The 288358-nt window shown below is 43.7% G+C and overlaps 1 protein-coding gene across 1 annotated transcript; it reads left to right on the top strand.

The window, feature by feature from the left end:
- Positions 1-72632: 72632 nt before the first annotated feature.
- On the top strand, positions 72633-241347 carry NTRK2 (neurotrophic receptor tyrosine kinase 2). The gene is made up of 13 exons (XM_068107643.2): positions 72633-72688; positions 73019-73161; positions 82306-82432; positions 101317-101619; positions 109467-109499; positions 112247-112296; positions 112800-112899; positions 130714-130902; positions 171511-171641; positions 180338-180510; positions 197170-197410; positions 239510-239668; positions 239978-241347. The coding sequence occupies exons 1-13, from the start codon at positions 72661-72663 to the stop codon at positions 240161-240163; spliced, it is 1863 nt and encodes a 620-aa protein (XP_067963744.2). The 5' UTR covers positions 72633-72660; the 3' UTR covers positions 240164-241347.
- Positions 241348-288358: the final 47011 nt, after the last annotated feature.

Genomic DNA, 288358 nt, shown 5'->3' with positions numbered 1-288358 from the left:
ACGGCCCCACGGCAACTTGACGTGTCAAAAGGGTAGTTACACGTCCCGGTAACTCCTCTCGCCAGACGGGCTTGGGAACGCAGCTTTTCCACGCTGCTCAATATCGATCCCAACTCTCGTCGGAGCTGGGCGAGGAAGAAGAAGAATCGTCGCTTCTCCCGGACCTCGTGTCTTTTCTTCCTCCGTTTCCGGTCTCCTTTTTCCCAGAAGGGCTCCTGACCCTTTAATCACAACAACCCTTAATCGACTACCCATTGATAAGCAAAGACCTGAATAGTAATTCACATACATTCACATAAATATGTAACAACACGCAAATCATCAAAATCTAGACAGTACATGGCGCCCATTTTGAAAAAAGATTGAATTCTGCAAAACGGAAGCGGCCGCTACACGTCTTTCTCAGTCGCACGTTTATGTGTGAAGAATGTGCACTGAATCTGTAACCGGAAGCGGCCGCTACACCTGTTTCTCAGTCGCTTTGCACACGCTGCCATGTTACTTCGGAGCCGCACGTTTATATCGGAAGAGTTCGTCAGGAGTCGATCTAGTCTCTCCTGGTACGTAGAATAAACAGTATTTGTAGAATTTCAACAAAAGCCACATCGCTGTTCATATCGGTAAATATTATTCCATCGTGTTTGGAAAAACTGGAAAATTGGAAAAATTGGAAAAACAATATAGCCTATTTTACTCCCAGGGGTCCCAGGAATACCCACCCAAAATATCTTTGCGATTGGTTGAGCCGTTTTTGCGGTACCTTCGAACGGACGGATGGACATTTGGTGAATTATAGTGAGATGCTTAATTTCAAAGTACATTGAGACATTAAACTGCGTAAATTTCAATAAAAACTGCAAAAATTGAGGTGTTCTAAAACTTTTGACTGGTAGTGTATGTGTTTGTGTATGTATGTGTTTATATAAATATATATATTGTTGAGGTTTTGAGATTGTACATATAACGTCATTAAAGGTTAAAGGTTTGCCCCCCATAGTTAGTCCACAAGCAACACGTAGGCCCACGTAGAGTATTAGTTATGTCATAGTATGTGTAAGAGTAGGCCATTTCCCTAGTGATATCTGCGTTGTGTACAGAAATGAGCTTAGGTCCTTTTCATTTTGCGGCCACCCTTCATTTTCATCTATGGGCAAACTCGATCCCGCGCCCCATTTGGCATCCCTCAAGGTTGTTACGCTTTGGCTGCCAGCAGCGTTCGCTGCCCTTGGTTTTGTTAGAAACTAGTCGGGTAACACGAGGTAGGCCGAAGAAGAGGGAGGAGCTCGAGGGTCCTTGTGTGGCCGCGTCAAGCAGTGCGTCAGAGGCGGTGATGGTAAGAGCCAACAGCCAACCAGGGCTCCGAGGGCATGGCGTGATAGGGCGTGGTAATGGCGCATCTAGCAAGTGTGGGAAGGTTCGCTGGGCAAGGCTATATAAGCGAGTGCACAAAGCCCTTAAAAGGACTCGTGTGACAGGACTTGCAAGGAGGGCTTATGAAGGACTTGTTGGAGAGAACTGATTCGGAGCACTTGTGTGAGGAGTATTCGGAGGACCGACGTGCACCCAACAATATCGGAAGGATTTGTCGAGGCCCTTGATTGAAAAGCGCATTGTGAGCGCATATTGAACTATTCGCTTATTATGTACGCGGCCGCAGAGCCGCAAGTGTAACCGCCAAAGCCTGCCCTACCGTTCGCCCTGTAATAACCCCATGCGCAAAAACGACATGCGGAGAGCTCCTGCCATCTGTTTCATGATTCATCTGCTTCGCGGTGCGAGTTGGGGACCGGAGAGCGAGCTGCCTGGACGCCATCCCTGGACGTGCTGACCTGGTCAACTGCAAACCCCGTGTGAGTGTGTCTGAGTGTGAACGGGCCCGTTTGTTTTGGGATAAGTATAAGACTGTTTAAGGCTGCACTGTGTTTTCTTCCTCTTCTTCTTATTGTACAAAGTGTAAATAAATCGTGTTATTCCTTTCTTCCAAATTCGACCGTTTCAGTGATTTCCTCCATTGGGTAAGTGTGGCATGATTACGAACTGCTTGAATCGGGTTTAGTCCTTGATAACGGCTCGGGTCACGGGTTCGCTACCGCTCGGCGTATCCACCAACACCCGTGATTCGGGCGGGGCTTATTTCCTCGTTTCTGGGTGGCGCGAGTACTTAGGCATTAGTGATTAGTCCTACGACCCTACTTCGTGCTGTCCAGGAGTGACGTCATAGGTCCCGGGTCCCGTCGGCTAGTCAAGGACAAGGGGACTAATCCCCCCTTGGTAAAGGGGAAAGGCCGGCGCTGAGATCTGCAACAATATATATAAAAAAAATAAAAAAATTTTTTTTTTATATATGTGTGTGTGTTTATGCATGTGTGTGACTGACTGTGTGTGTATGTATGTATTGTTAATGTATGGCTTCCTTCTTGCAACAACAGTGCAGTAACTGGTCTTTATTTTGATCACACATTCCATAGGATAATACATTAAATCATGTATCCCACCAACCTCTAACCATGTATACCATGATAACCATATGTCCCACCTAACATGTCCAGCACAACCACCCACCTACCTCTGGATCAAACTGTTATTCAAATATTCAAATAGTTATATAAAAATGATTTTTTTTACCTGCTGCCCTGTTTCCTAGCAACCACTGAAAATGGCTTAAAATACATGTATATATAAATTTAACAACACATTCATATAAATGTCTCATTAATAATATTGTTACTGTTCATATTGTATTTAACTAATTGTATTTGGTGTCATTTTATGATCTTAAATAAAACTTGTTTTAATCTGCTACCTGTAGCTCCCGATGCTAGCATACATCTGACTAGTTGTTGTAATCGATTGATAAGTTCAGTGCTGTGTGTGGTTGCTCCCACGGTGTGTGGTTGCTAATTATTACCCGCTGCCACCAAAGGTGGGTGGAGGTTATGTTTTCACCCCTGTCTATTTGTTATGACGAAACTATGGTTGAGGTATGCTATTAGCCAATTGATTAAGAAATTAATTATTTTACGATCATTATTAATTTACTTTACACAATTAGTCAATTAATAAATCATTTGTTGATTTTTCTCGATTTTCGTCATACCTGTCAGGCTATATATAGCCTGACACCTTATTGTTTGTTTGTCTGTGTGTTTGTCAGTGAACAGGATATCTCAAAACGTTGTGGATGGATTCGGACCAAATTTGGTGGAAAGGTTGGTTATGTGAGTAGGACGAAGTGATTAGATTTTGGAGAAGATCCGGATCTGGATCCGAGAATTTTTAAAGTGATCTGGATCCGAAATTTTTAAGTGACTTTTCACCATTGTGACTTTTCATAGGGCAAAAAACGATATGTAGCACGATATCTCAAACAATTGTGGAGGGATTTAGACGAAACTTGGTGGACATGTTGGGTGTGTGACAATGATGAATCACTTTGATTTTCGATTTTGGTGAAGTTTCCAATCTGGAGCCGGATACGAGAGTTTTTTTTATTTTATTTTAAATGATTTGTCACCTTTGAGTGATAGGGCCAAAAACAATATGTAGCATGATATTTTAAAAAGTTGTGGATGACTTCGGACAAAACTTAGTGGATGAGTTCGGGGACAACAACAAGCCGATTCGATTTTGGTTCATGCCCGGATCCAAATCCGACCTGTCAGTGGGATACAAAACTTAAACTGTTCAGCCTGGATGAGGTATGCTCTCTACCAAGTGACGTACTAGTTTCACCTGCAACCGTGCCATAGAATAGCTTTTTGGGAATAATGCTATCTAAGAAAGGTTTTCTTACAATGTGGAATGGAAAAGCATTTTGTTTATCAAATAACTTGGTGTGAATTTTTTTATTATTGATGCTGATTTGTAATTCCAAAAAAGAAACTGAACTGTGAGTTTGGTTTTTCTTTAAAATATTTCGTTATTTTGGATATATATATATATATATAATCATCATGAAGCTCATCAAATCCAAACCCATGATTAATTGCCAATAAATCATCAATGAATCCAAAGATGTTTCCACACCTTCTAGAAGTTGTTCTAAAAGCCTTCTAGCCTTCTAAAAGTTGTCCATTGTCAAAGAAAACATAAAACTGCTACATTATTATTGACATGAACGCCAGTGGAAAAGAAACATAAATTGCGTTTATGAAGTAGGATGGTTAAAAATGATTAATCTTGGGGAGGAGATTGACTGACTCAACCATTTGTGCGGGAGTAACAAAGGCAAAGAATGTACAAGAAGAACCAGTTATAGAAAGTCTACAAAAGGATATGGAATTTATTACACAATCCAGATATTCACATTTGCACAGAATGTCAGGGCTGGCAGGATGGCCTGGGGCCCAGGCAGAGGTACTCACACTCACCTTCGAGTCTGGCTAGCCTGGTGTTGGCTCTTAATGGTCGACCCAGCTACAAACTCCCAAATGTCAGGTGTCTCTCAGACAGGCTGGGGCTTCAATGTGTGTGCCATCTATCGGATGGACATTAAACTTGGGGTCTCGTCTGCCGGCATTACTTGCTGGACGTTAAAGATCCCCACAGTGTCCTTCACGATCAGAGTAAGCGAGCTTTTGCCAGCACCCTGTACACAGTTGCTATGGGGATGAGTATAACATAATAAGGACATCACAGCCATTTGAGTCTCAGAATCCTTCCTCCATGAGGACATTTCTGAATCTGCTCTGGGTACAAAGTTTTTCAGTAGAATAAATGAGATGTCTTGACAGAGAATAAAGAGTTTGATCTCACGTTTCAACGGCAGCCAATTCAGCTACATGGCAGCCAAGTTCCAAATATCAGGAACTCTCAGAACACTGGCAGATAGGGAAATGTTCCACCACAGCAACATTCATTACCCTCCGACTTCCCAGAAATACTCAATCAGAAGCTTCTCAAATTTTGTCATCTCCCAGCATCTGCTCTATCAGAAGCTACCCTCGATCCTTGGCTTCCCTTGATCAGAAGCTACTCTCGATCCTTGGCTACCCTTGATCAGAAGCTACCCTCGATCCTTGGCTACCCTTGATCAGAAGCTACCCTCGATCCTTGGCTCCCCTTGATCAGAAGCTACCCTCAATCCTTGGCTACCCTTGATCAGAAGCTACCCTCGATCCCTGGCTACCCTTGATCAGAAGCTACCCTCGATCCTTGGCTACCCTTGATCAGAAGCTACCCTCAATCATTGGCTACCCTTGATCAGAAGCTACCCTCGATCCTTGGCTACCCTCGATCCTTGGCAAATGTCACTCAATTCTTGGCTTGAGAACTCCACCGTGGCTTGAGAATGTTGAACTTGGAACAGTCTGGGTGTGGACAGCCCGGGAAGGAACATCGAGCTGGAGCAAAGTGGAGTTATCTCATTTGTTGTCACCAACCAGGACTCGTCCAGGAAACAATTCCAGTCAAGTTGGAATAAAAGGGAACGGGGTCCATATGGTGGAAGCCATGGTGGAGGATGCTAAACTGGGCGTGCCATCTGCCGGCATTAGTTGGTGGATGTTAAAGATCTTGGTGTCCTTTGCGAAGAGTAGGTGAGCTAATACTGGCGCCATGGCCAACTTCCAAATTCCTGCTATAACTACTGCTGGGAAGGAAATGGCAAACCACCCAATATAATCCTTGCCGAGAAACTGCTTCAGCAGCATTGCTCTGTAAGCATTGCTATTATAATGGAACCTCTACCAGTTGAGGCTCTCCTCTTCTCTTGATACATGGGATATATCCCTCGATCCAAGAAAATCCTACAGTGTCAATCTTTCACAGTGTACGGATCATCAAATTAAGCCAGCTGATGACTGGGCATTCTCCGTCTTTCCAAGGAATTTCTTGAATAACCAGAACTACAGAGTCTACAAGGCCTTTGCCCGTAGTTCACGAGAGTACTGCTCTCTTTCAACAACTTGTTCTCTATTGTACACCGCTTCTTTCCTATGCCATCTTCAGGCGCTGCATGACGTCATTGCCGGGCACCGAAGGGAGCGGAGTACTCAATTTTTTTGAAAGGGAGTACTCAGTTTTCACTCCGGTTGTTTTCTTTTTTGTCTGTTTGTTTGTTCGGGCGATATCTCAGCCATCCTTTGAGATAGGAAACTGAAATTTCGGCACAATAGTGAGAAAGTGCTTTGGCAAAAACGATATTTTTTATTTTTTGATTAATTGCTTAATTACTTAATTATTGTCGATTAATTAAGAACTTATTTATTTCCTTTCTCTTCTGGGCAATATCTCAGACCAATTTTGAGTTAGGAAGCTGATATTTGGACATGACAATGGCCAAGTGATTTGGCTGTAAAGGCTATTTTTGACTTATTGATTAATCACTTAATCGATCAATTATTTAATTATACGATTAATGACTTAATTAATTATTATTATTTTAAGTTGCAGATTAGGATGAAACAGTGGTGGTTTAGGTATTATATTAGCCAATTGATTAATTATTTAATTATTTAATGATTATTATTTATTTATTTTCATAATTAATCATTTATTTATTTTCTTTCTCATCTGGGCAATATCTCAGGCACCTTTTGAGCTAGGAAGCTGATATTTGGACATGACAGTGACCAAGTGATGTAGCTATAAAGGATATTTTTGATTTATTGATTAATCAATTAATCGATTAATTATTTATTGATTAATCAATTAATTAATTTTTCTGATTAATGCCTTATTTAATTAATTTTCAAAAAGTTACAGCTTCAGATGAAGCACTGGTGGTTTAGGTATGCTATTAGCCAATTGATTAAGAAAATATTGTATGATCATTATTTGTTGATTTTAATTATGCAATTAATCAATCAATTATTGTACACCTCTCCCTCCCAATATAGTTTCTATGAGCTGCACGGTGGTAAGGCGGGCACCCCGGCAATGCAACGCTGGAGGATATTTATTTATTTGGCATGGGGGCGGTGTACTTTGAATGTATCTATACTTGTTCGAGCTCTGTCTTCTCCCCCTCTATGCCCCAGACACTCCCCAGCAACTCCGGTATGTTTCTCTTCTTACAGCAACCTTATTCCTGGTGAAACTTCCAAAATCCCAGAATGACTTCACACCTCAAGTCTTTTGTTCCTCTTTTCTCCCATCTGTGAAACCCATTAGGCTGTTCTATCTTACTCTTCCAGCCATGGCTTTGAGTAGATGGTGCACCACTGTTTAATGTTTCCCCACAATCCACAATCTTATTTTACCCCAATTGACCCTGCCTTACTCAACCCTCTTACCTGCAGGTTGCTTTGTTTCCTCTACTCCTTTTTTTCTGCCCTCTTTTCTGTTGGTTTGTCCTTGCTTATTGTGGCCAACTGTTTCCGCACTGTCAGTTCATACCCTCCACAAAATTAATAAATAGTCTTGCTCGTGAAGGTTAGTGTCAATCTGCATTGGAGGACAGGTATAACAATGGATGGAATCAACAGAACGTTCATTGAGGTATGCTAACCACCATGGAAATGGAAGAGAAGTTGATGTGTTACGCTGTTAACCCATTTGACAGAACAATTAAAAAAAAGTTTTTTGCATCTAATGCACATGAAAGGAGTATTTCTTATATGCATGAGCTAAGGCTCGTAATAGAGCTGACACACACACAGATGGACATACTGACGAGAGAAACATTTAACACAGCCACTGAGCTTGGGGGAAGTGCCATCACTTCCCAGGATATTGTCGGTACCAGCAACGTCATAACAATGGCGCCACTTTTCTAACCGTACTCAGCGGGGCATTTCTCATTTCCTCAAGAGGAATTCCCTCCTCCCCATGGATGCCAATCAATAGGGATTGTCCATGCTCTATCCTTTTCAAGCAGGGAAGCAGCACACACCATTTTTTATTAAAGTCTTTGGTATGACAAACCGGTCCAAACCAGATGGTTTTTTTTTTTAGGAGACACCATCTCCTTACTGGATGGCTGTTGGCTCCATATGGGAGCTCATCCACCCTTTTCCAGGTGTTGTTTTTGGTCCTGGCAGGATGTCACAGTCGCCCTCCCCACGAGCAAAGCCAGTGAGGGGTGTCTGTTTAGTCGCTGATAACCTGACCATGCGGCAGGTAGCACTGGGTTACATGTTACCATATGACCTGGTATGACTGAGTAATACAAGAAAGGTAGTATGGGAACTCCAATTTGATCAAAATACAAATTTATTTCCTTCTCCTGGAATTCTACGAGGAGAGAGGTTGTTTCTTGGAGAATATTGCAACATTATTGATTGCTGTCATTGAAGAAGAAGAAGATTGAAGAAGATTGCGACAATTGTCCTCCCCGATTGTGACTACCACTTTGATCGTAGTGGGGAGGCTTGCGTGCTCCTGTGGCCCTTTGGGCTACACTGGCGGGAGCTTTGCTCCTGGTAGGTCTTATCTAGCCAGGCAGGTCAACGGGTAGAAGCCAGACTAAGAGTAGTCACACATTTTTCCAGGGGTAGGAAAAAGCTTTTCCTTTTCCGCCTGGTCTAGTCGCCCCCAGGGAGTGTTTGGATATGGACACCTAGCAGGGCTAAAACAAGACCTGCCAAAGGGCGGAGGAGCTCCCTGTGAGCCAACGGCCATCCATATCTGGTGCCCAACTGTGTCTGCGGACGCCCTCCTGCAGTCGGGTTACCTCTTTCTAGGAGATTGGTGGCAGGATTTGTACTTCGGCCACCATAAAAACATGTCATTCCACACACAACACGCACAAACAACACAACTAAAAAAAAAACATTACCTCCTGTGCAGCAACACTGATGTTCAAGAAGGGAGGACAAAGAAATGGGGAGGGAATGAATACAGGCAAAAGAAAGGACATAAAGACAAGGTAAGCAGACAAGGAATGTGTAATTGGCAGACAAGAAAAGCTGTCATACAGGGTAAATGTGTACAAGAAAGGAGAGTCAGTGAGAATATAGAAGGGGTCATGTGTGCAATGTTTTGCAATGTTAATAAGGATAATTAAATATAGAAAATGGTAATCTGGCTGTGTTTGGCTGCACTAACCTGTCCTTCCTCAGTTCATTGAGTACCAGGGTACTGGGTCCTCTCAAGTAGGTTGGTAGCAGGATTTGCACTCCTGCCACCATGAAAACACCTCATTCCGAAGCACACACAATTGTGTGTGTCCGGATGGTGCTGATAATAATAATAATAATAATACATTTATTTTATATAGCGCTTTTCAAGAAGCCCAAAGGCGCTTTGACAGAGTACAAAAAACAAGTGCAAAAAGACAAAATCATGAGGTAAATAATCAAAGCAAAAGGAAGGAGAAGGAGAAGAGATAGTCAGGGGTTAAATGCTGATGGGTTAAATGTTGAATGCAGTGTTGAATAGGTGGGTCTTGAGTGATGTTTTGAATGTGGTGAGTGAGGAGGAGTCTCTGATGGTGTGAGGTAGTGAGTTCCAGAGGGTGGGAGCAGCGATGGAGAAGGCCCTGTCCCCCCAGGATCTGAATTTGGTCCGCATGGGGGGGGGGGGGGGGGGGGGGGTCAGGAGGGTGGTACCAGCAGAGCGGAGGTTGCGGGTGGGAGTGTGTCTGGAGAGGAGGTCAGTCAGGTAGGATGGGGCCAGGTTATGGATGGCTTTGTAGGTCAAGAGGAGGATTTTGTACTGGATTCTCTGGGGGATGGGGAGCCAGTGAAGCTTGTAAAGGACGGGGGTGATGTGGTCACGGGTCCGGGAGTGGGTGAGTAGATTGGCAGCGGAGTTCTGAATGTATTGGAGTTTATTGGTGATTATTGAGGGTGAACCAAAGAGGAGGCTGTTGCAGTAGTCCAGACGGGAGGTGATGAAGGCGTGGATGAGGGTTTCTGCAGCCGTGAAGGAGAGGGGTGGATGGAGACGGGCGATGTTTTTCAGGTGAAAGAAGGCTGTCTTTGTGATCTGTTTAGTGTATTTGTCGAAGGAGAGGGTTTGGTCAAAGATGATGCCAAGATTCCGGATGTGAGGGGAGGTGGATACTGGGAAACCGTCGATGTTGAGGGCAAAGTTATGGGTGATTTGGTGAGCGTTTTTGGGCCAATGATGATTATTTCAGATTTATCACAGTTAAGTTTGAGGAAGTTGATTTGAAGCCAGGATTTTATTTCAGTGATGCAGTTTGTCAGGATAGAGTGGGTGGCGGTGGAGATGGACTTGGTGGAGATGAAAAGCTGGATGTCATCGGCGAAGCAGTGGAATTGGAGACCATGACGGCGGATTAAGTGACCAAGGGGGGACAGGTACAGGCTGAAGAGGAGGGGGCCAATAACTGAACCTTGGGGGAGGGGAGCAGTGGGGGATTTGCAGTTATTGATGGAGATGAACTGGCGTCTGTCGGAGAGGTATGATTTGATCCAAGAGAGGGCAGTGCCGGTAATGTTAAAGGTGGTTTCAAGTCGGGTGAGGAGGATGGTGTGATTGATGGTGTCAAAGGCGGCGCTGAGGTCGAGGAGGATGAGAATGTTGAGGTTGCCAGCATCAGAGGAGAGGAGAGGAGAAGGTCGTTGGTGATTTTGAGGAGAGCAGTTTCAGTACTGTGGTTGGAGCGGAATCCGGATTGGAATGTTTCATACAGGTTATTGGCAGAGAGGTGATGTTTGAGTTGAGTGGCTACAGCGCGTTCCAAAACTTTTGACAGAAAGGGTAGGTTGGAGATGGGTCAGAAGTTGTTTAGGGTGTCAGGGTTGAGTCCAGGTTTTTTCAGAATAGGGGTAACAGCAGCAATTTTGAGGGATGGTGAGACGATGCCTGTAGACAGGGAGGAGTTTATTGTTGCAGTGATAAGTGGAGAGAGAGCAGGAAGGGAGGCCTTGACAAAGCTGGAGGGGATGGGATCAAGAGTGCAGGTGGCAGTTTTCATTCCTATGAGGAGTTCAGAGAGGTCAGTAGGGGAGACTGGGGAGAACTGAGAGAGGGGTTGGCAGGATAAGGGGGGGGGGGGGGCAGGTGGTTTGAGGGGGAGCAGGTGCGGTGGTGGTTAAGCTGCTGTAGATGTTGTCAATTTTGCTTTGGAAGAATGAAAGGAAGGAGATGCAGTTGTCTACTGTGAATGACTGGGTGGTGGTGTCCAGGGGGCTGAGGAGTTTGTTTATTGTAGAGAAGAGTGCTTTTGGGTTTCCAGAGCCAGAGTGGATAATTTGAGAGTAGTAGGCGGAGCGGGCGCGGGAGAGGGCATCTTTGTAGTGTTGTAGGTGGTCCTTGTAGGCTTGGGAGTGAATTGTGAGACCTGTTTTATTGCGGAGTCTTTCAAGTTGGCGAGCACGGGTTTTCATCAGGCGGAGTTCAGGGGTAAACCAGGGAGCAGAATGGGTGAAATAAACTGTTTTGGTTTTTATAGGCGCAAGCTGGTCAAGGCAGGAGGAGAGAGTGTGGTTGTTGTAGTCAGTGAGGTCAGAAGGGGTGTGGAGGTCAACGAAGGGAGAAGTGGACATTTTTTCAGAGAGGGTGGATGAGAATGAGGTAGGTGAAAGAGCGTTTAGCTTACGGAAGTTGATAGTGCGATAATGCCTTGGTGCTGGGGTGGGGATGTTGATGGTCATAGTGATGGCTAAGTGGTCAGAGAGGGTGAGGTCGGAGCCAGAGAGATGGTGCAAAATTAATCCAGTAGAGTGATTAGTGACTTCAGTAGAGTGATTAACTGATGAGTCGTTCAAGGACGCAACGACATGCTGATCCAGCGTGCACTCCCAAAAGCTTATTATCTCAAATTACTCTCAAACCTTAATATTACTCTCAAAAGCCTAAGCTTGTGGTGAGGCAGTTGCCATGAAGCAACTTGTCTTCACCTCATGGAAGGCTAATCCAACTAAAGGAAATCTCATTTCCTTTCACAAAGCTCGGAACAAGTGTGTGTCTACCCTCAGGAGAGCCAGGAAACAATATCTCTCCACTCTCAAGACTGAACTCTCAAACCTATCTCCCTCCTCCAAATTTGGTGGTGTCTGATCAAATCTTTTTCTGGTGTTTGTTCCCCTTCCATACCTTCCCTTACCTCAAACGGCTACACAGTTGACACCGCACGTGAAAAAGCCGAATGCCTCAACTGTGTTTGCATCAAAATCCTGTGTCCCGAACCTATCTCTCTCTGTACCCACCTTACCCAGTCAAACCCAGCTGCTCCAGGACTCTGTGTCCTTCTCTCCTGACAAGGTGGAGAAGTTTTTGTCAAACCTCGACTCTGATTCTGCAACTGGACCAGACAGCATCAGCCCACGGGTCCTAAAATCCTGCTCTGCCGCTCTATCTCACGTTCTCTCTGTTCTTTTCGCCCTCTCTTTAGCTCAACATCATCTGCCATCTGCTTGGAAATCAGCCAACATCACCGCTTTACACAAAAAGGTGCAAAAACAGATCCTTGCAACTACAGACCAATCAGCCTGCTCCCAATTTTCAGCAAAGTCATGGAATCCATCATTGCTTCGGATATCAAATCCTTCCTCTTCTCCAATGGCTTGATCTCCGATCATCAATTTGGATTCCGACCGGGTCATTCTACTCTGGACATGCTGCTTCAGCTGTCTCAACAATGGATGGAAGTCCTTAATGCCAAACAGGAAATCAGAGCTGTCTCACTTGACGTATCACGTGCCTTCAATACGGAATGGCACCCCGCTCTGCTCTCCATCCTCTCCTCCAATGGTATCCATGGAAATCTCCACGCATGGCTTGCAGACTTCCTCTCTGGTGGTAGTCAACGTGTGGCCCTGAATGGATTTCTCTCATCTCTCCTTCCTGTTCAGGCTGGAGTTCCCCAAGGCAGTGTTCTGGGCCTTGTGCTTTTTCTGGTCTTCATCATTAATCTCTCTGACTTTCTGGAAAATCCTCTCTATCTCTTTGCTGATGACTCCACTCTTTGCCGTTCCGTACCTCTTCCCTCAGATCGGCAGTCCGCAGCCTCCTCACTCTCTGCAGACCTAGACAAAATCACAGACTGGTCAAACAAGTGCAACATGTCTTTCAATCCTGACAAATCTCACACTCTCACTATGTCTCTCTGAAAAGATCGTCTGGAATACCCTCCCATCTACTTTCTCAACAATCCTCTCCAAGAAGTACTGTCACTCAAGCTTTTTGGTCTCACTATCTGCCATGATCTTTTCTGGGAAAAACACATTTCCAAGCTGGCCTCCAGAGCCAGTCGCCGACTGGGCATCCTCCGTCGTGCGAAGTCCTTCCTTGCCACACCTGAGCTCCTCACCACATACAAGGCTTTCATCTGCAGCTCAATGGAATACTGTTCTCCCCTATGGGCCGGTGCTCCTGCCTCACACCTCGCTCGGCTTCACGCTGTTGAAACCAAAGCTTTCAGAATCATTGAAATCTCCCGCGATGAAGCTAACTCTGAGGGCCTTTCACTCACTCACCGCGGGCAGGTTGGTGGCCTTTCTGTCTTCTACCGACTCCTCTCCGGCCTTGCTCCCCCAGCTCTATCTGTGCTCTGTCCCCCAAATATTCATACAGGTTGCACAAGAGCTGCCTGCAACCCTCTTTTGGTTAAACTGCCAAAATCTAGGCTCTCTATTCACCTTCACTCTTTCAATCCTCTTCCTCTGGAAAAAACTCCCACACTCTATTCAATCCCTCTCCTCTTTCCAGGTCTTTAAAACAGCTGTTCACCACCATCTCTTATCTTCCCCCATCCAAAGCCTTCATCTTTTCTACCCCCGTTAAAACGCCCGAGTAGAGGAGAGGGTGGGAATGGAACAAGTGAAGTGGAAAAGTGTGGGAGAGAAGGCACATAATAGACAAGAGATGTCACTCATCAATGTATAGGGGAGACAATTGTTTTTGGGGAGGAGGGCATATGGCTGGGAGTCGAATTAACAACATCACACATTAATCCTTGAGACGACCCACAACCTATAAGCATCAGAACGTCTCAAAATATCCAAACGGTAGAACATGTAGTCACACACAACCAGAAATGACACTATCCAATCCCACACCTCCCTAACATTTATGCATGCACCTCATTATCCCTCCATCACGATTGCTTGAGGCACTACAAAATAAGCTATAAAACTGCAAGTCCTTTGGTTCCGCTTGAATATACAGGAAAGGGAACATACACCTGAGAGATAACACAACAAGGGAGCTTCGGAGAATACAGAAAATGCAGCATATTTTGAAGTTTATTCATTCATTCATTCTTTTTTATTGTCCTCGTGAAACATGAAAAGTTTAGTCTTCAAGTAAGACATTTCTGGGGGAAAACTTTGAATCAATAGGGTTCAGCACAGCAAACTCGAAGTAAAACATGAAAGTGTGCCGGGTTCCGCATGATAGTACTGTGCCAAACATCATGGGGGTCCATTTGCCATAAGGTTGCGAAAGTACCAAATTGAAAAAGAAAAGAAAAAAAAAATAGGTAGATAATCGAGCCATCCATTATTTACACAAAAATTGTTTGACCAATAATAAGGTGGACAGTGCTCCCTAATAGGAAAGTAATCATATCCGGGAATTTGGTTTGGTTGATGGTTTAAAAAAACAATCAACACGCTTCAAACTAATTTATGAAACGTCATTTTGCTTCAGTCGAAGTATAAAGAGATGAATCAGTATATGACTGACAAACATGTTTGTATACTGAAAAAATATCTTCTTAAGTTGTACTCATAAGGGCTGGTTCAGTGGAGCTAAAGCAGTCTCATGACAAGGATTAAATTTGGGGTGATTTTCCATTTCCTTTCAGGCAGTTGTCAAGGTTTTTGGCTTGCCAAGTCAAGATGCTGGCAACCTTAAAGATGTCTGATAGAACATCAGTCATTATGGCGACCCAGAGTCAGATCTGCAAAGGTGGGAAAGTAAGTACGACAATTTTTTTTCAACTCAATGTTGATGGAAATCCTAGCCATGAATGACCCAAAATTTAATGTTCGTTGGGCTTGACCCAAAAAGTTTTGGTGCCCCTGTCACCCAACTAAGTTAGTCCAACCTATAGCTATAAAAAAAGATGGTTAACAAGACCAAATATTGTTTGCTCAATGTAACCATAAAACTAGAGGGCTGCGATCAGAGATCGCTGACGCTTCCCGGTATAAGCAACTCGCAATGTTATCCAATTGGTAGCACTTGGATTTCTGTCTCATAACAAAGACAAACAAGCCTGGTGTTGGCTTAGCGGTTAAGGTGCTGATGGAAATTAATGGGGTTTGTAATCAATCAATCAATCAATGGGCTTGGGATCCTAGGATCCTGGGTTCGAATCCCGGTCGATCGCTGAATTAACACCAGGGTGGTTGACTCAGCCTGTCATCCTTCCGAGGTCGGAAAATTGAGTACCAGCTTGCTGGGATGAATGATCACGGTGTGTACCCCGATTCAGAATAGGTACACCGTATCCCTGCGCATCGTAAGAGGCGACTAAGGGTTGGCGCCAGGAAGGGCATCCGGCCATAAAAACATTGCCTCAAACAGGGAACCATGATTGTCATGGGGTCCGCAAGGCTAACCCCCGCTCTAGCGGGGAAAATGGCCTTAAAAACGATCATTCATTCATTCATTCAACAAAGACAAACAAACGTTTTTTTTTTTCTCCAAAAAGCGAGACACCAATACAACACTTAATACCTTCCTCCGGGACCATAACAAGATGGCAACCCGAACAAATATTGTTTGGTCAATGCAACCATAAAAAGAATGCTCCACACCAACAGATATTGTTTGGTCAATGCAACCATAAAAAGAATGCTCCACACCAACAGATATTGTTTGGTCAATGCAACCATAAAAAGAATGCTCCACACCAACAGATATTGTTTGGTCAATGCAACCATAAAAAGAATGCTCCACACCAACAGATATTGTTTGGTCAATGCAACCATAAAAAGAATGCTCCACACCAACAGATATTGTTTGGTCAATGCAACCATAAAAAGAATGCTCCACACCACAGATATTGTTTGGTCAATGCAACCATAAAAAGAATGCTCCACACCAACAGATATTGTTTGGTCAATGCAACCATAAAAAGAATGCTCCACACCAACAGATATTGTTTGGTCAATGCAACCATAAAAAGAATGCTCCACACCAACAGATATTGTTTGGTCAATGCAACCATAAAAAGAATGCTCCACACCAACAGATATTGTTTTGGGGTCTTTGGGTCTTTTGCGTCTTCTGGGTATTTTAGGTCATCTGTGTCTTTAAGGGTCTTTGGGGCTTTCTGGGTCCTCGAGGTATTTTGGGTCTTCAAGGTCTTTAAGGGTCTCCAGCGTCCATTGGGTCCTCGGAGCCTTTTGGGTTATCTAGGTATTTTGGGTCTGTAAGGGTTTGTTTGGGTCTTTAAGAGTCTTCGGAGTCTTTAAAGGTATTTTGTGGTCTTAAGGGTCTTGGGAGATTTAAAGTGTCTTCAAAGGTCTAAGGAGTCTACGCAGTGTAAAGGGTCGAAGGGTATATTCCAACAGTACGTAATTAATAGACAGGATGCAACCGACATTCAAACAGTACGTAATTAATAGATATATAGTCACACGGCTTGATGGCTTCACCTCCTCACCCCTCACCTTATCACAGCTTCATGGACCGTGTGTTTCGTTTTTGAAGAAGTTTCTTTTTTTGAAGAAATATGTTTTGAAGAAGAAGAAGAAGACGTTATGGTCACAAATTTACATACATGCATAACCATATACGGTTGTTCAATTATAATAAGACTTGTACTAAGTTTGACTTAAATCCCTTCAGCCATTCTTAAGTTATTGCGGTAACGAAAAACCTATCACGGACGGCGGACAGCCAGACAGACAACCTGAAAACATATAATGCCTCCGGTTACTTCATCAGTGGAAACATCAAAAAGGAGCATTATAATGAGTTGCATAACAAGGAACTTTGATGCAGGAGGAGGCTATTAGGCCCATTAATAATGTCTGCGCTATTATTGTCAACTTATGGTTGTTTGTGCATGCACTTTTTTGAAATACCAACTTCTGTCCTGGAAGTCCTTGGTGTCCTTGTGTTTTATACTTCTCCCACCCCCCCCCCCCCCCTTCCCACGCCTCCTCCCTCCTTCCCACGCCTCCTCCCCCCAAGCCCTCTCCCTCCCACACATCTCCCTGCTCTCAAATGTTGTGTTTGTGTGCTTCCCCTTCTCTCCCCATCTTGTCTTCCGCTCCCTCTTTTTATATATTTTGTTTGTCTGGTTGATTTGTTTGTGAAGTAAATGTTAGCTCTTTCACGAGCCTCGATTCAGTATACAAAAAACAAAAAAAAAAAAAAAAACTGTCCTTTTAAATGCCAAGTATTAAGCAAATTGCACATACCATTTAAAAGTATTTGGGATGACTTGGTCAGCTTTTGAATTACCAACCTCCCCATCACAGAGCAGAAAGTCAGAAAAATTATGTCAAAAAGGCCAAGTGGTGCGTCTAGTTCAATTTACGTGGTGTCTTTAGTTGTTATCTCTATCTGCGGGTTCCAGAAGGTGGAACAGAGACCTACCCGGTCTCAAACTAACCAGCTCTGTGTGTGCGTGTATACATGAATGTGTGTGCGTGTTTTTTTTTTTTTAAGCCAAATTTATTTAGGTGAAACAGTGCTTCCCTTTCTTTTAACCGCAATTTGCACATTTAGTTGAGAAAATTTGTTGTCTTATAAATATATCTGTCCTGTTTCTGCAGAAATGTACCATCTTGTTCAGGATAGGTATGTATGGTAGCTGCTTGTATTGTCAAAAAGTTTACAAAGTACGTTGTAAAAGATAAAAACAAATACCAGAACAAATAACTCCAACTTATCTGTTATGCTCAGCAGCTCCACTATTAGCCTTGGATGACGTAGAAAAAATATATACAGTATTTTAAATATATAAAGGGAAGGAAAAGTATTTCTTGGTTAAATACATCTCCTACTCTACCTCTATTATACCCATTAAAGGGTATTTTTAACAGCAATAAACAGAACCTTCAGACCCAAGCCCACTCCCACAATCAAACTACATACGCATTATCTTCAACTCTACATAAGTTTGTTGAATCAGAGTAGTAACCAAAGTAAACAACAAGATGGAGTTTCTTGAAGTTCATCCGACCATGTTACTTGCTAGTTTCAGTGTTTCCTCCACTCCTCTCTCCTCTTATTCTGTACATTCGTTCCCTTGAGGTTTGCCCACCGTCAGCTCGACCTCGCTCTTCCATGAGACTCGCTTCTGTAAAGAAAAAACAAATAGTTGAAGTACAGTATTTACAGAAAGCAAATCCGGGAGCGAGCATACTTAAGAGCTACCAAACAAGAAAGAGCAATCAGACATTGCAGACCCTCGCAGGACTCGTTTTGTGTGTTTTGTGTGTCAAATAAATGGAAGGATGTACCAAATGAAAGGTCGTTGATTGCAAATGAAAGGTCTCAATGGTCTAGTTGTAAATGTGTAAAAGTCAAAGGTCTGAAAAGTTGTAAAGGTTGAAAGGTCTAAAGGTCGAAATGTCTGAAAAGGTCTAAATGGGGTTAAAGGGTCGAAATGGCCAAAAGGGTCTTAAAAGGTCTAAAGGGTCCAAAAACGTATAAAATGGGTTTAAAAGTCAAAGGGGTCTACAGGGTATTAAAAGGTCTGAAAGGTGTGAAAGTCTAAATGTCTAAACTCTAAAGTGTATAAGGGACTTCGGGGTTCTAAAGGGCCGAAGAGGATCTTAAGGGTCTAATGGTTCTAAAGGGTGTTATGGGTTCTTAGTGGTCTTAGGGATCTGCAGGATCTTAAAGGTGTTAGTAGTCTAATGGGTCTTACGGTTCCAATTATGTAATTCCAAATATATAATTTTCAGACCATTTTTCAGAATAATTTTCAGTCAGGCAGAATGTTCATCATGGTGTTTTACCTTGTGCAGGCAGAATGTTCATCATGGTGCTTTCCCTTGTGCAGGCAGAATGTTCATCATGGTGCTTTCCCTTGTGCAGGCAGAATGTTCATCATGGTGCTTTCCCTTGTGCAGGCAGAATGTACATCATGGTGTTTTACCTTGTGCAGGCAGAATGTTCATCATGGTGTTTTACCTTGTGCAGGCAGAATGTTCATCATGGTGCTTTCCCTTGTGCAGGCAGAATGTTCATCATGGTGTTTTACCTTGTGCAGGCAGAATGTTCATCATGGTGCTTTCCCTTGTGCAGGCAGCATTGTCTTCACAATATTTACTCCTGCCAGGGAGTAAATGCATTCGTTCGTGTGTGTGCGTGTGTGTGTGTGTGTGTGTGTGTGTGTGTGTGTGTGTGTACACAAGATATCTGGAAAGCTTCTGAACGGATTTGGATGAAAGTTGGTGGGATGGTTGCCCTTGGGATAAGGAAGAATTGATTAGTTTTTGGTGAAGTTCAGGATATTATTCCGGATCCAGGAATTTTTTTGGGAATTTTTTTCCTGTTTTCCTTTAAAAACCATTTTCTCTGCAATAATTGGACTGATTGAAAGCAAATTTTCATCATAGGAGGGACTCGGTCTGTAGAATATTTTAATGGTAATTATGACGTCACAGGTCACGTGGTTCGGCCGCCATATTGTTTTGAGTGAAAAACACTAAAATCCAATTTTCTCCAATACGCCTGAACAAATCGAGGCCAAACTTTGCAGGCAGAATCGCATACCCATGACCAACAAAAAAGTCAGCGAGCATGACGTCATGCATCACATGGTTTCAGAGTTATGATGTTTTTAAGCACAAACCTTTAAAACCTAGCTCCTCCCTCATTTGTGATCCAATCGAGGGGAAACTTCACAGATCTGTTCAGCATATCAGTCTACTAAAATGCCCTTTTGGAATTTGCGATAAGTCACTTGGTTTGGCAGATATCGTTAATTCAACGCAAATAATAAAAACATTTATATCTCTTGAGCCACTTCATTGACGTGAAACTTCATACTGTCGTAGAAGTCATGAAGAGTAACAAGTGTGCAAAACTTGAAGATGATTGGATGTACGGTCTGGAAGCTAGAAGTTGTTATTGCGTGAAGAAGAAGAGTCTTCGACTGTGGACGATTAATTATTTATCACATGTACAGACTTGCAGGCATCGTTTGACACAATCTCCCGGGTTAATATGAACCTCAGATAAAATTATAATTCCAGATTTGTCAATGGCTGAGGTATATTAACAAACGAATAAAACAGATTTGGCAAAATCCCGACTTTTTTTTTTTTTTTTAAGATCGCATATTCACCCAGGGTTGTGAGAGGCTGAAGAAGAAGAAACCACGCATGGGCTTCCCAGACCAAATAAATAATTCTGGCTCTGCGATTTTCAGGTTTATTACTCCCGCCAGAGTAATGCATTCGATCGTGTCCGTCCGTGTGTGTGTGTGTTTGTATGTTCGAGTGTTCGTGTATTTGTGAACAAGATATGTGGAAAAGTTCTGAACGGATTTGGATGAAAGTTGGTGGGATGATTGCCCTTGGGATAAGGAAGAATTGATTAGTTTTTGGTGAAGCTCAGGATATTATTCCGGATCCAGGAATTTTTTGAAAGATTTTTTACCATTGGAAGATAGGGCTCAGTAGCGGCCACCCACGGCGGGAGTATGCGCTCTACTGAGTGGCGTTCTAGTTTACCATGCAGATACAAAATTTTCATCTTCTTTGTGGTAAATAAATGTAAGGATGTACGGAATGAAAGTTCATTGTTTGCAAATGAAATGTCTTATTGGTATAGCTGTAAAGGTGTAAAGGTTGAAAAGTCTGAAAAGGCCAAGAGGTCTGCAAAAGATTAAATAGGTCTAAATGGGTCTAAATAGTTTAAAATTTCTATCGGTTCTTAAAAGTTTGAAGAGGGTGTAAAGGGTGAAAATTAAGGTGTAAAGAGGCGGAATTGTGCAAAGAGGTCTAAAGCGTCTTAAAACGTCTAAAAATTGTCTAAAGGGTATTAAAAGGTCTGAAAGGTGTGAAGGTCTAAAGGCCTAAAGGGTAGAAAGGAGTGTATGAGGTCTTCAGGGTCTTAGGGGGTTCTAAAAGGTCTAACAGGATTTAAAGGGTCCTCAGGGGTTTAAGGGTTGTAAAGGGTCTAATTGGTTCTGTGGGGTCTTAGGAGTCTATGGGGTTTTAAAGGATCTTCTAGTTCTAAAGAATCTTAAGGATGTAAGGAGTTTTATGGGTCTTAAGGGTCTTAAGGTTCTAAAGGGTCTTAAGAGTCTTTGGAGTCTGAAAGGTCTTTGGGGTCAAAGGGGTTTTGGAGATCTAAAGGGTCTTATGGTTCTAAAGGGTCTTGGGGTCTTAAGGGTCTTAAGGGTCTCAGATTGTCTTCGGGTTATTAGGGGTCTTAGGAGTCATAAAAGGTCTTTGGGTCTTAGGGTTATAAAGGGTATTTTGGCGTCTTAGGGGTTCTGATGGGTCTTAGGGGTATTAATGGTCTAAAAGTACATTGGGGTCTTGTAATTAATACACCTATTCACGTTCTGTGCAGACAAACAGACAAATGGACCCAAATGCAATACCCTCTCCTCTAGCGAGGGTAACTGGAAAGAGCACATAGAGGTTGCAGAACCTCACCAGTACTTGTTTTGTGTGATGTATTTTGTGTGTCAAATAAATGGAAGGATTTACTAAATGAAAGGCCACTGATTGCAAATGAAAGGTCTAAATTGTCTTAAGGGCAAAAGTCTAAAAAGGTGTAAAGATGTAAAGGCCAAACAAAAGGCCTACATTTCTGAAGGTCTAAAAGTCTAAAGGTGTGAAGGTCTAAAGGTGTAAAGGTCGAGAGGTGTAAACGATGAAAGGTCTGAAAAGGTCTACAGAGGTCTAAAGGGTCTTAAAATTTGTAGGGGGTCGAAAATGTCTAAAGGGGTTCAAAAGGTGTGAAGGTCTCAATGTCTGAAAAGGGTCTAAATGGTAGAAATGAGTGTAAGTGGTCAAAGAGGTCGAAAGGATGTAAAGTGTCTAAATGGTCTTAAAAAGTCGAAAAAGGGTCTAACTCTAGGGGATATGGAGGGTATAAAGGGGTATGAAAGGTACGTTCCAATAGCATGTAATTAATAGAGGTAGGCACGGTCAAATAACGTGTGATGATTAGACATACTCAGGTCCAACTCACATTCAAACGGTACGTAATTAATAAACATACTTACATTTCAATCGTACATAATTAATAGACATATGTTCGAATGAAACGTAATTAACAGATGTGGTACTTACATTTCATAAGTACGTAATTACTAGGCGTACTCACATTGTATTAGTACATAAATAATCTACATACACACGTTCCAATGGTACATAATTAATAGACATACTCGCGTACCATTATTACCATTTAGTACTATCATTATCATCATCATTATTATCACTAGTACAGTATCATTATTATCATATTCATTGTTGTTATCATAATTATCATTACAATTTTTAATATTGTCATTATTATCGTTATGTACCGTTATTATCATTAAGGACCATTATCAATTATAATTATTATTACCATTATCATTACATATTTACATACCATTATCATTATTATCATAATCATTACCATTATAGACAATTATCCTCATCATCATTATTATAACTAGCGTGACTCGGCATGCTCCGCACGCCTCATCACACGTCGTTTCAGAGGGATAGGCATCTTTGACCATTTCAGTGTCTTTTGGGTCTTTTGGGTCTTCATGGTGTTTTGAATCTTCAGGGCCATTTGGGTATTCAGGGTCTTTTGGATCCTATGGGTCTTTAAGTGTATTCTGGGTCTTTGTGGTATTTTGGTTCTTTGGGGTATGTAAGGGTCTAAAGGGTCTTTGGGGTCTTCAGGGTGTTTTGGGTCTTTTGGGTCTTCAGGGTGTTTTGGGTCTTTGGGGTATTTTGGGTCTTCATGGGGTATTTTGGGTCTTCGGGGTCTTTTGGGTATGCAGGGTCTTTGGGGTCTTTGGTGTATTTTGGGTCTTCAGGATCTTTGGGGTCTTCAGGGTCTTTTGTGTATTCGGTGTCTTCAGGGGCTTTTGGGTCTTAAGGGTCTTTTGGTTCCTCTGGGTATTTAAGGGTCTTTGGGTCTTTTTGGGTCTTCAGGGTTTTTTGGGTCTTTGGGGTCTTCAGGGTGTTTTGGGTCTTCGAGGTGTTTTGGGTCTTCGGGGTATTTTGGGTCTTCGGCACCATTTGGGTATTTGGGGTCTTTTAGATTCTCTGGGCCTTTAAGGGTATTTTGGGTCTTTGGGGTCTTCAGGGTCTTTTGGGTCTTCAAGGGTATTTTGGGTCTTCCGTGGTCTTGGGAGAATTAAAGGGTCGTCAAAGGTCTGAGGGGTCTCAGCAGTCTAAACGTAATTAAGAGGGTTAATTAAGAGGGTGTTAATTTCTGTGAAGAAGAAGAAGACGTTTTCGTCGCATATATACAAAACGACATAACGACATACATAACGACATAACCATATACGTTTGCTCTATTATGATAATAAAAAGATTTCAAAAATATGTAATTAATACACATACTCACGTTCTGTGCCGACAAACAAATAGCCAAACACAGACAATCGGACCCAAATTGAATACCTCTCCTCTGGCAAAGTAACAATCATAAACCGAGATTCGCCACCTGAGGGCGACAAATGCTCATTCTTTCCTTCGGGCTGTGTGTGTGTGACTTTGATCTGGGAAAACAACGGTGAAACGTGTGTAATGTCTTCTACGAACTGCTGCTCCACGCCAACCTGGGATAAAGTTTACCTACTTTGTTAGCTGAAGTGCTCCGGGCCGAGATACCGAGTGCATTTTCACTGTTATGATTCTGCATACTGTGGTGCTGTGGTGCTGTGGTGCTGTGGTGCTCTGGTACTGTGGTGCTGGAGGCAGAGAAAACCCTGATAAACCGATGGTGCTCATCAAACCAGAAGGCTGCAGGACCAGCAAAGTGTTGTATGATGAAATATTGTTGTGATAGACCTTCCTTGAAAACAAACTCAAGTGCAACCACTATTGTAAGTTTCACCATGGTATTAGTTTATCATTGGGAGCAGGTGGTTTAAGGCTTACCATGGACAGCGTGCGAGAATCTAAGCCATTCCCTTGGCCATGACGAGAACAATTTCGAATCCTGTAAATCGTTGAGGTTCAGCTGGAAATGTTGAGGTTGAGGGGTGAATACAATCCTGTAAGAGGTAAGGAAAAGTGAAAGCAAAGATGTGATTATTTTTCACACAAAATGTTATCCTTTCCTCGTCTTTTTTTTCAAATTCAGCACATGGCTGTAGGGAGCATAATTTCCTGAGGGATTGGGGGGCACAGCTGTGCCACTGATGCAGTGCCTTCTATAGGCTAAAGCAGGAATTTGGAATTTGCTCAGGGTGCCTACTCTTTGTGAAGGACACCGCCCTTGGATCATTAACGTTCAGCAACTAATGCTGGCAGATGGGACATCCAGTTTAACATCCACCCAGACCGCACACACACTGATGAATTGTAATGATCAGTAATCATCATTCTATCTATTAGCGTGACTGTGTGCCTCACCGCACGTCGTTTCAGAGGGATAGGCATCTTTGACCATGTCTGCTTTCTCAGGGAGTCAGAGATGGTGGGAATGGTGGGTGGGGGTTAGTAGTGGTGATGGTGGATTGGGGATTGTGGGGGAAAGTGGGGGAATGGTGCAGGGGGGTGGGGGGATGGTGGGGGAGAGCGGCCAAAATTGGGTCTTCAGGGAGTTTTGGTCTTCAGGATATTTTGGGTCTTCAGAATGTTTTGGGCCTTCAGGCTATTTTGGTGTTGGGGTATTTTAGGTCCTTTGGTTCCTCTGGGTCTTTAAGGGTATTTGGGGTATTTTGGTTCTTTGGAGTCTCTAAGGGTGTTTTGGGTCTTCAGGGTGTTTCTGGTATTTAAGGGTCTTTGAGGTATTTTGGGTCTTTGGGGTATTTAAGAGTCTTCAGGGTATTTTGGGTCTTTAAGGGTCTTTTCAGTATTTTGGGTCTTCAGGGTCTTTTCGGTATTTTCGGTCTTTGGGGTCTTTAAGGGTCTTTTCAGTATTTTGGGTCTTCAGGGTCTTTTCGGTCTTTGGGGTCTTTAAGGGTCTTCAGGGTCTTTTCGGGATTTTGGGCCTTTGGGGTATTTTAGGTCATTAAGAGTCTTCAAGGGTTATTTGGGTCTTCAGGGTATTTTGGGTCTTCATGGTGTTTTGGGTCTTCATGGTGTTTTGGGTCTTCAGGGTGTTTTTGGTCCTTGGGTGTTTTGGGGTCTTTTGGGTCTTCATGGTGTTTTGGGTCTTCAGGGTGTTTTGGGTCTTCAGGGTGTTTTGGGTCTTCAGGGTGTTTTGGGTCTTCCGGGTGTTTTTGGTCTTCAGGGTATTTTTGGGTCTTTGGGGTGTTTTGGGTCTTCGGGGGCTTTTGGATCACAAGGGTCTTTGGGTTCCTCTGAGTCTTTAAGGATCTTTTAGGTATTTTGGGTGTTTTGGGTCTTTGGGGTATTTTGGGTCTTCAGGGCATTTTGGGTCTTTAAGGGTATTTTGGGTATTCAGTGTCTTTTAGGTCTTCATGGTATTTTGTGTATTTGGGGTCTTTTGGGTCTTTTGGGTTTCAGGGTGTTTTGCGTATTCAGGGTCTTTTGGGTCTTCGGGGTGTTTTGGGTCTTCAGGGTGTTTTGGGTCTTCGGGGTCTTGGGTGACTTAAAGGGTCGTCAAACTATCAAAGTATTGATAGTGGCAATGATAAAGGGTCAAAAGGTATATTCCAACAGTACGTAATTAAGAGTTTACGGACTGTGTTTTGGGAGTTAATTTTATTTGAAGAAGACTTTTTGGTCACAAATAAACAAACATACAAACATAACCATACGCGTTTGCTCTATTATAATAAGGTGAATAACTTATTCCTACTCTGTTCAAATATAATCTTTTCCCTTTAAAAGCCCTGCAAATACCGAAAAACAACGGACTTTAAACTCACCACCTATAACGCCAATGGTCACGCCCAGTTCACACCTACAGTGCACTGCGTGGTGATCCTGAGGAGCACCACCACAAAGTACCGGTAGACAAAACTCTCACCAAGCAGATAATCCGCAAGAGAGGAGAAGGGGCGGTAGTTGTAAGTTATAGATAAAATTAACATTCATTACAATCAACATTCAGAACTTATCGCTACCTATCAAGTCTTTTCAAAGAAGCTCGATTGGCACCAAGTGACAGTTGGTGGTGGGTTACTGAGAGATGAGACTAGCTGTGGACAGGGGGGCTCCATCAAAGGAAGAGCCACCAGGTAGCACATGCACATAGAATAATCAGTACTCTCCCAATAGTCCGCCTTGAGGATGCCATCAAGAGAAGAACCCTGGGAGGAGCCCAGGAAGTGCAAAATGATGTTGTTTATTGGTTGTAAACGTGACGTGTATTTTCTAGCGTTCACCCAACATTGTTTATTGGTTGTAAACGTGACGTGTATTTTCCAACGTTCGCCCAACGTTGTTTATTGGTTGTAAACGTGACGTGTATTTTCCAACGTTCGCCCAACGTTGTTTATTGGTTGTAAACGTGACGTGTATTTTCCAACGTTCGCCCAACGTTTTTTATTGGTTGTAAACATGACGTGTATTTTCCAACGTTCGCCCAACGTTGTTTATTGGTTGTAAACGTGACGTGTATTTTCCAACGTTCGCCCAACGTTGTTTATTGGTTGTAAACGTGACGTGTATTTTCCAACGTTCACCCAACGTTGTTTATTGGTTGTAAACGTGACGTGTATTTTCCAACGTTCACCCAACGTTGTTTATTGGTTGTAAACGTGACGTGTATTTTCCAACGTTCGCCCAACGTTGTTTATTGGTTGTAAACGTGACGTGTATTTTCCAACGTTCACCCAACGTTGTTTATTGGTTGTAAACATAACGTCTATTTTCCAACGTTCACCCAACGTTGTTTATTGGTTGTAAACGTGACGTGTATTTTCCAACGTTCACCCAACGTTGTTTATTGGTTGTAAACGTGACGTGTATTTTCCAACGTTCGCCCAACGTTGTTTATTGGTTGTAAACGTGACGTGTATTTTCCAACGTTCGCCCAACGTTTTTTATTGGTTGTAAACATGACGTGTATTTTCCAACGTTCGCCCAACGTTGTTTATTGGTTGTAAACGTGACGTGTATTTTCTAGCGTTCACCCAACATTGTTTATTGGTTGTAAACGTGACGTGTATTTTCCAACGTTCGCCCAACGTTGTTTATTGGTTGTAAACGTGACGTGTATTTTCCAACGTTCATCCAACGTGGTTTATTGGTTGTAAACGTGACGTGTATTTTCCAACGTTCGCCCAACGTTGTTTATTGGTTGTAAACGTGACGTGTATTTTCCAACGTTCATCCAACGTGGTTTATTGGTTGTAAACGTGACGTGTATTTTCCAACGCTCGCCCAACGTTGTTTATTGGTTGTAAACATGACGTCTATTTTCCAACGTTCGCCCAACGTTGTTTATTGGTTGTAAACATAACGTCTATTTTCCAACGTTCACCCAACGTTGTTTATTGGTTGTAAACGTGACGTGTATTTTCCAACGTTCGCCCAACGTGGTTTATTGGTTGTAAACGTGACGTGTATTTTCCAACGTTCGCCCAACGTGGTTTATTGGTTGTAAACGTGACGTGTATTTTCCAACGTTCGCCCAACGTGGTTTATTGGTTGTAAACGTGACGTGTATTTTCCAACGTTCGCCCAACGTGGTTTATTGGTTGTAAACGTGACGTGTATTTTCCAACGCTCGCCCAACGTTGTTTATTGGTTGTAAACATGACGTCTATTTTCCAACGTTCGCCCAACGTTGTTTATTGGTTGTAAACATAACGTCTATTTTCCAACGTTCACCCAACGTTGTTTATTGGTTGTAAACGTGACGTCTATTTTCCAACGTTCGCCCAACGTTGTTTATTGGTTGTAAACATAACGTCTATTTTCCAACGTTCACCCAACGTTGTTTATTGGTTGTAAACATAACGTCTATTTTCCAACGTTCACCCAACGTTGTTTATTGGTTGTAAACGTGACGTCTATTTTCCAACGTTCGCCCAACGTTGTTTATTGGTTGTAAACGTGACGTGTATTTTCCAACGTTCACCCAACATTGTTTATTGGTTGTAAACGTGACGTCTATTTTCCAACGTTCGCCCAACGTTGTTTATTGGTTGTAAACGTGACGTGTATTTTCCAACGTTCGCCCAACGTTTTTTATTGGTTGTAAACATGACGTGTATTTTCCAACGTTCATCCAACGTGGTTTATTGGTTGTAAACGTGACGTGTATTTTCCAACGCTCGCCCAACGTTGTTTATTGGTTGTAAACATGACGTCTATTTTCCAACGTTCTCCCAACGTTGTTTATTGGTTGTAAACATAACGTCTATTTTCCAACGTTCACCCAACGTTGTTTATTGGTTGTAAACGTGACGTCTATTTTCCAACGTTCGCCCAACGTTGTTTATTGGTTGTAAACGTGACGTGTATTTTCCAACGTTCGCCCAACGTTGTTTATTGGTTGTAAACGTGACGTGTATTTTCCAACGTTCGCCCAACGTTTTTTATTGGTTGTAAACATGACGTGTATTTTCCAACGTTCATCCAACGTGGTTTATTGGTTGTAAACGTGACGTGTATTTTCCAACGCTCGCCCAACGTTGTTTATTGGTTGTAAACATGACGTCTATTTTCCAACGTTCGCCCAACGTTGTTTATTGGTTGTAAACATGACGTGTATTTTCCAACGTTCATCCAACGTGGTTTATTGGTTGTAAACGTGACGTGTATTTTCCAACGTTCATCCAACGTGGTTTATTGGTTGTAAACGTGACGTGTATTTTCCAACGCTCGCCCAACGTTGTTTATTGGTTGTAAACATGACGTCTATTTTCCAACGTTCGCCCAACGTTGTTTATTGGTTGTAAACATAACGTCTATTTTCCAACGTTCGCCCAACGTTGTTTATTGGTTGTAAACATGACGTCTATTTTCCAACGTTCGCCCAACGTTGTTTATTGGTTGTAAACATAACGTCTATTTTCCAACGTTCACCCAACGTTGTTTATTGGTTGTAAACATGACGTCTATTTTCCAACGTTCGCCCAACGTTGTTTATTGGTTGTAAACATAACGTCTATTTTCCAACGTTCGCCCAACGTTGTTTATTGGTTGTAAACATGACGTCTATTTTCCAACGTTCGCCCAACGTTGTTTATTGGTTGTAAACGTGACGTGTATTTTCCAACGCTCGCCCAACGTTGTTTATTGGTTGTAAACATGACGTCTATTTTCCAACGTTCGCCCAACGTTTTTTATTGGTTGTAAACATGACGTGTATTTTCCAACGTTCATCCAACGTGGTTTATTGGTTGTAAACGTGACGTGTATTTTCCAACGTTCGCCCAACGTTGTTTATTGGTTGTAAACATGACGTCTATTTTCCAACGTTCGCCCAACGTTGTTTATTGGTTGTAAACGTGACGTCTATTTTCCAAAATTGGTCCAATGTTGGTTATTGGTTGTAAACGTGACGTGTATTTACGAATGACATTTGCTGTTGCTGGTAAACGCCAATCTAAACCAAATCTGTTTCTCGGCATGGGTTTGGCTGGATAGTTGAAAATGACCTAAAAAATTATAATTTTAAATGAAGAATTTGAAGAAAAAAAAAGTGCAGCAAAAAAAGGTTAATGAATGTTATTTGATGTGAAAATCCTGCACAACTGACTGGTATGCACCTTCATAGGCTTGTAAGTTTGTATCTTGGTGGATTTTGTTTTATGACGAATTGTGTGTCAGTAAGCTGGAACTCATTTTGCCAACCTTGGAAGGATGGCAGGCTGAGTCAACCCACCTGGTGTTAATTCAATGGCATGACAGGGGCTTGAACTTGGGACCTTGCAATCTTAAACCAGCCACCTTAACGGTTTAAAAAATCACCAGGAAATAAATATATATCTTTCCAACGTTGGGCCAATGCTCCCTTCCAACGTCGACCCACCGTTGGCCCACTGGGACAAAATGACGTCGGCCTGACGTTGGTTCTTGGTTGTAAACGCGCGATGTCTATTTTCCAACGTTGATCCAACGTTGTTTAATGGTTGTTGTAAATGTCGAAACCGAATCAGTTTCTTGGTATAGGTTTGGCTGAATATACACTACCAGTCAAAAGTTTGGGTACTTTACTGGTGTACGGTGCCTTTAGGATGGCACGATTTGTAATCGAATGGCATGACCTTCTGATTTTTATGGAAATTGTTGTGTGCTATTGATTTACGAGTTATCAAGTGACCACTATATTCGTCATGTGTGTGTGTGCGTCTGTCTGCCTGTCCGCAGCATAACTACCCGATGATATCATCCGATCTTGATGAAACTTGGGTGGGAGGTTGATATCATGATCTAGTTGTGTCCTGCCTAGAGTGGGCGTATTGCGCCCATTGTGGGCGGAGCCACGCCCGAAAAAGATGTCTTTTTAGGGGGTAATCGAGTTCAAGCTACATCTTCTCCGAGGGGTTTGGTGGAATCTGACAGGGGTTTCGATATTTGGTTAGGCCAATGTCATGTGTCTAGCCCCACGGAGCTCGATTTTTCATTTTTCATTTTTTTCTTTTCATTTTTCACCGAATTTTCGGTATTGTGTAGCTAAATAACCTCATAACTGATTATACATTATTTTCTATCTCATTTCAAGGTCAGTATACCTTCGTTTTGACATTTCCGGGCCTGGCCTGTCTGGGCCTGTTTCGGTTATAGTCCGTCCTTTGTCATTGAATACCACTTGCTCGTGAACCATCGTCGTCTCCTGACTTGTTTTGTGTATAAATGTTATATAGGATGATGTGCTGTGTTTAGGGAGGCATTGTGCAGGGGGGAGGGAGAAGGGTGGGGGGGGGGGGGGGGGTGGAGGGGTGGGGGGTTGAGGAAGGAGGGATTAAGCTATTTAGCTACTTTGAACCTGCCAAACCTAAACAAAAACAGAGACAGATACATTCAAAGTACACCGCCCCCATGCCAAATAAATAAATATCCTCCAGTGCCGGGGCGTCTTCGGCGCCTGACGATACCACCGTGCAGCACATAGAGACTGTATTGGGAGGGAGAGGTGTACAATAATTGATTGATTAATTGCATAATTAAAATCAATAAATACTTATCGTAAAATAATTTCTTAATCAATTGGCTACTAGCATACCTCAACCACCAGTGTTTCATCCGAAGCTGTAACTTTTCGAAAATTAATTAAATAAGCCATTAATCGGGAAAAAATAATTAATTGATTAATCAATAAATAACAAATAGATTAATGGATGAATCAATAAATCAAAAATATCCTTGATAGCCACATCACTTGGTCACTGTCGTGTCCAAATATCAGCTTCCTAGCTCAAAAGGTGCCTGAGATATTGCCCAGATGAGAAAAAAAAAAGTGATTAATAATGAAAATAAATAAATAATAATCGCACGATAATTAAATTATTAATCAATTGGCTACTAGAATATCTAAACCACCACCGTTTCATCCGAATCTGTAACTTAACAAAAAATAATAATTTGTCATTAATCGAATAATTAAATAATTAATTGATTAATCAATAAATCAAAAATATAATTTACAGCCAATTCACTAGGTCATTGTCATGTCCAAATATCAGCTTCCTAGCTCAAAAGGTGCCTAAGATAATGTCCAGATGAGAAAGAAAATAAATAAGTACTGAATAAATCGATAATAATTAAGTAAATAATCAATTAAGTGATTAATCAAAAAACACAAAAAAATGTTTTTGCCAAAACACTTGCTCACTATTGTGCCAAACTTTCAGCTTCCAAGCTCAAAGGATGGCTGAGATAGCACCCGGACAAACAAGAAAAAAAAACAAGAAAACAAGAAACTGGAGTGAAAACTGAGTACTCCCTTTCAGCGTGTGTCATTGCTGGGCCCCCTTTGGCGCCTGGCAATGACGTCATGCAGTGCCTGGGGATTGAATAGGAAAGGAGCGGTGTACAATATATACACAGCATCATACCTAGCTAGGTACGAGTACTTTGTGAAGTTTGAGGTGCAAATTCTGGAACTTGAAACTGAGTTAGATTTGATTTGTTCATAATTTCGACTCTTTATTTTTACCCTCTCGATTTTTACCCCACCCCCCTTTTGTCCGCTGGAAAAAAATATATAAATTTTTACTTCCAATTTTGGAAAATTGGAGTGCGTTCAATCTTTTATCAGGGATTATCGCAACTGCATGAACCTTTCATGATATAAACTGGGAATACAGAAAGGATAATTTACAGATTTCCACTCCAGTGTGATAAACATAGGGGCAATACCCCTGGTGCTCACCTGGTAGAATAAACAGTATACTGCACTGACTAAAGGTATTTAAAACCAATTTCAATGGTTGCTAGAAGACAGGGCAGCATGTAGAATCATACTAGCATAATCATAAGACTTTAAACAAACAAAGAAAAAAATACCTATTTTGCCTTCCCCCCCCCCCTCCCTCCACCCCGTAAACCTCCTAGTTTCTGAGAAGAAAGCAAATACCTATTTTGGAGGGCAACACCCCGCCACCACCCCGCCACCACCCCCCGTACACCCCCAAAGGGGCAGATTTATTTAATGCCGTGAACAAACTTTGGTACAATACGGGTGGTGAAGCTTGTGGTCAAGTTTCATCGAAATAGTTTGTGTAGTTTCAGAGGAAAAAGCAAATTCCTATTTTGGGGGTCAAACTAGGATCCACTTTGACCCCGGCAAACCCTCTTAGACCCCTGCACCTATTGGATTCATCGTCCTGCACATATTCTGAGGGATGTTTGTGTTGTGATGACACATCATGGTGAGTGTCACTCACTTTGTGATTTTGAAGCGGCCATGGAGGTAAAAGCCCTAAATGAACTGGAATGAACCATGAAGAGGTAGATACAATACTCTTTTTTCAACTGCCAATGTGCTGCTGCCTCCACTACTTCTAGCTCTCCAGACAGCAGTACTTCCTCCATCGTAATTTAGAGCCCAGGTGCATATATTTGTCATTGGTATGACTAAAGTCCATGAAATTGGGTTGGAAGTTCTTCGAAACACTGGCAGCCGCGATTTGTTTAATGCCGTGAACAAACTTGAGTCACAACAGAACAAATAACATTTGTGCCAAGTTTGGTCACAATCCCTTCAGCGGTTTCGGAGAAGAAGTTGCAAGTGTTTACTGCCAGACGTATTGATGGACGGACTGACGGACAGACGACGCGCCATCGCATAAGCTCCCCTGAACTTCGTTCCAGGTGAGCTAAAAATGAGAGAATTGATTGATTGATTGAATTAGTTAATTAATTGAATTGAATTAGTTAATTGAATTGAATTAGTTAAATGAATTGATTTAGTTAATGGATTTAGTCACTGATTATATTTTTTATATCAAATAGCTAGTTTATCAATGCAAAACTACTCGAAGAAAGAAGACAGCTTCACTGGAAGAAGATTGAAAAAAAATAAGCAATTAGCAAACACAAAAAGGAGATATAGAGCGGATTTCAAAAGGGAGATATAGACACGGAGGATTTCATAACATACTTTTATGTAAAAGATTGATGTAATATACATGCAGCATCTGGAATCACAACATTTTCTTGAAGGATTTTCAGATTCATGCAAATAAAACCATTCTGAACAGTGACTCTTTAAATACTTTGAAAATGTTTCTTCCAAAGTAATATAATATATATATATATACATACATACATAAATGAGTGTGAAGTAAACAAGTATGAGGTAAATTGCAAGGAATAATATTGGTCGTACTTCCTATGATTACACGCATCCAATGAAATCATTTAGAGACACTCAGAATGATCAGTCTTCTTTGGCATCATCCACATCACTCTCAATCCCGAGAGTTTTTGCAGTCCATACATTTACAGAGATCTGTGCATGGCACATTACATTATAATGTCTACAGGATCAACGAACAAAGACTCCTACTCCCTTTCTCCTTTGTCCTGCCACTCTTCACAACTTGTCTTCTTTCAGCTGCAGTGTGTAAGCTCAAGAGGAGTACTCGCTGCAGGTGGGAGATCTCCCCATACAACGTCTAGGCTGGTAACTTTCCATCCATGACCATGTGGACTCGGAATGACAGGAAACCATGCTCCAGACATCTACTTTGGATTGCTGTCTGGTAGTTAGCCCTCAAAGCATGTTTCTGTCGAGAGTCACTCGTAGGAGGCATGCTTGCTTCGGCCTTGGCACCCAGCAGAAACAGGTTGTGTCGAGGTTCATTTACTTCTGAGCAATCTTGGCCATAAAGCTTGCAGACAAATCCCTCCACGTCATTCATCAAACTGGTATCCAGAGTAAACGAGTAATGCCAAGATTTTTGAAGGTTTCTTGGAAGCTATCACATTCAAGCATCATTTTCACTGCTTTTTTCTTGGGTTTCCCATGAAATGAGCTAACCAAATCACATCCTGTAAAGCACTGTAGGCTGAAGAGGGCATCACTCACACTCTGTCCAAGATGATTTTGAACCAGTTAGATTGATTGTGCACCCGTTGTTACCTCTGCCAGTTTGTAGAAGAACTTCCGACCCAATTCCATGGACTTTAGTCATACCAATGACAAACATATGTGCATGGGCTCTAAATTTCGATGGAGGAAGTACTGCTGTCTGAAGAGCTGGAAGTAGTGGAGGCAGCAGCATATTGGCAGTGGAAAAAGAGTATTGTATCTACCTCTTCATGGTTCAATTCCAGTTCCTTTCGGGCTTTTCCCTCCATGGCCCCTTCAAAATCACAAAGTGAGTGACACTCACCATGATGTGTCATCACAACACAAGCATCCCTCAGAATATGTGCAGGACGATGAATCCACGTCTTGAAAACAAAACGTATGAGCGCCATTTTCATCTCATTGTAGGACAGGAATTTCATCCTTTGCTGTGGCACTTTCTGAACCTCAGCATATACCTTTGTGAGCTGGCTTCCAGCAGCTGCTCTTCACCTTCTCATACCACTCTTGCTGAGCTGCTGATATGTATCCACGACGAAATGGCCGAAATGGCCACATCAACACCTTTCGCCATGTCCAATCACTAGCTGCTTGGGCAAGTAATCAACAAGCAATGCAAACGTGGCCCGGATATTATTTTGTGGTAGCTCCTGAAGAATCGGCATTCCATTGATGATCCAAATGCTTACACGAGGAATGGTTTCCATTACAGATGCCGGCTGGACACTGGCTTGAATGAAATGCGTCAGAATTGACTTTGTAGTCCTGTTGAGAGAGCCATCTGCATTGACTAGCAACAGTGGCAGTGGACTAATATTAATGTCAACATCTTGATATCCAAATTTCTCACCCCAGCAATGATGATCAGTCTTTGGAAGAGATTTGTCGGCTTTGATCATTATCTCCTTCCCTTTCACTTTTGATTTGGATGACTTGTTCATCGATATGAATGTATTCGTCTTCTGTTTCTTGAGGACCACAAACGTTCTTCCCCTTGTAAGTGATTCTTACAACAAGACACAACAGCGGCATTTCCCTTCTCAAAAGCCTCCGAATAGTCCCTTGTTAGCTCAGATGAGTCTATGGTGTCAGATGCAACGTGCAGGAGCAGCTCATTGCTCTCTTCAAAAGGGTTGACCATTGCTTCAACGGTTTCTATCATTACCACCACTGCACATACAGGGTGTTTCAAAAAGAATGATACAACTTTAAACGTTTATTTAAAAAGAAACAGAAACCTTAGGAACGTGAACCAAACATTTATTGAAGGCTTATGACATGGTATTTTGTATCACTGATTGCTATTGCAGTAAGTCACTGCTCGAGTTAGTGAGAGCCCAAGGTGTGAAATTGGCATTTACGCAAAATCCTTGTAATTGACGTTCTCGATGTGTGCCCCTCCACGGTTCAGACAGGCATTGATCCTGACTCCAAAGTTCTGTCCAACTTTCCTGTAGGTCTCATGTGGCACTGCCTGGAGGCAGTCTGACAACTCTTGCTTCAGATCATCCAGTGTGGCAGGGTGGTTGACGTAGACAGAGCCCTTGGCAGCCCCCCATAACTTCTAGGCCAGAGGGTTAAAGTCTGGGCTATGGGGTGCCCAGTCATGAGCAGTATACCCAGGGCAACGAGGCGGTTTCTGAAGAGCTGCTGCAGGAAAGTGATGGTGTTACCAGCTGTATGCGTGGGTGCACCATCCTGCATAAACCACGTCATGCTGAACTGGTTTGGGGTGACCTTTTGGGCTAGATCATTACGGAACTTCTGGAGCATGGCCCGGGAGCACTCACCGTTGATCGTCACTGTCCTGCTGTTGTCATTCTCAAACCAGTAAGACCCTAGCAATTCCGCATTTGGCATTGAAGGCGCAGAAGAATGTGACCTTTGGCCTTTTCAGGTACCTCTCAGTGATCTCAGGTGGTTCTGCCTGTCAAACGACATGCACGCCACCATGATCAACAGTTTTTGATACAAAGCATGTGATTGACCAACAGAATGACCAAGGGTTACATTGTCGCATCAATCTTGGTGCATGAGAGATGTGCCGTGATTTGAAAAAGTGCGAAGAGGAGATTCTCATTTTCATTTCATTCATTTTTTAAATTAATGTACAATTTTTGTGATTGACGAGTTATCATTGTGATGTTACAATGTGTTTTTAAACAATATCCAGCACATATTTTGTAGGATGTTTCTTGAAGGGTTCCTCAAAAGTAAAGAATTTCAACGGTCACCCCATGGCCTAATTTCCTGGTAATACAATTAGCAGCTGCAGTGAATATATATAAAAATAACACACACAACCATATGGATGCTTCAACTTTTAGCAATAGATGCAAAATCTAGTAGAACTTCTCTTGTGGCCCCAAAACTGAACAAACAATATATTTATAACAGCACTCACAGCTCCCATAACCCCCCCCACCCCCCTGCACCTCCCAACATGATGAATAGTAGATATCATTTTAAACATACCCTGCACATTCAAAAGCCCCAGATATGTCTTTACCATCGGTGTTCAGAAGCAACTAAATCAGATAAGCAGACCATTCATTGGTGGAGATCCGCCAGGTGTTTCTACTTGGGCCTTGCACCAGTTCACGTGGTCGGGAGTTTGCAGTACGAGCAGGTTCGCGTTCGGTGAGCTGAGAAAGTTATCTAATCCTTTCTTTGTGCAGAGGCACAGCCCTTTTTCTCAGGTACTTTTCCAAGTATTTTCAGTTTGGTGAGCCATTCCAAGTAGCAATCCTTATTCTGGACACATAATTGGTTCACGAGTTATCAAGTCACCACTATATTCGTCATGTGTGTGCGTCTGTCTGTGTGTGTGTCTGTCTGTCCGCAGCAAAACTACCCGATGATATCATCCGATCTTGATGAAACTTGGGTGGGAGGTTGATATCATGATCTAGTTGTGTCCTGCCTAGAGTGGGCGTATTGCGCCCATTGTGGGCGGAGCCACGCCCGAAAAAGATGTCTTTTTAGGGGGTAATCGAGTTCAAGCTACATCTTCTCCGAGGGGTTTGGTGGAATCTGACAGGGGTTTCTATATTTGGTTCGGCCAATGGCATGTGTCTAGCCCCACGAAGCTCCATTTTTCATTTTTCTTTTTTTTCCATTTTTTTTTCATTGCATTTTTCACCGAATTTTCGGTATTGTGTAGCATAACCTCATAACTGATTCTACATTATTTTCTATCTCATTTCAAGGTCAGTAACCTTCGTTTTGACATTTCCGGGCCTGGCCTGTCCGGGCCTGTTTCGGTCATAGTCCGTCCTTTGTCATTGAATACCGCTCGCTCGTGAACCATCGTCGTCTCCTGACGACTTGTACATTTTATTTCGTCCTGAGTCATTTTAAAAGTGTCGTATTTCAGGAGAACCTTGGAAGGGGAGGAATGCAGTAGAAACAGGGAAGGAAGGGAATAGTATGAGATCCATGGTAGGCATGTGGAGTGAATGGCAGGATAAACATGGAAGGGATGCAATGGAAGGAGGACAATGGCAGATAAGGAAGAGCAACAGAATCATGCGAGTAAGGGAATGGAATGAGAACCATTGAAGTGATGGAATGGAAGGAGAACAATGGAAGGAGAACAATGGAAGGAGAACAATGGAAGGGAGGTGATGGAAGGAGAACTGCAGAAGGGAGGGAATAGCAGGAGAACCATGGAAAGGAATGATCGGCAGTCCCAGTATTTTTGAACATGCTGATATAATCTGCAGCTGCCATGTCCACCTCATTGAAGCTTAGTTTTCGGAACCGGATTCGTCGTGTTTTTATGTTATATCTTCATCCAGGTGTTGCTGTTACATCAGTCCAATATTTCATGGTAAATCGTACGTTGTATGTGCTATATTTGTGAATTTGTTAGATATTATTCAAAGCCTAACTCAGCAGAGCCTCTGATTGAAAGTGTGAAAACTGAGCCGTCTCTGTGATCCTCATTTTGCTTCTACCTCCTTAACATTGTCCGATTTCCCCTCCTCGCTTCAAAACAAAACGCAAGCTGCATACAAAACAACAACAACCCCACAATTTGCCCTCGGTCATCATCAATGCATTACATAAACTGGAACGGCACTCGGTAGAGCGCATAACTCCGCCAGGCTGAACAGTTTAAATTTTGTATCCCACTGATAGGCCGGATCCAGATCCGGACATGAGCCAACATCGAATCGGCTTATTCTTGTCACTTAACCAACTCCTCCAAGTAGTTTTGTTATAACTCATCCACAACTTTTTGAGACATCATGATGTACTGCACATCGTTTTTGGCCCCATCTCTCATTGGTGAAGAATCACTTCGGGGAACAAGGCACGGAAAGAGCAGAGGGTGCAAGAACAGAAAGGAGGAGGTAGAAGACAGAGAGAGAGATACCACCTACAATTGAAAACAATCTTTTGGGTGTAACTATTTCCCTTAATGCCGCATATCATAAATTAAAAATGTCATCTCTCTTATAGCAGAGATTGTTATGTTTGTCTGTCTGTATGTGTCACCATTTTTCTCAGCGATGTCCAAACGGATCTACATCAAACTTTCAGAGCTTCATCAGTGAGTGTCTGGAGTGTGTTTTCGGCAAAACAAAAAAAAAGGTCTGAAAAAAAAAAAAAAACATTTGGATTTTGGGGATTTATTTTTTAATCCCTATATAGTGCCTAAATCTTTCTAGCTTTTTTTTTTGGTTGTATACAAGATCGAGGCACGTTTGTAAGACTAACATTGATCACAAAAAGACAAACTGACACATAAAACATATGATAAAGGGAGTGGGAGACAAGATGGAGAGCAGGGACATCGGGAGATCTGTGGGAGGGAGAGGGCTTGGGGGGAGAGGGCTTGGGGGATCTGTGGGAGGGAGAGCTTTTTTTTTTGGTTGTATACAAGATCGAGGCACGTTTGTAAGACTAACATTGATCACAAAAAGACAAACTGACACATAAAACATATGATAAAGGGAGTGGGAGACAAGATGGAGAGCAGGGACATCGGGAGATCTGTGGGAGGGAGAGGGCTTGGGGGGGGGGGGGCGGGGGAGAAGGGGTGGGGGAGAGGTAAAAAAAAAAACACATGGACACAGCTAGGACTTCCAGGAAAGAAGTCGGAATTTCAAAAAAGTGGATCTGGGGTGAATTAACGGGGGTAGAAAAGATCAAGGTTTTGGATGGGGGAAGATAAGAGATGGTGGTGAACAGCTGTTTTAAAGACCTGGAGGGTGGAGTGGGATTGAAGAGAGTGAGGGAGTTTGTTCCAGTGGTGGGAGAAAAGGGGGAATGAAGGAGTGAAGGTGAGCAGAGAGCCTAGATTTTGGCAGTTAAACCATAAGAGGGTTGCTGGCAGATCTTGTGCGACCTGTAGGAATATTTATGGGACAGAGCACAGACAGAGCAGGGGGTGCTAGGCCTGGAGAGGAGTTGGTAGAAGACAGAAAGACCACCAACCTGCCTGCGGAGTGAGTGAGTGAAAGGCCCTCGGAGTTAGCTTCATCGCGGGAGATTCCAATGATTCTGAAAGCTTTGGTTTCAACAGATTTGATTTCAACTTTGATTTTAACGGTAATATTAAATGATCTCCGACCATATCCTTAGTGAGTCTAGGGAAGTGTTTTAGGCCCCCACAAAAAATTGAAAAAAAAACAATTTGATTTTAAAAAAATGGCCAACAGGACTAGAACAGCACCGGGCAACCCCCCTACCACCACCACCCCTCGTAGATGATAAATCACAGGTTGTTTTTTAGCCGCTGTGTGATGAGTCTGACGGTCGTGAACGAGGTCTCATCACTCAGTTGGTGTTATAAGGTATTTGAAGTATAAAATAACGCTCTGCTACATCGCTACGCTTGTTTTAAAAGGACCACGCACGAAAATGTGCTTAATTTTCTGTGTACATGTAGAGGGGGTATTTGTTTTAACCTTTTTTGATATCAGGCCACGAACTTAACGATCACCCCACGAATGTGCATGACTAATGTTGCTTCACGTCATAATACACAAATCCCAAAACCTAACCAACGTTTGTCCCAAAACGCGTCACGAGGACAACTTCCACCGTTAATTAATTAATCAATTAATTAATTTATATGCAGCGCCCATTAAGCGCTCCTCCTCCCTCCCTTCAACCCCCAACCCCAACACGCGTTCCTCGTGAACCCCAAATACTATCAATAATGTTTGCGATTTGTTCACAACGAGCAGAGTTTTGTCGTCCAACATCCTGCGGGACCCTTTGGAATGTTCCAGTGAACCATAAAAGATCCCTCCCTCTGGTAAGCACTTTTAACCACAATGACGACTGTATAGTTAAATTCTAACAACGTCTTTAATCATTCGCTGTTTATAAAAATATTTCTATAAACTTAATTATGAGATGAAGGAGACAAGAACAACTAGAAAGGCACTCAGTAGAGAGCATACCTCCGCCTGGTGAACAATTTGCATTTTGTATCCCACTGATAGGCCGGATCTGTATTCGGACCTGAACCAAAATCGAATCGGCTTGTTCTTGTCAGGTACCTAACTCATCCACCAAGTTTATTCATAACCCATCCATAACATTTTGAAATATCATGTTATATATCGCTTTTCACCCGATTTCTTAATTGTGAAGAATCACTGAAAAATTAAATAATTCTTGTAGCCGAATCCATAGTCAGATCTTCACCAAAATCGAATCAATTAATGATTGTCACACACACAACCTCTCCACCAAGTGTTCGTCCAAATCCGTCCACAACTTTGAGATATCCTGCTATATATAATTTTTGGCCACAACACTCAATGGTGAAGAATCACATAAAACTTCTACTTGCTGGATCCGAATCCGGAACTTCACCAAAATCGAATCTACCTTTCTGCCAAATTTCGTCCGAATCCGTCCACAACTTTTTGAGATATCTTGTTCACAAACGGACAGACAGACAGACAGGGGTGAAAACATGACCTCTATCCACCTTTGGTGGCGGAGGTAATGAAACGTTAAACGGCCAAGAACACTGGTTCCGTGAAATGGGGGGAATAGGGATAGCAAGGTGAATAGGGACACAAACTGAAAAAAAGTTCGGAAACTTTTTTCGCTGAAAATTGATAACCATACTGATTTGTTGATATTTGGGTTGAAAGTGTTCACTTGTTTAAAAAAAAAGCAACTTATAGTCCATATTAACCCCATATATGGGTTAAATAGGAATAAATAGGATTTTTATGGCTGTCCCTATTCACCCCGTTTTACGGGTGAATAGGGACACTCACTAATACAAAAAAAGAATAATCAAGAAACAGGGACAGTTTGGAGAAACTTTTTATCCCATATTTGTTTTCATTGGCACCGTGGTTTATATTATGGTTGCGTATTATGTGCATCCATCTGAGCTATCAATTTAGCAATAAGTTGGAAACTCAGGATTGTTTCTTGATTATTATTTTTTTCTATTAGTGACTGTCCCTATTCACCCGTAAAACGGGGTGAATAGGGACAGCCATAAAAATCCTATTTATTCCTATTTAACCCATATATGGGGTTAATAGGGACTATAAGTTGCTTTTTTTAAAAACAAGTGAACACTTTCAACCCAAATATCAACAAATCAGTATGGTTATCAATTTTCAGTGAAAAAAGTTTCCGAACTTTTTTTGAGTTTGTGTCCCTGTTCACCTTGCTGTCCCTATTCACCCCATTTCACGGTTATTTTTCATTTAGAGGAGGTACTTCTGGGAAGAGCAGGTAGATCTAACAGTGGCACAAAATCAAGGGAATGAATGATCAAGAGAGGAGGAAAGCGATGAGGGGACGAAACACAAACTCGCAAGTAAGATGGTGGGGATATGAAAGTTTAACGGAGATACTAAAGATCATGGGACTGAATTTGGAGGACAAGAGATGGCAGGTTTGGGATGATTGTGTCGAAAAATATATTGGTGATGATTGTCTTTATACTACCTCGAGTAGACGATTGGTTGCAGGTACACTACCTCCCACCGAGGGAGTGATGTTGCACTACCTCCAGCAGACGATCACAGTTGCTCTACTTCCCACAGGTGATGACAGTTGCACTACCTTCCGTAGGTGATCACAGATACAGTATTTCCAGCAGACGATCACAGTTGCACTACCTCCCACAGGTGACCACAGTTGCAGTATTTCCAGCAGTCGATCACTGTTGTGCTACCTCCCCCAGGTGATCACATTTGCAGTAGTTTCAGCAGTCGATCACTGTTGTGCTACCTCCCACAGGTGATCACAGTTGCAGTAGTTCCAGCAGTCGATCACTGTTGTGCTACCTCCCCCAGGTGATCACAGTTGCAGTAGTTTCAGCAGTCGATCACTGTTGTGCTACCTCCCACAGGTGATCACAGTTGCAGTAGTTCCAGCAGTCGATCACTGTTGTGCTACCTCCCACAGGTGATCACAGTTGCAGTTGTACCAGCAGTCGATCACTGTTGTGCTACTTCCCCCAGGTGATCACAGTTGCAGTAGTTTCAGCAGTCGATCACTGTTGTGCTACCTCCCACAGGTGATCACAGTTGCAGTAGTTCCAGCAGTCGACCATTGTTGTGCTACCTCCCCCAGGTGATCACAGTTGCAGTAGTTTCAGCAGTCGATCACTGTTGTGCTACCTTCCACAGGTGATCACAGTTGCAGTAGTTCCAGCAGTCGATCATTGTTGTGCTACCTCCCCCAGGTGATCACAGTTGCAGTAGTTCCAGCAGTCGATCACAGTTGCACTACCTCCCACAGGTGATCACAGTTGCAGTAGTTCCAGCAGTCGATCACTGTTGTGCTACCTCCTCCAGGTGATCACAGTTGCAGTAGTTCCAGCAGTCGATCACTGTTGTGCTACCTCCCCCAGGTGATAACAGTTGCAGTAGTTCCAGAAGTCGATCACAGTTGTGCTACCTCCCACAGATGATCACAGTTGTGCTTGCTACCTCCCACAGGTGGTCACAGTTGTGCTATGAGCAACGGATGATCACTGTTGTGCTACCTCCCACAGGTGATCACAGTTGTGCTATGAGCAACGGATGATCACTGTTGTGCTACCTCCCCTAGGTGATCACAGTTATGCTATGAGCAACGGATGATCACAGTTGTGCTACCTCCCACAGGTGATCACAGTTGTGCTATGAGCAACGGATGATCACAGTTGTGCTTGCTCCCTCCCACAGGTGATCACAGTTGTGCTATGAGCAACGGATGAACACAGTTGTGCTACCTCCACACAGGTGATCACAGTTGTGCTATGAGCAACGGATGATCACAGTTGTGCTACCTCCCACAGGTGATCACAGTTGTGCTATGAGCAACGGATGAACACAGTTGTGCTACCTCCCACAGGTGATCACAGTTGTGCTATGAGCAACGGATGATCACAGTTGTGCTACCTCCCACAGGTGATCACAGTTGTGCTACCTCCCACAGGTGATCACAGTTGTGCTATGAGCAACCGATGAACACAGTTGTGCTACCTCCCACAGGTGATCACAGTTGTGCTATGAGCAACGGATGATCACAGTTGTGCTACCTCCCACAGGTGATCACAGTTTTGCTATGAGCAACGGATGATCACAGTTATGCGACCTCCCACAGGTGATCACAGTTGTGCTATGAGCAACGGATGATCACAGTTGTGCTACCTCCCACAGGTGATCACAGTTGTGCTATGAGCAACGGATGATCACTGTTGTGCTACCTCCCACAGGGGATCACAGTTGTGCTACCTCCCACAGGTGATCACAGTTGTGCTACCTCTGTTACGGATTCGTCACTTCCGTCTTTGTGGTTTTCATCCACTGAAAGCATTTTTAGTTCCATGTACTATTATTGTTATAGTTTGAGTGAAATGGAGATAACTGTCTTCAAAAGGAAAGATTAGTGTTTTAAAAGAAAAACGAAATGGATTGGGAGAAACCGGAAGAAGAAGAGGGGGGAAAGAAGCAGAGCAAGTGAGGTTGGGAGAGAAAGGATGAGCTGCTTTGTGGTGTCGAGCAGACGCTGGCGAACGTTGGTCACAAGCGATTATTGGTTTTCCCGGGAAAGGGATTCCTGTGACAGAGTCGTTATCGCTGTGACAGATAAACCTGCGTGACGGGTTTTGTGGTTCCAAAGTGAATCGTTGTTGGAGAGCAGGTACGCCTCCACTACGGGCCCGTCCGCCATTTCACCTCGCTCCAGCCATTTTCACTGTGCCCCAGCCGTTAGCCTGGTTCGCCTGTGTGTCTTGGATTTCGATTGGGAATGCACGGTTTTCCGCTTGGGAGCCGCTGCTCGTTCATACCAGAGTCATTGTCTGGTGAACCGAAGGTGTGAATTCCCAGTCGCCTTTTGGGTGAACTTTTGCCTGACCGACATCGGCCCGACACCCACCAAGAGGCTCTTCGGCAGCGTTGACCGTCAGCCGACCTGGATTCTGGTCTCGATACGACCTTTTTCTTGTGATCACCGGAGCGTGGATCGACTTTGGCCTGGTGCAGGGACAGTGACTTTGGGGGTGTTACATTTCGCTCACGTGGAGCACCGTGAGTTATCGAGTTAAGAAACTGGTGGTACCATCATAGGAATTATATGGTATTTTTGTTGTGCAATTGAAGTATATTGTACTTGTGCTGTTATTATTGTGCAATACTAATACAATACTTGTTTTTTTGGAAACAACTGATTGGTGTGGTTTCACCATTGGTCATTGGCACACATAATAGCACATCTTTCTGCCATGACTCCTTTCGGGGCTCGGAGGTACACCATGACTGGGGTTTGGGGAGGAGCACGTAACAGAAATTGGCGGCTCGTCCGGGATAGAATTCCCTAACATTCCCAAAATTCCCAAATTTAGAATTTTCTAACATTCCCAAATTTTTCTGAAAATTTGGAATTTTTTTGTGTGAAGGTTAACAGGTGCTAACTAATAGTCATCATGGTGTTTGACGTAGAAAAGTTTGCGACGTCCCCTAACGAGGCACAGTTCCATGCGTTAAAAAGATTGGAACTTATGATATTGGCCAAATATTGTAACTTGGAGGTCCGAGTTAGTATGAAGAAAGCAGAGATTCAGACATTGGTGGTAGAATCTCTAGTGGGCCAAGGAACATGGGAAGAGGTAGCCTTGGATTGGTTACCAGAGGAAAAAGGAAATGTGGAGCTCCGGAAAATGGAGATGCAACTGTAGAGCCAGGAAAGGTTAAAAGAGTTGGAGTGGAAAGCAGAAAAGGAAAGAGCAGAGGAAAGAGCAGAGGAAAGGAAAGCAGAAAAGGAAAGAGCAGAACAGGAACGAGAACTCGAGGAGAGAAGAGCAGAGGAAAGAGCAGAACGGGAACGAGAACTCGAGGAGAGAAGAGCAGAGGAAAGAGCAGAGGAAAGGAAAGCCGAAAGGGAGTTACAGGAACGGGACATGGATTATCAGAGGGAACTTAAACTCAAGGAGCTGGAATTACTGGGGGAACGGAGAGAAGTAGTATCCATGCCGGCTCGTTCGACAACCAGTCAGAACTCTTGGGATGTTGGGAGGCATGTGAGGCTGGTTCCACCCTTCAATGAAAAGGAGGTAGCCAAGTTCTTTTTACACTTTGAGAAGGTGGCTCAAATGTTACAATGGCCTGTGGGGTCATGGACTATGTTAGTACAAAGTGTTCTGGTGGGTAAAGCTCAAGATATCTATTCGGCTTTACCGATTGACCAATGTGCAGATTCGGAGAGAGTGAAGAAAGCCATTCTCAAAGCCTATGAATTGGTCCCTGAAGCTTACTGACATTAAATCAGGAATGCCAGGAAGAGGGAGAGTGAGACCCATGTGGAGTTTGCCAGAATGAAGGAAACTATGTTCGATCGGTGGTGTGACTCGAAGGAGATTGGGAAAGACTTCAACCTTTTACGACAATTGATCTTTGTGGAGGAATTCAAACAGTTTGTCCACGTGGACATTAAATTACATCTGGATGAAAAAAAGGTACCGGAGTTGTATGAAACAGCAACAGTGGCAGATGACTATGCCCTGACACACCGGATGGGGTTCCACAAACCTAACTTCCCACCTAGAGTTAGCCAGGGGAGTTACGGCAAATCAGGTTCGGAGAACAAATTTTCATGGAGGCGGCCTAGAGAGGACTAGGGGGAAAATCTGATATCGCGACTTTAAGGGATCAGAAGACTGCAGTTCCAAGGCATACCTATCTTCCGGGGGGCCCGAGGCAGACCACGAGTTTTTACTCCGGGCCTACTTGTGCTTTTTGCAAGAAACCTGGGCATTTGATGTCCCAATGTTACGCCCTGAAAAGGAAAAATCAGGAGCGGAGTCAGACTAGTGCAACTCCGAATGCGTTGGCCAATGCGAGAAATCGTCCTTGGAGGACAGTGCCTTGTGAAGGTTCCCGTGCCAAAGTTACGGCAGCACAGAAAGACCTTGTCCAAGAGGGTTACAAACCTTTTATTTCCGAGGGGTGTGTGTCATTGGATGGGGACTTAACTAACCAGAGACCTGTTAGGGTATTGAGAGACACAGGAGCACATCAATCTTTGATGCTTGAGGGCATTTTGCCATTGTCGGAGAAGACGGCCACAGGGGTTAGTGTTCTCTTCCAGGGGGTTGGTGGCTATGTTAAAGCTCCTCTTCATGTCATCCATTTAGAGTCTGAGTTGGTATCAGGACCGGTCACTGTGGGGTTACAAGCTACTCTTCCTGTAGAGGGAATCTCTTTTATTATCGGGAATGATTTGGCCGGTGGTCGAGTTTCTGGTAATCCGATTTTGGTTGAAAAGCCGAGTATGGAAAATAACACAACACAGTTGGAGCAGGAGATTCCGGGTATCTTTCCATCCTGTGCAGTGACTCGTGCTATGGGTAGGAAGTGCTCTGAAGAGAAGAGGAAGGAAGGTGATGTGGATTTGGGTTCCTTTGAGATATTGGAAGAAAAATCTGGAAGAGATAATAAGAAAGGGAGTGACATCAAGGAACCTAAGGAAAAGGTGGCATCTGGACCAAAAGAGAAAATGGAGTGTCCGTCGGAGACATCTGGGAACGAGGCTGAACAAACGGTTCTGGTCCGAAAGAGACTTGTTGAAGAACAACACAGAGATTCGGAGCTCCGGAGTTTGATTGGTAAAGCCGTTACAGAGGAAGTGGCTATGAAGATACCTGTTGATTACTTCATGAAAGGGGAAATACTCATGAGAAAATGGAGACCACCGGAGGTGCCAGCGAATGATGAGTGGAAAATTCATTACCAAATTGTGGTGCCACCGCCGTACTGGAAGGAGATATTGAGTTTGGCACATGAGACACCTTTGGCCAGGCACCTTGGAGTGAACAGGACATGTGACAGAATATTGGTACATTTTTTCTGGCCAGGATTGCGACGGGATGTGGTGGAGTTCTGTAAATCTTGCCATTCTTGCCAGCTGGTCGGAAAACCTAATCAGAAAGTCCCATCCGCACCTTTAAAACCAATTCCAGCTTTTGAAGAGCCATTCAGCCGAGTCATTATTGACTGTGTAGGCCCTTTACCTAAAACCAAGGCTGGACATCAGTATTTGCTGACCATCATGTGCACTTCCACGAGGTTCCCAGAAGCAGTGCCTCTTAGAAAAATTACTGCGGCAGTTATTGCGAAGGCCTTGATTATTTTTTCACTTTGGTTGGCCTACCTGAGGTCATCCAGTCTGATCAGGGTTCCATTTTCATGTCAACGCTTTTTCAGCAAGTGGCACACCTGTTGGGAGTGGAGCAAGTAAGATCAAGTACTTACCATCCCGAGAGCCAAGGGGCCTTGGAAAGGTTTCACCAGACATTGAAGAATATGATCAGAATGTATTGTTTTGAATGTGACAAGGATTGGGATGAGGGAATACCCTTATTGTTGTTTGCTACGAGGGAATCTGTTCAGGAGTCATTGGGATTCCGTCCTTTTGAACTTGTGTTTGGACACACCATTCGAGGACCATTGAAATTGGTGAAAGAACAGTGGCTACAGGAGGAGTCGCAGTCGACAGTGGGAGAGTATGTGTCAACGGTTAGGCACAGATTGGCAAAGGCTTGTGAAGTTGCGAGAGGAAACTTAAAAGTGACACAGAATAAAATGAAAGTGAGTCATGACAAGAAATCTCAGATAAGAAATTTCAGTCCTGAGGACCGGGTGTTAGTGTTGCTTCCTGTTCCAGGTTAGCCACTACAGGCTAGGTATTTTGGTCCATATGCAATCGAAAGGAGGGTTAATGAAACAGATTACGTGGTGACAACTCCCGACCGACGGAAAAAGCGGCAGCTGTGTCATGTCAACCGACTGAAGAAATATTATGAGAGGAAGCCTGTGGAAAAAATGGGTCCTGTCTCACCTGTCGTGCCTATAGTCGGGGTGCAAGAGAATCCAGAGTTCAAAGTCTTCACTGATCACAACCCCTTAACCTTCATTCAAAAAATGAAAAATAAAAATCAGAGGTTGGTGAGATGGAGTTTGTCTTTGCAGGAGTTTAACTTGGAAATTGAGCATGTAAAGGGCAGGGACAATGTCGTTGCTGATGCTTTATCCAGAGTAAACTAACTTTGAAAATTCCTGTAGGTTGTTTGAAGGTGTTGTTGCTTTCTTCTGGGGAATCTATATAATAATACCGTAAGGACTCGACTTTGTTATCCCTTTTACGCCGCACCCAGTGACCCGATGCCCACGGCACTAATGGATTTACGATCTACGAACCGCGCTCTTTGTATATCACGTACAGCCATACTCGAAAAATCTGAATTAGCCGACGTTGGGGCCCAAAAGCATCCGATTAACTGCCGATACGACGCCATCTTACGACGCCATCGTATTGGCGTCTGCTGGGCGAAGGCGAAGCGAGCCGTCCGCTGATTGGACAGTCGAGTGGTGTGAACATGGGTGGTGTGAACTAAATGGTCTTTTTAGCCGCGTCGCAGACGCTGGTCACAGAGTGCCCTCTGTTGTTGTTGTTGTTGTTCTTCTTCTTCTTCTTCTTCTTCTTCTTCTTCTTCTGTTGTTCTTGCAGAGAAGACAAAACCTCAAAGCTCCACCCATTCTGGGAACCATAGCTCCACCCATTGTGGGAGAGGCTTCATATAAACAAATATCCACCATTTTATTAACTCGCATAGCTTTGAGGCCTGTTTTGTAGGCCCGTGGTGTCTTGCTCTCTCACACAGTTTTCTTTCAAATCAAATTCGATATATCATTTCATTTTTCACAGTCGCTAACATAGTTTTAGACTCGGTTGAAAAAAAACGGGAAGGAAATCCGATGAAAGTTGCCCTTTATAGAACGAAATGAATTCTCAAAGGCCTGTAACTTCAAGTCCAGTGAGATATATATTTTTTAAATCGCGGCATGGTCAGTCATACACCGCCCGAAATAAGAGACGGGAAAATTCCGAGATATATATGTATTTCTTTGGAGCTTTGGAGCTTAATAAAAAATTGGAGCTTAACGGAAGAAGAAGATTCCATGAGCGCTCCCCTATGCCATCCATAATGGTACACTATCCATACACCACATCCTCCCTTCCGTGGATGTTCCACGGGTTTCGGCTAGTATTAATTATTGTTGCTCACGTGAGTAGATAATTTGGGTGTGAGTTTTACTTTTGTTTGTTAAACAGGGTTTTTGCATGAAAATAAAGTTTTCACTGTGTTCAAACTTTCTTTCTTGAGGGTGGGGAGTGTTACCGATTCGTCACTTCCATCTTTGTGGTTTTCATCCACTGGAAGCATTTTTAGTTCCATGTACTATTATTGTTATAGTTTGAGTGAAATGGAAATAACTGTCTTCAAAAGGAAAAATTTGTGTTTTAAAAGAAAAACGAAATGGATCGGGAGAAACCAGAAGAAGAAGAGGGGGGAAAGAAGCGGAGCAAGTGAGGTCGGGAGAGAAAGGCCGAGCTGCTTTGAGGTGTCGAGCAGATGCTGGCGAACGTTGGTCACGAGCGAATATTGGTTTTTCCTGGAAAGGGATTCCTGTGACAGAGTCGTTATCGCTGTGACAGATAAACCTGCGTGATGGGTTTTGTGGTTCCGAAGTGAATCGTTGTTGGAGAGCAGGTACGCCTCCATTACGGGCCCGTCCGCCATTTCACCTCGCTCCAGCCATTTGCACCGCGCCCCAGCCGTTAGCCTGGTTCGCGTGTGTGTCTTGGATTTCGATTGGGAATTCGCGGTTTTCCACTTGGGAGCCGCTGCTCGTTCATACCAGCGTCAATGTCTGGTGAACCGAAGGTGTGAATTCCCAGTCGCCTTTTGGGTGAACTTTTGCCTGACCGATGTTGGCCCGACACCCACCCAGAGGCTCTTCCGCAGCGTTGACTGTCAGCCGACCTGGATTCTGGTCTCGGTACGACCTTTTTCTTGTGATCACCGGAGCGTGGATCGACTTTGGCATGGTGCCGGGACAGTGACTTTGGGGGTGTTACATTTCGCTCACGTGGAGCACCGTGAGTTATCGAGTTAAGAAACTGGTGGTACCATCATAGGAATTATATGGTATTTTTGTTGTGCAATTGAAGTATATTGTACTTGTGCTGTTATTATTATGCGATACTAATACAATACTTGTTTTTTGGTAACAACTGATTGGTGTGGTTTCACCATTGGTCATTGGCACACATAATAGCACATCTTTCTGCCGTGACTCCTTTCAGGGCTCGGAGGTACACCGTGACCGGGGTTTGGGGAGGAGCATGTAACACCTCCCACAGGTGATCACAGTTGTGCTACCTCCCACAAGTGAACACAGTTGTGCTACCTCAAGCAGATAATCATAATTTTACACCCTCCAACAGGCGATCATGATTGCATTACTTCCATTGGGTGATCAAGGTTTCTCTACCTTCAGTGGACAATGGCAGTTCCACTACTTCTATTGGACAACCGCAGCTGTATTACCTGCCTTGGAGATTCGCAGTTTCACTACCTGCGGTCGATGGTTGTGGTTTAACAATATCCAGTGGCCTATCGAGGTTGCAGTATTTTTCATTGGATTAGGGTTAGGATTAGGATTAGGGTTAGGGTTTAGGGTTTCATTAGGATTAGGGTTTCATTGGATTAGGGTTGCATTTCATTGCCAGTGGTCAATCATGATTGCACTACCTCTAGTGGTGTATCATTATTGCACTATCTCCACCGGACGACAGTGGTTGCACTACCTTCAGAGGATGATGACGTTTAGACCACCTACATTAGACAACTGCAGTTGTACTACCTATATTGGACGACCCCTGTTGCACTACCTTCAGAGGATGACAACGTTTGCACTACCTACATTAGACAACTGCAGTTGTACTACCTCCATTGGACGATCAGTTGCAATATCGCCAATGGACGATGGTGGTTCCACTACTTCCAGCAGACGATCTAATTTGAATTACCTCCAGCGGACCATCATAGTTGCACCACCAACTCAAGCTGACAATCGCGATTGTGCTACATCCAGTGGCACATCCCGTTTGAAATAACTCCATTACACTGTAGTTGTACTACTTTTACCAGACGATAGGGCTCTACTACCTCCACGGCAGAACAATTTTGCGCTACCTTCAGTGAAGGACAAATGTTGCAATACGTCAAGCGAAGGAGCGATGTTGCACTACCTACACCAAGAGTGGTTGCACTACCTCCATTGGACGATTTCGATTGCACTACCTTCAGCTGCAGATCGTGGTTGCATTACCTGCAGAGAACGTCTGCGGTTGCGCTACCTCCAGTGGCGGATCAGAGTTGCACCACCTCTGGCGTACGACTGTGGTTGCACTACCTCCATTGGACGACTGTGGTTGCCCTACCTCCATTGCACGGTCTCAGTTACACTACCTCCAGCTCCAGCAGACAATCGCAGTTGCACAATTTCCAGATGGGGCTCATAGTTGCCCTACCTTGAGGGGTTTATCACGGTTGCGCTACCTCCAGTGGCTGACCGCAGTGGTGGTACAACTGTGGTTGCACTATAGCTATCTACAGCGAACAACGGCAGTTGCACTGAACTTGCACCGGACGACTGTGGTTGCACTATCTGCAGGGTGGGATTGTACTTAGGTTCGGCCTACACAGCTACCAATCCTCTCGTGGAGGACTATAGTTGCACTCCTCCTGGTGGATGTTCCCATCATGTGAGGCTGTGACCCCGTGAGGGTGAATTTGTCACTTTTTACCAAGTAGGCCATGGAGTGCGATATGCAGTACAGGCCCAAGACGTGCAATGTCGGCCTACAATACAATTGGCGATCACGACATGCAATGTACGCCTGAAGACATCACCACGTTCAGTACATCACGTCCCTCTTGGTCGCAATGTACTGAAGTAATGACTTATTTTGCTTTTATCGCCTGTGTTATTTATTCCAGCACCTTTTGCATCTCCTTCAGAATCAACATTGCAGACGTCACCATAAAATTGTAATAGGCCTAATATTTGTATTTGTTCGTTTTAAGGGAAAAGTAGGCCCGAAGGAGCTGTATAAACGCTCGAACTGAGTCGAGGTGAGTTTTCCCGCTTTTTTCAGACAGGTGGGTTGATCGGTCCGCTGCCTCTTCTGGGGATCAATAAGATAATTAAGCTCCTCCTCACCCTCACCCTCTAACATTATACAGTATCGCACTTTACATCCACTCCACACCCCCAGAGCCCCCCACCTTATTTTCCTCATTCTCCACCACTCACGCTCAACCATCCCAACAAAACCGCTCTCACATCGGTCATCCCTCCATCCTGTGGCCCTCACACCCCTGGACACGCATCACCGTGCTCATTCCCCCCCCTTACGTTACAATCCTCCCCAGTCCTCACTCTGCCCCCCAAGCCCGGTCTTCCTCCCCCCTCGATCCTCCATCGCCGTCGCTGTCCCTTCTCGCGCTGGGAACGCGCGGGACTCGCCGACCGCTCTCTCCAGGCCTAGGTAGCCCTTCTCGCGTCCCTCGTGCATCTATGTACGGCTCTCTTGGTCGGGCTTCGGTGACGCGGCGGCGGGACCTGCTGTCGTGAGAACACACGGACGGCAAGATCGGCAGGAGCTCGGCGATGGGTCCGGCGGGAAGGACGTCGTGCCTGCGGCTTGTGCTGGGTCTCGTGCTGCTGTCCACGTGCGACTCCTCACCGGGCCGCGGCTCGCACACCTGCCCGCACGACTGCCGCTGCACGAAGGGAAAACTGTCCTGCGAACGGCCGAACGTGCTGTGGAAATTCGCGGGGTTCGAACCGAGCAAGGCCGTGCGCGAAATGTAAGTTTCGTACACAGCGCGCCTCCGTGCACGAATTTCATGACGACCCCGTGCCCGATTTTGTGGCTCCAAGGGCCGCGCAGCGCCTACGATGTTGAAATAAAAACAACAACGCAAAACGACCGTTTATTGCCCTTTAAAGACGGACAATCGATGCTTCATTCACAGCACTTAACCATAGAACGCTCGTGCGTCTTATAATCATCACTCTGTCCTCGCTGTCTGTGTGTGACCTCCATTCGTGCAGACACCTCGTGCTGGCACAGGTTGCAATCGCACGTAACGAGCTCGGCACGCAAAGCACAGCACGGGAGGGCACAGCATAATAGGCATGGGGAGGTTTAAAGGTATAAACAAGGTATAAAGGTACAAAGGTATAAAAGTATAAAGATACAAAGGTATAAAGATATAAAGGTTTAAAGATATAAAGGTATAAATATATAAAGGTATAAAGGTATAAATAAGGTATACAGGTATAAAAGTATAACGATACAAAAGCATAAAGGTATGAAGATAGAAACAATGTCGAAGGCACGGAAGATTCGGCAGAGGTAGAACATGCAGGTAACGATCTCGGCACAAAAAGCACAGCACGGGAGGGCACAGCATAATAGGCATGGGGAGGTTTAAAGGTATAAATAAGGTATAAAAATACAAAGGTATAAACAAGGTATAAGGCACGGAAGATTTGGCAGAGGTAGAACATGCACGTAACGAGCTCGGCACGCAAAGCACAGCACGGGAGGGCACAGCATAATAGGCATGGGGAGGTTTAAAGGTATAAATAAGGTATAAAGATATAAAGGTATAAACAAGGTATAAGGCACGGAAGATTCGGCAGAGGTAGAACATGCAGGTAACGAGCTCGGCACGGGAGGGCACAGCATAATAGGCATGGGGAGGTTGAAAGGTATAAATAAGGTATAAAGATACAAATGTATAAAGGTATAAACAAGGTATAAAGGTACAAAGGTATAAAAGTATAAAGATACAAAGGTATAAAGATATAAAGGTTTAAAGATATAAAGGTATAAATACAAATAAGGTATAAAGGTATAAAAGTATAACGATACAAAAGCATGAAGGTATGAAGATATAAACAAGGTAGAAGGCATGGAAGATTCGGCAGAGGTAGAACATGCAGGTAACGATCTCGGCACGCAAAGCACGGCACGGGAGGGCACAGCATAATAGGCATGGGGAGGTTTAAAGGTATAAAGGTATAAATAAGGTATAAAGATACAAAGGTTTAAAGGTATAAACAAGGTATAAGGCACGGAAGATTCGGCAGAGGAAGAACATGCAGGTAACGAGCTTGGCACGCAAAGCACAGCACGGGAGGGCTCAGCATAATAGGCATGGGGAGGTTTAAAGGTATAAAGGTATAAATAAAGGTATAAAAGTATAAAGATACAAAGGTATAAATATATAAAGATATAAAAGTATAAAGATATAACGGTATAAAGATATAAAGGTATAAAGGTACAAAGGTATAAAAGTATAAAGATACAAAGGTATAAAGATATAAATGTATAAAGGTATAAACAAGGTACAAACAAGGTATAAGGCATGGAGGATTCGGCAGAGGTAGAACATGCAGGTGTGATTGTTTTTATGGGTTATATATTAGAATTTAGGACGAAGCAAACTGCATCACCTGTGCTGCCTATGCCACCTGTGCCCAGGTTAAATGGTATATTTTGTACTTTACAGCACCATCGTGAACCAGCGAGACCTCACCACCATAAGCGCCGGGGATCTGGAACCTTTTCCCGAAGTGCGCAACCTGTAAGTGAATGTTTCCCTTTACTTTGATGCAAAAGGTACCGTGACGGTCATTTCACCAAAATGTACTTGACCCGCTCCGCGTACTTTTGCAGCACGATGACGAAATCCGGAGTCAAGTCCATATCAGAAAACGCTTTTGAAAAAAACCAGAATCTCGGCTTCGTGTGAGTGAATCTCAGCACAGATCACAGATCACGGACACGGACACACATTGTGGTGCGAAACAATAAACTACCTTGCCACTCTACACTAATGGATGCATCAGAACATTTCACTCGTCTGGACACAACTGGATTATTTTGTGGCATTTTATCAAAAAACGCTTGTTTTTTTGTGGGATTTTATAGATGCACTGGATTTTATATCTATGTAAAACAATCAAAGCAATTTTAACAAGAGCTTGTTTCCTTCCATGCAAAAACCCTGCTTCACACAGGCAAACACATCAAATCGACAGTCAAAGTGTTCATTTGTATTCGGGAATGATGTTACAAATTTAAATTATGCACAGACTATGTATATATATATAGCTGGTGCTAGTGTATATATAAGCCTGGTGTTTGCTTAGTGGTTAGGGTGCGGGCTTGGGATCCTGGGTTCCAATCTCGGTCGATCGCTGAATTAACACCAGGGGGGTTGACTCAGCCTGTCATCCTTCCGAGGTCGGCAAATTGAGTACCAGTTCACTGGTAATTCCCTGTGTGTCGCAAGAGGCGACTAACAGGGTTGGCGGCAGGAAGGGCATCCGGCCATAAAACATTGCTTCAAAAAAAGGGGACCACGGTGCCCAAAAAAGGCCAACCCCTGCTCTGTGGGGAAAAATGGCCTCGAAAGGTGGGTTATATATATATATATATATATATATATATATATATATATATATATATATATATATATATATATGTATATATATATATATATATATGTATATATATATATATATGTATATATATATATATATATTCGATGTAAAGTGGGTGGTTTTACACATGATGTGGGGTGACTTTTAACGCCTGAATATCAAAAAAAAGCTGATGATCACCAAATTGGGGAGTTGGAAAGGTCACAACCTGGAGGGGATTTAAGCCATTAATACCACACATTTATTTTGTTTAAATTCTTCAAAATTGTGAAAAAAAAAACTTCCAAAGTGTTCAATTTCACCATACTTTACAGTATATATATATATGTATATATATATATGTATGTATGTATATATATATATATATATATATATATATATATATATATATATATATATATATATATATATATATATATATATATATATATATATATATATATATGTGTGTGTTTGCGGGCAGGATGGCTGAGAAGTACACACGCTCGCATCCAAGCGGTATAGCCTGGGTTTGAATACGCTCCCAGCTATAAAATGTCATCCCGGTGTTTCACAGGCAGGTGATTCATTAATGTAGCTATGTATATGCTGTTCCTCGGATGGATGCCAAACTGGGCGTCCTGACTGCCGGCATTCGTCGGTGGATGATAAAGACCCCACGGTGTCTTTTGCAAAGAGGAGACGAGCTATTGCCGGCACTATGAACAAATTTACAAATTCTTGCCTTGACTTCCTGAGGGGCAACCCGACCAGGATGGTAGCTCGGTAATTGCTTCGGCAGCACCAACACTCTGCATACAACATGGTATGTAATGATTATATATATATATATATATATATATATATATATATATATATATATATATATATATATATATATATATATACACACATACATACATACATATTCATATATATATATGCATACATATTTATATATATATATATGTATACATATTGAAATATATAGTCACGTGAAAAAGTAAGTACACCCCATGTAAAGTTTTGACTTTTTCAACATATTTCAACATACAGCTATTTGATCTTCATTTCAACAATATTGATGGATAAAGGTGATATAATATAACAAATATCATGAAGCATTTACATTTTGTAGTCTATTGTATAATTTAAATAAACATAAATGCAAATTTCGCATGTGGAAAAAGTAAGTACACCCTTCGCTCTAATCGGTGGTATTGCCCATTTTGGCAGAAACAACCTCAAGTAAGCGTTTCTTATAACTGTCTACCAGTCTCTGACATTGACTGGGAGAAATTTTTGCCCACTCCTACATGCAGAATTCTTTCAGCTGTGCGATGTTTGAGGGGCTTCTTGCATGCACAGCTCGTTTCAAATTCCCCCACAACATCTCGATGCGATTTAGATCCGGGCTATGACTTGACCATTCTAGAACCCTCCATTTCTTTCTTTTCAGCCATTCCTTGGTAGATTTACTGGTATGTTTAGGGTCATTGTCATGTTGCAAGGTCCACCTTCGGTTGAGCTTCAACTTTCCGACAGATGGCCTTACATTATCCTCAAGCACCCTCTGGTACAATGAAGAATTCATAGTGGATTCTATGATGGTGAGTGGATTCTATTAAATTATACAATGGACTACAAAATGTAAATGTTTCATGATATTTGTTATATTATATCACCTTTATCTATCAATATTGTTGAAATGAAGATCAAATAGCTGTATGTTGAAATATGTTGAAAAAGTCAAAACTTTACATGGGGTGTACTTACTTTTTCACGTGACTGTATATACTGGAGATTATATTCTGTGACAGCTCCAATTATTTCCATATAGTGGGGTCAATATACGAAAAAAACTCACCTAACGCCAAAACAATTGATACAAAAGGTTTTTCAATGGATTCTGGTACCATTGGGCATGCTAAATAACATACTAAAAATCTAGTAACATCTGACTTCCGGAAATGGGTCATTTTCAAGATGGCGTCCAAGATGGCCACCAGGAGCTTAAAATGGCCATATCTCAATTATTATTCAACCTAGAAAGGTGGTTTTGGTGTCTAACCCTGGGTTTTAGGGCCCAAGGAATCCAATTGAATCAATAAAATTACCATCAGTTAATTATTTATTGACAAGTCCAAGATGGCATCCCAAGGTGACATCCTGATCCACTAAAATGGCTCTGTCGAATAGTAGTCAACCTAGAGAGATTTTTTCAGTGTGTATACCTCGGTTTAAGGCACCCAGGAAATAATCAAAATTACTTAAATAAGCACAAAGTAATCAGGTAATCCAGTAAGCCAGGTTTACCAGCCCATTAGGCATTTGTTGTCTTATACAGTTAGTCGCTATTCATCGTCATCCTCCGACTCCTCTGGAAGAAACTTGTTATGTGGATTGTCACATTCTTCAAGTTGGCACGGTCCACAGGCAGTAGTACATGGTAGTCCATGTCGTCTACAAGAGCAGCGGAGTGTCTTGCAGGCAGTGGAGCAGTTACAATGAATGACCTTCAAGAGACTGTCTGGAGCAGCGTTCATTCTTGACATAAGTGGGACAAACTGATTATCCTGCAGGCTCCACCCCCATTTCATGGCATCCATACCCTCTTCTTTTCCCATCCACACCATGATCTGGTAGTACGCTCTACGACAGTGAAGTTTGGTAGCAGATTCAGTTGGGGGCAGACGTTCGGGTGTTACAAAAGACGAAGCAGACACAACCTTCTTGCTGAAGGTGTTATATCGCATTGTCGCATTGTTACTGTTACTGTTACACCAACCTTGGGATGCCATCTTGGACTTGTCAATAAATAATTAACTGATGGTAATTTTATTGATTCAATTGGATTCCTTGGGCCCTAAAACCTAGGGTTAGACACCAAAACCACCTTTCTAGGTTGAATAATAATTGAGATATGGCCATTTTAAGCTCCTGGTGGCCATCTTGGACGCCATCTTGAAAATGACCCATTTCCGGAAGTCAGATGTTACTAGATATTTAGTATGTTATTTAGCATGCCCAATGGTACCAGAATCCATTGAAAAACCTTTTGTATCAATTGTTTTGGCGTTAGGTGAGTTTTTTTCGTATATTGATCCCACTATATGGAAATAATTGGAGCTGTCACAGAATATAATCTCCAGTATATACAGTCACGTGAAAAAGTAAGTACACCCCATGTAAAGTTTTGACTTTTTCAACATATTTCAACATACAGCTATTTGATCTTCATTTCAACAATATTGATAGATAAAGGTGATATAATATAACAAATATCATGAAACATTTACATTTTGTAGTCCATTGTATAATTTAAATTAACATAAATGCAAATTTCGCATGTGGAAAAAGTAAGTACACCCCTACATTTATCACTACTTCAAATACCTAAAAGTAGAATCAAGTGCACCAGCTCAGGTGCAAATGATTAGAATATCGTTAGAGAGGATCTTGGAGGAACCTGTCTTATTTAAACCTCAGACATTTAGTTTGGTTTGCTCTTTGTTGTTGAAGTGTGCGGCGTCACCATGCCTAGATCAAAAGAGCTCTCTGAGGCCTTCAGAAAGAAGGTTATAGATGCCTATGAGTCTGGGAAGGGATTTAAAAAGATCTCCAAACAATTTGAAATCAATCATTCGACTGTCCGGAAGATCATCTACAAGAGGAGAAGATTCCAAACAACTGCCAACTTGTTCAGGCCAGGCCGCCGCAGCAAGTTCAGCCTGAGAGCAGACCGCAAGATGCTGAAATAAGTCTCTAAGAACCCCAGAATGTCATCACGGGACCTACAGGTAGCTCTTGCCACTGTTGATGTCAAAGTGCACGAGTCTACCATTAGAAAGAGGCTGCACAAATTTGATCTACATGGGAGGTGTGCCAGGTGGAAACCTTTGCTGTCCAGAAAGAACATCAGGGCAAGACTAAAGTTTGCCAATGAACACCTCGGCAAAGACCAGCACTTCTGGAACAATGTGCTCTGGACAGATGAGTCAAAGGTAGAGCTATTTGACCACAGTACCAGAAGACATGTTTGGCGAAAACGAAAGACAGCATTTGACCACAAGAACCTGATACCAACTGTAAAGCATGGTGGTGGAAATATTATGGTTTGGGGCAGCTTTGCTGCATCAGGGCCTGGGCAGCTCACCATCATAGAAGCCACTATGAATTCTTCATTGTACCAGAGGGTGCTTGAGGATAATGTGAGGCCATCTGTCGGAAAGTTGAAGCTCAACCGAAGGTGGACCTTGCAACATGACAATGACCCTAAACATACCAGTAAATCCACCGAGGAATGGCTGAAAAGAAAGAAATGGAGGGTTCTGGAATGGCCAAGTCAAAGCCCGGATCTAAATCCCATCGAGATGTTGTGGGGGGGATTTGAAACGAGCTGTGCATTCAAGAAACCCCTCAAACATCACACAGCTGAACGAATTCTGCATGGAGGAGTGGGCAAAAATTTCTCCCAGTTGATGTCAGAGACTGGTAGACAGTTATAAGAAACGCCTACTTGAGGATGTTTCTGCCAAAGGGGGAAATACCACCCATTAGAGCCAAGGGTGTACTTACTTTTTCCACATGCGAAATTTGCATTTATGTTTATTTAAATTATACAATGGACTACAAAATGTAAATGTTTCATGATATTTGTTGTATTATATCACCTTTATCTATCAATATTGTTGAAATGAAGATCAAATAGCTGTATGTTGAAATATGTTGAAAAAGTCAAAACTTTACACGGGGTGTACTTACTTTTCACGTGACTGTACAGTGTACATGCTGTATATACATTTGATGCACCGTACTCTTTGCAGAGCGTTGTTGCTGCTGAAGTAGTTTATTGGCAAATCCTATGCTGGGTTGTTTGTTTTGGCCTCCCCAGCGTTATTTTTCTGTGCTCTATCCTTTTACGTGCTGAGCGTCAACAAGGAAACAGCGCACACCATTTTTGTCTTTGATATGACTTGGCCGGGTTTGAACCACTGACCGCCCAGACTTCAAGCGGACGCTCTATCCATTGCACCACTTAGTCACACTCACAAACACACACACACACACACACACACACACACTCCTACCCCTATATACCTTTTGTTAGTTTACCATTTCAATGCCCATCTTATATAAATATGGCCATACGTTAGTTCTCTGCAATATTATCACAAACACCTCTCCTGTCGATTCCTTTTCCTTCCTTCTTTTGTAGAAACCTATCAAGCAACCTTCTGCAGACACTGTCATGGAGGACGTTCCAACAACACCACCTGGAGAGTCTGTAAGTTTGTGGATAGTCCTGAAGCACACACCGCTTATGCTAACTTCAGTAGAATCCAATTTAGCGATGCACAAGGGTTGTTGAGCAAGTTCTGTCATATACACAAACGTTGAAAACAAAAAGGGAAATTTGTTTCGTGAAAATATTACATTCGGACGTGGTATAAAAAGTTTTGTCTATGTGAATTACCAAGTTGTTAGGCTGGATGACTTATGTGACGCTTCCCCATCGTAGTCGGTGGGTTCACTCATTTTTCTTGGTCCTTTGACTATTGAGACTTTGTTTTGAAATTTGTTCGCACTTAACTGATAACCGCTTGCCATCGTGGGGCTTTGCGGACTCTTGAGCTCTGTCATACGTCCAGTCGGCGTTAGGCACATCCGGGCAACGCACGGAGAACATACTTGGAATCCTGTTCGGTACATCTGTGCATTTTGTTAATCATGATCACAACTCCTTTTTATCTGTCTGCATACCACATAATTAATACAATCTCTGTAATTTATGATGCACACATTCTTTGTCTGCACACCATATCTAAAAAGCCTGCATGTGACATCAATGTCTGCTCCCTGTTATTCAATTTTTGTATAATTTGTCAGAATATGTTGGAAACAAACTTTACCGTCTGGTGTTCCCATCTGAGCACATTTCCCACGATGCAGAAATTCCAAGTTAAAATCCCTTATACTGTGATTTGTGCATCGTTTTCTAATGTCTATAATTAATGCAAAAGCTTACTAGTATCTTCTAACGTCCTTGTCATATGTTTAATATTTATCCAAGTTCCTTTGCATCGTGCAAACAAAATGCCGTGCCTTTCTGTTGGACTTGTGCAAGTACATAAAGTACAAGTGTCAGGACCAGTCATTTATTTCATATTATGGTATTTGATATGAGTAATCTATTACTAAAGGAGATGCATCCGTCCATGTGTGTGTCACGTGAAAAAGAAGAAGAAGAAACAGGACCTCGAGTTTTAATGTAGTGGTTCCTGCTGTCTGAGAATAATAAACATCGGGGCAATACCCCTGGTGCTCACCTGGTAGAATAAACAGTAAACTGCACTGACTAAAGGTATTTTAAACCAATTTCAATGGTTGCTAGAAGACAGGGCAGCATGTGGAATCATACTAACATAATCATAAGACTTTAAACAAACAAAAAAACTATTTTGGGGGGCAACCCCCCTCCCCCAATGAACCTCCTAAGACTCCAATGTTTCCAATACCTTGAAGAAACATTGGTACATCACGGATGATGAAGGTTGTGGTGAAGTTTCATCAAAATCGAGTGTGTGGGTTCTAAGAAAAAAAGCAAATACCTATTTTGGGGGGCTAACCCCCACATAGACCACCTAAGACAAGGATTTTTTAAATGCCAGGAACAAACTTTGGGACAACACCAGTTGATTAAGGTTGTGGTCAAGTTTCATCAGAATTGCATGTGTAGTTTCTGAGAAGAAGGCAAATACCTATTTTGGGGGGCAACTCCCCCCGCCCCCGGAGATCCCCAAAGGGGCCGGGTTTTTTTAATGCCGTGAACAAACGTTGGTACATCACGGGTGGTGAAGGTTGTGGTGAAGTTTAATCGAAATAGTGTGTGTAGTTTCAGAGAAGAAAGAAAGAGAAGAAAGCAAATATCTATTTTGGGGGGTCAAACCTGGACCCACTTTGACCCCCTGTAGACCCTCCCAGACTTGATTTTCCTCGTGTCGTGAACAATCATCGGTACATCATGGGTGATGAAGGTTGTGGTAAAGTTTCATCAAAATAGTGAGTGTAGTTTCAGAGGAAAAAGCAAATTCCTATTTTGGGGGGTCAAACCTGGACCCACTTTGACCTCCCCATAGACCCCCTTAGACTTCGATTTTCTTAGTGCCGTGAACAAACCGAGTTTATAATTTAAATTATATAATTTGTCCAGCTGTTCTGGCAGAGTTTATTTTTAAAGGGTTAGTCTTCAAAAAAAATGAAACCTTGTTCCAACAAGCTGATAAGTACAAATCTACATGGATGCATCCATGCTCTAAACTTTGGCACTTCATTGATTTTGTCATCGTCAGGCAACGCGACTGGCATGACGTCAAACACACATGCCATGAGAGGCTCCGACTGTTGGTCTGACCACAGGCTTGTTAGGCGTAAAATGTTACTCCAGATCAAGCCTCACGTGAGAAGGCAACGCCTCAAGACAACTGCAAATATTGACATTCGACAGCTTAAATGCAGCAACGTGCAATCACAGCTTCAGCATCACCTCAATACAACCTTGGAACAATTAGATCTACCTACTACCAATGCTGAAGAGGGATGGGGCCATTTTACAAGACATCACCTTCAGGGCAGCTTCTGATGTTCTCGGTTTTGTTTGTCACAAAGACTGGTACGATGAGAATGCCTCCCAGATCAACAGTTTACATGACCTCATATGCGGCTCATCTTTGCTGGATTAACAATAGAGGCTCAGTGAGCAAACACTCCTCTTACCTGCAACATAGGAGACTCGCACAGTCAAGATTACGCTCGATGAAAAACAGCTGGTGGGGGCACCAAGAGCTGAAGAAATTCATCAGGTAGCCGATACAAAGAATTTCAAGTGCTTCTATGCTGGTTTAAAGGCAGTCTATGGACCGTCTTCTCGTGGTATCGCCGCACTCTGTAGCGCAGATGGCCAGCACCTTATCGCAGATCCAAACAAGAACCTGGCGCGCTATGCTGAACACTTTAATGGTGTCCTCAATTGCCTCTCCATCTTGGATGCGGCCATTGACTCTTCCCCAGTGGCCTATTTTAGAAGACCTTGCCTGCCCTCCAACTAAAATAGGGACCACCAGAGATATCAAAGAGATGTCATCTGGAAAGGCCCCTGGTGACGATGGTATCCCATCCAAGATTTTCAAGCTTGGTGTTGCCAACCTCCTCACTCGACTGACCCAACTGTACAATACCATCTGAAGAGAGGAATCAGTACCCCAGGTTTTCAAAGATGCCTTGATTGTTCCCCTGTAAGAATGCAAAGGTCGTGTAGAATTATAAACTTGTTTATAACTTGGCCTTACCTGGCGAGACAGAATACCTAACCCCTCAATCCTAGACTACTGTCGTATCCAATGAATTGAGTATTTCCTGATGCAAGCCCAGCTTTGCTGTTCAGGACATCTCACATGCATAGAAGACCAAAGAATCCCAAGAGCGCTTTTCTATGGACAACTTAAATTTGGTAAACGGTCCCATGGTGGACAAGGGCTCTATCTCATTAAATTGATTTTATCTTTCTCGATTCTCGATTTATCTATTCCTATCTCGATTTTTGTTAATCCTGCTCTGCCGCTCTGTCTCACCCTCTCTCTGTTCTCTTCACCCTCTCTTTTGCTCAAGGTCATCTGCCATCTGCTTGAAAATCAGCCAACATTACTGCTTTACACAAAAAATGTGCAAAAACAGATCCTTGGAACTACAGAACAATCAGCCTGCTCCCAATAAATCAGCAAGGTCATGGAATAAATCATCGCTTCTGACATCAAATCCTTCCTCTTCTCCAATGGCTTGATCTCGGATCATCAATTTTGATTCAAACCAGGTCATTCTACTCTGGGCATGCTGCTTCTGCTGTCTTAACAATGGATGGAGGTCCTCAATGCCAAACAGGAAATCAGAGCTGTCTCCCTTGACATATCACGTGCCTTCGATACGGTCTGGCACCCAGCTCTGCTCACCAAATGCTGCTCCTATGGTATCCATGGAAATCTCCACGCATGGCTTGCGGATGTCCTCTCTGGTCGTAGTCAACATGTGGCCCTGAATGGATTTCTCTCATCTCCCCTTCCTGTTTAGGCTGGAGATCCCCAAGGTAGAGTTTTGGACCCTGTGCTTTTTCTGGTCTTCATCAATGATCTCTATCTCTTTGCTGATGACTCCCCTCTCTGCCGCTCCATTCCTCATCCCTCAGATCGGCAGTCCGCAGCCTCATCACTCTCTGCAGACCTGGACAAAATCACAGACTGGTCAAACAAGTGGAACATGTCTTTCAATCCTGACAAATCTCACACTTTTACTATGTCTCTCCGAAAAGACCGACTGGACAACCCTCCCATCTACTTTCTGAACAATCCTCTCCAATTAGTTCTGTCACCCAACCCCTGCTGTGCAGGGGAAAATGGCCGCTAAAGGTGGTTCTAAAGGTGGTTCACTCTCTGCCATGATCTTTCCTGGGAAAACCACATTTCCAAGCTGGCCTCCAAAGCTACTCGCCGACTGGGCATCCTCTGTCGTGCGAAGTCCTTCCTTGGAACACCTGAGCTCCTCACCACATACAAGGCTTTCATCTGCAGCTCAATGGAATACTGTTCTCCCCTCTGGGCCGGTGCTCCTGCCTCACACCTAGCTTGGCTTCACGCTGTTGAAACCAAAGCTTTCAGAATCATTGGAATCTTCCACAATGAAGCTATGATCCCGATGTCCCTGCTCTCAAATGTTGTACTTGTGTGCTTCCCTCTCTCTCCCCATCTTGTCTCCCGCTCACTTTATCTCATGTTTTATGTGTCAGTTTTGTCTTTTTGTGATTAATGTTAGCTCTTACATGAGCCTCGATCTTGTATACAAAAATAAATAAATAAATAAAAAGACATTTTCCCATGCACATTTCCCATTTCCCATGTGGTTCAAACACAAAAACACAAACCTTTTTCCTTACAGCGGTTTTTTTCCTATTCAAAAAGTCCAAAGTTTTTTTCCGTTTTTCCAAGATGGTGCCCATACCACATGACCAATGAGATAATAATTTGCATAAAACATTTCTAGTGTATACGATGAGTAGATGCAAACTATAGTGAAAATGTTGTGTGAATCGGACCACCGAATGCTGGGAAAATGGATTTAAAAGGGAATAAACCCACAAAGACCCATGAAAATTATATGGAATAATCAGAAATGAATGAATGAATGAATGATCGTTTTTAAGGCCATTTTCCCCGCTAGAGCGGGGGTTAGCCTTGCGGACCCCATGACAATCATGGTTCCCTGTTTGAGGCAATGTTTTTATGGCCGGATGCCCTTCCTGACGCCAACCCTTGGTCGCCTCCTACGATGCGCAGGGATACGGTGTACCTATTCTAAACCGGAGTACACACCGGGAATAATCAGAAATAATCTGAACAAAAACAATAGGGTTTCCAGCATGGAATGCTGGGCACCCTAATGATGGTGCCATTGGAGAGCTACGAATCGATTTACTTGGAACAAAAATGTGTCCTTTTAATCGCAATGATGCTTGTTGTTAAAGCCCTCTTGCCTGATTGAAGAAGAAGAGGGAATGTAAATGTAATCCAACGGTAACAATTATTATTGTACAATAGGTACCCTTTTTAAGGCACGGAAGAAGCACACAAAGTTTTTTATGGAGTAGCCCATCGGGCAGAGCCGTCTAGAACAGTGTTTGTCTGTCTGTATGTATGTATGTATGTACAGTACAGTGGCCAGACGGATGCCAAACAGTTAAATCTTGGTTTCATCAGACCACAGAATCTTGTTTCTCACAGTCTGAGGTCCTTTAGGTGCTTTTTTGCAAACTCCAAGCGGGCTTTCATGTGTCTTTCACTGAGGAGAGGCTTCCGTCTGGTCACTCTGCCATAAAGCCCAGATCGGTGGAGTGTTGCAGTGATGGTTGTCCTTCTGGACGTTTCTCCCATCTCCACACAGGATCTCTGGAGCTCAGCCAGAGTGACCATGGGGTTCTTGGTCACCTCTCTTACCAAGGCCCTTCTCCCCCGATTGCTCAGTTTGGCCGGGCGGCCAGCTCTAGGAAGAGTACTGGTTGTTCCAAACTTCTTCCATTTAAGAATTATGGAGGCCACTGTGCTCTTGGGAACCTTCAATGCAGCAGAATTTTTTTTGTAGGCTTCCCCAAATCTGTGCCTCGACACAATCTTGTCTCTGAGCTCTGCAGGCAGTTTCTTCGACCTCATGGCTTGGTTTTTGCTCTGATATGCATTGTCAGCTGTGAGACCTTATATAGACAGGTGTGTGCCTTTCCAAATCATGTCCAATCAATTGAATTTACCACAGGTGGACTCCAATCAAGGTGTAGAAACATCTCAAAGATGATCAAGAGAAATGGGAGGCACCTGAGCTAAATTTCAAGCGTCATAGCAAAGGGTCTGAATACCTACGTATGTCAATGTGATATTTCAGTTTTTTATTTTTAATAAATTTGCAAAACTTTCTAAAATCCTGTTTTCTCTTTGTCATTATGGGGTATTGAGTGTAGATTGATGAGGGAAAAAATGAATTTAAACAATTTCAGCATAAGGCTGCAACATAACAAAATGTGAAAAAGTGAAGGGGTCTGAATACTTTCTGAATGCACTGTATGTCCCCTCAAACGTACACCAATCAGAGCTGAGAATCTGGTCACATGACAGGGTGATGTGATTACGTCTGATGTCATTACGGTGGTGCTGTGGCTGACTCTCCACGCACCGCCATTTTGATATATATGCCGTTCATGCCGAACATATTGTCGAACCTGTCATATATCACAATCGCCATGCTCCACCTTTACATTTTTTATTCATTGTGAAACGCAAAGAAACCGATTGTTAAAATGACCATCAAATATCGAAAGCATTGGCGTTACGTCTCTTCCAACAATGCGGTACGATAGGCGTTATGACTCACCTCCCGCTTCGGTCAAATTAAGCCCAGGTTTCTTAATACAGTGGTATGTTTCAGTAGTATCATTTTCGTAATAATAATAATAATAACAACATAGTAAATATAACCATAACACTTTAATCACAATGTCGTGAATGGAACGTTGATGGATTGAAGTGGTGTAACCGTGGAAGTGAGGAATTCACCCCGGTTTTTAAAAAATAATATAATTTTCGTAATTATAACGTAACGTTATTATTATAGTAAATCTAACCGTAACACTAATCCCTTTGTAGTGACTGCAACGTTACTGGAGGTTAAATATATATCTTATATATATATTAAAGTAGCTGCAGTTTTGTGTCCGACCGTCATTCTACGTCATTACGTATACGATGCCATTACGGCGTAAACACCTGCTCACTTCGGGAACGGCAGGAAAGGTCATTCCTCTTTGGGGTATGTAGATTACAGTCGATCTATGGTCGGGTCTCAAGAACATTGGGTGTGTGTTCATTTAGCAAGTTTCTTGTGGAGAGATCGCCAAGTGGTTAAAGCATTCGGGCAAGCATTCCTTTCAAAACCCTAAAGGAACGGCTGGCTTGGCAAGCGCTAGCTAGCTGCTTGGTAAATGAGCACACCTCCAACCCTTGTGTAGCACATCGATTACAGTAGATCTTCGCTCAGTTCTGTAAGTAAAACTCACGGATGTCGGGATTCCTCCAAATTTCTTTGTTTAATGTTATAAACAGCATTAACGACTGTTTAAAAAGGTAATATGTGTTTGTGGTTTATAATATTTTACAAGCCCAGCTACGGCGCTGTTAGACTTTTGGTCTTGTTTATATATATATATATTGTATATTTTTAAAAATATATACAACAACAACAATAGTCACGACGACACAGCACCAACAACTAGAATGGCACTTATTCCCCATGTGGAGTACAAAACATGAACTGTTCAGCCTGGCAGAGGTATGCGCTCTAGTGAGTGCCGTTCTAGTTACCCTCGCCAGATAAGAGGGTATTGCATTTGAGTCCGTTTGTTTGTCTGTCTGTTTGTCTGTTTGTTTGTCCACACAGAATAAATATGATTTTCTCTGCAACCGTTGGTCGATTGACAGGAAATTTTCACCGTAGGTGCACCTCCACCTGTAGAATTATGAAATGATAATTATGACGTCATAGGTCATGTACGGGCGCCATGATGGAAAAACCGAAACATTTTGCACCTCTATATCTCCGAAAGCGCTGCATAGAAAAAAATTGAGACAAGGCTCATTGTAAAGAACTCTCCATGGGGAATAAAATATGTTAATGATTATGTCATAGGTGCCTCCATTATGACGTCATAATTCGACAAGTACAAAACTTCATCCGATCAAGATGAAATTTCTTGAGTATTGTCTCGGGATAAATTGATGGAGAAAAACAAAAAGATGATGTCATCGGTCACGTGGTTCGCCCGCCATATTTTTCTTATGACAGAAGCCTTAAAAAACACTGAAAACACGTCCTGGCGAGGGTCTGCAATTTCTGATTGCTCTTTCTTGTTGTATTTGTAATAGCAGCTATCATCTACACCTGCATTAGGACATTTTGCTGAAGAAATTCCTCATTCTGCCTCGATGTGTTCAAGGCCATTTTGTACTCTGTGTAGGTGGTTTGCAATAACTCCTTACAATGCGATGGGTTATTGCAAACTTCCTTGTATCCTGCAAGACGTGAGGTGTTACTGTGAAGAGGGTTTGTTTATTCAACACAATTTAAGGAATTAGTGCAAACATGTATTGTCATGTATATCTCTATTTCACCATATTAGGCATTATTGTGCACATGTATTTTTTTTGTACACGTTGTGAGTTAGTGCAAACATTCCATGCAAATGTAAGGAGAATTGCAAACCTCCCTTTTACCTCAGTGCACACATTCAAATGTCAGAAGTTATTACAAACACAAAGCATGATAATTCGAGGCAAAACTAACGAAGAAAAATGTGTTTTCAGCCCATTTTGGTTGAGCATAGAATCTGAGCTGCAATTTTCCCAATAATATTGAGTTTTTTTTAGGAGCAATTGTTGGATTAGTGGGATTTAGTATTGGGATTAGCACTGGATTAGTATCTTGCCAACAGTTTTGTGGGAATATGTTTGGTCAACATTAGTAATAGTACAGGCTTTCCCTATTTGATTGATTCCATTTTACAGTCATTTTTATTTCCATAGAAATGACTCGAGTAGTCTCGTCTGTCTACATCTATCAAATGCATATATCTGACTAATTGGATGACAAATTCGGTCTGATGGTTGCACCATTATTTCTCCAGCTGTACCAACATGGAGTGAGGTGGTTCAGCAGTACTCCCCCCCCGAACTCCCACTCCCCACCACAACTCTTCCCCACATCTCTTCATTCCCATACACTGTACTCACAAACATGTAGGTAATTTAGCCAAATCCAAAAGGCACTGTGGGATCTTTAATGTCCACACGTGCGAGTTTTCACTGGAATGCGATACTCTGCATGATCCCAAAGGCCATTTGTGGCCTTTGTTTGCAGGCCTCTAGAACAACAGGTTGATACATCAACTCACTGCTCACTTGCTAAACATTCACCAGACTCACTATAGGGTAGGCCATTGTGTGGTGGTACCCTGCACAAATTCTAAATTATTGGCATAATTTTTGAAGGGAGGGGCGACATGTTGTTACATCAGCATAATTTTCAAGGGGATGGGCTACATAAGAAGAGCTGTATGCCACGGTGATGATGCAACCAGCAAAATGATTTGTAATTCTATCCGCATTAATTATGCATTCACTATTAATATAGACGGGATTCACATGAGTCCGTATAGACAAACACAGCTGCGTTAGTTATACAGTATTTAAAAAAATGTTCAATGATGCAATTTTGTGTTTGTTACTACCTCTGTTTTCAACAATGAAATCATTGTCATGACATTAAGAAAATGTGTAATTATATTTTGTTCCTTGGTTGTTTAAATGCTTCTGGATTGACATAAGGAAGATACTAGTCAGTAATGACAAACTACGGCATGATATTATTGCACGTTTGGGCTTGCCCAAATTAGTCAGGTTCACTATGTCAATAAATTATATTTCGTTCAAAATCATGGTAGATTAGCAAATCTATACATTTTTGGAAAGGTTATAGCATAAGGAAACTAAAAATCAATGTTTACATTTGGAGAGATACCTGTATGGCGGCCATTTTGGATTTTCAAAATGGCCACTGTAAAATACATATTTTGTTCTATTTCTGCCTCTAATTACCCTAAAAACTTTTTAAAATATACTAAACCTATATTTTCAGGGACAAGGAATCCAATGAAAGTATCAAATTAGTGCTATGGGGAATGGTAAGACACGAATCAAAGGTTTTGAATTGCAAAATACTGTCTTTATATTCGCGATAAGTTGCATAATCAAATACATGTTATCATTTTGTACAGGCAGTTAATAACATCAAAATGTGTCACAATAATTCATATCACCAAACATACACAGGCAGTCAGCAAAATCATATATACACATGCAGTCAGTATAACTTCACATCTACACAGGCAGTCAATGACAAAATATACACAGGCAGTCAATGGCATCAAACATACACGATTACAGAATATGCCATTTAGAGTTCGTCATCACTGTCCTGTGTGTCGTATCCGACAATATAGTCCGCATCGTTTTCACAGTCCGTTCCACACAAGCAAAGGTCGGTCAAATTGATTGGCAAATCGAATTGGTCGAATGGTCGATCGAATCGAATTCGATGAATCGAATCGAATCGATCGAATTGGTCGAATGGTCGATCGAATCGATTGGTCGAATGGTCGAATGGTCGAATTGGTCGAATGGAATTGGTTGATTGGTCGAATTGGTCGAATTGGCAAATGTAAACATTGATTTTCTGATTTTCCATGTAATAACGTTTCCAAAAATGTATAGGTTTGCTAATCTACCATGATTTTGAACGAAAAAACATAGTGAACCTGACTAAATTGTGAACATCTTATTTTAGTGTTGAAATGTGATTTACAAGCCACACTATTAGCAGGACTTACTTATATGTACATTCTGCATTAGCTTTATATTCCAGCAGTCAATGCATTTTGAAGCACATTGTGCATTTGCACCTTCCTACAATGGTTGCATTCACTGAACCTGCAGGAAATGTAGGAAGGTTCAGTTCTTTGCACGTAGCTGCACATTCCGACATTTGCTGCAAAATCATCCGCTCGATACAATTTGCTACACATTGCATATCGACAGCACCTTCTCGCAATTGCCCGACCTTGCAACATTTGCTACGCTTTGCTGCATGGTGGATTCGGTGAGGCATTGCATCGCCGCTCATGCTCTGCTACAGGTGGCTCGCTGGGAATCCTTGGAAATGCTCCTGCGCAAACCGTTGGCTGCGAGATTGGCAGCTGAGCGGACGTGCGGGGCTCCACAACCAGACCCTCATCCCTGGGAACTTGGACCGCCTCGTGCCCATGACCGAGTGGGATGCGGTGGGCTGCGGTGAGTGAGCGCACGGTTGGCACCGTTTCCATGTGCACTCATTGTCCAGACACCATTAGAGCACAAAGTGCTGCAGCGCAGTGGCCGGTGCTGGTTTGACCTTGATGGACCGATCATAAGTGCATTTTCCGGATCGTAGCCTGAAAGCTGCTCTGCACTTTAACTACTCTCATAAAGTATCGAGAGTACACCTTTTGTAAAGGCTGAAAACCAACATTGCACTACCTGTAGTCGTGTGTCTGAGCCCAGCAGTGATAGGTATGCTTCATGGTATGACTGGTATGTGCCAACATTTAATTCGATCCTCTCCATGTCCTTTTTCCGGGGCAGTCAAGCCGACACTGTTGCTCAAGCTCAATCGTCCCGTATTCCACGAGGGTGATGCCGCTGTGGTCACTTGCACCATGAAGCCGTACCTCACAAACGTCGTAGCTTGGAATTTTGGAAATACCTCATCCCAGGTCAATATCGAGGTGAGTGTATCGCACCGTGAAAAAGTGAAATATTCGTCGCATGCTACTGGACTGGATGGTCGAGGAAAAGCTAAAAATGCAACCGAATTACAGACATTTCTTTAAAAGTCCAAATTGTTGTAACAATTAATATGAAGGAATTCAAAATGAAAACTGAACTGGAAATGCTTCAACAGAGGAGCGTTTTGTCACTTTTGTTTTTGGGAATTTCTATTGTTTGTACCAAGTTTATTTTTTAGTTAAGTTGCCGATATCGGTACATGCAGAATAGTTTTCAATTAACACAATGCTAAACGAGGCCTTTCGCACATGCGCTGTGTATGTTTACAATGACCTGGCTCTGCTCGCTGAGCACTTTTCACCTGCCGTTGCTAGCACGAAATCTGTGATTCAAATAGTCTTTTAAACATGATTTTCAGTATTTAGACGAAAGCGTGGCAATTTCAGAGTGGTCAACAATAATTGTTCTGTTCTTGAATGCAAATCGGACTCATGGAAATATAGTAAATACGACAAATATCCATGGATGAGAGGTGTTAAGTTTCGACAATTTCCTGTTAATACAAGCTAGTGGTCACAGTAGATATATATATATATATATATATATATATATATATATATATATATATATATATATATATATATATATATATATATATATATATATATATATATAAGTTCAAAACACACCTGGTCACAAGTGTGCCGCACTGACCGGGTCCTCAGTCGAGGTCCTCAGCATCATCCCGTTTCGGCCCTTCAACCTCGATACGGTCAGCTAAGGTGGGCCAGCAGGGGCACATACACATCTGCATGCAGCAACTACACCTGGATGCGTACATACCCCCACCCCCAGCCAGTGCGAATGCAGACTACAACAACAAAATCGCCTCCACATCCAGAATCCACAGCACCAAACAAACATGGTGGAACACTCAAACACCCACCTTTGTACTTCCCTTTCTCCCATACCTGGCCATTTCACTCTCCTCCTCACATCCTTTCCCTGCTGAAGTACAAGGTACCCCAGGACATACAACACTGTGGCTTGCTACCTGGCTGTTTCTCCCGGCCGCCTTACGTGTCCCCTTTTCAATGGCACTGCGTTGCTGTACCTCCTCCTCACCCACCTTACGCACACAACCCATCCGGCTCTGACAAGGCCACCTGCCCCCGATGCTGTCTCTCCAGCGTCACCAGCCTATTCCTGGTCGCCACCATATACATATACATGGCCAATTGGCCATGTATACATGGCCGGACGGAAGCCAAACAGTTCAATCTTGGTTTCATCAGACCACAGAATCTTGTTTCTCACAAGTCTGAGAGTCCTTTAGGTGCTTTTTTTGCAAACTCCAAGCGGCTTTCATGTGTCTTTCACTGAGGAGAGGCTTCTGTCTGGCCAATCTGCCATAAAGCCCAGATCAGTGGAGTGTTGCAGTGATGGTTGTCCTTCTGGAAGTTTCTCCCATCTCCACACAGGATCTCTGGAGCTCAGCCCGAGTGACCATCGGGTTCTTGGTCACCTCTCTTACCAAGGCCCTTCTCCCCCGATTGCTCAGTTTGGCCGGGCGGCCAGCTCTAGGGAGAGTCCTGGTTGTTCCAAACTTCTTCCATTTAGGAATTATGGAGGCCACTGTGCTCTTAGGAACCTTCAATGCAGCAGAGATTTTTTTGTAGGCTTCCCCAAATCTGTGCCTCGACACAATCCTGTCTCTGAGCTCTGCAGGCAGTTCCTTCGACCTCATGGCTTGGTTTTTGCTCTGATAAGCATTGTCAGCTGTGAGACCTTGTATAGACAGGTGTGTGCCTTTCCAAATCATGTCCAATCAATTGAATTTACCACAGGTGGACTCCAATCAAGGTGTAGAAACATCTCGAAGATGATCAAGAGAAATGGGAGGCACCTGAGCTAAATTTCAAGTGTCACAGCAAAGGGTCTGAATACTTATGTCAATGTGATATTTCAGTTTTTTCTTTTTAATAAATTTGCAAAACTTTCTAAAATCCTGTTTTCTCTTTGTCATTTGGGGGTATTGAGTGTAGATTGATGAGGGAAAAAATGAATTTAAACGATTTCAGCATAAGGCTGCAACATAACAAAATGGGAAAAAAGTGAAGGGGTCTGAATACTTTATGAATGCACTGTATATGTGTGTGTGTGTGTGTGTGTGTGTGTGTGTGTGTGTGTGTGTGTGTGTGTGTGTGTGTGTATATATATATATATATATATATATATATATATATATATATATATATATATATATATGTATGTATGTATGTATGTATGTATGTATGTATGTATGTGTGTGTGTGTGTATGTATGTATGTATGTATGTGTGTGTGTGTGTATGTATGTATGTATGTGTGTGTGTGTGTATGTATGTATGTATGTATGTATGTGTATATATATATATATATATATATATATATATATATATATATATATATATATATATATATATATATATATATATATATATGACTAAGGAAGCACACTAACCCTATGACATGACACTGACGTTATGCACATAAATTATACTTCCCAGTCAAGTTAGGGGGTTCAACCTGTATATACATATACATATACATATATATATATATACATACACACAAACACACACGGATGCTGGGGCAGGTTACTTCATTTTGAAAGTCACATAGTACAAGTACATTAGGGAGACAGTGCAGAAACTAAAACAGTAAATGGGATTTGAATCTGGAATGCCAGCCAAATAGCATAGATGCAAACACTAAACAAAGCAACCCATTTAACAAAGTTGTTAAAAAGTTTTTTCTAGGTACACTCAATGAGACGGAAAAATAATTCCTTACATAAATTACCAGTACTCTTTGTTGCCACATGTTTAACCCCAATCTTTACCCTTGGGTTTGTCCTGAAAATGCACCAACATGTGCTGTTTAGTGTGGCCAAGGAATGATTGTGGGAAAATATTTGGTCCTAGACAATTCTGGGAAAGATTGTGATAATAATTTGGGGAACTATAGACCTGTTAGTTTGACTTCAGTTGTCGGGAAGATGTTGGACACATTAATTAGGGACCAGATGTTAATTAGGGATAAATATAAACTAATTAAAGGCAATCAGCATAGGTTTGCCAAATATAGGTTTTGTCTAACAAATATTTTAGAGTTCTATGAAGCAGTTTGTGATTGGGTGGATGAGGGAATGGCAGTAGACATAGTGTATCTAGACTTTAGGAAGGCATTTGATGAGATACAACATCGGAGGTTGTCCGCCAAGGTGAGGGTTTGTGGAGTGGCTGGTCAGGTAGCTAACTGGATTGAAAACTGGTTTAGTGATTGGAAGCAAAGAGTGGCTGTGAGTGGGAGGATGTAAGTAGTGGGGTACCTCAGGGGCCAGCACACTCAGACCATTATTATTCATAATTTATATCGACGATTTGGATAGTGGGGTGAACAGAAGATTTTCCATATTTGCAGATGACACAAATCTCGGAGTTAAGGTAGATAACAGAGAAGGTGGTGATCAGATTTGGAAAAGTCTGATCTTCCTGGGAATTCTTCCAAAGTAAATTGCTCTCTCTCATGCACAGATTTATCCCATCTCGTCTTCAGTTGTCATACCCTTCCTCCTGTCCATAGTACACGGAATCTTGTGGTGAGGCTGTTGCCCAGAAACAACTTGCCTTCGTCTCCTGGAAAGCAAATCCAACGGAAGGAAATCTCATTTCCTTTCACAAAGCCCGAAACAAGTGTGTGTCCACCCTCAGGAGAGCCAGGAAACAATATCTCTCCGTTCTCAAGACCGAACTCCCTTATCTGTCTCCCTCTTCCAAATCCTGGTGGCGTCTGGTCAAATCTGTTTCTGGTGTTTGTTCCCCCTCCATCCCCTCCCTGACCTCAAACGGCTACACAGCTGACTCCGCACGTGAAAAAGCTGAATGCCTCAACTCTGTGTTTGCCTCTAAATCTTGTGTCCCAAACCCATCCCTCTCTGTACCCACCGTACCCAGTCGTACCCAGCTGCTCCTGGACTCCGTGTCCTTTCCTCCTGACAAGGTGGAAAAGTTTCTGTCAACCCTCGACTCTGATTCTGCAACTGGACCTGACGGCATCAGCCCACGGGTCCTAAAATCCTGTTCTTCCGCTCTTTCACTCCCTCTCTCTGTTCTCTTCACCCTCTCTTTTGCTCAAGGTCAACTGCCATCTGCTTGGAAATCAGCCAACATCACCGCTTTGCACAAAAAAGGTGCAAAATCAGATCCTAGCAACTACAGACCAATCAGCCTTCTCACAATTATCAGCAAAGTCATGGAATCCATCATTGCTTCGGATATGAAATCTTTCCTCTTCTCCAATGGCTTGATCTCTGATCATCAATTTGGTTTCAGACCAGGTCACTCTACTCTGGACATGCTGCTTCTGCTGTCTCAACAATGGATGGAGGTCCTCAATGCCAAACAGGAAATTAGAGCTGTCTCCCTCGACATATCACGTGCCTTCGATACGGTCTGGCACCCCGCTCTGCTCACCAAACTCTCCTCCTTTGGTATCCATGGAAATCTCCACGCATGGCTGGCGGACTTCCTCTCTCGTCGTAGTCAACGTGTGGCCCTGAATGGGTTTCTCTCATCTCCCCTTCCTGTTCAGACTGGAGTTCCCCAAGGCAGTGTTCTGGGCCCTGTGCTTTTTCTGGTCTTCATCAATGATCTCTCTGACTCTCTTGAAAATCCTCTCTATCTCTTTGCTGATGACTCCACTCTCTGCCGCCCCATTTCTCATCCCTCAGATCGGCAGTCTGCAGCCTCCTCACTCTCTGCAGACCTGGACAAAATCACAGACTGGGCAAACAAGTGGAACATGTCTTTCAATCCTGACAAATCTCATACTCTTACGATGTCTCTCCGAAAAGACCGACTGGACAACCCTCCCATCTACTTTCTGAATAATCCTCTCCAAGAAGTTCTGTCACTCAAGCTTTTGGGTCTCACTATCTGCCATGATCTTTCCTGGGAAAACCACATTTCCAAGCTGGCCTCCAAAGCCAGTCACCGACTGGGCATCCTCCGTCGTGCGAAGTCCTTCCTTGGCACACCTGAGCTCCTCACCACATACAAGGCTTTCATCCGCAGCTCAATGGAATACTGCTCTCCCCTCTGGGCTGGTGCTCCTGCCTCACACCTAGCTCGTCTTCACGCTGTTGAAACCAAAGCGTTCAGAATCACTGGAATCTCCCGCGATGACGCTATCTCCGAGGGCCTTTCACTTACTCACCGCAGGCAGGTTGGTGGTCTTTCCGTCTTCTACCGACTCCTCTCCGGCCTTGCTCCCCCAGCTCTCTCTGGGCTTTGTCCCCCAAATATTCCTGCAGGTCGCACAAGATCTGCCTGCAACCCTCTTATGGTTAAACTGCCAAAATCAAGACTCTCTGCTCACCTTCACTCCTTCATTCCCCTTTTCTCCCGCCTCTGGAACAAACTCCCTCACTCTCTTCAATCCCACTCCTCCCTCCAGGTCTTTAAAACGGCTGTTCACACCATCTCTTATCTTCCCCAATCCAAAACCTTGATCTTTTCTACCCCCGCTAATTTCACCCCAAATCCACTTTTTTGAGGTGACTTTTGTCTTCTTTCCTGGAAGTCCTTGGTGTCCTTGCGTTTTATACCTATCCTGCCTCCCCCCAGGCCTTCTGCCTCCCACACATCTCCCGATGTCCCTGCCCTCAAATGTTGTGTTTGTGTGCTTCCTCCCCTTCTCTCCCCATCTTGTCGACTGCTCCCATTTTTATATACTTTGTTTACTTGTTTGTTTGATTTGTTTGTTTGATAAATGTTAGCTCTTTCACGAGCCTCGACTCTGTATACCAAAAAAAAAAAGAAAAAAAAAAGTCTAGATACTTGCATAAATTGGCCAAAACATTGGCAGATGCAATTTAACCTGAACAAGTGTAAGGTGCTGGGGTTGGGTAAGAATAATGAAAATAGACATTACATGATGCAAGGGCAAATCTTGGAGCGTGTCATGCAGAAGGATCTGGGGGTGGTAATACATACAGGGGTAGGTAGACAGGATAATGTCAGGCTGCTTTCGGTAAAGCAAACAGGGCTTTCGGTTGTATTCAGAGGGGGATGCATTATAAGTCAAAATTGGTGGTTTTAACATTGTATAGGAATTTTGTGATGCCCCATATATAATATTGCATGCAATTTTGGCCAGAGCGAAATAAGGACGCAGCTGCCATCGAGAGAGTTCAGCATCGGGCTGACTAGATTGATTCCGGGTCTAGCTAGACTCAGATATGAGGAGCGGCTGAAGGAGACAGGGCTTTATACATTAGAATGGAGGTGATTATGAGGGGATATGATGGAGATGTTTAAGATAAATAAGGGAATTGACAAAAGTAGTGCAGAATAATTATTCAGCAAAATGGACAGTGATATAGGACCAGGGGCTTTAGCCTGTGAGTAAAGAAGAGGAGGGTTAAGGTGGTATTAAGGCAGGGGTCTTTCACTCAGAGAGTAGTTAATGCATAGAATAGTGTCCCTGGAAAGGTAGTGGCAGCAACAACAGTAGACAAGTTTAAATTGGAATTAGATAGGTACCTAGAAGTAAGTATTTAGAGATAGAGGGGTATAGGTATGTTGGCAGGATTTTCAGGGAGTTTGGAACCACCTTTAGAGGCCATTTTTCCCCGCAGAGCAGGGGTTGGCCTTTTACGGGCACCTTGGTCCCCTTTTTGAAGCAATGTTTTATGGCCGGATGCCCTTCCTGCCACCAACCCTGTTAGTCGCCTCTTGCAACACAGGGAATTACCAGTGAACTACTTTCAGGTAGTTTGATGGATTGATATGGATGGGCGATTGTGTGCATGATCTGTGCGGAGGGTTATGTCTGTGGGGGTCTCATCAAAGGGTGATGTGTTGTTGGCGATGTGTGTTTCTTACCCGAGAACCGCCTTCGCCCAATCCCCTCTTCCCAATTCCCTCTTCCTGTGGCCTCCCGGGAAGAAAAAAAACACAAAAAAATTAAATGTGCATTTTTTCTTGTCTGAAAATAAATTTCATTTAAATAATGAAAATAAATATAGTTCCCCTTTATTTTTTGACACCCTTGGGATATCCGTGGGTTTGCCTCATTGTTTAATCCCCATTCATCCCCTCATTCCCCCAATGAATTTTAATGGATGAAATGGGTCTGGTGTTGATGTGGTGCGGGCATGATGGGCTGAATGGCCTCCTCCTGTGTCTAATTTACTCGTGTGTCCTTGTGTATAATAAAGGTCGTTAGTTTATCATTCACAAAGTTTGGCTTTTACAAACACCAGAGTGGAGAACTAATATTTGCAAAACTATTTTTAATTCACCCACACCATGCTTCAAATAATTGGTGTCAATAATTTCTTTTTTTTTAAAGCAACTACAGGCCAGAATATAACATTCATAATACTCTGTGACAATAGAGAGCACTTCAGTACTTGTCATCATTCTCATTATCCTCAGAGGACCTTAGGAACAGGTATCCTAAAGAGTAGCCTCATTTAGACTACCTCGTTAACAGCCCAATTCTTTATCATCTCCTCATGGGTTCAGCCATGGGAAAAGCTTGTGTTCCAAGTCTTTCACGAACCAGCTAACAAGAACTGACGATCCACTGATTTACAGTGCATTCAGAAAGTATTCAGACCCCTTCACTTTTTTCACATTTTGTTATGTTGCAGCCTTATGCTGAAATCGTTTAAATTCATTCTTTCCCTCATCAATCTAAAATGGACTTCAGACCACTTATATTGGTTTTTGCTCTGATATGTTGGTTTTTTGGTTTTTATGCATTGTCAGCGGTGAGACCTTATATAGACAGGTGTGTGCCTTTCCAAATCATGTCAAATCAATTGAATTCATCACAGGTGGACTCCAATCAATGTGTAGAAACATCTGAAAGAGGATCAAGAGAAATGAGAGGCACCTGAGCTAAATTTCAAGTGTCATAACAAAGGGTATGAATACTTATGTCAATGTGATATTTCAGTTTTTTCTTTTTAATAAATTTGCAAAACTTTCGAAACTCCTGTTTTCTCTTTGTCATTATGGGGTATTGAGTGTAGATTGATGAGGGAAAAAATGAATTTAAACGATTTCAGCATAAGGCTGCAACATAACAAAATGTGAAAAAAGTGAAGGGGTCTGAATACTTTCTGAATGCACTGTAGGCAGGATTTTGTAATTATTTTTGAGGTTGCCAATGATAACTCACCTACTCTTCGCGAAAGACACCGTGACCTGTTTGAGAACCACTATTGATAGCAGGTAGGACACCCAGATGATTATTACTCGAATGGATAGCATACTTCTTTGTACAATACCCTTCCGAGGAAGCACCATTCCGACGTTTTATCATCTTGTTGGGAATTGAAGCCAGGTTAGACACCTTGAATGTAAGTGCACCAACTCTCCCCACTACCTGCCCTTTGGACTCGCTTGCATCAAGTAATGCATTTTATAAAGTGTGAAAGCTATTTCAAAAAGGGTCGAATATATAAGCTTGTTTGAATCAATTGCGGAAAATGTTGTCCTTGTAAGACAAGACAACTTGAACCAAACCAGACTAGAGAACACAAGTGGTTCCTGGTGAAGGTTTGTGTCGCCAGGCAGGTAGAACGATGCATGGAATCAACAAGACGTTGATTGAGGTATGCAAACCGCCATGGGAAGCAAGAGGAAGCCGTTTTGCCCTTTGTCGGAGCAAAAATAGCATCTGATGAAGGGTTGACAGCTGAAAGGTCAGCTTCTTTCTTCTGAAGGCGGTTGGCATACCCCAATCAACGTTCTGTTGATTTAATCAATTGTGCTAAAGAACATTCATACTGTGTGGCTGTAACTGACAAAGTGTAGTTTTATAGTGTGATTTAAACACATAGATTATATAGAAAATATATAAATATAAATACATAAATAGATTTATATGGGACTACTAGATCTTTAACAGATCAAAGGTCATCAGAAATGATCGTTACCATAGATTACAGTGATTACAGTGTGAACATCTAATAATGCTGAACAGTTTTGATATTTTTATATGTCCACTGAGATTTGTGCACAAGTTTTGCAGTATAATCGTATTTAATACAACTTTGGCTTTTTTGCCCGTAATTTTTGAACACAGAGGCACGGAAATGCTCGGATACTGAAAATCCACAACATCTCATTTGCACAAAATGGGAAGAGCATGACATGCTGGGCTGAGAATGAGGTCGGCAGAGGCATGTCCTCTCAGATACTGAATGTCACATGTGAGTATAGATCATGCACGCACACATACACACACGCAGATACTATGAGAACAGGTCGGTGTTTCCGATCCATCTCCTGTGAAACCACCCACGTGTGAAGATAGTGGTCAACAATGAAAACTTTTGGTGAACCCTCGTGATGAACCAAGAAACCCGGATCCGTAAATATATGTATATAACATATATGCATATCATTTTGGATATGGAGGAAGTTTAGGGAGGCACGTCGAACGGTGTAGGTTGGTTGTGTGTGGGGGTTTTTTTTTTTGTTACTATTATTATTTCTTATTTTGTGTATATGAGTGAGTGGGTGAGGGTGAGTTTTTTTGCATGAATGATTTTTTGCATGAGTGTGTGTTTTTGTATGTTGAGTGGTGTATGTTGTAAGGGTAGGTGGTTGGTTGGTGTTGTGTGTGTGTGTGTACAGTCACGTGAAAAAGTAAGTACACCCCATGTAAAGTTTTGACTTTTTCAACATATTTCAACATACAGCTATTTGATCTTCATTTCAACAATATTGATAGATAAAGGTGATATTGTAGCGGTTACCGCTGGATGTACATAATCGCCTTGCACCGGCCAGAACACGGCCAGACGCGCCTCTCCCGGGCATGCCCGGACTCACTGTTCCCGGGCACGCCCGAACCTCCCAGGCACGCCCGCTCTCGCCTTTCCAGGGCTCGCCCAGAGCGTCCGGGCATGCCCGCTATCGCCTTTCCAGGGCTCGCCCAGAGCGTCCGGGCATGCCCGCTATCGCCTTTCCAGGGCACGCCCAGAGCGTCCGGGCATGCCCGCTATCGCCTTTCCAGGGCTCGCCCAGAGCGTCCGGGCATGCCCGCTATCGCCTTTCCAGTGCTCGCCCAGAGCGCCCGGGCACGACCAGCCTCGACTTGCCAGGCCGCAGCCAAACACGCCCGGGCAGGTCCAGACTCGCCTTTCCAAGGCTCGCCCTTGATACCCGGGCATGCCCGGTATAGCTTTTGCCGGGCAAACTTCCCGACATAAATGTGTATATATATTGTTGCCCGAAAAACGGGCTTGTCAGAATACCTGAGCTGTTTTGTTTCAATAAAGCAACTCGGACGAATTCCGTCTTTGGTCGCGTCAATTCTTTCGACTCGCGTTGGAGCGCAGTTTCTTCATTGGTGACCTACCGACATGGATACGGCAGTGACGCTTAAACTGCCTACCTTCTGGGAGACTCACGCGGCTGTTTGGTTCGCCCAGGCGGACTCCCAGTTCGCCCTGCGAGGCATCACCGCGGACGACACCCGCTTCCACCATGTTGTGGCGGCGCTCGGTTCCACCACCGCGGCCCGCGCCTTGAGCCTCCTCCAGCACCCGCCGGCTGCTGACAAATACGACGCGCTGAAGACGCTCCTCCTCGGCGCTTTCGCCCTCTCACCGGCAGCACGCGCACGGCGCCTGCTTGACCTGCCCGAGCTCGGCGACACGCGCCCGTCCGAGCGCATGGACTATATGCTCTCGTTGCTCGGCGAGCACTCTCCGGCATTCCTGTTCCGGGAGCTGTTCCTCCGTCAGCTGCCTAACCCGGTACGCCTCGCCCTGGCTGGCACGTTGATCACGGATTCCCGCGCCCTCGCCAGGGAAGCCGATAAGATCTCGGCGGGCCAGCACATCGGCGCGGTTACCTGGAGCCCGCCGCCGTCCGAGGCGATGCCCGAGCGCCCTGCGCGGTTGGAGGCCGAACTGCCGGTGCAACTGGCGGCCGCCACGCCGCACCGCCCGCTTCCGACACGACGGCCGGGGCCTCCACCTGACCGGGCGTGGTGTTATTACCACGCCAGGTTCGGACACAAGGCTCGGACGTGCCGGCCCCCGTGCACTTTCGGCAGGTCGGGAAACGGCCGGGCCGGCGTTCATTCCCAGCCATGAGCGCCGGCCACTCGGGCAACTTGCTGTTTATTCGGGACAAAGCGTCTGGATGGCGTTTCCTGTGCGACACCGGCGCCCAACTGAGCGTCATACCTGCCTCCGAGCAGGACAGGCTGGACGCAGTTTGCGGCCCCTCTTTGGTCGCTGCTAATGGCTCGGCCATACGCACTTTCGGCCCACGCGTCGTCACCCTCTGCTTCGGCAGCCAGCGCTTTCAATGGACTTTTGTTACCGCCAGCGTCCCCGTGGCTTTGCTGGGCGCCGACATCCTCTGCGCGCACGGGCTGCTGGTCGACGTCAAACGACGTTGCCTTGTCCATGCCGAGACCTTCAGCTCCCTGGCGTGCACAATGAGCAGCTCCGCGCCGACCGAACTGGCGTGCGCCCTCCCGGCAACGAACGAGTTCGCTCGGCTGCTCGTGGAATTCCCGGCCCTCACGCGGCCGACGTTTTTGGCCGTCGCGGTGCGGCACGGGATCGAGCACCACATACCCACTACGGGCCCGCCGGTCTACGCCAGGGCCCGCCGCCTCGACCCAGCCAAGCTCGCCGTGGCAAAGGCCGAATTCGACGCGTTGGAGCACCTCGGCATCGTGCGGCGCTCCGATAGCGCGTGGGCCTCGCCACTGCACATCGTGCCAAAGCCGGGGGGTGGATGGCGCCCGTGTGGCGACTACCGCCGTCTCAATGACGCTACCACCCCCGACAGGTACCCGATCCCGCATATTCAGGACTTTTCCGCCCGTTTGGCGGGACGGGTCATCTTTTCGAAAATTGACCTGATACGGGGCTACCACCAGGTACCTGTCCGGGCGGCCGACGTCCCGAAGACGACCGTCATCACGCCGTTCGGCCTGTTCGAATTTTTGCGGATGCCGTTTGGCCTCAAGAACGCGGCCCAGGCGTTCCAGCGCTTGATGGACGGCGTGCTGCGCGACCTGCCGTTTCTTTTCGTCTATCTGGACGACATCCTCGTCGCCAGCACGTCCCGCGCCGAGCACCTCCTCCACCTCCGAACACTGTTCGGTCGCCTCAGTGAGCACGGCTTAATTGTCAACCCGGTCAAATGCCACTTCGGCGCGACGACCGTTGACTTTTTGGGCCACCGCATCACCAAGACCGGGGCCGTGCCGCTGCCGACCAAGGTCGAGGCCATCACCACGTTCCCGCGTCCCCGTTCCATCAAGGCCCTCCAAGAGTTCCTCGGCATGGTGAATTTTTATCACCGATTCGTGCCCCGCGCTGCTCAGCTCATGCGGCCCCTTTACGAGGCCCTCCGGGGCAAGCCGGCCAAGCATGACATTGTTTGGTCCGCGGCCATGGACGCGGCCTTCGCCAGTGCCAAACGGGCCCTCGCCGACGCAACGCTGCTGGCTCACCCGGTGCTCAACGCGCCCATCGCCCTCACTACGGACGCCTCCAACTACGCGGTGGGCGCCGTCCATGAGCAATGGGTGGACGGGGTTTGGCAGCCACTCGCTTTTTTCAGCCGGCAACTCCGGCCGAACGAGTTAAACTACAGCACGTTCGACCGCGAGCTGCTCGGGCTATTCCTGGCCGTTCGCCATTTCCGACACCTCCTGGAGGGCCGCCCGTTCACGGCTTTCGTCGACCACAAGCCGTTGGTCTACGCAATGGCTAAGGTCACGGAGCCGTGGTCGGCCCGCCAGCAGCGCCACCTCTCCGCCGTGTCGGAGTTCACCACGGACATCCAGCACGTCGCCGGCAAAGACAACGCCGTGGCCGACTGCCTTTCGCGGGCCAGCGCGAACGCGGTCCACCTCGGCGTGGACTTCACGCTCATGGCGGCCGACCAGACCACCGACGCCTCGGTGCAGGCACTCCGCGTGGCGGACACGGGCCTCCGCCTGGCCGACATCCCCTTCGCGGGCACCGTCCTGCTCTGCGACGTCTCCCAGGGCCAGCCTCGCCCCATCGTGCCCGTTTCCTGGCAGCGCCGCATCTTCGCCTCCATCCACGGCCTTTCTCACCCGGGCCGGAAAGCTTCTCAGAAGCTGGTGTCGGCGCGTTTCGTCTGGCACGGCCTTCGACGAAACATCCGCGACTGGGCCAACGCCTGCACGGCCTGCCAGCGAGCCAAGGTCCACCGCCACACCCAGGCCCCGCTGGCACCTTTCGCCGTGCCTGAACGGCGTTTCGACCACGTCCACGTGGACCTGGTGGGTCCCCTGCCCCCCTCGCGGGGGTTCACCCACCTGCTCACCATGGTGGACAGGACCACCAGGTGGCCGGAGGCCGTGCCCCTCACCTCCACCACCGCCGCCGACATGGCGCAGGCGTTCATCGCCACCTGGGTCGCGCGCTTCGGCGCACCAGCGGACATCTCATCCGACCGCGGCCCACAGTTCACGTCTGAGCTTTGGGGCGCGGTCGCCCGTTCGTTGGGGGTCACGCTGCACCGCACCATGGCCTACCACCCCCAAGCCAATGGGTTGTGCGAGCGGTTTCACCGCTCCATGAAGGCCGCACTCATGGCCGGCCTTCAGGACGACGGTTGGGCCGACCGGCTGCCGTGGGTCCTTTTGGGCCTTCGCACGGCCCCCAAGGAAGACCTCCAGGCGTCCGCCGCCGAGCTCGTCTACGGCCAGCCACTCCGCGTCCCGGGCGAATTCGTGCCTGACGCTACCAGTCCCTGGTCCGCCGCTCGCCAGCGCTCGGACCTCCAGGAGGCCGCCCGACGATTTGCCCCCGTGCCGACGTCCCGCTACGGTGGCCCCCAGTCCTACGTCCCCCCGGCGCTTCGCACAGCGGAGTACGTCTTTGTGCGTCATGACGCGCACCGGGGGCCACTCCGGCCGCCGTACGACGGGCCCTTCCGGGTCCTGCGACGGGGCGACAAGTCTTTCATCGTCGACTTCGGCGGCCGGCCGGACCGGATTTCTGTGGACCGCCTCAAACCGGCGCACATGGACGTCGACCGACCACCACGGTTGGCCCTTCCTCCGCGGCGAGGCCGCCCCCCGTCCACAGTTCCCCCCGCTCGACCACCCACCACCACGTCAGACCCCTCCCCACGACCCTCCAGGGGTCGCTTCGGCCGGGTCATCCGGACCCCCCTTAAATTGACCCTGCCGGTGCAGGTCGATTCTGGAGGGGCGTGTGTAGCGGTTACCGCTGGATGTACATAATCGCCTTGCACCGGCCAGAACACGGCCAGACGCGCCTCTCCCGGGCATGCCCGGACTCACTGTTCCCGGGCACGCCCGAACCTCCCGGGCACGCCCGCTCTCGCCTTTCCAGGGCTCGCCCAGAGCGTCCGGGCATGCCCGCTATCGCCTTTCCAGGGCTCGCCCAGAGCGTCCGGGCATGCCCGCTATCGCCTTTCCAGGGCACGCCCAGAGCGTCCGGGCATGCCCGCTATCGCCTTTCCAGGGCTCGCCCAGAGCGTCCGGGCATGCCCGCTATCGCCTTTCCAGTGCTCGCCCAGAGCGCCCGGGCACGCCCAGCCTCGACTTGCCAGGCCGCAGCCAAACACGCCCGGGCAGGTCCAGACTTGCCTTTCCAAGGCTCGCCCTTGATACCCGGGCATGCCCGGTATAGCTTTTGCCGGGCAAACTTCCCGACATAAATGTGTATATATATTGTTGCCCGAAAAACGGGCTTGTCAGAATACCTGAGCTGTTTTGTTTCAATAAAGCAACTCGGACGAATTCCGTCTTTGGTCGCGTCAATTCTTTCGACTCGCGTTGGAGCGCAGTTCCTTCAATATAACATAACAAATATCATGAAACATTTACCTTTTGTAGTCCATTGTATAATTTAAATAAACATAAATGCAAATTTCACATGTGGAAAAAGTAAGTACACCCTTGGCTCTAATCGGTGGTATTGCCCATTTTGGCAGAAACAACCTCAAGTAGGCGTTTCTTATAACTGTCTACCAGTCTCTGACATCGACTGGGAGAATTTTTTGCCCACTCCTCCACGCAGAATTCTTTCAGCTGTGCGATGTTTGAGGGGTTTCTTGCAAGCACAGCTCGTTTCAAACCCCCCCACAACATCTCGATGGGATTTACATCCGGGCTTTGACTTGGCCATTCCAGAACCCTCCATTTCTTTCTTTTCAGCCATTCCTTGGTGGATTTACTGGTATGTTTTGGGTCATAGTCATGTTGCAAGGTCCACCTTCGGTTGATCTTCAACTTTCCGACAGATGGCCTCACATTATCCTCAAGCACCATCTGGTACAATGAAGAATTCATAGTGGATTCTATGATGGTGAGCTGCCCAGGCCCTGATGCAGCAAAGCTGCCCCAAACCATAATATTTCCACCACCATGCTTTACAGTTGGTATCAGGCTCTTGTGGTCAAATGCTGTCTTTGGTTTTCGCCAAACATGTCTTCTGGTACTGTGGCCAAATAGCTCTACCTTTGACTCATCTGTCCAGAGCACATTGTTCCAGAAGTGCTGGTCTTTGCCGAGGTGTTCATTGGCAAACTTTAGTCTTGCCCTGATGTTGTTTCTGGACAGCAAAGGCTTCCTCCTGGCACACCTCCCATGTAGATCAAATTTGTGCAGCCTCTTTCTAATGGTAGACTCGTGCACTTTGACATCAACAGTGGCAAGAGCTACCTGTAGGTCCTGTGATGACATTCTGGTGTTCTTAGAGACTTCTTTCAGCATCTTGCGGTTTGCTCTCGGGCTGAACTTGCTGGGGCGGCCTGGCCTGAACAAGTTGGCAGTTGTTTGGAATCTTCTCCACGTGTAGATGATCTTCCGGACAGTCGAATGATTGATTTCAAATTGTTTGGAGATCTTTTTAAATCCATTCCCAGACTCGTAGCCATCTATAACCTTCTTTCTGAAGGCCTCAGAGAGCTCTTTTGATCTAGGCATGGTGACGCCGCACACTTCAACAACAAAGAGCAAACGAAACTAAATGTCAAGTTTAAATAATACAGGTTCCTCCAAGATCCTCTCTAATGATGTTCTAATCATTTGCACCTGAGCTGGTGCACCTGATTCTAATTTTAGGTATTTGAAGTAGTGATAAATGTAGGGGTGTACTTACTTTTTCCACATGCGAAATTTGCATTTATGTTTATTTAAATTATACAATGGACTACAAAATGTAAATGTTTCATGATATTTGTTATATTATATCACCTTTAGCTATCAATATTGTTGAAATGAAGATCAAATAGCTGTATGTTGAAATATGTTGAAAAAGTCAAAACTTTACATGGGTGTACTTACTTTTTCACGTGACTGTATGTATGTATGTATATATATATATATATATATATATATATATATATATATATATATATATATATATATATATATATATATGTGTGTGTGTGTATTGTGTATGTATGTATATATTATATATTGTTACGGATCTCCGACGTCGGCTCTCCCTTATCAAGGGGGGGTTAATCCCCTTGTCTTTTTATCTGGCCGACGCGATCCTGGAAGTTATAACGTCCTTCCCGGTGTGGCGTTAGGTAGGGTTTGTTAGGCCTAGGGATTCGCTACTACCTAAGTACTAACGCCGGCTGGAAACGAAGGAATAACTCCCGCTCGAATCACGGATATTGATGGAATATTGCCGAGCGGATAGCAATCCGCGATCCGAGCTGTTAACCAGTGACTAGACCCGATTCTAAGCGGTTGCGATCATGCCACGCTTACCCAATTAGAGAAAAGACTGATGCGATCGGATTGAGGAGAAACCAGAAAGAACAGGGTAATTTATTAACAAATGTACAAAGAAGAAGAGGAAACGAAAGGAATGTACAAGAAAGAAAGAGGAAGGAAAAGTACACAGGGCAGTCTTAATTACAGTCTTAACTTATTCCCTGGACAAACGGGCCTGTCTCACATACAGACACTCACACGGGGATTGCAGATGGTAGGGTGGAAGGTCGGCAATGGGGTCCAGGCTCCAGTCCGGCTCCGGTCCAGCAGACGAAACCCGGCAGGCAGCTCTTCACGTAGTGGAACGCGAGCGGACAAATAATAATGACGGGGGGAAGGCTGGTATACTGGCGTACGTAATATGTGCACTACGCACTCCAAGCGACCCCTCCCCAATGTCCTGCACGCTGCAGTTCGTGGCAATGCATGCCGCGCGCTCGCCCTTAGTACCGTGGGTTTCCACAGCGCGTCTCTTTGAAATACCAATGCCAGCGAGTCCTCTTTGATCAAACGCATAAGTCCTTATACTCGCGAGTCCTTTGTAATCCCGACAGTCCTTCGTAATCACGACAGTCCTTTGTAATCACGACAGTCCTCTCCACAACGATAAGTCCTTTTCGAGGGCTGTGTGCGCTGGCTTTTATAATCAAGCCAGCAAACGCTCTCGAAGCCCAAAAGCCACGCCTGTCAGGCGATGTCACTCCAGCCCTGGTTGGCTGGTTATGGCTTACGGGCCCCGCCCTGACGGCTGGGTGACGTGGCCACACCTCCTCCCTGGCGCTCCACCCCCCTTTCTCCGGGCTTCACCTCGTGGCTTATGGCGGCGTTGAGCCAGCTCATGGGCAGCGAAGGCTGGTTTGGGCGGAAGCCCAGCGAGGTTGCAAACGCCGCTGGCCCTAAAGGGCGATGGCTAGCGCTTAATGGCGTCGCTTGGAGGGGAGGCTGCCAAAATGGACGGATGGGGACCGACTCTTATTTGATTGACGCAACGCAGATTCAACTATTGGGAAAATGGCCTTATCTAACACATATTAAGAAATAACTGACGCCCTATGGTGACCTACGTGTTGCTTGTGGCCTACCTATGGGGTGCTACCTTTAACCTTTAATGATGTGATATTTATTTACAAGTGTGGGTTCTCAAAACCGCAACAATATATATGTATGTATATATATATATATATATATATATATATATATATATATATATATATATATATATATATATATATATATATATATGTATATATATATATATGTATATATATATATATATATACACATACACACATACACACACACATACATACACATATATAATATATACATACATACACATATATATATATACATACCTATGTGTATATATATATATATATATGTATATTTGCTGATTCGGAGTACGGCGCTCCCCTTACCAAGGGGGGGTTAATCCCCTTGTCTTTTACACTGGCCGTCTCCGATCCTAGAAACTATGATGTCACTTCCGGTCGGTAGTAGCCAGGGTCATTAGTCAATGAAGTCCAAAATACCTGCGTACTAAGACCGGCCGTTAGCGAGGAGATAATTTCCACCTGAGCCGCAGCGTTAATGGATACGCCGAGCGAAGCGAGCTGCGACTCGGGCCGTTAACAAAAGACTAACCCGATTCTGAGCGGTTCTGCCAAATCGTGCCACGTATATCAATTGGGGACAGGACGAAAGCGATCGGATGAGAAGAAACCAAGGGGTAAAGAAAGAACAAATGTGGTTTATTTATACAGTACTAGAAGAGGAAATGAAAGGTAATGTACAGTTGAAGAGGAAGAAGCAGTAACACAGGGCAGCCTTAGATACTCTTATATAACACTCCCAGGACAGAACAAACACACTTACATGAAAGGATGGAATGGCAGGGATGGTTGGGCGTTGAGGTCCGGCTCCGGTCCAGTCGAATCCGGCTCCGGGTGTTGACTCGTGCCGTGGCGAGAACCCGGGCAGCAGCAAGCACGTACCGTTGGCGCGCGATCGGACCTTATACGTGGCGGGGGGGTAGTCCTTTGCACGGCCGTATGCGCAATTCTATATAATTGATGGTGCAATCTCACCCACCTCTGTGCAGTCCGTGCCCTCTCTTTCTCCTCTCTGTGCAACGACCTCTCACTCCCAACTCCCAACTCCCAACTGTCGAAGTAGTCCCAAGTGAGCGCTTTTATCGCCCGCTCGCGTATCAAGCCGCCCGCTCTATAGGTCCGCCCACCGGTGAGCTCGCCTCGGCCCTGGTTGGTCGCGAGGACTCACCGGCTCTGCCCCTTGATGGTGCCTTGGCGGGGCCACGCCTTGTTCCTGGCGCTCTGAGGACTCCTCCCCCTTCTTCTCCAACTCGGCCGCGTGGCCTATGGCGGCTTGCAGGATAGAAAACCATCGCACCGCTGTTGAAAGGAACTTTGGGGCCTACTCTTATTTAATTAATACAACGCAGATTCAACTATTGGAAACAGATCCTTAACTGAAACATAGACTAATGAAATAACTAGGGTGGTTCCTATGGTGTCCTACGTGTTGTACATGGCCTAACTTGGGTGCAACCTTTACAAAGGGGGATATTTACAAGGCTTATTATTATTTACAAAGTGAAGGTTCTAAAAACCGTAACTATATATATATATATATATATATATATATATATATATATATATGTGTGTGTGTGTATGTATGTATATATTATATATGTGTATGTATGTGTGTATATATATCTATATATATATATATATATATATATATATATAATAAATATATATATATATATTGTTACGGTCCGCGGATTAGATGTTATTTTTTACCGAGCGGAGGTATAACCGCGGCCGAACAGTTGTTCCCCGACTAAACCCGATTCACCCAAACGTTGGCCGTATCGCGCCACAGATACTCAATCTGGAAAACTCTAAAGCGACCGAATGCAAAGAGGAAGAAGAAGACGTACAGAAGAGTAACGGGGTTTATTATGTACACGTAAGCAAAAAGGAGCAGTCACGATTATGTACAGGGACATGAGACCCAGGTGACACAGTGCAAATTATTAACTTATCTAACAGGCTTACTTAATACCCAGGACAGAACAAACGAAGACACAGACTCACGCGGGGAATGATGATAGGAATTGGCTGGAAGGAGAGGAAAGTCCACTGGGTCTGGCAGCACGATTCGCACGTTCTGCAGCCGCCGTTCCTTCGCGGCCCTGCTCCAAACCGCCGTCCAGGCCCCAAATGGCTGGCGAGCGTTGTGGCTGCTGGGGACGCTGCTGCTGCTGCTGCTACTGTAGACGCTGCCGCTGGCGCGCAAGGTGACGAATATCAGGCTTTGTGCTTCCCTGGATGATCTGCTTTTGGAACCTCACAACTCAGCCCTGCTCTGACGACCCAGCTCTTTCCTTTCCACCTCACCACGCAGCTCAGCTAAGCCTTTCAGCTCCTCTCTTGGACTCATCTCTCCCTGGGGAACGCCCCGCGGCGGGTTATATAGGCCCCGCCCCTCAACCTTTGCGAACCTCCCCCAAACGCTCTTCCTCCGCCCTCTCAAACCAAACCCCTCGTGCTCGGTTGGTTGTTCGGGGCTAGCTCACTCCTCCCCTCTATGACGAGGTGGAGACACGCCCTTCTCCTCCGACCCTGCCTCGTGGTCAATGGCGGCAATTGGAGGGGATGTAATTGGCAATGGCAATTGAGGCCTGGCAATGACGAAAGGGGAAATGGAGGTTTTTGGGAATGGGAATGAAGGGAATCTATCTCTTTTACTCGGTGCAATGGAGTGTCATATTAATGGACGACAAGGCCTTACCCTAAAACACATAATAAGGAAATAAACTACTGAACAGGGGTATTCTATGATTGGCTGCCGTGGATGCTTTATGGAGTAATTATGGGACGCCCTTTGACCTTTACACTACGGAGGTATTTACAAGGATCATGACATTTACAAAGGGTGATCTTTACAACAATTTACACTACAACAACAACAAAAAAAAAACATTCTCATATCCACAACAATATATATATAAACGGTACATAGCCTACATACATTCATACACACACGAAGGTGGAGACTTTTGAGATCTGGGAGGACTCTGTTCCACCTTCTGAAACCCGCATATGGAGATAACCAACAACACACACATTCAGCCTGAATTTGTCACCAATTTATGTTCCTGATTGAGGATTTCATTCACATTTTCTTAATCTGCCGTTCATTTCATAAACGTGTTCCTGCTGGGCAATATGTCTGTGAATTTGTCCATTAGGTTCCAAACACAGTGCCTTGAGACAAATGTGTTCTCAAGGGAAACGTGATACAAATTTGGATGTATGGCTTCTTAATGGGGACAGAGCGCTCACAAAGCAGGATCCTTAATACCCGGGTGGCTCTCATGGCCTGCTGCTGTCGGAAACTCTGTAGCCCTCACATTCAGCGATTCGCACGTGAGCTGTTTGTTAACTTGACCGACGGAGAGCTTTGCTATAATTGCCTCCAGCAAAATCCCTTGCAGGCATTTCTTATAACGTTTAAAGAATTTCCAATTCAGACGACGAAGGTGCCATAATCTTGTCGCTTATGTGAAAAGCAGTTCAGAGAATGGTGACATAATCTAATCTTGCATGTATGCTACTCACGTCCTTGTAACCTTAGTAACAGTGCATGTCACATCACGTGGTCAGAGACACATTTTAAGATTCACGTCTACAATGCCTCCCAGTTAAAACTCGCACGTCGACAGCATCAACATCTCAGAGCTTTGCAAACCATAAAACCTCCAGCTCAGTGTTTCGTGCATCCACAGAGCTTCCTGCTTGAAACGTGACATATACACATAATCTCCTGCTCTAAACCTCAAGGATCCACACACACTCCAGCCTAGAGCATCACGTATCCACACAACCTCCAGCCTAGAGCATCACGTATCCACACAACCTCCAGCCTAGAGCATCACGTATCCACACAACCTCCAGCCTAGAGCATCACGTATCCACACACACTCCAGCCTAGAGCATCACGTATCCACACATACTCCAGCCTAGAGCATCACGTATCCACACAACCTCCAGCCTAGAGCATCACGTATCCACACAACCTCCAGCCATGAGCATCATGTATCAACACACAACCTCCAGCCATGAGCATCACGTATCCACACAACCTCCAGCCTAGAGCATCACGTATCCACACACACTCCAGCCTAGAGCATCACGTATCCACACATACTCCAGCCTAGAGCATCACGTATCCACACAACCTCCAGCCGAGAGCATCACGTATCCACACACACTCCAGCCTAGAGCATCACGTATCCACACAACCTCCAGCCTAGAGCATCACGTATCCACACACACTCCAGCCTAGAGCATCACGTATCCACACACACTCCAGCCTAGAGCATCACGTATCCACACACACTCCAGCCTAGAGCATCACGTATCCACACAACCTCCAGCCTAGAGCATCACGTATCCACACACTCCAGCCTCGAGCATCACGTATCCACACACACTCGAGCCTAGAGCATCAGGTATCCACACAACCTCCAGCCTAGAGCATCACGTATCCACACACACTCCAGCCTAGAGCATCACGTATCCACACACACTCCAGCCTAGAGCATCACGTATCAACACACAACCTCCAGCCTAGAGCATCACGTATCCACACACTCCAGCCTAGAGCATCACGTATCCACACACACTCCAGCCTAGAGCATCACGTATCCACACACTCCAGCCTAGAGCATCACGTATCCACACACACTCCAGCCTAGAGCATCACGTATCCACACACTCCAGCCTAGAGCATCACGTATCCACACACACTCCAGCCTAGAGCATCACGTATCAACACACAACCTCCAGCCATGAGCATCATGTATCAACACACAACCTCCAGCCTAGAGCATCACATATCCACACAACCTCTAGCCTAGAGCATCACATATCCACACAACCTCCAGCCTAGAGCATCACATATCCACACAACCTCCAGCCTAGAGCATCACGTATCCACACAACCTCCAGCCTAGAGCATCACGTATCCACACAACCTCCAGCCTAGAGCATCACATATCCACACAACCTCCAGCCTAGAGCATCACATATCCACACAACCTCCAGCCTAGAGCATCACATATCCACACAACCTCCAGCCTAGAACATCACATATCCACACAACCTCCAGCCTAGAGCATCACGTATCCACACAACCTCCAGCCATGAGCATCATGTATCAACACAACCTCCAGCATAGAGCATCACGTATCCACACAACCTCCAGCCGAGAGCATCACGTATCCACACAACCTCCAGCCATGAGCATCACGTATCCACACAACCTCCAGCCTAGAGCATCACGTATCCACACACACTCCAGCCTAGAGCATCACGTATCCACACAACCTCCAGCCATGAGCATCATGTATCAACACAACCTCCAGCCTAGAGCATCACGTATCCACACAACCTCCAGCCTAGAGCATCACGTAGCCACACAACCTCCAGCCATGAGCATCACGTATCCACACAACCTCCAGCCTAGAGCATCATGTATCCACACACACTCCAGCCTAGAGCATCACGTATCCACACACACTCGAGCCTAGAGCATCACGTATCCACACAACCTCCAGCCTAGAGCATCACGTATCCACACAACCTGCAGCCTAGAGCATCACGTATGCACACAACCTGCAGCCTAGAGCATCACGTATGCACACACACTCCATCCTAGAGCATCACGTATCCATACAACCTCCAGCCTAGAGCATCATGTATCCACACAACCTCCAGCCTAGAGCATCACGTATCCACACAACCTGCAGCCTAGAGCATCACGTATGCACACACATTCCATCCTAGAGCATCACGTATCCACACAACCTCCAGCCATGAGCATCATGTATCAACACACAACCTCCAGCCATGAGCATCACGTATCCACACAACCTCCAGCATAGAGCATCACATATCCACACAACCTCCAGCCTGGAGCATCACGTATCCACACAACCTCCAGCCTAGAGCATCACGTATCCACACAACCTCCAGCCATGAGCATCATGTATCAGCACACACATTCCAGCCTAGAGCATCACGTATCCACACAACCTCCAGCCATGAGCATCATGTATCAACACACAACCTCCAGCCTAGAGCATCACATATCCACACAACCTCCAGCATAGAGCATCACATATCCACACAACCTCCAGCCTAGAGCATCACGTATCCACACAACCTCCAGCCATGAGCATCATGTATCAACACACAACCTCCAGCCTAGAGCATCACATATCCACACAACCTCCAGCCTAGAGCATCACATATCCACACAACCTCCAGCCTAGAGCATCACGTATCCACACAACCTCCAGCCATGAGCATCATGTATCAACACAACCTCCAGCATAGAGCATCACGTATCCACAAACACTCCAGCCATGAGCATCACGTATCCACACAACCTCCAGCCATGAGCATCACGTATCCACACAACCTCCAGCCTAGAGCATCACGTATCCACACACACTCCAGCCTAGAGCATCACGTATCCACACAACCTCCAGCCTAGAGCATCACGTATCCACACAACCTGCAGCCTAGAGCATCACGTATCCACACACATTCCAGCCTAGAGCCTCATTTATCCACACAACCTCCAGCCTAGAGCATCACGTATCCACACACACTCCAGCCATGAGCATCATGTATCAACACACAACCTCCAGCCTAGAGCATCACGTATCCACACAACCTCCAGCCTAGAGCATCACGTATCCACACAACCTCCAGCCATGAGCATCATGTATCAACACAACCTCCAGCCGAGAGCATCACGTATCCACACACCCTCCAGCCATGAGCATCACGTATCCACACAACCTCCAGCCTAGAGCATCACGTATCCACACAACCTCCAGCCATGAGCATCACGTATCCACACAACCTCCAGCCTAGAGCATCATGTATCCACACAACCTCCAGCTCCGAGCTTTGCGCATCCACAGATCTTCCTGCTTGAAACGTCACACATTGACAGAGTCTCTTGCCTGGAACGTCACATATAACACATAATCTCCTGCTCAGAACATCACAATAAAGGAACTCTCCTGCTCTAATCCTCAAGGATCCACACACACTCCAGCCCAGAATATCTCACATCCATGGAGAAAACTGCTCGGAACCTCACACATCTGCAGAACAATCCAATTAGAATTTAGAACAGCAGTAAATTGTCTCATTCCCCATGCAATTGCTTGTCCAAAGAGGTTATATGAGCCTCGCTCTTGTAGAGAGGGGAAAAAAGGAAGGTGGTACAGAGTAGATAAGTCAAGTTACTGCTTTAAGGATAGTCAGGAAAATCCCATGTGAACAGCTGGTATCTGCTGGTATTCATAAAAGTTGCACATATGCTATAACTCTGCCTTGAATGTAAAGAACAAATTTCTTTACCTGGCACGTTCTGCTGCAAACAGAAAGTCTGATGTTTATGTCTTTACAATGAGGACTTGCTTGAAGTAATTGCTTTCAATTTCTGGAGCAAATTGCATTATTCAATTGTTACGGATTCGGCCCTAATGATTGTTGTTATGATTATTGTTGTTGGTTCGAAGTATCCTGGTGATTGTGGTTGAAGGGAAAGGGTTATTATAGTTAAAAGATTTAAAAGCGCTCCTGGTAAAATGTGGCCGGAAATCCGGATCGTGACCGGAAGAGGTGGAGTGAGGAAGAAGAGGCGGTAGGAGATCGTGAGGAGACGTGGTTGGAGATCATGAGGAGACGTGGTTGTTGAAGCTCCGGACCGAGCGTTCGACGTACAGTGCAAGTGAACTTTGCGTCCTTGAAGGGAAGTTCCGGCGATAAGACTTATTGCCGGAGTGCGTGGAGCCTGTGTCGTCGGGTATCCTCATTGAGGTTCCGGAGGATCCTGGCCTCAAAGCCCGGGTTCGAGTGAAAGCCGTCCGCCATCTTCGCCACGCGAGCAACCTGCAGTGAACCGGTTTTGGTCGTGTCGGCTGGGCATTATTCCCCGGTGGTTTGCCGGGGACGGCTGTGCAAGAAAGGGCGCTTGAGAATTATATGGAGGCTCGCGGATTGAACCGCAAACATGTACGTCGGAGCGCGTCTTGGTGAGGTTCCTTTCCACCGCTGTATTGCGGGGTGCTGAACAACGTGGCCTCGATCGCCTACGCCTCAATTGACTTTGATCGGGCATTGACTCCCCGATCGCGGGAGCGCACAGAGACATTGGGACTTCGTCTTGGAGGGGTGCAGAGACATTGGGGAGGTGCCGTGAGTTTGGGGTTAAGGGGCTGGATAAGGTTACCACCGTAAGATTTGATAGTAGGGGGTGATTGCCCCCATTGTTGTATGGCTCTTTTTGTGTGATTTATAATATATTATTGTTTGTTCATAACCTGGTGTGGTTGCATTATTGATTTGACTGTTTCCTTTGCTGGTTCCATTGAGGGTTTCATTATTTGCTTGATTTCAACCAAGGATAACACATCTTTCTGCCGGGGACCCTCTCGGGGTTCGGAGGTCTACCAAGACCAGAAGTAAGGGGGGACCCCTAACACAATGTAAAATGGACGAAATCCTCAATCGACTTGTTTCAACCAGGTGTCTAGTTCTTAGTCATTAGCATGCAAATAATTACCCTCGCCTGAGGAGAGGGTATTGCATTTGAGTCCGTTTGTTTGTCTGTTGGTTTGTCTGCTTGTTTGTTTGTCTGTTTGTCCGCACAGAATAAATATGATTTTCTCTGCAACCGTTGGTCCGATTGACAGGAAATTTTCACCATAGGTGCAACTCTACCTGTTGAAATTTTTTATGATAATTATGATGTCATAGGTCACGTGGTTCTGCCGCCATATTGGAAAAATCTAAAAACTTTGCACCTCTATATCTCGGAAAGCTCTGAATAGAAAAAATTGAGACATGGCTCATTGTAAAGAACTCTCCATGGGGAATAAAATATGTTAATGATGATGTCATAGGTGCCTCCATTATGACGTCATAATTCGACAAGTACAAAACTTCATCCAATCAAGATGAAATTTCTTGAGCACCATGTCGGCATAAACTGGTGGAGACCAAAAAAACAATGATGACATCATCGGTCACGTGGTTCGGCCGCCATCTTGGAAAAAACAAAAAAATTGCATCTCTATATCTCCGAAAGTGCTGAATAGGAAAAATTGAGACATGGCTCATTGCAAAGAACTCTCCATGGGGAATACAATATGTTAATGATGATGTCATTGGTGCCTCCATTATGACGTCATAATTCGACAAGTACAAAACTTCATCCGATCAAGATGAAATTTCTTGAGCATAATCTAGGAATAAATTAGTTTAGAATTTTTTTATGCCGTCATCGGTCACGTGGTTCGGCCGCCATATTTGTTTTTAACACAAAAGCCTTAAAAACCACGCAAAATACATCCTGGCGAGGGTTTGCAATCTCTGATTGCTCTTTTCCTTGTTTACTTTTTTGAAAGTACTCATTGTTCAAAAGCAAAAATAACATTATGTAGTCGATTTCGATACTCGTTCTCAGAGCATCTTCTTCTTGGTTAAACTGTAAAACTAGAATGGCACTCAGTAGAGTGCATACCTCCGCCAGGCTGAACAGTTTACGTTTTGCATCCCACTAATAGGCTGGGTCTAAATACAGACCTCAACCAAAATCGAATCAGCTTGTTCTTGTCACCTAACCAACTCATCCCCTGGTTTTGTCATCGGCTAACTCATCCACAACTTTTGAGATGTCATGCTGTATATATCGTTTTTGGCCCCATCTCTCAATGGTGAAGAATCACTTACAAAATTAAAAAATTCTCGTATCCGGATGTGGATTCCGATCTTCACCAAAATTTAATCGATTTGTCCTTGTCACACGCACACAACCTGGCCACCAAGTTTCATCTGAATCCGTCCACAAATTTTTGGAGATATCGTGTTATCTATAGTTTTAGCCCTATCATTCAATGGTGAAGAATCACTGAAAAAAATTCTCGGATGTGGATCCGGATTCGGATAATCACCAAATTGAATCAATTCTTCCGTGTCACACACCCAACCTGTCCACCAAATTTCGTCCGAATCCATTTACACCTTTTTGAGATATCCTGTTCGGGAACAAAGGTGAAAACATGACCACCGTCCACCTTCAGTGGCAGAGGTAACTAGCAGCTCCAAACATTCTACACAACATGTTTAGGTTTGCAACTTTGGAGTCTCATGATACATGAACAGTACATTGGCTAACATTGCCTGGCACTATTATTTGGCTCTTTCTTCCCAGATGCACCGAAGATTTTGAGGTTTGAGGAGCCGCAGAAGTACTTTACATGGTGCATTTCATTCCTGGTGATGGGAAACCCACGGCCCAAACTTACGTGGCTGTTCAATGGTATGATTATTAACGAGACTCAGTTTGTGAAAACAACGATCCACAATCTGAATGCGTCTGCCAATGACTCATTACAAGGCTGCCTGGACATCATTTTGGCTACACATCATAACAACGGCAACTACACGCTGATTGCCTCAAATATCTACGGCACACATGAGAGGACGCTCTCTGGATTCTTCATGAACATATCTGGTGAGGCTCTTAATTGTGAGTGATGCTTGGTGGGGGATTGTTGGGTGGGGGGTGGTGGTTTGGAATTAGAACAAATGGGGTCAGATATATATGGCTTAAGCAAGAGGAAAAGGTCATGGGAATAGAGGCATGAAGGAAAATGTGGGAGGAATTGGTGGAGAGTGGATAAACGACTCTTACTGTACAGTATTTGTAAGAAAGCTGAAGTGATGGTTTCACCAGCTATGTTCGAGCAGTATGGTGATAAACACATGCAAACACAATTGTAAAATTGTCAACGTTACTCTCTACTTCGGTAAGATAGACCTGAGCCTCTTCCTGGTGACGGAGTTGCACTGTACATTAAAAACAAGACCAAAAGTCGAACAGTGGCATAGCCGGACTTGTAAAATATTATAAACCACAAACACGCTTGATTAGCATTTTAAACAGTTGCTAATGCTGTTTATAACATTAAACAAAGAAATTTGGAGGAATCTTGACATCCGTGAGGTAAATTTTACTTACAGAACTGAGCGAAGATCTACTGTAATCTATATACCCCACAAGGGTTGGAGGTGTACTCATTTACCAAGCAGCTAGCTAGTGCTTGCCAAGCCAGGCGTTCCTTAAGGGTTTTGAGTGGAGTGCTTGCTCGAATGATTAAACCACTTGGCGATCTCTCCACAAGAAACTTGGCAAATGAACACACACCCAATGTTCTTGTGACCCGACCAAAGAGGAATGACCCTTTCTGCAGCTCCCATAGTGAGCGGGTGTAGGCCTACGAGTAAATTTTAATGTAGGTCGGAGGAATTACGAAATTGTTACAAAATATTACAATATAAATGAATGAATGAATCATTCATTCATTCATTTCATTCATCAGTTTGTCAGTATGGAGACAAAAGGTCTGAAGGTGAATATCGGAAAGACAAAGGTGATGGCAAGTGGTAAAGCATGTGTTGAGGTGGAAAGAACTGGGAAGTGGCCATGTGCTGTGTGCAGGAAGGGTGTCGGAGTGAACTCCATTCAATGTATAATGTGCGCTGAGTGGGTTCATCAAAAATGTAGTGGTCTGACAACAACAACAACAACAACATGCATTTTAAGGCCATTTTCCCTGCTAGAGCGGGGGTTAGCCTTGCGGACCCCATGACAATCTTCTCCATCTTGCCCTATTTTCTGCATCTCTCCTTGTTAACCCCCTTGCCTGCATTTCTTCTTCCACCATCTTTGGCCAAGTCTTTCTCGGTCTTCCCAGTCCTCTACTTCCTTCTACATTCATTTCCATCACTCTTCTCAACCAGTCACTTTCATCCTTCCTCAACACATGACCAAACCATCTCAACCTGTTTCTCTTCACAGCATCCATCACAGGCTCTATTCTCATCATCTTTCGCAATTCATCATTTGTCTTCCTCTCTCTCAACGATACTCCGCACATCCATTGAACCATTCGCATTTCCACCCTTTCCACCCTTTCCAATCTTCGTTGCTGCTCTACGTTCATTACCCATGTCTCGCTCCCATAAATCATAACACTTCTTACACATGCAGCATACACCTTTCCCTTCAGCTTCAACGACACTCCCCTCCTCATCAGTGGACATCTCTCTGACCATTCTCAGGGAGCCTGCTCAGCGTCGACGAGTCTGGCATTTCACTCAGGCCAACTGGCATGGTCTTCAAGCAGCCATCAATCATCTGGACTGGTCTCCCATCTCTACCCCCTCTGACATCAACTCATCCTGGGAATTCTTCCAAAGTAAATTGCTCTCTCTAATGCACAGATTTATCCCATCTCGTCTTCAGTTGTCATACCCTTCCTCCCGTCCATGGTACACGGAATCTTGTGGTGAGGCTGTTGCCCAGAAACAACTTGCCTTCGTCTCCTGGAAAGCAAATCCAACGGAGGGAAATCTCATTTCCTTTCACAAAGCCCGGAACAAGTGTGTGTCCACCCTCAGGAGAGCCAGGAAACAATATCTCTCCGTTCTCAAGACCGAACTCTCTTATCTGTCTCCCTCTTCCAAATCCTGGTGGCGTCTGGTCAAATCTGTTTCTGGTGTTTGTTCCCCCTCCATCCCCTCCCTTACCTCAAACGGCTACACAGCTGATTCCGCACGTGAAAAAGCTGAATGCCTCAACTCTGTGTTTGCCTCTAAATCTTGTGTCCCAAACCCATCCCTCTCTGTACCCACCATACCCAGTCGTACCCAGCTGCTCCTGGACTCCGTGTCCTTTCCTCCTGACAAGGTGGAAAAGTTTCTGTCAACCCTCGACTCTGATTCTGCAACTGGACCTGACGGCATCAGCCCACGGGTCCTAAAATCATGTTCTTCCGCTCTTTCACTCCCTCTCTCTGTTCTCTTCACCCTCTCTTTTGCTCAAGGTCAACTGCCATCTGCTTGGAAATCAGCCAACATCACCGCTTTGCACAAAAAAAAGGTGCAAAAACAGATCCTAGCAACTACAGACCAATCAGCCTTCTCCCAATTATCAGCAAAGTCATGGAATCCATCATTGCTTCGGATATGAAATCTTTCCTCTTCTCCAATGGCTTGATCTCTGATCATCAATTTGGTTTCAGACCAGGTCACTCTACTCTGGACATGCTGCTTCTGCTGTCTCAACAATGGATGGAGGTCCTCAATGCCAAACAGGAAATTAGAGCTGTCTCCCTCGACATATCACGTGCCTTCGATACGGTCTGGCACCCCGCTCTGCTCACCAAACACTCCTTCTTTGGTATCCATGGAAATCTCCACGCATGGCTGGCGGACTTCCTCTCTAGTCGTCGTCAACATGTGGCCCTGAATGGGTTTCTCTCATCTCCTCTTCCTGTTCAGGCTGGAGTTCCCCAAGGCAGTGTTCTGGGCCCTGTGCTTTTTCTGGTCTTCATCAATGATCTCTCTGACTCTCTTGAAAATCCTCTCTATCTCTTTGCTGATGACTCCACTCTCTGCCGCTTCATTCCTCATCCCTCAGATCGGCAGTCTGCAGCCTCCTCACTCTCTGCAGACCTGGACAAAATCACAGACTGGGCAAACAAGTGGAACATGTCTTTCAATCCTGACAAATCTCACACTCTTACGATGTCTCTCCGAAAAGACCGCCTGGACAACCCTCCCATCTACTTTCTGAATAATCGTCTACAAGAAGTTCTGTCACTCAAGCTTTTGGGTCTCACTATCTGCCACGATCTTTCCTGGGAAAACCACATTTCCAAGCTGGCCTCCAAAGCCAGTCGCCGACTGGGCATCCTCCATCGTGCGAAGTCCTTCCTTGGCACACCTGAGCTCCTCACCACATACAAGGCTTTCATCCGCAGCTCAATGGAGATCTCCCCTCTGGGCTGGTGCTCCTGCCTCACACCTAGCTCGTCTTCACGCTGTTGAAACCAAAGCGTTCAGAATCATTGGAATCTCCCGCGATGACGCTATCTCCGAGGGCCTTTCATTTAATCACCGCAGGCAGGTTGGTGGTCTTTCCGTCTTCTACCGACTCCTCTCCGGCCTTGCTCCCCCAGCTCTCTCTGGGCTCTGTCCCCCAAATATTCCTGCAGGTCGCACAAGATCTGCCTGCAACCCTCTTATGGTTAAACTGCCAAAATCAAGACTCTCTGCTCATTTTCACTCCTTCATTCCTCTTTTCTCCCGCCTCTGGAACAAACTCCCTCACTCTCTTCAATCCCACTCCTCCCTCCAGGTCTTTAAAACGGCTGTTCACCACCATCTCTTATCTTCCCCAATCCAAAACCTTGATCTTTTCTACCCCCGCTAATTTCACCCCAAATCCACTTTTTTGAGGTGACTTTTGACCTTTTTCCTGGAAGTCCTTGGTGTCCTTGCGTTTTATACCTATCCTGCCTCCCCCCAGGCCCTCTCCCTCCAAAAACAAAAACATGCCCTTCTCTCCCCATCTTGTCGACCGCTCCCCTTTTTATATACTTTGTTTGCTTGTTTGTTTGATTTGTTTGTTTGATAAATGTTAGCTCTTTCACGAGCCTCGACTCTGTATACAAAAAAGAAAAGAAAAAAAAAAGAAGTCCATCCATACTTTCCGCAATCAACACCAGATCATCTGCATACAACAACTCCCACGGTAAACCCTCCTTTACGTTCTGAGCCAGCACCTCCATCACAGCTACAAATAGTAGTGGACTTAGTACCGACCCCTGATGCACTCCCACCTTCACCTCAAACTCACCACTGTTCCCGTCCTTCGTCCTTACAGCTGTGCGCGCTCTTTTGTACATTGCCGTCACTACTCTGATCAACCATTCCTCCACTCCTAACTTCCTCATTGCCCATGTCATTAACCATTAACCAGTCATTAACCATTAACCAGTGAGGGTCATTAACCAGTGTGGCAGCTACATTCAAGTGTAAGGTGTGCACAGAGGGAGCTGCAGATGGAGGAAATGTTGAGTTGGATCTTGGACACGGCATGAAGCTGGAAGGTGTGAAAACATTTTGCTACCTAGGAGACATGCTGAATGGAGAAGGTGGATCAGACTCGGCAACGGTTGCTTGAGTGAGATGTGCACGGAAGACGTTTTGGGAACTGAGTGGCGGGCTGATGAGGAGGGGAGTGTCGTTGAAGCTGAAGGGAAAGGTGTATGCTGCATGTGTGAGAAGTGTTATGATTTATGGGAGCGAGACATGGGTAATGAATGTAGAGCAGCAACGAAGGCTGGAAAGGGTGGAAATACGAATGGTTTGGTGGATGTGTGGAGTGTCGTTGAGAGAGAGGAAGACAAATGATGAATTGTGAAAGATGATGAGAATAGAGCCTGTGATGGATGCTGTGAAGAGAAACAGGTTGAGATGGTTTGGTCATGGGTTGAGGAAGGATGAAAGTGACTGGTTGAGAAGAGTGATGGAAATGAATGTAGAAGGAAGTAGAGGACAGGGAAGACCGAGAAAGACTTGGCTAAAGGTGGTGGAAGAAGAAATGCGGGCAAGGGGGTTAACAAGGGGAGATGCAGAAAATAGGGCAAAATGGAGAAGATTGTCATGGGGCCCGCAAGGCTAACCCCCGCTCTTGCAGGGAAAATGGCCTTAAAATGCCTGTTGTTGTTGTTGTTGTTGTTGTTGTTGTTGTTGTTGTTGTGAACATCAGTTGCATCCTGTCTACACATACGTCTATTAATTACATACTATAGGAATGTACCTTTTAACCTTTTAGGTTGCTGAGACCGCTCAGACCTTTGAAGACCGTTAAGACCACCAAGACCCCTAAATACCTTGAAGACTCCCAAATACCCTGAAGACCCTTAAAAACCTTGAAGACATAGAGGACCCTAAAGACTCATGAGATCCCAAGATCTTTAAGAACGCCAAGACTCTTAAGATTCCTTTTTCCATTAATACTCTATCAATACGTTGACACCTTTGGATCCCTTCTCCCTTTAGAGTTTAGACTGTTTATACCCTTTATACTCCTAGAATATTTAAACCTTTGCACCTCTTCGACCATAACACCATTTAGATCCCTGACACCCTTCAGACAGATTAGACTGCTTGGACCCTTGGCCATTTAGAGCTTGGACCTTTTTTAGATTACAAATAAATTACAAATAAATAATATCACCAATATTACATATATATTTGTACAAAATAAATGTTTGTATTATGATTGGTGTAAATCATGACAACAACAACAACACAGCAACTCACAGTCATTATCCTCAGTTAAAACAAGCCTGTGCCCCTGGAGCGACGTGTGGTGAGGCAAGCTGATCTACGCTACTATATATACATTCCATTCAGAAAGTATTCAGACCCCTTCACTTTTTTCACATTTTGTTATGTTGCAGCCTTGTGCTGAAATCGTTTAAATTCATTTTTTCCCTCATCAATCTACACTCAATACCCGAAAATGACAAAGAGAAAACAGGATTTTAGAAAGTTTTGCAAATTTATTAAAAATAAAAAACTGAAATATCACATTTACATAAGTATTCAGACCCTTTGCTATGACACTTGAAATTTAGCTCAGGTGTCTCCCATTTCTCTTGATCATCTTTGCGATGTTTCTACACCTTGATTGGAGTCCACCTGTGGTAAATTCAATTGATTGGACATGATTTGGAAAGGCACACACCTGTCTATATAAGGTCTCACAGCTGACAATGCAAATCAGAGCAAAAACCAAGCCATGAGGTCGAAGGATCTGCCTGCAGAGCTCAGAGACAGGATTGTGTCGAGGCACAGATCTGGGGAAGCCTACAAAAAAAATTCTGCTGCATTGAAGGTTCCCAAGAGCACAGTGGCCTCCATAATTCTTAAATGGAAGAAGTTTGGAACAACTAGGACTCTTCCTAGAGCTGGCCGCCCGACAGTCATTATCCATAATGTCCAAGAACCCATATCCAAGGGTTCTTGGTCACCTCTCTTACCAAGGGCCTTCTCCCCTGATTGCTCAGTTTGGCTTCTTCTAATCTGGTGTTCTACTAACTTCTAATCTGGTGTGTGGGTGTTTCTAGGCATAAGGAAGAACGCTGTTGAAAATTGGGTCGCCACGTCAAAATCCAAGATGGCCGCCGCCATGTATGTCTGAACCTTGTGAGCGGAATATCTTGAAAAATAAGTGAAGTACCAACTTCTAATCTGGTTTGTGGGTATATCTAGGCATAAGGAAGAAGGCTATTTAAAATTGGGTCGCCACGTCAAAATCCAAGATGGCCGCCACCATACATATATATGTCTGAACCTTTTGAGCGACATATCTTGAAAAATAAACGAACTACTAACTTCTAATCTGGTGTGTGGGTGTATCTAGGCATAAGGAAGAAGGCTATTTAAAATTGGGTCGCCACGTCAAAATCCAAGATGGCCGCCACCATACATATATATGTCTGAACCTTTTGAGCGACATATCTTGAAAAATAAACGAACTACTAACTTCTAATCTGGTGTGTGGGTGTATCTCGGCATAAGGAAGAAGGCTATTTAAAATTGGGTCGCCACGTCAAAATCCAAGATGGCCGCCTTGCGTCTTCCACTTTGTCAACTCACATCACTTCAACGACGGGGGACCTCGGCGTAACGCTCGTTTTTCATAGACAGTTCTCTGTTCTTCATGTTGGTTTATGCCTACTGATTCCAAAGGCAGACTCTCAAGGCAAAAGCAAAAGCAAAAACCAATACGAGGCATTCACTGATCTTTTATGTGCAAACAATCAATGCAACGTAAAATACCTGAGCAACGAAAGACACCTGTTAGTCATTTGATCCAATACTTATGCTTACCCAAAATGGAGGGAGTGAACATAAAAAGTGCTATTGTTGTACAATGGAAAATATATATGCATAGACATATCAAGAAATAGAAGCTGACTCTTGCGTTGTAATTCCTTAGCTTCTGTATTCCTGCCTCATATTCATCTTTTGATCTCGAATCCAAATTTCTTGGGTATGGAGCAGTAATAACATTTTAACTTCACTGTTCCAGTGCTTATATAAGGCAGTGTATGTATGGAAAAGCCCACCAAGAGCCCATATGATTGTTCAGTAATTAACGCAGTAGCGTTTGACGCAAGGCCTCTCCGAGATATCTATTACCAGCTTGTTTGGATTTGTATGCGCTTGAGCTGTTATTTGCAAGCCGAGTGGCTGAGACTAATTGCGATGCCGAAACACATCTCGTCATTCCCGAGAATCATGGCATGTGTGGAACGGTCTCTTGAGATGCTTCAAACCCCTGTGGTTGCCATATTGTGAGAATATGAACTGTCGCTTTTGATGTTGCTTTGTTAATCAATTGCATTGCAGGTCTGTTGAATATTTGTGTTATTTCATAATGAAAAGGGCTTACCGGTATAGCAAGGATGTTTGCTTATTTGTTTTTTTTTGTTTTAGGCTTCCCTTCCTTGGTGACAATGGGAAATTCTGGTGAGTATTGTTGTTACGTTTTTCCCATGATCGTACAGATTGTTTTTTCTGTTTTGGAAGATAAAGCCAAGAGGATTTTTTTTTTCTAGTCTACTTGCGGATTTACGAGTACAGTAATTCGCTCCAAAAAACAAACATATATCTGGAGAGAGAAAAATGTTCGGACATTGGCGAAGCTTTTTAAAAATTGTTCCTCGTCCGTACCTGCATTGTATGTGCTCCATGTACGTCTTTAGGTCAAGTTGTTTCACTTGGAGCTGCATGTTTAGTCCCCTACCTGTTTCACTCGAGGGTACTATAGGTTTGCTCTTCCTCTGTCTGTCTGTCTGTCCATCCCACCTGTGATTTTCCAGACTTTTTTTTCCCATACCCTTTGACATATTAAACTGAAACTTGGTACATGGCTTTATTATGATACGTTACAGAGCAAGTTCCCTGGTGTTGGGCTAGCGGCTAGGGTGCCAGCTTAGGATCCCAGGATCCTGGGTTCGAATCCCGGTCAATCGCTGAATTAACGCCAGGGGGGTTGACTCAGCCTGTCATCCTTCCGAGGTCGGCAAATTGAGTACCAGTTCACTGGTAATTCCCTGCTTGTCGTCAAAGGCGGCAAAAAGGGTTGGCGTCAGGAAGGGCATCCGGCCATAAAACATTGCTTCAAAAAGGGGACCGAAAAACAACAACAACCACGGTTCCCGAAAAAGGCCAACCCCCGCTTGCGGGGAAAAATGGCCTCTAAAGGTGGTTTTTTACAGAGCAAGTTTGAGTTTCAGGGCGTTTCATCAACTTTTAAAATTTGTCATGGCTTTGCAATGAAAAATTACACATCAAATTATAGTTTCAGTGTGCTGTCTCTTCATAATGAACATTCAGCATGTTATATTATCTATATCTAAATGGCTAAACTGTTTGGACTATGTACTCGTAAATTGGTGGGCGAACCACCGAAGGACTGCTTTACACCCATTGGCTGGACAGCTGGCATTACTATACCCAACTCCTTCATTTTGATTACCAGCCAATCACATTGTCACAATACCTCACTTGAGTCTTTGAATGCTGGAAATGAGAGATGAGCTAACAATGCTGGAAATATTCTGAAACTGCAACTTATTCTGTAGTTTTGCATACCTAAAACAATTTGTCCTACTGTATGTGGCTCACAATTGCTGAGTGCTTGGAACAAGAACATTCATTGGGACCGGTAGGGGACATGCAATTCTCAATGTGTGCTTAAAATATCATTTTGTAATGAATCCGTATTCTACATGACGGTTTTGAACAGTGTAGGTTATTACAATAACCTCCTGAACAAGTAATCCGATGTTCTCACACACTTAAGTTTCCTGAACAGAAACACCATTTGCAATGAATGTGGGTTCCACCCCTTAACGTTTGAACTCCCTACCCACGTCCTAACACCCCCCACACCTGAGTCCTACCAACCACTCCTTTCCGCCAGAGACCTGCCACCCTCCCCCTTCCCCCCTCCCCCCACACCCACTACCAGAGGCCTGCCACATCCCCCAGCCCACCAGAGCCCTTCCGCCTCCCCCCGCCCGCCAGAGTCCTGCTGCCTGCCTCCACCAGAGTCCTACCGCCCTCCCCCGACCAGATTATTGCAGCCCCCCACCACACCAGGGTCATGAAACCACCACCTCCCTCCCCCCCCCTCCCCGACCGCACCAGGGTCCTACCAACACCCCCTAACCTCCCACCACCAGAGTCCTGCCGTCCACTCCTCCTCCTCCACCAGAGTCCAGCCACCCCCTCCCTCCACCAGAGTCCAGCCACCCCCTCCCTCAACCAGAGTCCAGCCACCCCCTCCCTTCACCAGAGTTCAGCCACCCCCTTCCTCCACCAGAGTCCAGCCACCCCTCCCTCGACCAGAGTCCAGCCACCCCTCCCTCAACCAGAGTCCAGCTACCCCCTCCCTCCACCAGAGTCCTGCTGCCCACTTCTCAGCCCCCTCCCCCCCATAATACCAAATTATACTGTCCCCTCCTCCAGCTAGTATCCTTTTGCTTTGTAGCACCTGTATTCAGATATTGCTTCGTCTGCCCTTTCAATCTTCCGACCTTCTCCCATTCTTCAAGGTCACATGCTCTCTTTCCAGTAATTTCCACCACCTCACCTTAAACTCTCAAAATCCAGGCTTAATGCACACCTTTCCTTTGTTCGTCATTTCTTCTGCTTGTGGAACAGCATTCCAGAAGTGGTGCGGTCCTACTTTTCCTTCCAGTGCTTAAAGGTGACAGGGCAGTACCATATCATGCTCTTCTGCATCTGCACACATTATCTTTTCTAACCCCATTAACAGCTCCCCTATCGAAGCTCTCACAGGTTACTATGTTCCTCCCCTCTCCTCTTTTTCTTTGTTCGTTACATCAACCTGTTGCCCTACTTTCTGTATGTTGATTTTACTCCCTCTGTCACATAACCTTCCTGCTCTTACATAAATCAGAGGCTTGATAAATAAACAAATAACACACAAACAACACATTTGTAACAGTAACAACAAAATTCTTGTTCTGCAACAATGTGTCTGATATTTATTTGTTTTACAACCCGTTTAACTCTTTTTTTTTTTTTTTAACAGAAAACTTTACAGACCAATATAAGGAAGTCATGAATATCACATTCCCTTCTTTGGAATTTTCTTTGACATCTGTGACCCACAAGGCTGTCCTCACATATTGTCTTTATGTTCCTGTCTAACACTGTTCAATGTCTAACCCATGTCCTGTCAGACGATGAAAAGAACACGCCTTCTCCGGATGCTCTCGGAACCACATACGGGGTGAGTGCACCCTTCGGGTGTGAGAAATCCATGATAATCAGAGAATTCTTCATTACAGCACACATGTTGTAATTTATTACATAACCACAAGTGGACAATAATGATTATATTCAATAACACATTTGACATCAACCGTTCAGAGTACTCACTGAATAAGATGCTTTTATGATGATAATTACATTAGTTTGTTTTATGTCCTCACAAGAGGCCTGATGAGGAAGTCTGACATTTAAAAAAAGAAGTGTTATCCTTTTGTTTTACAACTATTTTGAACATTTCAACTCTGCAATGTCATTCACTTATTTTATACTTCTAGATGTCAGGACTTTCTGGTCAATCCTCATATTGTAACGTGTACATGTGTCTGGTGCAGTGGGGCATGCATAGATGATTGTTGAGTACCAAGGACGGACAGACGTTTGTTTTTTTTCTTCCATTTTTTTACATCGTTTCCAACAGGTGCTACACCTCAGACTGTTTATTTTGATTGTCTCGTTCATCAGGTGTACCTTGCTGTGACAATCGCTGCCACGGTATGCGTCGTGCTGGCTGCGATGATAATTCTTATCAACAAATATGGCCGGTCTAAATTCAGCCTCAAAGGTACTTCGTCTGGCTTTCATGAGCTCACACCACGGCTTGTATAGCAATTGCTTATGGAGCACAACACTCACAGCTCTAACTGCAAAGAATGCTCACTCGCAGGCCCGATTGTGGGTTTACAGATCTGCGATCCCATAGCGAGCCGACATTAGCCTTAGTGAGCTTATAGAGACCCCAGACCCACGTCTCCGGTTTCCTGCCCGAGTAATAACAACATTAATTTGATGAAAATGTTTGCCTCTTTTACGCTGCTGTGATTGTAATGCGTTTCACCTACACATTCTTGCTTTAACACACAATTATAATATAATAATATATTATTATTATTATGAGATTTTTCTTCTTGTTTATAATTAACATCCATCACAAGTAAAGCCATTTACATTTCAGTCTATAATAAGACGTAAATAATGGATTTTCTATATGTCTCAACATTTGGATTAAAGAGAAGTTATATTCAGATGCATTTATTTTTTAAAAAGCGATATAAAACACAATTATCAGGCGTTATGCTACAGATATGGTTTGGGTCAAAGGTCACAGTTCCATGCGAGTGGCGGTTGTGTGGGGTTGGGGCGGAGGGTCGGGTGGGATTAGGGATTGTCATGAGGGTATTTGTGGTTTCGGCAGCACCGCGGGGACGGCCATCAGTGAGGGTCGGTCGGATGGCTTTCGTGAACTTGTTTCTCTCGTTTAGAGATTAAGGAAATCAATAAGGCACACCAACAGGTCACGTACCCGCACCGCCCTGCTGCAGAAGCCGTGCAAGCTCCGCCCACAGGGCACGCGCTGGCCCGGGTGCTGAACCGCACGTGGCTCCGCTCAGCTGCATGCCCCGCCCCACATCCCGCTAATATTGCTGTATATTAATTATAACAACACAGATGCGGTTATCAACGACATTATTTTTAACTGTCACAAGCTGAATACTGTATCAATCATTTGTTTCATTTTTCTGTTGATAAACTTCATAAAACAGCTTTGTGTTTGTTTTGGTTGCCTTTTTTTCCTCATTTTTATTTCCACATCAAACACCTCCTTTTTGTCATAATCGCTTTAATTCCTAAGGTCTTTTTAAACACGATTTACATTGACTAATCACAGAATTAGGCCCATTGTATACAGCATGGGATCTCAAAGAGCTCGCATGAAAGCACAAAATATGAAAATCAACTGAGACTCTCCAACTTCCAAGGAACACTTCAACATGTAAAGCAACGACACACGACAAGAGGCTCAAAGTCAGGCAGGTTCAAATGGTGAAAAGCTGTTCAGCAGAAAAGCAGCATGTACCTGCTGAAACACTAAAATATCTAATCGCATTGACTTGTGCAGTTCTATATAGGGGAATGTCAGGAGGATTAGTATTTCCACTTAATGGAAAGGGATATTACTTTTGAGTTGGGTCAGATAAGGGAAAAATATCACAGAAAGATGGAATCTGTGATAAACAATCTTAAAATAAATGCTTAAAAGGTGCATCTTAGGCCTTTACAGGCTATGATATACTGATCATGCATATGATCTTGCCACCTTCCCATCCATGTGTGGAAAGGAGATCACAGTTTAATTGGCTTACTCTTAAATGTATATCCTTCACGAGTACATGACGTCAAAATGATCCTGGTCATCACAATGATCCCAGATACAGTTTTTGCATCAGCATTTTTCCAACTTATTGAGTCTTCCCATCACAATGGATCAAATGTATATACATATACAGTATATATATATATGTGTGTTTGTGTATATATGTATATGTATGTATGTATGTATGTATATATATATATATACACACGGTATATATGATACTATATATATATATATATATATATATATATATATATATATATATATATATATATATATATATATATATATATATATATATATATATATGTATATATGTATATATATGTATATATGTATGTATATATATATATATATATATATATATATATATATATATATATATATATATATATATATACACACACATACATACATACATACATACATACATACATACATACATACATACATACATACAGTCACGTGAAAAAGTAAGTACACCCCATGTAAAGTTTTGACTTTTTCAACATATTTCAACATATAGCTATTTGATCTTCATTTCAACAATATTGACAGATAAAGGTGATATAATATAACAAATATCATGAAACATTTACATTTTGTAGTCCATTGTATAATTTAAATAAACATAAATGCAAATTTTGCATGTGGAAAAAGTAAGTACACCCTTGGCTCTAATAGGTAGTATTGCCCCCTTTGGCAGAAACAACCTCAAGTAGGCGTTTCTTATAACTGTCTACCAGTCTCTGACATCGACTGGGAGAAATTTTTGCCCACTCCTCCATGCAGAATTATTTCAGCTGTGCGATGTTTGAGGGGTTTCTTGCATGCACAGCTCGTTTCAAATCCCCCCACAACATCTCGATGGGATTTAGATCCGGGCTTTGACTTGGCCATTCCAGAACCCTCCATTTCTTTCTTTTCAGCCATTCCTTGGTGGATTTACTGGTATGTTTAGGGTCATTGTCATGTTGCAAGGTCCACCTTCGGTTGAGCTTCAACTTTCCGACAGATGGCCTCACATTATCCTCAAGCACCCTCTGGTACAATGAAGAATTCATCGTGGATTCTATGATGGTGAGCTGCCCAGGCCCTGATGCAGCAAAGCTGCCCCAAACCATAATATTTCCACCACCATGCTTTACAGTTGGTATCAGGTTCTTGTGGTCAAATGCTGTCTTTGGTTTTCGCCAAACATGTCTTCTGGTACTGTGGCCAAATAGCTCTACCTTTGACTCATCTGTCCAGAGCACATTGTTCCAGAAGTGCTGGTCTTTGCCTAGGTGTGCATTGGCAAACTTTAGTCTTGCCCTGATGTTCTTTCTGGACAGCAAAGGTTTCCTCCTGGCACACCTCCCATGTAGATCAAATTTATGCAACCTCTTTCTAATGGTAGACTCGTGCACTTTGACATCAACAGTGGCAAGAGCTACCTGTAGGTCCCATGATGACATTCTAGGGTTCTTAGAGACTTCTTTCAGCGTCTTGCGGTTTGCTCTCGGGCTGAACTTGCTGGGGAGGCCTGGCCTGAACAAGTTGGCAGTTGTTTGGAATCTTCTCCACTTGTCGATGATCTTCCGGACAGTCGAATGATTGATTTCAAATTGTTTGGAGATCTTTTAAAATCCCTTCCCAGACTCGTAGGCATCTATACACAAAGAATTAAGTTAAGCACCCCTACACAACGAATTAAGGTAAGCACCCCCTAATATATATTCTTTGTGTATATGTATACATTGGCATATATTCTAAGGTATGTGAGATCAAATAATGATTGGTATGACATTAGCAATTATCCATTGATGAAATGCAGATACACAGGGTCTATGAGACGTAGGGTTGAGTCAGTGATCCGATCACGTGGGTCCTACACACGTTATTGACGCAAAGATCGCTAGAGGTCTTCTCAGAACAATGACTGTACGTTAGAAAACATAAACGTCATCCACACTGTCTGTGATGGACCTATAGCTCCATACTTAAATTGAGGTGCAAATATGCCTAAAATTCCCAAAAAAATTCACCTTAAATTATTCAGAATAAAATATTGAAAACGGCATGATTGTTATGTTTTTATGTGACCATAATATCACTTCTCCAGAAAATATAGCAATATCATGGGTATATTACACTGTTTTGACGACAACAAACTTGTAATGTGCGAGGTTGTAAAAAAACGGGGGGGGTGCTTAACTTAATTCTTTGTGTATATAAAGCTTTTTTCTGAAGGCCTCAGAGAGCTCTTTTGATCTAGGCATGGTGACACCGCACACTTCAACAACAAAGATCAAACCAAACTAAATGTCTGAGGTTTAAATAAGACAGGTTCCTCCAATATCCTCTCTAACGATGTTCTAATCATTTGCACCTGAGCTGGTGCACCTGATTCTAATTTTAGGTATTTGAAGTAGTGATAAATGTAGGGGTGTACTTACTTTTTCCACATGTGAAATTTGCATTTATGTTTATTTAAATTATACAATGGACTACAAAATGTAAATGTTTCATGATATTTGTTACTTTATATCACCGTTATATATCAATATTGTTGAAATGAAGATCAAATAGCTGTATGTTGAAATATGTTGAAAAAGTCAAAACTTTACATGGGGTGTACTTAATTTTTCACGTGAATGTATTTATATGTATGTACGTATAAATCCTGTGGTGTCCCTCCATGGTTATTTTGGCACAACAAATTCTCAAAGCTATGTTTCGTCTGCCACACAAACACGATGTTCACGTGAACACAAACCGCCAAATTGTTAACTTACAATGGCAGTCGATAATAGTAGCTTACTGCAACTCCAAGCAAATGTTATACATTCTGTACATTGGCTGTTATACAAAATGCATCGGTGTTAATTGAGTGGTTATTTTTTCCCCATAATTTGGGTTTGTACTTTCTATATTATGTGTGCAAAAAAAAAAAAGATTTTGAAATTCAAAGGGAACATGTACACAATTGCAGAATAACCAACCAGCAAAATGCCCCTTCCCTAGGAGTGCATGCTTCGCCAAATCCTGGCATTGCCTCACCAGCAATGCAGTTTTATAGTCGAATCTGTTATGCAAGAGAAACTAGATAGCAACAGCTCAACTGATATGTTTCCTGAGTGTTGCTGGCGTTGTGGGATTGCAAAGGGTTGAAAAAAACATCTTGTACAAAACTGTGAAAAACTTTGTTTTTGCCTGAAAAATGTAGAAAGTACAGTATGAATGACATCAAAGTGGAGATGACATGATTATGTCTGAGAACGACTGTATGGGATGAACGATGGATGTACTCCAACTTCAGGAATGGCCGCGACATGAACAAACACAGATTTACAATTAAATATTTATCTTGGTGGTGCATGATCTTTATGGTGCACCGTCCCTATCGGAGACTTTTAATCTGTGTTATACCTGCAATCCTTGTGTCGTACAATGTCGTTGTGGTGCCACCTTTTTGATCCCACAGCGACCACAGAACTTCCTCAATTTGTGCAGGAATTATACTTCAAGGACTCTATTGTCCACAGGCGAATGCAAATCAGATGAGATAACAGGCTTAATGTATCCATTTTAAAAGCAGACCTAAAATTGACCCAGCCAAACCGATGCTGTGTGTAATATGGACAACATGGGGCGAGGGTAAATGGCATGGGCACGATGAACAAACATCTCATATCCTCATTGTGAGAACGTTTCAAATGAGGTTGCAATAAGGACAAGTGTTTTTTTTTCCGACATTAATCTCGCAGGAAATTGTAGGTCAGCATGGTGCACAAGCAGAGCAGAAATCAAGCTGAACTCACGATTAGTGAGCTCTGAACAGTGCACGGCCCTCTGGAGTCCGGTGGATTCCGACTCGGTGCCAATTACACCGACACAATACCGCATGTCATCGCGAGTGATGCTTCATTGACTTGGTTTCAACATTGTACCATTTAAAAAAATTTTTTCACCGAGATCTGTTACGACCACACACATGCGGGGCCCCTGGGATATTTGCTCCATGCTAGCGGGGCCAGTTGTGTGGGCCCATGGGATGTGAGACCCGCAGTAGCATGCCAATGGAGCGCATATGCTGAAAACATGAACCAATATCGCAGCCTCTTACAAGACACCTCATGCCGACGCACAAGGGTACGATATGACGTTAAACGACCACATGCACAGTGTCCAGCTGTGGAAGAGCATGACCTCTGACCTTCTTCATCACTGCCTATCCTCTCTGCTCAGCACGAACCGAGTTATGTCTGTGAAGCCATAGATCTTGATCATATTCAGAGTGGTATACTGGGAAGGCTTCAGCTGGCGGCATCCCTGCTAAGTACACCAAATGTATTTATCAACGAGCTTCCTCTACTTCAGACGAAGACCAAAGGTTAAGGTCATTTTTTATTATTTCAAGATTTTTATTATTATTAGTACTAGCAACGGTACCCGCCCTATGGGCCCTATGGGCGGGCTTCAATTGGGAGGCGCAAATGAAAAGGCAAAATATCAGAAATTGAAGGATTTTATTTTATTTTAAACGATTTATATAAACATCCGTTAAATCATATCACACGCAAATCATCAAAATCTAAACAGTATTTGTAGAATTTCAATAAAAGCCACATCACTGTTCATATCGGTAAATATTATTCCATTGTTTGGAAAAACTGGAAAAATTAGAAAATTGGGGAAAAATTGGAAAAACAATCTAGCCTATTTTACTCCAGGGGGTCCCAGGAATACCCACCCAAAATTTCGTTGCGATCGGTTCAGCCGTTTTTGCGGTACCTGGGAACAGACAGACGGACATTTGGTGAATTATAGTAAGATGTTTCAAAGTATACCTCTCAGGCTAAAAAGTACCTTCTGGCATCAGTATTTCATTAAGGAATCTTAAGGTGAAATATATAACTGAATTCCGTTCCAATAATGCATTGAATGATTAAAAAAAGGAAAATTAAAAAATCCGTATCCATAAAAACAAGAAGTTAAGTAAAAATTCTTTTTTTTAGGATTAGAGTCGGGATCTTGAGCTTACGATCAAACGCTGAAGTGAGGATGTTTGTTTAATATTCTTGCCACCATAAGGCCATTGCTCCGTGATGTACGAGTGGACAATAGTTGGACAGTGTAACCATTCAGACAGGTTTAATTAGAGGAGGTTTCAGCCGCATGGGTTTTTGTTTCGCAGTGGGAAACGGGCTCAGCGGCTCATTGAAATACAATGGGTTAGTTCAAAAAAGAAGAAGGAATTGATAAAATGTTTGAAGTTAAAGTTGGAAAATGTGATTGGTAAGAGTTTGTGGGATTTGGAGTAATAATGGGTTTATAAGGGGGTTTGCTTTTCAATATCTACATAAAACGATTTGGTTATAAAATAGGAAATCCACGTTTGCATTTTGGAGCGAAAGCTTATGTCAAAATTGGTTAAACACCTTTGAAAGTTTTTTTATTGAAAAATGAAGAATAATATAGAATGTTGGAGGGAGTTTCCATCCAAAGAGGCATTGTAAAGTTCAAGTAACATCATAGAGCAATAGAAACAAGCAAAGTCGTTCATCAAAAGATACTTTAATGAGTCAACATTTTCAGTGTGAGATTTCAATAAATTGATCATTTTAGTTAAATTGGCTTGAGGTATAACATACACAGTGTTGGCCGTCTTGTTGCTAAATCCAAGTGGTCATAAAAGTTCCGAGGGATGTGCTCTATATGAAGGGATCAGCTATAGGAGTGATGATGAAAAGGTGCGAGTCATAGGCTCGTCTAGGAGCTGAACAACAGAGGATGCCAATCTGAAGAGTATAACAGGTGGACCAAAAAAAATGCACAAACAAGTAATAGCAGTTCGAGTGGAGGAGCTGTAGGTCGATTAAAGGGGTGGGATTCATATGGGAAGAAAATATAGGGCATGGGAGACAAAATGAGCTGGCATTAGAGCACTGCTTTAAAAGAAGTGGAGAAAAGAAAATGAAAGGACAGACTGGAGAAGGCAATTATACGAGTTAGGAAGAAGGGGCATAAAGAAGTGGAGTGAAGCATGTTATTTGGAGTTGGAAAGGGAAACAAGGAATTGCTTGTGTCCGACCTGGTACGGTTCTGGTGAAACAAAGGGCTTTGGGGGCAGGAGGAGCAAAACCAAATTACAAGTGATCGAGTCTGTCTGCGATGAGCTTGGGCTTCCTTGTGAAAAATGTCCATGATCTTAAGAAAGTCTTACATTCGGTGGCATCCTTAAGTATTAGGTGGGTATGTGGAGCCCCAGCCCTCCACTGAACGACCATTTAAGGTATGAGAAATTGAGGAAAAGGATTTACAGCATGCTGAGCAAGTGTCATCTTCTACCTCTTTCTCACATTTCTTCAACATAAAACGTCCACAACCTGCGCAAAACTTCCTCTGCCAAAAGCCAATGTCAGCCGGCTTTGAAAACACTCAGAAAACACCAGAATATGTGTTGTCCAGCATTTTTTTAAATTAACGACCAAATCGCAGAGATGATTTTTGTTCTGCAAATAATTCGTTTTAGTGCAATTTGCATGATGATTTCATCAAGGGATATTGGGAAGGAATTGTATTTGAGCAAATGTTGAATGTTAAAATCATGCTGTATCGGTATCACGAGATTGCACACAACCATTTAGGAAATCTGTCAGAGTCAAAATCATTCAGAAAGAGTGAAAGCGATCAAGCATGAGGACATAAAAATGACGGAGTTTGGAAAATGAAGAGGGAGGGGAAAAATCCTCCCCCACTTCATCTTCACACCGGGGTTTCCCTACACCAGCTCCAGGCTTCCCCACCCATGCTTGGCGACCTCAATTATGTGTCCATCCACCCATGCCATTCCCCCTCCTTGCTTCCTTCACAGAACTCCTCCCTCCTTGCTTCCTTCATACTCAATATCCTCTTTGCTTCCCCAACTCTCTCTCTCTTCTCCCCCTGCGTCCCTGCCCCTCTCTTCTCCCTTGTGTCCTGACACCTTTTCTTTCGCCTTGAGTCCCAGCTCCTCTGCTCTTCCCCTGAGTCCCGGCCCCTCTGCTCTCTCCCTGAGTCCCAGCCCCTCTTTACTCCCCCTGTATATTGGCCCCTCTCTTGTCCCCCAGCATCCCGCCTCCTCTGCACTCTCAAAGCGTCCCAGCCCTCTCACTCCCCCCTCCCCCACCCTGCGTCACCCAGCTCCTCTCCTCTCCCCCTCCATCCCGGTCCCTGATCTCTTCTCACCGTGCGTCCCATTCCCTCTCTACTCTCCTTGCGTCCTTGCCACTCTCTCTCCCCACACGCCTGCGTCCTGACCCTTCTTCTCTCCCCCTGAGACCCAGCCCTTTGTCTCCCCCTGCGTCCTGTTCCCTCTTTTCACCATCAATGTCCAGCCCCTCTCTTCTCCCCCCGTTGCTTCCCAGTCTTCTCCTCTCCACCTACGTCCCGGGTCCTCATCTTCAACCTGCATCCTGACCACTCTACTCTCTCCACGAGTCCCAGCCCCTCTCCTCTGAGTCCCGGCCCCTTCTTCTATCCCCCCTGCGTCCCGGCCCCTCTATCTCCACCCTACTCCCCACGTCCCAGCCTCTTTATTTCCACCCCCCCCCCCCCCCCGCACCATGACCCCTCTCCTATTCCCCCATGTCACAGCTCCTCTACCTTCCCCCTGTGTTTCAGCCCCTCTACCTTCCCCCTGTGTCCCAGCCTGTCTATCTTCCCCCCCACATCCCAGCCCCTTACTTCCCCCCCACCCCCCACGCCAGCCCCTCTCCTCGCCCCCTGCTCCCCAGCCTCCTCGCCTCTCTCCCTGAGTCCCAGTCCCTTTCTTCTCCCCCTGCATCCCGGCCCCTCGATTCTCCCCCTGCGTCCCGGTCCTTCTATTCTCCCTGACGTCCTGGCCCCTCTCTTCTCCTGCGTCCTACCCCCTCTTTTCCCCCAGTATCGCACCTCTCTGTGCTCCCACTGCTTCCCGGCCCCGCTCTTCCCCCTGCATACTGGTCTTCTCTCTCCTCCCACGCCACGTCCCCTCTCCTCTCCCCTGTGTCCCAGCCCCCTCTCTTCTCCCCTGCGTCCCCACCCCTCTACCTTCCCCCTGCATCCTGGCCCCTCTCTTCTCCCCCTGCATCCTGGCCCCCCTCTTCTCCCCCTGCATCCCGGCCCCTCTTTTCTCCCTCTGCGTCCTGGCCCATCATGGCCCTTCTTGTCTGTCTCTGTCTCTGTTTCTCTCTCTGTCTCTCTGTCTCTCTCTCTCTGAATGCCGGGTTCTCTCCTCTCTCTCTCTCTCCCCGGGTTCCAGCACCTCTCCTATCCCACTGCGCCCCAGCCCCTCTTTTCTCCCCCTGCATCCCACCCCTCTGCACTCCCACAGCGTCCCGGACCGCTCTTCTCCCCCCTGCATCCCGGTCTTCTCTCTCTCCCCGTACTTCCCGGCCTCTCTCCACCACCCACCTCCCTGCGTCCCGGCCCCTCTTCTCACCCCTGCATCCTGGCCCCTCTCTTCTCACCAAACTTACCACCCCATCTGCGCTCCCGCAGCATCCCAGCCCCTCTCTTCTCCCCCTGCATCCCAGCCTCTCTCCTCTCTCTCCCTGTGACTCAGCCCCTCTTCTCACCCCCTGCATCCTGGCCCCTCTCTTCTCACCAAACTTACCACCCCATCTGCGCTACCGCAGCATCCCAGTCCCTCTCTTCCTCCTTGCATCCCGGCCCCTCTTTTCTCCCTCTGCATCCTGGCCCTTCTTGTCTGTCTCTGTCTCTGTTTCTGTCTCTGTCTCTGTCTATCTCTCTCTCTGAATCCCGGGTTCTCACCTCTCTCTCCCCGAGTTCCAGCACCTCTCCTACCCCCCTGCGCCCCGGCTCCTCTTCTCTCCCCCTGCATCCCACCCATCTGCGCTCCCACAGCGTCCTGGCCTCCTCTTCTCCCCCCTGCATCCCGGTCTTCTCTCTCTTCCCGTACTTCCCGGCCTCTCTTCTCACCCCCTGCATCCTGGCCCTTCTCTTCTCACCAAACGTACCTTTCTCATTGAGATCCGGTCCCTCTCCTCTCTCCCTGAGTTCCGGTCCCTCTCTTCTCGCCCTGCGTCCCGGCTCCTCTTCTCACCCCCTGCATCCCAGCCCCTCTCTTCTCCCCCTGCATCCTGGCACTCTCTTCTCGCCAAACTTACCGCCACTCTGCGCTCCCACAGCATCCCAGCCTTTCTCCCCCTGCATCCCAGACCCTCTCTGCTACCACAGCGTCCAGCTCCCTCTTTGCTACCACAGCGTCCAGCTCCCTCTCTGCTACCCCAGCATCCCACTCCTCTCTGCTACGTCAGCTTCCCACCACTCTCTGCTACCCCAGTGTCCAGCCCCTCTCTGCTGCTCCAGTGTCCTTTCTCCTCTCTCCCTGCGTCCCCGACCCTCACTTCTCCCCTTGCATCCTGGCTCCTCTCTTCTCACCAAACTTACCACTCCTCTGCGCTCCCACAGCATCCTGGCTCCTCTCCTCTTCCCCTGCGTCCCAAGCCCTCTCTGCTCCCCCAGTGTCCAGCTCCCTCTCTGTTCCACCAGCGTCCAGCCCCCTCTCTGCTACCCCAGCGCTTCCCCCTCTCTTCACCTCCACCGTCCAGCCACTCTTTGCTGCTCCAGTGTCCTCTCTCCTCTCTCCTTGAGTTCCGGTCCCTCTCCTCTACCCCTTGCGTCCCGGCTCCTCTTCTCACCCCCTGCATCCTAGCTCTCTCTTCTTACCAAATTACCGCCCATCTGCGCTCTCACAGCATCCCGGCCCTTTTCCCCCTGCGTCCCAGACTCTCTCTGCTACCGCAGCATCCAGCTCCCTCTCTGCTTCCCCAGCGTCCAGCTCCCTCTCTGCTATTCCAGCATCCCACCTCCTCTGTGCTCCCCCGGCGTCCCGCCTCCTCTCTGCTATTCCAGTGTCCTCTCTCCTGTCTCCCTGAGTTCCGGTCTCTCTCTTCTCCCCATGCATCCTGGCCCCTCCCATCTCACCAAACTTACCGCTCCTCTGCGCTCCCACAGTATTTCCGCCCCTCCTCTCCCCCTGCGTCCCAGGCCCTCTCTGCTTCCCCAGTGTCCAGCTTCCTCTCTCCTCCGCCAGCCTCCATTCCCCTCTCTGCTACCCCAGCGCTGCCCCCTCTCTTCACCTCCACTGTCCCGCCCCTCTCTGCTGCCCAGCGTCCTGCCTCTCTCCCTTCTCCCTCTGCATCCCTGTCCTCCTCTTCTTCCCATGCCCCCTCTTCTCCCTCGTTTGTTATTTGCGAAATCGAATATTCGCAAGTTCATTGCTCATTCTGGTCTGTTTTTCTGTCTGTTTGTTTGCATATCTATCGCCGACAGGTCATGTTTGTACTCCAATCTTCACGAACTTTTACCGCATGGTAGAGGTCGTGACAAGCTGGAAGCCTATTGTTTTTGAGGTCAATTGGCCCGTCGATAGGTCAAAAGATCAAGATCACATAAATCATCTATTTTCAACCGATTCACTTGATATATCTGTGTGTGTATGTGTGTGTGTGTGTATATATATATATATATATATATATATATATATATATATATATATATATATATATATATATATATATATATATATATATATACACACACATACACACACAGATATCAAGCGTTCCGGCCCCTATATCTATGAAAAACATGGGTGGACGGTGAACCTTCGTCGAGGTGAAGTCTTGGTCGACCCATGTAAGTATGTCTATTATTAACGTTCTGTTTGAACGTGAGTACGTCTATTAATTACTTATTATTGGATTTGACTTTGTCTATTCATTACCTCTACCAGCAACGGTACCCGCCCTAAGGGCGGGGCTTCAATTGGGAGGCCCAAATGAAAAAGCAAAATAATTATCAGAAATTGAAGGCTTTTAAATTTTAAACGATTCATATAAACATCCGTTGAATCATATCACACGCAAATCATCAAAATCTAAACAGTACATGGCGCCCATTTTGAAAAAAGATTGAATTCTGCAAAACGGAAGCGGCCGCTACACGTCTTTCTCAGTTGCACGTTTATATGTGAAGAGTGCGTGCCGAATCTGTAACACAGAAGCGGCCGCTGCACCTGTTTCTCAGTCGCTTTGCACACGCTGCCGTGTTACTTCGAAGCCGTACGTTTATATAGGAAGAGTTCGTCAGGAGTCGATCTACTCTCTCCTGGTACGTAGAATAAACAGTATTTGTAGAATTTCAACAAAAGCCACATCACTGTTCATATCGGTAAATATTATTCCATCGTGTTTGGAAAAACTGGAAAATTGGAAAAATTGGAAAAACAATGTAGCCTATTTTACTCCCAGGGGTCCCAGGAATACCCACCCAAAATATCGTTGCGATTGGTTGAGCCGTTTTTGCGGTACCTTCGAACGGACAGACGGACATTTGGTGAATTATAGTAAGATTAATTGGACTGTTGGAACATACATATTAAACACCTATACCTTTAGATTCCTTTACTTATTTTGGACCATTATAAACCTTTTATAACCTTTAGACCTTTTAAGACCCTTTATAACCTTTAAACCTTTGCACCCTTTAGACCTTTAAAACCCCAAAGACCCTTTTAAATCCTGAGACCCTTTAAGACCCCCAAGAACCTTTAGACCCACTATGACCTAAAACCCAACGTAACCATAAGACCCTTTATAACCCTAAGACTCCGAAGACCCTTTAAGACCCATTAGACCTTTTATAATATGAAAAAAATCTTACCCGTAAGACTCCTTAAGACACTAAGACCCTATAGACCCCATTATAATCCTTAGTCTCCAAATATCCTACAGACCCTTCTGCCTTCTGCAATAACACTTTAGGATCACCAGTCGTAATCAAAAGGCCCCCACTGGTAAACCATCTCTCACTATAATTTTAATAGGGCACAAAATAGAATTAATTAATCAATTTCTCTTCTTTTTCAGGTGTCGGGAAAAGTCCCACGTGGCATAGGAAAAGTCCCACGTGGCATAGGAAAAGTCCCACGTGGCATAGGAAAAAGTCCCACGTGGCATAGGAAAAAGTCCCACGTGGCATAGGAAAAAGTCCCACGTGGCATAGGAAAAGGCCCACGTGGCATAGGAAAAGTCCCACGTGGCATAGGAAAAGTCCCACGTGGCATAGGAAAAATCCCACGTGGCATAGGAAAAGTCCAACGTGGCATAGGAAAAGTCCAACGTGGCATAGGAAAAGTCCCACGTGGCATAGGAAAAGTCCCACGTGGCATAGAAAGGTTACACGTGGAAAAGAAAAATTGGTGTCCATGACAACAATTTCACCCCAATGTAATCACATGGGGTTTTTGTGATTTTATTATTACCAAACCTCAGTATTTTTTTTCCAAGATATCAGATTGATACTTGCACAGTTTGTTCGTACGCATGTGTAGTATTTTTGTATAAAATCTGGTCAAAATTAATCAAAGGTCAAGGTCAGTGCCATCCAAAACCTGTAAAACACCTATTAGGTGGCAATTATAAAATGTATCAAACAAATTTGTTACGTCCAACATTACGTCATGTAAACCACTTGATAGGGCAAATTTTCCAAATTACCAAATTTGTGTTTCGATGACAACTAATGTTTATTTCGACTTCGCAAGTATCTTGCTATGCACGACATCTTTCTTGTTTGTGTGTTTGACTGTGTGTGAGCACGATATTTCAAAACATTGTGGGCAGATTTGGACGAAACCTGGTGGGCAGGTTTGGGAGTGGCATGTGGACGGGTTTATTAGATTTTGGTGAATATCCGGATCCAGACAGGAGAATTAAACAAAAAAAGATTCTTCACCATTGAGATACAGGGCCAAAAACGATAGGTAGCGTGATATCTCAAAAAGTTGTGGATGGATTTGGATTAAATTTGGTGGACAATTAATTAGATTTGGGTGAAGATCCGGATGCGGATCAAAGTGACCACCATTGAGAGATCGGGCCATAAACGATATGTAGCATGATATCTCAAAATGTTGTGGATGGATTTGGATTAAATTTGGTGGCAATTCATTCGATTTGGGTGAAGATCCGGATGCGGATCAAAGTGACTCTTCACCATTGAGAGATCGGGCCATAAACGATATGTAGCATGATATCTCAAAATGTTGTGGATGGATTTGGATTAAATTTGGTGGCAATTCATTCTGATTTGGGTGAAGATCCAGATGCGGATCAAAGTGACTCTTCACCATTGAGAGATCGGGCCATAAACGATATGAAGCATGATATCTCAAAATGTTGTGGATGGATTTGGATTAAATTTGGTGGCAATTCATTCGATTTGGGTGAAGATCCGGATGCGGATCAAAGTGACTCTTCACCATTGAGAGATCGGGCCATAAACGATATGTAGCATGATATCTCAAAATGTTGTGGATGGATTTGGATTAAATTTGGTGGCAATTCATTCTGATTTGGGTGAAGATCCAGATGCGGATCAAAGTGACTCTTCACCATTGAGAGATCGGGCCATAAACGATATGAAGCATGATATCTCAAAATGTTGTGGATGGATTTGGATTAAATTTGGTGGCAATTCATTCGATTTGGGTGAAGATCCGGATGCGGATCAAAGTGACTCTTCACCATTGAGAGATCGGGCCATAAACGATATGAAGCATGATATCTCAAAATGTTGTGGATGGATTTGGATTAAATTTGGTGACAATTCATTAGATTTGGGTAAAGATCCGGATACGGATCAAAGTGATTCTTCACCATTGAGAGATCGGGCCAAAAACGATATGTAGCATGATATCTCAAAATGTTGTGGAAAATTTTGCCGAAACTAAGGTGGATGATTTGGATAGGTGAGCAGAACAAGCCGATTAGAATTTCCTTGAGGTCTGGATGCAGATCCGGCCTATCAATGGGATACAAAACGTAAACTGTTGAGCCTGGCAAAGGTATGTGCTCCACCGAGTGCTCTTCTAGTTACCTATGCCCCGAAGGTGGACGGAGTTTATGTTTTCACCCCTGTCTGCTCGTCTGTCTGTGAGCAGGATATCTCAAAATGTTATGGATGGATTCTGCCGAAATTTGGTGGACAGGTTGGGTGTGTGACAATAACGAATTGATTAGAATTCGATGAACATCCTGATACAGATCCGGATACTAGAATCTTTGAAGTGATTTTTCACCTTTGAGTGATTGGGCCCAAAATGATATGCAGCACGATATCTCAAAAAGTTATGGACGGATTTGAATGAGACTTAGTGGACAGGTTGGGTGTCTTCCGAGGATTAATTGATTCGATATTATATCTGGAAATATGTAGACTACAATAATAGTGTTAGTATTTCATAAAAGCCTCTTTCGTCCCTTTATAATCATATTTATTGAATGTTAGGGCGTGTGAACTTATGACCCAAATAATGTGCAAACACCTGTCTCTCTTGTGCATCGATAAGGTAATCCACGATATTCTGATTTTATCACTTTTAGAAACAATTACCAGTACTAGTGTTTCCGCCTGCTTATCTGACGTCTCCATTTTCATGCCAGACGCAGCTGTCTGTGGTCTAAGAGACATACAAAATTTGTCTTCACAATATACTAAGGGCCATCAGGTTCTCCACATTTTATTCTTCCTTGGCATTGTCTCTTCTTTAGTTCCCAGTGTTATCTTTTATTACCCAATGCGCGAAGCGAAAAGTGCGGTTAAGCTATTGGTTCACTTTGTCTGTCAGTCTACAGACGTCAGTTTATGATCGAGGAACGACTTAGTTTCACTTGTAGGTGAAACAGGTTGCGTGTATCCCTGTCTGCCAGTCAAACAAAATCGAAAATCATTTCAAAGAAGAAACTTGCTGTTTTTAAGGACATCATAAAGAACACAAACAACAGGCACAAAAACTAATTTAATCTGTTGTTGTTTCATATGCAGCATGTTGCATCGCCTTCTGGAAGTTCTGGATGTTTTTTGTCTGTGCCGCTGATGCAGTGCCCCTGTTACTTGTAAGCAGGTACTCCTTTTGCTGACAGGCTGTCTACCCATCTGCTGTTACTTCAATGTCATGACAAGGACTTGAACTCCAGACCCTAAGATCTTAAGCCAGCCACCTTGACCGTTAAGCCAACACTAGACTTATTTCACGTGTTAAAATTAAATAAGGTTAAAAAAAGAAAGAAAGACATCAACAGCGGTAAACTTCTGAATTAATTTTTTTCTACAACATATAAAATCTTTATTTTATTTCAATTGAATTTCATACTTGAACACTAAATTTTAGCTTTCACGAGCCTCGATGTTGTATACAAAAAAAAAAAAAAAAAAATCGCCTTTTTGGCAATTTCAAAAACCTTCAATTTAGCAGGGTTTTTTGTATACTTGGACTCATATAAGATCAAGGTAACAACAGAGGCCAGAGAATGAACAGACATTTATTCTTTGAGTCCTATATACTTGGACAACATATTATGGCATTTTACATCATCTCGATCAATTAAATTTGCCGCTCGCTCTTTTAGACAAAACAGAGGCTCATACTAAAAATCCTGGTGTTGGCTTAGCGGTTAGGGTGCCGGCTTGGGATCCTGGGTTTGAAATCCGGTCGATCGCTGAATTAACACCAGGGGGGTTGACTCAGCCTGTCATCCTTCCGATGTCGGCAAATTGAGTACCAGTTCACTGGTAATTCCCTGTGTGTCGCAAGAGGCGACTAACAGGGTTGGCGGCAGGAAGGGCATCCGGCCGTAAACCATTGCTTCAAAAAGGGGACCACAGTGTCCGAAAAAGGTCGACCCCTGCTCTGCAGGAAAAAATGGCCTCTACAGGTGGTTCCTTTTTTTTTAGAGGCTCATACTAACTATAGATGGTGCTCAGACACACAATGCGCAACAGTTTAAAAGACCTTTACCTTGTCCTTCTTTTCTCAACACTGTGCGGGATAAGGTGTTCTATGAATTATCCAGTTAAAGTTTAGTTTAGTATAAAATAATGGAGCTTAGGTTAGTTATCCACATTCAAGAAATTCATATGAAATTACTGACGTTTTGTTATTTTATTGCATTACCTTACAAAAAAAAAAAAGACGTGTAATGATGTGTTCATTTTACAGTATATGGTCCAGAAAGACCTCTGTTTTCCCCCAGTAACTTCCAAGCTTTTGAAGCCTTTCTAAATGTCCAAGATTCTCCTTGGTGAAAATAATTCTACTTTGTCAGGTTGCAACCTGCAAAGTCGAGTTTAATATGTCTGAGACCTTCATTGATGTGCTTTGGATTTTTTTGTTTCACTTCCCAACCCAAGGAGCGAGCGTTGTTGGGGGCGAGGAGGAGTCCGCGAGCCCCCTGCATCATGTGGCCGGCAGCAGTGGTTCTGTGTCTTCTGCGGAACCAGGAGCCGATGCCATCCTCATCGGTATGAGACGAATCCCTGTCATCGAGAATCCACAGTACTTTAGCGATACTCCAGAGATGGACTCCAGCACTCCCATGTGTAAGTGATTGTTTCCACTGACGTGCTCAAGCAGGTCAAGCTTTTTACTCATTGAGTGAGTCAGTGTGAGGATGTGTGAATGAATGAAGTGATTCATGCAAATTATGGTGAGTGTTGTGATCATTTTAAATAGTCAGCAATGTTTTAATCTATCAGCTTACAGTGAGTCCACCAGAGAGTCCACTTTTATAAATCTTTCAAAACTGTTCATATATCTGAGGTCACCAGTGGACAGAATAATCGGTCAATGAATAATTGCTCGCACTACATTTGTCAACACTAAAGAGCAAGTACTATTCACATTTTTATGCCTCTGCCAACAAAATCTCGGAAGCATTATGTTTTCGGGTTGTCCGTCTGGCTGTCCATCCGTCCGTCCGTCTGTGCGTCGGTAATATGTTCTCGTTACCGCGATAACTTGAGGGGGGCTGAAGGGATTTAAATCAAAATTAGATCAAGTATGTACTACGATGTAAAGATGGACTGATTATATTTTTGGGTCAAAGGTCAAAGATAATGTTAGGTGAAAAACCAGGGATAACTTGTGGACCAGCAATGTGATTTTGACAAAAGTTGGTACAAGTATGCATTATGATGCAAAGATGAACTGATTTGATGTTGGGGTCAATAGGTCAAAGGTCAAGAGTCTGTGATAGGTTTTCGGTACCTCAATAACTTAAGAACGGCTGAAGGGAACCCAGTCAAACTTGGTACAATTATGTATGACTAGCCGAAAGCACCCGGCGTTGCCCGGGTTCTTTTTGAATGAATTTACTACTATAATTCAGCTTTTACTCGCGGCCGTAGAAGATTGAGCTCGCCACCTAGCCTATAACCTTCCCGGGGCCTGTCCCGACATTTTTTGTTTTAGAGGTTTCCTCCTATCTTTCACCATTCAGGTGATTAGCGCGTGCAGACAAACAAACAAACAAACAAAAACTTTCTTTTATATTCTGTTACGTGGTCCCCTCGGTGAATACCTGGTCTCGGTGACCCCCGGACCGTGAGAGGAACTTCGCCAGAAAGCTGTATTAAATATGCGCTTTCGCCACGCAATCCATATGAATTTCACCCCAGAGACAACTGACGTTCAAGGATATATTTCAATGGGAATGACCATACAATTGCAATGACACAACCACAGAGATTTTCCCCGAGCAATCAACCATATACAACCATCAACAATTCCCAATTCACAAGCACTTTCCTATGAGTAAGATGGCCATCTTATATACGTGTGTCCCGGTGAGTACTCACGACACCCTTTTGGTCTCGGTCCCGCACAATGTCTCTGGGCCCCTCCTGACCAAGATGATGGTCGCCGTCACCGCACTCGGGCGGTAGAACGAACCCCGGGTGGACGTGTTTTCACCGGGCAGGTATCGTACCAGGCACCGTGGCTGCAGCCCCTCGTGGCCACGCGAAACGGATACGGTAAAGCAAGCCAAACCCCACGCCGCTTGCAAGGCGCGTTAGGCCCCAACCTGCGACCCGCACGCGTCTGTTTGGACGGTGCCGCGAACGAGGCCAGACGCGGGGTCGATGCACGGCCCCACGTCAACTTGCCGTCTCCACCGGGCCGGTACACGTCCCGGTAATTCCTCTCGCCAGACAGGCTTCGGAACGGAACGCCGCTTTTCCACGCAGCGCAAGGTCGATCCCACCTTTTGTCGGAGCGGGGCGAGGAAGAAGAATAATCGTCCTTTTTTCCTCGTGTCTTTTCCTCTTCCGTTTTCGGTCACTTCCGTTTCCGGCCACTCCCTCAGAAGGGCTCCTGACCCTCCAACCACAACAACTACACAACAACTTAATATACTACACACGGATAAGCAAAGACCTGAATGGTAATTCACATACATTCACATAAATATGTAACACTCCCCCCCTTCAAGAAAGAAAGTTTGAACCCAGCGAAAACTTTCTTTGCCGGCCAATTTGGAGAAACAAACCAGATAACTCAACCCCCCCCACATTATCCGTTCCCCCCGGGTACAGTTATCACTTAAAAATAAAGCAACCAAAATTTCACCACAACCCCTCCAGATTACTCCCTCTGGACTAAGTACCAACAACGACATTGTCCCTGCCAAATCAAACTCCATCTCATGACCCTCTGACTTTGACCGTCAGTTTCTTGGGAATGAAGGTTAAGGGGTTGATCAAAGTTCCAAAGTTAAGCAACTCGATAGCACTTTTTCCGGGAGGCCAAGCCGAGTATTCACTACATGGATGCCTTTAGGAACGCGGAGTTCACGGTTAGTCCGTGCAGGAAAGTTCTCTACATGGGCGCCTTGAGGAACGTGGAGTTCACGGTTAGTCCGTGCCTGAAAGTTCACTACATGGACGCCTTTAGGAACGGCGTTCACGGTTAATTCGTGTAGGAATCTTGGCTCGGCGGCTCTGCCGCCTTCAGTGCTTCAACTTCTCAGAACTTCCCTAATAATTAGGGTGGGACCACTGGTCCCTGTAGTCCCATGAATAGCGGTCTCCTTCTCGGCCACTACTTTGCCAATCCTTCCTTCGGGAGCGGCCGTAACTCAGGGAGCCTCCATAATAATATTGATTGCGGCCACCACCAAAACTACCGCCCAGTTGTCCTCTCCTGTAGACCTCTCGACGCCTACGAAATGCCTTCCCTACTGTTATGGTCCGACCCTCCAAATCCTTGCCATTCCAATTCTTCTCTGCCTCTCTGGCGTCTTTTGTGCTGGCAAACGTGACAAAGCCGAACCCTCTTGACTGTTGCGTTTCCCAGTCTCTTACCAACCGCACTTCCACCAGCGGCCCATATCTGTTGAAGACAGAGGTCAGAACTTCTTCCTCTGTTTTGAAGTTCAGTCCCCCTACAAATAACTTGGCACTTTTGTCGCCATCCCGAGCTGGTGTGGTGTTATTTTCCCTGCTGGGCTCTTTACCAACCCTCAGGTTACCATAAACTTGACCCCCGGCCAAATCATTCCCGATAACCACAGATACACCCTCTACAGGAAGCGTGGCTTGTAAACCGACGGTGACCGGTCCTGACACCAAATCGGACTCCAACTGGATGACCTGAAGGGGAGCACTAACACCGCCCCCGATCCCCTGTAAACGAACACTATCCCCCGTTGCCGTCTCCTCGGACCATGGCAAAATGCCTTCAAGCATTAAAGATTGATGGGCCCCTGTGTCCCTCAATATCCTAACCGGTCTCCGGTTAGTCGAGGCTCCATCCAGTGACACAAACCCCTCTGAAATAAATGGTTGGTAACCCTTTTGATGGCGATTTCTTACGCTAGCCATCGCATTCGGAGTTGTAATAGTCGGACTCCGCTCTGGGTTGTCCCTTTTCATGAGGTAACAACTGGACATCAAGTGTCCAGGTTTCTTGCAAAACGCGCAAGTAGGCCCGGAGGAAAAACTCGGGGTCTGCCTCGGGCCCCCCGAACTATAAGTTTGTCTTGGGCCCGCATCCCTCTGATTTCGAACCGGTGGGGTATCATAGTTGTCCCCATAATCATCTCGAGGCCGCCGCCATGTATGGTCGTTCTCCGCACCTGCTGTTCCATAACTCCCCTGCTGAAGTCTAGGCGAGGAGTTAGGTTTGTGGACCCCTATTCGGTGGGTTAAGGCATAATCATCTGCCATGGTGGCTGCGTCCCACAACTTCGGTACTTTCTTTTCCTGCAGGTACACTTTGATGTCCTCGTGGACACACTGCTGGAATTCCTCCACCAGGATCAAGTCCCGCAATGTTTCGAAGTCTTTCCCGACTCCTTTTGACTCACACCACCGATCAAACATGTTTTCTTTCACTCTGGCAAACTCCACATGGGTCTCACTCTCCCTCTTCCTGGCATTCCTGAATTTTTGCCTGTAAGCTTCCGGAACCAACTCATAGGCTTTGAGGATGTGCTTCTTCAGTACCTCATAATCTGCACATTGGTCCATTGGTAGCGCCGAATAAATTTCCTGAGCTTTCCCCACCAGCACACTTTGCACGAGTATGGTCCAGGCCTCCTCCGGCCAGTTTAATTGTCGAGCCACTTTCTCAAAGTGTGGAAAAAATTTCGCGACTTCCTTTTCACTGAACGGTGGAACCAGCCTCACATGTCTGCCCACATCCCAGGTTTTCTGGTTAGGTGTCGACCCCGTCAGCAAGGGTGGTGCCTCTCCCCGTTCTCTCATTAACTCCAGCTCCTTGAATTTGATTTCTTGCTGAAGCTCCATGTCACGTTCCTTTAATTCCCTTTCCGCTTTTCTCTCCTCTGCTTCGAGGTCCCTTGCAGCTCTCCTTTCCTCTGCTTTTTTGTCTTCTAACCTTTCCTGGAGTTCTCGTTCCACTCTCCTTTCCTCTGCTTGTTTCTCTTCCCTCCTCTCTTCTGCTTTCCTTTCTTCTTCTGCTCTTTCCTTTTCTGCTTTCCTTTCTTCTTCTGCTCTTTCCTTTTCTGCTTTCCTTTCTTCTTCTGCTCTTTCCTTTTCTGCTTTCCTTTCTTCTTCTTTTAACCTTTCCTGGAGTTCTCGTTCCACTCTCCTTTCCTCTGCTTGTTTCTCTTCTCTCCTCGCTTCTGCTTTCCTTTCTTCTTCTGCTCTTTCCTTTTCTGCTTTCCTTTCTTCTTCTTTTAACCTTTCCTGGAGTTCTCGTTCCACTCTCCTTTCCTCTGCTTGTTTCTCTTCTCTCCTCTCTTCTGCTTTCCTTTCTTCTTCTTTGATCCGTTCCTGGCTCCGTAATTGCAACTCCAGTTTCCGGAGCTCAACGTCTTCTGGTTCTTCGGGTAGCCACTCCCAGGCTAACTCGTCCCATGTTCCTAATCCCACCATAGATTGTATCACCGTGGCCTGCAACTCTGCCTTCCTCAAATTAGTTCGGACCTCCAAGTTAAAATGTTTGGCCAATTTCAAGAGGTCCGACTTTAGCAACGCTCGGAACTGTGCCTCACTCGGGGTTACCCCAAAGTTCTGTGCCACAAACGCCATGGTGCCTATCGTTAACACCTGTTAACCTTCACCCAAGACTTTACCCCAATTTCTCAAAAATTTTTTTTTACCAATTAATAATTAATTAATAATTTTTAATTAATAAAAAAATTATTATTTTATTATTTTATACAATTTTAAATCCCGGACGTAGACCCAATTGCGAAACCGCAAATCGTAATTTGGACGAGCCCCCAATTCTGTTACGTGGTCCCCTCGGTGAATACCTGGTCTCGGTGACCCCCGGACCGTGAGAGGAACTTCGCCAGAAAGCTGTATTAAATATGCGCTTTCGCCACGCAATCCATATGAATTTCACCCCAGAGACAACTGACGTTCAAGGATATATTTCAATGGGAATGACCATACAATTGCAATGACACAACCACGGAGATTTTCCCCGAGCAATCAACCATATACAACCATCAACAATTCCCAATTCACAAGCACTTTCCTATGAGTAAGATGGCCATCTTATATACGTGTGTCCCGGTGAGTACTCACGACACCCTTTTGGTCTCGGTCCCGCACAATGTCTCTGGGCCCCTCCTGACCAAGATGATGGTCGCCGTCACCGCACTCGGGCGGTAGAACGAACCCCGGGTGGACGTGTTTTCACCGGGCAGGTATCGTACCAGGCACCGTGGCTGCAGCCCCTCGTGGCCACGCGAAACGGATACGGTAAAGCAAGCCAAACCCCACGCCGCTTGCAAGGCGCGTTAGGCCCCAACGTGCGACCCGCACGCGTCTGTTTGGACGGTGCCGCGAACGAGGCCAGACGCGGGGTCGATGCACGGCCCCACGTCAACTTGCCGTCTCCACCGGGCCGGTACACGTCCCGGTAATTCCTCTCGCCAGACAGGCTTCGGATCGGAACGCCGCTTTTCCACGCAGCGCAAGGTCGATCCCACCTTTTGTCGGAGCGGGGCGAGGAAGAAGAATAATCGTGCTTTTTTCCTCGTGTCTTTTCCTCTTCCGTTTTCGGTCACTTCCGTTTCCGGCCACTCCCTCAGAAGGGCTCCTGACCCTCCAACCACAACAACTACACAACAACTTAATATACTACACACGGATAAGCAAAGACCTGAATGGTAATTCACATACATTCACATAAATATGTAACAATATGTAGATAATAGATAGAAGATAGAAGATAGATGATGTAAAGATCAACAGATTAGATTATGGGGTCAAGAGGTCAAAGGTCAGGGGTCCCATTAGGTAAAAAATCTGTTACTATGCTAACTTGTGTACCAGTGATTGGATTTGGACAAAACTTGGTATAAGTAGATATTATAATGCAACGATGAACTGTTAGATTTCAGGGTCAAATGTCAGAGGCCATGTCAGGTAAAATTGTGATACTTGAGGACAGCTGAAGGGATTTAAATCAAACTTTGTACAAGTACGTATAATGATGTAATAATGTGGGCGGAGGCATATCAGTTGACGTCGCGACGTTGAAGAGTGCCATTCTCGTTCATCTAATGACCATACCGGGGAGCAGGTGAGGTCCCATCCACAGAGCCCCATCGGTATCCATGAGATTTGGAAGATCATGTTTTCTGGCTAGCCTCAGGATGGCCAGCCACTTGTTGCAAGTCATGGGGAGTGACCAAAAGGTACTCTACGTCAGGTTAGCTTTTCAGGTTGAGAAAGCAAGCCCCTTGACCACAACTACATCCCCACATGATTCAGTGTACCAGCGCTGAGAGGATTGAGCGGATAGCCCCAGACAGGAAGGGATAAACTGGAGCATGAGAGAGACAGACTGAATTTAATTTCCTTCCTTAATCTGCGTTTCTGCTGAAGCAGTTTAATGACATTCCTTTAAATTTCCCAACAACTATTGTCGTAAATTTCCTTATTCTAACGAAATACGTTTAGGGGAGTACGTTATGCATTATTTACTTCAACTCGAACCTCTTTATCTTGTCTAATAATTTCCCTCACGAGATTGCCATTTTCAGTATTCTGAACCAAAGCCATTGTTTCGCTTTATTTGCTTGTCCCACTTCCCATAAAAATCAATTTCTCTTCGCATAAAACATTTGTTCATTCTAAATAAGGAATCGAGTTTTGAGTCAGAGAGCAGATAAAATGAGGACATTTCTCAGGGTACACATAGTGCTTGCATCCCTAAAAACCCATTATTGGCCCCCAACATCATGCAGGGATGTTTCACATTGTTATTGACTGACACCACACAGCTGGGCATCTCCAGGGCTTTGGTCAAGTGAAATAAATCATCCACTCGCTGTTTGTCCTGAACACGGCTCACCATGTGCGTTTGATGGTTTTCTTTCACTCTCATGGCTCAGAGACCGTTTTCCTACAGTACACTCGCTCTCTGATATTGTGATTTATGAAATCACACAATGATTATGCTGGAATCGAAGTGGCTTAACCATAACTGCTCATGAATCGAGTTAACCAGAGCACTAAAATTAAACCAGAAATATAGAATACGTTGACTCATCAATTTCAATGAATCTGTGGATTTTATTCTGTTAAATTGAATATTGGTTTGTGGATGAAAGAAGTTGTTTCTATCGATCCGATTTAATACTTCACTTGTACAGTGCCTTCAGAAAGCATTCCGCACTTCTTGACTTTTTCTAATTTTGTTATTTTCCAGCCTGAATTTGAAATACAGTTAATTGAGATTTTTGGTCACTGATCTACGCATAATACCCCGTAATGTCAAAGTGGAATTTTTTTTTTAGAAAGTTTTACCAAATAATAAAAAATCAAATGCTTAAATGTCTTCAGTCAATAAGTATTCAACCCCTTTAGTATGACACTCCAAATTGAGCTAATGTGGATCCAATTTCCTTTGATTATCCTTGAGATGTCTCTACAACTTGATTGGAGTCCACCTGTGGCCAATTCAATTGATTGGACATGATTTAAGAAGAAACACACCTTTCTATATAAGGTCCCACAGTAGACAGTGCATGTCAGAAGAGACACTCTGCCATTAAGTCCAAGGAATTGTCCGTAGAACTCCGATATACGAGTAGAATAATGAGGAGGCATACATCTGGGAAAGGGTGTAAAACAATTTCTAGCTTAATGAAAGTTCCCAAGAGCACAGTGAGCTCCATCATTAGGAAATGGAAAGAATATGGAACTACCCAGACTCTTCCTAGAGCTGGCCGTCGGACCAAACTGAGCAACTGGGCAAGAAGGACTTGGTCAGAGAGAACCCAATGACCACTTTGACAGAACTACAGAGTTCCTTGGCTGAGATGGGAGAACCTACCGGTAGGACAACAGTCTCTGCAGCACTTCACAAATCTAGGCTAGAATAGACAGAAGCCACTCCTGAGAAAAAGGCACATGACAGCACGCCTGAAGTTTGCAAAAAGGCATGTGGAAGACTCAGAGCATGACACAAAAGATTATGTGGTCTGATGAGATGAAAATGGAACTCTTTGGCCTGAATGCAAAGCACTACATCTGGTGGAAACCAAGCACAGCTCATCACCTATCTAACACCATCCCTGCAGTGAAGCATGGTCGTGGCAGCATCATGCTATGGGGATGCTTTTCAGCGGCAGGGACTGGGATAGGAGACTTGTAAGGATAGAGGGAACAATGAATGGAGCGAAATACAGGCAAATCCTTTAGGAGAACCTGCTTCATGGTGCACAAGACCTTAGACTGCGGCGAAGATTTACGTTCCAACAGGACAATGACCCCACGCATACAGCCAAAGCAACACTGGAATGGCTTCAGAACAAGAACGAACGTGAAAGCCCTTCAGTGTCCCAGCCAAAGCCCAGCCTTGAATCCCATTGATAATCTCTGAAAAGACTTGAAGATTGCTATTCACTGACACGCTCCATCCAACTTTAAATCTTGCGAATCTAGCTGGCTATCTAGCCACCGCATGCCGGGTGTTCCCCAAAACCCCACCCACTGGCTCCGCCCCTGCATCCAATTCCACTATTTGAACAGAGAACTCACACTGTTCCAGTATTTGAAGAGAGGACTCATCCTGTTCCACTATTTGAACAGAAGACTCATCCTGTTCAAATGTTTGAACAGAGGACTCGTCCTGTTCCACTATTTGAAGAGAATACTCATCCCATTACACGGTATTGAACATGAGGAGAAATCCATTTCACAATTTTGAACACAAGACTCCTGCCATTTCATGATTCTGAACACACGGACTCATGAACTTCCACAAATTTGAACATTAGGACACCTGCTTTTCCATGATTTTGAACAGAGGACCCACCACATTCCATGCTTTTTAACAAGACCCATAAACTTCTGTAATTTTGAATACAAGAGATGTATGACACGATGGTGCAGAGGTCGCGCATTTACCTTCGAGCTGTCCACTCTGATTTGGATTATTGAACCGACTATAAATTGTTGTGTTGGTGGTTCACAGGCAGGAGGGCATCATGTCTTGTGCTGTTGGATGGGGCATTAACCTGGGTTCCTGTCAACCAGCATTGATTGCTGGTTGATATTGGCATTGACAATGTTTCTTGCAAAACAAAAAAACCCATTATTGTCACCAGCTCCCTGCCCTGCCCTAATGTACATGGGCATCGTGGGCACAGCTGTGCCTCAGTAATTATGCACCAGCCAGCTGAACTCATAATCAAATCCAGGTATAAAATGCATTTTCAAGAACAATACGAGTCATCTGAATGTGAGGATTGATTCCAGGACTTTCAATACTACCGCAAAATTTCCTTACCACAGCATCCAAAAACGCTATGGCTTGGAAAGTGCACCAAGTTATTGCTGTCCTTGCAGAGGGCAGTCTGTCACAGTTAAAAAAAATGAAAAAGTGTCATCAAACAGCACAAAGTATTAGCTGAAAGATAACGTTTGACTTCATGCTGAATTTAACAGCCTTTCTCATTGTGTGTAGTTGCAGCATTCAAGCTTCTTTGAGCTGAAATGATGCTTCATCAAACTCATTCTTGCTGTTTCTTTCATGCCAGCGGGGTCTTATGTGCTGTCACTGTGAGCAATTTCCAAATCCCTATTAGATAATCATTTTCTTGTTGCACTGGAAGCATTGAGTTGAACATCATTTCATAGCCGGCCTGGTTGGTGTCCCATCTGACACTTAAAACCTGCAATCAAGGCTCACAGCAGAGTTAAATGATGAAGCGCCAAACACCGTGAACAAACGAACAAGGGAGAGTTGTGGAACAAATGTATCTGGGGTGGACAAACAGATAAGACAAAGAGGGTAGTAAAGAGAGTTGGACATTGGTGATGAGTTGTCATCTTGAGAGACTGGAGCGAGGAGCAAAAGTGAACCTGTGTCTGAAGCTATCATTTACTACTTTGTGATCCTGACAGGATGGTGCAGTGATGTCACACTTATCATTGAGCTGTGTTGTTGTCTGGGTTTGATTCTCTACGAGGGTATAAACTATTGGATTGATGATTCGCAGGCAGGGTGTTGCATCTAAGTCTGCCCTTCTTCAGATGGACGTTAAGCTGGGGATCTGTATGCCACCATTCCTCATCTACAAACTGCACTGCGTTAGTGACACTATTCGCTGTGTGTGCTCTCACAATGATGCTACTAGCACCCACAGGCTGTACATGAGAATAAGAGGCACCTGGTGGGGAATGGATGACAATAACAAATGTGACGTGCAGCAGAGGTCCAGCAGACCGGTACCTGCCTGCAAAACAAGAGCTGCAGTCGCCTGTCCTGGTATCTTATTGAGTGATCCCAATGAGGGTTCAAAACCTCATTTGCCACCAAGTCAAGGAATTAAAACTGAGATGATGGAGCTCTTGCCAAGATTGGAGAGCAGCATTCCATGGCACCGCATACCGTCTTGTATGCAAGTAAGGAGCCGAGTGATGCCAAGGAAGAATTTTCCCAAGTGGAAGATTGTCAGACGACACCTGATTTTAGATGGAAGTTTTGATCAGGCAAAGCAGGAGCAATGCATGGAAGTTGGTCGAAGGTTGGCTGTGGAATGAGATTGCAGGATAAGTCAATTAGCAATGACTTGCCGCACGATGCCACAACTTGATGGTCAATTTCCATAGACTTTGTGACTCGGACAATCACCTCTTAATGCCCTTGTAGAACATTCTGGCTTTCTGATCTCCCCGAATGTTTTCATATCCTGCACGTGATGCGTATGCAAGGCATCATAATCTTTTGACACTCTAGAGTCTAGAGTGTAGACAAACTCCTTGATATTTTACATAATGGATGTCATCTGTTAACCACACACATGAAGGATTTATTTGAATAAGATAAAGTAAAAAAAAAACTGGTAGCAATGCCATTGTGTGCATACAAACAAATCATGAAATGGCAGGAGTGAAGGGACTTTCTTATCCGCAAAAAAATAATATTAAAAAAAAAATCCAAATACAACCAGAGAAGGTTATCCTCAGATGCAACATGTTTGGTGAACTCATCTTGGTAATGACGCAAACAGATGGCTTCTCGTCGTCTTATTGCGAAAACACATTTTACAAAAACATCCTGAAAACAAATATCCTAGACCCTGAATATCAAACACTTAATCCATCCATCCATCGATGTTTGCGCGTGCCAAGTATGACACAGGCCGGGTAGCATTCACGAGTACATCCATTTCAAAGCCAGAAAGGGTAGATCTTATAGATGTTGATTACAGTGAAGCAAAAAGGAAAAGAATAAGAACCACTGAAATGACCTCTCTGGATTTTGTTTTCATTCTCTCTTATGGAAAAGAAAACAACCAACACTGCAGCCAAAAACAAAGAAGAATGTCCCACTTGTTTTCAAACTTCCGTTTGCAAAACCCTTTCCAAAATCATCATAATCCATTATATCTTTGATTCATTATATTTATATTTCATTATATTTATATTTATATTTCATTATATTTATATTTATATTTATATTTATATTTATAAATATATATATTAATTTATAAATATTTTATATTTATAAATATAAATATTATAAATAAATATATTATATTAAATATAAATTATATTAAATAAAATTAATTAAAATTGTATTAAAATTATATTAAAATAAAATTATATTATATTAAAAATAAAATTATATTAAAAATAAATATTATTATATTAAAAATAAAAATAAATATATTATACAGTATTTATAAATATATTATATTTATATTTATATTTATATTTATAAATATATATATTAATTTATAAATATTTTATATTTATAAATATAAATATTATAAAAATATATATTATATTAAATATAAATTATATTCAATTAAATTAATTAAAATTGTATTAAAATTATATTAAAATAAAATTATATTATATTATTATATTAAAAATAAATATAAATATATTATATTTATATTTATATATATATATATAAATTTATAAATATTTTATATTTCTAAATATAAATATAATAAATAAATATATTATATTAAATATAAATTATATTAAATAAAATTAATTAAAATTGTATTAAAATTATATTAAAATAAAATTATATCATATTAAAAATAAAATTATATTAAAAATAAATATTATTATATTAAAAATAAATATAAATATATTATATTTATAAATATATTATATTTATATTTATATTTATATTTCATTATATTTATATATATATTTATATTTTATATTTCATTATATTTATATTCATTATATTTATATTTCATTATATTTCATTTAATTCATTATTCATTATATTTATATCATTAGATTTCCAAAATCATCATAATGCATTATATCTTTGCCAGACATTCATAGCTATTACACCTGTATTTTTAGCCCCCAACCGACGTTAGACTGGCTGCAGCTTACATTTTGATTCCATCCGGAGCCTCGACTCAAAAATGACTGGACGTATCTTTCATATTTGGCAACCTGGGCATGAGGTATGCAACCATGCAGCCTAGACATGCAACCTGGGCCTGAGGGACATGAAATGGTTTTGGGATTGAAGCCAATTTGCAATTTTGGCAATAAAAATGGTTTTTTTTATATGCAAGAGAATTGTACAGGATTTGGGGAGCCATTATTTATTTATATTCACTTTACCATCACCACTACTTACATACCACCTCTAATTGTTTATTCGTCCTCTACCGGTTTCAATGGAGGGACTATAGGTTTGCTCTAGCTCTGAATGTCCGTCCGTCTGTCCGTCCCACCTGTGGTTTTCCAGACCTTCTGCCCTTACCCTTTAACATATTCAACTGAAACTTAGCACATGGCTTTATTACGATAAGTTACAGAACGAGTTCGACTTTCAGGGCGTTTCATCAATTTTTTACAGTTAGTCACTTTTGGACTTCGAAAATATCACACCCATAAAGGACAGGTATAGCAAAGCAATTCTCACTCTTGTTTACTTGTATAAACTTTACCCTCGACACTAACAACAAACCACCTGAATTATTTATTTATTAATATACATTCTATCATTGTATGCATACACATATTTATTTATTTAAATGTAAAATCTACGTATTCCATGTTTAATGTGCAGTTGGAGGCTTGATGAGGATTTGTATTGTTTTTTTTTTTCATAATTTTATTTTATTTTGTCTTGAGAAGAAGTAACATTCTTTGACAATACCGATTCCTTCAAAACAACTAGCCCTGGTGGAATGAGTCCCACAGGTGTGAAGATCTCTTCAAATCAACCTTCCTTATCCTCGATCATTGCTTTTCCTAACTTGACGTGCTTCTCTCTGGGCACCTTTTCTTTCAAGTGGAAAGTGATGAATGACATGGACATGTTTTCATCTGTTCACGTTTTGTACTTTTCATCTATGCAGCTTTTCATGCCGAGCCAAAACACAAAGCAGACCACAAAGCTATTACAGACCTGGTCAGCATGAAATAGAACGTCTCCACAGTGTGATTTCAGACTTTGTGGTTCTTTGAAGGCCTATTAAACTGTCCAATATAATACGTGGGTAACAAATTAATGCCTGTTTTGAGAGAAGCAGGACCTGTGTGGTACTAGCTGGCCACAGACAATGATGCTGTGGCTGGGTTAGAATGACCTCAACTTTCATGGAACGTGTATTTCAGCCATTGCGTTTTATTCCACAGTGGGTGAAGTAAAAGGAAGGCTGGCAGGATAGCTTAGACTGAGAGGTATGTGCACACATCTCCTAGCTGTTTAACCTAGGTTCAAATCTCGACCAGGCTATAAACTGCCACACTGGTGTTTTGCAGACCGGCCGATACATCAATGTATGTGCCCTCCCTCGGAAGCGCGTCAAGCCACAGGACCCATCTCTCAACACTGGTCATTGTTGGGCGTTAAAGATCCCACGGGGTCCTTCACAAAGAGTAGGCGAGTTATTGCTGGCACCGAAGTGAAATTTCAAATTTCTGCCTGGACTTCTTGTCTTTCACGAAGAGCAGGCACTCTTAGGCAGGTTTATCACCGCCACTGAATAAATTACAAATTATTGCCAAAACTGTGGATAGCAAGTTCCCTGGTCAAATTGTATAGTCCTTAACACTAGGTTACACTGCTTACAATCTCCGAGTGTGGTTGCTGTCTGGGCAACAACTTTTGCACGACAAACAAATTCATCAGGACGTTCACTCTTCATCGGATGTCATCAGGACAAGTTCTGGTGTGCAATCGAGAAGCTGATGGAAAGCGTGAAAGATGAGGAAGTTGTTGTGGTAGGAGGAGACCTAAATGGACATGTGGGAAGGAGTATGGATGGTTTTGAGGGAGTTCATGGGGGTTACAGATATGGTGTGAGAAATGTAGAAGGTGAATAGATTTTGGAATTTGCTGATGGAGCTGATTTGTTGATTTGTAGTACTCAGTTCCAGAAAGAGGATAATAAGCTTGTTACATACACGTCAGGTGGGTCGACGACAACCGTTGACGACCTGATGGTGCGTAGGCGAGATAGGGGGCACCTCCGGGACACAAAGGTGATCCCGGGGGAGGAGGCTGTTTCACAGCACCACTTGGTTGTCTGCGACATAAGGGTGAAAGGCGCGAGGAGAGCTCGGCGGGTGAAGTACCAACCGAGAATGAAGTTGTGGAGGTTGAAAGAGGTGACAGTGAGGGAGGCATTAAAAGAGAGGCTGAGTATGGTAGAGGATGATGTGGTTGAGCTTGAATGTGGTTGGATGTCAATGAAAGATAGTCTGTTGGGAGCCATTGGTGAGGTATGTGGATGGACTGAAGGACCACCGAGGCACTCGGAAACATGGTGGTGGGATGATGAATTTGGAAAGAGGATTGACGAGAAGAGGAAGAAGTTCAAGGAGTGGCAGAAGGCGAAGGGTACAGGAGCAGAAAAAGCAGAGCATGAAAGTTATAAGGCAGCCAAGAAGGCTGCAAAGAAAGAGGTAGCAAAGGCGCAGGAGGCATGTAGGAAAATGTTCGGAGAACGCTTGGATTCGGAAGAGGGTCAGAGAGCGGTATTCAGGATTCCAAAGTAGATAGCGAAAGAGAGGTGTGATGTGATGGGGGTTAGTTGCTTGAAGGATGAAGTGGGACAAATCATTGTGGACCCAGATGGAATTAAAGGAAGATGGCAGAGATATATGGAAATGCTGTTGAATGCAGAGAATGAATGGGATGGCAACATAGAGAGTAACCCAGTTTTATGACGGACACAGAAGATAACTGAGAAGGAAGTTGAGGAAGCGATAAAAGCAATGAAGAGTAAAAAAGTGGGAGGGCCGACGGGAGTTGTGGGAGATATGTTGAAGGCAGCGCAAAGTTGGGGTGTGAAGATAATGACAGAGATCTGTAATCTGGTGGTGAAAGAAGGCCGCATTCCAGTGGATTGGGAACTGAGTACCCTCGTCCCTCTATACAAGGAGAAAGGTGACCCTCTGGACTGTGGCTCTATCGAGCGATAAAGTTATTGGAGCATGGAATAAAGGTATTGGAAAGGGTGTTGGAGAGGAGGATAAGGAAGAAAGTGAAAATCGACGAAATGCAGTTTGGATTTATGCCAGGAAGAGGAACGACAGACGCGCTTTTTATTGTAAGGCAGTTGCAGGAGAAGTACATGGAGAAGAGGAAGAAGTTGTTTCTTGGGTTTGTTGATCTGGAGAAAGCAATCGATAGGATAGGGTTCCACACGAAGTAGTGACATGGGCATTGATGAAGTTAGAAGTGGAGGAATGGTTGATCAGAGTAGTGATGGCAATGTACGAGAGAGAAAGTACACAGCTGTAAGGACGAAGGACGGGAACAGTGGTGAGTTTGAGGTGAAGGTGGGAGTGCATCAGGGGTCGGTACGAAGTCCACTACTATTTGTAGCTGTGATGGAGGTGTTGGCTCGGAACGTAAAGGAGGGTTTACCGTGGGAGTTGTTGTATGCAGATGCTCTGCTGTTGATTGCAGAAAGTATGGATGGACTGAAGGAAAAGATGAACAAATGGAAGGAATGTATGGAGACAAAAGGTCTGAAGGTGAATATCAGAAAGATGAAGGTGATGGCAAGTGGTAAAGCATGTGGTGAGGTGGAAAGAACTGAGAAGTGGCCGTGTGCTGTGTGCACGAAGGGTGTCGGAGTGAATTCCATTCAATGTACAATGTGAGCTGAGTGGGTTTATCAAAAATGTAGTGGTCTGAGAGGGTCATTAACCAGTATGGCAGCTACATTCAAATGTAAGGTGTGCACAGAGGGAGCTGCAGATGGAGGAAATGTTGAGTTGGATCTTGGAGACGGCGTGAAGCTGGAAGGTGTGAAAACATTTTGCTACCTCGGAGACATGCTGAATGGAGAAGGTGGATCAGACTCGGCAACGGATGCTCGAGTGAGATGTGCATGGAAGAAGATTTGGGGACTGAGTGGCGTGCTGATGAGGAGGGGAGTGTCGTTGAAGCTGAAGGGAAGGGTGTATGCTGCAGATGTGAGAAGTGTTATGATTTATGGGAGCGAGTCATGGGTAATGAACGTAGAGCAGCAACGAAGGCTGGAAAGGGTGGAAATGTTCTGGAAAGGGAGTAAAATGGAAATGTTGTCCCCCCTCCATCCCCTCCCTCACCTCAAACGGCTACACGGCTGACTCCTCACGTGAAAAAGCTGAATGCCTCAACTCTGTGTTTGCCTCTAAATCTTGTGTCCCAAACTGATCCCTCTCTGTACCCACCGTACCCAGTCGTACCCAGCTGCTCCTGGACTCTGTGTCCTTTCCTCCTGACAAGGTGGAAAAGTTTCTGTCAACCCTCGACTCTGATTCTGCAACTGGTCCTGACGGCATCAGCCCACGGGTCCTAAAATCATGTTCTTCCGCTCTTTCACTCCCTCTCTCTGTTCTCTTCACCCTCTCTTTTGCTCAAGGTCATCTGCCATCTGCTTGGAAATCAGCCAACATCACCGCTTTGCACAAAAAAGGTGCAAAAACAGATCCTAGCAACTACAGACCAATCAGCCTTCTCCCAATTATCAGCAAAGTCATGGAATCCATCATTGCTTCAGATATGAAATCTTTCCTCTTCTCCAATGGCTTGATCTCTGACCATCAATTTGGTTTCAGACCTGGCCACTCTACTCTGGACATGCTGCTTCTGCTTTCTCAACAATGGATGGAGGTCCTCAACGCCAAACAGGAAATTAGAGCTGTCTCCCTTGACATTTCACGTGCCTTCGATACGGTCTGGCACCCCGCTCTGCTCACCAAACTCTCCTCCTTTGGTATCCATGGAAATCTCCACGCATGGCTGCGGACTTCCTCTCTTCACCTCAAACTCAATCGAGCAATCCCAGCATTTTGCGAGGAAGCACATAAAAGACAATTAACTTTTTGGACTTACTTTGACACACATTGTGGAATCCGCTGCAGCACGCAAGGCTCTTGGTAAATGGGCGGCCTAACGAAATCCGGGCCTGGAATCCGGTCGAGCTAGTTGTGGGGTCCAGGCCAAGCGTAAAAAAAGGCTTTCAGCGAGGCAGCCGAGGCATGGGGAGAGGGGAGAGGGGAGAGGCAAAGAGGGGCAGAGAGGGGCAGAGAGGACTCTCGTCGTAGTCAATGTGTGGCCCTGAATGGGTTTCTCTCATCTCCTCTTCCTGTTCAGGCTGGAGTTCCCCAAGGCAGTGTTCTGGGCCCTGTGCTTTTTCTGGTCTTCATCAATGATCTCTCTGACTCTCTTGAAAATCCTCTCTATCTCTTTGCTGACGACTTTACTCTCTGTCGCTCCATTCCTCATCCCTCAGATCGGCAGTCTGCAGCCTCCTCACTCTCTGCAGACCTGGACAAAATCACAGACTGGGCAAACAAGTGGAACATGTCTTTCAATCCTGACAAATCTCACACTCTTACGATGTCTCTCCGAAAAGACCGACTGGACAACCCTCCCATCCACTTTCTGAATAATCCTCTCCAAGAAGTTCTGTCACTCAAGCTTTTGGGTCTCACTATCTGCCATGATCTTTCCTGGGAAAACCACATTTCAAATCTGGCCTCCAAAGCCAGTCGCCGACTGGGCATCCTCCGTCGTGCGAAGTCCTTCCTTGGTACACCTGAGCTCCTCACCACTTACAAGGCTTTCATCCGCAGCTCTATGGAATACTGCTCTCCCCTCTGGTCTGGTGCTCCTGCCTCACACCTAGCTTGTCTTCACGCTGTTGAAACCAAAGCGTTCAGAATCATTGGAATCTCCTGCGATGAAGCTAACTCCAAGGGCCTTTCACTCACTCACCGCAGGCAGGTTGGTGGTCTTTCCGTCTTCTACCGACTCCTCTCTGACCTTGCCCCCCCCAGCTCTCTCTGGGCTCTGTCCCCCAAATATTCCTACAGGTCGCATAAGATCTGCCTGCAACCCTCCTATGGTTAAACTACCAAAATCAAGACTTTCTGCTCACCTTCACGCCTTCATTCCTCTTTTCTCCTGCCTCTGGAACAAACTCCCTCACTCTCTTCAATCCCACTCCACCCTCCAGGTCTTTAAAACAGCTCTTTACCACCATCTCTTATAGTTCATGGTGTTATGTAGAATTATTATATGTAAGTGCAAAATTTGCTACACTAGTGGAACCAATGTTTTTTTGCATCTATATACCCTTGGCAACAAGACCTGAGTTGGTTCCATTTTTTTCAATGGCGTCTTCGGCGGCCATTTTGAATTTCAAAATGGCCGCCGTTTTTTGCAATTTTGTATGTATTCTAATTTCTATAGTCTTAAATTACACATAGATAACTATAATTACAATAATAAAAGAAATATGAACATTTGCTTTATTCTTTTTTATCTTACAGGTATTCATAGACAAGTTGGATTTCAGCTTCACCGCCGCATAATGTCATCGTTTGAAGAGCCGCCTTCTAAGAAGCAATGCATAAGTTACGAACTTTGTGTATTCTGCCAAGAGAGAACTCCTGAACCTTTGGTTGACGTTGCTCATGCCAATTTCAAATGTGCAATTTCAAATTTCCAGGGAGCAGCCACCACCAAAACACAATCACGCAATGAAAAGATAAATGGAACATGTGCACTTATTGGACAGCACATCATCCAGGAGTTCAAATCTGATCGGCAGGTGCAATATCAGCCAAAGTCCTCAACTTCAACCTTCAGGTTCACAACTGAAACGCCATTAGGGGTTGGACTTTCACTCCATAGCCATCATGCACACCGCAGTCGCAGAGACATAGACATGTTGTACCAGAGTGGCGTTGGTGTTTCATATCAACGTGTAAAGGAGATCACTTCAAAGATTGCCACCACAGTCCAAGAGAATATGAATGAATTCAATGGCGTTTACGTGCCTCCAGGACTGTTGAAAAATCTGCCAATCAGATGCTCAGCTGATAACATAGATGCGAAGGTAGACACAGCTGATGGACGGAACACATTCCATGGGACTGCTCTTGCTGTCTATCAACGAGTTCCCCCAGATGTATCAGAATACGAGACTGTAGCTGAACCACTGAAGCTGCATGACGACACCTCAACAAAACTTGAGAACATCCTGCCAACTGTGACTGAAATGTCTGACTGTACAATTACTGGTAACCCCAAGCCAAGTAGAAGTCCACGCTATGAAAACTTTAAACTTGGTCAGTATCAAGATAAAGTTGTTAATGCAACACAGCAAGACTTTGCATGGCTACTTTCACGGTATTCACAGAGGCACCATGAAGAGACATCAGACGGTATACCAGTTTGGTCAGCACACAATTCTCGTGTGTGCACTCCAGAAGAGAACAAGACACCCAACCTTGATCAAGATCACACAATGCCTATCATTAAGGCACCAGCTCATGAGTGGACAACACTGGTGACAGTTCTTGAGAAGCTTTCGTACCTCAATAGTGTTGTGTGTCCAGAAAACACCGGAACGATCTTAGTTACATTTGACATGGATCTTTACAAGAGGGCCCTAAAGTTAGAATATCTTCATGACCAATATGCTGGGAAATGGATGGTATGCCCTGGTGGTTTCCACACTGTCTTGTGTGCACTAAGGTGCCTTGGGAGGACTGTTGAGCACAGCGGGCTTGATGAAGCTTGGAGCAAGGATCTGTGCAGCACTGTGACAGTAAATCAGATACTCAATGGGAATCACCACAATCGTGCTGTTCAAGCTCATGAGCTCACATTAGAGGCATTCTTTGATTTCTGGCTTTCAGAATTTCTGAAAGAGAAGCCTGCAGTTGTAGAAGCTCTATCTGCCTGTATGGATAACTTGATAGAAGCAAACAAGAAAGACGTAGGCATTCAGGAAGCCCATCACCAACTTCTAATGGAGATTGAACATCTAAACTTGGAAAAGCAGCTGAGTGATTTTGACTGGAGCCACAGTAAATTCCCAATGTATCAATGGGCACGAATGTACATGAGGCAAGTGTTGGTGCTGATTAACTTCACACGTTCACTGAAGCAGCCAGATTTCTTCCTGTACTTGGCATCTCTAGAAAATTTGTGCATATACTTCTTCAGCTACAACCGACTAGATTATGCTCAAAACAAGTTGTTAGCCAAAGATATTTCTCAAAAAACGTCTGTTAACTGGATATAAGTGTTCTGGTGGATTTTCTGTACAAGGAATGACAAAAATGCCAGAAAAAATGGTTAAACAAAGTGTTTTATGTGAAAAGATACACACAAAATTGCAAAAAATGGCGGCCATTTTGAAAGTCAAAATAGCCGCCAAAGACGCCATTGAAAAAAATGGAACCAACTCAAGTCTTGTTGCCTAGGGTATAAGGATTCCAAAAAACATTGGTTCCACTAGTGTAGCAAATTTTGCACTACAGTGACACAACACCATGTACTATTATCTTCCCCCATCCAAAACCTTGATCTTTTCTACCCCCGCTAATTTCACCCAAAATCCTACACTTTTTTTTTTTTTTTTTTGAAATACCAACTTCTGTCCTGGAAGTCTTTGGTCCCCTTGTGTTTTATACCTCTCCCCCCCCCCCCCCCACCCCCCTTCCCACGCCTCCTCCCCCCAAGCCCTCTCCCTCCCACACTTCTCTTTGCTCTCAAATGTTGTGTTTGTGTGCTTCCCCTTCTCTCCCCATCTTGTCTTCCGCTCCCTCTTTTTATATATTTTGTTTGTCTGGTTGATTTGTTTGTGAAATAAATGTTAGCTCTTTCACGAGCCTCGATTCAGTATACTAAAAAAATAAAAAAAATAAAAAATAAAAATATGAATGGTTCGGTGGATGTGCGGAGTATCGTTGAGAGAGAGGAAGACAAATGATGAATTGCGAAAGATGATGGGAATAGAGCCTGTGATTGATGCTGTGAAGAGGAACAGGTTGAGATGGTTTGGTCATGTGTTGAGGAAGGATGAAAGTGACTGGTTGAGAAGAGTGATGGAAATGAATGTAGAAGGAAGTAGAAGACGGGGAAGACCGAGAAAGACTTGGCTAAAGATGGTGGAAGAAGAAATGCGGGCAAAGGGGTTAACAAGGAGAGATGCAGAAAATAGGGCAAAATGGAGAAGATTGTCATGGGGACCGCAAGGCTAACCCCCGCTCTAGCAGGGAAAATGGCCTTAAAATGCCTGTTATTGTTGTTGTTGTTGTTGTTGTTGTTATTCACTCGTTTCATCGGAGCAGTCATGTTAGACTATAAAGGGCAACCAACCGACGAATTGAAATAATGGAAGGGAAGAGGACACGTGTAAAAGAGGATAATGAGTGTTGAATGATCCAGCTTTGAACATCTTGAGATGTTTCTTTGTAATGTTTCTGTAACTAAAGAGGGATGCAACATAACCCATAATATATATATATATATCATAATTTATATATATATACACACACACACACACACACACACACACACACACACACACACACACACACACACACACACACACACACACACACACACACACACACACACACACACACACACACATACAGTATATATACATGACAACTTTTGTGGGCACCTGCTTCAAGTGCTTGCTTTTTGAGTTGGGAGAGAAAAATAAAGGAATATTACAAAGTAAACATGTAAGAAGTCATAACAGGACTGGAGTCCAACTCACATCAGTATAGAAGGAAACATAGGCTAGTGAAGAAAATAACTCGGCAGGCCGAAAGGAAATATGGAAAGGACATAGCCAATAATATTAAACATAACAGAAAGACATTCTTTAAGTGTATGAGGGGTAAGGAAAGGGTTAAGAGGAGTTCGTGCCCAATGGGAAATAGCACAAGAGAATTGGTGGATGATGAGCATGAGATGGCAGACATGTTAAATAGTTTATTTACTACTGCATTTACAAGGGAACAGTCAGAGGAACTTGCAATAGTGGAGGCCGGAGAGTATCTATCTATCTCGGGGAGAGCAGGGGCTATTCAAAGAGATTCAAGTAGTGGAAGTGAAGAAAGAGCTAGAAAAAAGTCCCATAATATGCATCTTCGAGTATTGTGGGAGGTGGCAGAGCAGATAAGCGTGGTGTTAGCGGATATATTTGACATCTCGTTGGAGTCAGAACAGGTACGAGAGGATTGGAGAGTAGCGAATGTAACACCGTTATTTAAAAAAGGATCCAGATGGTGATTGGGCACCTTCAGACCTGTTAGTTTGACTTCAGTGGTGGGAAAGGTGTTGGTGACTCTAATTAAGGAACTCATGGGGAAACATTTGAATAACTTCAAACGAATTAATGGTAGTCAGCATATGTTTGCTAAAGGGAGGTCATGTTTAACAAATTGATTGGAGTTATATGAAGTAGCTTCTCATTGGGTGGATGGAGGAAATGCAGTGGATGAATTACCGCATATCTCGACTTTCAGAAGGGATTTGATAAGGTAGCATGTAGGAGGTTGGCAGCCAAGGTGAGAGCTTGTGGATTGACTGGTTGAGTAGCAAACTGGATTGGAAACTGGATTAGTGATAGGAAGATGTGATGAAATACAGACTTGGCATTTAATATGGAATATATATTTTTTCTTGACTTGGGTTTACTTTCTTAACTCAGTATATCAATCTGGTGAGTTTCTTTTACACATTGGTGATTTATTTGTTGAAAGAACCATGTCACTGATTGTCTGTCGCAGCAAGAAGTCAACAACAGGATTATATCACAGGTGGCGTTGCAAAATGTACGGACAGGTGCATTTGATGATTGGCTTCACAGTCGGGAAAACAAGGGTTGTTGCGTTCTGTATTAGTGGAAAACAACTGCTGCACGTCTCCAAAAGTTATTGCCGCTTCCTCTGGAGATGGTCCGTCAACTCGACAATGCTGTTTGTCATGGAGTGGTGGCTTTACGAAATTACGGCATGAAACAGCGTGCTATTGCTCGGCAGTATGGCATCACTCAAGGTCAGGTGTCAAAGATCCTGAAACGAAATGCTCAGAGGGGTGTCCTTACTCCAATATCGAGGCCAGGACGTCCCCGCAGAACCACAAGGAGGGATGATCGCCAGCTGCACCGGTTAGTCCGCAATGGCCGTACCACGTCAGCTAATCGGCTTAGGGCTGAGTGGCAGCAACTGACAAATGTGCCTGTATCCAGAAGGCTAGTCAACCAACGACTGGTTCAAGCAGGCTATCGTGCCAGGCGTCCCCTGAGAAAGCCACGCCTGACCAGACAACACCGCCAGCGCCGATTGCAGTGGGCCAGAGAGCACCGTCAATGGCAGCCAGGACACTGGAATCACGTGATCTTCAGTGACGAGTCTAGATTTCTGGTCTATCGTCAAGATGGCCGCGTCCGAGTGCGCAGACAAGTGCATGAAGCCTACAACAAAGATTGTATAGTGCCAAGAGTCCAAGCTGGAGGGGGTGGGGTGACCGTTTGGGCTGCTTTTCATGCAGCGGGCAAAACTGACCTGGTTGTCCTGAATGGAAACCTGAACCAGTTCAAGTACAGGGCCATTCTGGACCAAACATTGCTTCCATTTGCTCGTGCAGCCTTTCGAGGAAACTTTGTCTTCCAAGATGACAATGCACGGCCTCATCGTGCTCACATGATCCAACACTTTCTTGCTGACCGTGGTGTAGAGCATATGGAGTGGCCTGCCATGTCCCCGGATATGAATCCGATAGAGAACTTGTGGGCAGAATTCATGCGTCAAATCGACCACTTGGACCAGCAGCCGACCTCTGTGCGTGAATTTCAGCAGGCTATTGTCACTGCATGGCAAGCGATTCCTGTCCAAACCTTGGCAAATCTCGTGAACAGCATGCCTCGACGTGTACGTGCTCTCCTGAATGCTCGTGGGGGTTACACGAAGTACTGAACTGTAATTTTACTGTCTGTAATCCCAGTCGTAATTTAACTTTTGTTTTTGTTAAAAAAAAATTGGCTAATGTGCAAAATAAAGAGATACTTCTGGAAAACGTACAGAAGTTTAACACAGTACTGTCCATGAATTGAGTTCGATATCAGTTTACATCACTTTCAAGGATCAATTTATTTGTTTTGAAATGTCAAATGTAGTTTCTGTTTCTTTTAAAGGTCACATTAACAAAATCTAGAATAATTTCCACATAATTCCAATGAACTTTTGGTTCTAAGACATCTTGAAAAGTAAGTTCACCCCCACAAAAAAAATATTCCATATTAAATGCCGAGTCTGTATGTTCTATTGTCTCAAGCTGAGTTGCGAGACTATCCGCGTGAAAGGAATGACCTCGAGGAGGCTTATAGAGACTGTGTCCATTCGGTGCGCTGGAGGTGGCATACCTGTATCCCTGCGCTGTAGACTATCGAGATTTAACAGGTACGTAAATGCTTGCTTGCAAGGAAATAGAAAGAGATGTATGCTTTGGTTGCCTTGATATGGAACTAATAAACGGTATTCTTGTGTTGTCGGATTGGCTTGAGAAATAGTTCAATAAATCCTCAATTATTGCCAGAGGACTGAGTTTGATTCCACAACAGAAGCAAAGAGTGGCTGTGAGTGCGAGGATATCTTGCTTGGAGGATGTAAGTAGTGTAGTACCTCAGGGGTTCAGTACTAGGACCATTATTATTACCCTCGCCAGAGGAGAGGGTATTGCATTCGAGTCCGTTTGTTTGTCTGTCTGTTTGTCCGCACAGAATAAATATGATTTTCTCTGCAACCGTTGGTCCGATTGACAGGAAATTTTCACCATAGGTGCAACTCCACCTGTAGAATTTGTAATGATAATTATGACGTCATTGGTCACGTGTTATGGCCGCCATCTTGGAAAAACCGAAAAAATTTGCACCACTATATCTCCAAAAGCGCTGAATAGAAAAAATTGAGACGTGTTACGGATTCGTCACGTCCGTTGTTGTGGTTTTCATCCACTGTAAACATTTTTGATTCCATGTACTATTATTGTTGTCGTTTAAGGGACAATGGAGATTATTATTTTCAAAAGGTAAAAAGTTAATGTTTTAAATGAAACCGGAACCGGACGACGACGACGAAGAGGAAGAGGAGGAAAAAAAGGCGGAGCGAGTGAGTCGGAGAAGAAGCCTAGCTGCTTCGAGGTCTGGAGCGAACGACTGGCGAACGAGAGTCACGAGTGAACTTTGGGTTTCCCAGGAAAGAGATTCCTGCGACAGAGTTGTTATCGCTGTGACAGATCCACCTGCGTGTCAGGTTTTGCGGTTGATTCCAACGATAATCATTGTAGTGCCGTTACGCCTCGAGAACGGGCCGTCGGCCATTTTGACTCACGCGCTTTGCGCTTCGCTCAAGGTTTTTCACTTCGCTTTAAACCATTTTCACCGCATTCAGACGTTAATCTGGTGTGTGTGTGTGCAACGTGGCTTTTGAGTTGGAAATCTGCGGTTCGCCGAGTGGGAGCTGTGGAACGTCCATACCCGAGGGTGTGATTTCCCAGTCGCCTTGAGGGCGCCTTTATGCAGCTTTGGCAGCGGGACTGTGACTGTCATCCGAACGGGATTCTGGTCTCGATTAGACATCGTTCTGACGATCGCTGGAGCGGATCGACTTTGGCTGGATGCCGGAATACGACTTTGGCTTGATGCCGGAATACGACTTTGGCTTGATGCCGGAATACGACTTTGGCTTGATGCCGGAATACGACTTTGGCTTGATGCGGGAATAGAGACATTGGGAATGTTCTTCTTTTCGCTCACTTGGAGCACAGTGAGTTATATTGTACGAACCTGATGGTACCATCATAGGAAATATATATTGGTTGTACAATTGATTACTATTGTTTTTGTGTTGTTATTCTTGTGTGACCTTAATACAATATTTGTTTGTTGGTAACAATTGGTGTGGTTGCACCATTGATCTTTGACACAGAATAACACATCTTTCTGCCGTGACTCCTCTCGGGGCTCGGAGGTACACCGCGACCAGGGGGTTTGGGGAGGAGCACGTAACACACGGCTCATTGTAAAGAACTCTCAATGGGGAATAAAATATGTTAATGATGACGTCATAGGTGCTTCCATTATGACGTCATAATTCGACAAGTATAAAACTTCATCCGATCAAGATTAAATTTCTTGAGCATAATCTAGGAATAAATTAGTTTAGGAAAAAAAAAAGATGACGTCATCGGTCACGTGGTTCGGCCGCCATATTTGTTTTAACACAAAAGCCTTTTAAAAAACCACTGAACATACATCCTGGCTAGGGTTTGCAATCTCTGATTGCTCTTTTTCTTGTTCATAATTTACATCAACGATTTAGATAGTTGGGTGAACAGTAGAGTTTCCAAATTTGCAGACGACAAAAAGCTTTGAGGTAAGGTAGATAGATAGTAGAGAGGGAAGTGATCAGATTGAGGATAGTCTAGATACTTTAATATATTGAGTAAAAGATTGACAGATTCAGTTTAGCATAAACAAGTGCAAGGTGCTGGAGATGGATAAGAATCATACTAAATGGAGATTTTATGATGCAAGGGGAAATCTTGGAGCGTGTCACACAGGATCAGGATCTGATGTGGTACCACATGTGGGGTTGGAGGAGCTTCGTCTAGAACATTGTGTGCAGGTCTCGTCACCATATCTGAGGAAGGACGCAGCTGCCGCAGAGAGCGCTCAGGTTCGGGCTGACGATATTGATGCTGGGCCTAGATAGACTCAGCTATGAGGAGCAGCTGAAGGAGTCGGGGCTTCAGACATTAGAAAGGAGGCGGTTTCGAGAGGATATGATAGAGGTGTTTAAGGTGATGAAACGCAGAGACAAAATAAGTGCTGAATAATTCTTGAAGAGAATAAACAGTGATAGCACCAGGGGCAATATTATGTGAGTGAAGAAGTGGGGAATCAAGGTAATAGTACGGCAGGGGCCTTTTAGTTGGACAGTTGTTAAAGCATGGGGAAAAAAAGGTAGTGGCAATGGAGGGTGTGGATACGTTTAAATGTGAATTAGATTGGTACCTGGAAGTATTGGAGATGAAGGGCTATGTGGATATCGGCTTAGATGTGGATGGGAGAAGATACTGTGGTTGATGCAGCGTACGCATGATAGGCCCAAATGGCCTCCTCCTACGGCAATGTTCCTTGTGCATAACTACGTACAATACAGGACTCAGAAAAGGTTGGAAACATCTGAGGTCTTTGAAAAACGACAATGTATAATCTTTAAGATGCAGACATCACCACCCCCAGCCCCTCACCTCTCCATCCATCCTTCTTGCACAAATGGATGGAATCAACAGAATGTTAATCGATGTACAGTTATGTCTGTATTGATTTGTTCACCGCCATGGGAAGCAAGGAGAAGCAGACGTTTCAGGTGTTAACCCTTCGTAAGACCCGATGAAAACTTACTACCTGGAACATCAGCTTCTCATTGCTTCCCGCCACCGTTAGGATACTTCCGGTCAACGTTCTGTTGATTCCATTGGTCATTGGTGGTCAGGTTCCACCTGTTCGCTAACGTAGATCTGCGTTGGCCTTTACTACAAGACTAGCTGTTCATTATACTTCTTCAACAAACTCCGACATAGATTCTAGAATGTATGGATGGCCTTGAGGAGCTCGTCAAGCCTGGTGTTGGCTTAACGGTTAAAATGGCCGCCTTGAGATCTTCGGGTCCTGAGTTTGAGGCCCTGTTCACCGTTGAATTAACACCAGCTGGGTCGACTCACACTGTCATCCCCTCAAAATGAGTAAAGTCACTCGCTTCCTCTCATCGTGTGGTCGTTAGCCTTGCGGGAACGAGGTCTCGTTTTAAAACGCACCTGTGGTCTCCCCGAGTTCGTTTTATAACGGCGATAATTTATATTCAGATATCGATCACATCATGATGGGGTTGATGGCATTTTCCTTTGATTAACTCAACAAAATTTATGTAGCTTAGTGTGCGGCATGACAATTGCCCGAGATTAAAGTGCTGACAGTTCAATACGATTGCACATCCTGCACTTCCTGCGTGTCCAGCACGTCCTGCACAACCTGCACTTTCTGCGTATCCAGCACGTCCTGCACAATCCAGCACATGCTGTACATCCAACACACCCAGCACATCCAGCACATCCAGCACATCCTGTACATCCTGTACATCCTGCACATCCTGCACCTCCAGCACATCCTGCGCCTCCAGCACATCCTGTACATCCTGTACATCCTGCACATCCAACACATCCTGCACCTCCAGCACATCCTGTACATCCTGCACATCCAGCACATCCTCCACCTCCAGCACATCCTGCACATCCTGCACATCCTGCACTCAGTGGTTCCCTCAAACAGGATTTTTCAACTTAGCCAGGATCCTCAAAGTCTGATGAATAAACGGTACGCCTTCATCAGCGATTCATTCTTTCACATAAACCTTCATGTACAAACAGGTTTAAAAGCTCATACAGTTCATTGATGTTCTGGCTTTGGTTGAAGCCCTCATTTCGCTAATTAACTGTAGTTATTAACGCAGATTATTCTTGTCTCGCGTTTCTATATATCGATCTTTCTCGAGGGTTTCATATATGTCACATGGCTAACTAGTCATAGTGTCATATTTAGTGAGTGCTTTAAAAAACTAGAACGGCTCTCAGTAGAGAGCATACCTCCACCTGGTTGGCCGTATCACTCAACGGTGAAGAATCACTTTTAAAATTCTACTAGCCGGATCCGAAACCGGATCTTCCCCAAAATTGAATAGACTCTTCCTTGTCACACACACAACCTGTCCAATAAGTTTCGTCCAAATCCGTCCATAACTTTTTGATATGTCCTGTTATGTATTGTTTTTGTCCCTATCTCGCAATTGTGAAGAATCACTTAAGGATTAAATAATTCTCATATCCGATTCCATATTCAGATCTTCTCCAATATTGAATCGAATCGTCCTTGTCAGACACCCAACCTCTCCACCAAGTTTCGTCCGAATCCGTAAACCACCTTTTGAGATATCCTGCTATGTATCGTTTTGGGCCCTATCCCCCAATAGTGAAGAATCACTTAAGAATTCTAGTAGCCGGATCCGAATCCGGATCTTCACCAAAATCGAATCATTTCGTCCTTGTCACATCCGCTACATCTCTGCAAAATTTCGTCCATTTTGCAATTTGCAATTGCATATTTGAAATTTTGAAATTGCAATTGCATATTGCAAATGAAAGCACAATTTATAACGAAACTAGAACGCCACTCAGTAGAGCGCATACTCCCGCCGTGGGTCAAGTTGGAATAGTACGATTTCACAAAAGTTTGAGGGAGTAGTTCAGTGACAACACAAGACAAGACAACACAAGACAGACACTGCACAGATATATATTTAGAATATATAGAAGATAATGTTTAAAAAAAACAAGGCAATTTCACTTACATTTTCGGATTCAGCGTTCAATTCTATATAAGTGAGTGTATTTTGAGGCATGTGTGACTTCAAATAAAATTGTAAGCCAGGAAAACGTTCGTTTCATTCCTTAGGGATACAACATGTAAAACTGGCCCAAACGTCAAAACAAAACTCGCTCATTGTCGAACAAGCCAATGCGACCACTCATTCTTCTGGGAAGAATCCCGTGCACATGCTGGTCACACTTATAAGTCACCTAAGTCTTTTTAAGTTCATCAAATACTGACACCACGATTGACATTCGCTGAGGTAAATGTTGATATCTCTTCTGAGGTTAAAAAAAACAAAAAAACAGTTTTAAAGCATTATACGTATCAAAGGATACATTTTATGAAACGGGAAACCGAATACACACTTTGATGGTTTTAAAATGACAGAATATGTTTTTATTAGAAAGAAAAAAAAGAACCTTGAAGACGACGCTGCTAATACAATACACCGCTCTAAGGCATAACCACGAGTTTAAACTACATTTACAACAAATATGAAAACTATTTTCATATCATAATGTTAAATATAGAATATATAGAAGATAACGTTTTTAAAAAATGAGCCCTATCTTCCAATGGTAAACAAACCTTCAAAAAATTCCTGGATCCGGAATAATATCCTGAGCTTCACCAAAAACGAATCAATTCTTCCTTATCCCAAGAGCAATCATCCCACCAACTTTCATCCAAATCTGTTCAGACCTTTTCCAGATATCTTGTTCACAAACACACGAACACACACACGCACACACACACACACGGACACGATCGAATGCATTACTCCCTGGCGGGAGGAATAAAAAGTATTCATGAAATTTTTAGGCAATTTCACCAGTCAGGTCCAAAAACAATTAACTTTTTGTGAACCGCACCAATTCCACAAACGCCTTTTGATACATCGGAGTATGTGTCAGTTTGCAAGATCAGAAAATCCCATACCATATACAGGGTGTCCCATAAGTCTGGAACCATAGGGCAAAATAATTGATTCATGAGGTTTTCGCTTAAGAATAATTTTACTTAATGTCAGATTAATTAAGCCCCAGTCACACCGGGCCTGCGACCAGGTTACGACCTAGCTGCGACCGAAAATTTTGTGAATCGCGGGCAAATCGTAGAAAGAGCGCGCGACTGGACGCAGAGGTCGTGGGTGATCGCCAGAGCAAAATCAGTCGCAGCAAGGTCGATGGTCATGTTCAAAACTTCTGACCTGCGATTCCAAATCGTAAGAGGTCGCAGACAGGTCTTACATGGTCATACCACCAGTCGCGCATGGACGCACCACCAGTCGTGCATGATCGCCGGTCAAGTAGTCGCACGATTGGTCGTGCTACTGGTCCTGCCACCTGACGATTGGTGGTGCCACCTGTCGTTCAACCTCACGATCGGTAGTGCGAGCGTTCGCAGGTCGCCACGATTGATTGTCCGAGCGGTCGCAAGTCGCCACGATTGACCGTACGATTGGTCGCTGATCGCCACCACTATTTGCACGATTACCTACGATTGATCTTGCGATCGATCTTCTCCAATCGTTGGTGTTCGCACAACCACGCGTACCACCAATCGTACGATGACCCCTAAGACCAATCGCTGTTTGCGATCCCAAATGGAGAGCGTAGCAAACATTGACGATTGGTCGTACCTCGGCCAGATTGCCATCAATCGCACGATCCAGAAATTGTACGATCCAGTGTGACTGAGGCCGAAGACATTTACCATTAATTTTTCCTTACTCGGCGACATCATGGATACCTTCAAAAAATGGAGAAATCATGAAAAAAAATCATTCTAAACGAAAAAAAACATGAAAATAATCGTGAATCACTTATTTTGCCCTATTGGTTCTAAGACTTATGGGACACCTTATATATTTATTGTGTGTGTGTGTGTGTGTGTGTGTGTGTGTTCGTGTGTGTGTGTGTGTGTGTGTGTGTGTGTGTATATCCAACTTCCTTGCTGCTGTCCAAGTTGTATATCCAACTTCCCTGCTGCTGGTTTTTCCTTGCACTCTTTCTACTGTTCCTTTTGTTCCATTATGACCTCATCTGTTCTATGTTCTGGCTCCTCCATGAGCCTCGACATTGTATATAAAAAATGCATGTGATTAAAACCAAGATGGCGGCAGGGAAGACAACAAAGGAGGTGGAACTGCGAATAATTCCGAAATTTTTGGTAAACAAAAACTTGGAAACTGATTACAATTAAAGAGATTGGTCGCATAGGATGGTGACAATATTGTTTGTAAAGGACATCCATATTGATGAGCATCTTGGGGGAAAGAATTATGTTCTGTACATCTTGGAATGAATCTACACTGAAGGCGTTCAATATATTCCATTCTAGTGGGACAAGCGTGTGTCCAAAGCTTGATAATATCTTGAAAAGGAATGAATCATTTTTGCAAAGATATACAGGGTGTTCCAAAAAGACCTGGACAACTTTGGTCGTTAATATATTTTGAACCACAAATGATACAACAATACCCTTTGGTTTATATGATACAGAAACTCAAAGTTTTGTGCAAACCATCAATACACTTCAATGTGAGCTCTGTTTGTCGTGCACAGGACATCAAGGCGGTACACGAGTTATTGCCATGTTCGGCTCAGCATATTTGCGTCCACCAGTGCGCATGCAGCTGTGATCAGAGGACGAAGATCCTGCAGGTTTGCCACCTTGGTGATGTAGACAACAACTTTGACAAATCACCACAGAAAAAAAATCAAGGGGGATTATGTCTGGTGATTGTGGGGGCCAGGTGGTTGGTCCATCTTGGCCAATCCAGAGACCTGGAAATTTTTCAATCAGGACGACTCAAACGAGTACCAATGAGGGGGAGGGCCGCTCTGTTGAAAAATGATATCGGGTTGCAGGTCTTCAATCTGTAAGAAGGCAAATCCTTCCAACGTGTTCATGTAAATTGTTGAAGTCACTGTATCCTCCGCAAAGAAAAACGGACCCACCTCGCGGTCATGGAGAAGGCCACACGACACATTGACCTTTGGACTGTCGTTTATGGGTTCAATGACCACGTTGGGGGTTTTCAGATCCTCAGATCCTCACATTGTTCCAGTTGACCTTCCCCGATACATGAAAGCAAGCTTCGTCTGTAAACATGACCTTTTTCAGGTAATTTCTGTCATCTTCTATGAGACCTAGCATTTCCAAGGCAAACGCCTTGCATTTGGATCCATCATTTGGTTTGAGTTCCTGCAGAATCTGCACTTTGTAAGCATAAAGCATCAGTCTTTTATACAAAATCCTGTGTACAGTGGTGGTTGGTAGTCCCAGTTCTCTGGATGTGCGTCGGATTGATTTTCTGGGACTTTGTTGAAATGATTCATGCACTTGTTCAATGTCTGCTGCACTTGTGCTTGGTCGACTGGTACTTTTCTGTTTCTGACAACTTCCAATCTCCTTAAACCTCTTGTACCACTCTCTGATACTAACCCACAGTGGCAGATTCTTTCCATATCCTGTACATAAATTATGCTGAACGTACGTGTCAGATCTCGTCTCAATGAACCATTCGATGCACTGAGCTTTCTCCTGTGGAGTCGCCATTTTGTTTTGTTTTACTAAACCACCAAATCTGAAAATAAAGAAAACTATATGAAACAAAGGGTATCGTTGTATCAGTTGTGGTACTAAATATATTAACAACCAAAGTTGTCCATGTCTTTTTGGACACCCTTGTACAATATTAGTTATGAGTGCTGACAGAAGTTGACCGACAAGGCCTTTGTCTATAGCTCAATGCAGTCCTGCTCTCTCCTTTGTGCTGGGGCAACAGCATCACATCTGTCTCTCCTGGATGTTGTGGCATCTAAATCTCTCATCATGATTGGAATCTCACACGATAAGGCTGAAACACAATGTCTGTTGCTCTCGCATCATAGTTAATGGCCTTTATTTTCTTTTTTTCACCACGAGTCCTGTCTTTCTCACTTTTCCCTCTCGGCCCTCTGACCCTCCCCAGCCACTCCTGAACCCACGCGTTCTTCCAGTAACCCAGTCTTCGTTAAACTCTCAAAATCTAGGCTTTCTGCACAAATCTCGTCTTTTTTTTCTTTTGTTTGCTCATTTCTTCTGTCTGTGAATGTTCCTGAGAAAGTTCAATAGTACTTTCTCCTCCAAGACTTCAAGCAAGCAATGCACCCACCCCCTTCTCTTGTCACAACCTAAATCCCAATCCGACTAAAACCCTAAAATAAGGGGGAGGAAACATAGAGTAACCCAGTGTTACTGTATGTTTCCTCCCTCCCTCTTTTTCTTTTAGTTTATTCCCTTCCTTGTTTATGTAGTAGGTAGCGGTTGTAGCGGTTAATGTAGCGGTTCATATATCAAATCATATGAATTATATACACAAATACACAGAATCAGAATCATATACAGTGTAGTATACAGTATAGCACACAGAATCATATGCAATATAGTATACAGTATAGCACACAGAATCATATACAGTATAGTATACAGTATAGCACACAGAATCATATGCAGTATAGTATACAGTATAGCACACAGAATCATATACAATATAGTATGCAGTATAGCACAGAATCATATACAGTATAGTATACAGTATAGCACACAGAATCATATACAGTATAGTATACAGTATATCACACAGAATCATATACAGTATAGTATACAGTATAGCACACAGAATCATATACAATATAGTATGCAGTATAGCACAGAATCATATACAGTATAGTATACAGTATAGCACACAGAATCATATACAGTATAGTATACAGTATATCACACAGAATCATATACAGTATAGTATACAGCATAGCACAGATAATCATATGCAGTATAGTATACAGTATAGCACACAGAATAATATACAGTATAGTATACAGTATAGCACACAGAATCATATACAGTATAGTATACAGTATAGCACACAGAATCATATGCAGTATAGTATACAGTATAGCACACAGAATCATATACAATATAGTATGCAGTATAGCACACAGAATCATATACAGTATAGTATACAGTATAGCACACAGAATCATATGCAGTATAGTATGCAGTATAGCACACAGAATCATATACAGTATAGTATACAGCATAGCACAGATAATCATATGCAGTATAGTATACAGTATAGCACACAGAATAATATACAGTATAGTATACAGTATAGCACACAGAATCATATACAGTATAGTATACAGTATAGCACACAGAATCATATGCAGTATAGTATACAGTATAGCACACAGAATCATATACAATATAGTATGCAGTATAGCACACAGAATCATATACAGTATAGTATACAGTATAGCACACAGAATCATATACAGTATAGTATACAGTATAGCACACAGAATCATATGCAGTATAGTATACAGTATAGCACACAGAATCATATACAGTATAGTATACAGTATAGCACACAGAATCATATGCAGTATAGTATACAGTATAGCACACAGAATCATATACAATATAGTATGCAGTATAGCACAGAATCATATACAGTATAGTATACAGTATAGCACACAGAATCATATACAGTATAGTATACAGTATATCACACAGAATCATATACAGTATAGTATACAGTATAGCACACAGAATCATATACAATATAGTATGCAGTATAGCACAGAATCATATACAGTATAGTATACAGTATAGCACACAGAATCATATACAGTATAGTATACAGTATATCACACAGAATCATATACAGTATAGTATACAGCATAGCACAGATAATCATATGCAGTATAGTATACAGTATAGCACACAGAATCATATACAGTATAGTATACAGTATAGCACACAGAATCATATACAGTATAGTATACAGTATAGCACACAGAATCATATACATTATAGTATACAGTATAGCACACATAATCATATACAGTATAGTATACAGTATATCACACAGAATCATATACAGTATAGCACAGATAATCATATGCAGTATAGTATACAGTATATCACAGAGAATCATATACAGTATAGTATACAGTATAGCACAGAGAATCATATACAATATAGTGTACAGTATAGCACACAGAATCATATACAGTATAGTATACAGTATAGCACACAAAATCATATACAGTATAGTAATACTCTCAATACAATAGAAAAACATACAAAAGTACACATCAGGAACAAACAAACAAGAACAATAACAACCACAGCCACGATGGCAACAACTATGTGTTATAAATGATCATTTTCTTGTGTTTCACTTCATTTTACATCACCATGGAGACTCTCAGATTGGCATACAATATGTTTGTGAAGTACAACATGCTGTCTTTTAATTAAACCTGTTGGGGAAGAGATAGGTGTGCACACTTTGTACTCCCCAAATGTCAGCGCATTGCCTTTTTCCCTTTGTTATCTTGCTCTTCAATTAACCCAGATTATGTATTGAAAGAGTTCTGATCATATGTTATAAGCACTCCATTTTCTGCAGGTTTGACTTTCCTTTTGACTTTTGCAAGTGAAGTTTTTGGGGGGGGGGGGGGGGGGGTGGATTTCCGCTTCCTTTTATCGATGGAACTCTGCTTGCTTTTAAAGATGTATAAAATGACTTGTTTGTGCCCACTAGCTTATGCTTTGATTAAACCGTTTTGTTTTGCCGATGAAGATTTAAATTGGAAACAGCATTCAATGTGAGACGTGTTGATAAAACAAACCGAATCACTTGACCATTGCACACTGCCCCATTAGGGTAGTGGTTTATGATCATGTCTTTGGAATCACACACACACATACACACACACACATGGGGGAGTGGGGAGGGGGGCTGACGGGGGTGTAGGGTGGGTATGTAATGTCCCAGACATTTAAAAGACTATCTTGGGGAAAGAGGCGCCACAGCCCCAATGTCCTACTTGCTGTGATTCGATCGCATGATAGATCGAGTGGCTTTGCAATTTCAATCACAATCATCAGATTTACCGATGGTCAACTTTGTACGATGGACACACAGAACACAGAATCGAGCGCCAGTCGAGCAACAAGACTACAATCTACCTGATTAAAGTATGCACCTGCTAAGATCCCAGTTGATAAATGGTACTTGGCTAAATAGTTAGTCATATATATACCAGTTCGTAATGAAACTTTTGTTGCAGAACTTGCATTTATCTTACTTCATAATTATGCAGGTTGTTGGTCAATCATAACCTTGCTGTGAATATCATGCACATTGTGCCAGTCCAAGTACAAACTCTGTACAGACGTTTCTCAACAGAGAACACGGAGGATAAGAGGACAAGACAAAAATGAGGTGGCATTTAGGGGTTCTCTGGTCTCTCTCTTTTTTTTTTTTCTTTTTTTTTTTTTTACTGAATCGAGGCTCGTGAAAGAGCTAACATTTACTTCACAAACAAATCAACCAGACAAACAAAATACCCAAAAAGAGGGAGCGGAAGACAAGATGGGGAGAGAAGGGGAAGCACACAAACGCAACATCCGAGAGCAGGGAGATGTGTGGAAGGGAGAGGGCCCGGGGGGAGGAGGCATGGGAAGGGGGGGGGGGGGGGAGGGAGAAGTATAAATCACAAGGACACCAAGGACTTCCTGGACAGAAGTTGGTATTTCAAAAAAGTGGAATTGGGGTGAAATTAGCGGGGGTAGAAAAGATCAAGGTTTTGGATGGGGGAAGATAAGAGATGGTGGTGAACAGCTGTTTTAAAGACCTGGAGGGTGGAGTGGGATTGAAGAGAGTGAGGGAGTTTGTTCCAGAGGCGGGAGAAAAGAGGAATGAAGGAGTGAAGGTGAGCAGAAAGTCTTGATTTTGGCAGTTTAACCATAAGAGGGTTGCAGGCAGATCTTGTGCGACCTGTGGGAATATTTGCAGGAGAGAGCCCAGAGAGAGCTGGGGGGGGCAAGGCCAGAGAAGAGTCGGTAGAAGACGGAAAGACCACCTACCTGCCTGCGGTGAGTGAGTGAGAGGCCCTTGGAGTTAGCTTCATCGCGGGAGATTCCAATGATTCTGATTGATTGATTCTTTGGCTTTGTTCACAATAAACAGGCTGCAGATGCAGAGTGAATGCTTTAAAAATAGGCAAAGAGGGCAGTGGAGAGTGACTGTCAGAAGTGTAGGTACCTCTCAGTTTCTCCAACTCGATGTAACAGGATGCTTGTAGCCAGGCAATGCTCCACGGTAAAGGAACTTCCATCTGCAGGGCATGGCCTACCCAAGCAAATGGGCAGGTTGGTGGTCTTTCCGTCTTCTACCGACTCCTCTCCGGCCTTGCTCCCCCAGCTCTCTCTGTGCTCTGTCCCCCAAATATTCCTACAGGTCGCACAATATCTGCCTGCAACCCTCTTATGGTTAAACTGCCGAAATCTCGGCTCTCTGCTCACCTTCACTCCTTCATTCCTCTTTACTCCCTCCTCTGGAATAAACTCCCTCACTCTCTTCAATCCCACTCCTCCCTCCAGGTCTTTAAAACAGCTGTTCACCACCATCTCTTATCTTCCCCCTGTCTGAATCTTGTGAGAAGAATATCTTGAAAGATAAGCGAAGTACCAACTTCTAATTTGGTGTGTGGGTGTATCTCGGCATAAGGAAGACCGCTATTGTAAAGTGGGTCGCCACGTCAAAATCCAAGATGGCCGCCTCCATGTATGTCTGACCCTTGTGAGCGAAATATCATATCATAGCATGTTTTCTGCGTGCTCCACTTTGTCAACTCACATCACTTTCCCGACGGGGGACCTAGGCGTAACGCTTGTTATTATTATTATTACGAACATCTCCCTGCTCTTAAATGTTGTGTGCCCTCAAGTGTTTGTGTGCTTCCCCTTCTCTTGTCTTCCGCTCCCTCTTTTTATATATTTTGTTTGTCTGGTTGATTTGTTTGTGAAATAAATGTTAGCTCTTTCACGAGCCTCGATTCAGTATACAAAAAAAAAAAAAAAAAAAATCCAAAACCTTCATCTTTTCTACCCACGTTAATTCACCCGAGATCCACTTGTTTGAAATCCCGAGTTCTTTCCTGGACGTCCGAGCAGTGTCCACGTGTTTTTTTTTTGTTTTTTTTTTTACCTCTCCCTCCCTCCTCCCCCTCTTCCCACGCCTCCTCCCCTCCCAAGCCCTCTCCCTCCCACAGATCTCCCGATGTCCCTGCTCTCCATCTTGTTCTCTCACTCCCTTTATCATATGTTTTTTTATGTTATATATGTCAGTTTGTCTTTTTGTGATCAATGTTAGCTCTTACACGAGCCTCGACCTTGTATCCAAAAAACAAAACAAAAAAAAACGCCACAAATTCCGAGCAAGCAACCTGCTCTTGGTGGCAGCCTCGTCCGGATCTTGTCCTAGTGCCTCCGACTTTGGGCATCTGCAAAGATATTCTTCTCAACTCGGGATCTTCCGACCTCGCCATCCATCTTCTGAACTCTATATTCCCAGTGGTACTCAACTGATTTTTAACATATCAATTACCATTCGTCTCTGCATATTGGTTCATTTTGGTGACAATAACGTGAAACGTCCAATAACTGTTAAGATCATAGCCCGTTATGGGTACGACCAGGGTCACATAAACTTGAGCCATATGAACTTATTCCGTAATGCTTACTAAACGTGTCCCCCTGTCACGTGACCAGATCCTCAGCTCTGATTGCTGTATGTTTGTGGGGACATACGGACAGACAATCGCTGTTCTAGACGGCATTGGCCCATGGGCTACACCATAAAAACTCATCCAAAGTGTGGGTGAATATTGACGAAATACGAAATAAATATCTGTACAATGACAGGTAGCTATCTTACATTTACTGCAAGTACAACTGCGCTGTGTATTTGTCGTCGAGGACACGGCCTCGAGAGAACCACCCGATTGAAAATCCACCTTCACTATCGGACAAACAGCAACCCAAGAATAGAAACGGTACCCTAAGTGGCCATTTTACACCGTGCAGGACACTATGTACTATCATATCGTCATCGTGTTCTCGGCACATTTGATGAGCCACCCGAGCTTATCCCCCACCCATTGGTCCCACAGCGCTTTCCAAAATGAGTAGGCCAATAATTTTGATTCCTTGCTGGGAAAATAATGTCAAACCACACAATATATTCCTTGCCCAGGATGTTGCATCGGCAGTACGTAATCTCCTAATGGAGAATGTTAATTGGAAGAAAAGAAGGAAAATACGTTTTGTTCATGTCACTCATTGCCTTTTAAGCCAGGCCATGAACAAACTGATCATCTCTTGTGTCCGTTGCATTAAATGACTTTATGCATGGTTTCCAAATCTTGGACACACAAGATATTTGATTTGATAAGTCTCTCGGTGCCTGATCGTGAATGATAGCATTAGATCCAATTTATGAGAATTATTATTATTATTATTATTGGCATCTTAAAAAATCTTTGCTTTATGTGGAACAAGTGAACTATTCCCATTTAAGATGGAATGCCTGTGATGATCAAGAGAGCCAAGCAATGTGCTGTCATGTGCCCAACAGTTGTGCCACACATAAAGAGACAAGACCTCACCCTGAAGGAGGAACTTGGAGAAGGAGCATTTGGGAAAGTGTATTTGGCCGAATGCTCAAGCTTAGATGTGAACCAGAAAACCTCACTAGTCGCTGCTAAGGTAACGTATCTTCATTGTTCCCTTGTCATAGCTCAGCAACAAACGTTAATTAAAACAATTAAAAAACTAGAGGGTAGTCATAGAATACTTAGCCAGCGCAGTCTTGAAAAGGACTTGGTGCGCGTCAACTCTTCTGTTTTTTTTTCTTTGATCCAATATGGCTGCGAAACCACGTGACCAAACCAAACATAATTGAAGCGTAGATCACATTCAAGAAAATTTCAACCTGATCGGACTAGGTGTTGTACTTGTCGAATTATGATGTCATAATGTAGGCACTGATGACGTCATCGTTAACAACACTTATTCCCCATGCGGAGTTCTTTACAATGAGCCATGTTTCAATTTCAGATATGTAGAGGTGGTACAAAGTTTTTCGTTTTTTCCACGATGGCGCTCATACCACGTGGCCGATGACGTCATAATTATCAGTAAAAATTTTATACATGAGTAGCTGCATACCATGGTGAAAATTTCGTGTCTTTCAGAGCAACAGTTGTCGATCGCTTAGCCCCACTTTTTGTTTCGCGCACGCCGGGTAATAATTACTAGGGATTTTATTTCTTTACAAGAAAGATGATGCGGAAAGGAATACAGGCTACGTATAATGTGTAATGTAGAGAGGTAGAGACGGAATAAAATATTGTTGTTAACATCTATGAAACAAGATCATATGAGGGGCCAGATTGAAATTTTAGAGGAAAAACCTGGAAAAATATTTCAATGAACTCCACCCCTAAATCATTTTAGATAGATGTAATGTTGCACACAGGTGCATGAAATGTATGTTACTACAACATACGTGGTTCATCAACAAATGTATGTGAGAAGTCAAGTGTATATATATATATACAGTTACCTGAAAAAGTAAGTGCACCCCATGTAAAGTTTTGATTTTTTCAACATATTTCAACATACAGCTATTTGATCTTCATTTCAACAATATTGATAGATAAAGGTGATATAATATAACAAATATCATGAAACATTTACATTTTGTAGTCTATTGTATAATTTAAATAAACATAAATGCAAATTTCGCATGTGGAAAAAGTAAGTACACCCTTGGCTCTAATAGATGGTATTGCCCCCTTTGGCAGAAACAACCTCAAGTAGGCGTTTCTTATAACTGTCTACCAGTCTCTGACATCAACTGGGAGAAATTTTTGCCCACTCCTCCCTGCAGAATTCTTTCAGCTGTGTGATGTTTGAGGGGTTTCTTGCATGCACAGCTCGTTTCAAATCCCCCCACAACATCTCGATGGGATTTAGATCCGGGCTTTGACTTGGCCATTCCAGAACCCTCCATTTCTTTATTTTCAGCCATTCCTTGGTGGATTTACTGGTATGTTTAGGGTCATTGTCATGTTGCAAGGTCCACCTTCGGTTGAGCTTCAACTTCCCGACAGATGGCCTCACATTATCCTCAAGCACCCTCTGATACAATGAAGAATTCATAGTGGATTATATGATGGTGAGCTGCCCAGGCCCTGATGCAGCAAAGCTGCCCCAAACCATAATATTTCCGCCACCATGCTTTACAGTTGGTATCAGGTTCTTGTGTTCAAATGCTGTCTTTGGTTTTCGCCAAACATGTCTTCTGGTACTGTGGCCAAATAGCTCTACCTTTGACTCATCTGTCCAGAGCACATTGTTCCATAAGTGCTGGTCTTTGCATTGGTGTTCAATGGCAAACTTTAGTCTTGCCCTGATGTTCTTTCTGGACAGCAAAGGTTTCCTCCTGGCACACCTCCCATGTGGATCAAATTTGTGCAGCCTGTTTCTAATGGTAGACTCGTGCACTTTGACATCAACAGTGGCAAGAGCTACCTGTAGGTCCCGTGATGACATTCTGGGGTTATTAGAGACTTCTTTCAGCATCTTTCGGTCTGCTCTCGGGCTGAACTTGCTGGGGCGGCCTGGCCTGAACAAGTTGGCAGTTGCTTGGAATCTTCTCCACTTGTAGATGATCTTCCGGACAGTCGAATGATTGATTTCAAATTGTTTGGAGATCTTTTTAAATCCCTTCCCAGACTCGTAGGCATCTATAACCTTCTTTCTGAATGCCGCAGAGAGCTCTTTTGATCTCGGCATGGTGACGCCGCACACTTCAACAACAAAGAGCAAACCAAACTAAATGTCTGAGGTTTAAATAAGACAGGTTCCTCCAAGATCCTCTCTCACGATGTTCTAATCATTTGCACCTGAGTGGTGCACCTGATTCTAATTTTAGGTATTTGAAGTAGTGATAAATGTAGGGGTGTACTTACTTTTTCCACATGTGAAATTTGCATTTATGTTTATTTAAATTATACAATGGATGACAAAATGTAAATGCTTCATGATATTTGTTATATTATATCACCTTTATCTATCAATATTGTTGAAATGAAGATCAAATAGCTGTATGTTGAAATATGTTGAAAACGTCAAAACCTTACATGGGGTGTACTTACTTTTTCACGTGACTGTATATATCTTACTATAATTCACCAAATGTCCGTTCGTCCGTTCGTAGTTACCGCAAAAACGGCTGAACCGATTGCAACGATATTTTGGGTAGGTATTCCTGGGACCCTTGGGAGTAAAATAGGCTGTATTGTTTTTCCAATTTTTCGAAGTTTTCCAATTTTCCAGTTTTACAAATCACGATGGAATAATATTTACCGATATGAACAGTGATGTGGCTTTTCTTGAAATTCTACGTACCAGGAGAGAGTAGATCGGCTACTGACGAACTCTTCCTATATAAACGTGCGGCTCCAAAGTAACATGGCAGCGTGTGCAAAGCGACTGGGAAACAGGTGTAGCGGCCGCTTCCGTGTTACAGATTCGGCGCGCACTCTTCACACATAAACGTGCGACTGAGAAAGACGTGCAGCGGCCGCTTCCGTTTTGCAGAATTCAATTTTTTTTCAAAATTTGGGCTATGTACTCTTTAGATGTTGATGATTTGCGTGTGATATGATTCAACGGATGTTTCTATGAATCGTTTAAAATATTTTAAAAGCCTTCAATTTCTGATATTTTCCCTTTTCATTTGGGCCTCCCAATTGATGCTCCGTCCGTAGGGTGGGTACCGTTGCTCATCTATCTATAATTCCACTAATCTCTGTGTGTATGTTTGTTTGTACGTTTGTATGTTTGTATGTTTGTATGTCTGTGACCGCTGTTTCTCGACAACTACCGGTCCGATATACTTGAAACTTGCCAGGTATATTGCTGGGGACCCGAGGATGTGCCTTTTCAAGGTTTTAAATTAATCGCAGAAGTAGTTACCGAGCTATGTCCAAAAAACGATTCAACCAATCAGAGAGCAGCGAGCTATCACGTGTGCCGAACGTGGCGAACAGACTCTGCCTCGGATGGCACATTTGAGAGCGTATTCATTTATTTCCCGTCGGCAAACTATGTTGCCGTTAAACTATGTTTTTAAACTAATTAAAACTAATTTGCGATCGCAGAAGTAGTTACCGAGCTATGTCCAAAAAACGATTCAACCAATCAGAGAGCAGCGAGCTATCACGTGTGCCGAACGTGGCGAACAGACTCTGCCTCGGATGGCACATTTGAGAGCGTATTCATTTATTTCCCGTCGGCAAACTATGTTGGCGCTATGTTGGCGTTAAACTATGTTTTAAAACTAATTAAAACTAATTTGCGATTCTTTCGCTTTGCGATGCGATTTGCGATTGCGTTAAACTCGCTCGGGCGTTAAACTATGTTTTAAAACTAATTAAAACTAATTTGCGATTCATTCGCTTTCCTGCGCATTTGTGCACGCGATGGCGATTTCTTTACCAAACTCCGCAAGCGCCAAGCCGTTAGCTTTGGACCAAACCATTTCATGTAAATAGAGAGGGGGGGATTGTCACCGTACTCGCAAGCCGTTCGCTTTGGACCAAACCATTTCATGTAAATAGAGGGGGGGGATTGTCACCGTACTCGCAAGCCGTTCGCTTTGGACCAAACCATTTCATGTAAATAGAGGGGGGGGATTGTCACCGTACTCGCAAGCCGTTCGCTTTGGACCAAACCATTGCATGTAAATAGAGGGGGGGGATATACTTTTAGATATATATATAGTACGGGCATGCCCTAGTATATATAATGCAGTGACTGTGTTGCCACAGGAATAGTGTTTTAATATCAGGCGACACTTGCTTAGAATTTGTGTGGAAATTATTGTGGTGGTATACAAGTTTGTTTCACCACAGCAGCGAAAGGGTGATTATATAGATTCTCAACTAGTTCCAGTGTCACCTCCATTGTCTACCAGCAGTGAGTAGACAGAGCCTGCATCGGCTGACTTTTATTCGTGGATATTTTCGTTTACAAAATTTTTTCCGACTGTTTTGTTATTTTTCCTGGGATATTGGCATTGAGTTGAATCAGTATGCAAAATTTCAGCTTTATATCCCACCTAAATAAGGTACTAAACATTAATATCAATGAGTCCAGATATTCACTAAAATCTATTAAATTCATTCTTGCCACACACCCAACATGTCCACCAGCTTTTGTCTGAATCCATCCATAACTTTTTGAGATATCGTGCTCACAGACAGACAGACAAACAGAGTAATCAAGAAGGAAAAGTTAAACGACTACTAAAGTTCAAATGGCAAAAGAGGAAAGATACCTAAATAAAGTAGCTTAATTAAATATGGATGATTGAACAAACTGGGATAAAAATCGAATGTAATAAAACACAAGAGGAAAGGAAAGTTACAAGGGAATTATCAAACAAAGAGAGGAAGAAAGGCCTGTGTATAAGAAGAACTATGTATCGTCCCACTCTTAGTACACGCTCATTATACCTTTTGTCGCCTTGCTCTTCCAGGAGCCTCAAATTTTATCCAAAAACAACTTTGGGGCAATAATAATGGGAAAAGCATTCCCAACTGGAACCATGATTGGCAAACGAAGCTGCAGCGTTCCCAGATTAAAATCCCAAATACTGTGTCCGTTGTCAACAAATGTCCTTGTAATTCATTAAAAAGTACACCGAGATTCACATTCAGGCAATAACCGGAACCAAGGATTAATGTTTAAAATGCCTTTTGATCATATTGAGTAGGCCTACATTCAATTTGAAGCGATTGTCCTAAGCTGATGATGAACAATCCCACTCTCTTCAATCCCACTCCTCCCTCCAGGTCTTTAAAACAGCTGTTCACCACCATTACTTATCTTCCCCAATCCAAAACCTTGATCTTTTCTACCCCCGTTAATTCACCCCAGATCCACTTTTTTGAAATACAGACTGCTTTCCTGGAAGTCTTAGCAGTGTCCACGTGTTTTATACCTCTCGCACCCTCCCCTAGTAGGGTCAATATACGAAAAAAAACTCACCTAACCCCCAAAAAATTGATACAAAAGGTTTTTCAATGGATTCTGGTACCATTGGGCATGCTAAATGACATACTAAAAATCTAGTAACATCTGACTTCCGGAAAGGGGTCATTTTCAAGATGGCGTCCAAGATGGCCGCCGGGAGCTTAAAATGGCCATATCTCAATTATTATTCAACCTAGAAAGGTGGTTTTGGTGTCTAACCCTAGGTTTTAGGGCCCAAGGAATCCAATTGAATCAATAAAATTACCATCAGTTAATTATTTATTGACAAGTCCAAGATGGCATCCCAAGGTGACATCCTGATCCACTAAAATGGCTCTGTCGAATAGTAGTCAACCTAGAGAGATTTTTTCAGTGTGTATACCTAGGTTTAAGGCACCCAGGAAATCATCAAAATTACTTAAATAAGCACAAAGTAATCAGGTAATCCAGTAAGCCAGGTTTACCAGCCCATTAGGCATTTGTTGTCTTATACAGTTAGTCGCTATTCATCGTCATCCTCCGACTCCTCTGGAAGAAACTTATGTGGATTGTCACATTCTTCAAGTTGGCATGGTCCACAGGCAGTAGTACATGGTAGTCCATACCGTCTACAAGAGCAGCGGAGTGTCTTGCAGGCAGTGGAGCAGTTACAATGAATGACCTTCAAGAGACTGTCTGGAGCAGCGTTCATTCTTGACATAAGTGGGACAAACTGATTATCCTGCAGGCTCCACCCCCATTTCATGGCATCCATACACTCTTCTTTTCCCATCCACACCATGATCTGGTAGTACGCTCTACGACAGTGAAGTTTGGTAGCAGATTCAGTTGGGGGCAGACGTTCGGGTGTTACAAAAGACGAAGCAGAGACAACCTTCTTGCTGAAGGTGTTATATCGCATTGTTGCAAGGGAATCTTTGCACTTGCCACCAAAGAGGATAGCCATTACTCGGCATCCAAGGTCATCGATCACCTCTGTGGTCTGGTTCGGGATGGTGAATGTGTTGGCACAAGACCGAAGGACAGGGTCTCCTTTTACAAGCTTCTGGAAAGCAGTCTTTTTGCCAACACCAAAAATCCCTTCCTCATAGCCATCAAAGACAATGGTCGTAGCTGAACCATAATGCTGGATGGTGAAGTCAGCATACGACTGCGCTATTTCACCATAGCTTTCTCCACTCTTCCATGGTATTCTGTGAAGGAGTGAACCTCCATCAAGGACGTGGATCTCCGTTTCTGGTACAGAATCTAGGATGGCATCACTTGCATGATCACAGATCGCATGAGCTAGTTGTGGCTTATCAGCCTTTCGGAAGACGTTTCTGGCTTCAAAGAGGGCAGGAGGGAAAGGACTGAGCTCATAACTCATAACCTCCTGCAATGATAGCTCTCCAGTTTATAGGATGACGATGAATAGCGACTAACTGTATAAGACAACAAATGCCTAATGGGCTGGTAAACCTGGCTTACTGGATTACCTGCTTACTTTGTGCTTATTTAAGTAATTTTGATGATTTCCTGGGTGCCTTAAACCGAGGTATACACACTGAAAAAATCTCTCTAGGTTGACTACTATTCGACAGAGCCATTTTAGTGGATCAGGATGTCACCTTGGGATGCCATCTTGGACTTGTCAATAAATAATTAACTGATGGTAATTTTATTGATTCAATTGGATTCCTTGGGCCCTAAAACCGAGGGTTAGACACCAAAACCACCTTTCTAGGTTGAATAATAATTGAGATATGGCCATTTTAAGCTCCGGGCGGCCATCTTGGACGCCATCTTGAACATGACCCCTTTCCGGAAGTCAGATGTTACCAGATTTTTAGTATGTTATTTAGCATGCCAAATGGTACCAGAATCCATTGAAAAACCTTTTGTATCAATTTTTTGGGGGTTCAACCATATATTGACCCCTCTACCCTCCCTCTTCACATGCCTCCTCCCCGCAAGCCCTCTCCTTCCCAAAAAGGGTGTTTTAACATACCAAAACACCCAGTTTTCATTCATGCACTCCCTTGGAGTTCCCTTAGTATGCATGCAAAGATTGGGGCGGCTAGGTTTCATGGTTTTCGAGTTATGGAGGACACACACACACACACACACACACACACACACACACACACACACACACACACACACACACACACACTGAAACACACACAAATACATAAACCATACACAGACACACACACACACACCACACACCACACACAGACACACCACACACACTCACACACACACACACACACACACCACACACACACACACACACCACACACACCACACACACTCACACACACACACACACACACACACACACACACACACACACACACACACAGACACACACACCAGACACACACCACACACACACACACACACACACACACACAGACACAGACACAGACACAGACACACATGCACACACATACACACAGACACAGACACAGACACACACACACCACACAGACACACACCCCACACACACACTCACACACACACACACACACAGACACAGACACACAGACACACACCACACACACACACACACACCCCACACACACACACCACACACAGACACACACACACACACCACACACAGACACACACCGCACACACTCACACACACACACAGACACACACACACCACACAGACACACACACACACCACACACAGACACACACCGCACACACTCACACACACACACAGACACACACACACACACAGACACACACCACACTCACACACACACACACACAGACACACACTACACACAGACACACACCACACACTCACACACACACACACACACACACACACACACACACACACACACACACACACACACACACACACAGACACACACACACACACACACACACACACACAGACACAGACACACACACGCACACACATACACACGTCAAAACTGTATTTGACTGCAGACAAACAGGCCGCTGACCTTGGGTGAAGTGACGCATCCTCCCAGAGCACTCTGGGTACCAGCACTGCCATATTTGTGACGTCACTCATTTAATCTCTGCACTCAGCGCAAAAAAAGGAGAAATTTCCTCGTCCCCATGAGATGTCAGTCAAATGTTTCTGCTCTCAAATGTTGTACTTGTGTGCTTCCCTCTCTCTCCCCATCTTGTCTCCCGCTCCCTTTATCATATGTTTTATGTGTCAGTTTGTCTTTTTGTGATCAATGTTAGCTCTTACACGAGCTTCGATGTTCTATACAAAAAAAAAAGAAAAAAAAAAAGGGATTTTGAATGGGTTATAAGGTCAAAGTCTTTCCACACATCACATCTCTACTACATTTCTCATACTTGGCAATAACTTCCTGCAGACTCTGAAGGAGCCCAGCGAAACGGCCCGCAGGGACTTCTTCCGTGAGGCCGAACTCCTCACCAATCTACGCCATGAACACATCGTTTGTTTCTATGGTGTGTGCGTAGAGGGAGAACCTCTTATCATGGTCTTTGAGTACATGAGGAATGGAGATCTCAACAAGTTCCTCAGGTAATTGTGCAAAAGCACTTTGTGCTCATATACATGTACAAAACAAAAAAAATGTTTATACCTTTTTATTGATGGGAATAGATTCATTTCACATATCCTCCTCTTTCTTTCTTCTGCTGCATTGTGAATGAACGACGAATATCTGTTAATATGGAAATACAAATAGCCGCTGAAATCACAAATGTCAGATTGGTTGTTGAATCATGAACAAAACCTTTATATGAAAATAAAACAGCCTAATAATAATTTCCAAACAGACAAACAATCATTCCCAAACAGCCAAATAAGAATTTCAAACAGCCAAATAATCATTCCCAAACAGACAAACAATCATTCCCAAACAGCCAAATAATCATTCCCAAACAGCCTAATAATAATTTCCAAACAGCCAAATAATCATTCCCAAACAGCCTAATAAGAATTTCAAACAGCCAAATAATCATTCCCAAACAGCCAAATAATCATTCCCAAACGGCCTAATAATAATTTCCAAACAGCCAAATAATCATTCCCAAACAGCAAAATAATTATTCCCAAACAGCCAAATAATCATTCCCAAACAGCCAAATAATCATTCCCAAACGGCCTAATAATAATTTCCAAACAGCCAAATAATCATTCCCAAACAGCAAAATAATTATTCCCAAACAGCCAAATAATCATTCCCAAACAGCCAAATAATTATTCCCAAACAGACAAACAATCATTCCCAAACAGCCAAATAATCATTCCCAAACAGCCTAATAATAATTTCCAAACAGCCAAATAATCATTCCCAAACAGCCTAATAAGAATTTCAAACAGCCAAATAATCATTCCCAAACAGCCAAATAATCATTCCCAAACGGCCTAATAATAATTTCCAAACAGCCAAATAATCATTCCCAAACAGCAAAATAATTATTCCCAAACAGCCAAATAATCATTCCCAAACAGCCAAATAATTATTCCCAAACAGCCAAATCATCATTCCCAAACAGCCAAATAATTATTCCCAAACAGCCAAATAATCATTCCCAAACAGCCTAATAATTATTCCCAAACAGCCAAATAATCATTCCCAAACAGCCAAATAATCATTCCCAAACAGCCAAATAATCATTCCCAAACAGCCAAATAATCATTCCCAAACAGCCAAATAATAATTTCCAAACAGCCAAATCATCATTCCCAAACAGCCAAATAATTATTCCCAAACAGCCAAATAATTATTCCCAAACAGCCAAATCATCATTCCCAAACAGCCAAATAATTATTCCCAAACAGCCAAATAATTATTCCCAAACAGCCAAATAATTATTCCCAAACAGCCAAATCATCATTCCCAAACATCCAAATAATTATTCCCAAACAGCCAAATAATCATTCCCAAACAGCCAAATAATTATTCCCAAACAGCCAAATAATCATTCCCAAACAGCCAAATAATCATTCCCAAACAGCCAAATAATCATTCCCAAACAGCCTAATAATAATTTCCAAACAGCCAAATAATCATTCCCAAACAGCAAAATAATTATTCCCAAACAGCCAAATCATCATTCCCAAACAGCCAAATAATTATTCCCAAACAGCCAAATAATCATTCCCAAACAGCCTAATAATTATTCCCAAACAGCCAAATAATCATTCCCAAACAGCCTAATAATCATTTCCAAACAGACAAACAATCATTCCCAAACAGCCTAATAAGAATTTCCAAACAGCCAAATAATCATTCCCAAACAGCCAAATAATCATTCCCAAACAGCCTAATAATAATTTCCAAACAGCCAAATAATCATTCCCAAACAGCCAAATAATCATTCCCAAACAGCCTAATAAGAATTTCCAAACAGCCAAATAATCATTCCCAAACAGCCAAATAATCATTCCCAAACAGCCTAATAATAATTTCCAAACAGCCAAATAATCATTCCCAAACAGCCAAATAATTATTCCCAAACAGCCAAATAATCATTCCCAAACAGCCTAATAATAATTTCCAAACAGCCAAATAATCATTCCCAAACAGCAAAATAATTATTCCCAAACCGCCAAACAATCATTCCCAAACAGCCAAATAATTATTCCCAAACAGCCAAATCATCATTCCCAAACAGCCAAATAATCATTCCCAAACAGCCAAATAATCATTCCCAAACAGCAAAATAATTATTCCCAAACAGCCAAACAATCATTCCCAAACAGCCAAATAATTATTCCCAAACAGCCAAATCATCATTCCCAAACAGCCAAATAATTATTCCCAAACAGCCAAATAATCATTCCCAAACAGCCTAATAATCATTCCCAAACAGCCAAATAATCATTCCCAAACAGCCTAATAATCATTTCCAAACAGACAAACAATCATTCCCAAACAGCCAAATAATCATTCCCAAACAGCCTAATAAGAATTTCCAAACAGCCAAATAATCATTCCCAAACAGCCAAATAATCATTCCCAAACAGCCTAATAATAATTTCCAAACAGCCAAATAATCATTCCCAAACAGCAAAATAATTATTCCCAAACAGCCAAACAATCATTCCCAAACAGCCAAATAATTATTCCCAAACAGCCAAATCATCATTCCCAAACAGCCAAATAATTATTCCCAAACAGCCAAATAATCATTCCCAAACAGCCAAATAATCATTCCCAAACAGCCAAATAATCATTCCCAAACAGCCAAATAATCATTCCCAAACAGCCATATAATCATTCCCAAACAACCAAATAATTATTCCCAAACAGCCAAATAATCATTCCCAAACAGCCAAATAATAATTCCCAAACAGCCAAATAATAATTCCCAAACAGCCAAATAATCATTCCCAAACAGCCAAATAATCATTCCCAAACAGCCAAATAATCATTCCCAAACAGCCAAATAATCATTCCCAAACAGCCAAATAATTATTCCCAAACAGCCAAATAATTATTCCCAAACAGCCAAATAATTATTCCCAAACAGCCAAATAATCATTCCCAAACAGCCAAATAATTATTCCCAAACAGCCAAATAATCATTCCCAAACAGCCAAATAATCATTCCCAAACAGCCAAATAATTATTCCCAAACAGCCAAATAATTATTCCCAAACAGCCAAATAATTATTCCCAAACAGCCAAATAATTATTCCCAAACAGCCAAATAATAATTCCCAAACAGCCAAATAATTATTCCCAAACAGCCAAATAATCATTCCCAAACAGCCAAAGAATCATTCCCAAACAGCCAAATAATTATTCCCAAACAGCCAAATTATTATTCCCAAACAGCCAAATAATCATTCCCAAACAGCCAAATAATTATTCCCAAACAGCCAAATAATTATTCCCAAACAGCCAAAGAATCATTCCCAAACAGCCAAATAATTATTCCCAAACAGCCAAATAATTATTCCCAAACAGCCAAATAATTATTCCCAAACAGCCAAATTATTATTCCCAAACAGCCAAATAATTATTCCCAAACAGCCAAATAATCATTCCCAGGGAGTGAAAACAGTTTAGCCTTTTAAGAATATGATAGATAGAAGTAGCCAAGTTGTATTTAATATAACAGGATACAACTAGAACAGCACTCTGTACAGTGCATACCTCTGCCATGTGGAACAGTTTACATTTTGCATCCCACTAATAGGCCAGATCTGGATTCGGACCTGAACCAAAATCTAATTGCCTTGTTCTTGTTACTTGCAGTTTTGTCATAATTCGTCCACAACATTTTGAGATATGGTGCAACTGTATATCGTTTATGGACTTATTACCCAATGGTGAAGAATCACTTTAAAATTCTCGTATTCGCATCCGAATGCAGATCTGAACCAAAATCTAATCAAGCTGTTATTGTCATACACCCAACCTGTCCACTACGTTTCGTCCAAATCAGTCGCCAAATTTTTCAGATATCTTGTTCACAAACAAACAAACAGGGGTGAAAACATAACCTCCACCCATCTTTGGTGGAAGAGGTAATCAGGATGCACTTGTGGTCCCCATTTTTGTGCAAATTTGCATGTTCGTTATTCTACACTAGCAAAGGTACCCTTTGCCTGGTAACGCAGAGTCACGTCGTGACAGGTATATGAAGAGAGGGGGTGGAGCGGAAGGTGATGGCGGGTGGGGTGGGTGGGGTGGGGGGGGGGGGAGTTAGGAAAGTGGAGGGGGGAATGTTGTGGACTGGGAGGGGAGAGGGAGTAGGAGGGGGCAGTAAGCCTGTTTCTAGTTTTAGTGAAGATATTTACATAAATGCTCTTCAAAAAGGGTGTTTTAACATACCAAAACACCCAGTTTTCATTCATGCATTTCCTTGGAGTTCCCTTAGTATGCATGGAAAGATTGGGGTGGCTAGGTTTCATGGTTTTCGAGTTATGGAGGAGACACACACACACACACACACACACACACACACACACACGCACACTGAAACACGCACACATACATAAACCACACACACACACATACACACACATACACACACACACACACACACACACACACATACACACATACACACACACATACACACACAGACACACACCACACAGAGACACACCACACACACACACACACACAGACACACAACACACAGACACAGACACAGACACGCACACAAATACACACACGTCAAAATTGTATTTGACTGCAGACAAACAGGCCGCTGACCTTGGGTGAAGTGACGCATCCTCCCAGAGCACTCTGGGTACCAGCACTGCCATATTTGTGACATCCCTCATTTAATCTCTGCACTCAGCGCAAAAAAAGGAAGAAATTTCCTCCTCCCCATGAGATGTCAGTCAATGGCATTTATCTGTGCTCTATCCTTTAAATGCGGAGCCTCAAGCAAGGAAGCAGCACGTACCATTTTTAAAGGTGCTTAGTATGACTCGGCCAGGGTTGGAATTTAATCAGCCCCAAAAACCCTGGGGGCAATTTTGTTTGCAAACAAAATCGTTTTGGTGCTTCGATAAAGGGTAATGCTCAAAACGTCAGCTTTACCTTATGTCTCAGGGTGGTAACGTTACACTTTCTCAACTCTTATTTGGGGAAATCCATTGTGGTCTTCGCCTATGCAGTCCATCACTATAGGTCTTTATCTGGACTATTATTCCTTGTATTCCGAATCTCACCAGCAATCTACCACATTCAGAGAAGATGTGCTAACCATTACGTCTGTTGATTAAACATTTTTGTAATACAAAATATATTTCTGGTAATTTCAGGCAATTAAACAAATAGAAATTGATTTGCTTTTATTAATATGATGTTGAAAAAAAACTTTGCTTTTTCATTTTCTTTTTTTGATAAATATGTGTCATTTGAAGAGGGCTCATAATTTACAAGTGTCAGTTGCAGGACCAGGACATTTTAAAGACCGTTCAGCATCGAGCTGTCTAGTCTAGGTTCAATCTGCGCTCAATGTGGTCAGAATGAATGAATGAATGAATGAATGATTGAATGAACGAATTACCGTTTTAAGGCCATTTTCCCCGCTAGAGCGGGGGGTTTGCCTTGCGGGCCCCATGACAATCATGGTTCCCTGCTTGATGCAATGTTTTTTTTATTGGCCGGATGCCCTTCCTGATGCCAACCCTTCGTCGTCTCTTACGATGCGATACGGTGTACCTATTCTAAATCGGGGTACACACCGGGATCATTCATCCCAGCAAACTGGTACTCAATTTGCCGACCTCAGAAGGATGACAGGCTGAGTCAACCCTCCTGGCGTTAATTCAGCGACAACCGGGATTCAAACTCAGGATCCGAGGACCCCAAGCCTGCTCCCCAACCACTAAGCCAACACCAGGCTAACACATCAGGATCCGAGGATCCCAAGCCTGCGCTCTAACCACTAAACCAACACCAGGCTAACACATCAGGATCCGAGGATCCCAAGCCTGCTCCCTAACCACTAAACCAACACTAGGCTAACACATCAGGATCCGAGGATCCCAAGCCTGCTCCCCAACCACTAAACCAACACCAGGCTAACACATCAGGATCCGAGGATCCCAAGCCTGCTCCCCAACCACTAAGCCAACACCAGGCTAACACATCAGAATCCTAGGATCCCAAGCCTGTGCTCTAACCGCTAAACCAACACCAGGCTAACACATCAGGATCCGAGGATCCAAAGCCTGCTCCCTAACCACTAAGCCAACACCAGGCTAACACATCAGGATCCCAGAATCCCAAGACTGCTCCCTAACCACGAAGCCAACACCAGGCTAACACATCAGGATCCTAGGATCCCAAGCCTGCTCCCAACCACTAAGCCAACACCAGGCTAACACATCAGGATCAGAGGATCCCAAGCCTGTGCCCTAACCGCGAAGCCAACACCAGGCTAACACATCAGGATCCGAGGGCCCCAAGCCTGCTCCCTAACCACTAAACCAACACCAGGCTAACACATCAGGTTCCGAAGATCCCAAGACTGCTCCCTAACCACTAAACCAACACCAGGCTAACACATCAGGATCCTAGGATCCCAAGCCTGCTCCCTAACCGCCAAGCCAAAACCAGGCTAACACATCAGGATCCTAGGATCCCAAGCCTGCACCCTAACCGCTAAGCCAACACCAGGCTAACACATCAGGATCCTAGGATCCCAAGCCTGCACCCTAACCGCTAAGCCAACACCAGGCTAACACATCAGGATCCGTGGATCCCAAACCTGCTCCCCAACCACTAAGCCAACACCAGGCTAATACATCAGGATCCTAGGATCCCAAACCTGCTCCCCAACCACTAAGCCAGCACCAGGCTAACACATCAGGATCCTAGGATCCCAAGCCTGCGCCCTAACCGCTAAGCCAACACCAGGGTAACACATCAGGATCCTAGGATCACAAGCCTGCGCCCTAACCGCTAGGCCAGCACCAGGCTAACACATCAGGATCCTAGGATCCCAAGCCTGCTCCCTAACCACTAGGCCAACACTAGGCTAACACATCAGGATCCTAGGATCCCAAGCCTGCTCCTCACCGCTAGGCCAACACCAGGCTAACACATCAGGATCCTAGGATCACAAGCCTGCGCCCTAACCGCGAGGCCAACACCAGGCTAACGCATCAGGTTCCAAGGATCCCAAGCCTGCTCCCTCACCACTAAACCAACACCAGGCGAACACATCAGGATCCTAGGATCACAAGCCTGCGCCCTAACCGCTAGGCCAACACCAGGCTAACGCATCAGGATCGAAGGATCCCAAGCCTGCTCCCTCACCACTAAACCAACACCAGGCTAACACATCAGGATCCTAGGATCACAAGCCTGCTCCCTAACCACTAAACGAACACCAGGCTAACACATCAGGATCCTAGGATCCCAAGCCTGCTCCCTAACCGCTAAGCCAACACCAGGCTAACACATCAGGATCCTAGGATCCCAAATCTGCACCCTAACCGCTAAGCCAACACCAGGCTAACACATCAGGATCCTAGGATCCCAAGCCTGCGCCCTAACCGCTAAGCCAACACCAGGCTAACACATCAGGATCCTAGGATCACAAGCCTGTGCCCTAACCGCTAGGCCAGCACCAGGCTAACACATCAGGATCCTAGGATCTCAAGCCTGCTCCCTAACCACTCGGCCAACACCAGGCTAACACATCGGGATCCTAGGATCCCAAGCCTGCTCCCTCACCACGAGGCCAACACCAGGCTAACACATCAGGATCCTAGGATCCCAAGCCTGCTCCCTAACCGCTAGGCCAACACATCAGGATCCTAGGATCCCAAGCCTGCTCCATAACCGCTAGGCCAACACTAGGCTCACACATCAGGATCCTAGGACCCCAAGCCTGCTCCCCAACCACTAAGCCAACACCAGGCTAACACATCAGGATCCTAGGATCCCAAGCCTGCGCCCTAACTGCTAAGCCAACACCAGGGTAACACATCAGGATCCGACAATCCCAAGCCTGCTCCCCAACCGCGAAGCCAACACCAGGCTAACACATCAGGATCCGACGATCCCAAGCCTGCTCCCTAAGCGCTAAGCTAACACCAGGCTATCACATCAGGATCCGACGATCCCAAGCCTGCTCCCTAACCGCTAAGCTAACACTAGGCTATCACATCAGGATCCGACGATCCCAAGCCTGCTCCCCAAGCGCTAAGCCAACACCAGGCTAACACATCAGGATCCAAAGATCCCAAGCCTGCTCCCTAACCGCTAAGCCAACACCAGGCTAACACATCATGATCCTAGGATCCCAAGCCTGCACCCCAACCGCTAAGCCAACACCAGGCTAACACCAGGTCAGATGAAACAAAAAACGACTGCTCGGAAATAGCAATGAGATGGGAGAGGGTGCATGGGGGTCGTCGTATCTCGTAACAACATTCTTGATTGTGGATGTAAAGCTGTTTGATCTGTATATACAGTATTGTGTTTGCTTGGTGGTCATTGTGTCCCAGTTCTATGGTGAAATTCCCTGTCTGGGATGTAGCTGGGGTATGCAAGTTAGTTATAAAGAAAGGGATATAGATGTTAAATTAAATTTATTTCATGAGTAGAATGTGGTTAGTACATAAAAGATGAGCTTGTTGTTGGCTTACTGGTTAAGGTGGCTGCCTTGAGATATTGGTGTCCTGAGTTTGAGCCCCTGCCAGGCCGTTGAATTAACACCAGTTGGGTTGACTCAACTGGTCATCCTTCCGAGGTCGGCAAAATGAGTGCCAGATGACTGGTAATGGGGGGCACTGCATCAGTGGCACAGCTGCACCCCCAGAAAATGATGCAGCCAATGAGCCACAGGCTGCATACATACCCCCACCTAAAAGATAAGTAAATTTATAGATTGATTGTACAGGATGTGAATATTGCACAGGCATTAAAGGGCAAATGGCCTCATCTTGTGTTTCAATACAAAGGGCTTAAAGGAGATGTAATGGCTTCCCAAGCACCAGAATCAATATTGAAATAAATTAAGTTCAAATAGTCTCCAAACATAACCACTCTCTTGTGAGGACTTTAATTGAATAGTATGGCCATAGCTGTGTTTAAAGGACCAAGAAAGTCTATTGATGGTCTCCAATCATTAAACAAGTTCTTGTTTGTCTACGGGATTGCCACTCAACCTCCATATCCCAAAAGAGGTCCCAGCAAAGTAAGTTTCATCGACTGGTTCCCAGAGTGCAGCATCATGGAGTAAACATAATAATAATAAAAAAACAAAATTGGGTTAAAAGTCATTCTTCTTATGTATGCAGCACAAGACTTATTGCAGGTGCCCCTTATGTCTTCTGCAGGTTAGGGCAGCCATTTTTAAATTTGTTCATGGTTCTTGCGATAGCTCACCTACCTCTCTTCGCAAAGGACACCGTGGGATCTCAACTAATGCAGGCGGCCTGGACACCCAGCTAAACATCAATCCGAGGGGACGGCACATGACCATTAATCAAGGTCCCTGTGAAACACCAGGATGGCAGTTTATAGTCGGGTCGGAATTTGAACCCAGGCTGAGCAGCTTAGGAGTGGTGTGCCTACGTCTAGGCCATTCAGTGAACCCTGTTAAAAGTCATTAATAATGCAATACAAGTCAATTCACTGCATTTTTATCTTTACTGCTTCCTTCACCTTATGGTTAGAGTACCTAGCACTTTAGCTTTACCCCACCTGTGCTCCCAAAAAGCCAGGGCCTGGTGTGCGTTGGTGGAACATTATACGGTTGAAAAGCTGGCAGTCAATTATGATATTATTATACCAATGCAATAATTTTATCATCCATGTCAAATGAAAGGGTTAAAAACGTGGCAATGCAAAACACGAACTTCCTGTATACTGTAAAAATAATCGTTTCCTCATTGGATAATTACTTTAGCAGGCCTTCGATTCTTCTTCAAAGAATATTTTCAAATTTATATTTTCAAATTTCAAATTTTCAAATTCATAGAATATTTTCAAAGAATTTCCATTCACCCCAGATACACTTTTTTTTTTGAAATTCCAACTTCTTTCCTGGAAGTTCTTGCAGTGTCCATGTGTTTTATACCTCTCCCACCTCCCCCCAAGCCCTCCCCCTCCCACATTTCTCTCGATGTCCTTGCTCTCAAATGTTGTGTTTGTGTCCTTCCCCCTCTCTCCCCATCTTGTGTTCCGCTCCCCTTATTTTTGTGTTTTATGTGTCGGTTTGACTTTCTGTGTGATTAATGTTAGCTCTTTCACGAGCCTCGATCTTGTATACAAAAAAAAGAAAAAAAAGAAAGAAAAGATTTTGTGTTTTTAAAATGCTTCCTACTCTTCAGGGACTTGCAAGATTGCCCCTCCCTCCACGACTTGATGTTAAAGGAGTCTTCATACCCTAAGATTTGCAATAAGTAGAGGTTGTGTTGCTGTGTTCCAATTGGAGGAGCAGAGTAAAATTCCTAATCAGAAATTCAGCCGAATAGGGAAATGTATTTTTTCAACCTCTCATCTGTGATGCCTCTTAAAATCACAAATGGAAAAGGTTTTTCTTCTGTCACGAGCAACTGTACAATGACAGGATGGTGCAGAGGTAACGCAATTACCTTTTAGCTGTATAGACTAGGTTTAATTCTCATCCGACGATAAACTGTTGGATTCATGGACTTGCAAACACCAATGATGGACCAGATCTGAATCCGGACCTGAACCAACATCTAATTGGCTCGTTATGGTCACCGAAACGACTAATTACTCCCGCTAGGGAGTAATGCATTCGATCGTGTCCGTGTCCGTGTGTGTGTGTGTGTGTGTGTGTGTGTTCGTGTGTTTGTGAACAAGATATAATAATAATAATAATAATTCATTTATTTTGTATAGCGCTTTTCCAGAAGCCCAAAGGCGCTTTGACAGAGTGGCAAACATAATGCATAACAATACATGAAAACAACAATTGCAAAACGATAAGAATCAATAGGGAAATATTTAAAGCAAAAGGAGGGAGAAGGAGAAGAGATAATCAGGGGTTAAATGCTGTGGGTTGAATGTTGAATGCAGTGTTGAACAGGTGGGTCTTTAGTGATGTTTTGAATGTGGTGAGTGAGGAGGAGTCTCTGATGGTGTGAGGTAGTGAGTTCCAGAGGGTGGGAGCAGCGATGGAGAAGGCCCTGTCCCCCCAGGATCTGAATTTGGTCCGGATGGAGGGGGTCAAGAGGTTGGTACCAGCAGAGCGGAGGTTGCGGGTGGGAGTGTGTCTGGAGAGGAGGTCAGCCAGGTAGGATGGGGCCAGGTTATGGAGGGCTTTGTATGTCAAGAGGAGGATTTTGTACTGGATTCTCTGGGGGATGGGGAGCCAGTGAAGCTTGTAAAGGACGGGGGTGATGTGGTCACGGGTCCGGGAATGGGTGAGTAGACGGGCAGCGGAGTTCTGAATGTATTGGAGTTTATTGGTGATTTTTGAGGGTGAACCATAGAGGAGGCTATTGCAGTAGTCCAGACGGGAGGTGATGAAGGCGTGGATGAAGGTTTCTGCAGCCGTGGAGGAGAGGGATGAGCGGAGACGGGCAATATTTTTCAGGTGAAAGAAGGCTGACTTTGTGATCTGTTTAGTGTATTTGTCGAAGGAAAGGGTTTGGTCAAAGATGACGCCAAGATTCCGGATGTGAGGGGAGGTGGATACTGGGATACCGTCGATGTTGAGGGCAAAGTTATGGGTGGATTTTGTGAGCGTTTTTGGGCCAATGATGATTATTTCAGATTTATCACAGTTAAGCTTGAGGAAGTTGATTTGAAGCCAGGATTTTATTTCAGTGATGCAGTTTGTCAGGATAGAGTGGGTGTCGGTGGAGACGGACTTGGTGGAGATGAAAAGCTGGATGTCATCGGCGAAGCAGTGGAATTGGAGACCATGACGGCGGATTAAGTGACCGAGCGGGGACAGGTAAAGGATGAAGAGGAGGGGGCCAAGAACTGAACCTTGGGGGACACCTTGGGGGAGGGGAGCAGTGGGGGATTTGCAGTTATTGATGGAGATGAACTGGCATCTGTCAGAGAGGTATGATTTAATCCAAGAGAGGGCAGTGCCGGTAACGTTAAAGGTGGATTCAAGTCGGGTGAGGAGGATAGTGTGATCGATGGTGTCAAAGGCAGCGCTGAGGTCGAGGAGGACGAGAATGTTGAGGTTGCCAGCGTCAGAGGAGAGGAGAAGGTCGTTGGTGATTTTGAGGAGAGCAGTTTCAGTACTGTGGTTGGACCGGAATCCGGATTGGAATGTTTCATACAGGTTATTGGCAGAGAGATGATGTTTGAGTTGAGTGGCTACAGCGCGTTCCAAAACTTTTGACAGAAAGGGTAGGTTGGAGATGGGTCTGAAGTTGTTTAGGGTGTCAGGGTTTAGACCAGGTTTTTTTAGAATGGGGGTAACAGCAGCAATTTTGAGGGAAGGTGGGACAATGCCTGTAGACAGGGAGGAGTTTATTGTTGCAATGATAAGTGGAGAGAGAGCAGGGAGGGAGGCTTTGACAAAGCTGGAGGGGATGGGGTCAAGAGTGCAGGTGGCAGTTTTCATTCCTATGAAGAGTTCAGAGAGGTCAGTAGGGGAGATTGGGGAGAACCGAGACAGGGGATGGCAGGACAAGGGGGGGCAGGTGGTTGGAGGGGGAGCGGGTGCGGCGGTGGTCAAGCTGTTGTAGATGTTGTCAATTTTGCGTTGGAAGAAAGAGAGGAAGGAGATGCAGTTGTCTACTGTGAATGACTGGGTGGTGGTGTTCAGGGGGCGGAGGAGTTTGTTTATTGTCGAGAAGAGTGCTTTTGGGTTTCCGGAGCCAGAGTGGATAATTTGAGAGTAGTAGGCAGAGCGGGCGCGGGAGAGGGCATCTTTGTAGTGTTGTAGGTGGTCCTTGTAGGCTTGGGAGTGAACTGTGAGACCCGTTTTATTGCGGAGTCTTTCAAGTTGGCGAGCACGAGTTTTCATCAGGTGGAGTTCAGGGGTAAACCAGGGAGCAGAATGGGGGAAAGAAACTGTTTTGGTTTTTACAGGCGCAAGCTGGTCAAGGCAGGAGGAGAGAGTGTGGTTGTAGTAGTCAGTGAGGTCGGAAGGGGTGTGGAGGTCAATGAAGGGAGAAGTGGACATTTTTTCAGAGAGGGTGGATGAGAATGAGGTAGGTGAAAGAGCGTTTAGCTTACGGAAGTTGATTGTGCGATAATGCCTTGGTGTTGGGGCGGGGATGTTGATGGTCAGAGTGATGGCTAAGTGGTCAGAGAGGGTGAGGTCGGAGCCATAGAGATGGTGCAAATTTAATCCAGTGGAGCAGACAAGGTCCAAAATGTGACCACGGATATGGGTAGGAAAGTCGACATGTTGAGTGAGGTTAAAGCAGGTGAGTAAATCAGTGAAGTCAGTGGTTATTGTGGAGTCAGTGGAGTCCATGTGGATATTGAAATCACCAAGGAGGAGGATTGAGGGGGAGAGGGAACATAGCTGGGTCAGAAAGTAGGAAAGGTCAGACAGGAATGATGGGTGTGGTTTGGGAGGGCGGTAGACGACAGCCATGACTGACTGCGTGCGACCAGAGAGTTTTAAAGCCAGGTGTTCAAATGATGGAGCAGATGATATGGAGATGAGGTTGGTCTTGATGTCTTGACGGTGGATAACGGCAATTCCACCACCTCGGCCCTCCGAGCGTGGTTTATTGACGTAGGAATATCCATTGGGTGTGGTGAGGTTAAGTGTGTAGTAGTCCAGAGGTTGTTGCCAGGTTTCGGTGAGACAGAGAAAGTCCAGTTTGTTATCCAGGATGTATTCGTTCAGGATGAGGCATTTGTTGTTGAGGGACCGGGTGTTGAACAGGGTGAGCTTGATGTTGTTTTGAACAGCAGGGATGAATTCAGGTGATTTAGCCAGGGTTCGTAGGCAGGAGGTGCGATCGTGTGCGTTGCTGTGACCAGGTGCGCTGGGACGAAGAGTGAGAGTGCGCTGAGCCGACCAGAGGACGGGGATGGCCAAATGCCAACATGGCCAATTCTCAACGGATTTGGATGAAAGTTGGTGGGATGATTGCCCTTGGGATAAGGAAGAATTGATTAGTTTTTGGTGAAGCTCAGGATATTATTCCGGATCCAGGAATTTTTTAAAGGTTTGTTTACCATTGGAAGATAGGGCTCATTTTTTTTTTAACCTTATCTTCTATATATTCTATATTTAACATTGTGATATGAAAATAGTTTTCATATTTGTTGTAAATGTAGTTTAAACTCGTGGTTATGCGTTAGAGCGGTGTATTATGTTAGCAGCGTCGTCTTCAATTTTTTTTTTCTTTCTAGTGAAGACATATTCTGTCATTTTAAAACCACCAAAGTGTGTATTAGGTTTCCTCGTTTCATAAAATGTATCCTTTGATACGTATAATGCTTTAAAACTGTTTTTGTTTTTTTTAACCTCAGAAGAGATATCAACATTTACCTCAGCGAATGTCAATCGCGGTGTCAGTATTTGATGAACTTATAAAGACTTAGGTGAGTTATAAGTGTGACCAGCATGTGCACGGGATTCTTCCCAGAAGAATGAGTGGTCGCATTAGCTTGTACGACTTAAAATGAGCGAGTTTTGTTTTGACGTTTGTGCCAGTTTTACATGTTGTATCCCTAAGGAGTGAAACGAACGTTTTTTCGTGGCTTACAATTTTATTTGAAGTCACACATGCCTCAAAATACACTCACTTATATAGAATTGAACGCTGAATCCGAAAATGTAAGTGAAATTGACTTGTTTTTTTTTAAACATTATCTTCTATATATTCTAAATATATATCTGTGCAGTGTCTGTCTTGTGTTGTCACTGAACTACTCCCTCAAACTTTTGTGAAATCGTACTATTCCAACTTGACCCACGGCGGGAGTATGCGCTCTACTGAGTGGCGTTCTAATTCACCTAGTTTTGTCAGAATCCCTCCACACTTTTTGAAATATCGTGATATATATAGTTTTTGGCCTAATCTCTAAATAGCAAATAATTAAAAAAAATTCTCTTATTGGGATCTTCACCAGAAACAAATCAATTTGTCCTTGTCAGGCACCAAACTTGTCCACCAGGTTTTGGCCCAATTTGTCCATAACCTTATTAGATATCGTGCTCACAGACTTGCAAACAGTTGTGAAGACATAACCTCTGCACACCTTTGGTGGTAGAGGTAAATATACAAGACAACACGGTACTTGACTTCAGACAAGCACAGCCCTTGAGCTTGGGGAAAGTGACATTTCTACCAGAACACTGAGTAGTAACGACACCACCTTTTTATAATGTTGCCCTTCTCTCCATATTCAGTAGGGCAATTGAGGTATTTCCTCTTCCCATAGAAGCCAAACAACAAGGTTGGTCTGTGTGATATCCTCTAAATGCTGAACGTCAACTAAGGAAGCACCATGTACCATTGTTCAAGTCTTCGCTATGACTCGACCAGGGTAGGAGTCGACCCGACAACCTCCCTGACTCAGAGTGGATGCTCTAACCATTGCACCAGCAAGTCCGATCAATGTCTTCACTCCTGTCCTGCTCTTGTTGGGCTGAAATTTTCGAGTGATATGGCCAATTTAAGCTGATCAGCTTATATTCCAACATTTATGAGGAAAAAAAACCCATTGGAATTATCATGTCCATTTTCTTGTTCGGTCATCAGACCATTCCTGACTTGGATTCACTTGCATCCCTTTGTACATTCTGGAATTCTGGGCCTGCCTCTGGAGATGTTTACACATTTACTATTGTTTTCCCCGTGGTATGTCACCGACACTCCATCGTATTCAGGTGGCAAGAAATTCAGAGGAAAAGGTTCTACTGATATTTAACCTCATTACGCCTTATACCTGGGCAGAATGCTGCTATCCAAACAGGGTTATTAGGATTAGGGCTATCTCATGACAGCTCATAATCATACTATTCTGAAGGCTTTTAACTACCAATAATTCTTCAGATATAGCTTTTGACTACCAAGAGTTATTTTAACTACCAATAGTTATTTTAACTACCAAGAGTTATTTTAACACCAAGTTATTTTAACTACCAATAGTTATTTTAACTACCAAGAGTTATTTTAACTACCAAGAATTATTTGAACGACCAAGAGTTATTTTAACTACCAAGTTATTTTAACTACCAAGAGTTATTTTCACTACCAAGAGTTATTTTAACTACCAATAGTTATTTTAACTACCAAGAGTTATTTTAACTACCAATAGTTATTTTAACTACCAAGAGTTATGTTAACTACTACGTTATTTTAACTACCAAGAGTTATTTTAACTACCAATAGTTATTTTAACTACCAAGAGTTATTTTAACTACCAAGAGTTATTCAGATATGTTCAAGTGTGAAATTGTCTCCTTCTTAAAATCTGCACAAACTTATCATTTACAGTTTTAAATCTCTCCTCTCATCTTTTCACACTTGCCTTTTATCAACTACTACTTTCTTACCGCTTTGTAAAACACTTTTAGATTTTGCTTCAAATTGAAAAGAGTTATGAAATTTTTTTTTTTATGAAAGAAAACGATTAAAGTGCAATTTCACCCGCCCTGAAATGTTGTTTAGAAAAGAAAAAAAATCGCGAAAAAATTTGCTTCTATATAAAGCACATTTACTGCAAAATCTAAATTTGACTTTAAAACAGTTATACTGGCACTGCATTGGTATACCTCTTCAACCTCATTAAAATCAAATGAATGGTGGTTATTAAAATGATTGTTTATGGTTGCGCAGGATCCGGGGACCTGATGCCGTGTTCATGGGAGATGCGGCTCCAGTGGAAGCTCGAGAGCTTAGCCAGGCTCAAATGCTGTACATTGGCAGCCAGGTGGCATCTGGTGTACTCTACCTTGCTTCTCAGCACTTCGTACACCGAGATCTGGCGACGAGAAACTGCCTGGTGGGTGAAGAGCTCGTGGTGAAGATTGGAGACTTTGGAATGTCTCGTGATGTCTACAGCACGGATTACTATCGGGTAGGCATGGTTGAGGACAAACTCCTCTCTTTAAAAATGAATATATATATAAATATTTAACTGGTTCTAAGGCTCGTAGTGGAGCTGCCACATATACATCTCACACACATTGACATGCACACGAATACACGAGACATAACGCAGGAATGTTCGATGAGACAAACAGCCACTGAGCTTGGAGGAAGTGTCATTAGTTCCCGAGGTACTCTGGGTACCGGCGATGCCACAACCGCCTTTCTCACACCATTCAGCGGGGCATTCAGTGTGCTGGCTCAGAACGTAATGGAGGGTTTGCCGTGGGAGTTGTTGTATGCAGATGATCTGGTGTTGATTGCGGAAAGTATGGATGGATTGAAGGAAAAGATGAACAAGTGGAAGGAATGTATGGAGACAAAAGGTCTGAAGGTGAATATCAGAAAGACGAAGGTGATGGCAAGTGGTAAAGCATGTGGTGAGGTGGAAAGAACTGGGAAGTGGCCCTGTGCTGTGTGCAGGAAGGGTGTCGGAGTGAATTCCATTCAAGGTACAATGTGCGCTGAATGGGTTCATCAAAAATGTAGCGGTCTGAGAGGGTCATTAACCAGTGTGGCAGCTACATTCAAATGTAAGGTGTGCACAGAGGGAGCTGCAGATGGAGGAAATGTTGAGTTGGATCTTGGAGACGGCGTGAAGCTGTAAGGTGTGAAAACGTTTTGCTACCTTGGAGACATGCTGAATGGAGAAGGTGGATCAGACTCGGCAACGGTTGCTAGAGTGAGATGTGCATGGAAGAAGTTTCGGGAACTGAGTGGCGTGCTGATGAGGAGGGGAGTGTCGTTGAAGCTGAAGGGAAAGGTGTGTGCTGCATGTGTGAGAAGTGTTATGATTTATGGGAGCGAGACATGGGTAATGAACGTAGAGCAGCAACGAAGGCTGGAAAGGGTGGAAATGCGAATGGTTCGGTGGATGTGTGGAGTATCGTTGAGAGAGAGGAAGACAAATGATGAATTGCGAAAGATGATGGAAATAGAGCCTGTGATTGATGCTGTGAAGAGAAACAGGTTGAGATGGTTTGGTCATGTGTTGAGGAAGGATGAAAGTGACTGGTTGAGAAGAGTGATGGAAATGAATGCAGAAGGAAGTAGAGGACGGGGAAGACCGAGAAAGACTTGGCTAAAGGTGGTGGAAGAAGAAATGCGGGCAAGGGGTTAACAAGGGGAGATGCAGAAAATAGGGCAAAATGGAGAAGATTGTCATGGGGACCGCAAGGCTAACCCCCGCTCTGGCAGGGAAAATGGCCTTAAAATGCATGTTGTCGTTGTTTGTATTCAGCGTGGCATTTTCTGAAAAGGAATGTCCTCCTCGTCATGGATGCCAACCTATAAGCCTGGTGTTGGCTTAGCGGTTAGGGTGCTGGCTTGGGATCCTAGGATCCTGGGTTCAAATCCTGGTTAATCGCTGAATTAACACCAGGGGGGTTGACTCAGCCTTTCATCCCTCTGAGGTCGGCAAATTGAGCACCAGTTCACTGGTAATTCCCTGTGTGTCGCAAGAGGCGACTAACAGGGTTGGCGGCAGGAAGGGCATCCGGCCATAAAACATTGCTTCAAAAAGGGGACTACGGTGCCCCCAAAAGGCCAACCCCTGCTCTGTGGGGGAAAATGGCCTCTAAAGGTGGGTCATGGATGCCAACCTATGGGGATTGTTCATGATCTTAACCTTTTAAATTCTAAACGTCAAACAAGGAAGCAGCACTACCATTCTGGAAGTCTATGGTATGACTCGGCCAGGGCTTGAACCACCGACTCCCCATACCCAGTGGATGCTCTAACCTTTACACCTTACACCACCGAGTCTCTGCAGTGCACCATCACACTTTTTTTTAGCACCATTTCGTCAGACAGACACTACACCCAGCGACATTCATTCATACTTTGCTTCCAATGCGTGCTGACAGGTCACAAGTTTTTCATCACCTGCTGCAAGTTCATCTTGTTGATATTCAGATTTTACCACAGCTCCATCATGAGCAGTGTGTCCTTTGCGACCTTTAGGACTAGTTTTCAATTAAACGATTCAGGATGAGCTCTGATATACACAGATATCTTTCCAGTCGATCAAGGGTTAAGCCAAGGATAATGGGTTACACGGAGAGCACACGACAAAAATGTGAAAAAGAGCAGAAGTGACGTGGCATAAATCATGGCACAGATGCATGCTGTGTGATTGGACACCTTAATATATACTCTAGGAAAAAGCATAATTGATTTGAATAAGGAAGTTTTAAAAGCTCGGAAAAAGATGGATGAAAGAGAGGAGAGGGGTAAAAATTCTAGGCATAGGGAGGGAAAGAAAGATTCAGCAAGAATCCTGGTGTACATACAGGTATTTTAAAAGCAATCCCTGAAGAGGACCTCACTTTTCGGTATGAAGTGTCGAGGCTTGTGAAGTACCTATAAACTAATATATAAAAAACAAAGTTTGTTTCTTGGTTTGTTTGTTCGTTTATGCATTCACACCCGGCAGGAACCAGTGTGACCAAACTTTCCATGGCCTCCTTTTTCAACCAGAGAAAAGTCGAGGGCTATGTTTGGAGAAACAAAAGTGACCCCAGATAAAACCAGATAGTTGGCATTCAAGCCATGATCGGGTCTTGTACTTATACTCTGCCAGGGTTCTGTTTCCCAGGAGTGATCGAGTAATATGTATTGTGAAGATCGTATGTTGAGGTTGTAGTGATTTGTTGTCAACAACACAAATTTAATTATTATAGTGTTTACACGTGTGCCTGTTATTACCCTGCGCTCACGAAGCGAAATTCAGGGTTAAGCATTCGGGTGCGTCCGTGCGTGCGTATGTGTCTGCATTTTTAAAATTCATTTTCTCGGCAACCGTTGGTCTGATTGGCATGAAATTTTTACCATAGGAGCGCCTCCGCCTGTAGAATGTTTTAATTCACAATTATTATGTCATAGTTCACGTGGTATGGACACCATCTCAGAAAAACGTTTCGCCTCTATATCTTCCAAACCGCTCAATGGAAAAAATTGAAAGATGGCTCATTGTCAAGTACTGTCCTTGGGGAATAAGATATGTTAATGATGATGTTATCAGTGCCTTCGTTATGACGTCCCAATTGGACAAGTACAACATGTATCCGATCATTGTGAATTTTTTTTCTCAGCAACTGTTGGTCTGATGGGCATGAAATTTTCACCATAGGAGCACCTCCTCCTGTAGAATATTTTAATGATAATCATGACGTCATAGGTCATGTGGTACAGGCGCCATCTTGGAAAAAACCAAAAATGTTGCACCTCTATATCTCCAAAACCACTTCATGGAAAAAATTGAAACATGGCTCATTGTAAAGAACTCCATATAGTGAATAGGTGTTGTTAATGATGACATCATTCGTGCCATAATTATGACGTCATAATTCGACAGGGACAACGTTTAGTCTGATCAGTTTTAAATGTATTGAGCATGATCTATGCAACAATTATATTAGAGAATATAAATTTATGATGTCATCGCTCACGTGGTCTGGCAGCCATATTGGATCAAAGAAAAAAAAAGTTCAAAAACAGAAGAGTTGGCTCGCAATGAGTTGACTGCGCAGGGTAAGTATTCTATGAATACCATGTAGTTAAAAATATTGCTTTACACAGGTTTATTGTAACACCTCTTTGTTCAGGCCTCGAGTGAGTATGTTCTTATACCCTGCCTGCACTTTTTCCCCTGGAGTGATCGGGTAATATGATTTGTGATGAACATATGTTGAGGTTGTATAAAGTGAGTTGTTGCCAACAACACCAATTTCATTACTACAGTATTTCATTGAATTTCCCCAGGCAACATTGGTTACTTCAGCTAGTACAGAATATATCAGGATGTAACAAAATTTAAAGAAGAGTAGAAGGAGGAGGAGGAAACACACAACAGCAGGGTAGGGGAGACAAAATAGAGGAATACTTAGAGAAACTAGATGGTAATCATAGATTACTTACCCCGTGCAGTCAACTTGGTGCGAGCCAACTCTTCTGTTTTTAAAGGTTTTTTTTAACTTTTATCCAATATGGGTGCCAGACCACGTGAGCGATGACATCATAAATTTATATTCTCTAATATAATTGTTGCGTAGATCACGCTCAATAAAATTCCAACTGATCAGACTAAGCGTTGTCCCTGTCGAATTATGACGTCATAATTACGGCACCAATGACGTCCTCGTTAGCAACACCTATTCCCCATATGGAGTTCTTTACAATGAGCCATGTTTCAATTTTTTTCCATGGATCAGTTTTGGAGATATCGAGGTGCAACGTTTTTTGGATTTTCCAAGATGGTACCTGTACCACGTGACCTATGACGTTATAATTATCATTAAAATATTCTACAGGAGGAGGCGCTCCTATGGTGAAACTTTCGTGTCCCTGAGTCCAACAGGTGCAAAGAAAAAAATTCATACTGATCGGATGAAGCGTTATACTTGTCAAATGATGACGTCATAACGAAGGAACCGATTACATCATCATTAATATATCTTATTCCCCATTGGGAGTACTTGACAATGACCCAGGTTTCAATTTTTTTTCCCATGGAGTTGTTTCAGAGATATACAGGTGCGAAGTTTTTCCAAGATTGCGTCTGTACCACGTGACCTATGACGTCATAATTATGATTCAAATATTCTACACGAGGAGGCGCTCCTATGGTAAAAAGTTCGAGTCAATCGTACCAACAATTACAGATAATTTTTTTTTCATACTGACCAGTCAAGCATTGTACTTGTCGAATTATGACGTCATAATGAAGCCACCGAAGACATCATCATTAACATATCTTATTTCCCATGGGGAGTACTTAACAATGAGCCTTGTTTCAATCTTTTCCATGTAGCGGTTTCGGAGATATAGAGGTGTAACGTTTTTCCAAGATGGCGTCCATATCACGTGACCTATGACGTCATAATTATGAATAAAAAAAATTATACAGGCAGAGGCACTCCTATGGTAAAATTTCGTGTCAATCGGACCAACGGTTGCTGAGAAAATGAATTTTGAAAATGCAGACACGCACGTACGCACCCGAATGCCTAACCCTGCGCTCGCGAAGCGAAACGGGAAGTGGGGAACAATGAGGACAAAGGGAGGACACAGGGAGGTGAAAAATATGGTTATGGCCACAAAACTCTCAATCACAGAAGTGGAAGGAAAAACAGTAAAATTGGAAAGAGGTGGGCTTGAGGAGGGAATCATGGTGGTGGATGGGGAATGACCTGAGATGGTTGTGTACAGCTGTCTTAAAGCCCTGGAGGGAACAATGGGATTGAAGAGGCTGAGGACGTTGATTGCTCAGGTGGGAAAAATGAGGAATGAATGAGTGGAGGTGAGTTGGGATGCTTTGAACAATGACTCGTATGGAAATTGCTTACAATTCCGTTAAAAGAAAAAAAAAATATTTCATCCAACGACGCTTGTGTCACTCCTGTAGGCCTCGCTATTTAAATACAGAAAATAGGGTCAACAACTTTAAATAGATAAAATATCCACACCTAGGCACATAGCACTAAGTAAGGGTGATAATGGGGAAAGAGCCAGGTGAGGAAATGAATCTTCCAACAAAAGAGAAAGCAGACTTTCGATTAAAAACAAAGTTTTTCATTGCAAAGACAAAACAAGCAGACAAATTTGGAAAGTTGTGCAGGATTGCAGGATTGCAGGATTGATTGATTTCAAATGCAGGATTGCAAATGCAGGAAAGTTGTGCAGGATTGCATTTGAAAGTCCGTCCAAAAGACGATACATACTAATGGAATAGACCTCAACAGCTGATTGACCCACTTATCAGTTATATCCTTTCACCTTCTTCAACTAAGAGTTCCAAAAATTCCTACTTGAACATTTTATGTCCATAAGTCAACTCCCTTCACGTAGCAATCATTACGTCCACCACTGAAGGTGCGTGGAGGTTATGTTTTCACCCCTGCCTGTTTGTCTGTGAACAGGATATCTCAGAGTTGTGGACAGATTCACACGACATTTAGTGGAGGTTGGGTACATGTAACAAGGACGAAATGATGAGGTTTTAGTGGAGATTCGGATCTTGCTCCGATAATTTTTTAAGTGATTCTTCACCATTGAGATATGGGGCCAAAAGCTATATATTGTTACAGACACGACTTTGATGTTAAGGTGGGCCGAGCGGAATGGCCGTCGTGTCCGCACAAATTACCCGATTGTACTCGAACGTCGACGAAGCCGCGCTACGCTGGCTCAATAGGAAAGAGAAGACACCCGGCTGGGTTATAATGACACAATACGACACCAGGGGTTCAGTTCTCAAGACCTCCGGAGGAGGTTATATTAAGGCGGAAGGTTAGATTACAACTACAAGAGGTACATCATAGGAAGACAGGCACTTAGACACAACCTTATATTATTCCCGACAGACCACAGAGAAACAGGACAAAAACTGACTCACACGGGGATTGATGGCAAGGAAAGCGGGTATTCGATGGCCAGCACAAGGTGCACCTTGTGCTCAGGGACAGGATGGCGCGGCCCAAAAGATGCAGGAGGTCTCTCAGCGCTCGAGGTGGCGTCTTGTCGTCTCAAGCTGGGGGCGCATCTGACGTCACGTCCGGCAAGCGGCTGCGTATATCCGGCGGGGAGTGACACGCCCTCGGCTCGTTAGCTCCGCCCAGATGGAATCGGTCCGCCCTTCTTATTGGGTGCGGGGGGGGTTTACCAGGCTCCGCCCTTGACGAGGAGCTGACAGCCAGCCCCTTCGTGGTAACCCCGTGGGGCGCATGGATAATGGCGGCTAACCGAGCCGGAGGGAGGACGCACACTCCCCGCGCGCGCCGTTGTTGTAGTTGTTGTTGTAGCTGTAGTTGTTGTTGTTGTTGTTGTAGCTGTAGTTGTTGTTGCTGTAGTTGTTGTTGTTGTTGTTGTAGCTGTAGTTGTTGTTGTTGTTGTTGTAGCTGTAGTTGTTGTTGTTGTTGTTGTTTGGGGAAGAAGATGGGAGGAGGTATGGGAAGGTCCTAAACTCACTACTGGTGCCATATAATCACATTCTGGTGCAACGAAGAGTCATAATTAATGGAAACGAGGCCTTAACGACATAGATTAAGAATAACTAGGAAGATGTCCGAAAGTTGTCTACGTGTGGTGCGGTGGACCTGGGCACGACATTTAATGGGGGAATAAGGGGAAGGTCGGCTCTACTGATTGTTATTTACATGCAATGGGACTAGGGAATGGGGGACTGGGGAAAGTTGGGGAGTATTGGAGAAAATAGGGGAATATTTACAAGCGGATATGGAGGCCAAATTCCATATTCGCAACATTGCACCCTTCTCTACCCTCGGGGCGTCCCGACCCGATAAATTTTTACCTACTTTAGTGTGGCACGCAATGTAGTTCCCTCTACTATTAACTCTACCCTGAGTGCGACAGTTTTACAGATATTCACAAATGAGTAAATATGTCCCCCTGCGACGTTGCACCCTTCTCCTCACAGAAACACACCCACAGGATAACCGAATCCGGAAAGAATTCTCAAACTAAACATACAGCCGGTAGGGAGCATTATTTACAAGACTATGCTGCTATTTACACTACGATCCAGGACCTGTTTTTGGAGGAACACATGCAGATGTTATGCATAGAGAGAGCGCGCTTGCCAGCATCGATACACCAACCCACGAGTGCTCTGTGGCCGACGGCCTTTAATAACGTGCAGAGCACCCTTCCCGAGCATCAAAAGCACCACCCCACCACCAATCGGTGCAGTCACCATTGTTCATTGGAATAAAAATAAATTCGACAACCCCTAACCCTGCAGGTGTCTCTTGCTCTTCTTGTGGTGCACTTGGTGTTAATTAACAGTGGTTCACCTTTATGGCATAGGTGCCACGTTGACCCATAGGTCCTTCCACGGGTGGTGCTTGGCCGCAAAAGAGCTGCGGTCCATTGTGGGTGGCCACAAACATTGCGGTCCATATGGTGTATCGATCCCGGCAGCAAACAGCGAAAGTGCAGGCCCACAACTGCGCAGCCAGCACCTCTCTCTCCTCTCTCTCTACCCCAAAGCCAGATCCTCGGAGGTGGGAGACAAAAGAAGAAACAAGTGAGTAAGGTGGTAAGGGCGCAAAAGTGCACGCAATATAAGGTAATGCACACTGGGGGCACTTGGGAACCAGGTGAGACAGGTACGTTCCTATCGTACGCCCCCCCCCCCCACCAGGTAACCTACATGGCCCCTCCCTTACCCCTTACTGTATCCACAAAACACAACACTACCCATAAACATCTACTTTACAAATCAACAAACATCCCTACTGTCTTCCCCGTTCCTCCCATAAACCAAATTCGTCTTCTCTCCCTCCTAACCAATCAAATTTGCCATTTTCAACTCTCATCAAAATTTGCCATCTCCAACTCAACATCATAATTTGCCATTACCAATTCATCATCAGTCCCTCCTAGGGAGGGAGAGATGGAATCACCCCAATGTCTCATCCACGTCGTGATGCGTCTCACAAATCCACACAGCGATTCATCTCCTGCAACAAAACAAAGAAAACACAGGTGTGGAGTCATCATCATCACCACAGGTAAGTGGCTGCGTATGGTGCGACAGGTTCATCAATCCTAACTATCTCCTAAATGACTTTAACAACTTTACACTACCCGGGGTCTCTCTCCGGCCAAACCATTGGCCCTCTTACACTATGGGTTCTAAAAACCAATTCCCATTGGCCAAACTGTGGTGCTCTTCAATTTGGGGTCTCACTCCCCCGATTCATCTCCCGGTGCCCTCGCACAATTTCTGGGCTGCGACGTGTAACTCTCCCAGCAGGTCTACCCACCTGCACACCTCCACCACTGTAGTTGCCACCCAAGCTTACCTAGCTCCTCACCCTAACCTATCTAACTGGGGCAGGCCCCTCCTGGCTCTGTCACCCCACTCGGTGCCCTCTGGCACTGGGCTACCCGGGTCCGTCCTCCGGATCCTCGGGCCCCATCCACAACAACTACTACCGGCTCCCAGAGCCCACCTGCGGCCTCACCTGGCCGACATCCTCACAGTGGTGGAGCGCCCAACCAACTACACACACTAACAGGCTACACGCCCAGCCATTTCCACAACACTAATGCACCCATCCACAATACCATTCTGCAACCGCACCACAAATGCCAATATCCAACCACAATTTACCTATACCCTCTACCTAACACTTACACTACCCGCCCCGGGTATCCGTGATGGGGGTCCATCCTTCCCCCATTCACACCTTCGCACCATCCACTCCACTCCACAATTTCCACCATACTCACTCCACGACCATCCATTCCAATACTCCATACCATTTATTCCATACACCTGTCTTTCATTCACCTGTCGTTGCACACCTGTGCAATCCTACCTGGTGCCACCTGCACCCTCCTCCTCTTCCTGGACCAGTTGGTCAACACAACACACAATCACCATCACTCACTCATACACTGCTCCATCCACCTGTTCAGTTGCACACCTGTGCAATCACACCTGTTCAATCCTCACACACACGGCATCATCTCAGCTAACTACTCCCCTCTGAAACTTGCGCTTCCCAGTCGTCCCTTTAAACTATTGCGCTCCCACGTCATTATCATCCACACTAAACTACCTGCGTCCCCACTACAGGTATCAGTCACTAACTAAACTTAACGTCACCTAATGTCATCTTCGCTAGATCCCTACAATATAACCGAACCCACCCAGGCTAGTTTTCACTGCCATACACCCCATAAGCTATTGCTCCTTTGCCCCACATGGGAAGGGTGGCAGGGATGCCAGCCTTACCCACCGGGCCCATCGCTCACTACCAATTTTGCACATCAAATTTCTACAAATCAAAAATTTGCCAATCATCTGCCAATCACTGTACCATTACCAATCATCACTCTGCCAATCCTTTGCCAATCATCAAATTTTGTTTTTCTCTAATTTTGGGGCCAAAACACTAACCTCATCACCCAGTCGACTCACTAATACCTCTCGGTGCGCCAATCCCTGTCCAAAGCCCGGCTTCGTAAAGCCAAGCAATGGATGCTGGTTGTTTTGTGCCAGCGGCTGGATGCGTCCGGCACTCGGTGCAGGGACGGGGGCTTACCCGGGCCGAGATCCCACGCATCACCTCGGCGTGGAGCCATCCAATGTCCCGATCTCGACCTGCCGGCACGTCTCAACAAAACGTGGTCGCCATGACGACCCTTCCGATCCAGCCGCCCGCTCCGCCTAGTGGAGCACGGACGCGGCCGTTCAAAGCGAGGCCCGGCACGCACCGAGGGCCCGATTCGGCTATAAGTCGTTCTACACTCTACCCCGTCTAACGTCGATGCTTCACCTGGACGCTTACACCCCGCAGCCCGTTCCTTGCTCACACATCCAGCCGTGCCCATGCTCCTCGTACCTTTCCTTACACACCCAGGTACACCCATTCCACTCACAGCCTTGGTCACACACCTGACCACCGAACACTTTGGCACACATTCGTTGCTCGCACACCTCACCAATACACCGCTTCGCGCCCCCTCCTCGGTCACCTCCTCTGTGACAATCACAGGTGTGCTCTCATTCGCACACCCAACCACGTGCCTCACCACCAACTCCAGCGTGCATTCCCACTCACGCTCTACCATTCCAGGTGTGCATCCTTCCATCCCAGGTGTACATCCTCGCTCACCTGTCACAACTAACTCACGCTCCTTGTCACTCTCACTACTTTCACCTCCATTCTTGACAGCGCACTCACCCTTACTCTTGACAGCGCAGTCTTTCCCCATGCACCTGTCCGTCACACACCTTTCTCGCGCACACTCTCCCGTTACACCCTCTGTAACACTCACCACAGGTGGACACTCTTCCTTACTTCTGACAGCGCACTCTTTCCTCATGCACCTGTCCGTCACACACCTTCCTCGCGCACACTCTCCCGTTACACCCTCTGTAACACTCACCACACCACGCTTCCATGTGCTCCCTCGCACACGCGCTACGACCGACTCACTCTCGCCAGCACACTCACTCCTTGGCACGCACTTTTTCCTCACACACCCCAGAGTCGGACTTTCTTGCACACCTCCTTTTTCGCACACCAGACCTGTCGCACACCTCACCAACGGCCTTTCACGAACACCCGGGTCCATCTCGACCCCCAAGCTTCTTAAATCCCCTGGCGCATCATACGCACGACCATATTGGTCACCACTTACACCGGGTCCTCTTCCTCTTCGCTTCTCCTCCATCACCTGCGAATCCCTCATCCGGTTAATGAGCACATCACGATCCAAACACAGACTTTGGACCAATTCTTTTATCTCCTCTTTTATCTCCTTGTTATCTCCTCTCCGTCGCTTCTTAATTTCGCTCACCCCTTCTTCCACTTCTTCTAATTTGTGCCTCACCTCTTTTATTCCCCGGTACGTCTCCTCAAGATCGTCCTCCAAGGCTACCTTGACCGTTTCCATGTGCGTCCTCACCTGCCGGTCCTTCGTCTCCATTACCTCTATCACCTCGTCCAACCTCGTTGTCAGTCCCTCATGTACCATCTGACATTCCCTCTTTGTCGCTATCAAGTCGTTTTTTATGTCGTTTTGTGTCGCTTTCAACCCTCCTAATACCGCAGTGTTCCTTTGAACCTGCTCCACTAACTCCGTCTGTCCCACCGTCAGCTGCTCCACCTCCTGCGTCAGGTCCTCTATGCCCCCTTGTAACTTTACAGTCCCCTTTCTCACCTCCTTCTCCATGTGCTCCTTACAGTGCCTCACCTCCTCGCGCACTCCTCCGACCTCCTCACTCACTCCTCTTCTGATCTCCTCTCCCATCACTTGCATCTCCTGCCCAGATGCCACCCTCATCTGCTCCATTTCCTCCCTGTGAGCATCCAGTTTGGTTTCTACCCCCATTCTGACCCCCTCTATCTGCTGCTCCATTTGTTTAACTTCCCTTTCCGCTTGGTCCCTCATGTCCCTCAATTTGCCTTCCATCCTGTTTTCTAACCCCTCTAACCCATTTTTCACTCCCTCTATTTGATTCTCCTGGGCAGCCATTCTATTTTCTACCCCCATTAACCCATTTCTCACCTCTTTTATCCCGTTGTCTAACCCCTCAAAATTTTTGTCTACCTTCTCACCAGTACCCCTCGCTTCGTCCCTCATTACCCCCAATTGCTCACTCCGAGCCCTCGCTTCGTCCCTCATTACCCCCAGTTGGTTTCCCAACCGCTCACTATCAGCCCTCATTCCCACCATTTGTTCCATAAGGGCCCTCATTTGCAGGAGGAAAAGGTTCGAATCCACCAGGGGCGCTGCCGCGGGCGTGGACGCCGTGGCCACCTCGTGCGTGACAACGCTATTTTGCGACCCTGCCGCCCTCACTGCTTCGCTCTCCTCCTGTCCCTCATGTCCCTCAATTTGGTCCTGGACCGACCCTGCTTCACTCTCCCCTACCGGACCCCAGCCGTCTTGATCCGCCATAGCGCGACTTGCAAAATTCGAGTTTCGTAAAACAAATCCAATTTTTTTTTTTTCGTTATAATTTCGTCGAGCGCAGTACGCGCTCCGAATCGATTTTCCCTCCCAAAATTTGGGCCTAACTAATTTAGTCCCGGGTCCGAATCTCACTCCTCGACACCAATTGTTACAGACACGACTTTGATGTTAAGGTGGGCCGAGCGGAATGGCCGTCGTGTCCGCACAAATTACCCGATTGTACTCGAACGTCGACGAAGCCGCGCTACGCTGGCTCAATAGGAAAGAGAAGACACCCGGCTGGGTTATAATGACACAATACGACACCAGGGGTTCAGTTCTCAAGACCTCCGGAGGAGGTTATATTAAGGCGGAAGGTTAGATTACAACTACAAGAGGTACATCATAGGAAGACAGGCACTTAGACACAACCTTATATTATTCCCGACAGACCACAGAGAAACAGGACAAAAACTGACTCACACGGGGATTGATGGCAAGGAAAGCGGGTATTCGATGGCCAGCACAAGGTGCACCTTGTGCTCAGGGACAGGATGGCGCGGCCCAAAAGATGCAGGAGGTCTCTCAGCGCTCGAGGTGGCGTCTTGTCGTCTCAAGCTGGGGGCGCATCTGACGTCACGTCCGGCAAGCGGCTGCGTATATCCGGCGGGGAGTGACACGCCCTCGGCTCGTTAGCTCCGCCCAGATGGAATCGGTCCGCCCTTCTTATTGGGTGCGGGGGGGGTTTACCAGGCTCCGCCCTTGACGAGGAGCTGACAGCCAGCCCCTTCGTGGTAACCCCGTGGGGCGCATGGATAATGGCGGCTAACCGAGCCGGAGGGAGGACGCACACTCCCCGCGCGCGCCGTTGTTGTAGTTGTTGTTGTAGCTGTAGTTGTTGTTGTTGTTGTTGTAGCTGTAGTTGTTGTTGCTGTAGTTGTTGTTGTTGTTGTTGTAGCTGTAGTTGTTGTTGTTGTTGTTGTAGCTGTAGTTGTTGTTGTTGTTGTTGTTTGGGGAAGAAGATGGGAGGAGGTATGGGAAGGTCCTAAACTCACTACTGGTGCCATATAATCACATTCTGGTGCAACGAAGAGTCATAATTAATGGAAACGAGGCCTTAACTGACATAGATTAAGAATAACTAGGAAGATGTCCGAAAGTTGTCTACGTGTGGTGCGGTGGACCTGGGCACGACATTTAATGGGGGAATAAGGGGAAGGTCGGCTCTACTGATTGTTATTTACATGCAATGGGACTAGGGAATGGGGGACTGGGGAAAGTTGGGGAGTATTGGAGAAAATAGGGGAATATTTACAAGCGGATATGGAGGCCAAATTCCATATTCGCAACAATATATTGCATGATATCTCAAATAGTTATGGACGAGTTATGATAAACTCGGTGGATGAATTGGTAAGGTGATAAGAACAAGAAGATTATATTTTGGTCCAGGTGCGGATCCAGATCCCGCCTATCAGTGGGATACAAAACGTAAACTGTTCAGCCTGGTGGAAGTATGCTCTCTACCTACCAAGTGTCGTTCTAGTTACCTCCACCACCAAAGGTTTGTGAACAAAGTATCTCAAAAAGTTGTGGACGGATTCGGACGAAATTTGGCAGAGATGTAGCGTATTTGACAAGGACGAAATGGTTAGATTTTGGTGAAGATCTGGATTTGGATCCGGCTACTAGAAATTTTAAAGTGATTCTTCACCATTGGGGGATAGGGCTAAAAACGATACGCAGCAGGAAATCTCAAAAAGTTATTGACGGATTTGGACGAAACTTGGTGGACAGGTTGGGTGTCTGACAAGGAAGAATCGATTCGATTTTGGTGAAGATCTGAATATGGATTCGGATATGAGAATTATTTAATTTATTATGTGATTCTTCACCATTGAGTGATATGGCCAACCAGGCGGAGGTTCGCTCTCTACTGAATGCCATTCTAGTTACTCCCGCCAGGGAGTAATGCATTCACTCGTGTCCGTGTGTGTGTGTTCGTGTGTTTGTGTTTGTGTGTGTGTGTGTGTGTTCGTGTGTTTGTGAACAAGATATCTGGAAAAGTTCTCAACGGATTTGGATGAAAGTTGGTGGGATGATTGCCCTTGGGATAAGGAAGAATTGATTAGTTTTTGGTGAAGCTCAGGATATTATTCCCGATCCAGGAATTTTTGGAAGGATTTTTTTTACCATTGGAAGATAGGGCTCATTTTTAAAAAACATTATCTTCTATATATTCTATATTTAACATTGTGATATGAAAATAGTTTTCATATTTGTTGTAAATGTAGTTTAAACTCGTGGTTATGCGTAATAGAGCGGTGTATTTTTTTTTAGCAGCGTCGTCTTCAATGTTCATTTTTTTTTTCTAATAAAGGCATATTCTGTCATTTTAAAACTACCAAAGTGTGTATTAGGTTTCCCCGTTTCATAAAATGTATTGTTTGATACGTATAATGCTTTAAAACTGTTTATTTTTTTTATTTATTTTTTTTACCTCAGAAGAGATATCAACCTTTAGCTCAGCGAATGTCATTCGCGGTGTCAGTATTTGATGAACTTATAACGACTTAGTTCCAAATTTGTCAATGGCTGAGGTATATTAACAAACGAATAAAACAGATTTGGCAAAATTCCAACTTTTTTTTAAAAGATCGCATATTCACCCAGGGTTGTGAGAGGATGAAGAAGAAGAAACCTCGCATGGGCTTCCCAGACCAAATAAATAATTCTGGTTCTGGCTCTGCGATTTTCAGGTTTATTACTCCCGCCAGGGAGTAACGCAATCGATCGTGTCCGTCCGAGTGTGTGTGTTCATATGTTCGTGTGTTCGTGTGTTTGTGAACAAGATATCTGGAAAAGTTCTGAACGGATTCGGATGAAAGTTGGTGGGATGATTGCCCTTGGGATAAGGAAGAATTGATTAGTTTTTGGTGAAGCTCAGGATATTATTCCGGATCCAGGAATTTTTTTTGAAATTTTTTTGGGAAAGATTTTTTCTGTTTTACTGCATTAAAGCTTTTATTCTTATTCTTAAATGATGTTTTTCTCCTCTAATTCCGAGATATATCAAAATTAATTATCTGACAGTTAGGGCTTACTTTCTTTTTCATTTATTGTTTTGGGGAGAGGGGATGTTAAACAAAACGTATTATTCCAACTAAACCCACGGTGGGAGTATGCGCTCCACTGAGTGGCGTTCTAGTTCGACATGTATTACTCAGATATTTCTGCTCTTTCTCTCCGTCTTCACCCATCCCGAGGCTTTTTGTAATTGGTCTGTACGTCAGTGATTGTGTGAGTGTGAGTTCACTCAGATCTATAGTTTAATGTCGGTCATTCATTCTTTGGTCTCCTCTAATTTATAGATCATGGTGAGGTTCTGCATTGTTATATTCTCAGTCTTATTCACTTTGGAAATACCTCTTTGTATTGTCTCATTTGCTCATTTTAGATTTTCAATCCCATATACAGTACTTAAATTTTCTTCGAAAGCTCTATTCCTATTCCTGGACATCCAATTCCACTCTTATTCTGTCTTTTTGCAACATAGACAGCCTTTAACTATCGATTGCTTTGGTCAAAATCAAGGCCAGCAAACAAGAATGAACACTGGTGGATACTTGAGAAATTGCTCCAGGGAAATGTGCTTAATGTGTGTGTTTCATTTCTATGCATCACGAAACCGTTGGACAGAATTAATTGAAAACTGTGGTTGTACTTGAGGTGTACAAGACAAGATTTTAGGTGATAAAAAATTTTCATCAGTCTCAGGTTTTGGGATAGGGGAGAGGGAATGCAGATTCTCTATGTAAATATGTATTGTGCAGCATCACTTGTGATGGGATATTCGTTCGTCCATGTGCAGCACAAGGATGCGGGGTAGCATCATTAGCTGAGGGTGCGGCTTTCCCCTGATGCAATGCCTTCTGCTCGTTCAGGCAGTAATTTGTTCATGGTACTGACGACAGCTCACCTACTCTTTGCGAAGGACACCATGGGATCTTTAATGTCCACCAACTAATACCAGCAGATGGAATACCCGTTTAACATCCATCCGAGGGATAATCAGTCCACACACACGTTGATGAATCACTCCGCCTGTGAAACAGTGGGATAACAGTTTGTTGCTGGGCCTAGATTCGAACCAAGGCTGGGCAGCTTAGATGCAAGAAGAAGACAATCATTTAATTAAAGAAAAACCTACATTTAGCATTGTGACCTAAAAACAAAGTTTGATAATAAACTTTAAAGAGGTCCAAAATAAGGTTTAAAGTTTAATTTTATCAGTGGATTTCATCACATAGTTCCTTAAGAGTTAGTGTCCGCTGAAAAGGATAGAGCACTGACATATAGAGATAAGTGGGGGGGATGTGGATGGGTGGAGGAGAGAGGGGAGGAGGGGAAGCAGAGTGGATGGACAGATAGGGGAGGGGGATAGAGAGGGCAGGGAGAAAGGAAAGAGAGTAGTAAGGGAAACATATGAAAATCTGTTAACTAAATTGTTACCAAAAAATTTCTTCACCAATATGTTTGTAAAGGTGTGTAATAACATGTGTTAAAATGTTGAAGGTCAACTCCCGTGGGAAACCCAGAAAAAAAGCTGTTGAATTCGGGTACCGAAAAATTATTTTCGAGAATTTTTATTTTTTTAAATCGGCCCTTAAGTAACTTATGAGGGGTCAAATAAGGGTTTTTCATGATTCTGAGTTGATTGTTAACATTTATATTTCACCACAGACACTCCTTTGTGGAAAAATAATTTCTAAATATATCTCATTTTCTACTTTGCAGGACATGGAGTCTAGCAATATGGATGAAGACGTTACTCCACCTGTGCTCAATTGCTTAATCTGTGCACGCTCGGATACACCAGCTGAAAAGCTCATACAGGCAACTCCAAAGGGATACTCAACTTTATTGAAACAAGCAGAAACTGTCGAAAATGTTACTGTTGTGGAACGTATGAAGGAGGCTCAAAAGGATGGAAAACTGAGGTACCACCAGAAGTGTAAAAATGATCTGTACAACAACTTTGTTGCAACCACCAAGAAGTCAGCTCAAGCATCAAAGGCAGAGAAAGAGTCATCAAAGTTGAAGAGAAGACGCACTACTTGTGAGTTCAGTTCATCAACTGGCTGCAGTTCTAGAAGATCACAGTCAGTTGACCTCCTGTATAAGGATGTATGCATTCTTTGCAACCAACCAGCCCAGCTCTACAAAAATAATCCAGCACAAGCTAGAAAGAAATACAGAGTGCCAGATAATTTGACTGCAGATACACTGAAGGCAAGCTTGCTGAAGACAGCACGGAGTCGCGGGGATGACTGGGGCACTGAAGTCACTGGACGCCTGGAAGGGATCAACGACTTGGTAGCAGAAGAAACACTGTACCATTTGCGATGCAAACTTATGTTTGCGAGAGGTGACAGTTTGTCCAAGACTGATGAGGAAGGAAAAAGGAAGAGAGGACAGAGGAGTATTGATGAGGAGCGAGAGGCAGTTTTTATTGAATTCTGCGAATGGTTAGACTCAGAATTAGAGCATGGGGTAATGAACATGGACCAAGTCCATGAAAAGCTGCAGGAGTGGAACTATAGATATGTCGCTATAGATCAGTCACCAGAGAAGAGCCTTTCTTATTCAAAGCATTGGCTAAAGATAAAACTTCTAGAGAAATACGAAGACACCTTGTATTTCACAACACAGGAAAGAAGGGCAGATGTACTCTGTCTCAAAGATGGCACCGACAATATTCTGCGAGCGCATCATGCTAATCTTGACCATGGAGATGAGAAGACTCAGATCATAAAGACGGCACTCAAGTTCATATCCAATGATATTGCCTTGATTGATTTAGGTCCAAAGTCATACCCCACCACACACAGTATGACTGACATCGATAGTCAGCTGACACTTGTTCCTGCAAGCCTTCAGATGTTCTTGAGACCGATTGTCAAGACAGACGAAAGAGTTGCCGTTTGGGGGCAGAATTTTATTAAGGCCTGTCGACCTTGGTCTGGAGTATTGCCACACCAAATGGGGCTTGCCATACAACTTGATCATAGATTTGGGTCAAAATGGATGCTCAACAAGTTCCACCGGCTGGGATACACTGAGTCTTACACGGAGACACAAAACTACAAATACTGCTTCCTTAATAGTCGGAGTGGAGATGATGTTCCAGATACTTCTGGCACTCTTGACACCATTGTGGAGGAAACCGATGAACAGATCAATGATGAGGTTGCGGTTGATGCTGCGCTTGAGGATCAACCAGTAATGACAGCCAAAGTGCCAGCCAGTGAAAGTGAATTGTCAAGTAATGATCAGGTGGGCTTTATGGAGGTTGGGGAAACAAACAATGCAGTCACTCAGTTTGTTGGAGACAATATAGATTTAAACATTGTCTCTATTCACGGAAACACTCCCTTTCACTCAATGGGTTGGATCGAAGTCACCTCTCCGGCACCACCTTTGCCAGATCCACAGACAACAGCAGCTTTCCCCCGGGTGAAGTTGAAGGCACTCGACAAAGCTAAGATCCTGAGAGGAACTGAAGTAAAGATTATTCCATTTACGAACAGGAAACAGATAGGAACGAACGCGATCATGTTTCTCCCCCTCGCGGAGCTTTCCTCCTCCCTGGCTCATGATCAGCCACTCCTCACTCCAGGTGACATACTCTGGGCAGCGGGGTGGGTGATCAAAGCCAACGATCCTGAGTTCCCACACTCCAACTGGAATGGCTGGATGAAGAGAATCCATGCTAATGATGCAAAGCAGAGCACACAGATCGAGTTCCTCCCAGTTATTGAAGGAGACCCTAATGACCTCAACACCATCTTCACCACTCTGAAAGAGTGCATACGGCGCGCTGGGGTCGCTATAGTGACCTTTGATCTTCCGATTTGGCTGAAGGCTGTGAATATAATAAAGCAGGCAAATCTACCCGTCATTCCAAGGTTGGGGTCACGTGCATCTCGGCCTGTGGAGTCTGTAATGGCATTACATGCAGAAACTGCAGTCATGATGTTGTTGAGTCTGAAGAAGACATAGACAATGACTGTTGAAACTTCTGACATTGTGAATGAGAAATAACTCTTGAGTATTATATATGTATGTGAAATAAAAGCTACTTTGTGTGTAAATGTAAAAGTGAAAATATAAATGTTAACAATCAACTCAGAATCATGAAAAACCCTTATTTGACCCCTCATAAGTTACTTAAGGGCCGATTTAAAAAAATGAAAATTCTCGAAAATAATTTTTCAGTACCCGAATTCAACAGCTTTTTTTCTGGGTTTCCCACGGGAGTTGAACTTCAACATTTTAACACATGTTATTACACACCTTTACAAACATATTGTTGAAGAAATTTTTTGGTAACAATTTAGTTAACAGATTTGTGAAATATCTCATAAAATGCCCTTACTAGAGGAGCGGGGTGTAGAATAAGTTTACTGCTGTACCCATCCTGTCCACCCCATTCCATAACCACTCCACCCCACCCCATTGTTTGTCCAAGTCTCCCTCTATTTTGTCTGTAAACTTCGCTGTTGGTGCCTCTCCCCAATCGCTACTGTTTATTTTGTCCTGTTGCGTCCTGATCCGTTCAGTGTTCCAGCTCTTCCACGAACCTCGACTCTGTATACAAAATGTCATCGGTTGGCAACCATTGTGCAGCTTTGATCGGCTGAATGGTCTCTTTCTGTGTTGACGTTTTTTGGAGGGGAAGTCATCTATTACATATTGCGAACCATGGTAACTGTCCATGCATTCATCTGTCTCCCGTTTACCGTGTTGCGTTTGAAAGGCTCAACATTCACTTTTGAAATGATGGGAGAACAGGCATGAATCATGGTATCAAAATTTATTTCGCAAGCTGGATATTTTGCCCTCTTTTTAGACAATCCAACCTCCGCAGCCCGAAGTTGCACCAACATTTCACGGTGGGCGGTATATGTAGCTCAGAGCTTTGTATCTGCGTGAAATCAAAAGTGCAACACAATTAAATTAAATAATTTAAATTGACAGATTGACTTAAACATTTCCCGTCACAGGGGACAGATAATCTTGCTTGCTTTTTCCGTCACTGGGAACGGGAACTTTTCCTGGTATCTAATAACAACAACATCAAATACGGTATGTTTCTCAACTTTAAACAAAAGGAACTAGAAGGACACTCGGTAGAGCGCATACCTCCACCTGGTGAACAGTTTACGTTTTGTATCCCACTGATAGGCCGGATCTGGATTCTGACCTGAACCAAAATCTAATCGGCTTGTTCTTGTCACCGAACCAACTCGTCCACCAAGTTTATTCATAACTCGTCCATAACTTTTTCAAATATCAAGTTCTATATCGCTTTTCACCCGAACTCTCAATGCTGAAGAATCGCTTTAAAATTAAATAATTCTCATATCCGAATCCATATTCACATCTTCACCAAAATCGAATCAAATTGTCCTCGTCACACACACAACCGGTCCACCAAGTTTCGTCCAAATCAGTCCACAACGTCTTGAGATATCCTGCTATATGTCGGTTGGCCCAATCACCCAATGGTGACGAATCACTTAAAAATTCTACTAGCCGGATCCGGATCCAGATCTTCACCAAAATCTAATCATTTCGTTCTTGTCGCATACACTACCTCTCAGCCAAATTTTGTCCAAAGCCATTCACAACTTTTTGAGATATCTTGTTCACAAACAGACAGACAGGGGTGAAAACATAACCTCCATCCACCTTTGGTGGCAGAGGTAATAACAAATGAAAGTTGGGCACTCAGGAGTTTTGCTTCACTATTATATATACTAGCTGAAGTACCTGGCGTTGCCCGGGGAAATTAAATGAAATATGTGTTTATATATATATCCTGGTGACAATCACAAAACATATTGCTCAATTACTCCTGGGAAAAATGCAGGCAGGGTTTAAGAATATACTCACTCGAGGACTGAACACAGAGGCGGTATAATACAGTCCACCTGTGTACAAAGCAATGTTTTTAATAACAAGTGCACGTGTAAACACAATAATAATTAAATTTGTGTTGTTGACAACAAATCACTATATATAATCTCAACATACGACCTTCACAAAAATATTACTCGATTCCTCCCAGGAAAAAAATCCCAGGCAATGTATTAGCAATAGACTCGATCGAGGCTTGAACACAGAGGCGGTATAATACAATCCACCTGTGTAAAAAGCAATGTTTTAAATAACAACTTCACGTGTAAACACTATAATAATTAAATTTGTGTTGTTGACAAGAAAGCACTATATTTAACCTCAACATACGACCTTCACAAAAATATTACTCGGTTCCTCCCAGGAAAAAAATCCCAGGCAGTGTATTAGCAATAGACTCGATCGAGGCTTGAAGGCCAACAATTATCTGATTTTAGGGTTTTTTGGGTTTTTTTTTTAATATCCAAGCACAGCCCTAGACCTTTCTCTGGATGAAAGAGTAGGCCATGCAAAATTTGGTTGCACTGGTTCCTACAGGATCTGAATGCATAAACAAACAAACAAACAAACGTTCTTCTTTGTTTAGGACCTTTTTTAGACTGTATTTTGTCATCCCTACATTGCCTTTTTAATTTAGCATAAATTTTTTTATTCACTTATATGTTACATTCAAGGAGGGTTGTCAGCACAGACAACAGTATGGTATGCCATCCACAAAAGCCCTGAGGGTCTACCCCTCCTGCGCCAAACTCCTTGATCGCAGCAGATTTCCTTTTCCTCAATTATTAATGCCTTGAAGGAATGGAGTTGATTGGAGAGAAGAAGAAGCAGTGCACATGTGTCAAGCTGTAGTTTATAGTCTGCGGCAAGTGAAACGTTTGATCGTTTGATCCAAACAGTAAAATCGACGAGAAAACGAAAGTCTAAAATTGGAAGTGTTAGGCCAAGAATCACCTTTCGAATTGATAGACCTTAAACTCTTACAATCATCACTCTCTCACCTCCACACTTTTCCCTAAATATTTTTGCAAACTGTCTCGGTAATTGGAATTTTCACCTGAGAACTTACTGTGACTAATTGTCAAAGGAAGACATATTTAGACATAGTTATTTTGTTCCTTATTGACTTTTATGCTTATTTTAGAGTTAGGATAATTGTGTCGCACTGATGCGACAGAGTCACGGTTGGGGCAACAATGGGTCCAAAAGGTTAAGACCAGTTAATACATAAACACACCTTTCAATATTTAAAGTCACAAACCCTGCTTTTCATCCTCTGTTAAAATGGCTGTCAGGATCCACTTTGCTCCTGGCTATCTGATGTTTGTGCTCATCAAGGTGCTGCTCTCAGAAGCTAATATCGTATCAGGATTCCATTCCTCTTTTCAATCGCCTGTTCCTATTCTTATAATCCAAACAGCAGCGGATTCAAGGAAGAAGCGTAAACTCGAGGGACGCGTACCCACAACCCTCCCTTCTTTTCGGAGTTTATATTGTCGGCCTTTGCCTCCAGTGAATTATAGGCATTGCCAGCTTCTCCAACTTCTCCTCTGCAAGACAGAAGTCCACACCTGTTTGTCAAGTTTTTCAACCGATAACTCCACCCAACAGGACATATTTTCATGGACTGCGATCATATCTGCTACACCTCCAACACGGACGACTTTTGGGACAGTTTTTAACAAGTCCTGCATTTTATTATGAATCGGTTAATCCTATTGTGTTCAAACTACATTGGATTCGACTTGTGAAGAATCAGTGCCTCATCTTCCAAAACACTTAACAACAACCTCTTATTGCCCTATCTTCCCACTCCTGCTCTCTGCCCACCACCACCTAATACCACAAACAACTGGCATCAGCACCCTACGTTGAGTGTTTTGCCTGAGAAGGTCAAGAAGTACAAGTCTGGCTTTGATTTTCTTCTGCAATTGGTCAAGATGGCATCAGTCCTTTTACTTCTGCAAACAAAGAATTAATGGCAGTAATTTTATAAAACTGAAAAACATCACAGCATCACGCATCAAGGGTTATCCACTATGATTGGGGTCAGTGGTCGAGTGGAAGAATGCCACCCAACAACAGAATGGCATCGGGGAAATGGAATAGAAAATAGATGTCAAATTAGAAACACGAGTGGGGTCACCCGTGGGAATCCCACGGGCATGGAGGTGTATCGTTGCGATCGGTGCAGCCGTTTTTGTGGTACCCGGGACAATAACATTAGGCGGGAGTCCAAACCTGAAAATGCTGGAGACCAAAGCTGAAATTGGAAAAACAATATATTTTACTCCAGGGTGGGATTACCCACCCAAAATTTCGTTGTGATCGGTTCAGCCGTTTTTGCGGTACCTGGGAACGGACGGACGGACAGACAGACAGATGGACGGACATTTGGTGAATTGTAGTAAGATGTCAAATAGAAATGTGGAGGGACCTCCTATTACTACCTCTTTAATGGTCTCAATTATTCGCACCTATTTGTGGGGTTGACCGGAGAATGTTTTTGGCCCAAGTCTTTTATGAGCCAGCTAGTCGTTAATGACGCAGGTCTTTTCTCAGGCCTGACATTTGACTGAAGGTGTCAGGAATTTGTTCAGGGTGCCTGCAATAACTTGCCCACTCTTCCCAAAAGACACTGCGGTATCGTGAACATCCACCAGTTCATGGTAGCAGATGGGACACTCAGCTTAACATCCATCAGAGGAGCCATGCACTTTGTGATGCAACTACCTATGCCTACGAAACACCAATCCGACGGTTAATAGTTGGGCCGAGATTCAAAGCCAGATCTGACAGCTCAAAGGTAAGTACACAACCTCTGCACGAATCCTGTCACACTAGAAATGTGGAAGGAGAGTGAAAATGGACAGGTAACGAAAATGGGAAAAGCTAAGACAAGTAGTAGACCGATAAAAGACACGCTTGCCGCGAAGCAGGTTTGAAAATCACTGGATGGCTGTGAGCACAGGGTGACCGACAAGCGATAATACATGGACTGACACAAGGGCAGAACCCTGTCTGATTTTATCAGTGAACTGTCTACCAAGTAGTAAGTGAGATTTAATAACTCATTGAAGGATGTTGACATACCATTGAGGTCATTTAAAAGGTTGCGGTTTCAGCTACCTTGCATTTCACTGGTGTCCTTCAGCTTTAAGGGCTTTGCAAGAGTTTTCACATTAACCACTGCTTATCGTCCTCCAACGAAGCCTTAAATCAGAGGCATTGCTGTCCAGGACTGTTGTGGATCTAAAGTTTTGAAAATCCCTGCATTCATTTCGGATGTCCCTTTTGTGTGGTGGTCTATGGGCATGTCCTGTGCACTCCACCCCTCCTCTTCCCGCAAAGAAAGCAATCTTCCAATGACCTAATTACAATTTCTTATTGGCAACACAAAGTTGATGGCAGCAAACATTTATGGTGACTTCTCCAAATGGAACACATTTGTAGTAATGAACAGACGGGTATATTAACCATCTATCCATTCAAAAGGAAAACGAAAAATAATTGCCAATTATCACAGAAATCAGTATTTGCCATCACAGAAAAATTGAGTAAAAAAGAATAAAATGCATTTTGAAGTTAAATGACAGATTAAAGCACAACAGCAACATATAGTTTTAAATAGGTCTCAATTATGGATTGTAGTTTGTAGGGATGGATTTGAGGAATCACAACAGGTGTCCTACATAGACAAGACAAACCAAAAGTGATTTATTTTACTGTGTCTCAGTTTCATTGTAAGAGTCCTGGTTTTGAGAACTGCCATGAGTGAAACTGCAGAAGTTTAAAAAAAAAAAAGGGGAAAAAAGGAAAAAAGGAAAAAAAAGGAAAAAGGGGGGGGGGGGGGGGAGTATGCTCCACCAGAAATGTTTCAAAACTTGATATCAAAATATGCATTTTGGGGGGCGATTTTGTCCAAATTGTAACAAAAAGCTATGCAAATGAAAAAGTGATATTTGTGGGGGAAAATATTTATTTTGCCTTAACATCCATTGCTGGGAAGATTATTTTCAGTTAGTACTGGAATTTCATCAGTACCTGGTGCTTTTCCATTTGCCAGTTCTTTCAAGGCTCTACATGCCTCACATTCTATTACTATTGATTCTTGCTCATGTTCTCTTTCTTCAAGTGTGGCCATCAAATTGCAATCTCATTTGTGCAGAGTGTCGGTATTGTCCTTCCCTCATTCTTTCACCTGTGTTTTTTCTCTCAGATCAGTCCCTGTTCTACTCATAAGGACCCAAATCCAAGACCAAAGCTTTCTGTAAACTCTCTCTGATCTTTTTGAAAAGATCTCTTGGTTTTCCTGCTCTGCTGTCACCTTGGACCTATCTCTTTGCATGCATCTTTGAAATCATTCTCTTTGTCTTTCTGAGATTGTCATTGGAAGTTGCATTTAGCCGCTCAATGCCCTCTCTTGATGCGCTTTTGGTTTTCATCTCTCTCTCTTTCTCTTTGTGCAATATTTATTGCCTCTTCTGACAGCCATTTAGCCTTCTTATTTATGCTTGCTTTTGGGATGTTGTTTTTGCCCTCTTCTTTTACAATATCTTCAACCTCTCGCCACAACTCGTCTGACATTCTGTCAACAAAGTCCAGCTCTAAAAAATGGGTTTGTACCTTCATCTTATATTATTACCTCTGCCACCAAAGGTGGATGGAGTTTATGTTTTCACCCCTGTCTGTTTGTCTATTTATGTATCTATGAGCAGGATATCTCAAAAGGTTATGCAGGAATTCTGATCCAAGAATCTTTTAAGTAATACTTCACCATTGAGAGATACGGCCAAAATCGATACACAGACTTGGCATTTAATATGGAATATATATATTTTTCTTGACTTGGGTTTCCTTTCTGAACTCAGAATATCAATCTGGTGAGTTTCTTTTACGCTTCGGTGATTTCTTTGTTAAAAGAACCATGTCACTGATTGTCTGTCGCAGCAAGAAGTCAATAACAGGATTATATCACAGGTGGCGTGACAAAATGTACGGACAGGTACATTTGACGATTGGCTTCACAATCGGGTATATAAGGGTTGTTGCGTTCTGTATTAGTGGAAAACAACTGCTGCATGTATACAAAAGTTATTGCTGCTTCCTCTGGAGATGGTCCGTCAACTCGACAATGCTGTTTGTCATGGAGTGGTGGCTTTACGAAATTCCGGCATGAAACAGTGTGCTATTGCTCGGCAGTATGGCATCACTCAAGGTCAGGTGTCAAAGATCCCAAAACGAAATGCTCAGAGGGGTGTCCCTCCTCCAATATCGAGGCCAGGGCGTCCCCGCAGAACCACAAGGAGGGATGATCACCAGCTGCACCGGTTAGTCCGCAATGGCGGTACCAAGTCAGCTAATCGGCTTAGGGCTGAGTGGCAGCAACTGACAAATGTGCCTGTATCCAGAAGGCTAGTCAACCAACGACTGGTTCAAGCAGGCTATTGTGCCATGCGTCCCCTGAGAAAGCCACGCCTGACAAGACAACACCACCAGCGCCGATTGCAGTGGGCCAGAGAGCACCGTCAATGGCAGCCAGGACACTGGAATCACGTGATCTTCAGTGACGAGTCTTGATTTCTGGTCTATCGTCAAGATGGCCATGTCCGAGTGCGCAGACAAGTGCATGAAGCATACAACGAAGATTGTATAGTGCCAAGAGTCCAAGCTGGAGGTGGTGGGGTGACCGTTTGGGCTGCTTTTCATGCAGGGGGCAAAACTGACCTGGTTGTTCTGAATGGAAACCTGAACCAGTTCAAGTACAGGGCCATTCTGGAAGAAACATTGCTTCCATTTGCTCGTGCAGCCTTTCGAGGAAACTTTGTCTTCCAAGATGGCAATGCACGGCCTCATCGTGCTCGCATGATCCAACACTTTCTTGCTGACCGTGGTGTAGAGCATATGGAGTGGCCTGCCATGTCCCCGGATATGAATCCGATAGAGAACTTGTGGTCAGAATTAACGCGTCAAATCGACAACTTGGACCAGCAGCGTACCTCTGTGCGTGAATTGCAGCAGACTATTGTCACTGCATGGCAAGCGATTCCTGTCCAAACCTTGGCAAATCTCGTGAACAGCATGCCTCAACGTGTACGTGCTCTCCTGAATGCTCGTGGGGGTTACACGACGTACTGAACTGTAATTTTACTGTCCGTAATCCCAGTTGTAATTTAACTTTTGTTTTTGTTAAAAAAAAAATTTGGCTAATGTGCAAAATAAAGAAATACTTCTGGAAAACGCAAAGAAGTTTAACACAGTACTGTCCATGAATTGAGTTCGATATCAGTTTACATCACTTTCAAGGATCAATTTATTTGCTTCGAAATGTCAAATGTGGTTTTTGTTTCTTTTAAAGGTCACATTAACAAAATCTAGAATAATTTCAACATAATTCCAATGAACTTTTGGTTCTACGTCAACTTGAAAAGTAAGTTCACCCCCACAAAAAAAATATTCCATATTAAATGCCAAGTCTGTATATAGTACGATATTTCAAAAAGGTGTGGACGGATTATTACAAAACTTTGTGGTTGAGCTGGATATGTGACAAGAACAAGCTGATTAAATTTTGGTTAAGGACCGGATGCAGATCCGGCCTATCAGTGGGATACAAAACGTAAACTGTTTAGCCTGGCAGAGGTATGTGCTCTGACGAAGACCATTCTAGTTAACCGTGTTATTACCTCGGCCACCGAAGGTGGATGGAGGTTATGTGTTCACCCCTGTCTGTTTGTTTGTCTCTCTGTCTGTCTTTGAGCAGGATATCTAAAATGGTTATGGACATATTCGGACAAAACTTGGTGGAGAAGTTGCATGTGTGACAAAGAGTAATAGATTCCATTTTGGTGAAGATCTCGACCGATAATTTTTGAAGTGATTCTTCACCAATGAGTGATAGGGTCAAAAACGATTTATAGCAGGATATCTCAAAGTGTTGGACTAGTGTTGGGCAATAATCATGATGGGACGATAATCGTGCTTTGTATTTGCTATCACGATAACAATAATGGGAATTAATTATCGCGATAGCTGCTGTGCATGCACAGTGGGTAAATCGCACATTGAACCCGGATATTGACGGTGTGTTGGCTGTATTTAGCGTTTAGTGTGTTTAGTTTCTCTCAAAAGATATTCCCATTTAAATGCAGCTCTATAAAATAAAGCAGGTTATATAATGAAATGCATATTCTCCAAGATGTAATTTAAATGGTATATCCTTAAGCAATAAACGTCAAAACAAACAACCAACTACTCAAGGTGCCAAAACTGCTTCCGGTGTGGAAATCAGCGATCTGTTTGAGTTTGCTTTGTCTGTGCGCGAAGTTATACAATCAAGGCAATGTCATGTCATTGATTGAGATAAGCGTCCTCGGTGTGCGGAGTTTTGGCACTGAGGACAAAACAAGCAGGTCATCTCGTTCTTCTCCCCTCTCACCGTTGCCGTTTGACCGCACGGAGTGGGAAAGATGTGTCGTGTATTTCATTTATTTATTTATCACATTCTGTCACAACAATGGATTGCTTGGCATATATTATTCGCAAATTTCCACATCAAGCGTTATTTTAAAGGCCTGAATATAGGCAAGCAGATTGCTTGGTGTGTTTTCTTAGCAAGCAGATTTATTGGTGTGCTCTGTTAGCATGCAGCTTGCTCGGTGTGTTTTGTTAGCAAGCAGATTGCTCGATGTGTTCTGTTAGCAGGCGGATTGCTCGGTGTGTTTTGTTAGCAAGCAGATTGCTCGATGTGTTCTGTTAGCAAGCGGATTGCTCGGTGTGTTTTGTTAGCAAGCAGATTGCTCGATGTGTTCTGTTAGCAAGCAGATTGCTCAGTGTGTTTTGTTAGCAAGCAGATTGCTTGGTGTGTTTTCTTAGCAAGCATATTGCTCGGTGTGTTTTGTTAGCAAGCAGATTGCTTGGTGTGTTTTCTTGGCAAGCAGATTGCTCGGTGTGTTTTGTTATCAACTAGATTGCTCAGTGTGTTTTGTTAGTGAGCAGATTTCTTGGTGTGCTCTATTAGCATGCAGCTTGCTTGGTGTGTTTTGTTAGCAAGCAGCTTGCTTGGTGTGTTTTCTTAGCAAGCATATTTCTTGGTGTGCTCTGTTAGCAAGCAGATTGCTCGGTGTGTTTTGTTAGCAAGCAGATTGCTCGATGTGTTCTGTTAGCAAGCGGATTGCTCGGTGTGTTTTGTTAGCAAGCAGATTGCTCAGTGTGTTTTGTTAGTGAGCAGATTGCTCAGTGTGTTTTGTTAGTGAGCAGATTGCTCGGTGTGTTTTCTTAGCAAACAGATTTATTGGTGTGCTCTGTTAGCATGCAGCTTGCTCGGTATGTTTTGTTAGCAAGCAGCTTGCTTGGTGTGTTTTCTTAGCAAGCAGATTTATTGATGTGTTCTGTTAGCAAGCGGATTGCTCGGTGTGTTTTGTTAGCAAGCAGATTGCTCGATGTGTTCTGTTAGCAGGCAGATGGCTCGGTGTGTTTTGTTCGCAAGCAGCTTGCTTGGTGTGTTTTCTTAGCAAGCAGATTTATTGATGTGTTCTGTTAGCAAGCAGCTTGCTCGGTGTGTTTTGTTAGCAAGCAGATTGCTCGATGTGTTCTGTTAGCAAGCGGATTGCTCGGTGTGTTTTGTTAGCAAGCAGATTGCTCGATGTGTTCTGTTAGCAGGCGGGTGGCTCGGTGTGTTTTCTTAGCAAGCAGATTGCTCGGTGTGTTTTGTTAGCAAGCAGATTGCTCAGTGTGTTTTGTTAGCAAGCAGATTGCTTGGTGTGTTTTCTTAGCAAGCATATTGCTCGGTGTGTTTTCTTAGCAAGCAGATTTATTGGTGTGCTCTGTTAGCATGCAGCTTGCTCGGTGTGTTTTGTTAGCAAGCAGATTGCTCGATGTGTTCTGTTAGCAGGCGGATTGCTCGGTGTGTTTTCTTAGCAAGCAGATTGCTCGGTGTGTTTTGTTAGCAAGCAGATTGCTCAGTGTGTTTTGTTAGCAAGCAGATTGCTTGGTGTGTTTTCTTAGCAAGCATATTGCTCGGTGTGTTTTGTTAGCAAGCAGATTGCTTGGTGTGTTTTCTTGGCAAGCAGATTGCTCGGTGTGTTTTGTTATCAACTAGATTGCTCAGTGTGTTTTGTTAGTGAGCAGATTTCTTGGTGTGCTCTATTAGCATGCAGCTTGCTTGGTGTGTTTTGTTAGCAAGCAGCTTGCTTGGTGTGTTTTCTTAGCAAGCATATTTCTTGGTGTGCTCTGTTAGCAAGCAGATTGCTCTGTGTGTTTTGTTAGCAAGCAGATTGCTCGATGTGTTCTGTTAGCAAGCGGATTGCTCGGTGTGTTTTGTTAGCAAGCAGATTGCTCAGTGTGTTTTGTTAGTGAGCAGATTGCTCAGTGTGTTTTGTTAGTGAGCAGATTGCTCGGTGTGTTTTCTTAGCAAACAGATTTATTGGTGTGCTCTGTTAGCATGCAGCTTGCTCGGTGTGTTTTGTTAGCAAGCAGCTTGCTTGGTGTGTTTTCTTAGCAAGCAGATTTATTGATGTGTTCTGTTAGCAAGCGGATTGCTCGGTGTGTTTTGTTAGCAAGCAGATTGCTCGATGTGTTCTGTTAGCAGGCGGATGGCTCGGTGTGTTTTGTTAGCAAGCAGCTTGCTTGGTGTGTTTTCTTAGCAAGCAGATTTATTGATGTGTTCTGTTAGCAAGCAGCTTGCTCGGTGTGTTTTGTTAGCAAGCAGATTGCTCGATGTGTTCTGTTAGCAAGCGGATTGCTCGGTGTGTTTTGTTAGCAAGCAGATTGCTCGATGTGTTCTGTTAGCAGGCGGATGGCTCGGTGTGTTTTCTTAGCAAGCAGATTGCTCGGTGTGTTTTGTTAGCAAGCAGATTGCTCAGTGTGTTTTGTTAGCAAGCAGATTGCTTGGTGTGTTTTCTTAGCATGCTCGGTGTGTTTTGTTAGCAAGCAGATTGCTTGGTGTGTTTTCTTGGCAAGCAGATTGCTCGGTGTGTTTTGTTATCAAGCAGATTGCTCAGTGTGTTTTGTTAGTGAGCAGATTTCTTGGTGTGCTCTGTTAGCATGCAGCTTGCTTGGTGTGTTTTGTTAGCAAGCAGCTTGCTTGGTGTGTTTTCTTAGCAAGCATATTTCTTGGTGTGCTCTGTTAGCAAGCAGATTGCTCGGTGTGTTTTGTTAGCAAGCAGATTGCTCGATGTGTTCTGTTAGCAAGCGGATTGCTCGGTGTGTTTTCTTTGTGAGCAGATTGCTCGGTGTGTTTTCTTTGTGAGCAGATTGCTCGGTGTGTTTTCTTAGCAAGCAGATTGCTCGGTGTGTTTTCTTGGTAAGCAGATTGCTCGGTGTGTTTTCTTTGAGAGCAGATTGCTCGGTGTGTTTTCTTCGCAAGCAGATTGCTCGGTGTGTTTTCTTAGCAAGCAGATTGCTCGGTGTGTTTTCTTAGCAAGCAGATTGCTCGGTGTGTTTTCTTAGCAAGCAGATTGCTCGGTGTGTTTTCTTTGTGAGCAGATTGCTCGTTGTGTTTCCTTAGCAAGCAGATTGCTCGGTGTGTTTTGTTAGGAAGCAGATTGCTCGGTGTGTTTTCTTAGCAAGCAGATTGCTCGGTGTGTTTTCTTTGCAAGCAGATTGCTCGGTGTGTTTTCTTTGTGAGCATATTGCTCGGTGTGTTTTCTTAGCAAGCAGATTGCTCGGTGTGTTTTCTTTGCAAGCAGATTGCTCGGTGTGTTTTCTTTGCAAGCAGATTGCTCGGTGTGTTTTCTTTGAGAGCAGATTGCTCGGTGTGTTTTCTTAGCAAGCAGATTGCTCGGTGTGTTTTCTTAGCAAGCAGATTGCTCCGTGTGTTTTCTTTGTGAGCAGATTGCTCGGTGTGTTTCCTTAGCAAGCAGATTGCTCGGTGTGTTTTCTTTGCAAGCAGATTGCTCGGTGTGTTTTCTTAGCAAGCATATTGCTCGGTGTGTTTTCTTAGCAAGCAGCTTGCTCGGTGTGGTTTGTTCGTGAGCAGATTGCTCGGTGTGTTTTCTTAGCAAGCAGATTGCTCGGTGTGTTTTGTTAGCAAGCAGATTGCTCAGTGTGTTTTCTTAGCACGCAGATTGCTCAGTGTGTTTTCTTAGCAAGCAGATTGCTCAGTGTGTTTTCTTAGCAAGCAGATTGCTCGGTGTGTTTTCTTAGCAAGCAGATTGCTCGGTGTGTTTTGTTAGCAAGCAGATTGCTCAGTGTGTTTTGTTAGCAAGCAGATTGCTCGGTGTGTTTTCTTAGCAAGCAGATTGCTCGGTGTGTTTTGTTAGCAAGCAGATTGCTCAGTGTGTTTTGTTAGCAAGCAGATTGCTCAGTGTGTTTTCTTAGCATGCAGATTGCTCAGTGCGTTTTCTTAGCACACAGATTGCTCAGTGTGTTTTCTTGGCAAGCAGATTGCTCAGTGTGTTTTCTTGGCAAGCAGATTGCTCGGTGTGTTTTCTTAGCAAGCAGATTGCTCAGTGTGTTTTCTTAGCAAGCAGATTGCTCGGTGTGTTTTCTTATCAAGCAGATTGCTCGGTGTGTTTTGTTATCAAGCAGATTGCTCGGTGTGTTTTGTTAGCATGCAGCTTGCTTGGTGTGTTCTTTTAGCAAGCAGCTTGCTCGGTGTGTACTGTTAGCAAGCAGCTTGCTTGGTGTGTACTGTTAGCAAGCAGCTTGCTTGGTGTGTACTGTTAGCAAGCAGCTTGCTATCGCTTGCCAATCCAGACATTCCGGATCAACGGCTTTCCAAACTTCTCGTATCGTCGCTTGACAAACGGAGCAAAGTGATTTCGTACAGGTAAAATGAGGTTTGACTTTACGTTTACAAATTGCAACAGAATTATGAAATATAGTATAAACACACACGTAAATCTATGACTATTCAGTTTGTTCTTATGTGGATTGTTATTGTATGCTACATGGTTCTCAAGGCGCAAATAACATTATTTATAATATCGTGATATTATCGTGATAATCGTGATAATGAGGTCTATTATAATATTATCGCCCAGGACTATTTGGATGGATTCAGCCGAAACTCGGTGGACAGATTGGAGGTGCGTGATAAGGATGGATTTATTCAGTTTTGGTGAAGATCCAGATCCAGATACGAGATTTTAAAAAATTTTCTAAGTGATTTATCACCATTGAAATAGAGCAGCAATGAAGGCTGGAAAGGGTGGAAATGCGAATGGTTCGGTTGATGTGCGGAGTATCGTTGAGAGAGAGGAAGACAAATGATGAATTGCGAAAGATGATGGGAATAGAGCCTGTGATTGATGCTGTGAAGAGGAACAGGTTGAGATGGTTTGGTCATGTGTTGAGGAAGGATGAAAGTGACTGGTTGAGAAGAGTGATGGAAATGAATGTAGAAGGAAGTAGAGGACGGGGAAGACCGAGAAAGACTTCGCTGACGATGGTGGAAGAAGAAATGCGGGCAAGGGGGTTAACAAGGGGAGATGCAGAAAATAGGGCAAAATGGAGAAGATTGTTATGGGGACCGCAAGGCTAACCCCCGCTCTAGCAGAGAAAATGGCCTTAAAATGCCTGTTGTTGTTGTATTTATCACCATTGAAAGATGTGGCCAAAAACGATATATAGCATGATATTTCAAGCGTTGTGGGCGGGTTATGAGAAAACTTGGTGGATGAGTTGTATAGATGACAAGACCAAGCCGATTCGATTTTGGTTAAGATATGGATGCAGATCCGGCCTGCACTGGCTACAAAACGTAAGCTGTTCAGCCTGGCAGAAGTATGCACTCTACCGAGTGTTGTTCTAGTTCAGATGTTTTCAAGGTCATTTCAGTTTAGATTTTTTTTTCCACCTTTCTCAGTTTGACTCATAGTTTTGCCTCAAGGGGTTCATGAGCTGCCCCACAATCTGCGCCTGGCAGAATGTTGACAGATTGCACAGCATTCCTCCATCTTCTGTTGATTAGAGCGTCGTCAATCTGACTTCTTTGTTGCCCATCAGGTGAAGTCCATGTTTGCAGTCTGCATTTGGGTTGTTTGAACCATGTGTTTGCAAGTATGTGATCATTCTACACACAGAACTCCAGCATTCCCTCCCCTGGCTCATTTCAGATGCCAAGCCAAGTTCATACCAAGAATTGGAGAAGCAGGAGCACCAGTGATTGCAGGAGTGAAATCACTGGTGCTCCTGCTTCTCCAATTCTTGCATTCCAGTCTCCAATAATAATTAAAACATCTCCTTCAGGCATCTGTTCTACCAGTTCCTGTAATTCTCCATAAACTCCACCACATTTTCGTCATCTGCTGCAGAATTTGGAGCATATGTCTGAATGATGGTGGTGTTCATCGGATGTCCTTTCAACCTCACTAATATTGACCTCATTGACTTATATCGCAGTACTAATGCTACTGTCTTCTTATTGCAAATCACTGCAACTCATTTATTTTACCGGTTTCGTGGTAAAAAAAAAGAACACTTTGTAATCGTCAGATTGAAACTGCCCCAAACCAATCTATCTACGTTCACTTATACCCAAAATTTCAGTTCTTGGCTGATCCAACTCTCTCTTTATCACATCTAACTTTCCCTGATTCACTGATCTTACGTTCAATGTCCCAATTTTGTGAATGTTTGAGGAGCTCAGGAGACTTTGACTCTCCATTCTGGTGAACTCAACGACTGGTTTTCCTTGCGGGTTTGATCCAGTCCCAATCATAACGTCCGGTCCTACTCATGAAAGCACTTTGCTCTTCTCGAGCAGCCACATTGCTCTTCCCCAGTAGCCATCTTCCCAAGTAGCTCATTATCCAACACCATAGTTCTATCTCTTAGATTTTTGATCTTGATTGTTTTCTTAGCAAGTATAGAAGTGGTTTGCCATTACCTTCTTCCAGGCAGTGTCTATAATAGATGGATGATCCTAGCTATTGTTCTCCATAAAATAATCCTTTGCCTTGCATCAAGGTCATGCAGCTATATGTGCCAGCCACCTGCATGGCCACCCACCACCTGCTCCCATGGTTTCATGGAACCCTGATTGATAGGCTAAAGTGGGGTAGTACACCTTGCCCAAGGGTGGCCCACAATTTAATGGATGCAAAGACCACCTCCTTTAAGGATTATTGCCTACCAAGGTTATGATGGGACTGGATTATTGCCTACCTAAGCAGCCTACCAAGGTTAATGACCCCCACCTGCCCAAAGCAACTGGTTTTAAGGCGCCATTGATTTGATTTTCACTCCTACACCCGGTAGTGAGACCAACCCCACCACGAGAAGGCCGGTGTGATGCTAGACTGTCAGAGGATGTTTCAGGCGCTAAGCCATTGGAGAATTTTGCACACCTTGAGAGCTTATCCTTAATATCACTCCACGGCATAACAGTCCATTGATGTATATGTATATATATTACAGCTTATCTGTTAAACTTTATCTATTTATCACTTCAAATTGATATCCTGTTGAAAGGCAGTAAATGTAGATTATCTGCAGGCTCAAATGAAATATCTGATAGTAACGAACAAACTCTTCAACTGGACAGGTTTGATCAGGTTTAAAAAAAAAAAAAAGAGAAACTTCTCTCCCACAGTCGGCTGTCGCTTCCCATGCATTGATTACCGCTATCGGTGTTATTAGGGTCAGGCAGACATCAAGTCTGGCCCTTCCCTGGCATTAATAATACAATGCCAGGAAGCCATTTGGTGCGCAATGTTCTCAAGGTTGCCTAAGAGAAGTCCCTTCATTAATGATTCATGGGGGTGGAAAAACGAGTGTAGGAGAGCTCGCTGGGTCGAACCTGCACACCCGGGTTTCTTTTTAATTTTTAATGCAACTAAGCCTTTCATTAGTGCTTTTAAAAAAGATAATCCATCTCTCAAACATGTTTTATGTAATTAACCCTGCATAATATAACAGAGGAAAGATAAATTTTTCTTTCAATGCAGCTTAATTATGGCTTAAAACAGGCTTTGAAGACAATTTTTAAAAAGCAGAAGTCGAAGGTATTTATGGGCTCTTCATTCACCCAGTTGATATTTCAGACCTTTGCAATGTATCGTGGTGCTGTTCTCAACAATAGGGTACACCTCTCAACATAGCACTGCACTCTTTGTTGTTATATTGTCCTCCACATTATGTGTGGCACTGCATGCATTGCTGGGGTCCACATCATCATTATTCTACACATGGTGTCATGAGCCCCCAACATGGTACTACACACAATGCAAGTGTCTCTGTACACACGGCTTTAAGGTTTCTCATGTCACTGTGTTGCATGTTACTCCACAAACTTATTATACAATTAGCTTGCTCCGCTGGTCTTCTACAATTTTTCTCCTTGCACGAATTGCTTCCTTCAGACTTCATTTGTCTATATTGAGCAGGTACCTTTTTTCCCCTCATGCGCTGAATTCACTCCTCAACTATTTCTTCCATTGGCAAAATTCTCCACCAGCTTGTCATTCAATTTCACATTTTCTTATCGTCTGATGAAAGAAAGTACAATTAGCTTTGCATTTCATGGTTGTAATCACCATGACATGAGCCAACTGTGTGGTTGGTGGTAATGAATCATCTAAATGTGCGGTTGGTGGTGATGAAAGGGGCCGCAGGAAAGTGAACTTGGGTGAAATAAAGGTTACAGAAGCACAGATGCCGGGACGAAAAGGAGGCAGAATGGTTTGATGGACCTGACCCCCAGTTGTGTGTGTTTGTGTGCGTGTAGCAGAGAATCAGATTTACTGCATGGGAAGGAGAACTATTGAAGGAGAGATTTACAAGCTATTGCGAAGGCTAGCATCAGTGGCACAAGGGCAGCTACGCCAATGCTTTTCAGCCATTAAAAAGGGTTTGAGGGAACAGGCTGATATCTCGTGACCAATTTGAGTATTTCCATGACATAGGTGATGTTCTTTTGTATATATATATACGTATATATATACAGTGCGTATCAACAAAAAGGTAATCCGAATTCAAGGGGTTAATATGCAAAGGTTATTTATTTTGACAATTTACATGTGGTTTACTAATTAAGAGGAGATCCTCAGCTTGCCATTGATACCTTCCATGCATCATTGCTGTCACACATGACCGAGTACATGTTCATTGAAAATGACAAGTTCAAATCGTATTTTTACAAGTTTGGTTAATCGATGCAAGTCTGGATAATTGGTGCAAAATGAACGTCAGATGTGAACTTTTCTCAGGAATGATTGGCCTTTATGCACCCACACCTTCAACATGTCCACTTCCCATTTCAACACAAAGCTCACAGCGGTTTGTGCACATGCCCTGAACTGCTCGTCTCACCATAGCCGGGTCATTGCGCAAAGCATCCACTTCATGTCGAATACGGCCCTGCAATTCATCAAGATCACGGGGAGGAGTTACGAACACCTTGTTCTTTAAATGTCCCCAAAGGAAATAATCACATTGTGTGAGGTCAGGTGATCTTGGCGGCCATTCCACTGCATGGTTGAGGGCGATGACTCGGTCTCCAAAGAGTTCTCTCAGTCGATCTCGGACAGCGATAAGACGATGTGCTGGGGCACCGTCTTGGGCCCACCAGAGATATCTGAAGACACCACAAACCTGTTGCTCAAAATTCTCTTCCAGCTGCGGTAAAACTTCATCATTGATCATCTGCAGATACCTGTTACCATTGACATTCCTTTGAAAGAAAAATGGTCCGATCACCTGACCACTTCCACAAAGTCCCAACCAAAGAGTCCACTTTTGTCGATTCATGTTGGTGTCAAAATTAAATTCCGGGGGTTGTCCTGTCGGTGCAATAACATTATGGGTATTGACCTTGCCGTCCATGGCGAAAGCAGCTTCATCGCCGATAACAAGATACTGCAGGAAATTGACATCTGCTTCGCAACATGCTATCAACCATCTGGCAAGCACCAGCCTCCTGGCAAACTCCCCTGGCGTAAGTTGATGCCGGATGTGAATCCGATATGGATGTTGGTGGAGGTCCAGTCTTGTGATTCGGTTGAATGTTGCCGAAGGCAATCCCGTCCCATTTCGTCTTGCGCTGGTATCCCTAGGATGCTCCAAAACTTGCTACCTTACTGCTGCAATGTTCATTTCCGATCGCCCAGTGCACCTCCTACCAGAATCCCCCTTGTTGCGGTTGAGGCTAGTGCCATGCTCTTGGTATTTTCTAACATTCGCCCAGATGGTTTTGGCTGCTGGAGGCTCCCGTTCTGGGAAACGTTCCCTGAACGCATCACGAGTTCGCTGCAAACTTACAGTTTGGTGAAAGGTTGTAACCATGAAGGTCCGCTGTTCAGTCGTAAGTTGAACCATCTTTCCAATGACTCAGACTGTCTCTAAACCCATACACTTTAGGCCCATCTTAAATACCCATCTTAAACAAAGGATGACGCACCCATCGATTACCAGACCAGCTTAACAATTTTACATAATCAACTTGGCAGTCGACAAGTAATGCGTCCATTTAAAACTGTCTTGCACCGATTAGCCAAACTTGTAGAAATGCGATTTATACTTGTCATTTTCAATGAACATGTACTCGGTCATGTGTGACAGCAATGATGCATGGAAGGTATCAATGGAAAGCTGAGGATCTCCTCATAATTGGGAAACCACATGTAAATTGTCAAAATAAATAACCTTTGCATATTGACCCCTTGAATTCGGATTACCTTTTTTTTGATACGGACTGTATATACAGTGGGGAGAACAAGTATTTGATACACTGCCGATTTTGCAGGTTTTCCCACTTACAAAGCACGACAAGGTCTGTAATTTTTATCATAGGTACACTTCAACTGTGGAAGACGGAATCTAAAACAAAAATCCTGAAAATCACATTGTATGATTTTTAAGTAATTAATTTGCATTTTATTGCATGAAATAAGTATTTGATACATCAGAAAAACAGAACTTAATATTTGGTACAGAAACCTTTGTTTGCAATTACAGAGATCAGACGTTTCCTGTAGTTCTTAACCAGGTTTGCACACACTGCAGCAGGGATTTTGGCCCACTCCTCCATACAGATCTTCACCAGATCCTTCAGGTTTCGGGGCTGTCGCTGCGCAACACAGACTTTCAGCTCCCTCCAAAGATTTTCTATTGGGTTCAGGTCTGGAGACTGGCTAGGCCACTCCAGGACCTTGAGATGCTTCGTACGGAGCCACTCCTTAGTTGCCCTGGCTGTGTGTTTCGGGTCGTTGTCATGCTGGAAGACCCAGCCACGCCCCATCTTCAATGCTCTTATTGAGGGAAGGAGATTGTTGGCCAAGATCTCGCGATACATGGCCCCATCCATCCTCCCCTCAATACGGTGCAGTCGTCCTGTCCCCTTTGCAGAAAAGCATCCCCAAAGAATGATGTTTCCACCTCCATGGTTCACGGTTGGGATGGTGTTCTTGGGGTTGTACTCATCCTTCTTCTTCCTCCAAACACGGCGAGTGGAGTTTAAACCAAAAAGCTCTATTTTGGTCTCATCAGACCACATGACCTTCTCCCATTCCTCCTCTGGATCATCCAGATGGTCATTGGCAAACTTCAGACGGGCCTGGACATGCGCTGGCTTGAGCAGAGGGACCTTGCGTGCGCTGCAGGATTTTAATCCATGACGGCGTAGTGTGTTACTTATGGTTTTCTTTGATACTGTGGTCCCAGCTCTCTTCAGGTCATTGACCAGGTCCTGCCGTGTAGTTCTGGGCTGATCCCTCACCTTTCTCATGATCATTGAGGCTCCACGAGGTGAGATCTTGCATGGAGCCCCAGACCGAGGGAGATTGACTGTCATCTTGAACTTCTTCCATTTTCTAATAATTGCGCCAACAGTTGTTGCCTTCTCACCAAGCTGCTTGCCTATTGTCCTGTAGCCCATCCCAGCCTTGTGCAAGTCTACAAATTTGTCCCTGATGTCCTTAGACAGCTCTCTGGTCTTGCCCATTGTGGAGAGGTTGGAGTCTGATTGAGTGTGGACAGGTCTGGAGACGGCTTTGCGGTCGGTCTTTGCGGTCTTTGTGGTCGGAGACGGTCTGGAGACGTCTTTTATGCAGATAACGAGTTCAAACAGGTGCAGTTAATACAGGTAATGAGTGGAGAATGGGAGGGCTTCTTAAAGAAAAAACTAACAGGTCTGTGAGAGCCGGAATTCTTACTGGTTGGTAGGTGATCAAATACTTATTTCATGCAATAAAATGCAAATTAATTACTTAAAAATCATACAATGTGATTTTCAGGATTTTTGTTTTAGATTCCGTCTTCCACAGTTGAAGTGTACCTATGATAAAAATTACAGACCTTTACGTGCTTTGTAAGTGGGAAAACCTGCAAAATCGGCAGTGTATCAAATACTTGTTCTCCCCACTGTATATATATATATATATATAAATAAATAAATAAATAAATAAATATATATATATATATATATATACACAAAGAATTAAGTTAAGCACCCCCCCCCCCGTTTTTTTACAACCTCGCACATTACAAGTTTGTTGTCGTCAAAACAGTGTAATATACCCATGATATTGCTATATTTTCTGGAGAAGTGATATTATGGTCACATAAAAACATAACAATCATGCCGTTTTCAATATTTTATTCTGAATAATTTAAGGTGAAATTTTTTGGGAATTTTAGGCATATTTTCACCTCAATTTAAGTATGGAGCTATAGGTCCATCACGGACAGTGTGGATGACGTTTATGTTTTCTAACGTACAGTCATTGTTCTGAGAAGACCTCTAGCGATCTTTGCGTCAATAACGTGTGTAGGACCCACGTGATCGGATCACTGACTCAACCAATCACTTTTTTTCACTTTGATCACTCAATTTCATCAATGGATAATTGCTAATGTCATACCAATCATTATTTGATCTCACATACCTTAGAATATATGCCAATGTATACATATACACAAAGAATATATATTAGGGGGTGCTTACCTTAATTCGTTGTGTAGGGGTGCTTAACTTAATTCTTTGTGTATATATATATATATATATATATATGTATATATACTCAGCACCATCCCGACGCACATCACTGTGTGTGCTACAGAATGAGGTGTTTTTACGGCGGCCAGAGTGCAAATCCTGCTACCAACCTCCTTGAGAGAGGACCGTGTACCCTGGTACTCATTTTGCGACCTCGGAAGGATGACAGGCTGAGTCACCCCACCTGGTATTAGCCCCACCTGGTATTAAATCTCAGAGTGTGCCATCCTTCGGATGAAGATGTAATAATCTGGCTGTCAGGTCTGCATTTTGATTGTGGGCACTAGGTCATTGTGTTCTGGTATCCCTGCTTGGGGTTAGTTGTGTTTTTTACACCTGCAGTAGGTGTGGATGCAACTGTACAGATAGGGTACAGGTACAACGGTGCCAAATGGCATCTTCTTGTGCACAAGTTTATTTTGTATTTCCTTGCACAAAGTAAAGTATTAAACTTTATCCCACCTGTAAGCAAACTAATTCGTACTATTTCAGTTCCATCCAGTGATGTCTTCCTCTCCACTCTCAATATCTCTCTCACACTAAACTCACTTACCCTGCACATCCCCAAAATAATCTTCCTCTCACCTTCTCACTGATCCCTCTCCCTCCTCCTCTCAACATAGGCCAACTCCTTGTACTCCCACAAACCTCTTAAATACCCATGTGCTGAACCTGCAGGTCGGAGGGCACACAATGCTCCCCATCCGCTGGATGCCTCCGGAGAGCATCATGTACCGTAGATTCACAGCCGAGAGTGACGTTTGGAGCCTTGGTGTTGTACTCTGGGAAATCTTCACGTACGGGAAGCAGCCTTGGTACCAGCTCTCAAACAATGAGGTCAGCACACCATGCACTACTTCTGTGTGTGTGTATATATATATATATATATATATATATACATACAGATTACACTACAAAAAATTGAAAACAGTGCCAGTAACGTACATACCTTGTATAATATTCCATTTGATACCAGTGTGAGTACTTAATAGCTCCACAAGAGTTTAGTAACATTGCTCACCTGACTAAACCTATTGTTTCCCCATCTCATCTTTAAGTGTTGATTTACTCACGATGAATAGCAGGGTCCTCTCGCCAGATACCAATGCATGCATGTATGTATCTGTTGGTGCTGGTCCCCTACAGGTGATCGAGTGCATTTGCCAGGGCCGAGTACTGGAGAGACCTCGGAGTTGTCCCTTGGAGGTGTATGATCTCATGCTCGGTTGCTGGCACCGTGAACCACAACAGCGCTTAAACATAGCACAGATTCACTCCCACCTGTGCAGCATGGCCAAGGCCTCGCCCGTCTACCTGGATGTCCTCGGATGAGCTTCAAAGTCAGTGTGAATAAGACCTTGTCCCCTCGGGCCAGGGCAGTATTGAGTGGCGTAATCAGCAGTTTTGCTCAGGGTTACAGTGCCAAGGCAACAACAAACCACAGACCTACAGGTCGGCAGGAAAAAGTGGATGGCCAAGATGGGCACAAGGACGTGATGTATTCCTCAAAGTGGACATGGAAAAAGGAGAAGAACAGTGATAGACCTTCAGGGGATCTTGAGGTCCAACAACATGTTTGTTTTTTGTTTTGAGAGAGACAATTGCACATGAAGCGATTAATGGTTCTTCTCGTCCTTCAAGCTGTGATGAACATTTTTTCTTCCACAAGCTATTCAGATGCCATTAACTCTCAGGTTGGTATCAAAGTTAGGTCGGACTGCATTCCTCAAGCTTCTCCTGTATGGAAGAAGGGATGCGACAAGTATTCTAGCATATGTAGGTAAAAACAATTAGGATAAATCCAAAATTGTTTTGGAAAAGTTACACAACAAAGACTTGTCCTTTACTAGCTATTGGTGACCACTACGCTCCTTGCCACACTAAAGATCGTTGATGACGATCACTACAAAATGTCTTTTCATACGTGTCCTTTGACACGCAACCTTTCTCCAATTTCATCTCAATGTATGTGGAATCTGCTTCGTAAATGTTCAGTTGATCATTGTCCATCTGAAATCTTTCATTCACCGAGAACATCTCTTATCGTCTTCCTATTCTGTTCAATTCCCCGTCCCAATGTTGCTCCCTCTGTCTGAATATGTTTCTTTTTAAAATCTTTTAAAAATTAAATTAGTGGCTACAAATTCCTCAAAGTGGCTACAAAACTCTGGGGAAATCCGACTTTGGTAGGACGTTGTGGTCGTCAAAAGCAAGTTGTTTACACCCCACACAGTTGTTGAAAGCAATTTGAAATGGAAAGAAATTTATTGTACCACAAAAACCCAAACGGTTTGTGTCCATTTGTAGATAGGACACATTGTACACTGCTGATAGATTCCAACAGTTATTTAGATATTCCAGTTAACAGGATTTCCAATGTAAGGTTAAATCTTTGTACAATTCAAATAATTATCAGATTAATTTAGCTGCGTGTGTGTTTTCTTGGAAGGAAATTATAATTCTGCGATGCACTAAATTGTGTGAGTTATAGTTATAAATTGTGTGCGTTATAGCATCAAATATGGTGGTGGAAAATTATTTATATATATATATACATATCTATATATAATTAATATATTCTTTCTCAGGAGGAAACTTCTGCCTGTCCATGTATCTGCCCAAACCAACATGGTCTAACCCCCACTCTTCTAGGCCATATTCTACATCTGGCCTCAACATTTCAGTTTATGTCAATTGTGCTCAATTGTTTTTGCAATTTTTGCTTCGGAAACAAAAGGAATTATATTCTCGGCACAATATCTTTTCTCTTAAACGAAAACAGGGCATTCAAGACCACATTGAGTTTTGTTTTGCAATCGCCTTATTCACAAAAAATATCCAACTCGTGTTGTAACTTAACACTAAATCCAAAGGCCGTCCACATCCTAAATAAACTAAGCTTGATACAAACTTGATTTTTTAAAAATAAAAGTTGATTAAAATGTCAGCTAAAATTTGAAATTTAAATTTATTACAGGGCATTCAAGACCACATTGAGTTTTGTTTTGCAATCGCCTTATTCACAAAAAATATCCAACTCGTGTTGTAACTTAACACTAAATCCAAAGGCTGTCCGCATCCTAAGTAAACTAAGCTCGATCTAAACTTGATTTTTTTTAAATTAAAGTTGATTAAAATATCAGCTAAAATTTGAAATTTAAATTTATTACAGGGCATTCAAGACCACATTGAGTTTTGTTTTGCAATCGCCTTATTCACAAAAAATATCCAACTAGTGTTGTAACTTAACACTAAATACAAAGGCCGTCCACATCCTAAATAAACTAAGCTTGATCTAAACTTGATATTTTTTAAATTAAAGTTGATTAAAACATCAGCTAAAAATTTTAATTTTAATTTATTACAGGGCATTCAAGACCACATTGAGTTTTGTTTTAATATCGCCTTATTCACAAAAAATATCCAACTAGTGTTGTAACTTAACACTAAATCCAAAGGCTGTCCGCATCCTAAGTAAACTAAGCTCGATCTAAACTTGATTTTTTTTTAATTAAAGTTGATTAAAATATCAGCTAAAATTTGAAATTTAAATTTATTACAGGGCATTCAAGACCACATTGAGTTTTGTTTTGCAATCGCCTTATTCACAAAAAATATCCAACTAGTGTTGAAACTTAACACTAAATACAAAGGCCGTCCACATCCTAAATAAACTAAGCTTGATCTAAACTTGATATTTTTTAAATTAAAGTTGATTAAAACATCAGCTAAAAATTTTAATTTTAATTTATTACAGGGCATTCAAGACCACATTGAGTTTTGTTTTAATATCGCCTTATTCACAAAAAATATCCAACTAGTGTTGTAACTTAACACTAAATTCAAAGGCTGTCCGCATCCTAAATAAACTAAGCTCGATCTAAACTTGATTTTTTTTTTTAATTAAAGTTGATTAAAACATCAGCTAAAAATTTTAATTTAAATTTATTAATTCGTGTTCTCCATATTCTCATAATAAAGGTTTGTCGAAAAATTGATGTCAAATGGTAAATAAAGAAACACGGAAGTGATTGCAAAGTCCAAACCCAGTGAGCCATCTCGCTCCTAGCACAGAGGAAGACTGGCTAATGAGGACTATTTGTGACTTTGACATTTTGATGTAAATATTAATTAGCCTTTTCCATATTCTCATAATAAAGGTTTGTTGAAAATTTGATGACAAAGTCGTTTTGGCCTGGACAGACAGACACACAGAAGCGATTGCAAAACGCCGTCTCCCGCTGTGTGGATGGACGGGCTAAATAAAGCAAGAAGAGGAGGTTTGATGATGGACCAACCGATCTAATTGCAAACCATTGCATACACCCAGTAATGCCATAGATACCTAAAGGTCCTCACTTTTCAACCCAAGTGGGTATATCAGAGGCCGAACTTGCTGCTCTAAAGGAAGTTCAGTTTAGCCAACGTAGATGGGGAATTGATGTTTGAGGAGACAAGTAGAGTTGTAAATTTGATGAGGGTAAAGGGGAGGGGGGATAGGGTGTATGAATGTAAAGGCATCACATCAAAACGTCTTTTACAAAGCATGTCCATTCATTAGCTTGTTCGGTCGGTCATCGTATCATTGATTATTTGGTGCAAGTCCTGACGTCATGAAAACGTGGTCATTTATATTAATATAAAGCTGTAAACTGCTGCTTTTGGCTAACTGTGTTAATTATTAAATTGTTGTTAAAATTGTTCTAATAGTGTTTCTTGGATCTACAGGATCGGTGTCAGTAAAATGTACATCTATGACGTTCATGATGAAACAAAAATTATCCAGATTGTTTCATGAGCGCATTATAACGTAGGTAAAGTGCATGTTGCAAATATCACCTGCATGAGTGTGGTGTAAGAGGTGACTCCGCACAATGGGCGGGGCACATACAGGGGCGGAGCTTGTCACTGTCCACATAATGTGTTCGTATGTGTGCATTAATGGTCCCTGTTAGAGGATACCTAGCGTTTCTTGCACTTGACTCGGTTTGCAATTTGAAAAGGTGTAATTAAATTACGGGACATTACTGGATGGATGTGCGGTCTTTTCTGTCCGCCTCTTGCCCGCAGTGATCGGATGATAAAGCGATCCGAAAGGGTCAGAATAAAATAGAAGCTGCTGTGCTGTGTGAGTTCACTTTTAGCTGCCTCCCATGAGACACACCTTGAGATGGGTTTGCCACGATTCAATCTTTCCTGATAGCAGTGGAAAAATCCCATGGTCACAATGATGCGCACACCTTATAGGCGCTCTGATCTGCAATGGCCCACAGGTACTTATGGGTGAATAGCCTACCTATACATTGGCGGTGCCTTCTATCCGTGTTCATGTGCGAAACAGCAATCCAATGTTTGCTTGCACAATGGACATCCTTCACCTGATTGCAGTCTCATCCAAATGAGCTGGACACCTTAACCATTAGTTGCTTCCATTAAACATGTCGGATTGACTCGAGTGATCAATTAATCGTTTTCTTCTACAGTGGTGTATACGATACTTCCTATACTCTATACTGTGCCGAAGACTTTCTCTTGTAGGCCGAGCCAGGCGAAGCACTCCCTCTTCACAACATGCACGTGCGCAGCGACCTTGGCGATGCAAGCTCGGACTGCTCGTGTCTTTGTTCTCCCCAAACGCTGAGACGCGCTAGTTGGTCTGCAAATCTGGCTTCCAAAGGACATGGGCCATCTGTGCTAATAAATCTAGTCTCACATCTGATAACCCCATTGTGTGTGTGTGTGTGTGCGTGTGTGTACATGTATATACACACGTATATATACATATATATACATACATATATAAATATATATCTATCTATAATTCCAGCAATCTCTGTGTGTCTGTGTGTCTGTGTGTCTGTGACCGCTGTTTCTCGACAACCACGGGTCCGATATACTTGAAACTTGCCAGGTATATTGCTGGGGACCCGAGGATGTGCCTTTTCAAGGTTTTAAATTAATCGGACAAGTACTTACCGAGCTATGTCCAAAAAACGCTTCAACCAATCAGAGAGCAGCGAGCTATCACGTGTGCCGAACGTGGCGATCAGACTCTGCCTCGGACGGCACATTTGACAGCGTATTCATTTATTTCACGTTGGAAAACTATGTTGCCGTTAAACTATGTTTTAAAACGAATTCAAACTGCGATTAAATTAAAACGATTCATCGTAACTGCGATTTGCGAACTTCCGGACAGTGACGACTTCACTTCCGGCAGCCAATCACAGAACGCTTTGTTGCGTAGGCGTGGCCGATGTGAGACGAGCGGAGCTGAGCGCGTTACGAGCTGACCGCCATTACGGTACGTAATTCGATTTCTTATGCGCATTATTTCTCCCAATTCAGTCAGAGCGAAGGGCGGAAGCGAAGAGCGTTGTTTTTTTTGTTTACGGGCGTACGGGCGGGGTAGAGCGTACGGGTAGCGTTTTTTTTTTTTTTTGGCAAGGAACGGGCACCCACGTACGGGCAATGCCCTAGTATATATAAATATATATATACATACATACATACATACATACATACATACATACATACATACATACATACATACATATACACACACACACACATACAGTCACGTGAAAAAGTAAGTACACCCCAAGTAAAGTTTAGACTTTTTCAACATATTTCAACATACAGCTATTTGATCTTCATTTCAACAATATTGAGAGCTAAAGGTGATATAATATAACAAATATCATGAAACATTTACATTTTGTAGTCCATTGTATCTATCTATAATTCCAGTAATCTCTGTGTGTATGTGTGTGTGTATGTGTGTGTGTATGTCTGTGTGTCTGTGACCGCTGTTTCTCGACAACCACGGGTCCGATATACTTGAAACTTGCCAGGTATATTGCTGGGGACCTGAGGATGTGCCTTTTCAAGGTTTCATATTAATCGGACAAGTAGTTACCGAGCTATGGCGATTTATTTACCAAACTAATCACAGAACAGGTAGCGGGGTACGCCAGCCAATCACAGAACACGTTGTTGCGTAGGCGTGGCCGATGTGAGAGCGCGTGCGCCGTTACGGATAGTAATTCGAGGCGTAGCGGGCGCCATTTGGAGGAGCTGGGAGGACTCAGTCGTGATAGAGTGAGCCTGAGTGAGTATATCAAGACAAGAACAAGATCTAGAAGGAGGTATGTACGGTGCGATTCATATAATATATTGTTTAGTTATCGTCGATGAGGAATTTGGGGTCGGAATGGGTGATCGGCCTGGGTGACTGGGTCTCGACTAGATGCTGGGCCGCACCAAGGAACGGGCACCCACGTACGGGCACGTCCTAGTAATTTAAATAAACATAAATGCAAATTTCGCATGTGGAAAAAGTAAGTACACCCTTGGCTCTAATAGGTGGTATTGCCCCCATTGGCAGAAACAACCTCAAGTAGGCGTTTCTTATACCTGTCTACCTGTCTCTGACATCGACTGGGAGAAATGTTTGCCCACTCCTCCATGCAGAATTCTTTCAGCTGTGCGATGTTTGAGGGGTTTCTTGCATGCACAGCTCGTTTCAAATCCCCCCACAACATCTCGATGGGATTTAGATCCGGGCTTTGACTTGGCCATTCCAGAACCCTCCATTTCTTTCTTTTCAGCCATTCCTTGGTGGATTTACTGGTATGTTTAGGGTCATTGTCATGTTGCAAGGTCCACCTTCAGTTGAGCTTCAACTTTCCGACAGATGGCCTCACATTATCCTCAAGCATCCTCTCATACAATGAAGAATTTATAGTGGATTCTATGATGGTGAGATGCCGAGGCCCTGATGCAGCAAAGCTGCCCCAAACCATGATATTTCCACCACCATGCTTTACAGTTGGTATCAGGTTCTTGTGGTCAAATGCTGTCTTTGGTTTTCACCAAACATGTCTTCTGGTACTGTGGCCAAATAGCTCTACCTTTGACTCATCTGTCCAGAGCACATTGTTCCAGAAGTGCTGGTCTTTGCCGAGGTGTTCATTGGCAAACTTTAGTCTTGCCCTGATGTTCTTTCTGGGCAGCAAAGGTTTCCTCTGGCACACCTCCCATGTAGATCAAATTTGTGCAGCCTCTTTCTAATGGTAGACTCGTGCACTTTGACATCAACAGTGGCAAGAGCTACCTGTAGGTCCCGTGATGACATTCTGGGATTCTTAGAGACTTCTTTCAGCATCTTGCGGTCTGCTCTCGGGTTGAACTTGCTGGGGCGGCCTGGCCTGAACAAGTTGGCAGTTGTTTGGAATCTTCCCCACTTGTAGATGATCTTCTGGACAGTCGAATGATTGATTTCAAATTGTTTGGAGATCTTTTTAAATCCCTTCCCAGACTTGTAGGCATCTATAACCTTCTTTCTGAAGGCCTCAGAGAGCTCTTTTGATCTAGGCATGGTGACGCCGCACACTTCAACAACAAAGAGCAAACCAAACTAAATGTCAGGTTTAAATAAGACAGGTTCCTCCAAGATCCTCTCTAACGATGTTCTAATCATCTGCACCTGAGCTGGTGCACCTGATTCTAATTTTAGGTATTTGAAGTAGTGATAAATTGGGGTGTACTTACTTTTTCCACATGCGAAATTTGCATTTATGTTTATTTAAATTATACAATGGACTATAAAATGGAAATGTTTCATGATATTTGTTATATTATATCACCTTTAGCTATCAATATTGTTGAAATGAAGATCAAATAGCTGTATGTTGAAATATGTTGAAAAAGTCTAAACTTTACATGGGGTGTACATACTTTTTCACATGACTGTATATATATCTATATATATATATATATATATCTGTGCAGCGTCTGTCCTGTCCTGTGTTGTCTTGTGTTGTGTTGTCTTGTCTCTGAACTACTTTCTCAAACTTTTGTGAAATCGTACCAAACTTCTGGTATGCACATATCTCTCCCGTCGGTATGTCCTAAGGGTATTGTTTTTGAAAATTTTTGCTATATATATATTTTTTTTGGAATTTTTCTGGGGATTTTTTTTTTCAACTTCAATTGTTTATAAAATGTGATATCACGTATATTACAAATACATTTGTGCAAAATAATTGTTTGAATTATGATTGGTTTAAACCATGACAAAACGGCAACTCGGGTACAGTCATTTATCTATATATCTACACATCTGGGCAGTGTCTGTGTTGTCACTTAACGACTCCCTCAAACTTTTGTTTCCATGGTTGTGAAGTGTTTTTAATAACGTTATGGTGGTTTTGAATCACGTGGTGGTGAGGTATTTTGAATTATGTGGTGGTGAGGTGTTTTTAAATGACGTGGTGGTGAGGTGTTTTTAAATCACATGGTGGTGAGGTGTTTTGATTTATGTGGTCGTGAGGTATTTATAATTACGTGGTGGTGAGGTGTTTTGAATTACGTGGTGGTGAGGTGTTTTGAATTACTTGGTGGTAAGGTGTTTTTAAATGATGTGGTGGTGAGGTGTTTTTTATTTTGTGGCTGTGAGTTGTTTTTTTATTATGTGTTTTATGGCTGTGAGGTGTTTTTATTACGTGTTTTATGGCAGTGAGGTGTTTTTATTACGTGTTTTATGGCTCTGTGTTTTTTATTTTGTGGTGGTGAGTTGTTTTTATTATGTGTTTTATGGCTGTGAGGTGTTTTTGTTACGTGTTTTATAGCTGTGAGGTGTTTTTATTACGTGTTTTATGGCTGTGAGGTGTTTTTATTACGTGTTTTATGGCTGTGAGGTGTTTTTATTACGTGTTTGATGGCTGTGAAGTGTTTTCAATTTCGTGGTGGTGAGGTGTTTTTAATTTTGTGGTGGTGAGGTGTTTTTATTACATGTTTTATGGCTGTGAGATGTTTTAAATTACTTGGTGGTGAGGTGTTTTGAATTACTTGGGGGTGAGGTGTTTTGAATTACGTGGTGGTGAGGTGTAATCGTCCCAAACTTCCAGTCTGCACCTACCCCTCCCCTATGTGTGTGCTGAGGGGTTCTTTCTTGAAAAAAAAACATTCAACCTAAATCTTCAACCTAAATTGCTTATAAAAATGTAATATCACAAACACAACAAATACATTTGTGCAAAGTAATTGTTTGTATTATGATTGGTGTAAATCATGACAACACAACCACTCAGGTACAGTCATAATCCTCAGCTAAAATAAGCCCGTTCCTCTGTAACGACGCTTGGTGAAGCGAGTGCAGCGAGCCGAGCCAAGCTAGTATATATATATATATATATATATATATATATATATATATATATATACACACGGGTGTTCAGATATACATATATATATATATATATATATATTGTTACGGTCCGCGGTTAAGGATGTTGTTTGCCGAGCGAAGGCACCGCGACCTAACAGTTTTCCCCGATTCACCCGATTCACCCAGACATTGGCCGTATCGCGCCACAGCTATTCAATGTGGAAAACTCTAAAACGACCGAATGCAAAGAGGAAGAAGAAGAAGACGTACGGAGGAATAACAGGTTTTATTAATTATTTTCACAAGCCAAAGCAAAGAGAGCAGTTGGTTATATACAGAAAATGGAAGGAGCAGGCACACAGTGAAATCTTTAGCTTACCTATACAAGCTTAATTAATAAACCCCAGGACAACGTTAAAGACAGACGGACGATCACAGTTACACGGGGAAATGCAGGCAGGAATGAATGGCTTGGAGATGGGTGGCTTTTAGAGGCAAGGAAGGTTCAGCGGGTACTGGGCACGGTCGGGCCAGAAGGCACCGCCGTCAAGAAGCCGAGCTTTGGTCCCAAACTGCGCGGGCGAAGTTCCTTTCTCTGTACTGCTGCCTCGTGCGCTCCTTGCGTTGCCCCGGTCCGCTTTTCCTGCAGCGCGGCACGTCTCACGGCGGCTTGGTCACACCTGCTCGTCTCCAGCGCATCTCCTGGACCCATCTCCGTAAAAGCTCATCTCGTATCTCAGCTCATCTCAGATCTCAGCTCATCTCTTGTCTGCTTGGGAGCGTCCCGCGGCGGGTTATATAGGCCCCGCCCTTCACCCTTTTCGAACCTTCCCCAAACGTTCTCTCTCCGCCCTCTCAAGCCAAACCCCTTGTTCTGGGTTGGATGAGCGGGGCCGACTTACTCCTCCCCTCTATGACGAGGTGGAGACCCGCCTTTCTTCTTCGGCGTTACCTCGTGCGTAATGGAGTCAAATGCAGCAAAGTGGACGGCAGATGAAAATGCAGTAAAGTGCCTAAAGAGGCAATTGCAGCAAAGTGGCAAACCTGGCACTTGGAAGCTGCCATGGGGCGTCAGAGGGCCTACTCCTATTTAATTCGGTGCAATGAAGAGTCAAACTAGTGGGAAACACATCCTTAGCCTACACAGAGAATAAGGGACTAACTATTTAAAAGGATATATCGTGTCCTGTGTGTAGGTTTATGGAATTAACTAAGAGGACGAGCTGCGACCATTCTTTACATTATGAGGGTCAGTTACACACAACAAAACCATACTTTTCACATTCGTTACACTTTCTCAAAATTGTTACACTTCTCAAATCCGTTACACTTCTCAAATTCGTTACACTTCTCAAATTCGTTACACTGCACCCTCCTTTCTTCAGGCCCGTACTCGGGCCTACAAAACTTTAACTTAGTGTGACACGTAGGTGTAATTCCTTCTACAATTAACCTGACCCTGAGTGACAATTTTAAAACACAAATATATATGTCCCCCTGCTGCATTGCACCCTGCCTAACAGATTTGCGCCCACAGGATAACCGAATTACGGAATTGTTTTCAAGCTATACATTTACGGTGGGGAGCATTATTTACAGTGATGTTCTTTCTTATTTACAACGCAACCCAGGACCTGTGTTTTTTTTCTTTTCTTTTTAGGGAAACAAAGAGAAGGAAATTCCTGTTGGGAGGGAGGAGCCAGCACGCATTGCATCGATGCACCAGTACCAATAACACCAAAGCACCCAAAAGCACCCAAATGCACCAACCAGTGCACAGTCATTACTGTTTGCAATAAACACACAAAAAAAACAACTGGTGGTGGTCTTCTTCTTCTCTGCTGGGCCGATGTTCTTCCCGATGTCTTCTTGCTTCATGCGGCCTACTTGGACATATAAAAAGCACAAACCCTGTCCATTTTTATTTAGGGCCACAGGGGCCAACTAAGGGTGGTCCACCTGTTTGGCATAGGTGCCACCTTACCGAGGTCTGCAAGCAAGATTCCCTGGCCACTATGGCCGGTCTCCAACAGAGGTGCCCTGCCCCAGAACCTGGGGTCCATCAAGTGGTACTTGGCCGCAGAACAGCGGTCCATAAAGTGGTACATCAATGCAATGCATGCTGGTTCAGAGGGTCCTGGCACACATGACGACCTCCGCACGCTCCCCTCAACACCCAGTGGCGCACAGTCCTCAGGTGGGAGACAAAAGGGGGGGAAAGACAGATGAGCGAGGGGTAAGGTCACAAGGGTACACATCAAACAAGGCAATGCAAGGCGAAGTGCGTATGGAGAGCGAAGTGAGAAAGCTCGTCCCTACCGTACGTCACCCCCCCCTTGTCACCTACTCTACCCTTGCCCTTACCCCATATTTACAAAATCTACACCTTTACAAATCCGTCGCTACCGTCACATCTTCCCCATATTTCCCCTACACCAAATTCGTCTCCACAATCCCTCTATCCAAAATTTGCCATCACCCAATTCATCATCAACCCTCATAAGGAGGAAGAGATGGAACATCAAGGCACAATGTCACACCCACGTCATGATGCGTCTCACATTCCAAACATTTGCATCAATAAAAATAATAAAAACCACCTGGCATGGTGTGGAGTACCTGTCACCTCAGGTGAGTGAATGCAGATGGTGCAAGGAGATTTTCATCCTAACTACTTTCTAAATGACATTAACACACTTTACACTACCCGGGGTCTTTCCCTGCCAATCCATTGGCCAACTTACACTATGGGTTCTAAAAACCAATTCCCATTGACCAAACTGTGGTGCTTCTCAATTTGGGGTCTCACTCCCCCGATTCATCTCCCGGTGCCCTTGCACAATTTCTGGGCTGAGACGTGTAGCTCTCCCAGCAGGTCTACCCACCTGCACACCTCCACCACTGCAGTTGCCACCCGAGCTTACCTAGCTCCTCACCCTAACCTATCTAATTGGGGAGGCCCCTCCTGGCTCTGTCACCCCTTGGTGCCCTCTGGCACTGGGCTACCCGGGTCCGTCCTCCGGATCCTCGGGCCCCATCCACAACAACTCTACCGGCTCCCAGAGCCCACCTGCGGCCTCACCTGGCCGACATCCTCACAGTGGTGGAGTGCCCAAACCAACTACACACACACTAACAGGCTACACGCCCAGCCATTTCCACAACACTAATGCACCCATCCAAACACCATTCTTTCACCCGCACCACAGATGCCAATATCCAACCACAATTTACCTATACCCTCTACCTAACACTTACACTACCCTCCCCGGGTATTCGTGATGGGGGTCCATCCTTCCCCCACTCACACCTTCGCACCATCCACTCCACTCCATAGTTTCCACCATACTCACTCCACGACCATCCATTCCAATACTCCATATACTCCACACTCCATGTATTCCACATTCCATGTATTTCACACAACCATTTATTCCATACACCTGTTGGTGCACACCTGTGCACTCACACCTGGTGCCACCTGCACCCTCCTTCCTTCCTGGACCATTTGGTCAACACCACACGCAATCACCACTACTCCCTCATACACTGCTCCATACACCTGTTCAGTTGCACACCTGTGCAATCACACCTGTTCACCATACACACGGCATCATCTAATCTACCTGGTGCCCTGCTAACTTAGTGCTCCCCGTCTTCCCTTTAAACTAAGCACATACCACGTCATTATCATCCACACTACCCTCTCTGTGTCCCCACTACAGGTGTCATTGTCACTACCTAATCTTAACGTCACCTAAGGTCATCTTCTAGGTCCCTACACATTATCCAAACCCTCCCTCGGCGAGCTTACACTGCCATAAACCCCATAAATCTAGTGCTCCTTTGCCCCCGCTGTGAGGGATGGTGGATTGGCCATCCCATCACATGGGGCATCTCAAACTACCAATTTTGCACACCAAATTTCAACCAATCAAAAATTTGCCAATCACTACCCCTCATCTGCCAATCATTACTGCCAATCCTTTGCCAATCATTAAATTTTGTTTTTCTAATTTCGGGTCCAAAACACTAACCTCATCACCCGTCTACTTACTAGATCCTCTCGGTGCGCCAATTCACTTCCAAAGCTCGGCTTCGTACAGCCGAGCAATGAATGCGGGTTGCTTGGTGCCGGCGGCTGGATACGTCCCGCATTCGGTGCAGGGAAGGACGCTTACCCGGGCCGAGATTCCACGCACCACCTCGGCACGGAGCCATCCCATGGCCCGATCTCGACCTGCCGGAACGCCTCAACAAAAAGGGGTCGCCATGACGACACTTCCTATCGGGCTGCCCGCTCCGCCTAGTGGAGCACGGACGCGGCCGTTCCAAGCGCGGCCCAGCGTGGATCACGTACGGCGGTCCTTTCGAACCCGCCGTGGTTCGGATCCCCGCTAGTCCTCGCGGCACGCGAAACCCGGCACGCACCGAGGGCCCGATTCGGCTATAAGTCGCTCTAACCTCTAACCCGGTTATCGTCGATGCTTCACCTGCATGCTTACACCCCGCAGCCCGTTCCTTGCTCATACATCCAGCTGTTCCCATGCTCCTCGTCATTGCACCTTCTCTTACACACCCAGGTACACTCATTCCGCTCAAAGACTTTGTCACACACCTGACCACCGAACACCTTGGCACACACTTGTCGTTCGCACACCTTACCAACACACCTCTTCGCGCCCCCTTCTCGGTCACCTCCTCTGTGACAATCACAGGTGTGCTCTCACTCGCACACCCAACCACGTGCCTCACTACCAACTCAAGTGTGCATTCCCACACACGCTCTACCATTCCAGGTGTGCATCCTTCCATTCCAGGTGTACATCCTGCCATTCCAGGTGTACATCCTCTCTCACCTGTCACAACCAACTCACGCTCCGTGTCACTCTCACTTTCACCACCACTCTTGACAGCGCACTCACCCCTACTCTCGACAGCGCACTCTTTCCTCATGCACCTGTCCGTTACACACCTTTCTCGCGCACACTCTTCCGTTACATCCTCTGTAACACTCACCACAGGCGTGCATTCTCCCTTATTGTTGACAGCGCACTCTTTCCCCATGCACCCGTCCGTTACACACCTTTCTCGCGCACACTCTCCCTTTACACCCTCCGTAACACTCACCACAGGCATGCATGCTTCCGTTACATCCTCTGTAACACTCCTCACTATGCGCTTCCATGTGCTCCCTCGCACACGCGCTACGACCGACTCACTCTCGACAGCACACTCACTCCTCGGCGCGCACTTTTTCCTCACACACCCCAGAGTCGGACATTCTCGAACACCTTCTCTTTCGCACACCGCACCTGTCGCACACTTCACCAACGGCCTCTCACGAACACCCGGATCCAAATCAACCCCCAAGCCGACTGAAGCTCCCCTCACATCATATACATTTCCACGTATATTGCCACTCACCTTGGCACCTCGTCTCCACACCTCCTTCGCCACCTGCAAACTCTTTATTTGGTTAGTGAGCACACCATTATGAGTTGAGCACCGACCTTGTACCAATTCCATTACCTCCTCCTGTATTTCTCTCTTAGTTTCTGTCCGTCTCTTCTTAATTTCACTCACCTCGTCTTCCACTTCCTCTAATTTTTGCTTCACCTCTTTTATTTCCCGGTGCGTCTCCTCTATCTCGTCCTCTAAGGCTACCGTGACCGTCTCTATGTGCATCCTCACCTGCTGGTCCTTTGTCTCCATTACCTCTGTCACCTCGTCCAACCTCATTGTCAGTCCCTCACGTACCATCTGACATTGCCTCTGTGTCGCTATCAAGTCATTTTTAATGTCGTTTTGTGTCACTTTTAACCCTCCTAGTACTGCAGTGTTCCTTTGAACCTGCTCCGTTAGTTATTTTTGTCCCTCCGTCAGCTGTTCCACCTCCTCCGTCAGGTCCTCTATTCCCCCCTGTAACCTAGCCGTTCCATTTCTCACCTCTTTCTCCATACGCTTTTCACCTCGCTTTACCTCCTCGCGTACCCCCGAGACCTCCTCACTTACACCTCGTCGTATCTCCTCCTTCATCTCCTCCCTCTCTTTTGTAGATGCCACCCTCATCTGTCCCAATTCATCCCTCTGAGCATCCAATTTGGTTTCTACCCCGATTTTCACCTCCTCTATCTGGTTCCCCATCTGTTCGATTTCCCGGGCGGATTGCTCCCCTATTGCCCGCAATTTGTCTTCCATCCTATTTTCTAGCCCCTCTAACCCATTTTCTACCCCCTCTATCTGATTCTCCTGGGCAGCCATTCTATTTTCCACCCCCGTTAACTCATGTTTCACCTCTTTTATCCCGTTGTCTAACCCCTCAATTTTATTGTCTAAACCCTCAATTTTATTGTCTAAACCCTCAAATTTATTGTCTAAACCCTCAATTTTATTGTCTAAACCCTCAAATTTATTGTCTAAACCCTCAAATTTATTGTCTAAACCCTCAAATTTATTGTCTAAACCCTCAAATTTATTTCACAACATTTGTTCCATTTCCCTGCTGGATTTTTCAGCCATCTTTTTCATATACCCCATCATCTGCGCCGCAAAGAGGTCCAATTTCCCCAGCGCTGCGGTCTCGGTTGTCGCAGCGCCGCCATTTTGTGCCTCCTCAACCTCGTGCGCGATGGCGCCCTTTTTGTGCACCTGATACCCCCTCAACCACATTGCCAATGTTCTCCTCCTCCCTTTCCTCCACATACATTTCCCCGAGGTCCTGGGTCGATTCTACCCCGTCTATCTCTCCCACCGGCATCCCGTCGCCTTGACCAGCCATGGCGCGATTTCAAAATTCGGGTTTTGCTTTAAAACACAAATTTCCAGCAGCTCGTAATTTTGAGCGTGTTAAGCGTGCTTCGGGTCCGATCCGACACTCCTGACACCAATTATTACGGTCCGCGGTTAAGGATGTTGTTTGCCGAGCGAAGGCACCGCGACCTAACAGTTTTCCCCGATTCACCCGATTCACCCAGACGTTGGCCGTATCGCGCCACAGCTATTCAATGTGGAAAACTCTAAAACGACCGAATGCAAAGAGGAAGAAGAAGAAGAAGACGTATGGAGGAATAACAGGTTTTATTAATTATTTTCACAAGCCAAAGCAAAGAGAGCAGTTGGTTATATACAGAAAATGGAAGGAGCAGGCACACAGTGAAATCTTTAGCTTACCTATACAAGCTTAATTAATAAACCCCAGGACAACGTTAAAGACAGACGGACGATCACACTTACACGGGGAAATGCAGGCAGGAATGAATGGCTTGGAGATGGGTGGCTTTTAGAGGCAAGGAAGGTTCAGTGGGTACTGGGCACGGTTGGGCCAGAAGGCACCGCCGTCAAGAAGCCGAGCTTTGGTCCCAAACTGCGCGGGCGAAGTTCCTTTCTCTGTACTGCTGCCTCATGCGCTCCTTGTGTTGCCCCGGTCCGCTTTTCCTGCAGCGCGGCACGTTTCACGGCGGCTCGGTCACACCTGCTCGTCTCCAGCGCATCTCCTGGACCCATCTCCGTAAAAGCTCATCTCGTCTCTCAGCTCATCTCGTATCTCAGCTCATCTCAGATCTCAGCTCATCTCTTGTCTGCTTGGGAGCGTCCCGCAGCGGGTTATATAGGCCCCGCCCTTCACCCTTTTCGAACCTTCCCCAAACGTTCTCTCTCCGCCCTCTCAAGCCAAACCTCTTGTTCTGGGTTGGATGAGCGGGGCCGACTTACTCCTCCCCTCTATGACGAGGTGGAGACCCGCCTTTCTTCTTCGGCGTTACCTCGTGCGTAACGGAGTCAAATGCAGCAAAGTGGACGGCAGATGAAAATGCAGTAAAGTGCCTAAAGAGGCAATTACAGCAAAGTGGCGAACCTGGCACTTGGAAGCTGCCATGGGGCGTCAGAGGGCCTACTCTTATTTAATTCGGTGCAATGAAGAGTCAAACTAGTGGGAAACACATCCTTAGCCTACACAGAGAATAAGGGACTAACTATTTAAAAGGATATATCGTGTCCTGTGTGTAGGTTCATGGAATTAACTAAGAGGACGAGCTGCGACCATTCTTTACATTACGAGGGTCAGTTACACACAACAAAACCATACTTTTCACATTCGTTACACTTTCTCAAAATTGTTACACTTCTCAAATCCGTTACAATATATATATATATATATATATATATATGTATATATATATATATATATATATATATATATATATATATATATATATATATATATATATATATATATATATATATATATTGTTGCGGCTTTAGCGTTAAGAAATTCTTTACATTCTTTATAGAAATATTAAAAGCGACTAATTATAGAAATCACTATAAATATATATATATATATATCCATATACTCGCAAATATACATATACATATGTGTATATATATATATATATATATATATATATATATATATATATATATATAAATAAATATATATATGTACGTATGTATGTATATATATATATATATATATATATATATATATATATATATATATATATATGTATGTATGTATGTATGTATGAATGTATATATATATATAAATATATATATATATATCCATATACTCGCAAATATACATGTACGTATGTGTGTATATATATATATATATATATATATATATATATATATATATATATATATATATATATGTATATATATATATATATATGTGTATATAATATATATATACATATATATATATATATATATATATATATATATATATATATATATATATATACATATATATACACACAGACTTGGCATTTAATATGGAATTTTTTTTTTTTCTTGACTTGGGTTTACTTTCTTAACTCAGTACATCAATCTGGTGAGTTTCTTTTACACTGGTGATTTATTTGTTAAAAGAACCATGTCACTGATTGTCTGTCGCAGCAAGAAGTCAACAACAGGATTATATCACAGGTGGCGTGGCAAAATGTACGGACAGGTGCATTTGATGATTGGCTTCACAGTCGGGTATAGAAGGGTTGTTGCGTTCTGTATTAGTGGAAAACAACTGCTGCACGTCTCCAAAAGTTATTGCCGCTTTCTATGGAGATGGTCCGTCAACTCGACAATGCTGTTTGTCATGGAGAGGTGGCTTTACGAAATTACGGCATGAAACAGCGTGCTATTGCTCGGCAGTATAGCATCACTCAAGGTCAGGTGTCAAAGATCCTGAAACGAAATGATCAGAGGGGTGTCCCTTCTCCAATGCCGAGGCCAGGATGTCCCCACAGAACCACACGGAGGGATGATCGCCAGCTGCACCGGTTAGTCCGCAATGGCTGTACCAAGTCAGCTAATCGGCTTAGGGCTGAGTGGCAGCAACTGACAAATGTGCCTGTATCCAGAAGGCTAGTCAACCAACGACTGGTTCAAGCAGGTTATCGTGCCAGGCGTCCCCTGAGAAAGCCACGCCTGACCAGACAACACAGCCAGCGCCGATTGCAGTGGGCCAGAGAGCACCGTCAATGGCAGCCGGGACACTGGAATCATCTGATCTTCAGTGACGAGTCTCGATTTCTGGTCTATCGTCAAGATGGCCGCGTCCGAGTGCGCAGACAAGTGCATGAAGCCTACAACAAAGATTGTATAGTGCCAAGAGTCCAAGCTGGAGGTGGTGGGGTGACCGTTTGGGCTGCTTTTCATGCAGGGGGCAAAACTGACCTGGTTGTTCTGAATGGAAACCTGAACCAGTTCAAGTACAGGGTCATTCTGGAAGAAACATTGCTTCCATTTGCTCATGCAGCCTTTCGAGGAAACTTTGTCTTCCAAGATGACAATGCACGGCCTCATCGTGCTCGCATGATCCAACACTTTGTTGCTGACCGTGGTGTGGAGCATATGGAGTGGCCTGCCATGTCCTGGATATGAATCCGATAGAGAACTTGTGGGCAGAATTAACGCGTCAAATCGACCACTTGGACCAGCAGCCTGCCTCTGTGCGTGAATTGCAGCAGGCTATTGTGACTGCATGGCAAGCGATTCCTGTCCAAACCTTGGCAAATCTCGTGAACAGCATGCCTCGACGTGTACATGCTCTCCTGAATGCTCGTGGGGGTTACCCGAAGTACTGAACTGTAATTTTACTGTCCGTAATCCCTGTCGTAATTTAACTTTTGTTTTTGTTGAAAGAAAATTTGGCTAATGTGCAAAATAAAGAGATACTTCTGGAAAACGTTCAGAAGTTTAACACAGTACTGTCCATGAATTGAGTTCGATATTAGTTTACATCACTTTCAAGGATCAATTTATTTGCTTCGAAATGTCAAATGTGGTTTTTATTTCTTTTAAAGGTCACATTAACAAAATCTAGAATAATTTCAACATAATTCCAATGAACTTTTGGTTCTAAGTCATCTTGAAAAGTAAGTTCACCCCCACAAAAAAAATATTCCATATTAAATGCCAAGTCTGTATATATATATATATATATATATATATATATATATATATATATATATATATATATATATATATATATATATATATATATATATATATATTGTGTGTGTGTGGGTGTCAGAAAAAGCTTCCATCGTGCATCTAAATGAAATTTTAAAATATCCAGTAATGGATTGCTACGTGTGTCATATAAATTCTTCACACATTGAGTCTCCAACTGTTGCAGGCATACCGTTAGTGACGTCAAATCAAGTTGTCGTTTTGCTGTTCCCATAAGATGGAACGCAAGTCACTTGACTTTGTACATGTTAATGAACTATGACAATAGACTAATTTATATAATTGCTTTATAATTATCATGTCAGAAGAACACATGGGGAATGATCGAACATGCAGGCCAGCTGTGAAGGAGAGACCCTTTCCTCGTGCTGTCAGGAGTTATGCAATCTTTTCTCCAACTCAAAGACGTGACGAAACGCAAAACATGGACTTATTATTCATTCAAACGTGCGTCAATAATTCCAGCATAAAATGGCAGCTCTGAGTGTGAACTCTCATCAGCAATTTGTACAATGTATAGTATATGTATAGTCAAGGCTCGTGAAAGAGCATAGATCACAGAATGGATCAGGAGGCAACATAACAAAAGGAGCAGCAGGAGAATGGGGAAATGCCAACAGCAAGGGGGAGGGAGAACATAGCCGGAGATGGACAAACAAGGGATGTGGGGAATGATGAGGGGTAGGGGAAGGACGCAAAGGGTGGACAAGAGGGATACAGAAGCAAAATTTTGGGAGGGGTCATGGGTGGTTTAAGGAGGGTATAAAAGATCATGGTGTTGGATTGGGGATGATTTGAGATGGTCGTGAAGACCTGAAGGTAAGAAGGAGATTGCATGAAGAGAGTGTGGAAGTTGGTTCCACAGGTGGAAAAAAAATAGGAACTATAAAACTCATCAATCATTTTACACGATCATCCAGATTCTAGATTCTGAAGAGTAGATTAAAGTCCCCATCACAAAGTATAACATTTTACCCACAATTTTTTTTTACTAATCGTTGAGCCATAGGAACTGCAACAGTAGCACAGCTGCGCCACCATGCATGATGCAACTCGTGGGCCAAATTCAGAATTGAAACCCAGTCCAATATGCATTCGCTCACACCAACTATGATGAGTGGCCATTAAATGTACAGGTTGGGGACACTGTAAATTGGTATTCTGTACACCCGTGGCCACGTGAATCGTTAGAGCTCCTTCAGATTCTTCTGGTTTACTCATTGTCCAAGTACGTCTTCATTCAATTTCAACTGATGTACATCTAAAGCATGGGTCAATGCACCAAACTCTTCACCGACAAGGAAACCACTGAAAATCCAATCTCATCCTCCCTTTTGTAATCACGCTCCACACATGAGGAGATAAAAACAAGAAATAATAATAATAATAACAAGCATTCTGAGTATTGCGCTGCAATACATGTCCCCTACCAAAGTTCAAAGTGCCATAACTTTGTCAAAAATGATCGAATATGCAAATTTATGCACGGTTGATGCTGGTTTTCAAACTTGATCTGAGGTATGCTGATAAGCATACTGGCCTGGTTGATAAGCCCGCAAGGTCGCTCCGTGGAGCAGCCTGCACGTATTGCACTGTGTGAATTATATAAATTATTACCAACTCACGGTCTGAGGTACTAGCGATTCAAGCGATATCCATTTTTTTTTTTTTTTTTTTTTCGTTGAATTAACGATATCTGCCAAACCACGTGCCCTATCGCAAATTCCAAAAGGACATTTTAGTAGACTGACATGCTGAACATATTTGTGAAGTTTCCCCTCGATTGGATCAAAAATGAGGGAGGGGCTCGGTTTTAAAGGTTCATGCTTAAAAACGTCATAACTCTGAAACCATCAGTAATTTATTATATTTTCCAGTTCACGATCAATTATCGATGTGTATATATATGTTGCTCGGCTTGGCTCCGCCCCTCCCGAAAGCACGCGTTGTGTCGTGCTGTTGACGTTCGTGAGACGAGGCTGAGGAGAACTCGAGAATAAACAAGAGATATCCATTAAAAAAAAATATTTTCGTTTAATTAACGATATCTGCCAAACCACGTGCCCTATCGCAAATTCCAAAAGGACATTTTAGTGCTGAACAGATCTGTGAAGTTTCCCCTCGATTGGATCAAAAATGAGGGAGGAGCTCGGTTTTAAAGGTTCATGCTTAAAAACGTCATAACTCTGAAACCATGTGACACATGACGTCATGCTCGCTGACTTTTTTGTTCGTCATGGGTATGCGATTCTGCCTGCAAAGTTTGGCCTCGATCTGTTCAGCCGTTGCAGAGAAAAAGGGGTTTTCGTGTTTTCACGAAAAACAATATGGCGGCCGAACCACGTGACACGTGACGTCATAATTACCATTAAAATATTCTACAAACCGGGTCCATCATATGGTGAAAATTTTATCTCAATCGCTCCTATTATTGCAGAGAAATGGGTTTTTAAAGGAAATTAAAACTTAAAATGGCACTGAGTTAAGGATCATCAGAATTATCAGAATTCCCAAAGTTCAAAGTGCCATAATTTTGTTTAAAATGATCGAAACGTCGTGAAGTTCGAACATGACCTGTAACTTATCATGAGGAAACCATGTACCAAGTTTGAAATCATTAGCATTAAGCGTTTCGAAAAAAAAGTCCGGAAAACTGTTCTTTGCGTGACGGACTGACGGACTGACGGACTGACGGACTGACGGACGGAGGGACGGCGTACACACCTATAGTCCCCTCCGGTGTACACCGGTAGGGGACTAATAACACGAGCGACAGACCAATACACTGGAGTTGAAAAACCTTCGATTTTTTGCGAGTAATAAACTTAAAGTTTCCTTGATAGTAATAGTCCTGGATTTGAATCTTGGATCTCGTCCACCCAAATAGAGAATCATACGCCGAGAAAAACAAGCAAACATGTTCTTGTTCTGTGATGCTCTGTGTTGTCGCTCTTGCACAAGCCTCGGCTTTGTATCAAATCGCTGTTTTTCTTACAACTTCCCAACAATGTGCTGAATACTTCTGCCTCCACCCAACGAACTTAACCTCAGGTCCCGCCATTGTTTTTCAAGCTCTCCAATAAACAAAGAAAGTTTAAAAGTTTATTTATCAGCTCGGGCTCGTCCGGGATTTGATACCGGGACCTCTCACACCCTAAGCGAGAATCATACCTCCAGCCCCACGAGTCAATATATCCTTATTCTGTTAGGATCTACTCTGTTCTGTGTTATAGCTCTTCACGACCAGAGACTTTGGATAAAAAGCCCAGCAATGTGAACAATTGGTCGAGACGGTGTAAATGTTTTCGCAAGTACAGGTACTGCAAAACTGATGGTTTTTGGAAGTGCAAACAAAACGATTTGTGTTCTACACAGTCTTGCGTTTAATTGTTTTAAGTAAATTGCTTATCAGTGTTCAAATATACAACTTTCACTTGAAATGAAATAAAGGTTTTAAATGCTGTAGGAAAAAAACCTGACAGGTTTACAATCGCTGATGCACTCACTGTCTTTATACCACTTTATTTAATACGTTACATTTGTTATTCGTGCCTGTTGTTTGTGTCCTTTATGACATCCCTAAAATCCGTAAGTTTCTAGTTTGAAACAATTTTTACTTTTGCTTTACTTCCAGACTGACAGACAGACTGAAGCATGCACGGATCGGACCGAGATTCCATACAATTTGGCAAATTCAGAGCCAAAGTACTGCTGAACTGCAGATTAGTGTTCCGATTCGTGTTCTACTGTATACAAAATATAACATTAAATTGGAACAAGCGTTACGCCTAGTTCCCCCGTCGGTGAAGTGATGTGAGTTGACAAAGTGGAAGACGCAAGGCGGCCATCTTGGAGTTTGACGTGGCGACGCAATTTTCAATAGCGTTCTTCCTTATGCCTAGATACACCCACACACCAGATTAGAAGTTGGTACTTCGCTTATTTTTCAAGATATTCCGCTCACAAGGTTCAGACATACATGGCGTCAGACATACATGGTGGCGGCCATCTTGGAGTTTGACGTGGCGACGCAATTTTCAATAGCGTTCTTCCTTATGCCTAGATACACCCACACACCAGATTAGAAGTTGGTACTTCGCTTATTTTTCAAGATATTCCGCTCACAAGGTTCAGACATACATGGCGTCAGACATACATGGTGGCGGCCATCTTGGATTTTGACGTGGTTTGCACCCACACACCAAATTAGAATTCGGTCCTTCGCTTACACACGCACGTACACATGCACGCACGCCCGCATGCACGCACACACGCACGGACGAACAGACGCACGCACGCACGGACGGATGCACGGACGGACACACGGATGGAGGGGAAAACCATAGTCCCCCTTTCGCTCCGCGGTGCGACGGGGGACAATTAAGTAGTTCCTCGATCATAGATAGATGTCGGTCAGACAGACAGTGAACCAATTGCTTAACCTCACTTTGCGCTGCACACGTGGGGGTAACAACAACCGCAGCCACCATGACAGCAGCAGCAACAACAACTTCTTGCTATGAAATATCATTTTTTACGTGTTTCACTTCAGTCTTCATCTTATATCCTCAATGAAATTCATAGATAGTGTAATATGCAATATTTTGTGAAGTACAACTGGCTGTCTTTTGATTAAACCCATGGGCGAAGTGATGGGTATGCAGGCCTAGTTATAACAAACATAAAACCAGAATATGTTCATGAACAATAACGTGGACATTTCATTTCAAACTCCAAATCCGACTTTAGACCCTAACAGTGGTTAAAGGTGCATCAGAACATTAAAAAGGTAGAAGTCGGGCAAAATAAATCAAATTAAGGAATTATTAAGAAATACATTGGTGCATCAGCATGTTTAAAGGCAATAAAAGGTAAGAAAATAGATCAGCAATGTAATTTGTGAACATAGGACAAACATTCGATCAGCTTATAGATGTCAGTATGACTTAATTTGCAAAAATGTATCGATAAATCACCTATATATAAGCACATAAACATTTGTCAAGTTAAGCAAACAGGTCAAAGTGACCAGCCACTTGCAAAATTGTATTACCCTCGCCAGAGGAGAGGGTATTTATTGCATTTGAGTCCGTTTGTTACTTGGCAAAAAAAAAAACATTTTCAAGTATTGTTGATCACTGGTTTGTGTGTTTGTCTGTCCGCTTACTTATACTTGCCTACAGGTCACACTTTTAAACGGATCTTCAGGAAACTTCACCAAAATGGTAGAGTTCGTGGTCCGACAAAATCCTATATATTTTTGAGGTCAAAAGGTCAACAGGCCAATTGGTAAACGACTTTTTTCATATTTCTAAAATCCTCAATTTTAATCCGATTGGCTTGAAATCTGAATAGGATTTACACATCGGCTAACTGAATTCAACCACCAACTATTTTTGAGATCAGCATAGGCCAAAAGGTCAACATAGGCCAAAGGTCAACCACTTTTTAAAATTTCTAAAATCCTCAATTTTCATCCGATTGACTTGAAATTTAAATAGGATTTACATATGAGTTTACTGAATTAAACCACAAACTATTTTTGAGATCACCATAGGCCAAAAGAGCAACATAGGCCAAAGGTCAACAACTATTTCAAATTTCGAAAATCCTCAATTTCATCCAATTGACTTGAAATTTGAAGAGTATTTACACATCAGCAAACTGAATTCAACCACCAACTATTTTGAGATCAGCTTGGGCCAAAAGGTCAACATAGGCCAAAGGTCAACCACTTTTACATATTTCTAAAATCCTCAATTTTCATCCTATTGACTTTAAATTTGAATTGGATTTTCATATCAGCGAGCTGAATTCAACCATAAACTATTTTGGAGATCAGCATAGGCCAAAAGTTCAACATAGGCAAAAGTTCAACAACCATTTCAAATTTCTAAAATCCTCAATTTTCATCAGATTGACTTGAAATTTGAATTGGATTTTCATATCAGCGAGCTGAATTCAACCATAAACTATTTTGGAGATCAGCATAGGCCAAAAGTTCAACATAGGCAAAAGTTCAACAACCATTTCAAATTTCTAAAATCCTCAATTTTCATCAGATTGACTTGAAATTTGAATGGGATTTACAGATCAGCTAACTTAATTCAACTACCAACTATTTTTGAGATCAACATGGGCCAAAAGGTCAACATAGGCCAAAGGTCAACCACTTTTTTTGAATCTCTAAAATCCTCAATTTTCATCCGATTGACTTGAAATCTGAATAGGATTTGCATATCAGCTTACTGAAACCAACCACCAAATATTTTTGAGCTCAACATAGGCTAAAAGGTCAACATAGGCCAAATTTCTAAAATTGTTAATTTTCATCTGATTAACTTAAACTTTAAAGACAATTTGCATATCAGGTCACTGAATTCTACCACAAATTAATTTTGAGGTCAAAAGGATGCTCTACTGAGTGCCATTCTACTTTGTTCTGTTTTGCCAAGTGTCGCTCTATGAGTGATTTTTCATTTGTCTGTTTCTTTGTTTGTCTGTCTGTCTGTCTGTCTGTCTGTTTGTCCACACAGAATAAATTGATTTTCTCTGCAAACGTTGGTCCGATTGAAAGGAAATTTTCAACATAGTTGCAACTCCTCCTGTGGAATTTGTTTTTATGATAATTATGACGTCATAGGTCACGTTGTACAGGCACCATCTTGGAAAAACCGGAAAACTTTGCACCTCTATATCTCCGAAAGCGCTGCATAGAAAAAAATGGAGACATGGCTCATTGTAAAGAACTATCCATGGGGGAATAACATATGTTAATGATGATGTCATAGGTGCCTCAATTATGATGTCTGAATTCGACAAGTACAAAACTTCATCCGATCAAGATGAAATTTTTGAGTGTCATCTCAGGATAAATTGGGGGGTAAAAAAAAAAAAAAGACCTCATCGTTCACGTGATTCGGCCGCCATATTTGTTTTAACACAAAAGCCTTAAAAACCACTAAAAACACGTCCTAGTGAGGGTCTGCAATATTTGAGTGCTCTTTCTTGTTTTCATTGCATCTGAGGTTTTCCTTGAAGCATATCAACAAGAGAAAGGGTCCATTAAAGGCCAATAAAGATAAAGGTCAAAAATGTGTATGTATGTGATGTATGTGAGTCCGGTGTGCGCATGCGCGACACACGGGACCAGGAACGTGGAGCTGAGTGCATGGGCAATAAAGCGGATATAAAGTTGAGTGCCTTCATTGGTCTGAACATTCGTGCTTCCAGACATCACAATCGAGGTGCACAATTTTAGGACAGTAGGTAATGTCATGCAAAATGTTGAGTTCGTAGCCTAAGCCGTTTAGCTTCTGTTAGACCAACAAAAATAGGGATAATATTAATAACATGAATGCCTTCAACAATAACAACACGTCCTCCATTCGGAAATAGAAAGCAAAAATATAAATAGGGGCAATGTCGCTGGGCTCACCTGGTAGAACTGGGAAATCACTGGTAGTTGTGGATGACCCACAAAATATGTAACGGAGAAGAAAGTAAATACCTATTTTGGGACAAAATTTAGATTGGACGGTGCTTTCTAAAATTAGAAGTTTAGATTTCACCTGGTAAATACCTATTTTGGGACAGAAAAAACCCTGATTTTTTTTTATATCTTGAACAAAATTTATAGGTGATCACAAGTGATAAAGGTTGTGGACAAATGTTAACCTGCACATGCGCAGTGGAGTGAAAACGCGTCTGTTACTCAACCTCTGTTAAAACCCTGAAATAATGTGCACACACAGTTTCAATGTTTTTCTTACGATAGCAGTTTGGCTTTGCAAAAATTTAATTGAAAATCTAAAAACGTAAATAATGGCCTCAAATAAGTTTCTTATGATGGGTTTGATCTCTGCTTGAGGGAATGACACATAGTTATTTGGGCGGTGTATAAGCTAATAACAGATTGCTCTCTCCATCGCTGAGGACGATCTTCACAAGTCCCATAACACCTATCGGCTCAAAATCCTTTTTAACTGTCACTTTGGTAGTTTTACTACAAAGGGGAAATGTATAGGAGTGCATAGTGATTGTGAATATGATAGCTTTGTGGCGTCTTTCGCTTCGCATAGCGGTGAACACTAAGATAGTGGCCGTAATATTTTTCAGCCGGATGCGTGGGTGGGTGGAGTCAGGCCAAGTGTCCATCCATTCGGTGGGAAGGTTTGTTGCAGACACACAAACAAGCATATAATTATTTCATAGACATGTACTATAAATGGACGAGTTGTAGTGTGTGTGTGTGTGTGTGTGTGTGTGTGTGTGTGTGTGTGTGTGTGTGTGTGTGTGTGCATGCATGCATGCAAGCAAGTTGTTTTTGCCTACTATCCCCACATGTGGGTGGGCCTCAGGAGATGGAATGGAGATCTGCTGGGTCTCAAAGTACCCACCTTCGTTAGAGTGTGTGTGTTTGCGTGTGTGTGTTTATAGTGTATGTTTGTGTGTGCGTGTGTGTTTATGGTGTGTGTATGTGTGTGCGTGCATGCTCACGTGAGTGCATTTTTGCATGCATATGTGTGTGTGTGTGTGTGTGTGTGTGTGTGTGTTTATGGTGTGTGTGTGTGTGCATGTGTTTTTATGGTGTGTGTGTGTGTGTGTGTCAACCAAATATGTGCAAGATATCATGTACAAGATACATGTGCACAACATGCCACTGTATAATATGTCACATATAAAAAGTGTGTATACAATACAACATGTGCACAATATGTATGTGTATATAACGCATAAAAATAATATGTGTTCATACAATACACAGCATATGATGTCACGCAAAACAAAACATGCCAAAGCAAAACCAAAATCAAAGCCATACATGTGTATAAAACATAATCGTGCATCTGTACGTGCAAATCACAACCCATGCACGTGTGTGTGTGTGCGCATGCGTCATAACCACCGGTCCACATCTTTCTCAGGCCCCCCCTTCTACTCGGGTCCGCTAAATCGCAGGTCTTCCTCCCACTCGGGTCCACCAAATCTCGGGCCACCCTTCCACTCAAGTGGAGTGTGTGTATTTGTGTGTGCATGGATGTGCGAAGCATGTTTTTTGTGGAGTTCTAGTGGAATGTGACACACCGAAGTTATTGGCATGATCTCCTGAGTTGATAATTAACTACAAAGAATCCGGAAGAATTCCCATGTTTGTAAACCCGCACCATGTTAAGGTGCATTGAGCATCTCAATAGGTCCTTCCATTGCATGTCATTATAATTACAAAATAAATAACAAAAATATTGATAACATTTTAACAAAGCATATATTAACTAATACTAATAATATTACTAACAATAATAACAGTAGTATCATTTGGCAATAAAATAATGAAGGTATAATCCCTGCCCTGGCCCAAGCACATATATGGCCTTGGTGAAAGGCAATGCAACTTAACTATACTTAAGCAACTATATACTTAATATACTTAAGCGACTTAAGCAACTTATAAAACAACTTAAGCAACTTATAAAACAACTTATACTTAAGCAACTATACGCAACGCAACTATACTTGAGCAGTGTAGCAGGCAGATACGCTACAAGGCCATGAGGAACAATGAAAATTTGGTCCAATGGGCCAACGGACCCACTAATTATAAAAAGTAGTTCAGCCGAAATTCCACACAACAGACGGGGAGGATTTGAGGTGGATGAGCACTTTGTGCACAGCTCCCTGTGAAATAAATAGAATCGTAACTCAGTGGTTAAGATGTGTGTGAACTGTGAGTTCTCCTGTTATGGCAATATGTTGTGCAGAGAATCTTACCAAATAAATCTTAGCACCAAATAAATCTTACCAAAAAAATCTCTCATTGTTTGGAGCAGTAAATATCACCATTTTACAAACGGAATTACCACACAACATATTGTTATGAATTTGGGTAGTGATATATGTAGAGCAGAGTAGATCTGAGTAGGTACCATGCTTCAGGATGTCGCGGTAAGGAACACCTCCTGTAGTAAGTTCATGTATAGGCGTTTTGTCGGTTAAGGTGCATGATTGTGAATCTACCAGGAGATTCATGTGTTAGGTAGTGTAGGGAATAATAAGTAGAGCCCTTGTATGTCTCACCTGGTTGGCCAAACCTTTGTCCCTTTTGGCACTGCAGACCACATAGACACTTAGCTAGGATCCCTTAGTGCAACATTAATAACGCCCTCCCCCCGACATAACTTAGGAAGAAATCGGGCTAGGACACCGCCGACAATGGCCGCCACCATTTACACCTCCGAGAGACCTATCCACCTCGCATAGCACGTGCTACGACCACGGAGTAGGGGACGGGAGTGAGAGTGATGCAGTGGGCGTGACCTGAGCAAGCCGGGGAGTCGGTGGAGGAGACCGATTGGTTGGCAGCGCGCCAATGCTGACGTCACCCGCCGGGGATATTAGCGGAGGCCGGACACCATTTCAGTCAGTCAGTCGAGTTGGCGTTGAGTTGAGAGCCAGTCTAGTTGGCGTTGAGTTGAGTGCAGTCCAGAGCAGTTGGCATTGAGTTGAGAGCCAGTCGAGTTGGCATTGAGTTGAGTGGAGTCCAGAGCAGTTGGTGTTGAATTGAGAGCCAGTCGAGTTGAGCAGGAGGACTGAGAGTCCAGTTGAGAGAGAGTTGGAAGTTGCGAGTTGCTGAACGCCATTGCATGGTTGAGAAGATCAGATCCCGAGTGCAGAGAGACCGAGTTGGTTTTGCAGTGCGCAGTTCGCAGTTCAGCGCAGTTTATCCATGGTCGATCACAGTTGGATTCCTTGCAGCGCAGTTCAGAGATCCCGACCCGAGTTGGGCTGAGGTGTAGCCCGAGTGGAGCTCGCTGTCCTGCTGTGGGACCTCGTGGTGCTTGGAGCTTGGTGCACGGACCTCGTGTGTAGCGGCGAGGGCGTTGGCTCGGGCCTAGCGGGGCGTGCGAGACGGACGGAGGATTCCTCCACGCCGGAGTCTGGTGCCGCGTTGGACGGACAAGACAACGAGAGCAGATAAGACCGAGCTCCACAGTTATATGATGCATGACGTGTTCTTTTTGTTAATTCATCCCCTGTTTGTATTTGATATCTGGTGTGCGGGATCCCGAAGTAGGATATTTTATTACCGGCGCATGCTTTTTCCTGTCCTTGTTTTTTCCATTTGAATAAACCCTCGTATTATTTTGCATCCCCATTCAAACCTGTGCCCACTTAAGTTAATTTCCTTCCAGGACCGGAGCTACGCCGGCATGCTGCAGTTAAGTGCTTTCGCCGCAGCCTCCATTTTCCCTTCTTCCTCCCGCGCGGCCATAGCCGAATCCATGTTTGGGTAGTTGCCTCCAAATAAGACCGTTTAGGCTATCCGCGACTCTAATGTTAATCGGAGTTGCGCGAGAATATTACCTTAATAACAACAACAACAACAACAACCACACCTGCAATAACAGGATCGCTCTGGAAATATAAGTATTACCTCAATATTACCTTTACACCAACAACAACATGATCGCTTCTGAAAAAGAAGCTGTTCGAGGCCTGAAGGCCAAAATCCTGAGGATCATATGTTAGGGTCTTCTCAAGGTTAATGACGGCTATCGGCTGCAACCTTTCGATATATACAGTATTTGATAATCCTTGCTTTACACTGATGGGAAAAGTGAAATGGAATACATAACGATTGTGAATACTGTACAGTGTTGTTCCAAAACGACCTGGACAACTTTGGTTTTTAATATACAGACTTGGCATTTAATATGGAATATTTTTTTTTTCTTGACTTGGGTTTACTTTCTGAAACTGAGTATATCAATCTGGTGAGTTTATTTTACCCTTCGGTGATGTCTTTCTTGAAAGAACCATGTCACTGATCGTCTTTCGCAGCAAGAAGTCAATAACAGGATTATATCACAGGTGGTGTGACAAAATGTAAGGCCAGGTACATTTGACGATTGGCTTCACAATCGGGTATATAATGGTTGTTGCATTCTGTATTAGTGGAAAACAACTGCTGCACATCTACAAAAGTTATTGCCGCTTCCTCTGGAGATGGTCCGTCAACTTGACAATGCTGTTTGTCATGGAGTGGTGGCTTTACAAAATTCTGGCATGAAGCAGCGTGCTATTGCTTGGCAGTATGGCATCACTCAAGGTCAGGTGTCAAAGATCCTGAAACGAAATGCTCAGAGGGGTGTCCCTACACCAATACCGAGGCCAGGACGTCCACGCAGAACCACAAGGAGAGATGATCGCCAGCTGCACCGGTTAGTCTGCAATGGCCTTACCAAGTCAGCTAATCGGCTTAGGGCTGAGTGCCAGCAACTGACAAATGTGCCTGTATCCAGAAGGCTAGTCAACCAACGACTGGTTCAAGCAGGCTATCGTGCCAGGCGTCCCCTGAGAAAGCCACGCCTGACCAGACAACACATCCAGCGCCAATTGCAGTGGGCCAGAGAGCACCGTCAATGGCAGCCAGGACACTGGAATCACGTGACCTTCAGTGACGAGTCTAGATTTCTGGTCTATCATCAAGATGGCCACGTCTGATTGCGCAGACAAGTGCATGAAGCCCACAACGAAGATTGTATAGTGCCAAGAGTCCAAGCTGGAGGTGGTGGGGTGACCGTTTGGGCTGCTTTTCATGCAGGGGGCAAAACTGACCTGGTTGTTCTGAATGGAAACCTGAACCAATTCAAGTACAGGGTCATTCTGGAAGAAACATTGCTTCCATTTGCTCGTGCAGCCTTTTGAGGAAACGTTGTCTTCCAAGATGACAATGCACGGCCTCATCGTAGTCACATGATCCAACACTTTCTTGCTGACCGTGGTGTAGAGCATATGAAGTGGCCTGCCATGTCCCCGGATATGAATCCGAAAGAGAACTTGTGGGCAGAATTAACTTGTCAAATCGACAACTTGGACCAGCAGCCTACCTCTGTGCGTGAATTGCAGCAGACTATTGTCACTGCATGGCAAGCGATTCCTGTCCAAACCTTGGCAAATCTCGTGAACAGCATGTCTCGACGTGTACGTGCTCTCCTGAATGCTCGTGGGGGTTACACGAAGTACTGAACTGTAATTTTACTGTCCGTAATCCCAGTCATAATTTAGCTTTTGTTTTTTTTGAAAAAAAATTTGGCTAATGTGCAAAATAAAGAGATACTTCTGGAAAACGTACAGAGGTTTTACACAGTACTGTCCATGAATTGAGTTTGATATCAGTTTACATCACTTTCAAGGATCAATTTATTTGCTTCGAAATGTCAAATGTGGTTTTTGTTTCTTTTAAAGGTCACATTAACAAAATTTAGAATAATATCAACATAATTCCAATGAACTTTTGGTTCTAAGTCACCTTGAAAAGTAAGTTCATCCCCACAAAAAAAATATTCCATATTAAATGCCAAGTCTGTATTTAGAACCACAAATGATACAACAAAACCCTTTGATTTATACAGTCACGTGAAAAAGTAAGTACACCCCATGTAAAGTTTGGACTTTTTCAACATATTTCAACATACAGCTATTTGATCTTCATTTCAACATTATTGATAGACAAAGGTGAAATAATATAACAAATATCATGAAACATTTACATTTTGTCGTCCATTGTATAATTTAAATAAACATCAATGCAAATTTCGCATGTGGAAAAAGTAAGTACACCCCTAAATTTATCACTACTTCAAATACCTAAAATTAGAATCAGGTGCACCAGCTCAGGTGCAAATGATTGGAACATCGTTAGAGAGGATCTTGGAGGAACCTGTCTTATTTAAACCTCAAGACATTTAGTTTGGTTTGCTCTTTGTTGTTGAAGTGTGCGGCGTCACCATGCCTCGATCAAAAGAGCTCTCTGAGGCCTTCAGAAAGAAGGTTATAGATGCCTACGAGTCTGGGAAGGGATTTTAAAAGATCTCCAAACAATTTGAAATCAATCATTCGACTGTTCGGAAGATCATCTACAAGTGGAGAAGATTCCAAACAACTGCCAACTTGTTCAGGCCACGCCGCCCCAGCAAGTTCAGCCCGAGAGCAGACCGCAAGATGCTGAAAGAAGTCTCTAAGAACCCCAGAATGTCATCCCGTGACCTACAGGTAGCTCTTTCCACTGTTGATGTCAAAAGTGCACGAGTCTACCAATTGGAAAGAGGCTGCACAAATTTGATCTACATGGGAGGTTTGCCAGGAGGAAACCTTTGCTGTCCAGAAAGAACATCAGGGTAAGACTAAAGTTTGCCAATGAACACCGAGGCAAAGACCAGCACTTCTGGAACAATGTGCTTTGGACAGATGAGTCAAAGGTAGAGCTATTTGGCCACAGTACCAGAAGACATGTTTGGTGAAAACCAAAGACAGCATTTGACCACAAGAACCTGAACCAACTGCAAAGCATGGTGGTGGAAATATTATGGTTTGGGGCAGCTTTGCTGCATCAGGGCCTGGGCAGCTCACCATCATAATTATAATCCACTATGAATTCTTCATTGTACCAGAGGGTGCTTGAGAATAATGTGAGGCCATCTGTAGGAAAGTTGAAGCTCAACCGAAGGTGGACCTTGCAACATGACAATGACCCTAAACATACCAGTAAATCCACCAAGGAATGGCTGAAAAGAAAGAAATGGAGGGTTCTGGAATGGCCAAGTCAATGCCCAGATATAAATCCCATGAAGATGTTGTGGGGGGATTTGAAACGAGCTGTGCATGCAAGAATCCCCTCAAACATCACACAGCTGAAATAATTCTGCATGGAGGAGTGGGCAAAAATTTCTCCCAGTCGATGTCAGAGACTGGTAGACAGTTATAAGAAACGCCTACTTGAGGTTGTTTCTGCCAAAGGGGGCAATACCACCTATTCGAGCCAAGGGTGTACTTACTTTTTCCACATGCGAAATTTGCATTGATGTTTATTTAAATTATACAATGGACTACAAAATGTAAATGTTTCATGATATTTTTAATATTATATCACCTTTATCTATCAATATTGTTGAAATGAAGATCAAATAGCTGCATGTTGAAATATGTTGAAAAGGTCAAAACTTGACATGGGGTGTACTTACTTTTTCACGTGACTGTATAATACAGAAACTCAAAGTTTTGTGCACACCATCAATACACTTCAATGTGAGCTCCATTTGTCATGCACAGAGCATTCAAGCAGTACACTAGTTCTTGCCATGTTCGGCTCAGAATGTTTGTGTCCACCAGTCCACCATGCAGCTGTGATCCAAGAGCGAAGATCCTGTAGTTTTGCCACCTTAGTGTTGTAGACAACATCTTTGACAGACCACCACCAAAAAAAAAAAAAAGTGGGTTATGTCTGGTGATTCTGTGGGCCAGGCGGTTGGTCCGTCTCGGCCAATCCAGTGACCTGGAACTTTTTCATTCGGAATGGCTCCAACGACTAAGGCCCAATGAGGAGTAGCGCCGTTCTGTTGAAAAATGATATCAGGTTGCAGGTCTTCAATCTGTGGGAAGGCGAATCCTTCCAACATGTTCGTGTAAATTGATGAGGTCACTGTATCTTCCGCAAAGAAAAACGGACCCAACAAGAGGTCATGGAGAAGGCTGCACCAGACATTGACCTTTGGACTGTCGTGTGTGTGTTCAATGACCACGTGAGGGTTTTTTAGAGCCCCAGATCCTCACATTGTGCCGGTTGACCTTCCCCGATACATTAAAGCAAGCTTCGTCTGTGAACATGACCTTTTTCAGGTAATCTTCATCATCCTCTATGCGACTGAGCATTTTAAAGGCAAACGCCTTGGATTTGGATCCGTCATTTGGTTTAAGTTTCCACAGAATCTGCACCTTATAGGCATAAAACCTCAGTCTTTTATGCAAAATCCTGTGTACAGTGGAGGTTGGCAGTCCAAGTTCTCTGGATGTGCATCGGATTGATTTTCTAGGACTTTGTTGAAATGATTCACGCAGTCATTCAACGTCTGTTGCACTTGTGCTGGTTGACCGGTACTTTTCTGTTTCTGACAACTTCCATTCTCCTTAAACCTCTTGTACCACTCTGATACTTGTCTGCGTTAGTGGATTCCTTCCATACCTTGTACGAAATTACGCTTAACTGGCAAGTCGGATCTCGTATCGATTAACCATTCGACGCACTGAGCTTTCTCCTGTGGAGTCACCATTTTCTTTTGCATCAAACCACCTCACCTGAAAAAATACGAATTTTTTTTGAGTTTCTGTGTTATATAAACCAAAGGGTATCATTGTATCATTTGTGTGACTAAATATATTGTTATGTCGGTAGGGTAAAGGAATATCTAGAGCCAGGTAGATCTGAATAGGTAACATGCTTCGACTGTCGCGATAGGGAATCTACTTGTAATAAGTTGTGTGTTAGTCCGGTTTGTCGGGTTAAGATGTATACCTGTGAACATACCCATACCAGGATGTTCGAGTGTTAGATAGTGTAGGGAGCAAAGATAAACCCTTATGCGTCACACCTGGTAGTCAAACCTTTGTCCCTTATGGCAATGCACTCATTTAGACACTTAGACAGGCCCTTAGTACAACATTAAATAATTCCCTTCCCTGACAAGGACTTCGGAAGAGAACAGGCAAGAGGCCAGTTCAGGCCACCGCCGCATGGGCCGCAGCCAGCTACACCTCTGGCAGGCCTCGAGTAGTGCGAGCTTTGACCACGCTACAGGCCTGTGATTCGGTGGAGGGCACTGATTGGGTGGCGTGCCAAGGCTGACGTCACCGCCGCAAGGTTAGAAAGTGGCGCGCCGAGCGACATTTTCGTCTTGCACATCCGGCTCTTCTTGCTTGTGCAGCTTCCTCTGGCAGCTCAAACTCTCTTGCGCACGTCCTTCCCTGGCTGTCTTGTGCCCTCTGCGCTTTTCCTCTTGGTCTTGGGAGGTCCTGGTGGTCTTGGCTCGCCATCTGCGTGGTGCTTTTGGAGCGAGGGACCTCGTGGTGTGCGATCGATTGGAGCTTGGAGCGAGGCCCGGTGGTGCGCGAGCGGGGCCGAACGGAGCTGTGTTTGGACGGCAGACAATACAAGACGACAGACGAGATAAGGCTGCATTCACACCCCACATTTACAAGTACACGACGTTTCCTTTTGTTAATTCATCTTCCCTTGTTCGTTTCTGAAGTCGGTGTGTGGGATCCCAATTTAGGAATTAGATTTATCGTCACGTTTCCCTGTCCCGAATCTTATTACAATAAACCCTTGTATTATTTTCCATTCCCTGCAAATCTTGTGCCGTTTGAGTTCGTTCGCCTTCCACAGTTACGTGCTCCCGCTTCTTCCTCTTCCCTTCTTCTCTTCCCGCGTTTGATAGTAAAATCTGTATTGATCGTCGCCTCCGTTAAAGCCGGTCTGGTATTCCGCGGTCCCTGGTATTAAGCGGAGGGATTCGCACGACAAGATTAACAACCAAAGTTGTCCAGTTCTTTTTGGAACACCCTGTATTTGTGTTGTAGACAACAGACAACAGAAACCGGTATAACAAAAACGCTTGCACAGATGGCTTGGGCCGACCTGAGCAGGAACATAGCGGCCAAGGCAAGCTGTGCAGCCAATGAGTGTAAGGCATTCCCTCGATTATACGCCCACCTATTTACCAAAACATACATACATACATACAAATATCCAATCAAAATCAACAGTTCGGCTATTTAGTATATAGATGGCCCCATAGGGGACTGGTTGTTATTTCCCCAACAGGGATATGCCCAGGTTTTATTCTAGCCAATTGTGGTGAATGCCCCCCAAAGCTCTTTCAGCGGGATGGACATCCATTATTATTAGCCCCTGTTGGACTTATGGATTGGTTCTTGTCCGTCCGTCCCTCCGTGTGTGTCTGCGTGCGTGTATCCGCAAGCATATCTCAGAGATGTATGGACCGATTTTGTTCAAACTTGGCACACAGACAATACATGATGGTACACATATTATGCACATCATTTTGTTTCGCGATGCGAACAAAGTTGGCTGACTGCAGCCATTTTAGTTGTAAAAAAAAACCCCGGTATTGAACACATCTTCAACTATTTCTCGGACATGCATTTACCGATGTTATTCAAACTTGGCACACAGATAATGAATGATGGCTTACATATGCATGTCTTTTTTTCGAGATCAGATCCAAGATGACCGACTGGAGGCAATAACATGTTACCAACCATTTCTCGACATACATGGACCAATTTTGTTCAAACTTGGCAGAAAGACAATACATGAGAGTATACATATGCAGAAGAATTTGTTTTGTAATCCGACCAAAGATGGCCGAGTAACAACCTTTAACTCTTTACAGCAAAATTACTAAAATCACGGGGGCTATGACATTTTATGTCTTTTTCTTCTTGTTATTTAAAAAAAACCATTGGCATCTCTTGGATTATTGCAAGACTCATTCCAAAAGTTTATAACACCTCATGTATGAAACGTTATTAAAAGCAGCGAGGAAAGAAATCCTTCCCCAAACAGTTGAAATAGTGTTTCCACGGAATGTTAATGCGAATTTAATCGAAATTGCTCATCGCGGCTGGCACAAGGTTGCCTTTCACACACTCTAGAGTGCATCAATTCAAGCTTTGGCTTTTTAGTGGTCCAGTGGGTGCATATAAAGTGTTTACTTACAAAATAACAATGTGATTTGCAGCAGGTGGACTCGTCTACTGTTTATGCTGCTAGCTTGGCAGGTGCGTGCATGTGGAGGAGTCTTCCTCTATCTATCAAAGGAGACCAGCTGGGCCTTTGCATCACAATGAAGATTGGTGTCTGGAAGTGGATATGCAAATTTGACACCTGATCATCATTGTACTGTATAAAGCTAAGACATTGCCCAATGGGACGGTACAGAGCTAGTCTACTCCTCTGTGAGCCAGCTAATCTGTGTTCATTTCTCCCAGATCTCAAACAAGAAAGTCATTTTCTCCCCATCTCAAGTCAAGGAATCATTCCCGAACCGACTATAAACTGTTGGATTGGTGCTTCGCAGGAAGAGCATTGTATCACAAAGTGTGCCATCTCTGGAGGGATGCTCAGCTGTGTGTCCCATGTCTTAGCACGAGTTGCGGGAAATTAAACCTCCCACTGTGTCTTTCATGAAGTGTAAGAAAGTTATCGCCAGAACCCTCAAAAAATTCCAGATTTATGCCACCTTCACTTGAACGTCAGACTTGTCCAGCCAGGTCATGAAAGCCTTGGACCAAAAACTTTCCCTGTCCCACCCAAAACGAAGGAGAGAATAAAATGGAGTCAAAGTATTGTTGATGGGGTGCTCACTAATATGGCACTGTGGCGATGTGCTTCGAGAATAGTCAAATTAATGGAAGCTACGCTCGAGCGGGAAGCACTGCTCCTGCTTGGAACAGAATCTCCAGCCCACCAGTCTAGACAAGCAGGTTATTAAACCAATTTAGGTCTTCCACCCCCCACCCTAACCCACCCTACACCTTTGCGTGGGTGGGAAGCAGGAATGAGGAGGACACATGGTCTTATGAAATAAGAGAGGGTTTATTACAACGAGACAATATAAACAAAGAATCCCGGATGAGAGACACAATAAATAGTAAATGAATAATACTTTATTACAATAATTAGCAGAATCCTGAGGCACCACAAACACTCAATCACTGACGCTGTGATGGATGGAGGTCCTCAATGCCAAACAGGAAATTAGAGCTGTCTCCCTTGACATATCACATGCCTTCGATACGGTCTGGCACCCCGCTCTGCTCACCAAACTCTCCTCCGATGGTACTCATGGAAACCTCCAAAGGGGAGCCAGGCAAGGACTTCAAAAAGGATGTAGTTCTGTTCCACAGGCAGCACAACAGAGATCTCGACTGGTTGGTTGAGGTGGGAGGGTGTCGGTACTCCACAGCAAGCAGACAGCGATGACGGCTCATTGTTGCTGCCTTCGATAAGTCGGGACTGAGCCTGGTGGGAGAAAAATAATCATGAAAATAATAGACACGGATGACGAGGCGTTGATTGCCAGGTGGTTATGTGTTGAACTGTGTGCCCGGAACCGGAAGCACAATAAACTTTGCGGCTGCATAGTAGTAAAGGTTGTAGCAAAGGTTCTTTCGCAAAGGTCCATTAATATGTGAGTAGTTGACGCTGTCCCTGAATGCTCTCGACCAGTTCCCACTCTACTGCCCATGGCCGCTCCACTCCCCTATTCACTTCCCACTCTCTTTCGGTATTTCTGTGTCGCTTTGTTTCACCTCTACACATGCCCACAAACTGTCCTTCATTACCCTGCGCTCGCGAAGCGAAAAATCGAAATTAAGCATTCAATTGCGTACGCACGTGTGCCGTGTGCCGTGTGCCGTCCGTGTGACGTGTGCCGTGTCTGCATTAAAAAAAAAAATGTTCTCGGTAACTGTTGGTCCGATTGACATTAAATTTTCACCAAAGGAACGCCTCCTCCTTTCAAATATTTTAATGATTATTATGACGTCATAGGTCACGTAGTACAGGCGCCATCTTGGAAAAACTTCGCACCTCTATATCTCCAAAACCGCTGCATGGAAAAATTTAAACATGGCTCATTGTAAATAACTCCATATGGGGAATAGGTGTTGTTAACGATGACGTCATTGGTGCCATAATTATGAGGTCATAATTCGACAGGGACAACGCTTAGTCTGATCAGTTTGAAATTTGTTGAGCATGATCTATGCAATAATTATTTAGAGAATATAAATTTATGATGTCATCGCTCATGTGGTCTGGCAGCCATATTGGATCCAAAAAAAAGAAACGTTCAAAAACAGAAGAGTTGGCTCACACCAAGTGGACTGCGCAGGATAAGTATTCTATGAATACCATCTAGTTTTATCAGTTATGGACCCCATTGAAAATGTAATTGCAAATTCTGATGGGGTAAAAAATACTATTAGAAAGTACTATTCAGAACTGTTTGCAAAAAAAGAAGTTTATGAGGATAAAATGAAACTCTTTACCTCCCATATCCCATCCCTGACTGAGACTCAACGTCTGGAGCTGGATGTGCCGTTAACCCTTCCTGAAATAGAATGTGCTCTGGCTGAAATGGAATCTGGAAAAGCTCCAGGAATTGATGGCCTACCAGCTGAGTTTTACTTGGAATTTTGGAATCTTTTAGGTCCGGAACTCTTAAATGTAATCCAAGAATCCCTGCGAACTGGTGCAATGCAATTAAGCCTAAGGAGAGCAGTGGTGAGTCTCCTCCCAAAGTCAGGAGATCTCTGGCGGATGGAGAATTGGAGACCAGTTTCAGTATTGTGCACCGACTACAAACTGTTTTCAAAAGCGATGGCAAATCGTTTGAAGAAAGTCATTGGTGACCTGGTCCTACCCGATCAGACTTTCTGCATCCCCAGTCGATCCATTTATGACAACATTTTTTTAATTCGGGATTTAATGGGCACTCACCACGATCAAAATTAGTTTGGAATAATGTTTCTAGACCCTGAAAAAGCCTTTGACAGTATTGATCATGTTTTTTGTGGCGTGTTCTGGAAGCATGTGGCTGTGGGGTTAATTTCAGAGCCTTCATATCTCTATTGTACACTGACATCTCTAGTGTAATTAAGGTAAGCAATGAACTCGTTTCCCCCATACAGGTTCAGAGAGGGGTACGGCAGGGTTGCCCAGTTTCAGGATTACTTTTTGCATTAGCAATGGAACCATTACTTTGTAAGCTCAGGGAGAATATCTCTGGCCTGATGTGTTTCCCAAGGAGTCCACCACTGACTATATCTGCGTATGCAGATGATGTGTGCGTCATTATCAGAAACAACCAAGATATTGTTGCTCTTGTTAAATCCTTGAGAACCTTTTTCCAGGCTCTTTCCCTGAAAGTTAATTGGAGGAAAAGCAAAGCTATTTGGGTGCCTTACCTTAATAGTTGCCTCCCTGTCTCGACACATCTCCCTCCTCTTCCAGAAAGCTTAGAATGGAGGGCAGTTGGTATCGACTACCTTGGGGTGTTCCTCGGTTCCACACAATTTATGGAAAAGAATTGGGAAGGCTTGATTGGAGAAATGGAGAGGAGTCTGAACCTGTGGAAAAGAGCCCTACCGCACCTTTCTTTTAAGGGACGTGTCTTAGTTGCCAATAACTTGGTTGCTGCAACTTTATGGCATCGTTTTATTTGTCTACAACCGCCGGAAGTGCTGCTTAGAATGATCCAGGCCAAACTTGTGGACTTTTTTGGGGGAGGCCATCATTGGCTGCGGCCAAACGTAATATGCCATACTTCATCTGAAGGAGGCCAAGGCCTTGTTCACGTGAAATCCCGCCTCATGGCCTTTCGCTTGTGCTCCATTCAGTGCCTTCTGTATGTTGAGCACCTGCCAAACTACCCATTGGCCTGTCGTATTTTGCAACAGGTGGGCAGACTCGGCTATGGTCGTGAAGTATTCCTGACCCACCTCAAGGATGTGGATACATCAACGCTCCCTATATTCTACCAGAGCCTTCTCAATGCCTGGAAAGGTCTTGCAGTGAGTCGCAAAGAGGACACATACTCCCCAGGGATGTTCGAAGTTGAACCACTGTTTTTCAACCCTCTCTTCCCTGATGTATTCAAGATCCGTGATTTGTGCCAACGCTTCATTGATGCAGGCATGAACAAAGTATGGCACCTTCGGCCAAACTCTGGTGTAGGGTGGAAGACTGTGGAGGAAATTTCAAATATGACAGGAATTCGGTCCAAGAGGACAATCGGCTTAATATTGAGGAAAGTCGTACAAAAAGGTCATCAGCTACGGTTATTATGGACTCAGAATACACATGGACATCCTGATGAGTCATATTTCCCTAAACTGATTTTTGACTGCTCACCCAGAGAACTTCCACTTGTTAGCACAGGGACAAATGAATTGCAAGCTGCAAGCAGCAAGAGCCTGTATAGGTGTTGCATGTCCCTAATTATTGGTGTTTCTCCATTAAACGGAATAGCACGCTGGAAGAGACTACTCCCTGCCGGGCCCCCCACTGAACCTGTATGGGAAGCGATGTATTGTAAGCAAATCACCAAAATAACAGGGGATCTCCAGTGGCGCATTGCCCACTGGATCATCCCATGCAACACATATGTGAGGAATTTTGCCCCAATATCTGCATGCTAGGATATGCTGCCCCTTTTGCTCTGTAAATGAGGATGTATTTCATTTTTTCATTGGCTGTGAAAGACTTTTTCCATTATTTAACTGGCTGAACTTTGTGTCACACAAATTGAATTTCAGATTTACTTTTCGCTCCTTTATTTTTGGGTTCATAAATAAATGTACACAAGACAAAAAATATGAACTGTTGTGTTTTTTTGTAGCAACAGCAAATCTTGCTACATACTTGTCAAGAAAGGAGAAGCGTAACGGTAAACCGCTTCACCAATGCAACCTCATGATGTTTTTCACTGCGCAGGTTTCTGCAAGGGTAAAACTTGAATTTAATTTTTCCAAGACCTTGTCTGAACTTGATGTGTTTGTGGAAAAATGGTGTTTAGAAATTGTCTCTGAGGTTCGCCAAAATGAGTTGGTATTATCTCTTTCTGAAATAATCAAGTCTTTATATATTTTTGGTAGTATTGCTTTATTTTATGTTTTTGTAAAAATGAAATGATTAATTGTTATACACGTTGTTTCCTTGCTTTCTTATTCTCTCCTGTTTTATTGGGATTTTTGATTTGTAAATTGTACATGCACACACTTTTATAATTTTGTAATAAAAGGACCTCGAAAGTCAAAAAAAGTCTCTCTCTCTCTCTCTCTCTCTCTCTCTATCTATCTCTCTCTCTCTCTCTCTCTCTCTCTCTCTCGCTCTCACTCCTCCCCTCACCCATCTCCTCTCCCTCACCCTCTGCTCCCCATCACCCCTCTCCTCCCCATCACCCCTCTCCTCCCCATCACCCCTCTCCTCCCCATCACCCCACTTCTCCCCCTCACCTCTCTCCTCCTCCACACCCCTCTCCTCCCCTCACCCCTCTCCTCCCCCTCACCTCTCTCCTCCTCCACACCCCTCTCCTCCCCTCACCCCTCTCCTCCCCTCACCCCTCTCCTCCTCTCACCCCTCTCCTCCTCCACACCCCTCTCCTCCCCCTCACCTCTCTCCTCCTCCACACCCCTCTCCTCCCCTCACTCCTCTCCTCTTTCCTCCTCTCTCCCACTCTCCCTCTCCCAACCCCTTTCCCCTCCTCTCCATGTTCCCATCACAAAGCGACCCTACGTTGCCCGGCAACGCCGGGTACCTTTGGTATAGTATTTCATAATTGCGGAATTTCAAATGAGTAAACAAGATTCCTGTTTTAACTTGTATAAGGATCAATATCAATGGTTTCTGATCATTTACATCGATGATTTTGTACTTCGTTGTGTTGCAACTAACCCACAGAGGTGTTCTGTTTATAAATGCAAGCGATGGACTCGTATGTAGTGCAATCGTGGTACCAAAACCCTCAAGTTGGTCTCAGATTATACCGTGTAGGTGGGTTCGTTCAAGTAGAAACCCTCTGATGGATTTGAAGTGATCCCGATCGGAAATGAAAATCCCCTGATGGATCCTCCTCCAGCCCTCATTCTTCCCCACATCCCTTTTATTAAAATTTCCAAGTCTCCCTTTATTTTGGCCTTTTATTTTGGCAGTGTGGCATAGCATAGCCCTGATGTTGGTGTGTTTCCCCCTCTCTGTGTGCTGTTTGTTTTGTAATTGCAGCCTGATCCGTCCTTTGTTCTAGCTCCTCCATGAGCCTCGACATTGCATACAAAACAAATGATCTTGCAAGTAATCTACAGTAAGTGGATTTGAAATGCTGAGTTTTATGGTGGATATGTACACAGCTGACCTCTCACCAACACACACACACACACACACACACACACACACACACACACACACACACACACACACACACACACACCCTCAAGGTGCTTGCGATGTAAACGCTGTGAGCAGGCATCACTTGTCCTGCACACGTTCTCACGTTTCTGCATTTCGAAGGAGTGCACGTGTGGGGTTTCAGCACTCAGGCCTGCGATATTCCTCGAATTTCTCCATAATTGCCCCGATTTGCTCTCCGCGCTCTGGGACGCGCACAGGGCTCACGAGGCCCCGTCTCGCCGGTGGAATAAAAGTTAATTGGAGATTCATCAACAGCTTTCGGCATATCATATTAAATGCCTCTTTGGTTTCGGAGTAATTCATCATATACAATGCTATTCGCTTCACATCACACTCCCTCAAAGTATTAAAACGAACACATTAAACTCACTCATATGCAATCCTCTAAGATCCTAATACACCCACTTGTAGATGATGCATTACTCCGAACTCAGGAACAATCGGTAAATTTCATTAACAAGTGATCTGTAGTTAGTGTAATCCTATGTGTCGTGAGATGAAAGCACAAAATAAACTTGGAATGGTATCGATATCAGCACATGGCCAAATGTGCACACCCCCTTCGATGTGACAGCAAATGGTTTGAAGGTTGGCCATGTTCCACTGTGGGATAGTGCCAGCATTTTGGGTGCAACCCCCCAGTGAACGCAGAAGGGGGATTTTGGAGGCATGTGGAGGAATCTGGTGTCTCTCTCACAGAGGAGGTGCTTGACTTACCACAAACATTTGTCCCTCTCATGCAGAAACGTACCAGAGAAACTGTATGACCAAGCATATTATAAATTAGGACCTCGTTTGCTGTCACTTTGATGTACATTGTTACTTTACATGCATCTCCACATTTAGCTCCATCCCCCTCCCCCCTGCCACCTCTCACCCCCTTTTTCTAATACTATTTCACAGTCGTTCCGGTATCTCAGGCCATTACTTTTATGTTTGCAATATATCTGTTTAATTTAGCTTAATTGATTTAAATTACTACCATCGCTTGAGGCGAGTAATAATTCATGTTTGTTTGTTTTTCATCAATTTATTTGAATTATGTTGCGTTTCGTTTGACTTAACGTTTGATTTAACGGTTGTTTTGATTGAACATCCCAATATGTGTTTCAGTTGGTTCAACGGTTTTTGGTTTGATTTACGGTTTAAATTGGAATGGCACGAGTTTTTTCCAGAATGGCATTGATTGGTTGTTTCAGTGTCCTCACCCCCCTTTTCCATTGATATAAGGGACGGTGTAGAATTGTTTTTCTTTACTCTTGAGAAAGGCCAGTGCATGCACAGTTGTCTATGTTGCTGATCGAAACGTCGAGCAGTTATTTATTTTGCTCATTAAAGGTTGGATAATTCAAGATGGATTCATTTGATATATATACATATAAACATATATATATATACATATATATTTGATATATATACATATATTCATTCTTCCGCCCCAGGCTCGAGTTGTTGTTTGCTGAATCTCAACAGCGGGAGTTGTTGTTGTTGTTGTTGTTGAGCCTCAACATAGGGGATGCTGAAGGCTATGGAAGTGGGCCGAAGATAGAGGTGTATGAGAATAGTGGTGGAACCTCCCCCATCCCGAGTATTAGTCCACCCCCCCCCCACCCCCCTCCCCTACCAGGGAGCCGGGAACAAATGGAACGGCTGTGATATTGGGATCAAATATTGAGGGAAATGAGGGAAATGAGGGAAAGGAGGGAAAGGAGTGAACGAATGAATAATAGAATGGATGCCCATTATGAAGAAATGAGGAGGATAATAAGGGGAGGTAGTGAACTATTGGAGGCCTGTCGTAAACGAAAGGATGCCCAAATTAAAGAAACGAAAACCCAAAGAGAACAAACGAGTGAATTGAAGGAAAAACAAAAGAATGGTGCCGATGGGGCACAGGAGCAGGGAATTGGGAGAGGGAAAATGTAAATATGGCATGCTTGGAAGCAAATGGGGAGCGTCAAGAGGTAAATGGGGGAAAACTCAAAAGTAAATAGGGAATTTTGGGAAGGAAATTTGGAATGTTTGGAAGTAAATTGGCAATGTTTGATGGAAAAAGACATGGAAGGCTATCAGGGCTGAGTGGATGTCACAATTCACCATCAGGGGGATGAATTTGAATTTTTGCAGCACCAGGGCGGTGGTGCAGAACAACAGGGGGTAGAGATATTGGAGGTCTGTGTTACGGAACCGGACCGGGTATTTATTGATGAAAGCCTGTTGGGGCCAGGACTGATGGGTGATGAGATAAATGATGTGACTCAGGAGCGGCTGGACACGTGTGACAGTACCATCGAGGTAGAGGTTGACTGAGTCCAAGGGAGTTTGGGGGTAGAGGTGAGTCGGTCCGAGGAGGAGGAGGTTTAGGTGACTGAGGGGACCCTCACCACAAACAACGATTGGGCATCAAAGGCTCCGAAACTGGATACCCAGCAGGGGGAGTGTCTTGGCTTTGAGCTGGATTTGGACATGGGGGAGTCGGGAGATAGAGCCTCTACGGTCAGGAGATAGAGTCGGAAGCCCGCTTGGAGTTTGCAAAAAAGCACCTAAAGGACTCTCAGACTGTGAGAAACAAGATTATGTGGGCTTTCATGTGTCTTTCACTGAGGAGAGGCTCCCGTCTGGCCACTCCGCCATAAAGCCCAGATCGGTGGAGTGTTGCAGTTGTTTTCAGTTGTCCTTCTGGAAGTTTCTCCCATCTCCACACAGGATCTCTGGAGCTCAGCCAGAGTGACCATCGGGTTCTTGGTCACCTCCATTACCAAGGCCCTTCTCCCCCGATTGCTCAGTTTGGCCGGGCGGCCAGCTCGAGGAAGAGTCCTGGTTGTTCCAAACTTCTTCCATTTAAGAATTATGGAGGCCACTGTGCTCTTGGGAACCTTCAATGCAGCAGAGATTTTTTTGTAGGCTTCCCCAGATCTGTGCCTCGACACAATCCTGTCTCTGACCTCTGCAGGCAATTCCTTCGACCTCATGGCTTGGTTTGTGCTCTGATATGCATTGTCAGCTGTGAGACCTTATATAGACAGGTGTGTGCCTTTCCAAATCATGTCCAATCAATTGAATTTACCACAGGTGGACTCCAAACAAGGTGTAGAAACATCTCAAAGATGATCAAGAGAAATGGGAGGCACCTGAGCTAAATTCCAAGTGTCATAGCAAAGGGTCTGAATACTTATGTAAATGTGATATTTCAGTTTTTTTTTTAAAATAAATTTGGAAAACTTTCTAAAATCCTGTTTTCTCTTTGTCATTATGGGGTGTTGAGTGTAGATTGATGAGGGAAAAAATGAATTTAAACGATTTCAGCATAAGGCTGCAACATTACAAAATGTGAAAAAAGTGAAGGGGTCTGAATACTTTTTGAATGCACTGTTGGTGAGTTCAATTCCAAAGTAAAGGAGAATCATCTGCTTGAAATCAAATTATTTCTAACAACTTCTAAAAGGTGCCAATAATATTGTCCGGTCCATTTTAGGATTTCTGTGTGGAATCAGCAAAGATTTAGTATTTTTTTTTCTCAGCTTTTTGGGGTTTTGTTCCACTGCAAACCAAAGAAATACATATGTGGATACCAAAATATTTTTTAATTTTAACAATTTTCTGGAAAAAATGGTGCATTATTTGAAAAAGGTGCAAGGGTGCCAATATTTTTGGCCATGACAGTATATTAAACCCTAGTGAGTCCTGTCTCTAACTGATCTCCTCCAAATAGGCAGTGAAATTAAGTAAATAAATTGATAAAATTCAAGTGGTGTTTATAAAGCACAGACATAATGGGCCAAACAGCCTCCTCTTGTGTCCATACTTCTTTGTACGTCCTTGTATTCTTTATACATGTGTGATGCAGCTGAGGGATGTTAAAATGCTCTTATACAGTTACAAACAAAGCTCACATAACCAGCTCAAACAGCATTAATTTTGTTATTAATTATCTCTGTTTACAAACTCCCTTCACGCCTATACGACCTGCCAGTTTGCTTCCAAAGCTGGCAATCAAACAGCAATTTGTCCCAGCTGTGCCTGGCACCGGGGTTGGAACACGTGTGCG

The sequence above is a fragment of the Myxine glutinosa genome, chromosome 2 (assembly GCF_964187855.1).
Source record: "Myxine glutinosa chromosome 2, kmMyxGlut1.1, whole genome shotgun sequence".
Classification (NCBI taxonomy): Eukaryota; Metazoa; Chordata; class Myxini; order Myxiniformes; family Myxinidae; genus Myxine; species Myxine glutinosa.
Note: the sequence above shows the minus strand (reverse complement) of the source record. Positions and strands in the feature narration are given on the sequence as shown.

Bases quoted from the DNA above. Each gene is read 5' to 3' on its own strand.
- NTRK2 (XM_068107643.2), top strand. From the start codon at position 72,661: ATGACCGAGTGGGATGCGGTGGGCTGCG. The intron at 112,297-112,799 runs GTGAGTGCACCC...CTCGTTCATCAG, and splicing joins CTCTCGGAACCACATACGGG to GTGTACCTTGCTGTGACAAT. The intron at 112,900-130,713 runs GTACTTCGTCTG...TCCCAACCCAAG, and splicing joins GTCTAAATTCAGCCTCAAAG to GAGCGAGCGTTGTTGGGGGC.